At 50.3% G+C, this 251,682-nt stretch overlaps 87 protein-coding genes and 1 non-coding gene across 88 annotated transcripts in view; 38 read left to right on the forward strand and 50 right to left on the reverse strand.

Moving 5' to 3' along the window:
* Nucleotides 1-39, forward strand: part of V8C40DRAFT_241689 (Alpha/Beta hydrolase protein) — a 1,921-nt gene extending 1,882 nt beyond the window's left edge. Inside the window, exon 1 of the mRNA XM_083215068.1 lies at nt 1-39. This exon is cut by the window's left edge and continues 1,882 nt beyond it. The gene's annotated coding sequence lies outside the window, so the exon portion shown is untranslated.
* V8C40DRAFT_195860 (J domain-containing protein) lies at nt 10-1,827 on the reverse strand. The gene is made up of 3 exons (XM_083211911.1): nt 1,493-1,827; nt 541-1,421; nt 10-469 (listed from the first exon to the last, which is right to left on the reverse strand). Exons 1-3 carry the CDS (start codon nt 1,563-1,565, stop codon nt 176-178), a joined length of 1,248 nt encoding a protein of 415 aa, XP_083075119.1. The 5' UTR covers nt 1,566-1,827; the 3' UTR covers nt 10-175.
* A 618-nt stretch (nt 1,828-2,445) lies between these two features.
* Nucleotides 2,446-2,517, reverse strand: V8C40DRAFT_t89. The gene has a single exon. It is a non-coding gene; the product is annotated as a tRNA-Met (tRNA).
* Nucleotides 2,518-3,394: 877 nt separating this feature from the next.
* V8C40DRAFT_241692 (flavin reductase family protein) lies at nt 3,395-4,537 on the forward strand. Its single transcript, XM_083215069.1, has one exon. It carries the CDS (start codon nt 3,481-3,483, stop codon nt 4,378-4,380), a length of 900 nt encoding a protein of 299 aa, XP_083075120.1. The 5' UTR covers nt 3,395-3,480; the 3' UTR covers nt 4,381-4,537.
* V8C40DRAFT_241693 (3',5'-cyclic-nucleotide phosphodiesterase PDE1) lies at nt 4,482-7,300 on the reverse strand. Its single transcript, XM_083215070.1, has 2 exons — nt 6,798-7,300; nt 4,482-6,310 (listed from the first exon to the last, which is right to left on the reverse strand). Exons 1-2 carry the CDS (start codon nt 6,840-6,842, stop codon nt 4,709-4,711), a joined length of 1,647 nt encoding a protein of 548 aa, XP_083075121.1. The 5' UTR covers nt 6,843-7,300; the 3' UTR covers nt 4,482-4,708.
* A 2,460-nt stretch (nt 7,301-9,760) lies between these two features.
* V8C40DRAFT_241700 (uncharacterized protein) lies at nt 9,761-10,528 on the reverse strand. Its single transcript, XM_083215071.1, has one exon. It carries the CDS (start codon nt 10,099-10,101, stop codon nt 9,838-9,840), a length of 264 nt encoding a protein of 87 aa, XP_083075122.1. The 5' UTR covers nt 10,102-10,528; the 3' UTR covers nt 9,761-9,837.
* V8C40DRAFT_286502 (uncharacterized protein) lies at nt 10,426-13,419 on the reverse strand (the record flags this gene model as incomplete). Its single annotated transcript, XM_083222536.1, has 2 exons — nt 10,426-13,095; nt 13,154-13,419. 2 exons carry the CDS (start codon nt 13,417-13,419, stop codon nt 10,791-10,793), a joined length of 2,571 nt encoding a protein of 856 aa, XP_083075123.1. The 3' UTR covers nt 10,426-10,790.
* A 298-nt stretch (nt 13,420-13,717) lies between these two features.
* Nucleotides 13,718-14,694, reverse strand: V8C40DRAFT_241704 (uncharacterized protein). Its single transcript, XM_083215072.1, has one exon. It carries the CDS (start codon nt 14,130-14,132, stop codon nt 13,869-13,871), a length of 264 nt encoding a protein of 87 aa, XP_083075124.1. The 5' UTR covers nt 14,133-14,694; the 3' UTR covers nt 13,718-13,868.
* A 64-nt stretch (nt 14,695-14,758) lies between these two features.
* On the forward strand, nt 14,759-21,240 carry V8C40DRAFT_241705 (uncharacterized protein). The gene is made up of 4 exons (XM_083215073.1): nt 14,759-15,132; nt 15,209-15,231; nt 15,310-19,914; nt 19,986-21,240. The coding sequence occupies exons 1-4, from the start codon at nt 15,073-15,075 to the stop codon at nt 20,920-20,922; spliced, it is 5,625 nt and encodes a 1,874-aa protein (XP_083075125.1). The 5' UTR covers nt 14,759-15,072; the 3' UTR covers nt 20,923-21,240.
* Nucleotides 21,241-21,480: 240 nt separating this feature from the next.
* Nucleotides 21,481-27,192, reverse strand: V8C40DRAFT_274169 (protein DRS1; the record flags this gene model as incomplete). Its single annotated transcript, XM_083220576.1, has 3 exons — nt 21,481-24,292; nt 24,829-25,562; nt 25,618-27,192. 3 exons carry the CDS (start codon nt 27,190-27,192, stop codon nt 21,481-21,483), a joined length of 5,121 nt encoding a protein of 1,706 aa, XP_083075126.1.
* On the forward strand, nt 27,150-28,889 carry V8C40DRAFT_241711 (microtubule-binding protein BIM1). The gene is made up of 4 exons (XM_083215074.1): nt 27,150-27,681; nt 27,757-27,828; nt 27,909-28,021; nt 28,099-28,889. The coding sequence occupies exons 1-4, from the start codon at nt 27,668-27,670 to the stop codon at nt 28,635-28,637; spliced, it is 738 nt and encodes a 245-aa protein (XP_083075127.1). The 5' UTR covers nt 27,150-27,667; the 3' UTR covers nt 28,638-28,889.
* Nucleotides 28,890-29,360: 471 nt separating this feature from the next.
* V8C40DRAFT_241714 (Phox homologous domain-containing protein) lies at nt 29,361-31,476 on the forward strand. The gene has a single exon (XM_083215075.1). It carries the CDS (start codon nt 29,903-29,905, stop codon nt 30,992-30,994), a length of 1,092 nt encoding a protein of 363 aa, XP_083075128.1. The 5' UTR covers nt 29,361-29,902; the 3' UTR covers nt 30,995-31,476.
* Nucleotides 31,477-32,999: 1,523 nt separating this feature from the next.
* Nucleotides 33,000-37,183, forward strand: V8C40DRAFT_241719 (uncharacterized protein). Its single transcript, XM_083215076.1, has 2 exons — nt 33,000-33,080; nt 33,134-37,183. Exon 2 carries the CDS (start codon nt 33,735-33,737, stop codon nt 36,807-36,809), a length of 3,075 nt encoding a protein of 1,024 aa, XP_083075129.1. The 5' UTR covers nt 33,000-33,080; nt 33,134-33,734; the 3' UTR covers nt 36,810-37,183.
* A 314-nt stretch (nt 37,184-37,497) lies between these two features.
* On the reverse strand, nt 37,498-38,904 carry V8C40DRAFT_286504 (WD40 repeat domain-containing protein; the record flags this gene model as incomplete). Its single annotated transcript, XM_083222537.1, has 2 exons — nt 37,498-38,588; nt 38,786-38,904. The coding sequence occupies 2 exons, from the start codon at nt 38,902-38,904 to the stop codon at nt 37,580-37,582; spliced, it is 1,128 nt and encodes a 375-aa protein (XP_083075130.1). The 3' UTR covers nt 37,498-37,579.
* A 998-nt stretch (nt 38,905-39,902) lies between these two features.
* On the reverse strand, nt 39,903-41,456 carry V8C40DRAFT_196063 (chaperonin 10-like protein). The gene is made up of 2 exons (XM_083211914.1): nt 40,669-41,456; nt 39,903-40,601 (listed from the first exon to the last, which is right to left on the reverse strand). Exons 1-2 carry the CDS (start codon nt 41,100-41,102, stop codon nt 39,953-39,955), a joined length of 1,083 nt encoding a protein of 360 aa, XP_083075131.1. The 5' UTR covers nt 41,103-41,456; the 3' UTR covers nt 39,903-39,952.
* Nucleotides 41,457-42,500, reverse strand: V8C40DRAFT_196062 (uncharacterized protein). The gene has a single exon (XM_083211913.1). The coding sequence runs from the start codon at nt 42,253-42,255 to the stop codon at nt 41,812-41,814; it is 444 nt and encodes a 147-aa protein (XP_083075132.1). The 5' UTR covers nt 42,256-42,500; the 3' UTR covers nt 41,457-41,811.
* Nucleotides 42,501-44,714: 2,214 nt separating this feature from the next.
* V8C40DRAFT_274171 (WD40-repeat-containing domain protein) lies at nt 44,715-46,790 on the forward strand (the record flags this gene model as incomplete). The annotated part of the gene is made up of 2 exons (XM_083220577.1): nt 44,715-45,721; nt 45,806-46,790. The coding sequence occupies 2 exons, from the start codon at nt 44,715-44,717 to the stop codon at nt 46,788-46,790; spliced, it is 1,992 nt and encodes a 663-aa protein (XP_083075133.1).
* A 2,700-nt stretch (nt 46,791-49,490) lies between these two features.
* On the reverse strand, nt 49,491-49,886 carry V8C40DRAFT_241732 (uncharacterized protein). Its single transcript, XM_083215077.1, has one exon. It carries the CDS (start codon nt 49,836-49,838, stop codon nt 49,548-49,550), a length of 291 nt encoding a protein of 96 aa, XP_083075134.1. The 5' UTR covers nt 49,839-49,886; the 3' UTR covers nt 49,491-49,547.
* A 2,882-nt stretch (nt 49,887-52,768) lies between these two features.
* Nucleotides 52,769-55,701, forward strand: V8C40DRAFT_196129 (pectate lyase superfamily protein-domain-containing protein). Its single transcript, XM_083211915.1, has 2 exons — nt 52,769-52,945; nt 53,127-55,701. Exon 2 carries the CDS (start codon nt 53,208-53,210, stop codon nt 55,539-55,541), a length of 2,334 nt encoding a protein of 777 aa, XP_083075135.1. The 5' UTR covers nt 52,769-52,945; nt 53,127-53,207; the 3' UTR covers nt 55,542-55,701.
* A 2,888-nt stretch (nt 55,702-58,589) lies between these two features.
* Nucleotides 58,590-61,328, reverse strand: V8C40DRAFT_241742 (ankyrin repeat-containing domain protein). The gene has a single exon (XM_083215078.1). It carries the CDS (start codon nt 61,086-61,088, stop codon nt 58,845-58,847), a length of 2,244 nt encoding a protein of 747 aa, XP_083075136.1. The 5' UTR covers nt 61,089-61,328; the 3' UTR covers nt 58,590-58,844.
* A 79-nt stretch (nt 61,329-61,407) lies between these two features.
* V8C40DRAFT_241744 (P-loop containing nucleoside triphosphate hydrolase protein) lies at nt 61,408-63,886 on the reverse strand. Its single transcript, XM_083215079.1, has 2 exons — nt 63,609-63,886; nt 61,408-63,544 (listed from the first exon to the last, which is right to left on the reverse strand). Exons 1-2 carry the CDS (start codon nt 63,863-63,865, stop codon nt 61,444-61,446), a joined length of 2,358 nt encoding a protein of 785 aa, XP_083075137.1. The 5' UTR covers nt 63,866-63,886; the 3' UTR covers nt 61,408-61,443.
* Nucleotides 63,887-64,966: 1,080 nt separating this feature from the next.
* On the reverse strand, nt 64,967-65,487 carry V8C40DRAFT_264608 (uncharacterized protein; the record flags this gene model as incomplete). Its single annotated transcript, XM_083219549.1, has 2 exons — nt 64,967-65,093; nt 65,156-65,487. The coding sequence occupies 2 exons, from the start codon at nt 65,485-65,487 to the stop codon at nt 64,967-64,969; spliced, it is 459 nt and encodes a 152-aa protein (XP_083075138.1).
* A 463-nt stretch (nt 65,488-65,950) lies between these two features.
* On the reverse strand, nt 65,951-66,720 carry V8C40DRAFT_241747 (uncharacterized protein). The gene is made up of 2 exons (XM_083215080.1): nt 66,471-66,720; nt 65,951-66,407 (listed from the first exon to the last, which is right to left on the reverse strand). The coding sequence occupies exons 1-2, from the start codon at nt 66,568-66,570 to the stop codon at nt 66,253-66,255; spliced, it is 255 nt and encodes an 84-aa protein (XP_083075139.1). The 5' UTR covers nt 66,571-66,720; the 3' UTR covers nt 65,951-66,252.
* Nucleotides 66,721-66,881: 161 nt separating this feature from the next.
* V8C40DRAFT_241748 (uncharacterized protein) lies at nt 66,882-68,071 on the forward strand. The gene has a single exon (XM_083215081.1). The coding sequence runs from the start codon at nt 67,161-67,163 to the stop codon at nt 67,896-67,898; it is 738 nt and encodes a 245-aa protein (XP_083075140.1). The 5' UTR covers nt 66,882-67,160; the 3' UTR covers nt 67,899-68,071.
* Nucleotides 68,072-71,385: 3,314 nt separating this feature from the next.
* Nucleotides 71,386-74,892, forward strand: V8C40DRAFT_241751 (WD40-repeat-containing domain protein). The gene is made up of 2 exons (XM_083215082.1): nt 71,386-72,535; nt 72,617-74,892. Exons 1-2 carry the CDS (start codon nt 71,969-71,971, stop codon nt 74,297-74,299), a joined length of 2,250 nt encoding a protein of 749 aa, XP_083075141.1. The 5' UTR covers nt 71,386-71,968; the 3' UTR covers nt 74,300-74,892.
* Nucleotides 74,893-75,009: 117 nt separating this feature from the next.
* V8C40DRAFT_264611 (uncharacterized protein) lies at nt 75,010-75,462 on the reverse strand (the record flags this gene model as incomplete). The annotated part of the gene is made up of 1 exon (XM_083219550.1): nt 75,010-75,462. The coding sequence occupies one exon, from the start codon at nt 75,460-75,462 to the stop codon at nt 75,010-75,012; it is 453 nt and encodes a 150-aa protein (XP_083075142.1).
* A 1,223-nt stretch (nt 75,463-76,685) lies between these two features.
* Nucleotides 76,686-77,415, reverse strand: V8C40DRAFT_241755 (uncharacterized protein). Its single transcript, XM_083215083.1, has one exon. The coding sequence runs from the start codon at nt 76,977-76,979 to the stop codon at nt 76,791-76,793; it is 189 nt and encodes a 62-aa protein (XP_083075143.1). The 5' UTR covers nt 76,980-77,415; the 3' UTR covers nt 76,686-76,790.
* A 784-nt stretch (nt 77,416-78,199) lies between these two features.
* V8C40DRAFT_241758 (mitochondrial carrier domain-containing protein) lies at nt 78,200-79,996 on the forward strand. The gene is made up of 4 exons (XM_083215084.1): nt 78,200-78,565; nt 78,653-78,700; nt 78,763-79,471; nt 79,536-79,996. Exons 1-4 carry the CDS (start codon nt 78,514-78,516, stop codon nt 79,687-79,689), a joined length of 963 nt encoding a protein of 320 aa, XP_083075144.1. The 5' UTR covers nt 78,200-78,513; the 3' UTR covers nt 79,690-79,996.
* On the reverse strand, nt 79,958-81,345 carry V8C40DRAFT_241760 (twinfilin TWF1). The gene is made up of 3 exons (XM_083215085.1): nt 81,180-81,345; nt 80,517-81,097; nt 79,958-80,449 (listed from the first exon to the last, which is right to left on the reverse strand). Exons 1-3 carry the CDS (start codon nt 81,196-81,198, stop codon nt 80,054-80,056), a joined length of 996 nt encoding a protein of 331 aa, XP_083075145.1. The 5' UTR covers nt 81,199-81,345; the 3' UTR covers nt 79,958-80,053.
* A 442-nt stretch (nt 81,346-81,787) lies between these two features.
* On the reverse strand, nt 81,788-82,632 carry V8C40DRAFT_241763 (uncharacterized protein). The gene has a single exon (XM_083215086.1). It carries the CDS (start codon nt 82,608-82,610, stop codon nt 81,852-81,854), a length of 759 nt encoding a protein of 252 aa, XP_083075146.1. The 5' UTR covers nt 82,611-82,632; the 3' UTR covers nt 81,788-81,851.
* On the reverse strand, nt 82,455-83,063 carry V8C40DRAFT_241764 (uncharacterized protein; the record flags this gene model as incomplete). The annotated part of the gene is made up of 1 exon (XM_083215087.1): nt 82,455-83,063. A coding segment is annotated over exon 1 (209 nt), but the record flags the coding sequence as incomplete, so codon positions are not given.
* Nucleotides 83,064-83,905: 842 nt separating this feature from the next.
* On the forward strand, nt 83,906-85,238 carry V8C40DRAFT_241766 (40S ribosomal protein eS7). The gene is made up of 3 exons (XM_083215088.1): nt 83,906-84,137; nt 84,433-84,515; nt 84,580-85,238. Exons 1-3 carry the CDS (start codon nt 83,982-83,984, stop codon nt 84,944-84,946), a joined length of 606 nt encoding a protein of 201 aa, XP_083075148.1. The 5' UTR covers nt 83,906-83,981; the 3' UTR covers nt 84,947-85,238.
* On the reverse strand, nt 85,156-87,046 carry V8C40DRAFT_241767 (dynactin subunit 4). The gene is made up of 2 exons (XM_083215089.1): nt 86,705-87,046; nt 85,156-86,638 (listed from the first exon to the last, which is right to left on the reverse strand). Exons 1-2 carry the CDS (start codon nt 86,983-86,985, stop codon nt 85,243-85,245), a joined length of 1,677 nt encoding a protein of 558 aa, XP_083075149.1. The 5' UTR covers nt 86,986-87,046; the 3' UTR covers nt 85,156-85,242.
* Nucleotides 87,047-88,679: 1,633 nt separating this feature from the next.
* Nucleotides 88,680-89,430, reverse strand: V8C40DRAFT_241771 (uncharacterized protein). Its single transcript, XM_083215090.1, has one exon. The coding sequence runs from the start codon at nt 89,343-89,345 to the stop codon at nt 89,136-89,138; it is 210 nt and encodes a 69-aa protein (XP_083075150.1). The 5' UTR covers nt 89,346-89,430; the 3' UTR covers nt 88,680-89,135.
* Nucleotides 89,431-90,170: 740 nt separating this feature from the next.
* V8C40DRAFT_241775 (uncharacterized protein) lies at nt 90,171-93,932 on the forward strand. The gene is made up of 3 exons (XM_083215091.1): nt 90,171-90,896; nt 90,988-91,563; nt 91,650-93,932. The coding sequence occupies exons 1-3, from the start codon at nt 90,759-90,761 to the stop codon at nt 93,480-93,482; spliced, it is 2,547 nt and encodes an 848-aa protein (XP_083075151.1). The 5' UTR covers nt 90,171-90,758; the 3' UTR covers nt 93,483-93,932.
* On the reverse strand, nt 93,812-95,430 carry V8C40DRAFT_241776 (uncharacterized protein). Its single transcript, XM_083215092.1, has 3 exons — nt 94,351-95,430; nt 94,187-94,268; nt 93,812-94,133 (listed from the first exon to the last, which is right to left on the reverse strand). The coding sequence occupies exons 1-3, from the start codon at nt 94,862-94,864 to the stop codon at nt 94,037-94,039; spliced, it is 693 nt and encodes a 230-aa protein (XP_083075152.1). The 5' UTR covers nt 94,865-95,430; the 3' UTR covers nt 93,812-94,036.
* Nucleotides 95,431-95,707: 277 nt separating this feature from the next.
* V8C40DRAFT_264619 (uncharacterized protein) lies at nt 95,708-96,569 on the reverse strand (the record flags this gene model as incomplete). Its single annotated transcript, XM_083219551.1, has 2 exons — nt 95,708-96,335; nt 96,412-96,569. The coding sequence occupies 2 exons, from the start codon at nt 96,567-96,569 to the stop codon at nt 95,708-95,710; spliced, it is 786 nt and encodes a 261-aa protein (XP_083075153.1).
* Nucleotides 96,570-97,050: 481 nt separating this feature from the next.
* V8C40DRAFT_196387 (general substrate transporter) lies at nt 97,051-99,589 on the reverse strand. The gene is made up of 8 exons (XM_083211916.1): nt 99,138-99,589; nt 98,871-99,038; nt 98,312-98,764; nt 98,207-98,242; nt 97,849-98,121; nt 97,682-97,716; nt 97,382-97,613; nt 97,051-97,302 (listed from the first exon to the last, which is right to left on the reverse strand). Exons 1-8 carry the CDS (start codon nt 99,328-99,330, stop codon nt 97,226-97,228), a joined length of 1,467 nt encoding a protein of 488 aa, XP_083075154.1. The 5' UTR covers nt 99,331-99,589; the 3' UTR covers nt 97,051-97,225.
* A 2,518-nt stretch (nt 99,590-102,107) lies between these two features.
* On the reverse strand, nt 102,108-102,860 carry V8C40DRAFT_264621 (uncharacterized protein; the record flags this gene model as incomplete). Its single annotated transcript, XM_083219552.1, has 1 exon — nt 102,108-102,860. One exon carries the CDS (start codon nt 102,858-102,860, stop codon nt 102,108-102,110), a length of 753 nt encoding a protein of 250 aa, XP_083075155.1.
* Nucleotides 102,861-105,757: 2,897 nt separating this feature from the next.
* Nucleotides 105,758-106,675, forward strand: V8C40DRAFT_241789 (uncharacterized protein). The gene is given in 3 exon segments (XM_083215093.1): nt 105,758-105,830; nt 105,843-106,107; nt 106,178-106,675. The coding sequence occupies 2 exon segments, from the start codon at nt 105,867-105,869 to the stop codon at nt 106,294-106,296; spliced, it is 360 nt and encodes a 119-aa protein (XP_083075156.1). The 5' UTR covers nt 105,758-105,830; nt 105,843-105,866; the 3' UTR covers nt 106,297-106,675.
* A 550-nt stretch (nt 106,676-107,225) lies between these two features.
* Nucleotides 107,226-108,773, reverse strand: V8C40DRAFT_196433 (zinc-dependent alcohol dehydrogenase family protein). Its single transcript, XM_083211918.1, has 3 exons — nt 108,497-108,773; nt 108,363-108,382; nt 107,226-108,280 (listed from the first exon to the last, which is right to left on the reverse strand). Exons 1-3 carry the CDS (start codon nt 108,621-108,623, stop codon nt 107,366-107,368), a joined length of 1,062 nt encoding a protein of 353 aa, XP_083075157.1. The 5' UTR covers nt 108,624-108,773; the 3' UTR covers nt 107,226-107,365.
* Nucleotides 108,774-109,982: 1,209 nt separating this feature from the next.
* Nucleotides 109,983-111,891, forward strand: V8C40DRAFT_196507 (gluconeogenesis factor YvcK family protein). The gene is made up of 2 exons (XM_083211919.1): nt 109,983-110,448; nt 110,526-111,891. Exons 1-2 carry the CDS (start codon nt 110,172-110,174, stop codon nt 111,755-111,757), a joined length of 1,509 nt encoding a protein of 502 aa, XP_083075158.1. The 5' UTR covers nt 109,983-110,171; the 3' UTR covers nt 111,758-111,891.
* A 1,886-nt stretch (nt 111,892-113,777) lies between these two features.
* V8C40DRAFT_241800 (beta-glucosidase) lies at nt 113,778-116,770 on the reverse strand. Its single transcript, XM_083215094.1, has 2 exons — nt 116,332-116,770; nt 113,778-116,272 (listed from the first exon to the last, which is right to left on the reverse strand). The coding sequence occupies exons 1-2, from the start codon at nt 116,574-116,576 to the stop codon at nt 113,869-113,871; spliced, it is 2,649 nt and encodes an 882-aa protein (XP_083075159.1). The 5' UTR covers nt 116,577-116,770; the 3' UTR covers nt 113,778-113,868.
* Nucleotides 116,771-120,118: 3,348 nt separating this feature from the next.
* V8C40DRAFT_241804 (uncharacterized protein) lies at nt 120,119-121,125 on the forward strand. The gene has a single exon (XM_083215095.1). The coding sequence runs from the start codon at nt 120,691-120,693 to the stop codon at nt 120,919-120,921; it is 231 nt and encodes a 76-aa protein (XP_083075160.1). The 5' UTR covers nt 120,119-120,690; the 3' UTR covers nt 120,922-121,125.
* Nucleotides 120,944-123,079, reverse strand: V8C40DRAFT_241807 (delta(14)-sterol reductase). The gene is made up of 3 exons (XM_083215096.1): nt 122,782-123,079; nt 122,406-122,710; nt 120,944-122,332 (listed from the first exon to the last, which is right to left on the reverse strand). The coding sequence occupies exons 1-3, from the start codon at nt 122,838-122,840 to the stop codon at nt 121,239-121,241; spliced, it is 1,458 nt and encodes a 485-aa protein (XP_083075161.1). The 5' UTR covers nt 122,841-123,079; the 3' UTR covers nt 120,944-121,238.
* Nucleotides 123,080-123,266: 187 nt separating this feature from the next.
* V8C40DRAFT_241808 (mannose-6-phosphate receptor binding domain-containing protein) lies at nt 123,267-125,152 on the forward strand. Its single transcript, XM_083215097.1, has 3 exons — nt 123,267-123,953; nt 124,014-124,542; nt 124,598-125,152. Exons 1-3 carry the CDS (start codon nt 123,589-123,591, stop codon nt 124,733-124,735), a joined length of 1,032 nt encoding a protein of 343 aa, XP_083075162.1. The 5' UTR covers nt 123,267-123,588; the 3' UTR covers nt 124,736-125,152.
* A 2,801-nt stretch (nt 125,153-127,953) lies between these two features.
* V8C40DRAFT_286510 (uncharacterized protein) lies at nt 127,954-129,793 on the forward strand (the record flags this gene model as incomplete). Its single annotated transcript, XM_083222538.1, has 4 exons — nt 127,954-127,981; nt 128,045-128,325; nt 128,403-129,284; nt 129,341-129,793. The coding sequence occupies 4 exons, from the start codon at nt 127,954-127,956 to the stop codon at nt 129,791-129,793; spliced, it is 1,644 nt and encodes a 547-aa protein (XP_083075163.1).
* A 302-nt stretch (nt 129,794-130,095) lies between these two features.
* On the reverse strand, nt 130,096-131,521 carry V8C40DRAFT_241813 (ATP adenylyltransferase-domain-containing protein). Its single transcript, XM_083215098.1, has 2 exons — nt 131,277-131,521; nt 130,096-131,190 (listed from the first exon to the last, which is right to left on the reverse strand). Exons 1-2 carry the CDS (start codon nt 131,403-131,405, stop codon nt 130,279-130,281), a joined length of 1,041 nt encoding a protein of 346 aa, XP_083075164.1. The 5' UTR covers nt 131,406-131,521; the 3' UTR covers nt 130,096-130,278.
* Nucleotides 131,522-131,674: 153 nt separating this feature from the next.
* On the reverse strand, nt 131,675-133,170 carry V8C40DRAFT_241815 (fatty acyl-CoA diphosphatase). Its single transcript, XM_083215099.1, has 2 exons — nt 131,931-133,170; nt 131,675-131,864 (listed from the first exon to the last, which is right to left on the reverse strand). The coding sequence occupies exons 1-2, from the start codon at nt 132,846-132,848 to the stop codon at nt 131,763-131,765; spliced, it is 1,020 nt and encodes a 339-aa protein (XP_083075165.1). The 5' UTR covers nt 132,849-133,170; the 3' UTR covers nt 131,675-131,762.
* Nucleotides 133,171-133,572: 402 nt separating this feature from the next.
* On the forward strand, nt 133,573-135,726 carry V8C40DRAFT_241817 (pseudouridine synthase PUS2). Its single transcript, XM_083215100.1, has 3 exons — nt 133,573-133,807; nt 133,889-135,397; nt 135,463-135,726. Exons 1-3 carry the CDS (start codon nt 133,656-133,658, stop codon nt 135,626-135,628), a joined length of 1,827 nt encoding a protein of 608 aa, XP_083075166.1. The 5' UTR covers nt 133,573-133,655; the 3' UTR covers nt 135,629-135,726.
* On the reverse strand, nt 135,632-136,860 carry V8C40DRAFT_196625 (mediator of RNA polymerase II transcription subunit 22). Its single transcript, XM_083211921.1, has 3 exons — nt 136,675-136,860; nt 136,248-136,399; nt 135,632-136,155 (listed from the first exon to the last, which is right to left on the reverse strand). The coding sequence occupies exons 1-3, from the start codon at nt 136,709-136,711 to the stop codon at nt 135,862-135,864; spliced, it is 483 nt and encodes a 160-aa protein (XP_083075167.1). The 5' UTR covers nt 136,712-136,860; the 3' UTR covers nt 135,632-135,861.
* Nucleotides 136,861-138,431: 1,571 nt separating this feature from the next.
* On the forward strand, nt 138,432-139,768 carry V8C40DRAFT_196650 (uncharacterized protein). Its single transcript, XM_083211922.1, has one exon. It carries the CDS (start codon nt 138,663-138,665, stop codon nt 139,557-139,559), a length of 897 nt encoding a protein of 298 aa, XP_083075168.1. The 5' UTR covers nt 138,432-138,662; the 3' UTR covers nt 139,560-139,768.
* Nucleotides 139,769-140,962: 1,194 nt separating this feature from the next.
* Nucleotides 140,963-141,700, forward strand: V8C40DRAFT_286513 (uncharacterized protein). Its single transcript, XM_083222539.1, has 3 exons — nt 140,963-141,237; nt 141,297-141,413; nt 141,473-141,700. The coding sequence occupies exons 1-3, from the start codon at nt 141,004-141,006 to the stop codon at nt 141,542-141,544; spliced, it is 423 nt and encodes a 140-aa protein (XP_083075169.1). The 5' UTR covers nt 140,963-141,003; the 3' UTR covers nt 141,545-141,700.
* V8C40DRAFT_196662 (NAD(P)-dependent alcohol dehydrogenase) lies at nt 141,534-143,526 on the reverse strand. Its single transcript, XM_083211923.1, has 2 exons — nt 142,894-143,526; nt 141,534-142,827 (listed from the first exon to the last, which is right to left on the reverse strand). Exons 1-2 carry the CDS (start codon nt 143,068-143,070, stop codon nt 141,856-141,858), a joined length of 1,149 nt encoding a protein of 382 aa, XP_083075170.1. The 5' UTR covers nt 143,071-143,526; the 3' UTR covers nt 141,534-141,855.
* A 1,459-nt stretch (nt 143,527-144,985) lies between these two features.
* Nucleotides 144,986-146,199, reverse strand: V8C40DRAFT_241825 (uncharacterized protein; the record flags this gene model as incomplete). The annotated part of the gene is made up of 3 exons (XM_083215101.1): nt 145,976-146,199; nt 145,460-145,919; nt 144,986-145,397 (listed from the first exon to the last, which is right to left on the reverse strand). Coding segments are annotated over exons 2-3 (242 nt in total), but the record flags the coding sequence as incomplete, so codon positions are not given.
* Nucleotides 146,200-148,444: 2,245 nt separating this feature from the next.
* On the forward strand, nt 148,445-151,095 carry V8C40DRAFT_241833 (Bestrophin, RFP-TM, chloride channel-domain-containing protein). The gene has a single exon (XM_083215102.1). It carries the CDS (start codon nt 149,001-149,003, stop codon nt 150,426-150,428), a length of 1,428 nt encoding a protein of 475 aa, XP_083075172.1. The 5' UTR covers nt 148,445-149,000; the 3' UTR covers nt 150,429-151,095.
* A 36-nt stretch (nt 151,096-151,131) lies between these two features.
* On the reverse strand, nt 151,132-153,489 carry V8C40DRAFT_196705 (major facilitator superfamily domain-containing protein). The gene is made up of 2 exons (XM_083211924.1): nt 153,337-153,489; nt 151,132-153,267 (listed from the first exon to the last, which is right to left on the reverse strand). Exon 2 carries the CDS (start codon nt 152,846-152,848, stop codon nt 151,340-151,342), a length of 1,509 nt encoding a protein of 502 aa, XP_083075173.1. The 5' UTR covers nt 152,849-153,267; nt 153,337-153,489; the 3' UTR covers nt 151,132-151,339.
* Nucleotides 153,456-155,443, reverse strand: V8C40DRAFT_196709 (TauD/TfdA family dioxygenase). The gene is made up of 2 exons (XM_083211925.1): nt 155,158-155,443; nt 153,456-155,081 (listed from the first exon to the last, which is right to left on the reverse strand). The coding sequence occupies exons 1-2, from the start codon at nt 155,309-155,311 to the stop codon at nt 154,063-154,065; spliced, it is 1,173 nt and encodes a 390-aa protein (XP_083075174.1). The 5' UTR covers nt 155,312-155,443; the 3' UTR covers nt 153,456-154,062.
* A 1,164-nt stretch (nt 155,444-156,607) lies between these two features.
* On the reverse strand, nt 156,608-158,920 carry V8C40DRAFT_241841 (Zn(II)2Cys6 transcription factor; the record flags this gene model as incomplete). Its single annotated transcript, XM_083215103.1, has 5 exons — nt 158,674-158,920; nt 157,918-158,586; nt 157,641-157,856; nt 157,305-157,579; nt 156,608-157,242 (listed from the first exon to the last, which is right to left on the reverse strand). The coding sequence occupies exons 1-5, from the start codon at nt 158,805-158,807 to the stop codon at nt 156,608-156,610; spliced, it is 1,929 nt and encodes a 642-aa protein (XP_083075175.1). The 5' UTR covers nt 158,808-158,920.
* Nucleotides 158,921-159,052: 132 nt separating this feature from the next.
* On the forward strand, nt 159,053-160,275 carry V8C40DRAFT_196752 (Alpha/Beta hydrolase protein). Its single transcript, XM_083211926.1, has one exon. It carries the CDS (start codon nt 159,296-159,298, stop codon nt 160,268-160,270), a length of 975 nt encoding a protein of 324 aa, XP_083075176.1. The 5' UTR covers nt 159,053-159,295; the 3' UTR covers nt 160,271-160,275.
* Nucleotides 160,276-162,419: 2,144 nt separating this feature from the next.
* On the forward strand, nt 162,420-166,271 carry V8C40DRAFT_241851 (uncharacterized protein). The gene is made up of 8 exons (XM_083215104.1): nt 162,420-162,752; nt 162,890-163,471; nt 163,555-163,749; nt 163,810-163,954; nt 164,015-164,433; nt 164,511-165,051; nt 165,110-165,183; nt 165,243-166,271. Exons 2-8 carry the CDS (start codon nt 163,059-163,061, stop codon nt 165,718-165,720), a joined length of 2,265 nt encoding a protein of 754 aa, XP_083075177.1. The 5' UTR covers nt 162,420-162,752; nt 162,890-163,058; the 3' UTR covers nt 165,721-166,271.
* An 80-nt stretch (nt 166,272-166,351) lies between these two features.
* V8C40DRAFT_196799 (ankyrin repeat-containing domain protein) lies at nt 166,352-173,051 on the forward strand. Its single transcript, XM_083211927.1, has one exon. It carries the CDS (start codon nt 166,587-166,589, stop codon nt 172,896-172,898), a length of 6,312 nt encoding a protein of 2,103 aa, XP_083075178.1. The 5' UTR covers nt 166,352-166,586; the 3' UTR covers nt 172,899-173,051.
* Nucleotides 173,052-176,107: 3,056 nt separating this feature from the next.
* V8C40DRAFT_264642 (Alpha/Beta hydrolase protein) lies at nt 176,108-177,357 on the reverse strand (the record flags this gene model as incomplete). The annotated part of the gene is made up of 3 exons (XM_083219553.1): nt 176,108-176,322; nt 176,380-177,094; nt 177,157-177,357. The coding sequence occupies 3 exons, from the start codon at nt 177,355-177,357 to the stop codon at nt 176,108-176,110; spliced, it is 1,131 nt and encodes a 376-aa protein (XP_083075179.1).
* A 3,960-nt stretch (nt 177,358-181,317) lies between these two features.
* Nucleotides 181,318-181,639, reverse strand: V8C40DRAFT_264643 (uncharacterized protein; the record flags this gene model as incomplete). The annotated part of the gene is made up of 2 exons (XM_083219554.1): nt 181,318-181,511; nt 181,567-181,639. 2 exons carry the CDS (start codon nt 181,637-181,639, stop codon nt 181,318-181,320), a joined length of 267 nt encoding a protein of 88 aa, XP_083075180.1.
* Nucleotides 181,640-182,357: 718 nt separating this feature from the next.
* Nucleotides 182,358-183,379, forward strand: V8C40DRAFT_264644 (oxidase ustYa family protein; the record flags this gene model as incomplete). Its single annotated transcript, XM_083219555.1, has 5 exons — nt 182,358-182,610; nt 182,665-182,790; nt 182,852-182,976; nt 183,040-183,124; nt 183,180-183,379. The coding sequence occupies 5 exons, from the start codon at nt 182,358-182,360 to the stop codon at nt 183,377-183,379; spliced, it is 789 nt and encodes a 262-aa protein (XP_083075181.1).
* A 990-nt stretch (nt 183,380-184,369) lies between these two features.
* On the reverse strand, nt 184,370-185,714 carry V8C40DRAFT_196917 (uncharacterized protein). Its single transcript, XM_083211928.1, has 2 exons — nt 185,614-185,714; nt 184,370-185,543 (listed from the first exon to the last, which is right to left on the reverse strand). The coding sequence occupies exon 2, from the start codon at nt 185,400-185,402 to the stop codon at nt 184,416-184,418; it is 987 nt and encodes a 328-aa protein (XP_083075182.1). The 5' UTR covers nt 185,403-185,543; nt 185,614-185,714; the 3' UTR covers nt 184,370-184,415.
* Nucleotides 185,715-186,507: 793 nt separating this feature from the next.
* On the forward strand, nt 186,508-187,202 carry V8C40DRAFT_241859 (uncharacterized protein). Its single transcript, XM_083215105.1, has 2 exons — nt 186,508-186,638; nt 186,703-187,202. The coding sequence occupies exon 2, from the start codon at nt 186,800-186,802 to the stop codon at nt 187,112-187,114; it is 315 nt and encodes a 104-aa protein (XP_083075183.1). The 5' UTR covers nt 186,508-186,638; nt 186,703-186,799; the 3' UTR covers nt 187,115-187,202.
* A 499-nt stretch (nt 187,203-187,701) lies between these two features.
* V8C40DRAFT_241861 (aromatic alcohol reductase) lies at nt 187,702-189,222 on the reverse strand. Its single transcript, XM_083215106.1, has one exon. The coding sequence runs from the start codon at nt 188,808-188,810 to the stop codon at nt 187,812-187,814; it is 999 nt and encodes a 332-aa protein (XP_083075184.1). The 5' UTR covers nt 188,811-189,222; the 3' UTR covers nt 187,702-187,811.
* Nucleotides 189,223-189,385: 163 nt separating this feature from the next.
* Nucleotides 189,386-191,225, reverse strand: V8C40DRAFT_196963 (aspartic peptidase domain-containing protein). Its single transcript, XM_083211929.1, has 3 exons — nt 190,697-191,225; nt 190,503-190,629; nt 189,386-190,440 (listed from the first exon to the last, which is right to left on the reverse strand). The coding sequence occupies exons 1-3, from the start codon at nt 190,974-190,976 to the stop codon at nt 189,561-189,563; spliced, it is 1,287 nt and encodes a 428-aa protein (XP_083075185.1). The 5' UTR covers nt 190,977-191,225; the 3' UTR covers nt 189,386-189,560.
* An 833-nt stretch (nt 191,226-192,058) lies between these two features.
* Nucleotides 192,059-194,245, forward strand: V8C40DRAFT_196984 (protein kinase RIO1). Its single transcript, XM_083211930.1, has 2 exons — nt 192,059-193,839; nt 193,911-194,245. Exons 1-2 carry the CDS (start codon nt 192,289-192,291, stop codon nt 194,019-194,021), a joined length of 1,662 nt encoding a protein of 553 aa, XP_083075186.1. The 5' UTR covers nt 192,059-192,288; the 3' UTR covers nt 194,022-194,245.
* Nucleotides 194,246-194,416: 171 nt separating this feature from the next.
* On the reverse strand, nt 194,417-197,619 carry V8C40DRAFT_241870 (transcription factor domain-containing protein). The gene is made up of 8 exons (XM_083215107.1): nt 197,311-197,619; nt 196,962-197,192; nt 196,647-196,893; nt 196,296-196,583; nt 195,974-196,225; nt 195,015-195,911; nt 194,831-194,943; nt 194,417-194,771 (listed from the first exon to the last, which is right to left on the reverse strand). The coding sequence occupies exons 1-8, from the start codon at nt 197,456-197,458 to the stop codon at nt 194,671-194,673; spliced, it is 2,277 nt and encodes a 758-aa protein (XP_083075187.1). The 5' UTR covers nt 197,459-197,619; the 3' UTR covers nt 194,417-194,670.
* Nucleotides 197,620-197,728: 109 nt separating this feature from the next.
* V8C40DRAFT_241877 (RNA dependent RNA polymerase-domain-containing protein) lies at nt 197,729-202,201 on the forward strand. Its single transcript, XM_083215108.1, has 3 exons — nt 197,729-198,816; nt 198,876-199,670; nt 199,731-202,201. The coding sequence occupies exons 1-3, from the start codon at nt 197,856-197,858 to the stop codon at nt 201,908-201,910; spliced, it is 3,936 nt and encodes a 1,311-aa protein (XP_083075188.1). The 5' UTR covers nt 197,729-197,855; the 3' UTR covers nt 201,911-202,201.
* A 262-nt stretch (nt 202,202-202,463) lies between these two features.
* V8C40DRAFT_241878 (uncharacterized protein) lies at nt 202,464-204,391 on the forward strand. Its single transcript, XM_083215109.1, has 3 exons — nt 202,464-202,615; nt 202,984-203,723; nt 203,781-204,391. Exons 1-3 carry the CDS (start codon nt 202,530-202,532, stop codon nt 204,248-204,250), a joined length of 1,296 nt encoding a protein of 431 aa, XP_083075189.1. The 5' UTR covers nt 202,464-202,529; the 3' UTR covers nt 204,251-204,391.
* Nucleotides 203,740-206,350, reverse strand: V8C40DRAFT_286521 (Arylsulfotransferase domain-containing protein; the record flags this gene model as incomplete). The annotated part of the gene is made up of 3 exons (XM_083222540.1): nt 203,740-204,834; nt 204,899-205,540; nt 205,652-206,350. The coding sequence occupies 3 exons, from the start codon at nt 206,348-206,350 to the stop codon at nt 204,406-204,408; spliced, it is 1,770 nt and encodes a 589-aa protein (XP_083075190.1). The 3' UTR covers nt 203,740-204,405.
* A 1,419-nt stretch (nt 206,351-207,769) lies between these two features.
* V8C40DRAFT_264653 (non-ribosomal peptide synthetase) lies at nt 207,770-211,624 on the reverse strand (the record flags this gene model as incomplete). Its single annotated transcript, XM_083219556.1, has 1 exon — nt 207,770-211,624. One exon carries the CDS (start codon nt 211,622-211,624, stop codon nt 207,770-207,772), a length of 3,855 nt encoding a protein of 1,284 aa, XP_083075191.1.
* A 1,214-nt stretch (nt 211,625-212,838) lies between these two features.
* On the reverse strand, nt 212,839-214,797 carry V8C40DRAFT_241886 (amino acid permease/ SLC12A domain-containing protein). Its single transcript, XM_083215110.1, has one exon. The coding sequence runs from the start codon at nt 214,585-214,587 to the stop codon at nt 213,001-213,003; it is 1,587 nt and encodes a 528-aa protein (XP_083075192.1). The 5' UTR covers nt 214,588-214,797; the 3' UTR covers nt 212,839-213,000.
* Nucleotides 214,798-219,997: 5,200 nt separating this feature from the next.
* Nucleotides 219,998-221,402, forward strand: V8C40DRAFT_286528 (high-affinity Zn(2+) transporter ZRT1). The gene has a single exon (XM_083222541.1). It carries the CDS (start codon nt 220,056-220,058, stop codon nt 221,223-221,225), a length of 1,170 nt encoding a protein of 389 aa, XP_083075193.1. The 5' UTR covers nt 219,998-220,055; the 3' UTR covers nt 221,226-221,402.
* A 10-nt stretch (nt 221,403-221,412) lies between these two features.
* Nucleotides 221,413-223,065, reverse strand: V8C40DRAFT_241895 (chaperonin 10-like protein). The gene is made up of 3 exons (XM_083215111.1): nt 222,434-223,065; nt 222,216-222,339; nt 221,413-222,151 (listed from the first exon to the last, which is right to left on the reverse strand). Exons 1-3 carry the CDS (start codon nt 222,709-222,711, stop codon nt 221,495-221,497), a joined length of 1,059 nt encoding a protein of 352 aa, XP_083075194.1. The 5' UTR covers nt 222,712-223,065; the 3' UTR covers nt 221,413-221,494.
* Nucleotides 223,066-223,935: 870 nt separating this feature from the next.
* On the reverse strand, nt 223,936-226,675 carry V8C40DRAFT_241899 (FAD/NAD(P)-binding domain-containing protein). Its single transcript, XM_083215112.1, has 2 exons — nt 225,899-226,675; nt 223,936-225,823 (listed from the first exon to the last, which is right to left on the reverse strand). Exons 1-2 carry the CDS (start codon nt 226,023-226,025, stop codon nt 224,331-224,333), a joined length of 1,620 nt encoding a protein of 539 aa, XP_083075195.1. The 5' UTR covers nt 226,026-226,675; the 3' UTR covers nt 223,936-224,330.
* Nucleotides 226,676-227,164: 489 nt separating this feature from the next.
* Nucleotides 227,165-229,562, forward strand: V8C40DRAFT_241903 (allantoate permease family MFS transporter). Its single transcript, XM_083215113.1, has 9 exons — nt 227,165-227,464; nt 227,532-227,568; nt 227,620-227,715; nt 227,772-227,977; nt 228,040-228,099; nt 228,152-228,739; nt 228,795-228,849; nt 228,902-228,967; nt 229,023-229,562. The coding sequence occupies exons 1-9, from the start codon at nt 227,261-227,263 to the stop codon at nt 229,253-229,255; spliced, it is 1,545 nt and encodes a 514-aa protein (XP_083075196.1). The 5' UTR covers nt 227,165-227,260; the 3' UTR covers nt 229,256-229,562.
* A 331-nt stretch (nt 229,563-229,893) lies between these two features.
* V8C40DRAFT_197215 (putative oxidoreductase) lies at nt 229,894-231,835 on the forward strand. Its single transcript, XM_083211931.1, has 3 exons — nt 229,894-230,135; nt 230,248-231,244; nt 231,308-231,835. The coding sequence occupies exons 2-3, from the start codon at nt 230,272-230,274 to the stop codon at nt 231,814-231,816; spliced, it is 1,482 nt and encodes a 493-aa protein (XP_083075197.1). The 5' UTR covers nt 229,894-230,135; nt 230,248-230,271; the 3' UTR covers nt 231,817-231,835.
* On the reverse strand, nt 231,836-233,477 carry V8C40DRAFT_286544 (general substrate transporter; the record flags this gene model as incomplete). Its single annotated transcript, XM_083222542.1, has 1 exon — nt 231,836-233,477. The coding sequence occupies one exon, from the start codon at nt 233,475-233,477 to the stop codon at nt 231,855-231,857; it is 1,623 nt and encodes a 540-aa protein (XP_083075198.1). The 3' UTR covers nt 231,836-231,854.
* Nucleotides 233,478-234,796: 1,319 nt separating this feature from the next.
* On the forward strand, nt 234,797-237,190 carry V8C40DRAFT_241908 (ADP-ribosylglycohydrolase family protein). The gene has a single exon (XM_083215114.1). It carries the CDS (start codon nt 235,006-235,008, stop codon nt 237,133-237,135), a length of 2,130 nt encoding a protein of 709 aa, XP_083075199.1. The 5' UTR covers nt 234,797-235,005; the 3' UTR covers nt 237,136-237,190.
* Nucleotides 237,191-237,498: 308 nt separating this feature from the next.
* V8C40DRAFT_241909 (NAD(P)-dependent alcohol dehydrogenase) lies at nt 237,499-239,438 on the forward strand. Its single transcript, XM_083215115.1, has 4 exons — nt 237,499-238,019; nt 238,075-238,932; nt 238,991-239,107; nt 239,194-239,438. Exons 1-4 carry the CDS (start codon nt 237,876-237,878, stop codon nt 239,239-239,241), a joined length of 1,167 nt encoding a protein of 388 aa, XP_083075200.1. The 5' UTR covers nt 237,499-237,875; the 3' UTR covers nt 239,242-239,438.
* A 307-nt stretch (nt 239,439-239,745) lies between these two features.
* Nucleotides 239,746-241,779, forward strand: V8C40DRAFT_241913 (plasma-membrane choline transporter-domain-containing protein). Its single transcript, XM_083215116.1, has 3 exons — nt 239,746-240,187; nt 240,259-241,281; nt 241,333-241,779. Exons 1-3 carry the CDS (start codon nt 239,861-239,863, stop codon nt 241,645-241,647), a joined length of 1,665 nt encoding a protein of 554 aa, XP_083075201.1. The 5' UTR covers nt 239,746-239,860; the 3' UTR covers nt 241,648-241,779.
* Nucleotides 241,780-241,857: 78 nt separating this feature from the next.
* On the reverse strand, nt 241,858-243,456 carry V8C40DRAFT_197400 (uncharacterized protein). The gene is made up of 3 exons (XM_083211932.1): nt 243,043-243,456; nt 242,499-242,981; nt 241,858-242,407 (listed from the first exon to the last, which is right to left on the reverse strand). Exons 1-3 carry the CDS (start codon nt 243,359-243,361, stop codon nt 242,037-242,039), a joined length of 1,173 nt encoding a protein of 390 aa, XP_083075202.1. The 5' UTR covers nt 243,362-243,456; the 3' UTR covers nt 241,858-242,036.
* Nucleotides 243,457-245,677: 2,221 nt separating this feature from the next.
* V8C40DRAFT_197413 (DUF3176 domain-containing protein) lies at nt 245,678-248,313 on the forward strand. Its single transcript, XM_083211933.1, has 4 exons — nt 245,678-246,460; nt 246,527-246,653; nt 246,708-246,770; nt 246,823-248,313. The coding sequence occupies exons 1-4, from the start codon at nt 246,091-246,093 to the stop codon at nt 248,198-248,200; spliced, it is 1,938 nt and encodes a 645-aa protein (XP_083075203.1). The 5' UTR covers nt 245,678-246,090; the 3' UTR covers nt 248,201-248,313.
* Nucleotides 248,314-248,785: 472 nt separating this feature from the next.
* V8C40DRAFT_286546 (tetratricopeptide repeat protein) overlaps nt 248,786-251,682 on the forward strand; it is a gene marked incomplete at its 5' end in the record, with an annotated part of 4,529 nt that continues 1,632 nt past the window's right edge. Inside the window, 4 exons of the mRNA XM_083222543.1 lie at nt 248,786-249,106; nt 249,182-249,377; nt 249,445-249,570; nt 249,627-251,682. The exon at nt 249,627-251,682 is cut by the window's right edge and continues 537 nt beyond it. Of these exons, the coding sequence (XP_083075204.1) occupies nt 248,786-249,106; nt 249,182-249,377; nt 249,445-249,570; nt 249,627-251,682 (2,699 nt within the window). The remainder of the gene's footprint in view (nt 249,107-249,181; nt 249,378-249,444; nt 249,571-249,626) is intronic.

Raw genomic sequence — 251,682 nt, forward strand, 5'->3', positions numbered from 1 at the left:
CATAGAATCATGGAATCATGTACCAGGCATATTGCCATATCCACCGGCCCCTTTCTCACATGACAAAGTGATAAGTGCGTAAGGAATACAAAATGCTCATCGTCTCATTTTCACATTCATCAAAACTCCATTATCAACAGCCATTGCCCAACACTGCAGGTCTCTTCCTCCGCATTTATTTCTTCTTGTTGGTCTTGCGTTTAACGGGCCTTCCTCCTTGTTGAGCGCCAGAGGTCTTCACTTTGCTCAGAGAATCTGTACTCTTGCTGAGAATCTCAAAGTCCTCGCCAGCTGATTCCGAGCTTGGGGGCGTGTGCTGGGGAACGTCAGAGTCCTCCTCGGCGGTCTCGTCGGTCTCGGCATTCACACTGCCCTTAGACAAGAAACGCCCAGCGGTGGACTGGAAGATCCAGACAGGCACACGAACCACTGCGGTGTCCTTGAACGTAGGCTGAAGAAGCTCATTCGGCTATGTAGGTGTGCACGTTAGCAATTTGCTTCCTCTGTTCTCTGGTTGGAGGGGTTATTTTGGAAACTTACGTCCAAAAGGTACTCATTGACATTGCCTTCCTCATCTTCCTCCTCCAGAAAGACGTCTCCCTGAGAGTCAACCACGAGAATCTTTCCGTTTTCAGCAACGACTCTCTTGCGAACACCAGTAGGAGTGGGCGAGGCAGATGCTCCTTGCGACGAGCTCTTTGAGGTCACAGCCTTGCGAGCCTTCCTGGACGAGGACTTTCCATCATCCTTTCGGGTCTCCTTCTCCTGCATGCGTCTCTCGCGCCTGTTCCTAGGCTGGGGCGGGGCAGCAGCTTCATCCTCTTCGGGAGCAGGGGCAGGGGCAGGAGGCGGCGTAGGCAGAGCATCGACTCCAGGAAGTCCGGCATCGTTGCCCCAGGCGGCGTTCCGCGCGAAGGTGACGTAGCGTTCCACAAACTCCCTTTGTCGCTTCCAGCTCATGTACAGCGCAAGGTAGTGGATAGCGCCTCCGCCCATCATGAAGACGCCCACCAAGACTGTTCCCAACCCTGGCCTGTATCGGTTGTAGTAGTAATCGGTTCCTTTCCACAGCGGGAAGCCATTGGCGAGGAAATGGTCATAGCGATCGCGGGCAGGGCCACGGAGGATGTTGGCGATGAGCGAGAGACGTGCCTGGCGCTCCGACGCCTCCTTGACGGCCTTGCGGACTTCTGACTGCGAAGGCTTCTTGGAGGAACCCTTCTTCTTGTCCGTCTTGGCCCTTTCGGCGACGAGCTGCTGCTTGACCTTGTCGGGGTGAAGCAGCCGTGACTTCTTGCGGTAGGCCTTGTTGATGTCGTCCAGCGAGGCAGAATTGGTCACGCCGAGAACATCGTAGAAGTTGGCCGCGGGATCGGTTTCATGCGCGGCGATCTCGTCGCGGATACGGAAGATTTCACGATCTGGACAAAGCCGATTCGTCAGTTCTGCAAAGGCCAGCGTTCGCGGGATCTCTCTTTAATATGCTCCGTACCTTCTTTGCTCCATGCTGCTGCCAGCGGAGTCAGCAGGGATAGAACCCCGACAACCAGATACTCGATCTTCATGACTGCAAGGCTCGACTCGCTTACCCTTGCATTTATGAAGCCCAAGTTCCCAATTGTCGTGTGTTTTGGATGTCGCAAAGCCTCGAAGGGGGGCGAATCGACGTGCTTTTATGTGGGACGGTGAACAAGGCCAGATTTACGTGCCTAAACTTAAACACAGGTAGATGACAGGGGGGTCCGAGGTACTATGCACATGCAGTCACCGCACTTGTCTGCAGCAAGTGGTTGTACAAGGACTTTTTAGCGGCCAGTTGGCTTGTCCCTACCCTGGATGGAAACCCCTAATTATTCTTTTTTTCTAGATAAATTACGCCTGCGGCTTTGGCGCGTGCCAATTGACTGTGTTGTGCATGTAGAGCAAATCAATTGCAAAAAGGTGAGAGGAAATTCAAGGTTTGACCAGGGGGTGGCTGGCCCGCAACCCCAATTCATAGGCAAACGGCCCAGCTGCCAATCGCCACGAAGCTTTTGTATTCTCAGGTTGGCGGTCTAGAGTTAGAATTTGAATGGCCATAAGAAACTAGGCGGTGTAATATGAACTACGAGCAGAGTCAGTTATAGTAAGCCAATGCAATAATATCAAGAATAATGAAAGATCCGGGGGAAAAAACAAATGGGCGGCTGAAGACAACCCTTGTTCGCAATCTGGATGCTGGCGATATACTACGTTGGGTGAATTTTGATGTGTGAATTGTCTGTTGGACAATAAAAACAGGAGCAAAGCAGTGGGTAAACAGCTGTTTCCCCTTTCTTCTACTCATTTCTGTCTATGTAATAAAGGAAACAAAAAAAAAAAAAGCACAAAGGAGAATGAAATAAACAAAGAAACATGAAAGCAGAATAAAACGGGGTGAAAATGCAAAAAAAAGAAACAAGCGAGTAGCAATTGCACGTTTCGATCGTGCGACCTCCGGGTTATGAGCCCGGCGCGCTTCCACTGCGCCAAATTGCTTTGTGAACTTGTTGAACACTGGACCACTAAAACTTTATATATAGGTATGTGCCTCAGAAGCGCTCAGGTGCTTACATAAGGGAAGTTGCATCTTGCTTTCAGAAGCCCTATTTCAAATCTCGATTTGGAATTTGTTCTTTTTCATCTGGGCTTTGATACATAACTCTCTCACCAAAGGGTGTTAATAGGTGTTTCGTAACGAAGCTGCGGTGACTTCTAATATGGTTATATAGTGCGCTGTAAAAGATCTTGCTCGGCATCCCACTTAATGGCATGGCACAATTTACGGGTACGACAGATGATGTCCATATAAACCTCCTCCCGTCTTTGCTGTAGAAACGTCCAAGTTTCCAACGAGTAAATCTTCTTCAATCAAGCTTGAAATGAGCCATCCATGCATTTTAAGCCTTACAAAGTTCAGAAGGTCGTGTCACTGTGTAGATGAGCTTGGGCCAATGCTCCCTGCAGCCCTATATCCAAGCATAGCATTCGCTAGGGCTATTTTCCTCTATTGACCCTCTTAAAGATTTTACCGAGGCAGTCCCCATACTTAGTACCCATATAGGCAAATGGTCCCATTAGTTATGCCAGATCTCTCCAAAATTAGCAATTGCCGTATTTCCAAGATGTGAATCAGCCATCGATCAAATGGGTGGTTAGTGATAGATTACTCATGCAGCCTGTTTGGAAACTTTTACCTCGTTAAAACAATGTCCAATCGTCTCATACCATCTGGATCTGCGTCTTATCTGCATCTCCTGAAAGGGGCACTCCCATGTCTCTGCTTATGAATCAAGATGGCGACTATCTGCATCGCCAAGTTGATATGGCATGGGGCGCCACACACCGAACCCCACGACTCCACCAACTGCCGAATCCTGGCATTTCCTTGACTCGATCGATTGCATATATATACTAGTAGGTATTCCGTATATATAGCTTTAAACCTCTCTCGTCTTTGCCATGCTCTCTCGAAGTAGTCGTTTCTTTATATCCATTCGTATTAAACAAAAAGTCCGATATCTATCAACAATGGCCCCTTCAGCTACCGCCCCGAACCAAGTCCGTATAGGCCCAAACCCCAACCCGGACTGGAAATTCGGCCAGGGCAGCAACCATCTCAACGCAGCCTCGCCCTCATCCTCCAACCCAGACGAAAAAGCCCAGAGCCACACACTCATCGACCCTCAAGCAGAGGATCGAGCCTCAGGGCTTAATTACAAGCTCCTCATCTCCGCCGTCGCCCCGCGCCCCATCGCCTTCATCAGCACCCTCTCCGCCGACGGCACCAAGGCCAATCTCGCTCCCTTCAGCTACTTCAACGTCTTCACTCATGATCCGCCCACCTTTGCTGTCGGCTTTGCGCATCCCCCGAGTGGGCCTAGGGATTCCTTTGTCAATGTGCGTGACTCTGGGGAGTGTGTCATCAACATCATCTCGGAGCACTTCATCGAGGCCGCCAACTCGACCAGCATAGATGCTCCTTACGGGACGTCTGAATGGGGCGTTTCCGGCCTGACAGCAGACTATTCGTGTGAGACTGTCAAGGCGCCGCGAGTCAAGGAGGCGATATTTAGCATCGAAGCCAAGGTGGAATCTATCAAGGAGATTGAAAGTAGAGCAAATCCTGGGAGAGTGTCCACATGGCTAGTCATTTTTGAAGGAACTCGGTTCTGGGCAAGGAATGACGCACTGAGCGAAAAGAAGGATGAGCTCTATCCCGAGATCTTGAGGCCTATGGGTCGCATGGGAGGCGTCATCTACTCCAAGACGACTGATCTTCTGCAGATACCAAGGCCGCAGTTTGAGGCTGATCTTGGCGGCGCTGAAGGCTATGAGAAGCTCTTGAGTGGGAGCAAATAACGACAAAAGACGCTAATTGCGTATAGGATTGCTTCGAAGAAAAGGGGCATCACGGATTAATGAGCACAGATGAGTAAAGGCACCGCACGATAAAGAAATTATAAAAAAGAATCAGCGTGTTATTCAAACGCAGTGGTATACAAAACGTGTTCGTCATATCAATCATACTGATGACCTCAAAACAAAGGCCATTGCAAAAATCGTCAGCAAAGACTCCCCTCCCAACCACCGTCCCGTAACCAAGGACTCCCTATAACCAGATGAAGTAAACATGAAAATGCTAGTAATTCAAGAGGGGAAGAGAGAAAATCAAGTGGCCCGTGAGGTATCAAAAGTAAAAGCTCTGGCCCGGTTTGGAAATGATAAACTCACAGCCCAGCTGTGCTCCCCGCTCATGCTCGTTCAGCTCCTTCAATATTGAGTCACCGGCCTGCGGCCCATCTGCTAGCGTCTCCTTGACGTGAATGATGACAACCTTGAGACCTTCGAGAGGCTTCTTTATAGCAGAATCGGCGGCGGCAGTAATGGCGGGCGTGAGCGGCGGTATCATCGAGCCGTCAACAGCAAATTCGTCCAGTGATAGCTCCCCAGTAGGAGTGGCAATGTGCGGTGTCTCGGAATCGGATTCTTTGGCGCTGAAATAATAATCGTTGGGCATGTTGAACGGATTGGCCGACTTGGGAGATACAGGGTCATCAGACCCCGGGCTCTGCATGGTCACAACCGGCACCTTCTTCCGCTGAACTTCGGCGTCCTCCTCGGCGTCCCGCTTGCGCTTCTTAGACTCAAGGGCACGGACCTTTCGTGCGGCCTCTACTTCGTTTGCTAGAACCTGCATCTCCTCGATGAGATAGGCGGGTTTCAAGTGACCGAATAGCCGCTCGTCGGGCTGTGCGTCAGTGTAGCTGCACTCGACAAAGATAGCCGCCAGCTTTCCGGATGCGATCTTGGGCGCCGCCTCTTGCCAGATTAGTAGATTCCGCGGGCTGAGAGAAAGGCTATCCGGCTCCACGTCTCCAAAAATGAGCACCTCGCGCTCGTATGTTTCTTCCCGTATGAAGTACGCACTTGAGTCGTTGACGCATGGCCGTGGTTCAAAGTCTCCCCCTCCTCCATATATGGGCGTGGCAATGCCAAGCGCAGCCTGGGGCATCATACTCTGGCGCCGTGAGAAGGATGTAGGGGGGTAAAGATGGTTGAAAGTTTCGCGACGGGCGAATTGAGCTGCAAAGTCATGAACATGCGGGTAGTATGTATCACGTCGAAGCGGTATACTTGACCCATCCTGGCTACCTTGACGAGTCGGCGCTGGATGGCAGAAGGAACCACGGTGTGAGTGCTTCTCCATGCAGTGGCCATGGCTCACACTCCATGTCTTGACGAGCAACCCGTCACACACTTCCAAATATCCTTCACCCAGCGCAGGACTTCCGCCCTCGACCAGTCGAAGATACGTCAGGAGACCGGCTCCATTATTCTCGTCACTAAGATTTGGCCATATAACATTGTTGAATATGTGTTCCTTGAGAGCTTTGATAGTGCCCGGAAGACCTGCTAGCTTCTTGGGGCGAGTACCGGGCAAGCCTGCCGTGTTGATGACAAAGGCAGAGATGTGGTCTAAGTGCGGGTGGGTGATGAGATAGGTGTCGACGAGGGTGCGTGTCACATGAGCAGCGTTTGCCGCAGCCGTGGTGAACGGCAGTTCAAGGCCAGCAAAGGGACCGGTGGTTAATATTTGGCGAGCAGGAACAGACGACGGCGTCGGTGTTGGCGGCGGTGACTCTGGCAAAGCCTCTTCGATGAGACGAGTGATGGCAGACAGGTGAACGCCTCCATCAACGGCCACTATTGAACCCTTGCGCCAGTTCTGGGGTACTGAGCGAACGAGAAACGCCGTTACATTTGACTCTTGGGGACCACCTCCCGAACCCTGTGTAAGAGTGAGCAATTATGCTATATCTGATGCGCATCCATTTGTGAGAGGTTGTGATGGCTTCCAGTGAGTGCAGAACAAGGTACATGGTCTCATGGCATGCGTGTAAGCTGAGCTGTCAGATGAGAGAAGCTGCCCCACGATAAGCTGTGCCAATGGGGTAACGACTGTGGCCAGACAAATAGCTGACCTAGCTAGACGTTTCATGCAGAGGGGTGTTTGGCTGGCTGTCCCTTGATCTGGGGCACTGACCCCCTGGCGGCAGACGCATCCCGATCGGAAATGCCACGGCCAAATTACCCGATCTGCGCGCTCTCAATTTCGAGTCCGACGGAGCATCGCCTCTATGAGGAGGTGATGCGAAATGAGGTTTATGAGAAGTCATGGGGATTCGCACTCGGGTAATATGAGAAAAAGCAAGCAAGCATAAAATCAAATTGGTTGAGGGGAGAGAAAAAAGAAAGAATGTAAGTAAGAAGCATACCAATATGATTACCTGCAAAGCAGGTGATGACAATCCCTCCGTCATGCTCGACAAGCGCTGTAGGATTTGGTGGATTGCCGAGTCGCGATGGCCAAGTGATGCCGCGATAGTGTCGAGTCAGTCTGCAGATTGCGCGCAACGCTCAATGCCGACGCCGATCTCCAATCCCAAACTCCAAGGGGCCTCCCAACACGAGACAAACCCCAGAAAATCAGAAGGGGCAGGAATACCACGGCGGTTTTTTAAAGGCAAAAATCCAAAGAGGGAGTTCTTGATCTCGGCTTCTCCTTGTCCAGTGGCGCTGACGGTAAAGGCTCCCACGTGACCGAGGCTAGAACTACCGATTTCGTCTTGTTCCCCCCACGAGGCGCTACTTGAGCTTGTTGCCCTGACTAGCCGGTTCGCTGAAGAAGAAGAAATAAGATCAAGGTGAGATGTGAGAGTGGGTGAGGAGACGGAGCGAGGCAGTGGTGGTTGTTTTCCGAGGGGCGTGTGGGAGAAGCACCGAGGCTCTCGTCTGCTTGAGGGGGGAGGGAAGAGTCTAAAATATTATGGGAAAGATTGGGAAATTATCTCAGGCTCCCAAATAGTCGATGCTCCCCGGCGCCAAGGATCTTTTTTCTGGCGTTGCTTGGTTCGCAGATATGTGCCGTGATACCAATATGTAATATGTAAATCGCCGAGGGAATGCAATGGCAGATGTGATGACGCTCTGCAGTTGGATATGTACGCACGTACGTATGTGGCAGGCAGGCTAGCCGGGAATCCTGCTTTCTCGTGCCTTAGTACTGCAAAGACACGAACCTGGGGCTGGACTGGACCAACCGCGGCAGCACGGCAGACAGCAGCAGAGACACAGACACTGTATCGCTTCACGGGCTCGTTATGCTGCTCGCTCGTTGACGTACGGAGCCGCCGATTCTACAGGTACGTGGCACGGCACCAAACAGAAGAGCTGCGGGCTTGTGACTGGTTCGTGATGAGCGTCGTCGTCGCGTGCCTGCGCAGAACTGTTTGCTCAGTCTCTCGCCCAGATGGCCGTCGAGGGCCGAGAGCAGGATCACGGCTCGCCTTTTGAACCCACCCACGGGCTCCGATTGCTTGCGCCAGCGGCATCGCATCGCAGCAGCGCAACGCAGCACAGGCTGTCCGTCCAGTCCGTTCGATGGTTTTAGCGTCGTTATTGTCACCTCGTAGCGCGTCTAGTTTCGGCGTCGCCGCGATGCTGTTGCAAGGGGTGGAGGGGAGGGGCGTGCGAGAACAAGGAAAATGTGTAACGCCTGGGAGGACGTGGAGGCAGCTGTACTCCGTACAGAGGACCTGAAATGCCCCAAGATTCACCAGGAGTTTGATGGTACCAAGTACTTCAAAGTTGCTGCATGCGCCGGTAGTACGTACCTGGCAGGCACTTTACTTTACCGTACGACACCCAGGGACGATACACACAGGTAAAGGTGAGGCGTTCTCGGTGATACGCGCATCATGGCAGCTTCACCATTTGCCCCAAATTAGCAATTGGAACTGAGAATGTAACCCTTGCTCATGTTGCAAAAAAAGACGCCATTCCAGCGGGCTGGACCCCCAGCCTCGGGGCCGTAAGTTTGGGCGCTACTGCGGCTTTGCTTGCTAGTTGCGCGCTCGATATATTGCACCTCACTTATAACATCGACTTTACTTGGGTGCAAGTGCAGATCCTTGGATGGCATTTATTTTCCTCGTCGTCCTTCTAAATGCAGCTATCCGAAGTACCACGAGTGCCCCATTATACTCTGTGCGATACGGAAGCGCCTGGCCTCTCATTACCGGGCAAGGTAACATCCAACTTTACGTGTAAGATTAATACTTCGTACAAAGAGGCTTCGCTGAGGCATCAATGGCCTGATCAGGTAAGCACACTGCCTCCTTTGGACCTCCGGGATCTTCAACGATCAAGCCTGTTGGACAAGCGTGGCGGCTTTTTAGCTTCTGAAAATCCGGGACTTGACAGTTACAGCACGGCACGAGGCCCCCCTCAGTCAACGGAAATGCACACGGTATGAACTCTATACGTAGTGCATTAGTACTGTAGCGATATCCGGCTAGAAACGCCTCTGCTGATTCTGACCTCCATGTCCCGCCGCAAAGAAGCGCCGTACGCGGAGCCCATCCATACCCGTAGCAATAGATACGGCCAGGTGCCGACCTGACATGTAAGCTGTCAAGGTATGGTAGGTGCATGTAGATACGAGAGCACGCCTGTATCAGCAGTACAGTAGCGCCAACAGCAACTAACTTATTAGTCGACTGACGTCTTGCGGGATCAGTTGTTTGATCAGCACGGATGGATCTGGCCTCGTTGGATCTCCAACTTGCCGCTCCGGCCAGTAGTGTAGTGTAAAACGACTCAAGCTACGCCGTACGTGCATTAACCCACTCGCACCCCGGCTCTTGTGGGGAGGCTGAGCTGCAACATGTCTTGCTGATGCAGGTGTTTGAGACAGCTAAAAACAGCACTGCTCTTTTGGCAATCGGCGTTCGTCCGCCGAGTCCCAGGGACTTTGTTGGGTCCATGGGCCAAGCATCAATTCCCCAGCACTGTATCCGTTGAGCAGCAGGCTGATATGGGATGCTTCGTGCTATTACTGGTATTATCTGTTGACAGGCCCCCCTGCAGTTGGCTTCAGCCTGATGGAGCTTGCATGTGCAAACAAGGACGCATTGACGGGACCCCAGAATAACCCCGAGCCAATGGCTTGCACGTGCGGTGGTTTCTTTCTTTGTAGTCCGTGGAATTGACAAATCTCTCACTCGGTCAAATGTTCTAAGCGACTTACAGCCATTGTTGAGTATCATGGCGAGATACAGAGGAAGTACATGCGTTCACCTACTTGTTTCTTCAAGTATCTCCCCTTGCCGTTGTCAAAATGCCAGTTTTATTACTATGGAGATAAATAATTCAGAAAACAAAATGAATAAGGAAATGTCTATCGATTACATACAAGAAAAACCATCTAACCACTCATCTAATCCATGCATAACAAGTTGCAAGCGCAAGCGCTGCTTATTTCCATACCAAGACACGTGCTGATCCCACACCACCTTTAACACCCATGCGCCCTACTGTACAATTGCACGTACATGTATATTTCCAAACCCCTCCTCCAGAAAGCAGAAATGTCAAGCGGCTTTCCCAGTGAATTGACAGGCCTGTGCCGACAATCTCTGCTGCTACTAGTAATAGACACAAGCAACGGGCAGAAAGCAATGCAATAAGACGACAAGGGCCCCTGCCGTTACTGCGTCTCGCTCCTATGGTAAGCAACATCAGGCCCTCAGTTCTCGTCCTGCTGTAATCACCATCGAGAAGGGCAAGCCAATCGGGCTTTGACAATCCGATAATCTCCCCATATACCAATAGTTTGAAAGCAAGGCGGGGCGAGCTTTACGTATAAGTATATACGGCTATCAAGTTTCAAATTGTGACGAGAACATCTTTGCTAACTTGTCTAGACGTGTGGGTGACGAACGAATCGGAGACGCCTTTTGCTTCCCCTCCCTCAGTTTACAGCGTCAGGCGAGCAGACAACAACGTACAACACTGCGTCCGCCTGCCTAATATTGTGTGGAACAGTCGTCCCGCAGACTCTCTTGTCAGCTCACAAGACTGTGCCGGTAACACTTGCGAATGCTCCGGGTTTCTTGCGGCCCACGCCAAGCCAAAATCGATACTCGCCTCATCTTATCCGGCTACCTTCAGAACCGCTAATGGCCTCACGTTCTTTGTCCCGGAGAAGCTAATAGCACTCATATGCTCTTTTCGGCGAGAGAGCATCCCATTAGTCTGCCAGCTGGCCACAAGCTAGGCCCGCGTCTGCAAGTCAACGCCAGCCCAAAGTGCTCTCCACCTCGGGAGTGCCGATGCAGCTCTCTCTCATGGGCCTTATCGGGGCTGCAAGGGCCCCCTCGCCAACACCGCCCGGGGAACTGCAAGTATTGGTCTAAAAAGGCGTGCCTCTACAATGATGAGGTATCCGTGCGCCGTCTTTTGCCGCCTTGCCTGCTTTGCGTGGTCTCGCTGAGGCTGAGATGCTTCCGCTTAAAGCGGGCCACTTCGGGACTGCTTACATGTTGTACACTGACGCCAGTAAGAGCTGTGGCTCTCTCGCCATCAATCCCATTGGTGGTTGTAAGGTATTTGGACAGAGGAGAAAGACTAGCACCATCAGCACCGCCAAAATCTATGAGGCTATCCCAATGTGGTGATGTAGCTGTAGCCCGCGGGCTCACGGGACAGTCCATGATGCCTGGAGGCTGAGATGCATCTGAACCCATTGGTTTGTGAGCCTCGCTACGAGCTTCTTTCTGGTGTTGGCCAATCGCTGGCTCATACTCGGATATCCTAGGGTCAATGAGAAGATCAAAATCCGGCTCCTCGCGAGTCAGGATAAACCCTTGGTGTGAATCAAAGAGGCCCGTACTGCTGCCGCCTCCAGGCAACTGCAACGTCTCTCTCATTGTCTGGGTAAAGGCTTCATGCTTTATTGAGCGGTTCAAAGAGTATGCGTGTTGTTGTAGAGGCTGCGTTATGATCGGCCTAAGGCCTGAGCGAGTTGCCCTGTTGAACCTTTGTCTCAGAGCATTCTGAGAGTAGGTTTGATTAGAAACATCCATGTGACTATTCTGGGAGTAGCCAGGGAATGTGCCCGCCGGAGTGATTGAGGGTTGAATAGCTGACTGCCTTGAATAAGGAGCTGTGCTCAAGGGATCAAAATAGCTCGGCGGCTGCCTGCTATTCATGCTTGAGTCGAGTTGTGGATTGAACTGATATGCATTAGAATCCTGGTTCTGGCTATCAGGGGAAGGAAAGCCTGCTAGGTATGACTGCGTCTGCCGTGATGAGACTCGTTCCATTCTGTGACCTGAAGCCGCTTGCACATTTCTATCAGCTAAAGTGCCCCCTCTTGCTTGATATGATTCGCGCGAGAGCGACTCTCCTCGATTTGGCTCTAGTCGCCAGTCCACAATGCCCCTTTGTGTGGTGTTCGTCATTGGGCGTGTGCTGGTAACTGCCCATTGTCGTAAAGAAGAATTGATCAAGCCATCGGCGTCTTCGGTCTTGACCCTTTCAAGCTTCTTGATCTTCTTCGTCCTCCTGACTCTATTTGTGGCTTCAACAAACATTTTCAGATCGCCCATGTGGACATCAATAGTCCTGCGCTCGCCCTCAGACTTGGTAACGTTTCGTTTCGATCGTGCCTTTTGCCGAGCTGCCGTCTGATTCTCTATGTGATACTTGGTCAGTCGATAAGACAGAGTGTCGCGATATTCTCGAGGCTGCTGATAGGGGCTGAACATTCTCTGGTCAAACCAGGGCTGGTAAGCCTCCCTTATGATGCCCGCATCGGTCAGCTTTTCCAGCGTCACCACGCTCTTATCCTCGAAAGGAAACTGTCTGTCTTCGGGGCGCAGACGACCAGACATATGAAACTCCAAGGGGTTGAAAATCTGTTCAAAGCACCATAGATGGACCGAGCCAGCGCACTTCAACGGATCTCGGACTCCACTGGAAGTCAGGTGAGGGAACTCGTCAAAGGCGACACGAAGCCATCCCGCCGTGATTGTTCTATTGGCGACGGGGCAATTCGCCCAGCGGCAGATCCTGTCCTCGGGCTCCAGTCGATGATTGCACTGCGTGGGGGCTTGCTGGACCCAAAAGACGGTGTCTTTCCCGCAGTTGTCGGCGTACTCTCGGAATTGCTGTTTGGTGAAGCAACGGTCGCGCAACCACTGTCCCTTTGAGGTGTAGCTGAACAAGTGCTGTCCGTTCCAAGACAAACTGCCCCATGGGGCGATTTTGGTGGACTCTGACGCATAACAAAGAGATGGGTCGCAACTTGGGTCACCTCTTTTCTTTGCGGCTCTGTTGAGGCTAATTTTTCGGCTACAAAGGGAGGGTGGACTTTTTCCTTTTGCGCTGGCGGAGGTTTCATGAGTGTTATAATTCGAGGTAACCTGCGGGCTTGGATGGATGCCAAAAGTGTTGTTACTGTAAGGGCTTTCGGCGGCCGAAGGAAGAAGTTGCCTAGACTGTTGAAGAACTTGGCGGCCATATGGCGGAGAGATGGTGCGAGTGGCAAAGTTGGGTGAAGGATAGGAGGACAACTGGTTGTCTTGAAGGTTTTGTTCTGGGTACTGGTCAAAGGGAGATTCTGAGAAATTGTATACTGGGGGTTGCTGGCCGAATGGTACCAATTGCTGGTTGCTATTCTGCGAGAGGGGGACGTTATTCTCTGGGATCCCGATATTTAAGAATGGGTCCCTTCAACAAATTGTTAGCAATTGAATGAATAACGATAAGATATCTGTATTACACTTACGGCGCCATCCAGTCAAGTGTGAGATCAATATCGAGGCTGGGTTCCTCGATCATTGGCTCATTGGGGTTAAAAGGATCTGTAGCATTCAAGAAATCCAACGTTTCTGGACTCATTTGTACTTCGGCGTATGCTTGCTCCGAGAAAGAGATTGGCAAGGGTATACCTGTAGAATCTTGGTTGTCTAAGTTGGCCGTGTCTGTGATGTTAGGGTGCCAAGTGTCTAGGAACTCAGCCTTGGCGTGCTGAGAGCCGTATGAGTTGGGCATGTTCGGTATGCTTTCCCTGATGTTACGTAGAAGGAAATGATATGGTAAAGAGTTTCAAGATTGTGTTCAGATGAGGGAACATTGTTAGATGTTAGTGTTAGTCGAGATTGAATGTAGAATGGGGTTGTTTGAAGCATATTATACGGGGAGAAGTAGATCATATTTAAGCTCATGCCACGAGATGATCATCGAGTTTTGAATCATCAAGGTTTGAAACATGAGAACGAGTGAACAAGTCAATTCATTGTTCTCAATGATTTATTTATTTGTTATAGAACTATTCTAGAAGAGCAGAGCAGATGGAACAAAAGTTGAAAGGGTCCCGCTGAAGAAATCTGGACAAAGAGCAAGGAGCTAAAGAAAACATTGGTATATAAAGGACATTACCCCGGATTCACTGAACAAGAGATAATAATAGCCGGATGACCGAACAGTTTCAAGACCTGAAACTAGACATGAAAGCCTTCATTGTAATGAAACATCGACTGAAAGCTTCCACTACAATGCCAGAGTTTTGTTCTACGTTTGCGCCTTGAACAGCAGCTATGGTGAACGCTTATCATGTTGAATGAGAACCCACAACTGAGTGGAAAGAGAAGAAATGAAGAGAAGAGATGAAGAAAGAGAGTGGGGGAGAGTTCTATTTTTGTGACGGATCCTGTCGGAGAAAAAAAACCAAAAGGGATCATGAAGACAGTTCCTTTGACTTGCATGTTCTTTGATCTAATATTGGTGGTTATTTTTGTGTATTAGACTTCACTGAATTCCCCAGAGATCCATGCTGGCAGCGTGCTGTTGATGTGCAAGTATGAAAAATGAAAGTGGTGCTATTCTTATCCTCCTGGAAATGAACAAAAATTGGAATCCAGCATCTCCGTTTACTCTGATTGTGATATTTCGCTCATGCACGATAGTATCGCGATAGTAAGACGGCAGCTCGTGTCTGCACCATTCTGGTTTTGTATGCGGTATTCGCACGGCCAGGGTTGGTAGATAGGCGTCAACGAGGCAAATCCATGGCACCAGCTATGATTAATTCCCTGTCCATTAATACGAGGGCATCATGTGAGCCTCTGCAGCCGTTTCCCTCGTATAACCTCATGTTGTCGGTGTTATTCACCGCATTACAGCGCTCTCTTCCGAGCACGGAATGTCATTGACAGTTTGGGCATTTACAGGGAGCCAAATGCAGAGATAGACAGATAGGGTATATAGGGAGATCTCGGGGTTACCGGGAAAGAGTATTTCTCCGCAAAGAGAACATCTATTTGTAGGGCCACCGCAAACGGCGCAAAACAGCCGGTATCTCTTTCGTATTTTTGATCTTCATCCGGCATTACATAAGACCTCGTGTTCGCGCGTTCGACATTTGCCTAGCTCGGCCTAGCAAAGCCTCTGCCCTGGCAATTCTGTGCTAAAGACCGCTACTCCATAGTGGTTAGTTAACCGCTAAAAGACCTGGAGCAGCCCCTCGTTTTCCTGAACCATGGCTGCACAAGCTCGCCGTTAGCAGCAAGCCGCCAAACTAGAAACCTCAACATCACGAGACTCGCGCTATTGGTGAGTCTGGGCATGGCGAAGCGCCAGTCCCTCGCCTTCAGTCAAGCATAAGTGCTGCGCAAGTGTCTGACCAGCAGCGCGCTGTTTTGCATCATGGCGGAATACAATCCTGAGCTGCGGGCGAGGCTCGAGGAGCTGGACCGCGAGTTGGAGGTAGGTTGTCCGCCAGAAGCCTCTACAGCCCTCCCACCATCAATTCCAAACTTTGGGCTGACGATATGATGCGCAGGAGGGCGATATTACTGAGAAGGGGTGAGCAACAGGCTTCAGAGATGCTGGCGACGACACCAGCGGAGGCGGCGGATCGTGAACTGACAAAGAACGTTGTAGATATCAGAAGCGGCGGACAATGCTGCTTTCGCAGTTTGCTCACCATCAAGCAGCCCCGGCCCCGGTGCCTCCGCAGTCTCGCTCCGGCTTGAGCATACACTCTCCCGAGACCTCGACGCATCCCTCGAGCGATGGCCGACGAGCCTCTGTCATGACCTCGACGTCTGTGAGCGGTGGCTATGGAGGTGGATACGGCGCTGGAGGCGGCTATCACGACCAGAATAGCAACTATGGCGATTATACGCAGCGCCCCGATTCCAGCTATGCCGCTCCGCCACCAGGCTCTTCGTATGGGCCTTCAAATCCCTCGCCAGCCGAACTCTTACGCCCAGGAAGACCGATGACCGATAATGCCGTTATACCACAGCGGGACTCGCTTTTCTTGCCAGGGGGCGGCAATGATCCTCCCACGCGGAGTGGAACTATGGTTTCTGGAGACTATGCCTTTAACCCCGACCAACACGGTGCATACGCCGAATCATACCACCAGCCGGACGACGGCAGAACCAGAACGCTGCTTGATAACCAGGCATACTTTTCAGATTTCGCAGGGCAGCAGCACTATGAACAGAATCAGATGGGTGACTATGGAGGAGGTCCGAGATACTCTGGTGATGCTTTCTCTCCAACGGCCGCCATGGCGCCTCCGATGCTCACTGCCAACGATATGCCTCCACCCGAAATACTGGAATACCAGGCTCCGCTTGAGCCACGAGAAGTCCCATTTGCCATTCAGGACCCTCACGATAACAATACGCCCATGTCGTCATTCGACAACATGGCTGCAGTGCTCCGTCATCGTGCCCGCACTACTGCTAAAAGACCGGCATTTTGGGTCCTTGATAGTAAGGGCAAGGAGATGGCATCCATCACCTGGGATAAGCTTGCATCAAGAGCCGAAAAGGTGGCACAGGTCATCCGAGATAAGAGTCCTTTGTACCGTGGCGACCGAGTAGCTCTCATATATCGTGACACTGAAATCATCGACTTCGCCATCGCCTTGTTGGGCTGTTTCATTGCTGGAGTGGTGGCAGTTCCAATCAATGACTTGCAGGACTACCAGCGGTTAAACTATATCCTCACCTCTACGCAAGCCCATCTGGCCCTCACGACGGAAAACAACCTCAAGACTTTCCAGAGAGACATTACTACGCAGAAACTCACGTGGCCTAAAGGAGTCGAGTGGTGGAAAACTAACGAGTTTGGCAGTTACCATCCAAAGAAAAAGGAGGATGTGCCTCCGTTAACCGTTCCGGACTTGGCCTACATTGAGTTCTCTCGTGCTCCAACCGGTGACTTGAGGGGAGTCGTTCTTAGCCACCGAACAATTATGCACCAGATGGCCTGTCTAAGCGCTATTATCTCTACTGTTCCTGGCAATGGCCCCGGCGATACTTTCAACTCTTCCCTACGAGACAAAAACGGAAAGCTCATCGGTGGTGGAGCAAGTAGCGAGATATTGCTCTCTTATCTTGATCCTCGACAGGGGGTTGGTATGATACTTAGTATTTTGCTGACTGTTTACGGCGGCCACACAACCGTTTGGTTTGACAACAAAGCCGTTGAGTCTCCTGGCCTATATGCGCATCTGATTACCAAGTACAGGGCAACCGTCATGATTGCAGACTACCCAGGGCTCAAACGGGCGGCATACAATTACCAGCAAGATCCCATGACGACACGAAACTTCAAAAAGGGGATGGAGCCGAATTTCCAGGCAGTGAAGCTGTGCTTGATTGACACTCTTACTATTGATAGCGAGTTTCACGAAGTCTTGGCAGATAGATGGCTGCGACCCCTAAGAAATCCGCGAGCGCGTGAAGTTGTGGCCCCAATGCTTTGTCTTCCGGAACATGGTGGAATGATTATCAGCGTTCGAGATTGGCTCGGCGGCGAAGAGCGGTTGGGAGTTCAACTAAAGCTAGACGACTCTGGCAAGGAATCTGATGGTGAAAAAGAAGAGGAAGAGAAGCCAGCCCCATCAAACGGATTCGGCAGTCTATTAGGCGGTGGAGGAACAACCACCAAGGAACTGGATGAAAAGATCGAGTTAGGAGAGGTCATCCTGGATCGGGAGGCTTTAAAGACCAATGAAGTTGTTGTCCTCGCTCACGGCAACGAAGCTCGAAAGAAGACATCATTGGAATCCACCATGGTCCGAGTTGGCGCCTTTGGATACCCTATTCCAGATGCTACGCTTGCCGTCGTGGACCCCGAGACTGGCCTTTTGGCAATTCCGCGATCGGTTGGTGAGATATGGGTTGATTCGCCATCTCTCTCTGGGGGCTTTTGGGCGCAACCCAAGAACACGGAGCTTATTTTCCACGCACGCCCTTACAAGTTTGAGCCTGGAGAGCCAACACCAACTGCCGTAGAGCCAGAGTTCCTGCGGACTGGCCTTCTTGGTACAGTGATCGAAGGCAAGATCTATGTTCTGGGTCTGTACGAGGACCGAATCCGGCAAAAGGTTGAATGGGTCGAGCACGGCCACGCGGGTATTGCTGAATATAGGTATTACTTTGTTCAGCACATTGTGGTGAGCATCGTCAAGAATGTCCCCAAGATTCATGACTGCTCTGCATTTGATGTGTTTGTCAATGACGAGCACTTACCTGTCGTGGTTCTCGAGTCAGAAGCAGCGTCAACAGCACCTCTCACTTCAGGTGGCCCACCTGTGCAGCCTGATACTGTCTTGTTAGATTCATTGGCAGAAAAATGCATGGAGATTCTTATGCAGGAACATCACCTTCGGGTTTATTGCGTTATGATCACAGCCCCGAACGCGCTTCCGCGAGTCATTAAGAACGGGAGACGAGAAATTGGTAACATGCTGTGTCGGCGCGAGTTTGATCTAGGAAACCTTCCCTGTGTGCATGTCAAATTTGGTGTTGAGCATGCAGTTCTCAACCTTCCTATTGGTGTTGATCCCATTGGTGGTATCTGGTCTCCGATCGCCTCCGAGTCGAGGACCAATATCCTGGCTCCCGCTGATAAGCAGTACTCTGGAATTGATCGCAGGGAAGTTGTCATTGACGACAGAACGTCTACACCACTTAACAACTTTTCGTGCATCACTGATCTCATCCAATGGCGAGTCGCTCGCCAGCCAGAAGAGCTTTCTTACTGCACCATTGATGGCAGGGGCAGAGAGGGCAAGGGAATTACCTGGAAGAAGTTCGACTCCAAGGTAGCTGCTGTGGCCATGTATCTGAAGAACAAAGTCAAGGTACGGCCAGGCGACCATCTGGTCCTCATGTATACGCACTCGGAGGAATTCGTGTATGCCGTTCATGCAGGAATCAACCTCGGCGCCGTCATCATCCCAATGGCGCCGCTCGACCAGAACCGGCTGAATGAAGATGTCCCTGCTTTCCTGCACCTGATCGCCGACTACAAGGTCAAGGCGGTTCTGGTCAACGTGGATGTGGACCATCTGCTCAAGCTCAAGGTTGTCTCGAGCCACATCAAACAGTCGGCCCAAATCTTGAAAATATCCATGCCAAATACCTACAACACTTCGAAGCCTCCTAAACAAAACAATGGTCTTCGAGAGCTTGGATTAACAATAGATCCTGCTTGGATTCGACCCGGTTATCCCGTTCTTATCTGGACATACTGGACACCGGATCAACGCAGAATTGCCGTCCAGCTTGGACACGACACAATCTTGGGCATGTGCAAAGTGCAGAAGGAGACTTGCCAGATGACGAGCTCGAGGCCCGTTCTTGGGTGCGTGCGAAGCACCACGGGACTTGGTTTCGTCCATACTTGCTTGATGGGCATATACGTCGGCACTCCTACGTACTTGCTATCTCCTGTTGAATTCGCTCAAAGTCCCATATCCTTGTTTGTTACGCTGTCAAGATATAAGATTAAAGACACGTACGCAACGCCACAGATGCTTGATCATGCCATGTCGTCGATGCAAGCCAAGGGCTTTACAATGCACGAGCTCAAGAACATGATGATTTCCGCGGAAGGCCGGCCGCGAGTAGATGTATTCCAGAAGGTTCGGATGCATTTCGCGGGAGCCGGGTTGGATCGAACGGCCATCAACACCGTCTATTCTCATGTTCTCAACCCGATGATTGCCTCAAGGTCGTACATGTGCATCGAGCCCATTGAACTCTGGCTTGACACCAAGGCTCTTCGACGCGGTCTAATCGTTCCGGTTGACCACGACACAGACCCCCAAGCTCTCCTGCTGCAAGATTCCGGCATGGTGCCAGTGTCCACCCAGATTGCCATTGTCAATCCCGAGAGCCGCGCGCATTGCTATGATGGAGAGTATGGAGAGATCTGGGTTGACTCAGAGGCATGTGTAAAGGCGTTCTACGGTTCGAAAGATGCATTTGACGTAGAGCGCTTTGACGGCCGGACAGTAGACGGCGATCCCAATGTGCGATATGTGCGAACTGGTGATTTGGGCTTCTTGTACAACGTCAACCGGCCCATTGGACCCAATGGCGCTCTGGTGGAAATGCAAGTCTTGTTTGTGCTCGGCAGCATCGGTGAGACTTTTGAGATCAACGGTCTCAGCCATTTCCCCATGGACATTGAGCTCTCGGTAGAGCGCTGCCATCGCAACATTGTATCAAACGGCTGGTAAGTTGTCTCATCTAACTTTCTTCAAAATCTAATGTGAAGACAATCAACGCTAATGAATTGATGTACAGTGCGGTGTTCCAAGCCGGTGGGTTGGTTGTAGTCTTGGTCGAGGTGAACCGCAAGTCCTATCTTGCCTCCATGGTGCCTGTCATTGTCAACGCCATCTTGAGCGAACATCAAATCGTTGCCGATATTGTGGCCTTTGTAAACAAGGGCGACTTCCCAAGATCTCGTCTGGGAGAGAAACAACGCGGAAAGATCCTTGCCGGCTGGGTTACGCGAAAGATGCGCACCGTGGCTCAGTTTGCCATCCGAGATCTCGATGCCAGCGTGCTCGAGCCAGGTGAAGGGCCAGAAGGCAACAGAACATCTACGGGTAGTCTTCGTAGTTTGGGCGCTGCCGTCCCGCCCAACATGAGAAATGTCGGACAGGCACCACAGATTCTGGAACAGGAGGAGTTTACACAGCAGATGGATCATATGGCGCATGCGGAACCTGTTGGGTACGCCACTTCCGCACAGGAGGAGCCGCAAACGCCGACAGCCTATTACCCTGGCATGGAACGTAGCCAAGAAAGTACACCAATGCACAACTACAACCAGAATCCGCCGGCGTCAAACAACCAAGGATATGGCTATGATCACTTTGAACAAGGACATCCAGCACAGCCGTCGCAGCCTCCGCCTCCGCCACCACCGCAGCCACGGCAGCAACACTTTGAGCCGGCACAACACTATGAACAGCAGGAGAGAAGGCCATTGGATTCCAGAGGAACTGATGCTCCATCTGTTGCCGAGCCAGCGTCATCCTCCCCTGTGCCAGACACACCGCCACCCAGGAGAAACAGGTTTAGTCAAGGGCCTCCTCAGATCCGGCTGCCGGGTGTCGATGGACGCGAAGGTCTCGATTTTTGGGGAGACGACAATGATGAAACGGATTGGACGACTGGGACCATGATGCACATGAACCTCACAGGGGCATTTAACAATAATAATCCGCGGTAGTCGAATGTATAGCTTTTCGTCGGGGTTATAGATGGAACAAGCCTTTTTTTCTTTGAAGAAGAAGGTTGGTTTCTTAGAACTCAAAGAGCGTCAAGAGCATTTGGGAAAGAGGATACACTTGGAGGAGTTGTTTGGGAATTTTCAATTGGTGCATTTTTTATTATTGTGGTATTCATTCCCGTCCCGTCCTGTCCTGTATTTGAGCTTGGATGTAGGATTTCTCGTATAAAACTAGTCTTAGGAGGTGATAGTGTCTGAAATGGAGGTTGCACTGCACATTTATTACATTATTTGGCCCTGTTTGTGAGATGTGATTTGTGGCTAGTAGAGTACTGGTTGTTATATTATCTGTCTGTTTGGTATATACAAACCCTTCCCCTAATCTCTCGACATTCAAGTTCTATTCCGAACAGTTATAGTGCCGCACAAAGGAAATTAAAGGAACATGTAGTACAAAGAGTCTATCGTCTCAGAACCCATGCGTATCCAGAGCACACACAAAGGGTTAAAAAAAGGAAACAGAGAACCAACCTCCAACCCGCCCCAATTTCTATTAGTCTATGTCCTCCTCATCCTCTTCTCCTTGTCCAACTCGGACAAATACCGCTTTATAATCCCTATAGCCTCAGCTTCGACATCCTGTCCCCTCCGCCATGTATACAGCGCCACGCCCAAATGATCAAGCTGGTCATGCGCCCTCACCAAACGCCGTCTCCAAAGCTCGAGTTTCTTGTTCACCGCGCCCATAGTAGGCGATCCCGAAGGCGAAGTGTTTCCCGATCGGCTGCTGGGGCGGTAAAATGATAAGCCAGTGGCCGCGGGCACAGGTGCTAGCGACGGCGGGAGCGGATCAAAGTCGACATCTGCGTTGGATGACGGGCCACGAAGGTACGAGACCATTCGTGGGCTGAGGTTCTTGGTGCTCCGGCGCGGCGGAGGGGGAGGCGGTTTGTCGGCCGTCTTGGTAGACTCTATTGTCTGCTGGGACGAATTCTGTATCTGTGCCAGCGGGTGGACCGGTTGGTTGCTGCCGCCTTGGCCGACGGGCTTCCTTGGGGGCGGCGGCGGTGGTTCAGGGCTATTACTTGTACCGACTCCCGATATTCCAAGGCCTACTGACGGTTTCCTGGCGGTTGGTATGGCGGGAGCGCTGGCTAGAGCCGCAGGCTTGGCTGGGCGAGGCGGTGGCGGCGGTTTTCGAGCAAGCAAATCGGTTGCGCTGGCTGACGGACCCGGCCTTGATTTTCTGACCTGCTCCAAGGCTGCGGCTTCATCTAGTTTTGCTTCTTCAGGCTCATCGGAAAAGTCTATCAGGGTACCCATTACTGGTCCGGGGGGAGGCTTTGAATCACTAAGTGAGCCCGCAGCTGAGCTTTGCCGTGTTGCTGGCCGATTGTTTGCAGGCCCGCTGTTGTTCAACGTCAAGCCAGACATTGTGCGTCGAGTCATTTCGAAAGACGGCTCAAAGTATCCCGCGGTTTCCGGAGTTGTCACGTCTCGAATAAAGACTGCGAGGATTCGCTCAGGATACGCCAGTGCCAGCTCTGTGTATACTTCCAGATCGGCCTCTCCACTGTCGCCAACCAAGAGGAACTTGCGCTGCGGAAAGTCTCGCAGGAGGCGCACAAGGGTATTCTTCTTTCGCTCTGCCACAGGCTCAAAGATGCCCTGCAACATGCCAGAATACTGCTTTAGGTGTAGAGACCCAATTGGGAGCCCAGATACTTTGAAGAAGGTGGCCAGCATAGGGAACAGCTGCCACGGGCTGTTGGAGCAGTAATGCACGCTCACACCCAGTCCCTGCATCTGGCCGTACCATTCTTTGACTCCTTCAATCGAGAGGTCAGCCAACTCACGCACAAAAGTGTTTCTGAAAATTTCCCTGGCCCCTGCCGAGATATTCGACATTTTAACGGTGTCGTCGATGTCACTGATGAGGCTGACACCGTATGGTTCAATGTAATTAACCTCTTGCGTGGTCGAGAGGCCTTCCTTTACTAGCACCCTAACATGTGTAGGAACAAAATCCAGAGGTGCTCGAACAGCAAAATGACCGGCGTCATCTGTGAGGACGTTTCGTGATTGGGATTTCGATTCATTATAAAAGAATATTGTGATGGGAAGGGCAACCAAAGGATTCGTCATGAAAGGTGCTATCCTGGCCATCAAATTGTCGTTTGCAGTGGTCAGCTCAGCCTCTGTGAGCTCGTTGGCCAACGCCGAATTCTGTCTAGTCGGAGGAAGTTTGGGACTCCCTGAGAGCGAGTTGGGCGTTCGGCTATCTGCTCGAGTTGGCAACGGCTTAGGCAAAGGGTATGCAGGCCCTCCAAAACTGGTATCTTCACGGGGCTGCTCGCTGTAGGCGCCAGCGTTTGCTATGCGCTTCTCTTCCCGCCCCCTGCGCTCGATCATGGCAGCCTCTTGCGCAATCTTCTCCTGCTCTCTTAGTTCATCGTTCGGGTTAAGAGGCGCAGCAGCTTGGACCGGATCTGCTCTTGGGACGGGTATGCCACTAAGTTGGCGCGCAAGTCCGATCAAGATGCGATTTCGCCGCGTGATTGGGCCGGTATGGGGCGCGTATATCCAGCCACGAACATCGACATCTACAATTGCTCTCTCGTCCTGATGCCTCTCCCATTCTGATCGCCAATAGTCCTCGTCCTCCAGGTTGCCAGCCTCCGATTCGTACGCCGAGGGTCGGGCCCATTCCTTCTTGGTATGTTGTTTCGCATAGCTTGGGAACATGATCAATTGCTCGCCGCTCCCTTGTGCTGTCACGGCCACATCTGGGAACGCACCCGGAATATGCATGCTGCCGGGTGAGTCAAACTCGCCATCCAGGCCCCGAGCCTTAGATTGCGCATAAGTCTCCCTGATCTCGGTGACGGCGATCTGACCGGTACGATATATATTACCAGCCACAGCTCCAGCTAGAGCAGCGAATCTTTTCCGTCGATATCCCCTCTCTCCCCTCTCGGCACCATCTCCTGTTTGCGTGTCATTGATCCGAGGGCCATAGCCCATCTCCCCCGGCGGTGGCATCTTGAGTTGTCTAAGCGGTGATGTATTCGGTCGCCCTGTCACATGTTTGATCGGCCGCCGTCCCGAATGCCCCTGCAGCAGCCGTTGGCTGTGCCGAACGAATTGATTAACGGCTCGTCGTTTGCTCTGTCGACCAAGTATGTACCGGTATATACGGCTCTGTATACGATGCTTGAGCTTCGGAAGGGTGTTGAGGCGGAAATTGAACAGTCGCTCTCGGTAGCGATCTCGGACAGCGTGTGGTAGTAGATATCGAATAAAGCTTTGGCTGTGGCGATGCAGCGTACGAGGTCGAACAAGGCCGAAGAGTTTCCTGAAAGGAGCCAGCCTGATCCGGGGTTTGCAGTGACTAATCAGACAGGGAAAGGTCTCCCCAATCTGAGCCGCCTTTTATATATAAAATATTCTGCACGGCAGAGCCAAAAACCAGCAAAATCAATGCGCTGCCGGTAAAGCGCAGGGAGGAAGCTCCAGGCGTCGTCGGGCCTCTCAGGCGAGCCAGTCTTCTGACAGCTGTCCGTCGCTACCTGTATTCACCACATGCGGCGGGCGCCTGACATGCGCAAAGCTTCAGTTAGCGGTTCACGCCATTTGCTGCAAATTGCCAATGAGTTTCGTGCTGGCCTCGTGATCATGCTTTGGTTCATGACAGCGTCAAGCCTGCGGTCGAGAAATGATGGAGCTAGTTGCATTATGTCATCATCACGGCACGCGCCAAAGGCAGAATTCCGGGGTGCATATGCAGAGTATAAGTACCGAGTACAATCAACGTGCATAAAGTAACGATTTCTATTGAACAAGACTTGCAAAGCGACGAGATTATTTACAGCATTTGAGATCAACTGGCTCCAACCACCTGCTCACCTCTTCCCCCGAGGTTTCTTCACCTGTACCTTTGCCTTGCCCTTGACAGGAGCCTTCTTGCCCCCCTTCGCCTTGGCCGCTTGGGCAGCTTTTGCGGCGTCCCCTTTGCCCTTCTTCCAGCCCATGCTATCCGTTCGGTCTGCCTTCGCATCCAGGCGCTTCTTGTCCTTATTGCTCAGCTTGACGTTGCCGCCCTTCTTCTTTGCGGCTCGTGGTCCGTTCAGCTCATCCCTTCCGGCCTGCTTGGCGTTATTCTTGTCGTGCTGTGTCTCGAACCATGTTCGCTTCGGCCTGGACTTGATCTCGGCTTCATGTTCGATAATGTTCTCGCCCTTCTTAATCTGCATCTCAACTTGAGCCAGCTGCCTCTCTTCCTTCTCCTCCTTCTCGATCTCGGCAATCTCATCATCCATCTCATCAATCTCGGCCTGCCATTTGTCGGCATCCTTGGCTTCGATGACGCGGCTTATAATCTTGGATCCCTGAGATTTGCCAGCCTTGACGGCAGCCTTGACGACTTTGCGGTCGGGTTCGGCAGCAAGAGTCACTGATGTACCATGGCGTCCAGCACGGGCCGTTCGACCAACTCTGTGCACGTAAATCTCTACCGACTGGGGAGCCTCGTAATTGATGACTGTGTCAACGCCCTTGATATCGAGACCACGAGAAGCCAAATCTGTTGCCAATAGATAAGAAACCTTGCCATCTCGGAATGACTCAACACTAGCAATACGCTATTGGAGATAGATGTTAGCTAGTCACTGGATTAGATTAGATGGCACTACTTACTTGTGTCTGGTTCATGCTACCGTGTAGCTCCGCGCAAGAAAAGCCCAGGAGGCCGAAGATGATTCGAGCTCTGTGGGCATCTTTCTTTTGGCGGAAGAAGATGATGACCCTTTCCGTGTATATGTTCTTGCAGATGTGTACCAGATAGCCCATCCGCTTTTCTTCACGTCCTGGACGAAGTCTCACAAACTCTTGGATCAGAGTGCCTGCAGTTTTCTTTTGAGAATCCACCATGACCCTCACGGGCTTGTTCAGTCCGACCTTGATGAGACGGTCGACAGTGGAAGTCATGGTAGCGGAGAAGAGCATCGTTTGACGTGACTTGGGCAGCGTAGTGAGAATCTCGTTGAGTTCGTCGGCAAATCCATCCTCGAGCATTCGGTCGGCTTCATCAAGAACCAGGATCTCAACGGTATCGACAGAAAAACTAGCCGAGTTCCTCATGTGGTCAATGAATCGACCAGGTGTGGCGATAATCACGTCCGGCCTCAATCGAAGCTCCACCTCTTGGGCCTTGAGGCTGAGACCTCCAACAGCCAGAGTAAACTTGATGTCGGTGTGCGCTGCCAGCTTTGTAGCTACGGCATGACACTGGATTGCCAACTCACGGGTTGGAGTAAGGATCACAACACGTGTGGTAGGTATCTTCTTGGGTCGATAAAGGAGTCGCTCCAAGATGGGGAGCACGAATGCTGCTGTTTTACCGGAACCTGTAACTGCACCACCGACAAGATCTTTGCCCATGAGAGCGATGGGGATGGTCTTGGCCTGAATGGGAGTTGGCTTTGAGAAGCCAACAGTGGTAATACCGCGCAGAATCGGTCTGGACAGAGACATGGCCTGGAACGATGAAACATCCACCTTTTGTCCGGGCTTTGGCTTTTCTTCAGGAGCGAAGAAGGCATCTCGTTTAGCTTTTTCTTCGGCATCTTCTTCATCGTCGTCGGACATGTCGTCAGGGTGATTGACGGGTGTGGCTACCGAGTCATTGTCGGAAGCCGCCTCGTCGTCTTCGTCCTCGTCTTCATCGCCATCATCTTCTTTGTCTCCATTAGCGTCGGCATCTTCTCCCGACTCCTCGGCGTCTGAGTCGACATTCATGCCGAATGCATCATCTGCGAGCACTCCGTCCTCGTCGTCGTCCATGCCAATGTCCGCTGCATCATCGGGGGAAGTATCCTCTTCCTTGCCAGCTTTCTGGTTCTTCTTTTCTCTTCGTCTTCGGATAATCTCGTCCAGGTCGACGCCGGCCTTCTCGACGGCCATGCCCTTCTTTGCGCCTTCGAATCCCCATCCTTCAAACTCATCCTCGCCGAGGTCGCCAGCGTCGTCCACCATGAATTCGAAATCAGAATCCATAGCGCCATCGTTCTCGTCCTTCTGTCCCCAGACTCCTTCGGTCTCTTCCGGTTGAGGCTCCTCATCCTTGCTCTTCTTGGCCGACTTCTTGTTCGTCTTTGCTTTCTTCTTGGGAGGCTGAACGGCGACCTCCTCTTCCTCGGCAATTTGGTCGTCGTTATCCGAGAGGGTATGGATAAAATCGTCCTCAATTGATCTCTTCTGTGACGGCGCCATCTTGAGGATTTCTCGCAACACAATTGCTACAGAAGCTTGTCGATGCTGGCGGGGCCTCAAGCAAAAATTCAAAGCAGCGACTTTTCTGCGCCAAGCCGTTTTTTCTGCCGTTTTTTGAAAATTTTGGCGGTGAAGCAGCTCTCACTTATTAAAGGCGGTAGATTAGCGGCTATCTCCCTAGCTGTTTCTCCGAGCGACCCCGCCACCGTTGATTGGACGACCCTGTCAAAATACAGGCCTCTGGACGACCTTGACAATCCAAACACGCGAACGAATAGCTGGATAAATTTCTCCTGTCATCCTCATTTCGCTGCCCTGCGCCACGACACCGGCTGCTGCAGTCCCTTTTCTAGGCGATACCCAGCATCTGCACTCTGCCCTTTTTATATTCTCTCCTTTGAAACTCGCATTCTCATCGCGATAGCTATTCCAGCGGTTGCCCTAACTTTCTATTTGCATCACATAACCTGACAAAATGGGTGAATCCAGGTATGTCGCCCTCTCTCCGCGCGCCGAGGCTCTCAGGAGCCAAGAGGGGGGCTATTGGCTAACCGCAGACAACAGACAAGAGCTCCTCAATTGGCTGAACAGCCTCCTTCAGCTTAACATGACCAAGGTCGAGCAGTGCGGAACTGGGTGAGTGTATTCTTTTGGCACCCCGCCTGATGAACAACCCCGCTACGATATAAACAAACAGCTGACACGAGCTTCTCCAGCGCCGCGCTCTGCCAGGTCTTTGACAGCATATACATGGACGTGCCTATGTCCAAGGTCAAGTTCAACGTCAGCGGCGATTACGCCTACATCCAAAACTTCAAAGTTTTGCAGAGTATGTGCCTTTGCCCAACTCCCCCCTGGATTGGTTGCCCCCTTTTCGCGCAGACCAGGTCCTAACGGCCCACATAGACACGTTCCTCAAGCACCAGGTCGATAAGCCCATCCCCGTCGAATCGTTGGTGAAATGTAAGATGCAGGACAACCTAGAGTTCTTGCAATGGACGAAGAAGTTCTGGGACCTCAACTTCCCCGACCACGATTACGACGCTGTTGCACGAAGAAAGGCTGGCGGTGCGCCCGCAGCCAGTTCAGGACCGGCGCCCAGGGCTGCTGTCTCTAGCGCCGCTGCCCGACGAGTTGGCGGTACCACCCCAAGCACCGGCCCTCGTCTCGCCAAGGCAGCACCAGGCCCGGGCACCGCAGCTCTGCAGGCGGAGATAGCGACTTTGAAGGAGAGCGTGGGTGGCTTGGAGCGCGAACGAGACTTCTACTTTAGCAAGCTTCGTGATATTGAATTGCTGATCCAGCAAGCCGTGGAGGAGGACCCTGAACTGGAGAAGCAAGAGGATGGCCTGGTCAAGCACATTCAGAACATCCTGTACTCTACGGAGGAGGGCTTCGAGATCCCAGCCGAGGCCGAGGGTCTGGATGACCAGGAGACCTTTTAAAAACGAAGCTATTGGACCGTGATATTTGATCGCTTAGAAGGGGATGGGGAGGGAGCATTTGGAAGGGTTTGGGTTGTTGATTCAAAGCATATGGCCATTTCATGCGTGATGGAAGCATTCATGGGTGCCGCAATTTACACCTTTCTTTTTTTTTTTTTGTTAGAGGACTTAGGGTGTGAATCCTATAGAGCAAACTAGTACAACTGTTTGGACAATACTACTATTAATACGCCTTTGTGTTGGTTGGTGTTATTCTTATTTGCCCGGATCAAAACCTGACACAGTCAGCCAGGAACATCCCTCGGATCCTTCAACCACGAAGCGCTGAGCATGTCCAATTATAGAAGCGGTCAAGTGCACCACGGCCACCAGATGCGACGCCGTATCCACAGTTGCACTCGCAAAGGGATTCTCGTCCCCTTTCGCTCACGTTCGGCACTCCAGCCTCTTTTTGGATTGCATGTGGTCCGCCAACAAGCACGCGACACATTGCATCGGCAAGGTACAGCAAGATTCGTGGCATGCCGACTCTGTGCCTGGCCATGAAGCTGCACGTGGTCCTTACCCGGTATCCAGTAGCATTCCAGCATTGCCATCGCCATCTGGGGGGCACTTGTCCCAAATGATCCCTAGCCCTAGGGCTATTGAATTTCACGCATCTGTTGAATTCGAGATGCGCCGTATTCAGGGCCTTTTTTGTCTCTCTCATCTGATGTCCGATATTGCACAGACGTACTCGTTTGCATCTCCAACTAACACTCGTACTCGGACAGCGTAGGAGAGACACCAGGCAGGCCGTCAATTAAACTTCCCACGGCTGCTAGGCAGGGGTCGCGTATCCACCGGTTAGTGCTCGCCCTGAGCAAAGACAGATTGAGCGGTATTACGGGGGCTGCCGTCAGCTGGCAAGCACTAAAAGCTGGGCCGGTTCCACTGAAAGTCCCCCAAAGATCCATACATGTTCCGTGCAGTCAGCACACACTTTGTGCGCGTATGAGTGAAGTACTTGTACGAGCACAGAGCCGTCACTCCTTGTCCCGACACTTGCATCGTCATCATACCTTACCTACTCCGTACACGAAACTCTAATCACAGGCTGCCACGACATCGGGAGCCCAGAGATTCTCGGCACGCTGACTATAACAAGGAGAGAGAAAACCACCTGTCTCTTCATTCTCTAAAGAAAGCACCATCACCTGAACCACCCCGGCCTAGCATCGAAGCAGACCAGGAAAAGTCGCCGGATCCTTGAAACGACAGAAGCCATGGCGCCACCGCCCGAGATTGCGATACCGTCGACGAGCGTCTCTGACGAAGGCTCATCGAAGCCCTACACGCTATACAACATCAGTCTTCGCCTACCGCTGCGTTCCTTCATCGTCCAGAAGCGATATTCCGAATTCGACGCCCTCCACAGCGCCTTGGTCAGCCAAGTTGGCGCTCCACCGCCGTTGCCCCTGCCCGGCAAGCATTGGCTCAGGTCGACCATCAACTCGCCCGAGCTCACGCGAGAGCGGCAGCTTGGCCTCGAAAAGTACCTGCGAGTGATTGCGGAATCGCCGGACCGAAGATGGCGAGACACCTCGGCCTGGAGAACGTTCTTGAATCTGCCGAGTTCTAGCACGAGCAACTCTACAGTGTCGGCGGCAGGTATGGTTGGCACAGCTTCAGGAGTGGCGGACCCAGGAGCCTGGCTGGATGTTCACAGGGAAGTGAAGCAGTGTTTGCATGAAGCGAGACAATGCCTTTCGAAACGAGACGGGGCGGCCGACAGCGGCGATTTCACGGCGGCGGCAGAGGCGGCAGCGGCAGCCAAGAGAGTGCTGGTCAAGGCCTCCGGGCTGGTTAACAACCTTTCGGACGGCCTCCGCAAGATGCAGGAATCGGGGAGACTGGGCGAAGGCGAGATACGGCGAAGACGCGACCTCGTCTCGGCCGCCAAGATGGAGCGAGACGGTCTGGATAAGCTTGCCAGCACCATGCCTGGCTCGTCGGTGACCCCCAGTCGAGGTGGTAGTCTGGGCCAAGTGCAAGCGTCCTCTTCCAACAGAGCGAATCTCTTTGCGGCAGCCAAGCCTGCGACATCGAGTCGGGTACTGGGCGCCCCATTGCCTGAAACAGACCGAACGAGGGAGCTTGACAACCAGGGCGTGCTGCTGCTACAGAAGCAGGAGATGCAATCCCAAGACCAGGCAATCGACCAGCTCGCCGCAATTATACGGAGGCAGAAAGAGATGGGCATTCAAATCAATGAGGAAGTAGAACGACAGACGGAGCTTTTGGACTCGCTCGACGAGGACGTCGATCGGGTCGATGGCAAAGTCAGGGTCGCTAACAGGCGCATTAAGAAGATGTGACTCATTGCCACAATGGCTCCCTTTGAAGCATTGATGCTGGCAATGAGGGTTTTGGCTTATTGGCTCTGGGTTTTCCAGACGTTGTTTAACATTTTGGCTTGGGTATGGGAGTTGGTGATTGTGATTCTTTCTTTGGGTGGGAAGCCGGCATAAACCTCCTTTCTTGATTATTGCTTTATTAATGCGGGAAGACATGACATACGGAGCGAGCGAGCGAGACGTTGAAAAACATTCACCATCATGCATCATGTACTTTTTTTTGTTTGATCTTTCGGGAGGGGGCTTGAGGCTTCGGGGGCGCAACCTGTTTTTGGCATTGGCACTGGGGTTAACATGGTCAATCGCTATGATATCAGCTGTAACGATAAATTCCAATTTACGCAATACCGTTACTATTATGAGGCGCGTTGCTGAATAGGTAGATATGCTAACACGAAGCTGAGTTAATTCGGTTGTTGTGCGCATGTGTTGATGGGATCTCGAAGCAATATCACCAATACGAATACGGCCACGTCTAGTCGGCCGTTTTGTTGAGCCCCGAGTCTGGCACAATGACTTAGTCCAGCCAGTCCTTTTTAGACAGGTCGACTCGTGCTGTCGCTGTCACGGCGTGGCTGGTTAAATCCAGCACGTGAACCAAAAATATGCCATCACACCGCCACCCAGGATTCCATCTCGTAAGACTTGGTCTGTCATTCGCTCTCGCTCTGTGATGAGTGCCTACATGCGCTTGGCACGGTGATACCAACCAGCCAGCCATGGATGGGACGTGGGAGCGTCCTTGCACGAATCAATCATTCATCCAACTACCGGGGCGGCAATCAGGGAGCCGTCGCCAACGGTCTAGAACACCTGACGACACCATTCTGAGGCCTCGAAACCCGGGGGGCAGGTTGGAGGCTGTAAGAGTCAGTTGGTCAGGTTGGCTAAGGAATCAACCTACAACGCTGTCAAAAACTCGAAGCCTACAATTGCCACGCTAACGGCTGCGGCGTCTGCTAGTATACGTCACTTGTTAGAAGTGGCAAAGACAGGATCAGCTGTAGTTGCTGGGCAACAGCGCTACTTGTTTTTCCAACTCTGAGCCTGGCCCGCCGCTATCTCCAAGGAACCAGCCGCTGCCAGTGACATGCCGACCTGGCATTCATGGTTCTGCATGCACTTCGGCTGGCTGCGAGCACGCATTGGACACGTCAACTTCACATGAAAAGCGGCGGCGATACAGAGTCTATGGGTCACAGCATCAACAAAAGTGCTTCGACCAAGTTCTCGTCGATTCGTCCGGTCAAACGGGTTATCAGTGGATCCAGGTGTCGTGGGGGGGACTCTGCAACGGCCAGAGAAGCAGGCCCTGGCGGTAGCGAGGAGCCACGATTGGAATAAGGCCTCTTGCGAGCCGGGGCTTTGGCACCCGCGAAACGACGTCGCGACGGCAATTGGGCTTCGTGAATGGACAGAAGCGTTACGCGGACGCGTGAGATTCTGTAGGCGAAGATATGGAGTACATGTAGGCAGATGCAGGTTGAAGCGGGACAGAAATCCATGGCTGGGAAGAGGGGCTGCTGGTGGATGCTCATGGGCAGCAGATGCTCATGAAACGTCCCAGCGAGCAGGAGGAGAGAGACGGCGCGTACGAACACAGTAAAGAGCTGTTCCGGGCTGTCTTTCCCTCGGTGGGCGGTTCTTCTTTCGGCCTCTTTTCGAACGATTGTGTAGTGACAGGGGAAGCCTCTTGTAGACATCCATGGATTTGTTGACAACATAAATGAAGAATGATGACGAGACTCGAGAGCCGTGCAGCATGGATTCAAGGTTCAAGGTTGGGATTGATAGCGCACCTCGTTTAACGGCTGCAGCACCCTCCAGCTGCCACCCAGCTCCTACAGGCCCCTAGCGCGCCTCTGTGACGTTTTCCCCGGGCCGTCCAGCCACTAAAACAGCGGCGCAACCAACCGTCGAGGCATCAGGCTTTCTCCCAGCCGCTGTCTTTTCTCTTTCCGCCCCTCCCAAACCCTGGAGGGGTCCATCCAACTGACCAGCCGGCTCTTAGCAGCCCTGGTCTGCCGCTATCTCGTCGTTGCTCCAGGTAAACAATCCGCCAGGCTGGATTTTCTCGTGCTCACTCACAGCAGATCACAGCACTGGAGCTCTTTTTATCCGTCTTGTCCACCCCCACTTGCTCGTAGCCACCAAAACCTCAATTCAAATTTAATTTCGCCTGCCCCATGTCGAGGCTACGCCTCCTGCTCGATCTCGTCAAGAACACGCGACGACTCGATCCCGCCTTTGCTTAATTGGAGAGCCAAACGGCTGTGCGGCGTGTTTTTTTGTGATCTGGAGCCCGGCGTTTGTTTCTCTGTGGTGTTTGTTGTCTTGGTTAGTTGAATCCCGCTAGGACCCCAAAAGAGCGCTGAGATGCTCCCCCTTCATCTCACTCTTTGGCCCCTTTTCCCAATGGCTGGGCAGAGGGGCTCGTTGTCGTCGCAAAATTCACGAATTGCTTCACTCGCGGCGGCATTGTCGAAGTGGCGACGAGTTTGGATCTAACATGTTGGCTAGGTTTCGTTTGTTTCCTGTTTCCAGTCGCGAAATAGTTTTCACCACGGTTTCCCATGGCTTTCTCGATGCGCTCATAGACCAAAGGCGATTGCAATTCTTCACATTTCAGCATCTGCGCAGACTCTGTACCACACAGCGTCCTATCGAGCTACATTTTGACTGAGGAAACTAATCGACAGGCATGAGCGCGCCGCCACCACCTCCGCCGCATGGCGAGGTGCCCAAGTCGTCGGGTTCGGGTCTGCCTCCAGGCAATTACGACATATTCGTCATTCCCCAGCACTCGTCAGGCTCTGGCTTTCTGTACCTGCCATCGATGCAACCGAACGTCAATAGTTTTGTGGCAGGCTTTGCCTCTGCGCTGATATGTGTTGCCCTGTTCCAAGCCGTGGCACCGGCCGTGAAGCTGTGGATTAATGGCTCCAGCATAGGAGGTACGGGCTTAACCACGCTCTTGTTGGGGGTTGGCATTGGAGCCTGGGCCCTGGGCCGGATGCAGACCGGTGGACCGGCACCTGCGTCCAGCTCAGGCGATAAAGGCCAAGGTGGAGGATTCGGTAACGGACATGGGCCTCACGGCGCAAACGGTGGACACGGTGGCTTCGGAGGCCCAAACTCGGGAGGGCGAGCAGACCCCAATGCGCCGCCTCCTCCCCCTCCTCACGGTCGTTCTACCGATGGCGCACCTCCTCCTCCACGCCATGATCGATCCCAGGGAACCTGGAAGAATGCGGATGCCCAGCCTGAAGAGACACCGCGGCCGCCTAAGCATGGATCTGAGCCGGCCTCGTCGCCTTCTCACCGCTCACCATCTCAAAAAGGCCCACCACCTCCAACCCCCAAGTCACCACTGGACACCGAGAAGCAACGCCAACGCCAGCCTGCGCCATCGGAGGAAAAGCCGGCTCCTGAGGTAGAGAAGCCAAAGAAAAAGAAGAAGAAGGCACCGCCTGCAGAAGAGAAGAACCCAGTCCCAGAACCTGAAAGGGCACCTCTGAAATCTGAGCTGAAGCAGCCTGGCTTTGAAAAGATGTCTCCGGTGTTTGGGAGAAACTCCCCAGAACTTGAGAGGAAACGACCCTCCTCGCCAGAAAAGAAGTACCCTCCACCAGCAGAGTCAAAACCCTCCATTTCGCCGGAAAGAAAAAAGAGCGTGCCTGAGCTAGCAAAGATACCCGACTTTGAAAAGAAGGCGGCTCCTGGCTTAGAGAAGATGACAGCAACACCTAAAGCAGCGTCGAAGCTACCGCGCATGCCAGACCTGGCACCTATCCCCCCATTTCGACCAGATCCCCGACCAGAGAAGCAAACGTCTCTCAAGCCAGACACTCCCGTGTCTCCTGAGACTAAGCAACAGCCACCGCCTCCTGAGCCCAAGCTCGACCAAAATCCTCCTCCTCAGCCGGACATGAAGAAGGCTGAGACACCGAAAGGAACCTGGGAGAAGGCGCGCGAAGAAATGAGAAAGAAGGAAGAAGACAGGAGGCTTAAAGAAGCGGAACAAAAGCGTCGCGAAACAGCTGCCAAAAAGCTGCTCGAACTGCGTGCCAAGGAAGCAAAGGAGCGACAGGAGCGCGAGAAGGAGAAGCTTCAAAAGGAGACAGAACAGCAGGCAAGAGAAGAGGCGGAGAGGCATGAGGCAGAGCGGAGGCGCAAACAAGAAGAATTGGAACTGGCTAGGCAACGAGAAAGAGAAGCGAAAGAAAGAGAAGCGATAGAGAGAGAAGCCAAGGTCTTGGAAGCCAGGGGAAAGGAGGCGAAAGAGCGAGAGGCGAGGGAAAGAGAGGCGAGAGAAAGAGAACAGCAACGAAAGAGAGAAGCTGAAATCAAAGCAGCAGCTGAAAAGAGAGCTGCAGCAGATGCCAAGGCGGCTGCGGAGGCCAAAGCTGCGACAGAGGCCAAGATTATTGCTGATGCTAGAGCCGCAGTCGAGGCGAGAGCTGCAGCTGAGGCCAAAGCCGCCGCAGAGGCCAAGGCAGCTGCTGAAGCAAAGGCTGCCATGCCAGCAAGTCGAGTCGGCAGCACCGCCTATGCATACTCCAGCGTTGGCGAGAAGACGGCCATGTGGCCCAACGGTCGACCTCCTGCACCCCCTCCTCCATCGACTTCATCTCCCTCCGTGGTCTCTTCGGCAACCTCTAGGATGTCTGACGAAAGCGACCGGACAGAACGGACAGAGAGGTCGGAGAGACACGAGAGATTCGACAGAGGTGAGAGCCCGACAAAGCGGCCACCTCCCGCTGCTGCCCCGTCTGAGGCTCCTTCGTCCGCTTCGAGGAGATCAGACCCCTCGGCAAGACGATCAATGCCCACTCCAAAGTCATATGTTAGTAGCAACAGCAGCTATGTAGAGTCGGAGACGTACTCTTACCGGCCATACGACCAACCAAGCAAGCCACAACCGCAACATCAGCAACACCAGCAACCACCACCATACGACCAGACACCACCTAACAAGCCGAGACATAGGAAGTCGACATCATCTCTCACAGGATCCGACGCATCGTGGGCCGCCTCTCAGACAACAGCTCGAACGACACCACCGCCCTCGATCCGATCTCCCTACACGACTAATGATCCTGACAAGGTTGTGATCCAATCCGTGTATCTCTTCATGAACCAGTTCACAAAGACGCCATCCAGCCAGCTCATATCAGGTGTTGGCACGGTGACAGACGGCTTGGTTCTTCGAATCACAACCGAGGGACTCTTCATTGACGACGACGTTCGTGGAGTCCCCCAGCGCGAGTGGGACGTCAAGGCCTGGACACTCAAACTTGTCGAGGTGTGGTGCCTGCCACATTGCTTGACTGCACCGCCGCCATCAGCAGGATCCACCGCTAGTAAAGGCTCCGGCTTCCTTCACAAAATGGCTGGCAGAAGCCGCCCAGATCGAGATGGTCCCGCCGCTTTTACTGGTACTGAGGCTGATCTGTATCTATCAGAGATGCTTCACGCCTGTAGAGAGTGTTGTCGTCTCGGCCTCTGCGACCGTACGTTCAAGAACACCAACATTACATCATCGACGGGACAGACTGGGGAGTGGAAATCCAAGGGCCTACATGTCCTTCGGGCGACACTTCGCGACCAAGAAGCCAAAAGCTACCTCTTTATTGTTGAGGAAACCGAGGGCTGGAAACTTGCGGTTGGACTACAACGGCTGAGACGCGGCACCCAAGTCCGCCAATTGGGTGTGGCCAGTTTACCGCCTTCCGAAGCTCGTGGCATGCTGGAAACGTTGGGCTGGGTTGCATGATGTAGCGATCTTTGCGAATCCAGAGATGGGAGGATATCCATGTTGAGTAGACAATGCATCTACCTGCAAGGAAAACATAACGGGAGGTCAGAGCGTCAGCTGGAGGATGAAGGCTTTTATAAGTGGGTGTAATGTGTTGGTGTTTCACTGGAATGGAAACGGCATTGTTAGGTGAGACTGAGGCTCTGATGAGGGAGGGTAAGGAAAACAGATGTGAGTGCTTGGCGTCACAACATTCCTTTAAACATGGCCTGGCATATTTCTCAAAGACAGTTTGGATCCTGGTAGATTCAGGCCACGAAGGACACGAAAAAATACCCCAATGAAGATATTGCTAGTACAACTATATACCAAACTTGAATATATAATACCACTCTTTTTTCACTATGACGAATTGCAAAACTGAACCGTAGAATGAACTTCGCGCTATCACAAGTACCTATTTCCTCGCATGAGATGAAACAAAAGGGTATCAAAATGCCTGCCTCTCCCGCCGCTGAAAACCACCATGACCTCGCTATATACCTAACTAATATGCAACACAAAAGCCAGCTCGAACATGACTATAAAGTGACTAAACAGGCTCATACGTATGCTGAACACTAATATACAATCCAAAACAACAAAAGACGACACTGACTAACCGTGGATAAAAGAAGAACAAAACCCACTCCCAAACCGACACCTCTTTCTCTCTACGCCTTCGAAACCATGCAGTATCCATCAGGCAACACCTACTTATACATCTATATACAGTCCATTTACAAATTCTAAGCACGCTTATCAGCAATATCCCAAACCTCGACGTCGCCGCTGATTCTTCCAAGGACCAAAACGCTTCCGTCAGTAGAGAAATCAGCAGACGTGACCAGGGGGCCACCATCCTGGGTGCAAACGACGGCGCCAGAGGCCGCGTCCATGATGTCGAAGCCTTCCTCGGTCCAGCTCGCGATGTAGCGGCAGTCAGGGGAGATGCTCAGGGGCCAGCCCTCGCAGGGCCGCGTGCTGGAGAGGCTGTACGAGGTCAATTGGCCGTGCTGCGGCATCCAGATGTGCACGACGGAGCCCCAGACGGAGACGATGGTGGTGCCGTCGGGGGAGACGGCCAGGGCACGCGGGTTCTTGGACGTCTCCATCTCGAGCTTGTAGAGCGTCTTGCTGGTGCGAGGGTCCGTCACGCGGAGAGTGCCATCCCGTGAGAGACTGACCAGCGCTGAGTCAGGGGCGAAGGCGACGTGGGTCACGGTGTCGATGTGGCCCGGCACGCGGCCGATGCGGGTCCCCGTGCGGACGTCCCACAGACCGATACGGTTCCGGGGTTCAGCAGCGGCGATGGCCCGGCCGTCGGGGGACCAGGCAATTGGAGCAGCGACTTCCTTGAGCTCGAGGACGGTCTTCCCAGAAGCGAAGTCTCTGACCATGAGAGACAGGGTCGACGACAGCGTGGCGATGCGAGGGAACGGCAAAGCGGACGAGGACGACGCCAATGCCGAGGCCGAGGGCTTGCCGACGCGCAGGGGGGACGAGTGCAGCGAGGGCGAGAAGCTCGCGACGGGGCCAATGATCTTGGAGTAGCCGCGCTGGGTGGCCAGGTCGAAGGTGTCGATCCAGGGCTGGTCGGCCTGGGCGCCGGGGAAGATTGCGTAGGCGACGGTGGACGAGGGGGAGATGCCCACCGCGGTGATTTCGGAGCGGGAGGCGGGGCGGGTGTAGCGGAGGGTGAGAGAGATGGAGACGGAGGGGAAGGGGGGAGGAGGTGACGGAGAGGGCGCGGGAGACCTGGATTTTGTGGTTCGTTGGCATTTGTCGATGAGAGCATGGCGGTGATGAGTTGGTGGAAACAACTTACATTTTGGCGAATATGAGTCAGGGCTTTATGAGTAACTGAATGATGGCAATTGATGGTGACAATGATTATGTGAATTATGGGATTCGATTTAAGAGAAAAATGTTTTATTCAATTTGTTTCTGTCTACTCCTCCCACTCCTCCCCAACGAGGTCAAAGTCATCAAGAGGAGCAGCCCGCCGTCTATTTATCCCATCCCGCCCTTCCAAAGTAAACAACCAACCCCATGTAACGGCGGGACCAGTCATCTTGCAGCTCCTATCGTCGGCACCTTCTGCTGACAGACACAATTTGAAATAAGTACAGCCTATCTAACTGAGCCATTTCTCTTTTATTTCTCCACATTTGCTCGTATGTCGCTAGCCCGAGTTGTGATGCGAACGGTTCTAGAGTCTTTGACGAGGGAATCAAAACCAACGGAACTCGGCTACAACGGCTTGCTAGACTCAGCAAGAAAAGCATCATCTCAATCAATCAATCAACTGATTCAAGGCAAACAATATTAGATGCTCTAACATGTTACGCGCAAAAGAAGAGTTACGCCCTGTTATTGCAGTTAACCAGCCCCACAAACCAGCCCAATCCGTCTCGCCGGGCCTTTTACACGTATTCCCCCGGGGAGAGAGAAGCTAAAGGGCAAAAATGCCTATTCCGGCAAGTTTCTTTTTTCCTTCTTTCGAATCGGCCATCTCAGAAAGGAGATTTTCAGCGTGACTCACGCGAGCCGAACATTGCGAGAAACTACAGCGCCGATGTTCAGCTTCGTCTTGTTAGGCTTGTGGGGGAAAAAACCAATTCAAACGTTGTTCGGCGAGATGGATGAGGTTTAGTTGGGGATTAAGCTTAAATCGTTAGTTGTGTTCGTGATTTGAGGGCGTGAGTGGTAAATGAGGCTGCTTGGGTAAGCCGAGCTGGCCGAGCTGGCTTTGGCCGAGCCGAGTGTGGCAGTAATAGCCTGACCCTGGTGTTATTGGTTTTGTTCTCGGTGGCGTCATTGATGCTTGGGTCAAGTTGATTACGTGAAATAGCGATTGATGCGTTACAAAGCTGTTTTCTCAGTAATCAGGCACAACTTACTAATAAGGAAGAGCGTGCTGTTATCGGCTTCGGAGTCTCTGCTCGTCATTGAGAGAAGTGGAGACGTCGGCTGTCCATCAAGGTTCTATCATAGCTTCACCCACGTGAATGAGTGGTAGGGAGAATGCGGTATATTCCAACGTCAAGTGGCTTTTATTTCTTTTTTTCTTTTTATCTTCTTCTATTAACTTTTTTTTATACACACATTCGATTCACACATTAAGCACCGAAAGCCTCCTCATAGTTGACCATGCATGATCTGTATCGCACGCTCGAGTCTGCCAGTCTGTTCATAGCCTGCTGCAGACCCTCTTTGGAGATGGGAATCTTCTCTACCCAAGAATGAATACCCTTGGATGCTGCCAAGTCCAGCATCTCCAGCATCTCTTTGCGGCTGCCCAGATGTGAGCTGCCGATGAAGCAGCCGTTTCCGAGGAAGTCTTGGTTTCGGACAGAGACGCCCTCACCACCGGGAAGACCGACAGAGTTCCATCGGCCGTGGACGTCGAGCAGGCTAAGGTATTCGCCCAGAGCAAAGCCCTCGAAGGAGTTAGCAGTGTTGATGATGAGATCAAATGTCATCTCGTGTCCCTTGGTCCAGTCCTTCTCTGATGTTGCCAGGAAGCCATCAGCTCCCATCTTGCGAGCGTCAGCCTCCTTGGCTCGGGTTCGAGAGATGGCCCAGGTCTCGGCGCCCAGGGCCTTGGCAAACATGATGCCGTAGTGGCCCAGGCCACCAATGCCCACAATGCCGACCTTCTTGCCGGGACCGGCACCGAAGCGCTTCAAGGGGCTGAAGACAGTGATGCCGGCGCACAGCATGGGAGCGGCATCGGCGCTCTCTAGAGCTTCGGGGATAGGGTATGTCCTACGTCATCATTCGAATCAGCCTTCTAGGTCGTCGAATAGAGATTAAGGTTCTGACAGCCACTCACCAGTACTCGTGGATTCTAGAATGAGAAGAATAGCCTCCCTGGGTTGTGTAGCCGGTATCGAGGTACGGGGCGCCGTAGGCATCGATCTGGTGCTTGCAGTATGTCTCGTTCTCGTTCTTGCACTGGCGGCACTCCAAGCAAGAGTACACCTGCGCACCAACACCGACTCGCTGGCCGACCTTGGCCAGCGTCACCTTGGGGCCAACGCGGATGACCTTGCCAACGACTTCGTGTCCCACGGCCAGAGGGTAGGGGCAGTCGCCCCAATCGCCGCTGATGGTGTGGCGATCACTGGCACAGACACCACAGCATTCTGTCTTAATGTCGACATCATAGTCGCCAAAGGGTCTGGGCTCCCATGAGCCCTTCTCAAAATCGAGCCACTTGCCAGCGCTGGGCGACTGGAAGCCGGTAAACTTGTCAGGGACTGCCATCTTGAGCTCTTTTTTTGCTGTATGGATGGAGGAGCTGTAACAGGTCTGTCGGGACGGTATAAAGGCAAGCTTATCGAACAAGAAGCTGATTACAGAGAAAAAGAAGAACAACCAAAGGAATCACTAGCTGGTGAGGGGGAGATCCTGGCAGTTATAATTGCCCAATTCTCGGGTCATCGTTCTGCCTCTTGTCTACCCCACCATCATCATATGAGGGGCAGCCACTGCTTCACTTTACCCGCGCCATTCTCAGGCGTCTCCGCGCAGCAACAGTGACGAGATAGTCTCTGAATATTTGCGGATGAGGAGCCTCTAGACCCTCACAAACCCCCACCTTTTGGAGGCGAAGAGGCGTATCTAGCCCATTTCCGTCGCCGATACCGCGAGATAATCCGGCGGTTGCCCGATTGTTCCACCAAAGAGAGCTCGCTAAAAGCCGATTGCCGTTGATGACTTAAGCAGACGTCACAACCAACGGGCCAATCGATGCCGAATGAGTGCCGAGTTCTTCACCTCGTGAGAGCTCTTGTGGTTTCAAGCTCGATGCGATTCGGGCCCGGATTCCGAATCTAGTGCTTGATTCATGTTGTCAATGTATTGAAATCTCTCTTGGTGCCTGCATCCTCCTCTTGGTAGCTACTTGAACACCTGATGCCTCGTAGTTAAATGTGCCTCTATAGCCTCTCTTTTCGGGTCTCATCGGCCGTCCTCACAGCCCAACCCCTGCCAGGAAACACAACCTCAGCGTCGCCCCCGCGTAAACCCAAGGCACGTTGCCAATATCACCAGCATTCCAACCCGTGACATTGTAGTATATTTCGGGGCCCAATTCTTTCATCGAGTACAAGTGTCCAAAGTCAGCGATTAAGAGAACCAGCAAAACAGCTCGCCACACGCGCAGATCCCGGGTAGACCGGAGCACAAGCGCCTCGTTGATGGCGAAGAAAAAGTACATGTTTGCAAGCTGGGACATGGCCACGGAAGTGCCCCGCGAGACCTGTGCAGGTGCCGTCGCCCTGTCCAGGAGCTCGAGATAGCGCTGCTGGCGGAAATGGGTGTAGAAGGCTCCGACTAGAGCGGAAATGGGCTCTAGGAAGAGAAAGAAGAGGCGGTATGCAAGGGGGAAGCGAAAACTTAGTTGCGCTGGCGCCATGATGCCGTATCGTGAAAAAGATGTTTCGGTCAAGGTCAATGCAGAGCCGAAGCAGGCGGACGTGTGAATTGTCCAAGTTCCAGGCCTGCCGCCATTGCGCTGCGATTGGCTACTAATGGTCTTTGAGCATATGTAAGTAAGCCGTTGCGGTGACCTCGCACTGCTGTACGTTGGCTGTCATCCTGAAGCAGATGCACGTCGTCCCAACTCCACTGCCGAGAAAAACGTGGCTGAATCATCTTTTCTTTGTATCTTTGTTAGGTTCACCAGGGATGGGACGACGATCATTGCCTTGTCTTGTCCAGGGGCAGTGTCTCTCAGTTGTCTCTTATTCATCTTCCAGCCGCCTGGTTAGATGAGGGTTGTGATACTTGAGGCTCACCAATTTATTATCCAATGCCGAACAGACCATTATTGTCAGCGTAGTATGTATTCATTGAAACATCCATAATAAAAGCATCTTCCATAACATGACTATTTTTATCGTCTCGTCTCATCTTTCTCGTCACCCGTCCTGCATGCACTATTGAGACATGCCTGTTGGGTCATGGCCAGTTGTCTTTGTCCACCCGCAGCGGTCTTGGCAGGCACACACCACACCGCAAGGTACAAACTGAGAACTGAGAGCGGCCATCTCTTTCTGCTCGCTCCGTGGCGAATGGTGCTTCGAGAAGCTAGCAAAATCTGAAGTAGAAGCGCACAGTCTCCACGGAGATCATCACAGCTGTCCAATCCCAGCTGCAGCAGCCAAGACAAAGCGATGCCCGGAAGACCCGCGGCAGAAGGACGAGAATCCAATGGCTTGCCAGCAAACAGAAAAAAGGAACAAAAAAGAGCTGACTAGCGACCCGTAATTTACGGACACTCCGCTTCAGATCGCACCTAAAAAGCACAAGTGCTGCGAAGACCTGATCGCTGCCGCTGCTAGTGGCTTGTACTTGTACTTGTGCTTTTTTCGCCATTGATACTGCGAGACAGAAAACTTTTACGCCTCCGCGTGTACTCGCGCTTTTAGCTCACCTAGGCAGTCATTTTCGAGAGTTGTCGACGTAATGTCCTCTAGAACTGAAACATGGGCTCTTTGCGACGGATGCCGGTAAATGACTTGATTCACCTGGTGACAACTGAGATGTGATGATGTGTGGTGCTATTATTATTACTGTGCTCACCAAAGGTGAAGACGGCGCGGCATGACCATGACCAGCATGCACAGGTCATCAGGGGCATCCCCAGAGTCCGGATGCTTTCTCTCCACTCTGCTCCGTAGTTTGAGATAGTCTAGTGCTAGTAAGGGTCAGTGGAACAAATCCGGGGCATTGATCTCAAGGGATGTTACGGATACCTGCACTTGTTCTCAATGATTGATTGAACCAGTGGCTGTGGCTTCGATGCCATTCAGTGAACATGAAGCATCAGGTACCTGTACCTATACACGCCATGTCGTGGCATCCCTCCCCCAGGGGCAAGCCTCAACGCCGCCAGAATTTTTTTTTCTTCCTTACAGGGTCTCCGGCAAATGGTGGGCAATCTGTCCATCCCTCCAAGTCTGTGCGGGCTGCGCCGTACATGCACTAACACAGCCCAGTAATATGCCCGTATTAGTGACAACCAGAGTAGATACCGCTATCGGTCCCCTTGTTTTTTTTTTGGTCCTGCTACTTTACGTCCTATCGCAACACTGTTTCTTCGCTTCCTCTCAACCACTCTCCTTTTCCCCTCGTCCTCATTTTCATCCCCTCGCCGCCTCTTCGACTGCTCAGCAGGATCCTGCGTGGCCTCCTAGCCGTCGTGTTTCATTTCATTCCCGCTAAAATCGAAACGGGACCCTCCGGACACACGCACGAGGCATTGTCAGCCGCCGCGTGGCGCCCATCACCAGCAAGACCGCCTTGCCCTGAATCTTTCAGCATTCCAATTTCCAGCCCGAGTTTCCAACTCTCACAACCACTCTTGCTTGTCGATATTTCCATTCCCGCTCCTTGGAGGCATTGTGTCGTCTTTCTCTCTTTGTTTTGCCGTCTATTCGTTGCTCGCGTTTGTTGGATCCGCTGGTGTTTCAGCACTCCATCTCGAGACTAGTCAGTCGTCCTTCCTTTGCCGACGAGCAAGACGAAACTCCACCGAGGCTCTTCCACTTCGACCCCGTTGATCAGCGATCATTTGACGAGCCTTTTCGTGTTCGACAAATTCCTTTCTGTGGCCTCTCATTCGCCATTCATTTTCTCGATTCGAGTCAATCTTCCCATCACGAGCCCGAACGTTTACGGCCAACAGTCGCTGCGTTCGAATAGTGGTACGATTTGTCTGCACTACCACAAAGACGTCTTTCAAGCCAAGATTCTTCTCAAACAGACACAATGGCGGACCAGTTCCAGTCCTACACCATGGGGGCATCTGCTGGCAATCGGGCCACCGGTGCTCCCTCATCCCACCAATCCCATGACCAGCGCATGCGTAGCATGAGCCTCTCCAATCTCCTCCGAAACCACAAGCATGCCGTATTTTCCCACGACGATCCGCACCCGCCGCGCCAGACTCACGAAGTCGCCATCGACGATTCGGAAGACACGCACGAACTTCCTTCTCGAAAGCGCCGTGTTCGTGCTCAGAGCACCGCGGGCACCATCAAGGGCGTGATTCGTCGGGCCTCCTTATCCCTCAAAGGCATGGTTCATGTTCATCGTCGGCCATCCATCACAGCCGAGCCCTCTGAACTCAACAACCAGCCTGTCTCCCATGCCAGACCGACGAGCGCCCACCACACGTGGAACCGTCTTCGCCACGCCGCGCCCTTTCGCCGGTCGAGGTCTTTCTACGGTTTTAATGTTACCGATGATGGCCTCTATGAGCAGCAAAACCCTCACATGCCCATTCCCGCAATGGGAGACGAGCCCCCGTATATTCCCATGAATACCGGCGCTGCCGCAAAGGCCTCAGTGGCATTGCAGAACGAATACTATACTAGACAAGCTATGCACACCCAGTGGCTGCAGTCGTCGAGCGAGGATAGCAACGATCGCGAGAGCGGAATCGGCATCGTTGTCACCCAGCCCTTTATTGAGTCGGGCCTCAGCGAAGACGGATCCATCCTTGCTCAGGATAGCAACATTAGCAGGGTCGATTTTATTAAGCAGCTGCCATCCGAACTCGCCATCCATGTTTTGGCTTGCCTCGACGCCGCCGCTCTGGCCAAAGCGAGTGTCGTCTCTAGACACTGGAATGAGGTGGTCCGCAACCAACATATTTGGAGAGAATCTTGCCTACGGGAGATGACCACCACTTATGCTACCAGTGAGCCTGTCAAGCCTGGCGCTGGTTTGGGCATTCCCGAAGTTGTTCCCACCAACGATTGGAAGCAGATCTATCGTGCCAAACTTGAGCTGGCTCAGAAGTGGAAGGAGGGCAAGGCTCGCCCCATGTACCTTAACGGACACATGGACAGTATCTACTGTCTACAATTTGACGAGTATGTTCCGCTTACAATGCACCCCTTACTCCTTGCTCCCTCTTACAATGTCTTGGTTTGACGTATTTACTAACCTCGCCTCAGGTATAAAATCATTTCTGGCTCCAGAGACAAGACCATCAGAATCTGGGACATGCAGACCTTGGAGTGTCGCCTGGTCATCGGACCTCCCGAGGTGGTCAACCACCCCATGATGTTGGAAGATGCCGAAGGCAATCCAACCCATTATGTCAACTTTTCTGACAGCTATCGGGCGTCGCCCTCGATGCCAAAGGTGGCTTCCTTCGATGAGCATCACAAGGCTTCTATTTTGTGCTTGCAATATGACGAGGAGATTATGGTGACCGGCTCATCGGATTCTACGTGTATTGTGTATGACATGCGCAATGGTTATCGTCCGATTCGCCGTCTCACCCACCACACCGCTGCTGTTCTCGACTTGGCCTTTGACGAAAAGCACATTGTGACCTGCAGCAAGGACATTAGCATCTGTGTTTGGGACCGAGCGACTGGTAACCTTCTCCGCCAGCTCCGCGGCCACACCGGCCCCGTCAATGCCGTCCAGATGCGTGGAAACACCATCGTGTCATGCTCTGGAGACTTCCGGGTCAAGCTGTGGAACATTGACACTGGAAGAAACATTCGTGAGTTCGTCGGCCATACCAAGGGCCTGGCTTGCTCTCAGTTCTCCGAGGACGGTCGATACGTCGCGTCGGCCGGCAACGACAAGGTGATTCGCATCTGGGACGCCAACACGGGCGAGTGTGTCCGCGAGATGCGTGCACACGAGAACTTAGTACGCAGCTTGCACATTGACAGCGTGAGCGGGCGTCTGGTCAGTGGCAGCTATGACACAGACATCAAGGTCTGGGACATGGAGACGGGCCGCCAATTGCTCGACTTCCCTCGATGGCATGCCAGTTGGGTCCTTAGCGCAAAGAGCGACTATAGACGCATTGTCAGTACCGGACAGGATCCCAAGATTCTCATCATGGACTTTGGCGCAGAGGTGGAGGGTATCGACATGTTGAACAGTGCCAATACCGGCATCGGCGGCAACATCTTTTAAACTAATATATGCATCCGGACCGACTCCAGGGACCATGCTCAGCTGTGGGACCACTGAACGTCACGTCGCCCGCCGGTATTACGGGATTGACGCACACTATCGGCCTTGATTTTTTTTCTTTGCAATTATTATATGTCATTTTGCTGTTTCCATCACGGCAATGGACGGCGAGGTGAAGTGATCAGCGTGCATTACGCTCGTCTTGGCCTTTCTATCCGACATCATCTTCTTTTACGACTGGCTTTCTATATCGGCTGCACCCCTTGGTGAATAGACTATTTTGGGCATACAGATGCGATAGAATGGGCATTGTTTGGCATTTGACTTGGCACTGGGTCTTCCAACCTAATTCTACGGTGGCTGTTGGACAAGCGTCGAACTTTTTTTTCTCTTATGAAGCAATCTTTTACTGTCCTTTCTCTTTTTAACAGTCAGTCATAGTCATGCATGAGCAGGTTTGACAAGACATAGACATGCAGATATGGGATTTTTTTTGTTTTTGTTTTAAGGGAGCGAGCGGTTCAGGAAACGGAAAACAACTTGGGGGATTTTTCGATTAGTGGCGCGCGAAGAAACATATAGACGAGCTATGCAACAGGGACATTTCGTTTTTTGCAACGGGGTTGGGAATGGGATAGCTATGTTTGTGTTTTGTTGATTTTATTAATTTAACGAATTCTTTTTTTCTTTTAATGGTTTGACAAGACTACTATTCTTCTCTACCTTTGTTCCCACGCTATTAGCTGGTCATTTTGTGGTGGCTTAGGTTGGTAGTCTTGGGTTATAGTGTTACATGATGCTAAGTGCAGTAGTATCATGGCGACGGGTACTGGCGAATGAATGGCAACGCAACCCTCCTTTGTATCGGGGAGAAGAGAGAAGCTTTTCTTTCAGGCGCCTTGGCACGACCGTTTTCCCTCTTCTTCGTGAGGGAGGGAGGGGGTGTGTGTGGTAAATAAGGGATCAGCGCCCGAGTACGACGTTGAGAAAAAAGTTATATCCCTACCCAGCTGCGTTAAAAGGGTAACGTACTCGTACTTAAGTCTGGTAGCAGCCTCTTGTGGGAAAGGGGCCTTTTATTCAGTGGAGGCAGTGGGATTCGAAGTGCCGAATGGGAATGCCTGTGTATGACGATTATTTCCTCTTTGTGAATTGGTAGAATCGGGGTTGAAAAAGAAAGAAGAAGGCGGAGGAAACGAGCCGAGGAGGGACCGGTGCGGGTGGGAGGGTGTTTTTTTGATCTGGTGATCTAGTGAACATCTGGGTGTGTATAAACTGGCATGGGGGGGAAGAAGGAAGGGGATGTGTGTTTGGCTTTTTCGGAGGACGGAGTTGGATGGAGAGGTTTTGTCATGCCTCTGGATGCGGGTATGGCCGAGTTAGTTTGTGGGGTGGGATGGGATTGTGTGGGGTGCTTGAGAAGGAAAAAAAACCATGGGGATGGGAGTTGGTGAGATTCTGGGGATTGAAGAGCACGTGTTGGGATGGTAGATGATTGTGGTGATTTTTGTGGGATTAGAAATGAGGACGAGCCGGGGTTGGTGTATCTGTAATCTGTAGTTCAACTGAAGGACTTGACAGATCAATTGTTGATTTACTTTTACATGTGGATTTACGAGTACGAAGAGAGTTGAGAGTTGACAACTCAGGTAACAGCACGCGAGTGTAAACACTTCAGTCTAAAAGGTAGCATCAGGCGTTCGTATCAAGACGCACCGAAAACTCTTCACCTACAGCATAATTCACGGTAACAAGGTCGTTCGTCGGGACCATTCCCCGAACAAGTACTACCTCGACTTCACATGCAATGTCAGTAGGCGCCATGCAAAAAGGCATCATCCCACAGCCCCGTGTCAGCTCGGCCCTTTCATATAAACGAGACTTGCGCCATTATTCCTCCGCTGCAAGCGCAATTCGGCAGTGGTGACAAAGCATATCGGATAACCTTCTATTCTTAAAAAAAACTCACGACAAGGGCCGGGCCCTTCCGAGTCTTGGGCGGTGAGTTGGCGGATGAGTGGCGCTAGGGATTGGATTGTTGATGCTGGGGGTTTGTATGCTAGCAGAATCTGATATATCGTGAATTCAACCTCTGGTGGCGTTATTGGATGTGGCGTTCCTTGCAGGGTCCTGCTATAACAGATTGATGCAACGGCTGCTGAATCTATCGCTCTGCTTGCATCAGTGCAACGGCACGACGCAATACTACCAAGACTTTCTTTGCTGCCTTGAGTGCGGCCGACAGACAGATGAGGTCGGGGAAGCGCGGCATAGAATAGCCTATTGCCGTTCGGTGCGGGGAACCCCTGGCCTCCCTAGTCCGGGGTGCCTTGAGAAGAAGAATGGCAGAGGGTTAGGGCAGAGCCCAGTCGGCATCTCTTGAACGTGAACACGGCTCTCTTGCGGCATCTGGAGCAAGGCCGGCCGGCTTCTCTCCGGGCAGTTTCTGGGGTGCAGTTGCATGGTGGATGACGTGGCTGGGGCTGGGATTGGGTATGGACATGGACGGTATTGCCTGTGCATCGCGGAGACGAGCTATTGATTCTGGTGGCGAACAAGCTGCGGATGAGGAGAGCAAGAGAGGCAGTTGTGCTGAGAAAAGAGGTCCGCAAAGGAGAGAAATGAAGGGGCTAGAAGCTTGGCTATGTACGAGTAATGAGAGCCTCCCACTATTAGCTTACAGTCTATCGTGACACTAGCCGGCGTTTATCGAACCATGGTTGTGGTGTTGAGGATGACTGCCAGAGCCGACAAGGTTCACGCAACTCCGGGTGTGTGATTGGTGGCATATGTTGCATGGGCTAGGCTCCAGCAGCTGCCAGCCAGTCGCTGCCCTGGTTCGTCGTCTATTTGGGACGGTCCAGTGACTCCCGCGCGTTTCGTGGGCGTGGGGTTCATTATGAGTGATCTTGCATTCTTGTTTCTTTGCGTATTGAGTGCGTGATGGCATAACCTCGCTGATTGTGCTTCCTGCTTCGTCGTGTCAGATAGAGATCGACCAAGGAGAGGATTGACATGTGCGTGTGCTCTGTACGACGGCGAATCCATCTGCCTGATTAGGAAATCGATAGCAAAGAAGCCAGACTTATACTGTAGTGTCACCTCAGGTGACAGCCTGGCGTATTCACACGAGACACTGCGTGTGCGACCGGGTGTGTCGGCCATGGTATTTGGGTCTGCAGCCTTACAACGGTATTGATCCAGCACATTGGGCCGACTATTCCCTCAGCGTCCGCCCAAATGCCACAGCATAACGTGGAGACTATGCAGATGTCGTGACCGTTTATCATGGGTCGTCAAATTGTGATCTTCGCGGTGCGTCTCGATAGTACTTGGGGCTAGCACCCGTGGCTGAAGGAAGCAAGGCTCCGTTGTACCCATCGACCTGGATATTGTAGGCACTCCGTAATGTTCCAGCAATACCACTAGGACATAGCGGCTGATAGTATCTTCCTCAACTGCTGAACCTCTTGGCCCTTTCATTCCATCCCGTCCCCTATTCAGGGTGACTCGCCACTCTGCCCATGTGTGAGCTGTGTCTGCTGAGGGTGCGACAGCCTACGTCGTTTGCGATCCTGAGACAGGCCAACAGACACAGACACCAGCGTTGGCTGGTGACGGTGACGCCTGATGAACGCAGTCGGGACAATCATAGCAATAGGCCACCACCTGATCCGCTTGTGGTGCGATATTGCGCATCGCAAACGGAGCTAAAACAAGGAAGCGTTTCTTGTAGAATCAAGGTTCAAATGATTAACAGCATACGGTAGGTAGCGGTAAGCATACATGTAAGCAAAAGTAAATCGCTAGGAGATTCGCTTCGGCTGGCATGGAGCACTCCTACCTGTCAGTACTGGTACCCCAGACACGGAACTTTTTACCTTGACTGTGTTGTACGAGTACAGGGCCGAGAGCCGTACCGCCGGCTATTTTTTCGATAATTCCAGCACCATGTGGTCGCTGGGGAATCCGCTAGCCCAGGGGCAAAAAAACAATTCCAGCGCTGTGGCGCTAAACTTTAGCCCTGATGCCCATCTCCCGATCGGGATGCGGAGGGCAGCTGGTTCTTTTTCTCTGCCCGTCTTGCACCAAACATGACCAAGGCGAGGATTGGATGCGACAAAGAGACTTCCTTTCTTGTTCATCTCGCTTCTCTTCGGCCGCCAGATCGTTAGCATGGGTAAGAGGCAAAACTTACTCCTCAACTCCTCACGGGTTGTGCTACCGAACTGGATCAGCGGCGGAGGCAGAGCCAAAGTCAGAGCTCCATATGATAGACGTCGCGGGCATTCTCTCCTCGAAAACCACGTGTGTGAGAGCAAGCATACTCGAATGCCTCGCCGATCCATCGTTTATGCTTCAGTCATTCTCGTATCGTTGAAACAGAACAGCACAACCAACCACTCATTCACTCGGGGAGTCTCGTCGTTTCATGCACGGCGCGCGCTCTTGGCTCGGCGTCTTTCTGCTGCCTCTCGCCCGCTCGCAACAGGGCCGAGTAAGAGATGGACAGCGGCCGACCATCTTCAGAGGCTGTCGTCGATAGGCCGAGCCGGCAGAAGAAGTGCGACCCCCTGGCACTGCTGGCCTGGAAGTAGAGTTGCGGACCACCCATGTCGACACCCATGTCCAGCCTGTCTGAAACCAAGAATGGCAGCCAATGGCATCATTACGTTCCTGGAAAGTAGCCGTGGATCCACTGCGCTCCTGTGGCGGCTATACGCCACGGAGCGTGTACCTGGGCTCTACTCAGGAGAGCTCAATCTCAATGGGCAGACTCGCGAATAGCATCCGTACCCAACCGCGGAGCTTTTCGTAGCTTCACGACGCTCCACCCAAGCCTGTCTCTGAACTTTAGATGACCTCCTGCGAGGCTTAGGCTGCTAGCTTTGTCTCAGAGGAACAATCTTGGTCCGCTGCTCCCAGCCAACTGCCGCTCCCGCGCGTACGAGTGCGGAACACGGAGTATTAGGGGAGAAGCTTTGTTTGATCGTGATGGCGGCTCTATCATGGCCTATTTTTGGCGTGGAGGCGCGATATAAGGCAAGTTTCCTCAACGCCGTTGCGTCATCTCTCTCTCTTTCTCTCTGCCATCCGTGTGTTCTACGTGATACTCTCTTTGAGGGCTGAACGCTTCCCCTTTCATCGACGACTTCTCCAGCCTTTCCTTTGGTTTGCCCAAGACAAAGAAGTGCAGTTCTAGACCATCCATCTTCATCCAGTGATCTCTTTTCTTTCACCATTCACATTTGCGAGTGTTCATACCTCTTCCTCATCCATTCATCAATCCATTCTAGTGCTTTGAACAGCATTGTTTCTCCTTCTTTCTCTCCTTGGCATCAAATCATCTTCATATACAGCCCTCCACGGCCCACCCCTTTTTCGGCCCGTCGCCCGCTTGGCATTCGAAGACCAAGCAAGAAGAACAATTCACCAGCATTAAGCATAGCAAGTGCCCTGGCATTGCATCCACTGCTTGCGATATACTACCGAAACAAATCATTTTGACGTGGTAAGTTACTGTGGCGCTGCATGCAAAATGTCATCTGTGGAGAGCAACATGACGGGCACCTGGCGCGCGTGCATGGTCTCCCTTGTCTCTCGATTTGTGCGGGCCGAGCAACTCCAGAAAAGTTTCTGTAGGGTGCCATGGCAGATGCTGAAGATGTGCGGTTGGCCGGAGCATCTGTGTGCGCGCTCTCAGCGAGTGTGTGCGGATACCTCATGACCCTCGTCACGGCGGACGATTGTCTGCAACGCTTGGGCCCAAAGAAGAAGCTGCTTACCTTCTTCTCAACTTGGCTTCACCCTCCTCCTCGGTCTCATCCAAAGAGCAATCGGCGCGTGATGGTGGGGTTTGGGGGTGTTTGAAGGCCAAGGGGGGTGTCGATTCAACACGCCTTGCTGCCATGCCATGCCATGCAAAGGCCATACATCACCAAAAGCCTTTCTTCTGCTATTGTATTGTGCTCTATTGTCATTCACTGCCCATGCCTATTAAAGGGCCATGCCCGGCCTCACTTTTCACAATCCTCTCACCAACACCTCTTCTCATCATCATTGCTTTCTTCCCTGCGCATTGACAGCTCCTTTGCGCACCCTCTATCAATAGCAAAGCTTCAGTCTCGAAGCTTGTGAGGGAGAGGGCATTCAGAGTCAGTCCCTTCTCTCTGGCTCCCGTCTAACATCACCCTTCCCCATGTCTCTCATTAACCGCCCCTCATTCCCTTCAACATCGCATCACTCACAATTGTGCATTTCATACAAAAAGCCTGTGGTTGGACAAACTTTTTCACTCTTGGACAAACTGCTGACTCTGTTTTCTTTCTCGTGTAGCCTATATCTGCCCGGCAGTATATACATAACTCCCCTCGAAATTCGAACCGTGGAAAGGTTGTATCAATCTGTTTCCTGGTCATGATGGGCCTCTCAACCATCTTGACCGCCTCTCTGCTGGCCCTGCGCCTCTTCTCGGTGCCGGCTGTGGCTGTACCGGCTCCGTCTCCGGCTGCTGATTCAAAGGCCGTGGCCGCCGCCACAAGCTGGTGGCTTCCCAACATCCAACGCCAGGGTACTGTTCCCTACTCAAACGCCGGCGCTGGTTACCAGATCTACCGCAATGTTCAGAGCTTTGGTGCCAAGGGTGACGGTGTCACTGACGATACCGCGGCCATCAATGCTGCGCTGAGTTCTGGAAACCGATGTGGTTCGGGTTGCGATTCCCAAACCACCACTCCGGCCATTGTCTACTTCCCTCCTGGTACCTACATCGTCTCGTCCCCCATTCAGCTCTACTACTACACCCACTTGATCGGTGATGCCACCAACCTGCCTACCCTCAAGGCCTCCCGTAACTTTGCTGGTATCGCCGTCATCGACTCCAACCCCGGCTGGTATGGCGCCACCAACAACTTCTTCCGCCAGATTCGCAACTTCAAGATTGACCTGACTGGACAACCCATCAATACCGGCACTGGTATTCGCTGGCGTGTTGCTCAGGCCACTTCGATCCAGAATGTCCAGTTCATCATGAGCACTGACACAAGCACAAACAACAAGCAGCAGGGTCTCTGGGGAGAGGATGGTTCTGGCGGCTGGCTGAGCGACCTCACCTTCACCGGTGGTGCTCTGGGCATGTGGGTTGGCAACCAGCAGTTTACCAGCCGTAATCTCGTCTTCAATGGCTGCCAGACTGCCATCTACATGAACTGGAACTGGCTGTGGAGCTTCCACGGCATCACCATCAACAACGCCAACGTTGGTATCGACATGAGCGGCGTTGATGGTAACGGCATCCAGCAAGTCGGCTCCATTCTGCTTGCCGACTCTAAGCTCACCAACACAAAGGTCGGCGTGCTCACCAACCACGACCTCAACCAGGCAGGCACCTATGGTACTCTGGTTCTGGATAACGTGGACATGACCACGAACACCCCCATTGCCGTCAAGAACGCTCGCACCGGTGCCACCCTCCTTGGAGGAAACGCCAACATCGCCTCTTGGACCCAGGGCCGCGCTTACACCAACAACAACGGAAAAGCTGTTCAGGGCACCCGTGCCACCGTCTCCAAGCCTGCTGCGCTGACCGCTGGTGGCAAGGTCTTCACTCGCAGCAAGCCCCAGTACGAGAATGTCCCCGCCAGCAGCTTTGTGTCTGTCAAGTCTCGTGGTGCCAAGGGTGATGGAAGCACTGATGACACTGCTGCCATTCAGGCCGTCTTCAACAGCGTTTCCTCGGGCCAGATTGTCTACTTCGACCACGGCGCGTATGTCGTCACTGACACCATCAAGGTCCCCAAGAACATCAAGATTGTCGGCGAGGTCTGGGCTCTCATCATGGTTGGCGGTACCAAGTTCAAGGATATCAACAACCCCCAGCCCGTCTGGCAAGTTGGTCAGCCCGGCGATGTCGGCAACGTCGAGATTCAGGACATCATGTTTGAGACCCTCGGCCCGCAGCCCGGCGCCATCATCGTGCAGTGGAATGTTGCCGGTTCTTCTCAGGGTGCTGCCGGTCTTTGGGATGTCCACTTCCGTATCGGTGGCAGTGCCGGCACTCAGCTGCAGTCTGACCGCTGCGTCAAGACCCCCAACCAGACGACCAACCCCAACCCCTCATGCTTTGGCGCCTTTTTGCTCCTTCACGTCACCACTTCTGGAAGCATCTACATGGAGAACACTTGGCTCTGGGTGTCCGACCACGAGCTTGATCTTGCCGATCACAGCCAGGTCAACATCTACAACGGCCGTGGTCTCTTGATTGAGAGCACCAAGGGAACCTGGCTGTGGGGTACCGCTTCGGAACACAGCGTGCTCTACAACTACGCCCTGAACAACGCCCAGAACGTTTACGCCAACATCCTCCAGACTGAGACCGCCTACATGCAGGGCAACCCTGATGCCAGAGTTCCCTTCACCTCCCAGTCCAAGTATGGTGACCCTGACTGGTCCAGCTGCACCACTTCCACTTGTGCCCGTACCTACGGTATTCGCATCGTGAACTCGAGCAACACCCTCATTTACGGTGCCGGCATGTACAGCTTCTTCAACAACTACGACGGAAACACTTGCGTCAATGCCAACAACTGCCAGGACAACATGATTGACATCCGTAACTCTCAAGTTAAGCTCTTTGCCATTAGCACCAAGGCCAGTATTAGCATGGTCACCCTCAATGGCCAGCAGTCTGTCTTTGACAGGGACAACCGCAACACATTCTGCGGCACCATTGCCTCTTTTGAGACGTCATAGAAGGACGACGAAGATGCTCCGGCTGCTTCAGCCCCAGGACCCAAAACAAGCCCTGGGGGTTACAGTACGCCTGTCCCTGGGCTTCCGGGGAAGCCGCAATCTACTGAAAGCGTCTTGCCCACATCAACCAAATCTCTGCCGCTGGGATACGGTTCCGAGGAGGTTGTTACGATAACTCGGACCGTGTGGATTAGCCCAGAGGCCCTGCCCACTTATACATATTATGACTGAAACGTATATATGCGATATGCTTGGGAAAAACTCGAGCATTTTTTCTTTTACTCTTGATTCTCTTTTGCTCTGTTCCGCGAAGATCTGATCACCCTTGATCGCTAGGACGCATTGTCATTTTTTGTAAAAAGAGAAGATTATTTCCTTTATTATTTATTTGGTCTTGTCTTTTTTGGTCTATTTTTTGGGCACCACTGTGGGAAGGATTGGGGATGGAAAAGGGACAGCACTGACGTGCAGCATGGGTAGAGATTAAAAAAAATACGAGTTGATTGACTTGCCACATTGATTGTCTATGCTTTGCCTTGATTGTGACGTTTCGGTTTGAGTCCTAATGGTTGTTTGTGGTTTGCTACGCTGCACGTGTCTAAGGGTGTTGATCGTACATGGCGAGCATAGTGTAATTTGTTACTGGGATATAAGATGTGCGATGTAAGGCTGCACCAAAGCAAGTGATGACACAGAGACTATAGCATGCTACTACCTGTTTGTAAGACATATTTAAACAGTCTAGAAAAGTAGAAGAAATGACAAAAAATTTATTAGATCAAGCTGTATGTATGTGTAAAATGTCAAGATACAGGTATATGACTTAAGAGTATCATGCAAAACACACCAAGTCATGCCCGGTAGGCAAAAAAGACACAGAGAATATTCGAACAGAGGAGCAAAAGTGAAGACTCCTTTAGGGGAGCAGTGTAAGAGGACTCCAAATTGGTTAAAGCAGCTACTTCACTGGATTTCGGTTCATTTGTTTTGGCTTATAAGGACGCGGGAGCCTAGCTGTGAGGCGTAGCGGGAGGATGTGGTTGGCTGGTTGGAGCTACGAATGTTGGTGGGATGAGTCATGCCGAGCGCTGGAGCGTTGACTGGCACTTCATGCTTGGTATTATGGCAGACTGCTTGGGATTTTAAGAGACGGCTTGGTGATGTTGTGAGATGTGCTGGAATAGTGAAAATAACTATTGCTCTGTAATGGAATATATCTAAATGAATAATGCGACAATGACGCCGGAATATACTGGGCGGCTGGTGTAAGTGTACATCCATATACTACCAAGTCTACGATCTTGTCTGCTACTATTCTACGTATTATACAATATGTACAGAGCAAAAAAAAAAAAAAGATGCCACAGCAGCTTTTCGAACAAGAGACAAAAAGTGAAGGCTCCAGAGAGGAGAAAACTTTCGATTCAATGACTGTTTGCGTTATTCAGCTACTTCACTGAATGTCTGCTCGTTAAAGTTGCTTGATAAAGGACTTTTGTGTAGTGAAAGGCGGGCTGTGATTGGCTTGTTGGAGCTGGGATGGCGATGTGGGGGTGAGTCACACACCGAGAGCCAGAGCTGTAGGCTGGTGTAAGTCTTGTGTACAGCATCATTGCTTGGTCTGGGGTATCGTCTTGTGCATCTAGATGAATTTTACAGTGAAAGTTGGAAATCTACGTGATGATAGAGATTTAGGCATATACACTCCAAATTTGTGAATATGAATGTAGAGAGAGACTCCGATGTTGTAAAAATAAGGCCAAGTCTACGAAAGTATCTACTAATGCATCTACATACATATAACCTGTCATATAGAAAGACAGACAGAGATAAAATAAAAAAAAGGATGCAACAGACGTTACTCGAACAGAGTGACAAAAAGTGAAGTCCCCGAATGGGGTAGATGAACTAGATACGGGACGAAGATCGCCCATTTCCAACTGGTCTCATTTTTGGAGAGTTCTTAAGCTACTTCACTGAACATCAGCTCGTTTAATTTACTTTATAAGGGGTGTTGGTGTCATGAGATTTGGACTGTGATTGGCTGAGTAGAGCTGGGGTGGTGAGTCACATCCAGGGCTGTAGCTGTAGGCAGGCTGGTATAAGGCTTGTGTACAGCATCATCATTACTTGGTATGGGATGTTGTCCAGTGCTTCTGGAGGAAGTTTACATTATTGACGGATTTTTGATATATATTATTAGCTATATTCTGGTCTTGTGGATTTGGAGTTTCTGAGGTCATAAAAAATGTGACTGGGTCTAAGGAGGGAGCTATAAATACGTATGTTTACATACATGTAACCCGTGGTATTCCATGCTATGATAATGGGACAAAAACAAAGCGAGCCAAAGGAAGAAAAAGAATGCAATAAACGTTACTCGAACCGAGTGACAAAAAGTGAAGGCTCCCAATTGCCAATTGGGGTACAAGTTCCATGAACGGAACTCTCCGAAAAGAGCCCGCTTGGAAACAAGTCTCATACTGGAGAAAATTCAGCTACTTCACTGAAAACCAACGTGTTTAAATTGCTTTATATCGGACATTTGAGCAAGGGAAAGGACGACTGTGATTGGCGTGTTGGGTAGGCATCGTGGCTGTGCCCATGTAGGATCTAGGTCTTAGTCAGGTGGAGAGTTGATTCATGGTATAAGATTTGTGAAGGAGGATAAAAGATTATGTACGAGGGGATATACATAAGTGGTTAGTGTCGCTGTTGGCCGCGATGTCTTCAATACTCATACTTGGGCAAAAGCTCTGACGAAGGCAAGTATCACCATGGGAGAGTCGTTTGATCATTGGACGGGAATATCCCGTGGACGAATATTAAGTGACACTTTGAAGCACCATGGTTCGACTGTTCAAGTCTAATACGAAGCAATATATTGTACATCATTTAATGTTCGAACGTTGAATTAAATAAAATAGCTTGGCATCGTTTGTTCTCATTCACGATGAATGATCGGCCTCGAGTCCAGGATCAACAGGGATCAACGTTGGCAGGCACGATGCTATGCTCCAGAGAACACTCTGATATAAGTTCATGGTCAAAGAATGCAATCACATTGTTTCTGAAAGACTCTATCTCTCTTCAGTGGGCTGCCTATCAACCGCCGAGTATTTCTATGTAGCTGAACAATGCTATCACGCTGGCTCCCAAGTGTATAGGTGTTCCATCAGCCGCCCTACTCTATCCGCGACCATAGTCTAGCACCTCTTTTGAGCAGTAAAATCAATATTCCGCCACTTCGAATTATTTACCTTGTTTGTATCAACGTTGTACTAACCATAATTGCCCCCATTGTTAAGCACCGTTGTGGCCTAGCAGTTGAACAATGTCATGGTATCCCTTCTCAGATGCATACTGCAGCGCAGTTGTGTGGTACTTGTCTTTCACATCGACTTTGGCGCCCTTTTCAATCAATATTTTGGCCATAGCCGCATGTTCATCTCTGATGGCCCTAACGAGCGGTGTTTCGCCGTACTCATTCGTCGTATTTAAATCTGCGCCTTTGTCGATGAGCAGCTGCATAATGTCATCCCGCCCTAGACAAACTGCAGATAAAAGCGGCGTGCTACCATCGTAGCCCTTAATCTCCATATTGGCCCCGTTATTGAGGAGTAAATCTACAATCCTCTCATGGCCCTTCTGAGTTGCTAACCACAGCGGTGTCTGACGATGATTATCCTGTGAGTCGATATCGGCTCCCTGCTCAATCAACATGATGGTGACCGAATAGTGTCCGTTAAAGGCGGCATAGGCGAGAGGTGTTAGTCCCTGATCGTCTCTTGCATCTGCGTCCATATCGCTTCGGTCGAGGAACATCTCTACAGCGGCTTCGTGTCCCCCTTCTGACGCATACGAGAGCGGCGTCCTCCCGGAATCGTCTCTCAAGTGATGCTGGGACTCTCCGCGAGCCAACAACATTGATATGATGGTTTTGCGCCCGTTTGCTGCTGCATGGAATAGTGGTGTTTGCCCTTTATTATCCTTTGAGTGGATATCGATGTCCCCTCGGGTCAAGAGGAGCCAGACAACTTCAGCATGGCCCTCTTTAGCCGCATGAGACAGAGGCGTTCGTCCACCTGAATCCTTCTCATCTGGCTTGACATCACGCCGCATTAAGAGCAACCACACAATCTTAGCATGTCCATTAGCCGCTGCATATGACAGAGCAGTTCGTCCACTCTTATCCTTCTGATCGGGCTTGGTGGAACGTTCCGCAAGTAGCCATTGCGTCTCCAACACGCGCCCTGCCTTTGCCATGTCGAGGAGCGAAGGCTGCTCTCCAGAATTCCAATTCACTGGCGGTGGTGCTGACGAGCCATTGATAAAATTTATCGTTGCGTCGAACAAACCCCAATCAGGGTCGTCACGAGGGTTCGGTGGGGGTTGCCCCGGCGCGGCAATACCTGCGCTACCTATCTGATGGCGATTTCGCATTCGTGTTGTTACTGGACGATGTTGCCGGACATTTATCCATCTTTGAGGGCGTTGACTTGGTCGAAAAGGCATGGGATCAAACAACTCGTACCGTTCGCACCAGACTCTTTCAAAGTTCTCCATGGTAAGGGATACGTCTTTGAGGTATATCGCAATAAAGTCGTGTCTCTTTCTGTTGCGTTCTGCACAATGCAGTATGGCAAGTCCCAGTCCTTGGTGTCCCACTCCCATATAAGATAGCTCTAGGCGAATACCCTTGTTACTGACAGTCCAAGATCTGCTATCTGGAAGCCAGCCAGTGCGCCTACGGACAATGTTGCCGGAGTGCTCAAACGCATCTGGAGATGTAGCCAATAGCGATGAGTGGCGCTGGGTTTTGGATCTCCAGGCGAAAATACTGTCGTCGTCCGTCACCTTCATGATCTCCTCTTGGAGCCTCATAAAGGCCCTGTCCCCCTCTCCATATAATAATGGCATGTTGATGCCGAATATGCCCATTAGACAGTAGGCTCGATCCTCAGACCGCGATGTTTGCCTCGAGGCGGCCCATGACATTTTCTGTGCAACACTTACACTCCCGAGACTGGAACCAGAGAGAACGCTCATGGGTATGCCGGTGCGCTTGGAGATTTCTTGTTTCAGGCTTTCTCTGGTGCCCAGTTCGTTCCATGCTTCGTCTAGGAAGATCATCGTCTCTGGTGCAATCAACTCTTGAAGTGTCCACCCTCTGGTAAACCACCTGCTCTCTGAAAAAGCAACTTTGGATGGCACGTCTGCGAGAAAGCCATAGCAGACGTCGGCCTCAACATACCACTGGTACATGGAGTTGATGGCCTCGGACAGCTCAGCGCTGCTTGTCTTGTCGATGCAACACGTGTCTACCCAGGCATAGTCGTATCCGTTAGCCCTTGCCAGGACACAGCAGCCTCTGATCTTATCGTAGCCTTTTTTATTAGCAAAGCGACTAAGGGTCATATCTTGAAAGGTGACTTCTTCTTCGCCCCAAGTATGCGACAAGATGGCGTAGGGCGGGACATTTTCTTGGCCGAATTCTTTTAGCTGAAACCCCCCGGTATCCAGCTCTTTTGTATAGAGTAGACGCATAACGAAAATTTTGGCAGAGTGATTACTCTTCTGCCAGTGCCTTCAAAGGGAATTTGCCCCGAGTTGTGCTTGAAGAGCTTTGGGGGAATCAGGTGAGGGGACATGGGCAATTGTGCTGCACTCAGCCCGCACAGAAGCCTTGCTATGTTCTAGCGCGTATTACACATGAGCTTGCTTGTAAGCACGGATTATCGACGGTTCACGCACGCATGCCCAAATCATCTAATATGTAACCAATGTATTATTATAACTTATGTTTGGAGAATATGTTGCCTACAGGGCGTTGGAGAAGCTTTTTTTTTTTTTTTTTTTTTTTTTTTTTTTTTTTTTTTTAAAAAAAAATGACGCAATCTACCTAGGTACATGTAGACTTGATGTTATTCTGACCGCCCGTATGAATGGACTGCTGCCGTGGGTCGTCCCACGTCGTAGTCCGCGTGTTGTGGTCGACGAAGTAAGCTCTTCTTTTGGGGGTCCAGCGCTGTTCCCAACCTGGGGGAAGTTGCCTATTTCGCTTTCGCTTAACATCTTCAGATTTCCACATTTCGAGAGTTTCGACAGAATCGACTGTATCTGGATGCTCTGGCCCCAATATAGAGTTTCTATATTGCACACACTCTTCCATTAGCGTAACGGCATCATTAAAATGGCCTTGCCTCATCCTGAATATGGCAAGTTGGTGTATGGCCCTATTAGTCTCCGGGTGCTCTTTCCCAAGAATCTTTCGCCTGAGGTTAACAACCTGAACTACAATCTCCTCTGCCTCTTTATGTTTACCTTGGTTATAGTATATTGTGGCAAGGACCCCCATGCTCGATAAAGTATTTGGATGTTCATCTCCAAGAATTTCTCGCGTAAGATCTAACGTTTGAACTGCAGCAGTCTCTGCCTCTTTGACTCGGCCTTGGCTAGCATATGTCGATGCAAGGTGTGCTATACCAAGAATTGTATCTGGGTGCTTATCACCCAGGATTTCTCGTCGAAGATCAAGAACTTGAATTTGAAGAGCCTCTGCCTCTTCATAGCGGCCTTGTCGACAGTATGTTGCAGAAAGGTTTGACATGCTCTGAATGGTATCGAGATGCCGATTACCGTGGATTTCTTGATGAAGCTCAAGAGCATGAATGCCAAGAGCCTCTGCCTCCTTATACCGGCCCTGTAGACCGTATGCTGCTGCAAGAGCCTCTATGCAATTTATTGTATCTGGATGCTTTTCTCCCACCGTTTTTCGGGCAAACTCCAACGCCCGTTTATTCACAACTTCTTTCTCTCTCCATCTCCCACGGTCGAGAAAAAAAATGGACAGTCTGCTGAAGAGCTGGCGTGTCTCATATTGTTGTTCGTTCAAGTCTGCCCAGTCTCCTATCTGCACTGCATGTGCCAAGTATTTCTCGCATTGCGTCCATGTTTCCGGTTCCGGTGCCGGGAAAAGATCAAAAATGACCTGCACGGCAATGCCAGAATAATAACCCTGGCCTTTCTTTTTCGAAATAAGTTTATCAAAAAGGCTGGGCTTCCACATACTCAGGCCATATCGTGCGGCCTCTTGAACGAGTTTATGCATCTCATAGCTCTTGCCGCCATCCTCTATTCGTTGCATGCCAAGAAAGGAAAAGTCTTTCAGCCGCGTAACGGCATTAGTAGCCTCAGCATCCAACTTCTCTGAGCGAATACCACTGAGTTTGAGTATAGCCGTTATGATTTCGTGCGGAATATTTTGGTTTGCAACGTATGCGAGAACGTGAAGAATATTGTATGCAATCTCGCTTTCTTGTTTAAGGTGATCCATTGAGATACCCCACGTTTCAAGGACGTTATTGGGCACATTAGGTCTCCGATGCCTGTCAAACTCGTTTACTTTGAGGATTTCCCATCTTCTCTTGCTTTGCGCTAGAAGAGATGAATACTCGTTGGCCGATGTCGATGTCCGTCTCATATATGCGCCGGCTTGCGTGATAGCTATCGGAAGCCACTGAAGTTCTTCTAATAAGGCGACGACCTCCGTTGTCCCCCTCCCCACTTCCAAGCTCCCTGCTATTTTCAAGAGAGTTTCTGCTTCGTCATACTTCATTCGGGCGACCTCGATGCTTCGCGTTGGACCTATAAGCGTCCCCGTAATATGAGCATCGCGAGAAGTCCACAATACTGTCCCGGTGGACGCTCGAGGGATGTATTGAAATAGGCTCTTTGTCTCCCCTGGTGCTTGATTGACACCAAATAATCGTAAGTCGTCGGCATTGTCAAGAATAAGCACCCATTCTGGTTGTGCGGCTATTTTGTCGCGCACGGCTTTATATAGCTCCTCGTTTCTGAGTTGCTCATCGATGCCGAATGCCTGCGCTATTGTTTTGTAATCCTGCGAGAATGTTGCCTCGCTGCCCGCATGCACCCAAAACACGGAACAATTCCTTTTATCGCAGCGTTGATACGCATAATTGAGTGCAATTTGTGTTTTCCTTGGCGCTTTTAGTTTTGGTTGTCGCACCCATACGTGGATTTGAATGGGAATTTGGAACTTACCCTGACCCGCCGAGGCCCCAGAGAGCGGCATTACAGTATGCGCGTGACGTCTGCGGTAGGAGCTCATTGAGCTTTTTCATGAGATCTGGACGATTGACAAGATCCTCATTGAGTGGATAAGGAATAACGCGGATGGCGGATCGAGCTGGCCGTAGTGGTATATGTAGGTTGTAAGTGTGGTCACCTTGATGGACGGTGGCATTGTCACCGAATTGAGAGTTTTGAATCTCGCGGCGATAGGACGCTGGTTGCTCCATTGCGTTGCTTGATTCTTGACTAGCTGATTATAATATAATCACTCAAATCGTTCCTAGGAAATTCTTGATGCCTAAGAGAATCGCAAGGCTGGGAGCGTCACGAGACCTGCAGCTATTGATTGGTTGATACAGATGAGATGGGATTTAGATGCCTGCAATTCCGTATAGGTAGGCATCCTAAATACCCGACTTTGATGATAGTGTTAATATATCAATGCCTGACCGCTCGTGTTAATCGGCCTCTAACTTCCATCCTTTCACACGGCTCAACCCCAAGGCTCTGTTACTTTAGACATATGAATGTTGTGCACTCTTTATATCCAACCATTCGGCTTTGCTCTATTGTTATCTTTTCATCTAGTAATATTCTGGCTCCTCATTCATGTTGCTTTGTCTCTGCCTTCACGACTGCCTAACTAAAGACCTAGGCATGGAGAATAGCAGTAATAAGAAATAACGAGGCGAGTATGCTTAATACGCAGGAGACAAGTGCGTAGGTGCATTATGTGTACTATGCGCAATGGTAAGGCAACTGGGGATCTTTATTGAGCGGCAACCCCTCTATGAGTGGCCCAAACTGGGTTCATGCTGGCTGTTCATTATTGATGCCAGCCTATCTGCGATCTACGTTTAAGAGAGGACCTTCACCTCAGAAATCACCACGTTGATGATGACTCGAGCGTATGGATGCCGACAAGTTAAAACTGGTCATAAAAAGCAAAAGAGACGAGAGCTGTGAAGAGTTTAATATCCTTGAGAATAGAACAAAGCAATACTTCTCTCACTTCGCCAATGCACCCCTTATACCTGCGGGGGAGTGATAACAATGGATAATCTTCAGGAATCCTTGAAAACTAGAGTGGAGATGGATATTAATACAAAGAATGAATTGGCAGAAGTACTGTTAGATATGGCAATTCGTGGGGGGAACAACAAGTAGTTCGTTCAACTCATTGTTGAATTTAGGTGCAAAGAGAACAGTCAAGGATTGCCATAACTATTGCGTCATGGTTTCATGATGGAGAATTATGCCTGCATTGCGAATAGATACAAGTAATGAGAGAAATTGTGTGGCAGCCATAATCGAGCGTTATTAAAAATCTATGCAATAGATGGAACGGCTGTTGCTGCAACAGTAAAGACCAGAGCCGCAGAAGTGGCTGTCAATGACACCAGAAGAGTATCGTTTCCTTCTTGGATCTTGACTCCCATATTCGTATCATTTGCCCTTTGACTATCTCAGCAAGTCTATCTCATCTCATGTTATAACAGGGGCATAAGCGGTCTCACTTTTGTTCTTCTTTCGACTTCTTCTCCCTGGCCTGCCTATCATAGATTCGCCCGACCGCGGCCGCCACAACCAGCAAGACTATCACAGTCACAAAGATGGACGACAATAGTCGAACAAATAGCGTTCTTCTTGTTTTCGCTTTGTTGATAGCGTCCTCATCTTTGCTTAATCCATCTTCCTGGTATTTCGGAGGCTCTCTCTCGTCGCCATAGGCAGGGAGCTGAGTTCGTGGGCTGACAGGCGGACTCTCTGTCGTGGTGGAATCGCTGGCTGCAAATACGTCTGCGGAGAGAGCAGGAAAGCGAGTCGGCGTGTCTTCTTTGGTCTCCATAATGGACTGTAGAAGAATTACGGTGACTTCATCGTGGTGGGTTATCTTAGATAGAAAAGACCGTTTCGTCGGGCGTGAAGTGCTTAATATTACTACTGATACTCTAATTTTGCATGGTGTTCGGAGAGACATCAATCAGCTGAGCAAATTTATGTCTGAGGCTAAATGATCTTCATACCAGGGAACTAGCGGTCACTACGTGAAGTCCGTCTCATGTTGGAATGAGAGCAAACGTTGAAGGCCTAATAACTCAAAATGTTGTTGGACCATATGTTCGGGTAGACTGGAATGTAAATCCTAGGCATCAGAGGGAGAGTTTCCCCAGGTTTCCCTAATACCTTTATTCTTGTAACTGAAAGAGTGCAACTTCATCCAAAGTCGATCAGATTCGGTTGCCACTATTTGGCAGACTACAAGCCATGGGAGCGGTAGTGTATTAGTATTATTACTTGTTACTTTTCGAGTGGTATTTCTGCAGGATATCATATAAGCTATTCTGAGACAGTACAAGAGCGGTAGAATGGCCGAGACATTCACATTCCTCGTTTTAGGGATCCAAGGGACTTGATGTTGCCACTTTAGAAGAGATAGCAACCACTTCATTCTCAAAGGGTCAGATCTACCGAAATAAACAGACTCTTTCGAGTTCTGAGAAAAAATATCGATGATCAGTAGCCACACGCGGACATGTCTATTGCTTTGCTTGAAGGGTAGCCTTGAAGAGTCCCTTGCAAGGCCGTGTGGCATCATTGTACGTCGCCAACCCTACCACGTGGACCGATGACAATAAAAGGGAGGCTTCGATGTTGATTCGGCGACATAATATTTGCCAGCCCCACGCGGGGTGCAGTAAAATGAGTTGCAGATTCGGGGGAGAATACCTGCGACAAGAAACATGACCAACAGTTGTTGAAATAGACCTAAAAGAAGTTGCAGTTAGTATCAGAGTTAGAAAGCACAGGTAATTCTACGACAGATTATGCCTTTCCAGTTCAATGCCTCTGTGAGTAGAAGGATGACAGCCATGGAGACCATCGTCATCGGACTCTTCCAAAAGGGAAGACCTTCTCTATGTCTCCCCATGCTGTCAGTGACTCGAAACAGGAGACAACTTCAGCCTCATCCTTTCACATCTGCCTGCCAGCCGCCAATCCGCCTCATATTATACCCCTCAGAGGACGCCTTGTCTTCCTGCCTCAAACGCAAACGGTGTGTTATTCCACCGCCCATCCGTTAAGCGCTCTGCTGCAAGGATCATGTCATGCAGCGCTTAGAGCTGCTCCCCTGATTGGAAGCTTGACCCAACTGGTGCTGCCACAGTGCAAATTCCCGATATTAAGCGATTCCTTTCATGACAAGGCAATTGACATTAATTGGTTTCGATTGGGAGCCTTGCCGCATGCTGTTACGTATCAGGGTTTCGAGTGCGTGGAGTACATGTATCTCCAGGCAGCCCAATGCGCATGATAAAGGATTACCTGAAATGGGGAGTGACGAAACCAGCTTCTTTTACTAGATAAAGTTTCATTTGCTGGGAATAGTTTTCTCTTGTCCCAAACTGATGTTCAGTTGTAAACTCCAAACAAAGTCTCCATCTACGCAACCTTTGAGTAAGCGCTTCGAAAGGGCATTCGATCCTATAGAGTCATATTATTCTCCCGAAACTATCCCTCATGGCTCGAACACTTGTGAATATCTCCGGCACCATATTTGTGGGAGGCAAACAAGGAAAATACACGGGCTCGGCCGTCAAGTCTTCGACGACTTCCAAACATCCCCCCGTTTACGTCCCTCACGGCAAAGGAGTCATGAGATACAAGGACGGCACCATGTATGAAGGCGAGTGGGATAACGGGATATATTCGGGGCACGGGAAATATACAACCAAGACGGCTGAATATGCCGGCATGTGGTCAAAAGGCGTCAAGGCCGGCCACGGAAAACTGACGACCAGCGACGGGCGTGTGTATGACGGCTGGTTCAAGGCAGGCCAAAAGTCTGGAGCCGGCACTCAAAAGAATAACAAAACTGGTCACAGTTACTCCGGCCAATGGAAGAATAATCTGCCATTCGGGAAAGGTGTCTGGCGTTGGGCAAACGGAGACTGGATGGAGGGAACCTGGAACAGCAGTCAAGCCAGCGGAAAGGGAACGACTTTTCGTCACTTTGGTCACGGGTCAATTTATGAAGGAGAGACGCAGAATGGGAAGTTTACCGGCAGAGGAAAGATTACTTACAGGAATGGAGGAGTGTATCGTGGGCTGTGCTTCAATGGCATGAGACATGGCGCTGGATCATACAAGTCGAAGGACGGCGTACTTTACGAGGGGACTTGGTCTAATGATGCCGAGAAGGGTGTTTTCGTAATAACCCATGTGGCCTCTGGCGCTAGGAAGAAGCACAGGTATTGAGTTGCACTCAGTGACAACACCTGGACTATGTTTATACTAAGATAATGAATCCTCTCTGGGAGCTATTTCGTTGAGAGGGAACAAGTTGGCCTTCTCTCCCTTTTATGGTAGCGTTGAGCTTTTAACTATCGATAGAGTTAGGATGGCATATAAAAGACAAAGTTAATAATGTGACGGCGTTATCTATACTCATTGTCTCATGATACCTGCCTGCAGCATTGAGACATACGCGTAAACGAATTCAACATATGTATCCAACTCCATACGCAACCCGCAGACACTGATCCGCGGCTTCACTCTGCTTGGCCTTTCAGATTCTCCAGTAAAGCATCAGTCACTCGAGCTTGTAAAGGGATCACTCCTCAAAATCGCCCTGAGAGATACACTGTATATCCCAAATTACTTCGAGCTTTGTCATCAGAATTCTAAAATAGCCGTCTATGATGAAACTACTGACATAACTTCTGGCCTTGGTAAAGTTTGAGGCCATCAAGGTACATGTACTTTCCGGCCGAGGATCCAATTCTCATCACGATGTGGAACTACAAGTGCTTACTCCCTTAAGATGCTGCTCGCCTTGTTATTTTACAGGTTTGGTCGTAGAGCATCTCGGCTCTTTCTGAGATAGGTATGATTAGAGAGTATGTCCAGTTGATGTAAGGTGGGACTCATGCAGGGAAGCTCTGCGGCGTTGATGCAATCTAGAAGGCAGTGTCTCGTATTTCCTCTCAGCCACCCGAAACATTGGCTGGTCAATTCGACCGTCAGCTCCAAATCTGGCGTGCTGCGTGCTACCCACACCAGTCAAGGTTTCTTGAAACCGCTTACTTGAGCATCTTGATTGTCTTTGCAAGGTTATTCAATACTCGAAGTTTACAACCAATTGGAGCGTGAAAAAGCTGAGAAACAGCTGATATGGTTAGATTTCCGACCCAGGGTCACATTCTTAGATTAGCCAAGGCTAAAGCGGAACTCTCAACCGAAGAGTCGAGACCTTTGCCTTCCAGACGCTCATTGCTACGTCGTTAGGTTCGGGATAGTAATGGGCGAATAAAAAACAGGGTACGGGGTCCAGTGGAGTGGTAGGACCTGGCAGATCTCAACGGGCAAGATCAGGTCGCTCAAAAAGGATCTGAGCCTCGGTATACAAAACGGGTATACAAAACCTCGAGATTCGACTTCCTGTCAACCAACTACGCTGATAACTACGAATGGATCGAGAAGCTGCCAAGACATGTAAGCCGTTTACGAGACTGCTGCTTACACCACGGAAATGGGCCTAGACGATAGCTGTCCGAAATAGCCATCCGAGATAGCCATCCGAGATACTCCGTATTTGCATTTGAGTCACTCTGGGCACTCATCTTCCTCCTTGAGAGGGGGGGGGGGGGGGGCTAAAAGATACCATGACCTGATTTTCCGGCAGATGTCACAGAAATGTGTGGGAGACGCTGGGGCCAGACCGCAAGGACTCGAAACGTGTGGCCGCACAAAGAGTCGGCTGCCCTCGCTTATGTTGGGAAATGCATCAGAGACATGCATCAGAGACATGCAGCCTAGCACGGGCTCGATTGTGGACGTTGCGACAAAAGCATGTGCGACTCTGAAGCTCGCCATCAGCCGTTGGCTTTGGTGATTTAGATGGACCTTTGAAGGATGTGACCCCGTCTCGTGATAAACTGGCTTATCGTCGCCCAATACCATCATTTAAGGCTCGTGGCAGAAGGGATAAATCGCAGCCCAGTATACGAAGTAGAGCCTGAAGTTAGCTTCTGACTCCTTGGATCAGCGGGCTCCTCGGCGACTTTTGTCGAGGCCTCCTGAGTGAGAATTGATTTGAAATCCAACCGGCGCTTCATGTCGCCATCAAGTGCTCGAGTGACAACTTCAAAGCCATGATGTCGCATTGCATGTCCTCTTCTTGATTGATCAATAGCAATGCAAAGAGAAATTATGTTGCGGGCCAAATGGTGTGTGACACAAGCATCTGCGGTAAAGTACCGCGTCTCAGGATTTTGACGTCGGAAAAATTGCGCTTGCTGACATGAGGATGTTGATGCCGTATAGCCAGACACATGCAAATGCAATCTCAGCCCAAGCAGAGCCTCGTCATTTCACCACGCATGCATGTGTGACAGACGCACGCCCGGAATAAACATCCAAGCTCCTGAGAAAAGGGATCCAGGGGGCCAATGGGCCTTTTTTGCACTTTTGTTATCCACCGGAAAGTGACTCAGGCGCGGGCTTGAGCTGGTGCTGCCATCCGACAGATTGGCGGCGAGGGATCGAAACGCCTTCGATGGTGAGAATTGCGCCATTCCGGCGGTGCCAGTGGCCAGCCGAAGCGTGTCCCTGAGCCAAAGCAGCTAGGCGCAAGTCGCTGCGAGAGATCGCCAATCGAAACCCCATGGGCAGAAATGCTGCGAGGGGTCCATTTAATTAGATTAACCAGTCCAGGGCAGTTGATGATGTCGAGAGGCCAGTTGAGTTGGCGTTGGTTCTGCATGTTCAGGGAGGTGACCAAGGTTCCATGCAGTTGACTTTCGGCCTCTTGCGTCGATGCTACCTGCTTGGGGAAGCTGGATGCGGCATAATCGCAGCGCCAGGCACAACTGTGAGCTGAGAGGGTGCCAAGATGTCTCCTTTGATGCTAGGCTGTGTCGGTATCCCAATGAGGGCAATGGTGTTGCGTTGCTCGGAATTGTGATGGTGTTGCTCGTGTCGCTTTCCAAGACACCAAGACACGACTCCATATTACTAGCAACAAACCATCAGCTGAGGTCAGAGCCCGGCTCAAGCCACCCTCGATCCTCAAGCGATCACAAGCAGCGATAGTACGATAGTGAAATAGCAATAGTTCTTCATTGCGGCACTCGCCGCTGTCGGACTCAGGCAAAAAGGCCTGTCGGCGGCTCTCGGGGGCCTCTGAGGCGATCGTCGCGGCTCCTGGAATGGCAATCTCGGGAGTCGGCGCCGCGGTGTTGTGCTCCGTGGCATCGATGGCGAGATCTACCGGGTCCGGGGCCTGTTCTAATTGCTTTCGATACGGCAGCCAACGTCGCAATTTCTTGCACGGCGGTGGCAACGCCGGCTTATGTCAGGCACGTGGACTGCGAGCAGAGGCAAAAAAGAGTCAAAGCAAAGACTAGAACAAGAGAAAAACTGGGAATTTTGTTATGGTTTTTCACTGCTGGGGCGATGGAGTCTTTATGACTAAAGGGATCCTCCGCCATCCATCCCACCATCGGGTCGTCGGGGCGGGGCATCCAAGGCCAGTCACAGGGTCTCAGCACCTCCACAATAGCAGCTGGCAGCGGCTCTAGGCCTCTCTCGGTCGCTGGAACGTCCATCCACAGGCGGCTACCATAGGGCATTGGCTACAGGCTCCGTCCGTTAAGCTTTAGCGAAGCCACGCACGCTGTGTGATAACGCCATTTTGGCTCCATCGCACCCAAGAAGCTACTGGACACCTACTGCCCGTTTCAGTTTTTTTCCTCCCCTGCGACTCTGCAATCTTGGGGGTGCGACCCAATATCGATCTCGCCGCCTCTGTCAATCACAATCCCCGGCCTGGCTCCTCTTCCTCCGCCATCCTGCAGCGTGTGTTGTGTCGTGTGAGCCAAGACAGAACATTAAGCAACAAGACAAACTGACTGGCCAGCTGCGAACCTGCTGGAACTGCAGCCCTGCTTCCGACTTGGACGCTGCACTGCCGAATCAGCGGACAGCCAACCGTCAGAATTCCTCCATCAAATTCCATCATCCAAATTCCATCATCCTCACCACCGCGAGCGCCACCAGCCAGAACTGCCATTCGCCATCCCTCAAACCGCAGAATCCCGTCGTGTTCGTATCCTCGCACGCAACGGCTCACGGACCTCGTCCTGTCACTGCTGTTTTGTTAGACGGACGGAGCAACGGGCACTCGCAGCTTGTAGGGTGGTGTCTCAAAATACCACGGCCGGAGCACGCAATCGCTGGCCTTCTCGCTTGACAGCGCATGAGTCGCCGCAATCCCAATTAACCTTTGCTACGTCGTGCGATAAGCCTTCTCACCGCATATTATCCCCATGGAGTCCCTGTCGACTTCGCCCGGCCGCGAGCCGACTTCTCTCTCTTCCCTGTCTCGAGCCCACTATGACCACTCTTCGACGGCCGATGCAGTTGTCACTGCCTCTCTAACATCGACTGCGACATCACCTTCGCCTTCACCTTCGCTATCCACCTCCACTGTCAACACTCTACCTTCGACCTCTGTCTCCGTCTCCGTTCCTGCTCTTGACCCTGCTTCTGTCGCTACCTCCAATCCTGTTTCTGCCCATCAGTCCTTGTCGCAGCAGCCGCCATCGAGAGACAACTGCGAGCGACGCCGCGAGGGTGAGGAAGAAGTCCCCTCCAAGGGTCTCGTCAAGATGCCCTTCGACCTCGTTGGCAAGACTTTAAGTCCCTTTCTCAAGGAGCACATCCCCGACCAGTATGCTCCCGTTGGCAAGAATCTCAAGAGAGACGACCAGACCGGCACTGGCAATACCTTGGTCAATATTAAGGATCCCAATACCAAGTACTGCTATCGCCATCGCCCCGATTCAAAGTGCCGTCGAGCCGCAGATGAGACCAAGATGGGAACCATTCAACGGGTATGTCTAAACCAAGCTATCCCTGCCCCCCTTGTCTGACATGTCACTTTGCTAACAATGCTTTTCCTTTTCGCTTTATAGGAGCTCAACAGCCTCTCATCCGCCGATCAGGAAGCAATTACCCACGTCTGGTCTTTGTTCTCTGCCGCCCCAGCCAAACATCGCGAACTGATGCTGCAGGGCATCATCACCCAATGCTGCTTCCCTCAGCTCTCGACCGTCTCCCGCGAAGTCCAAGAACAGCTCAAGATCGATTTCATCGCCACCTTGCCCGTAGAATTATCGTACAAGATCTTGTGTTATTTAGATACCGTGTCGTTGTGTAAAGCTGCGCAGGTCAGCCGGCGCTGGAGGGACCTGGCCGACGATGACGTCGTTTGGCACCGAATGTGCGAACAGCACATTGACCGAAAATGCACAAAGTGTGGCTGGGGTCTGCCGCTATTGGAGCGGAAAAAGCTCATGGCATGGAGCCGGCATCAACAGACGGCACACCCAAATCCATCCAATCGCGCCGCCGAGACTTCTGCTGAGCCCGCCTCAGCTCCCGCCCAAGGTTCCAACAAAAGGGCCATGGTGGTCCGCGACGACAGCGGGGCCAAGAGATCACGGGTCAACAAATCGGGCAACGGTCGGGCGCAACTCGACGAGGAGCGAAAGTTTCGACCATGGAAGGATGTGTATAGGGATCGTTACAAGGTTGGATATAACTGGAAGACAGGACGCTGTTCCATCAAGACATTCAAGGGCCATGAGAACGGGATCACCTGCCTGCAATTCGACCACAACATCTTGGCGACCGGATCCTACGACACAACCATCAAGATTTGGAATGTCGAGACGGGAGAATGCATCCGCACGCTGCGTGGACACACCTCAACGATTAGGACCCTGCAGTTCGACGACGCCAAGCTAATCAGCGGAAGCTTCGACAAGACGATCAAGATCTGGAACTGGCACACGGGCGAATGCATCAGTACACTCCAGGGCCACACAGACGGTGTGCTCTCCATCCACTTCGATGGGTGCAAGCTCGTTTCGGGATCTATCGACAAGACGGTCAAGATCTTCAGCTTCGATACCAAGCAAACCTGGACGCTACGGGGCCATTCCGACTGGGTCAACCATGTGCGCCTCGACTCCGCATCTCGCACCGTCTTCTCAGCCTCCGACGACCTCTCTGTTAAGCTGTGGGACCTAGATTCGAAGCAATGTATCAAGACTTTCTTGGGCCATGTCGGACAGGTGCAGCAAATCTTGCTGATGCCGCCAGACTTTGAGCCTGACGAGGACCCCAACGCTGACAAGACCGATGCTGCATCAGCGAGCAGCGGACGGGGCGATTCCCCAACACCTCTTCCAGACCAGACATCCGACCAGCGTGCTGCGTTTGGCTCCGGCTTCGTGTCGGATCCTTCCAGACCTTTGCCTCCTCGCTACATGCTTACCGGTGGCCTCGATAACACGGTCCGACTGTGGGACATTGCCACGGGCAAATGCATCCGCAGCATGTTTGGTCACGTCGAGGGCATCTGGGGCTTGGTGGGCGACACTCTCCGTGTCGTCACCGGTGCCAATGATTCCATGACCAAGGTCTGGGAGCCTCGTTCCGGCAAGTGTGAGCGCAGCTTCACTGGCCACGCTGGCCCAGTGACTTGCGTTGGGCTGAGCGATAGCCGCATGGCAAGTGGCAGCGAGGATGGAGAAGTTCGCCTGTACAGCTTCGAAGGCACCAGCTTGGAGGAAAGGGGAACGCCGTCTTAGGCGATGCCAAACCCAGTTCGGCAACGCCATCACACCACCAATCACCACCACGCTACCCTCATTGGTTCTTGTATACCGAGGGAGTGTTAGTGGCACAAATCACGACTTTTTTGGCATTGAGTTTCTTCCTTTGTGTCGAACTGATGTTGTCTTTTCATCTTTCTTCTTTTCTTCTCCATTTTCAGGATTTAGACGGACAGGTTTTGGGTTATGGAAACTGGAATGTGCTGGTAGCGCATAAACGGCATTTTTATTTCTCATCACAAAACACAAATCATAGAGCGATTTCTTTTCATATTGGCCGATATGGTAGCAACGCAACGGGAAATGGATACCCTCGGAGGGCAATTGGGAAACGGCGTTTTGGACTCATCTCAACGGGAATGCTGCGACTAAATGTCTTGCAGCTTGGAGTACACATGGGAGTAATGGAGCTTTCGGACTATGTGAATGCTATTGTGGCTATTGGGCGCTTTTTTTCTCGAGTACATAGCCCAGATTGACACTCTGTTAATTCGATCATGGTTCGTCCGACAAAATACACATGGTTATACGCATGAATAGTTTTACTCAAAGCAATTGTGAATGTCTCGAGTCAAAGTTGTGAATATTATTGCTTGTGAATGTCCTATCAACACACCTTATCTCTTCTGTCTTTTATCTAGAATCTCTTCTGGACCTGATATAATGCAACCTCTACCCCTGATCTTTCAGGGATTGCAAATTTGCGAGTAACAAACCAGAATATTCTTCCAGCTACAAGAAGCACTGACACCAAAACAATCCTTGATGCTATTATCACCATTATAACAAGTTCCCTGCACACTTCCATCGCCACCAGCAATATAAAACAACCAGCTGCCGTCGCCTTGCTTGTAAAAATCCATGTTCCCCACCCCGCACATGCCCGAGAGCTGAAAGTACGTCGAGCCCGTGGTGGAGAGGCCGTCGACGGGGGTGTCGCCCGCCCTGAGGAAGCCGGCGCGGTCGCCCCAGAGCATGCAGTCGCAGTTGTAGTAGTTGGATGGGCAGGCGACGACGTCGCTCTCGATTTCGCCGCCTTCGCCGGGGGAGATGGAGCAGGGGCCTGTGAGGACGTGGAAGTCTGCGGTGGAGAGGGGGAGGAGGGTGGTGAGTGCTGTGAGGATGGTTGAGAACTTCATGGTTGCGAGAGAAGAGAGCTGATTAAGGTGTTGATTTTGTCTATGGTGTTTTGTTTGGTCTGTTTGCTTGAGGAGATGTTATTTTGATAATGAGACAGGGAGCCTTTATTTATATTTGTGGCGGGCATTCACCCGATGGTTGAAAGGAAGTGTCTACAACACTGCGAAGACGCATATATCCCGATCCATGCAAACTCATACCATGGAACACGCCTCATGGGAGACACGAGCAAGGTCCTCAACACCGTCTGGTGTTGTAAAATATCCAATCATGTCGGCTTCTATTCCCCCATGGCAATCCTGTTTAATACAATTCCAACATTCGCTTGGCAAATTTCCCCGGAGTTGTACATTGCAGGCTCCTTTGTCATGATCTTCCAGTTATAGATTTTTTGTGTAAGAAGTGTCGAATCCTACGCAAACTGCTAAACTGCGATTATACGGAATCGATTTCCTTAAACGTCGAAATGGCGGGGCTGACATACAGTGCTCAGCACTTCATACTTGTGAATCGCGTCTAGATACCCGATTGAGTAACGAGATGAAGATCGCTTTCCGGCTGATATGTTATGTTGGTCGAATCCTACTCACCCTGATATATATATGTTTGTTCTACGGTTACACGATGCCTGTATCTAGAAGTAAACTAGGGCTGAAACTCGGACATCCCAGCGCACTTAATTATCCGATGGTATAGGATGAAACCTAGCCCAATGGCTATAACAACAAACATTAAAGCTTGGAATTGTGCTTCAGTGGTAGGTAGAATAGTCTATTAATATATATCCGCGTTCCTGCAGGCTTTGACCTAGCACAGCCGAACAACCCGTACAGATCACATAAACCAACAACTTAGTCGAGAACCCTCAGCCTTCATACTATACTAAGCTTAAATATCGGCGCAGCTATATTCTATTTGGGCTGGTTTACATCAGCAGGAGCGCTTATATCCGAGTACTTCTCGCGTCCCTATGTGTACCCAGCTGGGCTTAATCCCACACCACAGCTGTGACAAGGTTGCCAGGAAGGGTTACTTTGGATGTGGACCCAATCCTGTCCTCAGTGTGGCTAGTTGACTCTCAAACAGCAGTGGCAAAACAATGTCGAGTATTAAGTATACATAATAATTGTAGAATAAATAGACTTGGAATCTCCACAGCTTTGTCGTTCTCCGAGATTACGACTCGGCCTAGAGGTCGGTGTCCGTTGCCAGATCACACGCTCGTCCATAAGCCCCTCTTGGATCAACGACATTAAGCCTCGCTGCTGAAGCCATAACCGAACATCTCGGCATACAGAAGTAGCCCGAATAATAACGTGCCATATAATTAAATAGTTCCATTGTACACAAGATACCCATACCCATACGAGCAGCTAGCGGAACACATGCTTATGGTGTAGCACATTATGGGAGGACACAGGCGAGGTATATACTTAGACCCTGAGCCATGTATAACGCTAATTATCATCAGATAATTAAGAGTTATTACTCTTACCATAACCAACATGTATGGCATATAATTATTCTACCTAGCTTTACAGGAGCGCCGTTCTGAATGCTATGAACTATGCGGTCACTCTTAAACGAGATGTTGATCGAGGAAATGGCGTTAAGTATTTAATAGTGAACCATTCATGACCAGACACCAGCTTAAAGCCCAACCTCTGAAACGGTTCTATGAGTCAGTTATCTGATCTCAGTCGCCGGCTTTGCCCCCCAAAACGCCGCCCATCAAGCCAAATGACGTTCCCTCCCATAAGCCGAATTCCTCGTCTGGGACCCTGGGAAAACGAACCTCGGCCCAGCACGGCAAATCAGCGGGTCAACCTGTCCGGTCCCTCCCGGCTTGTCTTAGTAAGATCCGGTACGTACCATCAAGGTGCAGCCGCTGCGTGGGACCCCGCATTATCACAAGCTCGGCATGTGGTCGGTACGAGGAATAACGTCACTGGCTGGCGCTTTTTGACATTTGAGATCATCTGAAAGAAAAGGGAAAACACGCAGCAGATTTTAACGTACATCGTCATTATTATCATGTGCTTCTCGTAGAAAACCACAGCCGCGAATCTCAATGACGCCAATCCCCCTGCTAAATGTTCAGTTAATCGTGAAATCACACCCCTGCATACATCTTCCGGCCACACGGAGCTCCTGCTCTACAGATCGGAATGGTCACTTCGGTCAGACAAGCCGAAAATCCTCCACCTGTCCGGCTATGTAAACTTCGCCCGTCAAAACACACTTGAGTGACTCCCCCTTCCCCAGCCAATGTGGGGGCAGCCCAGCTGAGCGAGCCGCGGGCCAAAAGAAAAAAAGCCAAATACCAGTTGTTCGATTCGAGTTTCGCGGGGGTGGGAGGGCCAGCACCGGCTTAGCTTGGCTTGATAGCGTCTTACACCAAAAGAGACGACGACAACCCAGCTTTGCTCAGCCCGGCGGCCCGGCTGCAACAGAAATTAACATGTACTTTTATAGGAGTAAAACAGCCAAAGTATACCGAGCTGTGGCTCATGCTTTTTGTATCCTGTGACTTGCGGTCCAATGGCCGTGGCTTATTGGTTCGCCCCTAGCTCCAACGGGCAAAGGGGGGCGTGTGTCCAAGGGAGACGAGATGGAAGTTAGACGCCGGAATCATATGTCAAAACCATGGCTTTTCTTTAATAGCGATTATCGGCTGTCTGGATGACTCTTTTATTTCCTCTCCTCTCTTTCTCCTTTTCTGAGCTTATGCTTTTAATTTCACGATTCCTCCTTTCCTTTCCCTCCATACTATTTATCCTGCCTCTTCCTCGTCTTCCATCTCTTGCTGGTGTGACTCTTGTATCATTCCCTGCCCGGTTTCCTCGCTTGATTGAATAGCCGTTGCTACTTCCAACCGCAAATCATTAGCTATACCTCCCTAGCTTCATATAAGCTCGGCTCTTCTAGGAGCGCCCAAACATCCTCGGCAGTGACCCACGAGCCTTGTCTGGACATTTTAAATAGGAAAGCTCATCAACGACACCCGAAGGACATTCAATTGCTCTGTTCAGCACAATAAAGCTTCCAAGATGCCTAGAGACGGCAGTAAACAACCGCCCTCGGCGGCGACAAACCTCATCGGTTCGTCTTGCCTTTTCTCTCATGGCCCTCTATTGTATATCATGAGCTTCAAAGTTGTATTTGGCTAACATGATCTCATTGTTGCAGCTGGTGGTGGCGCCGGCATGATGGAAGCTCTCGCCTGCCACCCTCTAGGTATGTCCACCTCGTATAAGCAATTGCCAACTGAGAACACGATGTTAACCTCCAACATATAGACACAATCAAAGTGCGAATGCAGCTCTCTCGTCGTGCACGAATGCCCGGCGCCCCCCGCCGTGGCTTCATCAAGACCGGTGTAGAAGTTGTAAAAAAGGAAACTCCCCTCGCCCTGTACAAGGGCCTCGGCGCCGTCTTGACGGGCATTGTCCCTAAAATGGCCATTCGATTTACATCATTTGAATGGTATAAGCAGCTCCTCGCCGATAAAACCACCGGCACCGTCTCAGGCCGAGGAACATTTCTGGCTGGTCTCGCTGCCGGTGTGACAGAAGCCGTGGCTGTCGTGACACCCATGGAGGTCATCAAGATCCGTCTGCAGGCGCAACATCACTCAATGGCCGATCCGCTGGATATTCCAAAATACAGAAACGCCGCGCATGCTCTGTACACCGTCGTCAAGGAGGAAGGCTTCGGAGCGCTATACCGTGGAGTCAGCTTAACAGCGTTAAGACAAGGTTCCAACCAGGCCGTCAACTTCACGGCATACTCTTACTTTAAACAGTGGCTCAAGGACTACCAGCCTCAGTATACCGACGGTAACTTGCCCAGCTGGCAGACAACCATCATTGGTCTCGTGAGTGGCGCCATGGGTCCTCTCAGCAACGCCCCCATCGACACTATCAAGACTCGTCTGCAAAAGACTCCGGCCGAGTTTGGCACCACCGCTTGGACAAGAATAACCACCATCACCAGCGACATGTTCAAGTAAGTTTCTTCCATTTCATACTCAAGATTGAGATAGGACAAGAGAGCTGACAGTTTCCTCCAGGCAAGAAGGTTTCCACGCTTTCTACAAGGGCATCACACCTCGCATCATGCGCGTTGCACCCGGCCAGGCCGTCACCTTTACCGTCTACGAGTACCTCAAGTCCAAGCTGGAAAAGAGTAACCTGGCCTTTGTCGGTGGCAAATATGAGGAGTAAGAAAAAAACGGCAGCACTTCGATGCATTTTGTTGCGATATATACCCTTGCTTTTTTCGGCCAAAAAACGAGAGGAAGACATGGTCTGACCTGTATTGCAGTTCTAGAGCAGAAATGCGAGAGGGTCAGCCCCAGCATGCTTAGGGTCTGTGAGCGATGACGGTGATGGTAGCGGCGATGGTGATACGATACGGTGGTAAACATGATTGTTTAGAGGTTTTAATGGCAGCCATGGATTGTGGCGTTGGGTTGTGTTCAGTTTCAAAATAGTAGAGTGGATATATCTTCTTGTATAAAAAAGTATGGACAATGTCTATTCAGGCTAGATCGTTGCGTTCGTGCTGTGTCGTAACTCGTGAGGGCCTCTACCTGCCAGGGCGCTTGGGCCTGCTGAAACCTGATGAAGCCACCTTCTTGGGATGGAGATCGTTCAAGACTTCCTCCTCGGTAATCTCACTGGGGTCTTCCACCTCAAACTTCTTCTCAATGTTGATACCGGCCTCTTGCTCGGCGATGGTGAGAACAGCACGCTTCATCAGGGGGTACAGCATCCTGTTCTTGATGGCCTTGTTTCCAGCCGTCGCAGGGCAAGTATAGATGAAGAGGATCGGTGTCTGTTCTGCTCCATCATGGGTATGGGTAAACCGATAAAAGGTGAATCGGGGCTCGACAGTAGAGATGCTCTTGATGAGTTCGGTGAGGGAGTTGGAGTTGGGGGTTTCGGGTGCCAGCTCTACTCTTTCGGTAGCCGCGTTAATTTTCTGTGTGGCATGGTGATTAGTATACGAATTCGGCTGCTAAATCAGATGAGCCGTGAGCCAAACTCACCAGTGTCGCCGCGGCCTTTTGCCCCTCGGCAACCTCCTTCATTGCCGCAATGGCATCCTCGTTGACCGGCATGTTCAAGCTCTGGGCGAGATGGATTTCTCGGATGGCAGTGCCCGATCCAGCTTCCTGCTCTGCCCTCTTGATCTCGCCCAGCGACTTCTCCTCTTCGGTCAGGGGCGCTGCCAGGGCATTGTGCGCATCGTGGGCCTTGAATCCGTCCGCTGTCAATTCCTTGGCCATGGTCATGAAGGGCGTCTCGCGGAAGTGCTCCGTGCCCAGCTCTCGCACCAGCGTCAGCCGTGTCGAGGCGAACAGCATCTTCTGGCGGACTTTGGCAGCATCTGGAACGTATGTCACGGCAACAAACTTGGGCGTGTCGTCGTAGCGGCGGAGGATGGCATAGAGGGCGACGTCTGGCTTGACGAACGGCTCCAGCACAGACAGGTTCTGTCCAAAGTCGGAGGATTTGCCCGCGATCGTCTCAACGGGAACCAGGGATTCGCCCTGGATCGTTACAAGCAGGGCAAAGTCGGAGGGCGTCGCGAGCAGCGAGCTGAACGCCTTCTGGAGCTCCTCGGAGGCTGTTGTCGAGATTCTGCGGTCAGCTCACCGCATCAAGGGGGGCCAATTGATTTGATCCGGGCATGATGGCGGCATCCGTACCTGAGATTCCAGACTGCATCTTGTCTCGATATCTTGCACCGCGTGCAGTCTGCTGTTAATTCAGTGGTGAGGCCGGTCCGATGCCGTGATTCTCAGATGAAGGCTCCAAGTTTCGGGGCTCTCGTCAAGGCCCGACGACGCATGTAAGTCCAAGCCCCTCCTGTTGCCCCGCCATTGTTGCGACAACCAGCAGCCCCTCCACAACGTGGCAATACGCCCCCACCAACAGCGGCGTTGCAGAATACGCTCGCAGATTCACAGTTACCCTGCATTACGACTACCCATATTCAGGAATACTGCGGGTGGCCCAATTGTAGTAATCCGACCATATCAGTATAATGTATAACTCATATCCAATCATTATTGGATGTTTTCGTCACTCGTAGTAATTGAAAAACTGGAAGCAGACGAGACAACACCCAACTACAGAAATTGAGGGACCAACACTCACAGTGAACAATGGAACAGCGCAGTACATAGGCAGTCGAATTGAATCAATAAGTGGCAGCCCCTTTTCTACAATATCTGATATGTGACCACTGCACTTAACAACCAGCTACTGCACAAGTCGTCAATGAGCGCCCAAAATTTCCTCCAAAAAACAATCCGTTGAGATATCTCACTATTGTCCGATGTTGTCATGACAGCTCGCAAAGCTCGTCTTATTAGCCTCTACATAATCATTGCCGCCAATAGGACAAATCCTCCGATGCTTGAAAGGGGAGGGATGACACCGCAAGGCGAATCTGAGGCCGGAACATGAGAAGGAGCCGGAGGACTGCCTTCCGGTTTCTTGCTTGGAAATGGCCAGAGAGTGCTCTCAGAAACTATCGGCGATAGAGCTGGGCTACCAGCAGGCTGGCAGTTGTCTGCCGAAGTGTATCCTCCAGGAGCTTCTCCAGTGCCATGCCCATCGGAGTAAGAATCTGGCTGGGATGGCTGACAATCCGACGAATAACCTGGTGGGTTGGAGGCGGGTGTCGCATTTGGAACTTGCTGTTTAAGATCAGAATACGTCTTGGGCTCTGGAGCGTTGCCGGGTGGTGTCAGGGGCCCTTGGGAGGGTGTGCTCAACCCTGTGTTGCCTTGAGTAGAGCATGGAGATTCTTGAGCAGCTTGGGTTGCTGGAAAGCTAGCGGTTGGGACCACCGTAGCTGCCGGATTCCCAGACGCAGGGTTTCCGAATGATGTTGGAGCTTCTGGTGCTGGTCCTTCCGGTGTAATACGTTGAGAAGACTGCCGAGGCTCTCCAACTGATGAAGCATCGGTAGATGAGCACGAGGTCTCTGCTGCAGCAACAGAGGACTGAATGCTCGTTGGTTGTCCATAAACCGGACTCTGTGTCAGCGTGACTCGCGTGTAGACGTTGGCAACTACAGGGGAGTTTTCTGGGCAAATGCTCCCACACATGCCACGGGTGCTGTCTCCCATGCATGGATAGTCGCATTTTGCTTCGTCGGTTGGATGAACACCGTTCGGATCATCACCACAGCGACAGCAGCTTTAAAAGACAGTTAGAACGTGATGTCACTATCAATACCTCCAACGTATACGTGACTCACTCAGGGAGAAGAGCAGCAAACTGGTGACCTCTACAGGCGAGTTGGCACGTCTCAGGAGTTAAAGGGCCATTTGGAAATACGACTGGCTCTCCGAAGCAGGCCGGATCAATGGAAGAGCAGCCTTGATAAGAGAACTCGCCCGTGTTGTGCGTGACTTGACCGATAACGCGGGCCACGCCAGCAAGAACGAGTAGAAGAATGCCTATCATCTCTTTTGAATGAGAAGATGCGGCAGGAGGAGTGACTAGGAGTTCAACAATGCCAACAAATGGGGGAGCAGTGAGAGAACGCAGATGGGCTAAAGAGTGACGGACGCAGAGTGGGAAGAGAAGAGAAGGCAAAGAGAGAAGAAAAGAACTGTTGAGGATTTGGAATAATGTTAGGCATGGAGGTTCTCACCTCGGAGGAAGGAGCAAGCGCCGCCTATTTTAGGGTAGGGGAATACATGACGCTCCTTCCCATGACATCGCGTATGGGTTTAAAATGACGAGGCTCGCCGAGATTGATGGCTGAGGCAAGCTTGTGGTTGCATTATATCCGATAGGAATCGCTGATTGTGTATTCGATGGTTTGTGTCTAGGTGAGATTCGTCGTGACTGCTTGTGCTGGCATCTTGCATATGGAGGGTGGAACAACAGTATAGTGCCATGTTATTAACAGTATCAGCAGTAAGAGAAATATTGTTTGTAAAATCTCATAGAAAGAGTACATATTGCTCGATAGAATGATAAAATTAGATCGGATTGATAGGACATAATATCTTGAAGCTTCTGGGAATAGAGGGGCATCGCAAACCATATCAGCGTTGGCTTCAAGGATAAACGACTGTGATTGGCGGCGAATTGTACAAAGACCAACGAATACATGCTATTAAACACGCTCTAAGAAGATAAACAATATTCTCTTAGACAAGTTGATAGAGTTACATGGCCGTATCCATGTCTGCGATTGGAGATCTCAAGATCTCAGGAACCATTTATCAGGATTGGACAGACCAGCGCTCCAGTTTGGCAGACCCACATCATCCCCACCAGAGAGGACTTCAACCCACATGTATTTGTTGCCTCAGGCAGAAATGCTACTAGACCCCTGCAAGCGCACAACCAACGTGAGCAGAGGGCACGAAAACCCCAATTTAGCGAGCTTTTTTCCAAGTGCGCCAAAGTCAATCAAACGGGCATCTCTGCTTCGTCGTCACGATCAACTCATCCAACCCTCCCGTTGAGCATCACCAGTCAAGATGAGCGCCATTAACAAGATCGCCGCCAACAGCCCCTCGAGGCAAAACCCCTCCGAACTTGAGCAGAACATTGCTCAGGCTCTCTTCGATCTCGAGACCAACACTGCCGACCTCAAGGTTGCCCTGCGACCTCTGCAGATCGTCTCTGCCCGTGAGGTGAGAATGACTTGAAAGCAAACCAGAAAAGAGACCGAACATCTTCGAGATCCTGTTCCCAAAGATATACAATGGCTTCAAGTGCGATTGGCGTCCCTCTCTGTAGAGAGGGAGTGTGTGTGTAATACCGATTCGACAGAATGGAATTATTGACACCCTCTCCCTGTCTCGAAAAAAATTATTTCGAGGGACGCGCCGCATGGCCGGAGTACTATTGACTTCTGTGGAGCAGGACGGGAAGCGGTCCAAGGCGTATGTCCTGGAGCTCGCATGCTGACTTTGGGATCTTGAATAGATCGAAGTTGGCCACGGCAAGAAGGCTATTGTCATCTTTGTCCCCGTCCCTTCCCTGCAGGGCTTCCACCGTGTTCAGCAGCGGTAAGCAATTTTCCATCTTTCCAATTCAACTCATACCACAGCCGCTAATTTATCCCCCCAACAGCCTGACCCGTGAGCTGGAGAAGAAGTTCTCTGACCGCCACGTCCTCATCCTGGCTTCTCGCCGCATCCTGCCCCGCCCCAAGCGCTCTGCCCGCTCCCGCAACACCCAGAAGCAGAAGCGCCCTCGTTCCCGCACTCTGACTGCTGTCCACGACGCCATCCTGGCTGATCTCACCTACCCCGTTGAGATCGTCGGCAAGCGTATCCGCACCAAGGAGGACGGCAGCAAGACCCTCAAGGTCATCCTTGACGAGAAGGAGCGTGGTGGTGTTGACTACAGACTCGACACCTACTCTGAGGTCTACCGACGATTGACTGGCCGCAACGTCAACTTCGAGTTCCCCCAGACCGGTAACGCCGAGTTCTAGACTAGTTGAAAAGAAAAATTTAACTGGTGTTCAAAAAATCCTTTCTCTTTTTGGGGCCATTGGGAACATAAAAATGCGTTGCTGTTTTTAAAGCATCGGTGGGTTGGTCAACATTTGGGCTTGGCGTCTGATATCAAGGTAGCTTTTGTTTAATGATATAAAGCTACTGGCATGATTTGATCAATTCACTCTCATGGCTACCTGCCTTGTCGTCTAAATGCTTGTCTTTTGTCTCTTTTGATCATCTATCTGGGGTATCTATCGCTGTAAATGTCCCACTATTCATTCGTGACTATTCATTCGTGACTGATGCGCCCAACGCCGAGCACGCACCAGTATGCCAGTTCTCGCTTCTCCCTCGTTTCCTTGTCCTTGCTCGGTGGTCCATCCATGTCGGCCTGAGTTTCAGACTCCCACTCCATGCGAACAAACATGGGAATCTCAAGCAAGTCTTCGCCCTCTTTGAGCGGGCTGGTGTCGATGTTGTCGTTGCCCTTCTTTTCTAACTGATCGATCCGCAAAGATGCCGGGATAACCTCCAGCACGATGCTCACCCAGTTTCGCCCCTTCTCCCAAATCTTGCCCACCTCGGGGCCCTCGTCTGCCTTTCGACTTCGGTCCTTTTCGTCATCCTTGAGGGCATCATCCCACATGTCAGTGTTGGCGTCAACCTCAAATTGCGGACACAGCACGGTAACTCTACTGGAGAAGCGACCTGGGGTTTTAGGTGGTGAGGCCAAGGTGACCTTGATGTTGTCAAAGAGGGGATTCTTAAAGGTGACAACGAAATGATACGCTTGATGCGGCTTGAGTGGCGCTTCTTCCTGGACCATGGGCCTATATGTTACCGGCACAGGCGTAGCTGTGGGATTGAGCGGCCGAATCGTGATTGTTGGTATATATGATTTGGCAACGAGGCGGATTTTGAATCTCGTAGACACCACTTTCGCCTCGGGTTTGGATATAATGTGGCGGCAAGAAGGACAACGTTTTGATCGCTTGCTGCGGAGAAGATATGCAATTGGCCGAAGCTCGTCCTCGAATCGTGCAGGCTCTGTGGGCTGCTCGCTTCGCTGTTCAAGTGACGCGGTGACGCCCCATCCTCCGTCAATGAGCTTCTTTATATCTTTTGACTCGTCTAGATTCGCAATTTTGAGACCGTCGTTGGTACCGAGTGCCTCACGCATAATATCTGCCGGTCCTTGCTGCAAACGACCCTGGTGACCACGGCCAGTATATAAGGACATGATGCGAGTCAGAGCGGCAGGGGACGAGAAACCTAGTCCATCATGCAACGGAAGCCCGCGTATTGACGTGTTGGATTCTGACAACTGTTGCTGATAAAAGGCCTTCAGGTTGGCAAATTGCAAGTCTGCATCAACTTGTTCGTCAGGCACAGGCGGTTCGTCCGGGTTGTCTTTCCGCCTATCTTTAACATCTCTCAATGTGAGCTTGGGTTGGCCTCCGTTGTTCACTTTGGAGAGTTGATTATATATTCCGCTGGGCCGGTCGAACTCAATGCCGATCTCAGTTGATGTCCAGTTGCAATATTGACAGAAGAGCGCATACGGGCCGCCGGTGGGGTTGGTTTGATACTGTGTCGGGAGAAGATTCGCATCCGTGGTAGGTTGGATAGCTCCAACTTGGAGGGGGCCAATACAGACCGGACACTGGTAACAGCTTCTCGTACATCTGGCCCAGCAGTGATTAGACTTGACAATTACAAATACGTACGATGCGAAAGGGGGGGCTCATTACCTGTTGCCCTCGCTGCGCAGGTTACTGCTAGGCACCTCAAACAAGCAATTGGGGCAATAGTATGTCACCGATTCTTCTGTTACGCATCGTGGACAACGGATCTGCTGGCAGTCTTCGCAGTAGAGGAGGTATTCGAGAGGGTATAAGCTGTAGTTTGACCGCGGGGCTTTTGGATCGAATGCTTCGTTCTCCTCAGGATCTGAAAGCGCACCTCCTGGACCGGAAACAGTCTGATCCGAGCAAGGGCATTGGATGTATGTGTACGGGGTCGAAGGCGACATCTTTCACGTCACATGTCTGTTGGCGCGTGCGTGGTTGGTATGAGTGAAAACACAGGTGGATATCGTCCGCTGGGTTTCATCACGAAGTCTCGGTGAGGAGCTTTTGATTCAAGGTGAGCTCGGTGAGGGAGCTCTACCTTCACGTGATGGCGCCAAGTTATCAGATCGCCCGAGCTTATCAACTAGGTGGCTTATGTAATTGGTCTACGACTCCATGTACTCCGTACCTCGTATTTGTTCCCCGCTTTGTCTTTCACAGATGCGCCCCGGATTCTGGATGATCATCCTGGCCAAAGCTCTCACAACGGGCGATCGATATATTGGAATGACGCTTACATGACAAGCAGCAGCTCCCGACTTGCGGGTGCATGTTGAAGCCCGGTGGTGGCGGATCTGCGGTGTCTTCTCTCAGCATCGAGACGCTACGACAATTAGCTGGCCGTTTTCGTTTGATATTTGCACCGCTTTCAAAAACACGCCAGTTTCACCAGTGCCTTAGCATGTGGATTTGTCAACCTTGAAAGCTCTTGGAAGTCTGCCTTATACCCCCACCTCAATATATTGTGATCGCTGCAGCTGAAGCTGTCAACTGTCAGCTCTTGACTTTCATCTCGTGTAAGCTGGGCGACAATTTCCGCTAGGCTTATTAGAATGAAAACCCCTTTTCATGTTATCGGCCACGCAAGCACAGTCGGTACTGGACGCAAACGCTCCGACATGTACTATGAGCAATAGAGCTAGTGCTAATGCACTTTGACAAGCTTGCTACGCAGCTAATGAAGGCAGCCTCAAAGCATTGTTTCATACGAAGCCTTAGGGTTCCGAGCTACAATGCGAGATGGCACTAACACTGTGAAGTGCGCTGTCCTCCGCTGGCCATGGTTGGGCAATTCTACTGGGCTGTGTCTTAACATGCCATACCGCCGGGTTTTGTCTTGTCGGTGAGGTCGACGTGTCCTCATATGTCTCATCTCGCGAAAGGATATTCCAAAGTAGCGAGTTGCTCCTCATTCTCAAACAGAAAGCTCTACGACATTTCTCCTTTTGGGGATGTACGCGGAGAGGCTGGATATTTGGCTCTGGGGGAGGCGTCACTCGCAGTGATCGCAGTACAGTACTACCGCTCTACTTTGGCCAGGCCAGGAACCAAAGAGGAGAAGCACGGGAAGCCAGAAGTAATCAGGAACAGTGGCTCGTATTTAACCTTTTCCTTCAGCTGGCTGAGTGAGCACGCAAAATCGATGTTTACGAGCGTACGTAAGGCTGACAAACGAGATCGGAAAAAGGCGATTTCGGAATCTGCACAGTCTTGATTTTACCGAGGAGGCTTGCAGGGAAGTTGTCTCTTGTTGAACGCTTAAGCGGCGCGATGCTACAGACGGTGGATACTTGAGATAAAAAGAGAATTCAAGCAAGTCGCAAAGAAAAAGCAAAACAAGGGCTAACCACTAGCAGAATGCGACAGAGTCCCATATGCTGTGAGACCATCTGGGGAGAAGGGAGGAGGGGAACAAAGCCTTATTTTTCTCTCGTCGGCACAAATCGCATCATGCCATGCTGGTTTCGGCCAACAGTCTGCAAGGGAGTTGAGCTCTTTTTTGGGGGCCAGATGCAGGTAACGCAATAATGGAAGTCAATGATGTCCGCACGACGTCGGGCGAGCTTTGGCGCATCGGATCTGAGATGGCCGCAGCCCACAGTCCGCCAGTGCCGCCGAAGTGGAGTGAACATCGCGGATCCTTGCTCGATTACCAGGCTTGAGGGCAGAGCCCGGATGGCATGATGATACTCGTCACTTTTTTTTCGGTCCACTCCCGGACGCCTCTTGACGGGAGACGGAAGGAGATTTCGCCATGCTTCGCTTCGCCGAAGAAAAAAAAAGAGGCAGGATAAAATAGTTGACGACACAATGCAGCACCAGGAACACACCGCATGAATGTGGGTTAATATTCGGGCTCTGCACTTGAAGAGGAAACGAGACATGTAACAAGCAGAGCTCGCTCGGCAAGCCCGCGGACTTTTGCGCCTCTGCGATTGGATCTGGAGCTGTTGACAAGAAGCTCAGCTTGGCAATAGTCTATGCGAGAGGGAGTGACGTGGATGCATCTCCGTTGACTTTGTGAAAGCCCAGCTCACAGCAGGATCCTGGTTCAGCCATCTCTCTGCGTCGCTGGTCTTGACTGGCCGGACTCTCTGCCACAGTATGCACCGAGTGAGCACTGCGTGGCGGGACCCAGACCAAGGCAGACAGACAGATAGTATCTGGTTTCCTCGTGGTCAGACTGGCCGGTCGCGGCCTTGATATGCATCCGGAGCTTGGCCTCAACAACCAAGACGAGAGCAGAAAGCGACTCCAACATGTGCCGAACACTTGCGTGCTGCAATGTAGCACTACCCAAGTCTACGGGCCTTTTTTTTTTTTTTTTTTCTTCACGGCTGATGCTGAGGTGGAGCGAATCATGCAAACAAGGATCGGATGCTGGGACTCGACTCTGTGCCAGCTCACCACCGCCTCGTGCTTGCTGCAGAGCCAGTGAGCGGCTGGCACACCCCTGCAAGCGATGAACGCTTGGATGAGACATGGTTGGCCATTTGCCCAAAGCAGCGTGTGCTGATGAAGACGATGTCATCCCTGCTGCTGCTGCTGCTGCTGCTTCTGCATACATGTGCATATTCCGTGGTACCAGCCCTTGGGTATGCTCCGTGCTTCCGTGCTACGAGCTGTACAGTACGCTGCTGCTTGTCCTCGAAATGTCGAGATACGAGTGCTGATGGATGCCGCGATCACGATGAGACATCAAATGGCGATAGCATGGATCCATATCCATGGATGTACTATTTCGCGGCGCTTGCTGCAGTGGGGTACTTGCTGCCTCGGATGGGACTTTGGAGTCAATTGCATGTCCATGTTGGGTGCTGGTGCCTTGATTGATGCAATCGCTGGCCTGGTGCCGCGCTAACTGCTAGTGCCCTAGAGTAGCTAGCATCATCTCTCGGGGCTAGAATACAGGGGCCGCATCCTTGTACAATGGCCACTGGCCAAGGCATTTGCGGCGTGCTGCTAGGGGAAAAGGAAAATTGCACTGCGCCAGCTGGGGGGAGCTAGGCCAAGCTAAGAGCTGCTAAGCAATTGCCTTTTCGGCACCCGACGCAAGAGCAAGCAGCAACACGGAAACGTCGTCTCTCCTCGTTCTCCCTTTATCTTTCTGTTCCAAGTTACTTTATACTTTGCGTCTCGCCGTCCCTCTCCACTCGTCTCGGTTCGTATGAGAGGCCAGCCCTGCAACATGGTGGCTGTCTAGTGATTCATCTCATGGCTGCATTCGACTGCCAATCCTCGTGATACCGCCATCGACTCGGCGGGCGTCGAGCAAGCTTCACAAGCTCCAAGCCTTGCAGGAACCACACGCCAAGTTACACGGCCGGGGAACACGAGAGCGGGCTCACCATCACTAGCCTGTGACGTCTCGGGCTGCCCTTTTTGCCTCTGGGAGCTGGAGATCGACTCGAGGTGCCTGTGATTTGCCTTTCACCTGCCGTCGACTGGAGCTGGGGATGGTGTGAGGGAGTGGGAAAGAGGTTTAGACTTTTTTTTTATCTGTGGATGCTTCAGCCTGCATGCTGATACTATACATATTCCATATCCAAGGTATAAACTCACATCACCATATATAACAACCTGGGGCCTGTCTCGTCCACAGCCCGCACACCAACAACCGTCCGTCTTTTGCGGGCAGCATCAACTCCACTCCCCAACGTCTTTCCCGCCTCTGATGGCCGGCCCGAGAGCACGATCAAGCAGCGTCCGCAGGGCTCGCGGCCTTTCGATTGGAGAGGATGGCAAGCCGGTGCCGCTCAAGCGTTGGGATGGTGCCAGCAAAACGTGCAGGGACTGGGACGAGCTACGAAGAGTGAGTCGCATTGGCCCAATGGAAACGCCTGTCCCCTGCGCCAATGGCGTGTTAACAGCAGTCTAACCGGTGTGGCATTGCATTGCTATAGGATCCCGAGATTTGGGAGCGCAACGGTAACTGCCTTGTCCACCTTTATGCCAAGGGTGATTCAAAGCGCGGGCCGTCTTTCAAGCTGCCCTTTGCGGCTCTACTGTTAGCGGGATGCCTTCCGCTCCTCGAAAAGTTCCTGGTACTGGAGGGTCTTGCGTCTAGGACGGCGCAGGAGATTGAGAGGTGGGATCAGCTGCATCCTAGGTCGACGGCTGAGCTGTATATTCCGGCCCCCCCTCATGCCACCGAAAAGCAGGCACAGCGCTATCATCTGGCCTTCAGAAATCTTTTTGCGTGGGTTCTAGGGAGGCCAATCGTCGGCGAAAGTCTGGGAAGCGCACTCGTCACACTCCTTCGCTCCATGCGCGAGTTCAGGTCCTCTCCGGAAAGCAACGTGGATGATTTGCTCAAGTATATGCGCCACACGCAGTACCTCGAGATGGCCGAAATACCCGTCCACGCCACCGCGGCTCTTTATCTGGCAGAGACATTTCAGCTGAATGACTTGTATAAACAGGCCTTTGCTCATTGCGTTGGCATGCATGACCGCTTGTTTTCCACTTCAGAGTACCAGGTAGGGAATAATCCCGTCGCTGTTTTTTTCTCTCTGATGCAATATTTCTCTTGCGAACTAGGCACTGATTTTGTCTCATGTGACAGCTTATCAGCGCGGTATCGCGAACACTTGTCCGCAGGGCACGTTTGGAAATGAACGCAATGCTGCAGCAGACATCCAATAGACTGAGGAGCTTCCTCGACGAAGAATTATCGGAAACGAATCTGGGAATTCCAGCCGGGACCCGCGCCCACCTCGACAGGTTCCGAAGCTTTCTGCTGTCCTTTTACTCAGCCAAGTTCGGCTACTATCCTCCCAAGACATTTAGCGCAGATGTACTCAGCATAATGGCAGAGGATTTTGATGCCCTATACGAGCTTCTCGTGGATAACAGCTACACCGCATCGGACATCATACCATCAACGGCGGTCGGCGGCATCTGTACTGAGCAGCTGGTCCAGACATTCAACGAAAACAACAAATTCGAGCCCTTGCAGCATCCCCTGCCTCAGCTGCCTCAGCTTGAGGCTTCTAGTGATGGGCTCCGTCGCCTCTCAAAGTTTCCATTTGTCGAAAAGGTCATTCCCGGCCAGCGGTTAGTAACGATTACGGCTTTAATCACGGCATCCAACTGGACAGAAAAGTGTTTCAAGAACGACCTCGTACAGGCATACCGCAGATTTGAAGAGGATGCCGTTCTTTCTCCCAGCAAGGTCGACAAGAGCGAGAAGATTTCACTGCTGGAGGCTCGTAAGGTGCGATGGATTCTGGTTTATGCAGTCCACCAAGTTTTGCGCAGTGCAACACGAAAACCGGCAGAGGTGTGGGGCGAGGAGACGTCTTACCACCTCACGGTCTCGATGAATGGCACCCCTCCATGGTCGTCAGCATCTCACGAGATGAAGAAGCCCCTGCGGATCCAAACAGACATTGTGGCCGATGACGACCTCGTGACCCAGCGGGCCATCAAGATACAGGAAACTTCGGTGGAAAGGATAGAGATCAAGCCTGATATTGACTACTTCGCATTGACGCACAACAAGAGCCGCAACCCATCCATGTCGACCCTGTCAGACAACTCCTCTCCTGCAACCCTTTCTCGGTCAAGCTCTCTTTCCAACTGCTTGAGGCGCAATTCAACCATCCGCAGGTCGCTAAGGAAATTCAGGAGGAGCTCCATGTCGGCATCACAGCCGTCGACGCCGCCGACGCCGGCGAAGCCATTGTATCACGAGATTGTCGTACAAGGCTATGGGAACGGGACACAAGCAGTCACGGTAGAGCCGGAGGATGAGGGGCTGATGATGAAAGGCGCATTGGCGGGCCGGAGCGATTCGACGGCGTCGTCTCAATCGAACTCGAGCTCGAGCACCACTGCCTCGTCAGTGCCCGAGAGCATGAGCAGCACGATTGACACGCTTTCCACGAGCGCGCTGTCCAGTCCCACGACGCCCACAACGGATGCCGCCCTGAAGCTTGAGATGATGCTCGCCCGCTGGGGCCCACAAGACAAGGCCCCGGTAAGGCTGGATCTGCCGCGTTCGGCATCAGCCAGCGCCATTTCCGGCGAACTGGGGAGCTTAGCGGCGGGGCTCCACAGCTACTCAGGAGCGGTTGACAGGAAAGAAGACGTCAAGAGAAAACGAAGAAGTTTAGAGCCCGCGCGGTCGGCGCCGGCGCCAACCGCCCTGCAACGACGCTACACGATGCTTGGAGACCTGCGACGGAAGAATTTTGGGTTTGAAGCCAAGAACATCTCCGTCCGCATTCGTGAAAACAGCATCAGCGAGGAAACGTGGACTCCCAGCCGGAGGGATTCCGATGATTGGTCCATAATGCTAGCCTTTATGGACGGGACTGAGACAGAGGCTGAAGCTAATACGAACGACGCCTGGGCACAATATTCTGATTTGGGAGGACTTACTGATATGAGTTAGCCCACATACATGCATCCATATGATTGGGCATAATGAGATGTGTGAACTTGGGCAGGGGAAGAGGGAAAAGAAGCAGGAAATGATTTCTTCAATGGTGGAAAAGCAACTTTTGGTATTTATTCTCTCTTTTGCTTTTTCTTTTCCTATGTTTGTTGCATATTTTGGTTGATACCCAGTGTCGGCTGACACGCTTACGATACCATTTTCTCTGGCTGTCATTCATTTTGTATTGGACATTCCTTTTTCTGTTTGCAAGTCCTGGGATATGGTACAAAATCGGGTTACAAAAGAGCGCGCATTGCCTCTTAGACTTGAAGTTGAATATTGTTGTTTTTACTACGAGAGTTATTTGAGGTGTCGATGCAAGCTGAGGTCATTTCTTCGTATTCGTCGCATTGCGGGTATACATATAGACTCATATATATACATATACATACACGTTCCTCTGTTACCAATCATGTCCCCCATTAACCGCGTTACAAGACTGAGAGCACATGCCATGTCATGCCGTGCCATGGCCAAGATGTTTTGAAACAATGTTTTAATACATGCATTTACTCGCTCTTTGAGCGTGAGGCGGGGTCGAGGCCGCTGACCAGGTCGCTGCCGATGGACCAGATCATGTAGGTCGGGCCAACGAGCCAAGCACCGCTTTTTAAACGAGTTAGTGGGTTTCACGAATGAATTGGAGAGATTGAACATACTTGGGAATGATCCAGAGCAGGATGAGATCCTGAAGAGGGTTGTGGCCGATGTTGTCGAAGCCACTGTAGTACTCATTTGCCCCTGTCTGCCGTTAGTTTGATTTACATCATTTTGAGTTTTTCTTCCAGTTTTTTTATGTAAGAGGTATCTCGAAAATACTTACAATACAGAACCGTCTTGCTAAGCGTCATGATAGCGGCGCTGAAGCCAATGAGAGTAGCCCTGGCACCAGCCCTCCCGCTCAAGACCTTGATTCCAGCAGAGGAGCGCTTGCCGGAGAAGAACCAGGCGGCAAAGTACCAGAGGTAAAGCAGGGTCTCGACTGCATTAAGGAAGCCCTGGGCGCTGGTGAAGCCGTTTCCGGCGTTGAAGGCCTTGAAGCCGTAGATGTGATCGACCTCGCCGTAGAGCTTGTAGGGCGCCCAGATGGGCCAGTGGAGGGAGCCGCCGGGCATGGACAGCGGGCGGAGGAGGACGTAGCCGGTGTCCCAGATGACGAGGGGCAGGGAGATGGCGAGCCAGGCGAGGGTGGCGGTTGTGGGAGCGTGGGTGAAGGCGGATTTGGAGGACTTAGTGGCGGATGATTTGGAGGAGCGTTTGGCGGAGGGGGTTGCGGGGACGAAGGCGGTGGGCTCGACGCTGGCGGCGCGAGAGGAGGCGGCGCGTGTGGTGACCATTTTTGTGGGAGGTTTAATGGGTTGTTTCTTTTTTGGTGGTTTGATTTTGTTTGTTTACGTGAGTATCACGAGTTTTATGAGGATGAGATGAGAAATTGGGTGGGAATTGAGGGGGAGGGGCAAAATAAGCGGCGGGTTTCCCGAGATTTAGCGTGGGGATGCCCAATTGAACAAGAACAAAAACACGACGACAAGCTCCAAACGCGAGAAAGCAAAGAAAGGAAAAGAGAGAAGGATTCGGAAATTAGGTGTTTTGTGTGTGAGGTTTTGTGTGTACTGTACAAGGTGTGAGAAAGAGGACAGCGATGCAACAAGGGGCTGCGTTGGGCGAATCAAAGCGAGCGGCGGGCGTTGTGCTAAAGAAAATTGGGATTGAATCGATATTGACAGCCCAACCCGAAATTGGAGGCAGGCAGATTGAGGCTAGGGCCTTATTGGGTTCTCCAAATCAGTGTGTTTTTGGGTGACAAGAAGTGTGACAGTGGGTGCCGAGGCTTTAAAGATGGAATGATTGGGAGGAGAATTGCCCGATTCTTCAGCGGCCAAGTTGCTCCGGAGGCCGTGGCGCGTCGGAGCAATATTTGGGGCTGATGGCGGGAGAGGCTGAGTTACGCTCTGGGCGGTGCATGTGTGATTGTGATGATTTGAGATGAGATGAGATGTGTTTGAATTGAATTGAGTTTTTGTTTTTAAAATATTACAATACAATACGCAATACGCTGACACGAGGATCTAGTGCGTATAGTTGAGATTTCTGTCCGAGACCATTGTACGAGTACGGAGTAGGTATGTACAAGTATACACGATATCATGTGATCATCATCATGCAGCATCAATCTTCAATCACCCTCCAAACGTGTCTCCCCCATTCTCCAGATACTCGCGCTCCTCGTCTGTCGTCTCCCGCCCCAGGACCCGATTCCGGTGCGGGTACCGCCCAAACCGCTTGATGATGGCCCAGTGCCTCTTCTCAAAGTTCAAGTTCAGCTGGCCGTACTCCTTGGCCGCCTCGGGATTTGCCTGCATCACTCGCTGCGCCGCGATCCGGTACTCGTGAGCGACATCGGACTCGTCGCCGTTGACGTTGTTATCTGGTAGCAGCAGGCTCTCGACGTCGCGGGCGAAGGCCTGATACTTTTGCACCGCCAGCTCGTGCAGGTCGACGTCCTCCGAGTGCATCAGCGGCACGTAGAACCAGCTGCGGCAGGCGAACCGCCAGCGAATCTCGGGCCAATCGTCGGGGATGCCGCGCTGAATCGCCTCCAGCGCGATATCGCGGGCCATGGCGTCAAAGTAATCGAAGACGATGGCTGAGCTCTCGCCGCGGTAGCAATTGCGCGGGATCTGGTCTAATAGAAGCACCAGGCTGAGCCAGTCGTGGGCGTCTCTGGGTTGCAGGGCGTAGATGATGTCGTGGCCTGATTTGATGCCCTGTTTGCGGATGGCTTCTAGAGTAGGAGCGAAGCGCTCACTTTATGGAGATGACGAGTATGGAAGTCAGCTTGATATGTTAAAACAAATAGGGCGGTAAGATGGCAATGACTTACACGCATAGCTTATCAAACTCCGATCCGCCAAAGAACCATCTCTTGTTCTCCTCTGTGCTGGGCATGACGAGGCCATCTGGGCCTGCCAGGTGCTCGAACCAAAACTCCCGAACGCTCAGAAGCACATCCGGCGTCAGGATGAGTGAGACGCAAGACATGGTGTCTTTTGATGGAGTTTGCCCTGTAGTAGTGTTGGTCGAGAGATGGCGACTACAGCTTGTGAACGCTCTTGAGCTCAACTGCCGCCTATAAGACCCCAGAACCGGCTGGAGTCGATTTAATACGGCTCGACTGGGCTGTACTCCTTTCGAGTATATATGTGCAGCAACTAATACATGTTTTCCTCTTAGACCAGCCCTATGACGTCCAGTTTATGATGAAGGGGGCATTCATTACCCACCTCGGGTGCGGTAGAGCGGCCCGGAGAGGCGACAACCGGACAGCGAAACCAGCGACGCTTTCATCAATGATATTTCCCGGTGAGATGTATCAGGCTAGCAGGTTCGCAAGATGCACGACATGGGAGGAGGAAAAGAACTGCAAAGAATATGTGAAGCTACGTATCAACATCTCAGTTTCGGGGTTCAGTCAAGAGCTAGCTCAGAGCTGGGTTTGGATTTAGCACCGCCGGTCGCTCTCGGCAAAGGCCGAAAGGCCGAATTGGACCAAACTAATATTATTCATCATCTCAAGCCGCTTACAAAGGGATCAATCATCGTATAGCCAAAGTCCATGCAGCCCCCCGATTTGCTCAAGAATAAAGAAGGCATGCAGAGTCAGAAAAAAAAAGGCCATCCAGAACTCAGGCGGCCAATCACACGTCGTCATCTGACGATTTATCATCATGGCGATACGCCAGCACACTAATCGGTGTGCGTCGTGCATTAAACACTTTTTTAATTTCCCGATTAGCTAACGATGCACGTTTTGAGGTTATTAGTTTGGGTTGTTGCAGGTTTGGGGAACTCACAAATGTCCATTTCTTCCAGAGACAGGCCTTTTGTCTCCTTGATGAAGAACCAGGTGTACAGCACCAGCGCCCAGTTGAAGCAGCAGAACATGAGAAAGGCTTTCCATCGGAGATTGTTGACGGCGGCGGGCGTCACTTGGGACAGCGTGAAGCCAAACAGCCATTGCGTTGCTGCGCCGACGGCGATGCCTCCTTCGCGGACTCTTGTCGGGAAGATTTCGCTCATATACAGCTGCATATTTGATTAGCGAGTGGAAATCTGACCGAAGCGGGGTTGGAAGAGATATTTCCCAGACTTACCCATGGGATGGGACCCCACGATATGTTGAACGTCACTGTGCATTGCGTTCCCCATGTTAGCAACTTTGGATGCTCCGACTTTTGACTTACACGCAGCCATCAATCATCTCACGGCATCCCACACCGCATCATATAAAACGAGAACAAAGGGGAGGAAAACCACTCACTCGCTTCCAGGAAAATCATTGAAATCGACGCAATGGCTGGCGGCGTCAACGTTCCATTACCCATGGGCGGATACCGCTGCGTGAGCACGCTGATGATGAACATGTACATGCCCATGAGGAACGAGCCGGCCAGCAGGGACCAGCGGCGGCCGATGCGCTCGACGAGGAAGAGCAGGAAGAAGGCGCAGCTGACGACCTTGCACACGCCGAAGAAGCCGCTGAGGAGCAGGGCGTTTTGGCCGGCGCCGACGGCTTGGAAGACTTGAGGAGAGACTGTGTGTGAGGGGGGTTGAGAGCGTTAGCAAATGGTGTAAATGAGATGAGGGACGATATCAGATGAGATTGGGTTCGCCCGTACAGTATGCCAGGGAAGTGTTTCCCGTTATTTGGGCGCCTATTCTCCAAGATCAGCATGCCGGAACATATCAATGCAAACCTTCACACAGCAAAAGCAAGATCCTACCAATCTGGAGAGTCACGGCCAGGAAGATGCGATATCGGTTCGCCGGCAGCCAATACTCCCTCCACGTAACGCCCGCCGTCTGTCTCTCCTCCTCCTCAATGCCCGCCACAATCTCATGAAACTCCATCCGCACCTCGACGCTGTCGCCGCCTCGCACCCAGATCAGCGACTGAAGCGCCTCCTCGTGCCGGTCGTGCTGCGCCAGCCACCGCGTGCTCTCCTTGGTCAGGAGCATGCCCAGGCCCAGGATGCCGCCGGGCACCAGCTGCAGGGCCACGGGGATGCGCCACTGCGCCGTCGATGGCTCGATGTGCTGCGCGGCGCCGTAGTCGACCCAGTAGCTGACGGCGACGCCCAGGGTGAAGAAGAACTGGAAGAGGCTGCCGAGCTGGCCGCGGATTTCCTTGGGGGCCATTTCGGCCGAGTACATGGGGATGATGACGGTTGCGACGCCTGTTTTGGGGGGGATTGTATTCAGTCAGTTACAGGTGGTTTTAGTCTCGGAGTGATTGTAATCAGCCATGTAAGTGTGTGTGTATGGGTGTATGAGTGTATGTACCTGCGCCAATGCCAGATATCGTACGCCCGGCATACCAGGTCGCAATTCCTTGCTGATAGAAGAGCTGCAGCACGGCGCCAATGTTGAAAATGAGCGATGCCACCGCCAGAGCCCATCTTCGGCCGTAGTGCGCGGTAAACGGCCAGACAAACAGGCACGAGAAGAAGGCTACAAGATTCAAAACTCCCAATTAGAACCCAGAACTCGTATCAATTAGGTAGACTCGGCTTCGGCTCAATATATATATGTATATATATATACACATACCTCCCGCCTGCAGCAGACTAGCCGACAGCGAGGCGACGTTCTCCTGCTCGCCGTCGCTGAAGCCCATGTCTCGCTGGAAGGACTGCAGCGTCAGGACGCCGCCCACGATGCCCGTGTCGTAGGCGAAGAGAAAGGAGCCGACACATGACAGGGCGACGAGGTACGTGGCCCTCCATGTGCCGAGGCGCGTCATGATGGGCTGCTGGATGCGAGTGTTTGCATGGGGATTTTATTAGGAGCTGGGATTGAGCATGGGCGATTCTACTATCGACGGGAACGGATGATGGGGGGATTCCAGGCTAATGAGACTTGAATATTCAGATAGGAACGAGAAACAATGGGAAACGAGAAGAGAAATAAGAGAGGTATGCAGAATAAAGAATAAAAGCCCTCAACACTACGGTGTGGGAAAAAAAAAAAAGTCGTGAGATTCAGTCTCCAGGTGAGGCGACTGCAAGTTTTGACGTAATCCGGGGCTGAGCTGCATTTACATACAACGTACATGAGCGCCGACCCAATTCATCCGAGCAAGTCAAAACTCGTGCTGTACGAGTATGTGCATGCCCCCCATGCAAACAGGCTATATTTCCCCCATCCCGAGATTTCCTATTACTTATGCCTATCTATGGTGTGACTGTGACCCCGGGGTAAAGTGTGGTCGCATGCAAGTTAAGACGCAGCTTATCATTTGATGGAGAAAATGCTGCGGGGAAGAAAAATGAATGGATCAAAATGTCTCTTTCTTTCATCCTTGGCTTAGCTCGGTGCGGAGAGGAACCCGGGGGTGGGCACTTGGGGCGTTTTATTTGCCCGAATTCTTGGGTTTGTGTCTTTTAAATTACTCCATGTTCCGGGTGTTTGGGGGTGGCTGTTTTTCTGGCTGATTCAGCGTTGCTTTATTCTCTCTCATGTAATGAATCGCCATTGAAAGTACATGTATTCTGCTCGACGTGAGGAGGCATGCTGTGGCTTGTGGGGGCGGAGAGCAGCCGTCTAGTCTCCGTTGAGGAGGGTCGGCTATGGGAGGGCTATTGATTGAGGCGTTGATTGTTTTTGGAAAGTGAATTGAGTTTTTATGCTGCTTTGCGGCGTTTGGATGGTGGCTGATGAACCAGATTCACCTTTATATGCATAGCGGGTGTGAGCATGGAGGCATTACCTAACGTTAACAAACAGGTCATGGACAAATATAGGCACCACATGATTAGGTGAATCGATTCCTTTGGCAGGATGGAGATCAATCTGAGTATACCGGATCCAGCATTTCCGGTATTTCCGGTATCGTGAATTCGGTGAATAGCTCAGAAATCATGCGCTGTCTCGTCTAAGCCGCCGGTCTGCATGTAAATGGCTGCCGTGTTCGTCAACCCGCAATACCATCAGCATCATCTGCAGGTTGCCTTTTGGCAATGAAGACATTATATAACTTCACTTGAGGAATGAAGTAAAGGAGAAGTTTTACTTTGCGCGGTTGTTGAATTGGCCTTGGCATGAAAGTCACAGAGAATCATGTATCGCCATGAGGGCGCGGCGTATATATCAAGACAGAAGCATCCGGTTAATCCAACTACCATAACTCTCAATCCTGAGTGTTCTGTTCCTTTTGAGCTTCATCAGTTTTCACTTATTGTTCCATCAGGTGATTTTCCTTTGAGATAACTCCTGGCAACTGCTCAAGTACATTCGTTACACACCGAGGATTCAATCATGGGGCGCGAATATTCATCCAGCCGACGCTCCAAGAGTCACAGCTCAAAACGAAAGACTTGCAAAGTTGAACATTGCAACCGAGAACGCAAGTCCACGAGGCACAACGGCGAGACGACCACGTACAAGTATTGCGAGAAGCGTAATGAGTTTTCCTTCTACACTCCTTTTAATATACCTTTTATATAAGGTGACTCTTGGTTCTGACACAAGGATAGATTGGGATCGAGCAAATTCCAACAATCAAGGCATGTATAAGAGTAGAAATCATTCTCTTCCAAAATGCTAATGTAGCAACAGGCTCGGGGTATGCGACGCCTCCCTATTCAAGATGCTGTGAGCAACCATCATCCACGCCTGTATCCCCAAGTGGTGAGTCTCCGTTGCAAGTCACTGTATAGCTTCCTCTCTATTAACACTTTCAACCTCCCAGAGAAGTGCAAATTCCGAGACTGCAATTGTGCCATCAATCCTCCATCTAGCTTTTTCTGCCCGAGACATGAACGAGTGACTTGGTGGAACTCCCGTCTCAATTACTCGCGCACCCATATGCAATACAGTGCTCCTCCGTCCCCTCCATGGTCTTCCTCGCAAGATCCTGTAGACGGCACTATACCATCTGAACATCCCGCCGCTTCGAGTACCGCCGCTTCATATACCACAAATGGACGTCGTAATTCTACTCAGAGCACTACTTCTAGCCAAAATGCACCCCATCCAGCCACCACCACCGTCGCCGCTCCAGCCGAAACAACAATGGAGTCAAAGGTCGAAGCTGCCAGTTACGAGGCTGATCAAGGAAAGCATCAAATGTGCGATGAAACCGACCATCTACCGACCTTCTGGTCTGGCATCAGCGTTGGAATTTGTGTCCTGTTGCAGATAATCCATGTCCTTATGCGGCTGCTGCTGGAACTGGCGCAGGGAGTGGGCAAACGTGGAATGTGGTGAGCAAGTGGAAAACCGGGCAGTCAACTTGGAGGACATCACGGGGGGAAAAGAGATGGATGGGTTCTGCGATCATTTAAAAACAAAAACATTCCGGAATGTCTATTAATAACGAGTGTGTCTATGACTTTCAACAAGCCAGGCAAAAATACAACCAAGCAATACAAGCAAAACCAAGAACAAATGTCTCCAACAAAACAATACAAATGAAATCAAAACCAAAACTATGCCCCTATTCTCCCGTCTTGGCCAGCAAGAACGCAAATGGTGGCTTTATTCTCGCTTCTAAATAGCGAGAAACGGTGGTCGTCAAGGTCACTCGTCAGACTCACGCTTGGGATAAAGCGACGCGCGCATCTCCTCGAGCATATGCTTCACAGTCTCCCAGCGTCGTCCATCACCAATGCTGCCCTGATACTTCTTGGCATCATGAATCTCAATTGCAAATGCTGCATCAGCCAATTCTCCGGTGATTTTTCCGTTAGGAGCGAAGGCCATGGAGAGACGGAAACCCTCTCCAGGCGATTGGGTGGCATCATAGGGTCGGGTGACCATGCCTGGTCGAACGAATCGAGGAGGCAAAACTAGAAGAATTCCGAGTTCTGCCACCATGTCGACGCTGAGAGCCCCTGGAACGGATTCGCGGTTAACAATCTTGAAGAGATTGACAAATTCCTCGGGAAAGTCTGGAAGAAAGGGGAAACCTCCTAGGAGAGGCGCATTGTCGAGGACTTGTCCGTTGGATGTGTCCGAACCAGCGACGGAGTTGGAGTCCCTGCTTGAAGGGCGGCTGGAATAGTTGCTGCTGGGGCCGCTGTTGCCCGAACTAGCAATGCCCAAGCCGTTGATGTCGAGCTCGTCGGCGCCGGAGTGGTCGCTGGCATAGTCGTCGTCATGGCGAGAGTCATCACTCGCGTAATCGCTGGACTCCTCATCGCCAGAATCGTCGTTACCGTAAACGCTGGAACTGGTAGATACTACACCCCGTGACCCCCGTCGGAAGGTGTTGAGGTTATCGAATTCCTCGTGCCAGTCCTCAGAGACGAAGGGGGTGTTGTTCTCAGCCATTTTGAGTGAAGAGGTGGTAGCAAGTTGATTTGAGATGGATTTGATCCTTGTGATCACGTCGTTAGGTTGAGAGTGGTTGAAAAGAACTTGGTGGTTGTAATCACGTTGTCGGGTGTAGAAACTTGAGAGTGCTTGAGCTGAAGTTGATTCTTGTGATAGTAGGGTGTAGAAATGTAGAAGATTGAGAGTTGTTGAGCTGGATTGAAACGAGGCTCAACCATGATAATTTATAGTTGTGAGCACCCATGCTGGCATCAAGATAATTGAGTGTTGTTCATAGAATGTGTATTTACGGACTGTTTGAGTTCATGTACTGGCCTTTGTACCATCAATTGGTCTTTGTAAGTGTGCAGAGAACGGCTCAAACACAATCAGATTGTTTATAGATGATATCAAGAGAACTGAAGCCTTATTGCTATGGCTTGTGATGATAATTAGAGAAACAAGAGGTTGTTCTGTCGGTGCATAAAGCACTCTCAAAAATAGAAGCCAGAGAAACAATAGATCGTACTGTCCGTGCATAAAGCAATCTCAAAATAGAAGGTAGAGAAACAATAGATCGTTTTGTCCGTGCATGAACCACTCTCAAAATAGAACACTTATCAGATCAATGCACTTCAAAGCATTACAGAAACACAAAGAAAACCTGCCTGCCTACCAGTGTATAACTGCTTTGTAGTTTCGTTCAACCTTTCCCCTTCCTATATTTATATCTAGCGTTCAAGTTATGGACATTGTAACATCTCTTCCAATTATAGCCGTACAAAGATTGAGGAGCAAAACAATTGTTATCCCGGCGGCAGTTGATAATCGGCTTCCTAAAATATATATGAACAACAGGGCGATCGAGAACAGTCAAAGCTCCCTTGCCTGTAACAAAACGAGTTCATAACAGCATTAACTTCTTTGATCGATGGCATTTCTCGGAGCGTCTACTGATTCGCCCACATCAGACATGCATCATTTCCTAGACTCTATAGCATCCCAAGGGTTTGGCACTAAGACCTGCATACCCAGTAAAATTATTGACGAGTTGAATCATGTCCATGAACACATCAGCATCAATGCAGTAGCTGACTACCATCTTTTAGCCAATCACTATAGATTTCTTTACACATCTTGATTTGTCGCCGATGGTTGTAGTATGCCGTTATAGCGGCCGCCATCAATTGCCATTGGAGGATAGTATATCGACGAAATGAGAATACACATGATTCGGATAAACTTCTGAGGAGAGCTCCAATCCAGCTCTATTCCACTTAGAGCTTGACGGCCGTCAAACTCAATTCCCAAAACCGTCTCTTAACTTGGCAACTAGTCTAGGAGCGGAGGATTCAATGAGGCGTCAACTCTTCAAGCTACCAAAACTATGCCAACTATGCCCATTCCGCGAGTCAAGCTTGCTCCAGGCATCAAAGTCCGTTAATCAACGTAATAACTGTTCCACATCAGTCCATACTATGACGTCTAGGGTAGAGCAATTGCGAAGCACTGCCTATATTTAGACGTCAGCCCACGCTGGGCGATCCTACTTGTGCTTTTGCATATACACCTACTCCGTAATCCGTATATAGCGACTCCTCGTTCCTTCACCGAGGTGTAATATTACATGAATCAGGCGTGCACGCATCTTCTCAAGGCTCGGCCATTCTTTGGGCGCAAATGCAGTGCCATGGGCCGTCGGTCTCGGCTCCCATGGCAACATGCAAGCTTCCACGACCTCATCTTGGCAACGGGGGGGCTGGTTCCCTTGAGCTCTCGGGAGCTGGTTTGTTTGTTTTGCTCTGCTTTTGCCATTTGTAGACGAACATGCATGATAAAAGACTGCATTTATCGTGGATGGCTGTGCTGGTGGTAACACGACATCACAGTGGCGCAAAGGGCGCGGTAATGCCGAGAAGATTGAACCAAACACGAAGAAAGACAAGACATCTTGCTTGATTGTATCCACTGAATAATTACTGCAGCTGGTGCTTGAATCTAGCATTAAACAACCACGTTACGAGTACCCGTATGCTTAACGCAAGGGATCAGCAGCTATCACGTTATGTCTCAGTCCCCTAGCAAGACGGTGATGTCAAGCTCCGATCCACACGATGACGCCTCCGCGGGGCTATCAGAAGACCAAAAGCTCGCATTCATGTAAAACACCGCCTTGGACACGGAGCACAAAGCGGACAATGGCTGTTGGAAAAAAGCACCCCTATGATCGATCGACTCATAGCACAGCAAATCGCCACCGAGGCGTCCGAAGAGCTGCGGAAAGCGGCAACGCGGGACCAAAAGGCGAGGGTCCGGCTTCCAGTGGAGTAGAACGCAGCTCGCTTCGCCCAACCTCGTTATTTTTTAGGGGACAAGAAGGTGATCGGCGGTGCTCTTTGGACTCGAACTCTATCTGTCAACTGGCGGCAAGCAGGCAAAAAGAGGAGCCAGAGCCAGCAGAACCTTGTGAGTTTTGGGTCACGCGGGGGGAGCTCTTTGGCCGCGCACTGTGGCTCCAGTTTTGAGGGATGAGGGGAGACATGGACATGGTGTTGTTGGCTCTATTATATGGGATGTTTAGTTGTAGAATCTGTGTCCATGTTGATGGATGATAGAAAAGCTCCGTTAGACACACAGTGCGTGGGTCGAGCTGAGCAGACCGAGAGACACATCGTATCCGGGAGGAACACTGCAGCTGCGTAGCTCCACTGCACTATTTCGGATGCCGTGGTTGCATTTCGTGTCGCTCCGCCGTGGTTTTCGTCAGAGATCGACCTGGCCTTGGTCTGGCCGAGGATCAAAGTTCTAGATGGGCCTTGTCCGGGTTCCAGAGGGGTATAAAGAGTCGAGCTGAGAAGCATCTAGACTTGAGTTGAGCTCTCATCAAACAGAAGCAATCAACCACTTATACAGCTACTATAAGCTTTCCAACCAACCCCTCACCTGACGCCTCAACCTCATACGACTCATCATCCTCTTCCATCTTCAACACTTTCAATCCATTTCACAACTCTTTCAGTCAAGATGCAACTCTTCGCCGTCTTCGCCGCTGCCACTACCCTCATCGCTGGCTCCAACGCCCTCTTCATCCCCCGCAACATCCACGTTGCAGACTTCCGCCTCTACAGCGCCGAGGGCTGCCACGACGGCAACCTCGGCGTCTGGACCGTCATTGATGACGACTTCAAGAATGGTGAATGCAAGGGCCTCAACGACAGTGAGCCCAAGTCTCTGAGCCTGACAGACATTAACAAGGGCTGCACATGTAAGGAAAACCACGAGCGCTGGAATGCGCCAATCTAAGACATTGTTTATACTAACCCGCAACCTCGCAGTCACGGCTTACACCGACGACAAGTGCACCAAGGGCAAGAAGGATTTCACAAAGGGACACTGCTTCGACAACAAGGCCGGCTGGAAAGCCTGGAGCATGAAGTGCGACTACAAGGACTAAAGGGTCCTCCCTACCTTCTTTTTTCCTCACCGCAACTTTGCCAGCACCATTTACTTACACTTTTTTTTTTTTCATTCCTTACATCATGGTGGAGTTTCACGTTTTTTTAATCAGGATTACACTGGACTGATTTGTGGGAACCGGACATGAACACAACAAGCATATTGATTGACACGGAACGCATTATGGGGTTATCGGGCTGGTCATTTTCCAGGATCACGGCTTTTGGGTAATAATGGGTAACGGTTGTTATGACACGGTCCTTTTATGATGATGCATACATGTACACATACATTATACAATACTGATGGCGGATCCATCAATGATAATTAGTTAATGAGATAATAACAGCGCCAGCGAGGCAAAATTACATATTGACAACGGTTGCATTCGTCATTTTGCAACACACAAAGATGATCGCCTCTGACCATGACGCTTTCCATCACCAAAGTAACGGAACCGCTCCGAAGTCGGTGTAAAGCGTATTCAGCTATAACACAGCTGCAGCTGCCTCATGCTGTACGCCCACTCTCAACACTCAGTGAAAAAGAAGAGCACAATTTTGGCTACCCATGTTGTGTCTAGTCTATGCGCTTATGCAATGGGGCACATTTATGAACGATCAGATGACATGACCTGGATTCGTTCTGGAATCAGAGGGGCTGGCAACAAGGTGAATAAAGTAAAGACTCCGAAGCCTGTGCCATCATGGTCATCCTGTCGTGTTCAGTTTACAAACCTGGAAGGCAAACAAGCTGACAACACACTAGCACTCTGTCCTATGTTATGATGAAAAGAGTGGCAAAGGCTGCAAATCGCAGCGTTGAGTGCCATGGTTGAAAATTCTTATTCCAAGTTTCCTTCATAAAGCTCACTTCGGTGCAACCAACTTGTTCAATAGCTTGACGAGCACAGCATGTCCAATTCCCAACACGGTGGGTCTAGATCGCTTGCCTACGTGATGGTCCATTCTCAACAAACACCCAAACAGTTTAGCAAAGTATATCAACGTTGTTCAAATTTAGTCGTTATTCTTTATTCATCAGGCTCAAGCTAGAAAGCAGTCATTTTAGTTAATCTCAACAGCAACCTTGGCAAAGTGCTTGCCCGACCACTGGTACTCATATGCCTCCTTCAGCTCCTCCAACTTAAACACCTTCTCGTCAATCACGGGCCTCAGCGTCTCAGGGTGTGCCTCAATCGCCTCAACTAGCTCCTCCAGCTGCACACGGCTGCCCACAAGGATACCACGCGCAGTGAACAGGCTGGACAAGCATCGCAGGAAGCTAGGCTCCTTCTCGTCTCCGCCTCCGGCAAGGAAGCCGATGATGTCGATGGCACCGCACATCTTGACGGCGGCAATGCTCTGCTCCATCTCCTTGGCACCGGCAACTTGCACGACGTGGTCGACGCCGCGGCCGCCGGTCAGCTTCTTGGCCGTCTCACCCCAGTTGGGATCCTCCTTGTAGTTGAGGACGTGGTCGGCACCAAGCTTCTTCAGCTGCTCCGCCTTGGCGGGAGATCCAGTGGTGGCAATGACCCTGGCACCGGCAGCCTTTGCAAACTGCAGAGCAAAGATGCTGACACCTCCGCTGCCCTGGACGAGAACCCAGTGGCCAGCCTTGACGGTGTGGTCGGCAGAGCCGAACAGAGCGTTCCAGGCAGTCAGGCCAGCGCAGGGAAGGGTAGAGGCCTCAAGAGCAGTCAAGTTGGAGGGGCTTCGCACAAGAGCGTTCTCGTTGAAAGCGCCATAGGTGCGGAGAACGCCGTCTAGGACACCTCCAGTTCCGGTTGCGATGGTCTTGGGGGTCAGGTTTCCACCCAGGTGAGCCTGGTTGAAGAGAGTGATGACCTTGTCGCCGGGCTGGAAGAGGGTGACGCTCTTGCCGACGGAGACAACAGTGCCAGCACCATCAGATCCGGGGACGACATTTGGGGCCATGCCGAAGGGGTACTCACCCCTGGCGATGATGAGATCACGGTACTATTGTGGTCAAAGTTAGCAACTATATAGGAGACATGTGCGTAATACAACGCAATAGAAAGCGAATTGCGGGTCGACTAACGTTGAGAGAGGCAGCCTCGACTATAGCAAAATGAATGTTAGCACTGAATAGTTTTATTGGTCATGTTTCTCTTCTCCTTTTCATATTCTTATCATATAGTTGAGTGATGTGTAAAGGAGTTGCTTAGTACATACGCTTAACCAAAACCTCGTTGTCGCCAACTTCAGGCAGGGGCTGCTCAGAGAACTTGAGTCCCTCAAAGCCATTGTATTCAGCAACTTGCCATTGCTTAACGGTCTTGGGGATAGTGAAGGAGCTCATTGTGAAATTCTTAAGCTGCCCGGGATTGATGCGGATATAGTTGGAGATGAAGATTTTTGGGTTTTGTTGTTTGCGGTGACCAGCAACACTTTACTCAGGTTGCCTAGTTGAAAAGAGGAAAAAAAGACTATTGCAGTTGATAGATGTCACAAGGTGGTTCGATGGGGCATTATGGAGATTGTGGCCCAATATATCTCTTTTTCCAACTTGTCAAATACCGCAGTTCCCACTTTGTCACCAAAGATAGGCCCATTTCTAATGCGCCAAATTGGATTTGTAAGTTGATCCATTCAAGCACGTTTATGCGATTCAGACGAGTTACTCAACCCGCGAGAGTACTATCGCCACGATACAATGATACTATCGACAGGCCACTTAACTAAGAGTGACATTTCCGCAACGTCATGCAGCCACAACCGACAAGGCCTAGAAATCCTTCGATGAGTAACAGACGCTTCAGCCGCGGCGAAGAATCGACAATAGCCGGCACCTGCCGCTGCTAGCATCGCATCGGCGGGCGTTTGCATCTGCGGCTTGAAATCGAGCATTTTCCAGATCGAGGCAAGGCGCGAGCCTAAGCCCAAGAGGGGCAACGTTGTGCCCGACTCTAGCCAGAGCAAGTTGACAAGGCTATAATAGTTCTTTGAAGAGAGTTGCGACTTTGAACAAGTTGTCTTTCGGTTTCAAGCGTATATGCAACTCTATCTTAGGAAGAGCATTACAAATCCCAAGGAAGGTATTGTCAAATCATTGACGCCAGACATGACTCTAGTTGCAGAAATTTTGTTAACCGAGGCGGATACAATTGGCGGAGGCCGGGACAACAAACGACGCCGGTGGAGTTTCGGTAATGTTGACGACTGCGATGAACAACTCATTACTGTTCTATGGACAGTCAATTGTTAAGCGACTGAGGCATTTTGTTCAAAACTTGTTCAATTAGCTGAATCTTGCGCACAATGTTTCTCTTTTTGCTCTGGTGTAAAGTTCAACCATTGACAGCCAAAGCGGAGATGGGCAATTTGATGCGATTAAGCGAGCATCACTATCCCGGGGCAAACTCTCTAACCAACAGCCTCAAAATGTGTCATTGAGCCGTACCCACGCCCTCTGATGAACTTGACTATATTCAGGGAAGCTCGCGGCTGTGCAGCCACAGGTTAATTAAACTCTCCCGTATAAGCCTCCCAGGACGACGCATTTTTGTTGCTCTCAAACTCATCATCATCATCAGTAGATGCCACGTATGAGAGAGCATCGGGCTGTGAGTCTCAACAGGACACTTGTCCATGAGTGAGGGCTGTATTTAAGAGGAACAGACTGAATGAGCGATGAGAATCTCAAACCGCTGAGGTGAAATTGTAAGAATAAGCATCACTCGTTACGTGCTCTCACTTTCACTACTCTCAACAACTTGTAATCACAAACACCACTCACATACATACATACCAAACCGGCTACTACACTCTCAACCAAACTCCACAAACCCATCTCGTGCATATCTCACTCATTACGCCTTACCTGATTCATCTCACACCCAGACCAGCCATGGCCCAAATCCTAGTCCACGACGCTCTCCAGCTTCCCCAGCCTGCAGTGGGACCCTCCTCACGGCCGCCGCTGTCCCGGCTCTCGTCGAGTCCCGGCCCCGGCACCGCGGCCAGGACGGGCATCGTCGTCTTCTCGGGCGGAAGCGCGGCCAACAGCCTGGTGGATGTGTTTGAGGGCGTGCGGGCGGCCAGTGCGGCGACGCTGAGCTACGTGATTCCCATCTCGGACAATGGCGGCAGCACGAGCGAGATCATCCGCGTGTTCGGAGGCCCAGGTATTGATTGAAATCCGCAACTTTCAAATTGCATGTAATCACGTCTCTCTAACTTGAATCATGTGTAACCAAAAAAGGCATCGGAGATGTGCGGTCTCGCCTCGTCCGTCTCATTCCCAACGACAACAAACCCGAGACAACCGCCATCAAGCTCCTCTTCAACCACCGCCTGCCCCCCGTCTACGACAGAGCTCGAGCCGAGTGGTTCGACATCGTCGAGGGCACACACCCGCTATGGCTCGACATCTCGTCGCCCAAGCGCGAGCTAATACGGTCCTTCTTCAACAGCTTCAACCTCGAGGTCGTCAAGCGCATGCGGCCCAGCAGCCGCTTCGACTTCTCCGGATCCAGCATCGGCAACCTGTTCCTGACGGGCGCCAGGCTCTTCACCGGCAGCTTCGAGGCCGCCATCTGCCTGCTGAGCTCCATCTGCGCCGTGCCCGACCGCGTGGCCGTTCTGCCGGCTCTCAACACCAACTTTGCCCATCACATTGCGGCGGGACTCGTCGACGGCACCGTCATCACCGGCCAAAACGACATCTCGCATCCCAGTGCGCCCACGGCCGCCGTGCCGCTGCCGGGCCCGGTTCCGCCTCCGACCTCCGGATCGCGCACGCCGGCGCTGTCGACGAACCATGACCTGGACGAGCACGACATTGAGGACGCAAACCTGCCCGGCAGCCTGCCTGCTCTGCGCCGGCCCGCCATTGCCATCTCAAAGCAGGACGAGGAGGATCTCCCATGCCGCATCGACCGCATCTGGTACATCAACCCGTACGGCCAGGAGATGCGCATCCCGGCCAACCCGCGCGTGCTCGAGGCCATCCGCAGCGCGCACTCGGTCATCTACAGCATCGGCTCGCTCTTCACGTCGCTGGTGCCAAACCTGGTGCTCAAGGGCGTGGGCGAGGCCATCGCCAGCCCGCACATCCGAAACAAGATCCTGGTCCTCAACGGCACCACCGATCGTGAAACCGGCCCATCGAGCGACCCCTTTTCCGGGCTCGATTTCGTCGCCACCGTCGCCAACGCCTGCGCGGATTCGAGGGGATTGCCTCGGCCATCTGCGGATGAGTATTCGCTGTACGTGACGCACGTCATTTACATCGAGGGCCCTACGAGTCCCGCCGTGGACAAGCGGCTGTTTGCCCAGCTGGGCATCGACACGACGAGGCTGTACGGACCCAAAGACGGACAGGGCAAGGGAGGACGATATGACGCAAAGGCGCTGGCGCAGACGCTTGAGAGCATCATCGGGCGCAAGGACACGCGCTCTGACAGGAGCCGGCGTAACACTCTGGTGGGATAGACTTGTCTTGTTTTTGTTTTTGTAATATAATACAATATACCATTTATTATTTGTTTTTTTCAGCATAAAAAAACAACACGTAAAGAAACATCTGCCAGCCAACGGCACGGTATCAAACCAATACCACATCTTCACCGTCCTCTCCTCTCCCCAAAAGCCCATGGATATCCCTTTGACCACCACAAACCACCGCCCTGTAATGCGTTTCGTTTCCCTCTCTTCGCTCACAACTCTGTTTCCTTCCCAGTCCTACTCATCGTCATCATCATCACGACTTGGCCATGGCAAGATACACCACCACAGCCGGCCACGCCGCTGACATGACCAACGCCATCATCACCCTCCCTCCTCCAACCCGTATCCTATCCTGAGGGCCCTTCCACCGGTCCACCAGCGCGCAAGTCGTCCAGATCATGACCATGGCGTAAATGACAAGCAACCAGGTGACGCCTAGAATGATGTCGGCGGTGCGGTCCGTGGGGCTGAGCACGTCCGCGGACGTGTCCGGGATGAAAGTAGAAGAAAGATTGTTGCCCATATTTGCGGTATAGGATTTTCTTTTGTGTGTAGGTTGTTGAAGGATGTTTGTTGTTGTAAAGGGTGATGCCTTGTTTTGCTTTGCGCTTTTATGCTTGTGATGCTTTGGTCGTAATAAAAAAACGTTGTCGCCAAGACGAGATGAAGATCGTGAATGAAATAAAGGTATATCGACTCGCGATATTCCCAAAAAAGTAGAACTGATTAAAAGAAAACCTTCTCGCCCAGCGAGTTTGCAAAGAAGAAAAGAGCGAAAAACGAAAATCACACACAGCCGAAAAAAATATTCCCACTAGAGAAGAAATGAATGAAGAAGAGAAGAAAGAAAGAAAAAGAGGAGACGCCGCGCTGAAAAGGAAACCGGAGCAAAGCAGCCCCCAAGCTAAAATCCAAAAAGAACCTGTCAAAAGGTATTAGCCTCCCTCTCCCTCTCCGGGGTTGTTCCCAAGCTTAAACTCGAACGAGCCCCCCGAATTCAATCTTGATACATACGGGGGAATGCAAATCTCAGCCCTCAGCCAAGATTAAAAAAACAGGGTAGATCAAAGGGAGAGCCAAAGCTTCGCGGCTGCTGTCCCAGCCGAAACGGCGCAAAGACACAAAAGCAACGATGAACAGGCGCAAGGTGGGACGCTCGTCTTACGTTTGGCGTCTCAAAGTGCGGATTCGTCGAAACACGGAGTGCGTCTAGAGCGAATCAGAATCAGGGCCCGGTCCAAAATTGAAACGGTAATAACCTCGTGTTTTGTACGTTTCTCAGTATGTATGTATGTACAATCAAAGGTTGGAAAAAAATTGAAGAAAAGAAGAGGAAAGAAAAAGAGGAGGTAACACCAAGTAATAGTATGTATGGATGGGACAGCTCGTGTCGTTTTTCGCCCAGCTTCCCATTTCTCACCACAGAAACACCACCACAGGCCAGGCCAGGGTGACCCACGAAATATCACTCGCCCGCAGCACAAGCAGAACAGACATGGGGGGAGCATCCCCCGTCCAATCAAACAACACCTTTTCCCTCCAGCACCCAAAAATATCGTCGCCCTCGGACCACTTCTGCCGTTTTAAGCGCCCGGGCTTGTTCGAGCTATCGAGTCGCCGTCACGCAGATGCAGCAGCGGTGAGACGTCATTCGTCCATTTTATCTGTGGCTTGCTGTCTTTTTTTACTCTTATTGTTTATCGATATGGTCTCTATTTTTCTTGTACATACAAACCCCGGACTCCCTCTTGTTTTCTTGCGATTGCGCTAGAGAGCTTTCGTCGAGATGCAGCATTGAAGCTACTGTACTGCATCACGTCCAATCAACTCCTCTCTGTATGCATGTAAATTGACGAACAAGACTTTGGGCCATAAAACACAGAGGACAAAGACGAAGCAGAGGAATAGGTGACACTCGTGCTGACACTCTACCGGATTATATCGACCAAGGCCAGACAAAGAGACACACACACATCACCAAGGGACAAGAGACAAAGACAAGAGCTGGTATCATGTGTTTCATTAATCTGAATTAACACTATCTGCTATTTATACAATAAAAAACATTCACATCATAACTTTGCCCTCGCCGCCGCTTATGACAGGCGGGCGCTGAGAGGCAGGTCGCGCGAAGAGCTGCCGACGTAGACAGTCTTGGGGTACTTGGTGACAACCCACTGCTGGGTCTTGGTGTCCCAGTTGGAAATGTCACGGCGAGTCAGGTCAGCCTTGAAGGTGACGCTCTGGCCGGGCGCAACGCGCTCGATACGGTCAAAGCCACGCAGAACCCGGACGGGCTCGTTGGGGCCACCGTGGCTCAGGTACAGCTGGGGAACAACGTCGTCCATGACCTTACCGGTGTTGGTGATGGTGGCGGTAACGGTGTAGATGACATCGTACAGCTGGCGGTTGCCGCCGGGCTCACCAGAAGAGGGAGAGCGGTGCTGGGGGCTGCCATCAGTGGCTCCGGCAGGGAGGAACTGCTTGGCAGTCTGGCCGTAGTGGGAGTCGCCAGAAGCGGCCTGGCCAGAGCTAGTGGAGCTCAGGTATGGGTAGATGAACTCCTTGATGCGTCGAATGTTCTTGGGGAAACCATAGTCCTTCAGGTTCTTGCTGAAGGTGCCGAAGACGGGAGCAGCAATGGTCTTGCCGGTGGTGGGGTTCAACGGGCCGGCGTTGTTCTTCTGGATCTGGAGGTTGGAGAACTTAAAGGTCGACCACGACAGTCCGAAGCCGAACTCGTACGTGGGAGCCTTGTCAGAGCTGCGAGGCTTGCCGGGAGCCACCTTGTCGAAGTAGCGGTAGTCAATGAAGGCGCCCTCGGTGAAGTCATCCTGAGGAGCGTTGTTACCGTTGTTAGGAGTAGTCATGACCTGAACGCCGTAGCTCTCCAGAGAAGGACCCCAGGTGAAGGGAGTACGTCCGGGGCTCTGCTTGCCGTAGAGGATGTCGACAAGAGAGTTACCAGACTCCTGACCAGGGGTACCAGCCCAAACAATGGCAGAGATGTTGGGGTGGACGGCATAGTCCTTCAGGATGACGGGACCAGTCGAGTGGATAACAACAACGGTCTTGGCGTTGTTGGCAGCAACTGTCTTGATGAGGTCATCGCCGTTCTTCCACAGGGTAATGTTCTTGCGGTCGCCCTCATTGCCATCAGGGTGGAGGTAACCCTCACCACTGTCCGAGTTAGCAAAGACAATGGCGATGGCCTCGGGCTGGCTGACGAGAGACTGGATGGCAGAGGTGGCGTAGTTGTTCAGAATGCTCTCATAGCGAGAGCCATCTTGGAGAGCCTGGTTCTGGATCGCAGTGTCAGGGGTAACGAGGTAGGGGAAGTTGGTGGTACCGGAACCCCACTCCATGGCAAGAGTGCCATCATCACAGCCGCGGTCACTGCAGCCATTGGGACCAGCAGGGTTGGAGCCAGCATCCTCACCGATGACGGTAAGGAACTTGGGCTTGTTGAGGGGCAGGATACCGTTGTTCTTGAGGATAACGGTTCCCTTGGCACCAGCCTCACGAATGTGGTTAGCATGATCAGCACGGACATCGACACCGTAGTTGACCTTCTCCCAGTTCTCATTGACGGCAGCCTGAACGTAACCAAACTCGCCATCGGTCCAAGAATCAAAGTTGGTATCAATAAGGTTGTTAATCGACTTGCCGACCTTGAAGAAGGAGGCCATGATACGCATGACCATGTCGTCGATACGCCACTCGGGGACAGTACCGTTGAGGACGGCAAGGGTCAGGTTGCTTCCGAAGTAAGACGCACCGGTGTTGAAAAGGGTATCACCAGGCATGGTCATGTCAAGACCGGCGGCAGCGGTCGAGACACCAGCGTGCTGAGCCTGCCAATCGCTCATGACGAAACCTTGGAAACCGTACTCCTCCTTGAGCAATCCGTTGAGGAGCTTGGAGTTCTGGCAGGCGTACGAGTTGTTGACCTGGTTGTATGAGCACATGATGGAGCCAACACCAGCTTTGACAGCATCCTGGAAAGGCCAGCCGTAGACTTCGTGAATGGTCTTGTCGTCAACGTTAGACGACAGGGCCTCCTTGATGGGGTATCCGTAGCCGTTGGCCTCTCCGACTTGGCGGAAATGCTCCTGTTCGTTCAGGAGGAAGTGCTTGGCGCAGGCCACGGTACCAGCATTCTGGATACCAACGACAGTATCGGCAAGAGCCACACCGGCGAGGTAAGGATCGTTTCCGAAGCCCTCGACGTTACGGCCTCCGTTGGGATTGCGGCCAAGAGGACCGGCAACAGGTCCAAGAAGAACATCAACACCCTTGTTCTTTGCCTCAGAGCCCAGGGCAGTGCCACGGTCAACCCAAAGGTGTCTGCTCCAACTGGCGGCGGCAGTCAAGCCAGTAGCGAAAGCACTGTTATACCTGTTGAATCGGAGACCAAGGGGACCATCCTGCATGCAAAGAGATCGCAGGCCCAGGCGAGGGACGGTACCAACGTTTCCAACACACTTCTCACCCATCCAACTAGAGCAAAAGTTAGCACAACTCGGCTGGCATAGCAAGGCAGAATCAAATGAGCTTACCCGACACCGGTGGTGAGGTTGACCTTCTCCAGCAGAGTCAGGCCCGAAACAAACTCCTTAGCCTGAGCATAGGCCTGCTCCCAGCCCGGAGCATTGGGGTCCATCCATGGGGAGGGATAGAAAGGAGGCGAGTACGCCTCGTTGGAGTGAGGAGGAGGGTAGGGCTGTGGGTTCGGAAGAGCGTTAGCAGCTGCAAAGTCCAAGATTGTTGCCGTAGAGGCGGCCAAAAGAAAGGATGTCTTCATGGTGAAAAAGAGTGACGGCTGGGTGCGCCTTGAACAGCAGAGAGACGAGGGGGGAAGGGAAAAAATGAGGGACAATCCCGTTGATTAAGAGATATACCAGGAGCAGTGAACGCGGTAGAAGCAGCACGAGGCAGTGCCAATTGATGGTCAATGCCAATGCTGCTTGCTTCTAATTCAACTGCGCTGAATCTTGCATTGTCAAGGGAAGGTGGAAATGATTAAAGGGCATCGTTGAGAAATAGGGGCAGTGAGAACCAAGACCTCGCGACTTGACGTGTTTATGCAAGTGCATTGGCACGAAGAGTCAATGGACTGCTCGGTCAAGCAAGCAATCCTAAGTCCATCAAGGGAAGTTGTGCATATACAAACAATGGAAGAGGAAAAAGGGAGAGAGTCAATGTCTCAGTGCAATTGGCATGCAAAAAAGCAACGTACATTGGCATCTGCCACTGCCGCCAAAAGGGCGGCAGCAAACACGGACAGCGGCTTAACCATTGTGTTGGATTTCCGCGACCAAGGTATTCAGGATCGGCGGTTGGCGACGAGGATTTCGCTTGAAGAACCGGAACTGCTGTCGAGGAGGGCGAGGGAAGCCCAGCATATATAGTCCGTGGCAGAGTCACATCGTCAGCTCATCCACGCCGATGGGCCAACTTTGATTCCCGCCCTGTGCTCCGTTTCTCGCCCATTCTCCATTCTTTGATCTTTTCGTCATCCCTACACTATTCTCATCGACGGTGCTGCAGCTAATGCCCATTCTCGGCCTTTGTCCTGTAGCTCAACGTCTCTCTCCGCCTATTCCCCCTGTTCACGAGCTAAGGTCCTTGGACCCTGGCCCTGGACAACTTGGCCATCCACGGGGAAGCAGAGTGGAGGAGCAGCAAGCAATCTCTCGTCGCCAGCTTCGGCCCCACCGTGCCAAGGCCTGCGATGGCACCGAGTCGGCAGGGATCTGGACGAGCTCGAGAGAGAGCTCCATGCGTACAGAATACCTACTCGTACTGGTAGCAGCATGTCGTGGTAAGCCGTCCTGGTGAGAATGATGGCGGGCGCCGGTGTATTCTGTACCCCGTCAAACGGTGTGCGACGGCATGCACCTGGAGCTTAACGGACTTGTACGAGGTGCATAAAGGAGCCCGATGCTGGGCAATCCAATGCTACCGTACGTGGACCCTGTGGTGGTCAGTTGTGTCGATCGCGATGACATTCCGGGAAGCAGAATGATGTACTAATGTATGGAATAATCGTACCTCTGTAATGACATACTGCGACTACAAAAATTCCGGGTAGAGTAATTACAGAGATCCATTATGACAGAAGTGGTCAGTCATCGGAAGACGGATTATATCGATCGCGCACCATACAAGGTACGTAAGTAAGGTATTTACGGTTAAATGATTATGCTCCTAGAGGAGGCGCTTTTAGCTCCAGGTACTCTGCATTGTACGGCTCATAGCGCCGCGGGTACTTACAAGTACACGTACCACAGCCGCTATGCCGCTCGCACAATAGTGCCGGTGTTCAGCGCCTTCAAATCAGCTGCCAGCGAGTGCGCACGCCACATCCAATAGGACAGAGAACAGCCCTCCATGTATCTGTACACAGCATCAACTGGTACGAAATGCTCTCTACATTGAGCCCCTGTGGCTGAACGCCAGCCCAATGGCATTCGCTGCCCCTTCACGGGAGCTCATTTCAATGTCTCTCTTTCATATCACGACAGCTTCAATTTGTCAAAGAAGCAGCCTTTGATACTCTGCCACTGCTCAGCATAGCACCCCCAACATTACATAGCATAGACTTCTATCGCGCACCCCGTACACCTCGTGCTAGCCAAAGCGGTGGACGTGCCTATGATCGCGTATTCGGAGAAAGGCGAGAGAACACGCTACTGTACATACTCTTCATGGCATGTCCCTGACCGAACACACCACGAAGCACTACTAGGGTGACAACCCGAGAGTGCCAGAACGCTTTCGAGATTCTAGAGACTGAGGAGGGTTGCATCGCTCAGGCACTGGACGAGGTTCCGCTCTACAGCCCGCGGGGGAGTCCCGGAGCAGTTGGACAAGACAATGGCTAACAGCATTGGGCCTCGTCCCGCATAGCCAAGCTGTGGCAACTGGTAGAGTCGGAGAGAAGGGCCGATGAGCCATGCATTGTTTTTTTTTCTCAGCACCATCATCTGGGCTCTCTTCCAAGGCTCAACTCATGATGGCCCTCGGCTGCAAACCGACATCCCATCATGGCCACACCTCTATGCACGGAGCACTTTTCCGCCTGCGGGGCGTCTTCCTGGGTTCTTTGTAGTATCCTGGGTCCACGGTCACGAGGAACTATTGCGCCTTCTCCATCGACGCCTTCCAGGCCCATCGAGCAACAAGTTTTGATATTTCCGATCTACGATGGATCGTTTCATTGCTTTAGAGCTGTGGCATTGGTTCCTGCGCACCAATATCGGCGAAGAGGCCGGGACGTGATGGGGCCTTTTCCAGCTCGGCGGAAGAGGACCGGCCAAGCGAGAGATGCTACTGTGTAGTCAGCGGGTCAACGCTGGCACAGGCGCTCTTGGATTGGACGGACGGCTGGTAGGCCGTTTTTTGATGCCGTGTTATGGCAAATGGCATCGGGAATAACAGAGCCGCAAGAAGAGATTTGGACGGGTAAGGAATCTCAACGGTTCATCGTCGCGGCCGTGCAAGTATTCCGGACTTTCACAAGCAATACGATTGCTATGGCTGAGCATTCGTGCTGATGTTACAACAGGCACAGGCACAAGACGAGGCGAGGTAGCATACATGCTCAAATGCAACGGTGGCGAGGCGACAGCAGCAGGCTCAGGCCATGAGCCCACGGTATCCCGCTAGAATGGAACGCTGTCGACAAAACAAACAAATTTTGCAGCTCTGCGGTATGTTCCCCCCATGCTAGGTTGGCTAGTACGTAAAGTTGTCCGTAACCTTGACTTGTTAGTACCAGACCAAGCAAGCAGGCCGTCAAGCGACTTTGAGGCCCGCTGATGAGCATCTTGGGGTGGTATTTTTGCATGGACCCGCTGCGGAGCGTCATCATCGTGGGGATCAACTCCATATCCATCCCATCTTAGTGGCAAGCCCCCGGCCACCGGCTTTGTGGCCTCTCCCGGGCGCCACTCAGGCACCAAGTCCCGGCCTCGTCTGTTAGTCAGGCTTTGGGGAAACTCCCGAAGCTCATTAAACACCATCCTAGCTGGAGCGGCACATGGCTAAGATGTTTCATGTGGCTACTGACAATACGAAGGGAGACGTGCACCCTCACGTGGTACATCAAGAAAAGATACGATGTCGTGCTTCCCATTCTCCAAAGGATTCGACTTACTTGTTCTGAATCTGCGTCTCCAAGGCTGGTTCCTTGTGAGAAAAACTTGAACAAAGAAAACAGCAACAAATGAATGCCGATCAAGGCGTTGACTCCGCTCCCGCATCGTCTCCCCGCATTTACCCCGATGCCCCGACTACTAAATGCCTGGGGACTCCCCTTCTTTGATTCCTTGTTTAGCGCCTCTTTGTTCGGGCCGTTTTGCTTGCACGCAAAAAGACCATCGGGGAGTTTCGCCAAATCCCTTTTGCTCTATTCTCAAATAGGTATCTGAGAACTTTTCCACCAATCCGGATGACTGCTGAGGCTTCACTACCCCAAAAACTGCCTGCTATACTCTAACAGTTGTTATGCAGATTGGAGGAACTACCAAGTGCAAACTTGCTCAGGCATTCTCCAACTACGACTGGATTAGCAGATCTTGGATAACCATATTCAGCACGCTGTCTCGTTGTATCGTTGCATCGCTTCACGGGGGCTGACAGCCAACACGTGTGAAGCGGAGAGCTCCCCTAACCACCATGAACCCGAAAGGGTAACCAAACCCAGCAAGCTGTATGCTCTGCTCGGTGCATGGCCATACCAGGCAGGCACAGACTCAGGTCTGGCAGCTCCAGTACCGGTGTACTCATCTCACAACACCACCTCCGGGACCCCGTTCCGCCGGGCCCGGGAAAATTTTGGTAGCCTTGACAAGACAATGTCTCTTACCATTATAGGTTAACTGGAATAAGCAGTGACGGGGGGCAGCCTGGTGATGCCGTGCTTGGGAATCATTCGGTCATCTGGGCTGGCGTTCCTCAGCCTTGGGACGAGTTCGGCCCGTCTCGTTTGTCCAGTATGCATGTATATGCTTATACTACGCATATTATGCCCATGCCCTTTTTTTCAGCTTCCTTCAAACCGGCCGCACGGGATACTCAATTCAACTAGCCTCTCCCTTCATAACTGTAGCCAAGCTTGGTCTTTCACCGAGGACCGGAGCTAGCTCATCCACGGAGCGCAAAAAGTGGTCGGCCAACTGCATTGACATGTCTATTCAGGATTACAATTACATCTAGACTATTGCTATTCTATAGGTACTCTAATATTGACAAGAAACGCCGAACGGCTTCCGGGTGTGGCTGCAGACCGCCACGGCGCCACTGACAGCCCTTTGCATTTCCACTTTACAAACCAACATCCAAGCTGCACCTCTATCCAAATCAGGATCTTTTCGTTTCTTCGGTGGTTCTCTCGGCAAAGAGGAGCAGCAGCAAGATCCTTTCATTTGAGCTAGAGGTTCAGCTGGGCGTCAATCACCGCCTAGTAAATGCCAGGAATAATCCTCCATCGCACAATCTTCTTGTACTTGTTCCAATCCTCGCCATACTTGCGGGAGCACTTGACGTCGTCCCGTCCATCACGGTGGATTAGGAGGACTCCGAAGTACACGATATAGAAGTAGGTAATAAACATGCCCCAGCCCTTGGCTTCACCTTGAACCACTTGTCGGCCATCGGCCATGACAAAAGCCGGTTCGGCTGAAGACGCGCCAGCAGAAAGGATCTGGTATCCGGCGAGGCCTGTAGGCAGGCAGTATGGCCATGCCTGGATCCAATCGCCAAAGTAATTGATGTGACGGGCGATACCCCACCAACCTGTGGTGAGAAGCTTGCTGCCGGTCTTGGTCTCGATGTATTTGAGATGAGCAACGCTTGGGTCGCTGGGGTTGGTGCGGAAGACATTCTTCTGGCTGTTGGCGGATCGGAAGATGAAGAAACCAAGGCCAATGAGCGAACCGGAGACGAGAAGCCCAACGGGGCCGAGCGAGCGAGGATAAACAGACAGGTACCGAGTCTGAAGGGAGTAGACAAACGGGACCCAGACAAGGTCTCCGAATGATAGCATCATGCCGAAGCCGTCAGTGGTGATGTCCATGGTGGTCAAGATGGCCGCCTCGTTCACCCACGAGTCAATGATGTACAGGGCTTGCACAATGGTGATGCAGACAACACTGTCTGTGACGAAACCATAGTTGCGGTACTGCTGGGCGCACCAAGAGCAGTTCAAGATGATCCATCCCATCATGCCGGGTCGAAGCTCGCACCACTCCTTCAGGTCGACCTCTCCAATAAGGGGGATCGTGACGCGAGGGTTCAGCTCGCGTCCGATGTACCAATCATACAGGATGTTTCCCGTGTGTCCTCCGGCGGCCAGCTCGCGGTTGTCCTTGTTGCCAGCTTTTACGCTGAAGCTTCGGATATAGACAAAGGTGGCCATGCCGTACGAGAGCAGGATGCTCGCGGTGAGGAGCTGGACGTAGTTGTCGCTGATGAAGGTCCAGACGGGGAACTCTGCACCCTGGGCGATGGTTCCGGCGGCAAGCGCAAAAAGAGTCGCCATGTTGGAGTACATGGCTGTGACGAGGTTAGCATGATAGCCCGTATATGCGTGTCACATGCAATTGTTTTTTTCTCTCATATGACATACTGTTGAATCTGTATTTGAGGCGGCCGCCAGATCGCAGTTCTGTGCCCTCCACCTCGGCGGCAGGGAGAATCGCGTATAGAATTAGGTTGAGAAGGTAGTATGCCGCCAAAGCGCCGGACGCCTTCCAGCTAGCCAATCCCCAGATTCCATCCTCAGGCCAGCCAACCTCGAGCTTCAGCTGGTCGATCGAGAGAGTCTTGGGGCTCAGGAACGAGGGCGCGGGACAGCCCGAGACGTCGTTGCAGGAAAAGGTGAAGAGGTAGACGAGAACGGGTAGGCCGAAGGAGATGCCAAAAGCCCCGAGCCTGTGTGAACACGTTAGAATCTCGCGACCCTTTTATCTTTTCTTTTCCACAACTTAGAGATTGCGACTTACGGTCCACCAAATTCATAACCGTGAGGCTGCTCGGCGGCAGCTGGTGATGCTTTGCCCATTGTGACACGTCGATGCGAAGCTTCAAAAAAAGCTACTCCAGCACTTTTTCCCCTTTGACGATACGGTCGGTGCCTTTTAACACAATCTCTCCAAGGAGGCTTAGACACACACAAACAAAAGAAAAAAGGGGACACTGCCTCAAGCCATTGGGCAAGTATGACGAATTTCCAAAAGTTGGTGTCGGGAGTATACGCTTCCGAGTCGTGTCTTGTGAGTACACGCTTCGAAATCGTGTTCGTGTGGATTGGTATTCTTCCGACTCAGGTAAGCTTGGCTCGGGTTCCTGGTGGGCTAGACCGAAACGGACAAACACATTACCCGATCGGCGTGTAGTTGGCGACGATCTACGTCATCCAGGAACCCGCCAACCAGAGGGCTAGACGCAAATCAAGATCCCGTGACTTGACGACAACTTGCTTTGCCCAGGTATCGTTGCGCTTGAGGCTGGCGGGCTGCGAGGCTGAGACCATTTACATCACCCAAAACTCCATTCCTTTGAAGTACCACGTCGCGGATTTTCCTGTTGCAAGCTACTAGGATCAAGTTGTGAATTTGCTCCCGCGTTGCAACAGCCACCGGCCTTTGCTCAAGACATTGTCGCTCGTTTTGTCTCTCCGTGTCTCACATCAAGCGCCCCCCGTATTACGCGGCAATTGATGATCGCGCAAGCATCGCAAACTTGACAGCCCCTCGAGGCCGCCACTCTCTTCCATTACCACCCAGTTTTCCCAAAGGATCCTGTTCAGCATGATCCCTTCAGTCTCTCAGTTCGCGTTGCTTCTGGCCACGGCCGCTGGCGCTGTCAACGCCGCCGCTGATACTCCCTCAGCGACGGCGCCTCCGCCGGCCTGTACGGCAACCTCGTCCACCACTGGTGGCTTCTTCGACCTGCGACCAGATACCGCGGTGTTGCCACCGGATAATGGAAAGACGCGCGGGTCGGGCATTTACAAGGATTATCACGCTCGAGGCTGGGACTATGGCAAGAACTTCACGCTCAACATCTGCGGTGCTGTGGTTGATCCCGTTGGCGATGTCGTCGGATTGAAGGAGAGCCAGTGGGCCAATGTTAGCGCTTACTACACCACTCACAACAGCGTCTACTCGATTGGGTTTGTTTGAAGCTTTTGCATTGCATCGCAGTCGGTTCCGCGCGCTAATAGTCGATGCAGATCTCTATCACTGGACTTGCATAGCCGGGGAAGAAAATTGGTTCTGCAGTACACCGGCGGATCGCCGTGTGGGGAGAGCAAGTCGAGCCCAGATAACGATGACGATTATGATTATGACAAGCGGGGTGCGAAACGCTACGACGAGGGCCTTTCATCGCCTGGCCACGCCCATGCGGTCGAGACGATTGATCGCGACGGCAGCACTGCCAAGGTTAGACGGAAGTCGGCTACAATTTCTTTTCTGTGCGATCGGGACCCCGGGCAGACTACCGCGGTTTCATTTGTCGGCGTCGATCCCGATGAGTGCTCCTACTTCTTTGAAGCCCGATCCGTGCACGCCTGCGCCCATGCTGAGCCGCACAAGCCCGGCAGCGTGGGCCCCGGCAGTGTGTTCGGGCTGATTCTTGTCATTGCCGTGCTTGTGTACATCCTCGGCGGCGTCTTCTACAATCGCACAGTCGCGCACGCCCGAGGATGGCGGCAGCTACCCAACTACAGTCTGTGGGCCGGTATTGGGGGCTTTTTCAGCGTGCGTCCTTCCCGGCCCAAGGCGGGGCTGCCTTTCCACTAATGTAAGCGTGTAGGATATGTTCATTATCTTGTTGTCAACCTGTGGACGCCTCTTACCGAGTAGGAGAGGCTACCAGCATCTTGGCTCTAGCCGGAATAACGAAGCGGAAAACCGATTGATAGACCAGCTAGACGAGGAGTGGGACGACTAGAGTTGGCATTTGCGGGCTCTCTCTCTTTTCTTTTTATTCAGCTTTTGTCTGGCGTTTTCATGCCGGATTCTTTAATCTTCGTAGGGAATTGCTGTTCCCATTTGGATGTACATATATACGTGTCTCCTTTTGTTTTCTTCTTCTCCCTTTCCGCTTTTTACTTTTAAACTTGACACCTTTTCACGGCATTTATGGCGTTTTGTCTTTGTTGGAGCGGGTAGGATATGCCAAAGTACGTGGATCGAAAATTTTTGGCTTCAAATACCTGCTTTGCTAGGAGGAATATGGAATAATATGCAGGGTCACGATTTTGGATACCTGCTTTGCGGTACGAGATTGTCACGGGATATGAGGAAAATAAGACTTTAGTTTACAGGTAGAGCAATGAAGGCAGGCACTCTATTGTTTTCTTCCCATTTACGATTCATACCTGGTTTGGCTGTCAGAGGGTTATTCTGAAGAGTATGCGGTGAGACGTGTAAGCCCACATTAACCTTCCTGCTTGACAGACAAGTTGCGCCATATCACATCTAGCCCATGGGAACTGGAGATTCCGAATGGAGAACAGTGAATTTGGATCATCTTGGGCCCGAGAAAGGCGATCCCGAATATGATGGGTCGAATGCACGACTGTACGCCAGAGGGCCGTCGGTTTCTGGAATATGTGGGTAGCCGGAGGTGGCGATGGGTGGAAGAGGGCATGTTTGCGCAAAGATGAAGGATTGGGGTTGTTGAGACTATTCTGGATGATGATGATGCATCTTGTCCTTTAGCAATACATCTGACGAGGAACACCATGTTCATTGGTCCGTGTCAGATGCTATCAGCTTTGAATCACTCATTCTGCTACCCACTATTTCCATATGTACTCTTTTAGATAGATGATCGTAGAGCCATCTAATATCATCAGCACGTCCCGTGCAAACAGATGTTCCCTCTTAGACAGCCTCACCGCTCCGCATCCGAATGTGCTTCCCGCAGATAATCTCTACCCGCGGCTAGATATAGAATCATAATTAAAGAATATGTCATAAAATAAGTTACCTGCTTTTCTACAGTTTCCTCGCTTCCATCTTCTGTGAATGCTAAACTGCATGATGGGGTTCCATTGCAAGCACATAACGGAGTAGGCGATATGTTGTGCTATTTGACATGACACCATATGCATGATGGACAAATATTTTGCGTCCTGCTGTGCTATTTTCTGCAATTCGGAGTTTGTGCTTGTTGGCTGGGAAAATGCCGTGCAACCTGCGTGCGCTCGGTTACCCGGGCTGAGACCTCTCTGTATAACGCGATTCAGCTGATGAATGGGGCGAACTGTGGTAACCAGATGGAGATACGGAGAAGAGGAGACGGCAAAAAGAAAAAGGTTGGGGTGGATGATGAAAGCTTTGACTGCACGTTTCCTTTACGCTTCCTATGGTAGTGATGGTGGGCTTGGTCTGAGCACACAGGGAGAAGCTCAGACTGGTCTCAAGATGAACTTGAACTGTATTCAATAGATGGCATTGAAGAATTGCAATGAGGCTTGTAATATGGACTGAAGAAAACCCCGCAATATGACTGATTCTTTGTTTGTAGCTGTCCTCCAGGCCTTCGCAGGTATGTATCGTACAGTAGGTTGCAAAATGTGGCATATTCTAGAAGATCACCATCCTTCTATGCATAAATATGCACAGGGATAAACGCATGTCAGCTCCTGGTATCTTACTTTTGGACTGAGGAAGTCCACATACTCTGCCTCTCGAATATTCTTTACTTCAACACCGCTCCCCACTCATGCATGCCCCTCCACGCCTTTCATGCAGTCCTCCGACAAAGACACGGTTTGTTCCCGCTTGTTCAAACACTTCGTTTGAACCATCAGGGTTTAGCCACGTCGGCAATCCCAGGGTCCCAGCCGGACGATATGAATGTGGAGAGGCCGCGAGAATAAACAACGGCAGATCCAGAACCCCGGTCTTCGGGAAGAAGCGTTGACGGCCGCTAAGCCTGAATCGCTGAGGCCAATCTTCGTGTTGACAGTTGAGGCTTGACGTTGCCGTTCTAGGGAAGCGGTCTGTGCTGGGAGTGAGCAATTGAGTGATGTGATGCTGTGTTGCCATTTCTCCAGCTTTATTCTGCGACTAGAATATGCAACCCTTTCCCCTATTTCTGTCCCTTTTGTGTCAGATTGCTTGATTTGGAGGCTTTGTCGTGTTACAGGAAAGAGATCTTCTGGCGTACAATGTCAAGTTCGCCTCTGACATTTGGTGGCGCTGGGACTAAATGTTAACCTGGGAGTTTGGAGTTTCAGGGGTATGGAGGAAGATGGGTGGAGGAAACGCCTCTTTTGAGATGATTGAACGACTTCTGGCATACCGGTTTTGGATTTACTTGCATCTTCTTTAATCAAAGTTGTTATTGTCTGCATTTCCGGCAGCGGGAAGCAATGGCCAGTGGATCTTACGCTATCGAGATGATCGTAGGTGGATGGCGGGAAGCTGTGCAGGAGAGAAAGGGGCAAAGTAGAAGATTGAAGTGGGTTAGTATAATCTCGTAATAGTGTAAATCTAACTAAATCTAACTCTTTTATCATGGTATATACTTAGGAGTCATATGTGGTTAAATTTCAAGCTGAATTTTATATCATGTGGAAGATCGAAGCTCGACCAGGGCATGTGCACCTCGGACACTTAGTGTTGCCAAGTGACAGCAGCTCGAAGACTCTGTTATTGTCTGTCGAAACTCGTTGCCAGCTGTCAGGGCTTGAGCAGAGTACTACTTATTTTTCTCAAACTTCTTCCTCAGTGCAAGAAAAATATTTCTTTCTCCTTCTCCTTCTCGAGATTCACCACGCGTTCTTTGAGCACAACTTCTTCACCAACATTCGTAGTTGTCTTCAAAATTGGACGAAGCCTATTCTATTCGTTGTCACATTTTCCTTCTCAAGAAAGGAAACAATTTTCGACCTTTGCCTTTTCGACTTTTGTCCCCCCAAGCATCGCGTTTCGTTCGAGCAAGATTTGTTTTTGCTTTTTTGTTTTTTGTGACCCAAAGAGTCGCATCATCGTCAACAATCCCATCAGAAGATTCATCACATCAGAATAGTATGTCCATATGCTCTTCGTCTCTTCCCACTCCCAGCTTCCCTCTTCCCCACCGCGTATCTTCAAGACGGGAATTTACATCATCACCGTGCATAGCAGATCCATCTCTAACCATCATCACAGACCATGGATAATCAGGCAGCGGGTAGTGACGGTCAGTTAAGCTGGCTGGTCTTTTTTAGGCGGGAACAGACGGACTTACTTGTAAAAACAACAGCAGGTAACCCATCAGGCGGGAACGAAGCCTTCCCGGGAGGCCAAAGCTTTGAGGCAGCGCCAGGCTTTGGCAACGGTGATGGTACCGCACCTGTGTACCATCACCAATTTCATCCAGATTGTGAAGAATGCCGGAGACAGGCCTATCTTAGGCTTCAGCAAGAACAGTTTCTGGCGCCTCCCCAAGTGTGGGAATCGATGGATCCCAATGCGCAGTTCTATGAACTACGTCGATTAAACATGCCGGAAGACGAGTTCTTTCAGTCCCTGTCCGACTTTGAGGTATGTGTTGTTCATTCTTCTACGCCGTGTCTACCTTGGTGCATGGTGAATGCTATACTGACTTTGAATGACTACAGGACGTGAACTTTTTCAACCAGCCATACCTGGCCCAATTCCAGGAACACCAGCACCAGCAGGAGTACCAGCAGCACCAGCAGTTCGTGCCGTTGCTCCCAATGGCTGAGGAACAGCAACCAGCATTCGGGATGCAGAACATCCCAGATGAGGTCATCGAGCCTCTCCTGTTCCAGCAGGTAGCAACTGGTGAGGCCTTTGTGCCTACAACTTTCCAGCCAGCAGCATCTGAGCCCATGACGGTTCAGCCCGGAGTGTATGGGCCAGCTACGGCTGAGCCTACGATTTATATGCCGTCGTTTGTGCCTTCGGGTGTTGAGGCCTCAATCTATGAGCCTGCAGATTTTAACTTTAACACCTTACCTCATGGACCTGTGCCGCAGCCGATCCAGGGCGAGCCCTGGGCAATGACCCACGACGGCGGTCTCTTTGAGCCGACTCCTGAGGATGGCTTCAGATATGAAGCACCTGGCGAGGAACGCAATGTGTTTTCGTCTGCCGTCCCTCAGGTGAATGAAGCTACTACCAACATGGTCGGTATGCAGAACCCAGTTCAGTATGAACCACCAGTTCCCAATCAAACGTCAGTTCGACCCCCTCGCCGACTCCTCCCGTCCAACGGTCAGCGCGAATTGCCTGTTCACAGGCAGCCGGAAGGTCGTGCCAGGCGCATGCCCCTCGTTCAGCTATCCTCTGAAGAAAGCCTCGAAAGGGCTGAGAAAGACCTTTTCCTTATAGAATCGAGGCGTCAGAACATTTCCTACAAGGACATTAAGCGCCTTGGGAATTTCGCAGAGGCGGAGTCGACTCTGCGTGGAAGATACCGCACCCTAACTAAGGATAAGAAGAATAGGGTCAGAGACCCAAAGTGGACTGACATCGATGTGAGTTTATTCAGTGGTAGTAGTCATATCGTATCGTGCTCTAACGTTGCTGCCAGATCCACCTTTTGAAAGAAGCTGTCCGAGTGTTGGGACATGGTCTGCACCCTGATCGCGCCAAACTCTCCTGGATGGCGGTGTCGAGGTATATTACCAACCATGGCGGCAGCTATGAATTTGGCTTTTCGACTTGTCACCGTCGATGGCTTCAGCTGGAGGCAGACGGCCAATTGGAAGATACTGGTTACGATGATAGTTGGGGAGACGAGGATGAGGATGCCGAGACTCTGGCCGATGTCGAAGAGGAACGCAGTGATCATGATGAAGAGCAAGACAGTATCATGGCTGATGAGGACGATGAGGACGACCAAGAAAGTGAGGAAGAGAAAAAGGATCCCCGTCAGATGACGGAGGATGACGAAGAGGATAGCGAGAGCGAGAGTTCCAGCGACAGTGACGACGAAGATGCCGGCGTTCCGATCAAAGCTGAGATTAAAACGGAAGAAGAATGAAGGAACCTTGAGAACCCTCTTAAGTAACATGACAGCACAAAGAAGGCGCGCTTTGTTTCCTTTGTCTCACTTGGCACTTTGGGATTTTCTTTTATTAATTTTTCATTTGTTGCGTTCAGCACGCCATTCATGACGAGAACAAAGTCTCGCACAAAGGGAGTTTTAGGGAACAAGGTTTTAGGGAACAAGGGATGGGGAAATTTGCTTGCTTTTTCGGTTTTCATTTTGTTATTTCTTTGTCGCATTGTTCATTCTGCATTTGGCATGGCACACTTTGCGGTTTAGGCTTTGCCTTTCAGATTGCATCTCATACTTTGCATTTCGCATTGGCCAAAGACGCATACCAAGGGGTAGCAACATCACGGATACGGACGGATACGGATGCGGAAGGACAAACAGACAGAGGCGCAGAATTTCATGTTAGAGTCAATATTTCATCTCTTCTTCTAATACATGGCTCTTGAAGTCACTTGGTCTGCTTGCTGCTATAGTTTAACCTGCTCATCTATGACCTCTTCCCGTGGAACACCGATATTCTTTAGTACGGCAAGCAATTCGCTTGGGCTCTTCTTCAAGGCATCCCACTCTGCTTCGCTCTTCACCAGTGCTGTCCCTGCTAAGAGAGTGCCGTTTAATGCGAGGGATCCAATTGGTGAGGATGTTTCACTGCTCTTAATCTCGGAGCCTTCGCTTAGGCGAGGGCATATGACTATCGTGTCTTTTGTCATGGCCATGTTGTAGCTGATCCTTGCTTCTCCAGTGGTGGGAATTTCATCTGAGGCTGAACTTGTAGCTCCTGCATGCTGGGCGACTGCCTGGCACGCCTTTTTGTAGAGGCGGAGATAGGCGGCGTGGAGACTTGCTGGAGAAGTTTCGGTGCTGATGGTTTCTGAAAATGCAACAAAAGGTGTCTTTTCTAGTTTATCTGCCTGTTGAGCGAGCACGTCCCATGACAAGTCGGTGTCTAGACCGTCCTTCATCCGGGAAATGGGCAAGAGCTGAATGTGTCTATGAGGTTGGCTTGCTCCGGAGTGCTGGCCTCCATTGAAGAAGGCGAAAAGGCCATCATCATGTGATTCCTTTTCCGGTGAAGTTGAAGCTGAAGATGCTCCATCCTGCTTGGCCTGTTCATAGGCATCGATGCAGGCGAGTGTGGCTTCAAGATCGGCTTCCTCTAACAGATGCGTCTGCAGCTTGTACTCCTTTGTAGCGAGAATAAAGTGCTCCGGAACAACGGCAAATTTGTTCAAGACTAGGAAGTAGGATGGTCCCAAGTCTGTGATGAAGAGCGAGGCTGGAGGATTGGCAAAGGGATCAAACGGCTTGCGTGGCTGTGAGGCATCTGGAGGGGGGCCTTTGGGCTTGTTTGCCAGAGAGGGAGAGAATCGTAGTTGGAACTTGAAGGCGTGTTAGCCGTCGATTGATTTTTGTTTTTTATACTTTCTCATAGATTCAGTATATATGGAGAGAGATGGACACGTACGGGAATAGAATTGACATGGAGGATGGTGACTTGAGTGGGGAAATAGTGAAGTTCATTTGCAGAGAGGGCTTTGGAAAAGGTCGTCTTGACGAGTTCATGGAGGTTTGCGGGAGCTTTCAATCGCGACATTGTGGTGATGTAAAAACTGGTAAAGATGATCAGTTGGTAATGGCGTTTGTATCGAGATGGACGTTTTATAAGTAGGATTCCCTTTATTTTATGATGCAAGATGGATGACCTCGGAGAAAATGGTCCGTGCGCTATTATGAGAGATTGGACAGATGCCCCTCCATAGCAGATCGTCATTCAAAATGATAGCCCTGGAGCTCAAGAGTACATCAGGTAAGCAACAAATTTGGTGTTTCGTTTGTCTCTATTTCATGCTCAAACACTTAATCTGTGAGGAGGGTATTATTTATTAAGAATTCAATATGACTATCCTATCTTCTCAACTTGAATTTATACGATTCATGCTCGCATTTCTATCTATATTCCGGGCAAGCCAATCAATCCTCGAACAGCCGGTACAAATCTAGGCACATAATAGATGGTGTATATCCCTACGATGGCGGTCAAAAGCCCAGTAAGCTATGAAACGAGTTATTAGTTTTCTTTCTTTCGTTCTCTCTTCACATCTCATACTAAGTGACTCACCTTTTCGAACCACGTGTGAAAGTATATGGCTGTCATCAACAGCATCCACAAGTTCAATGACATGACACCTATGGCCGCCTTTCCTGAAATGTTGAACACGGCCTCTCCTTTGCCTTCTCCTATGGCCGTCTCCGACTCTACACTGGCGCTCTGAACAGTTCCGTCAGAAACCACGATGCCTCTCTCTTCGGCTAGCCATCCGCTGAATCTTAGAGCCGGCCAGCCAACTTCCTGCATCAAAAACGCAGTGCCCAGCACTAGAAGAAAAACGTGCCCCGAGATGTCGTGGCCTCCTTTCCATTTGCCCCCAGCCGCCTTACACGCTACGGCCGTCAACATCTCTTTCACGGAACCATCTCCCATGGCAACCTCTCGCTGAGCCAGCTCGCATTTGCCGCCAGTCCACCGAAAGCTGCGGTCAATAATGGGCGGGCCAAAGAACCACTGCGTGACGAAGAACCACCAGCCCGTGACGGCCACCCACCGCAGCCCCGCGCGGATTCTCCTCATCAAGACGACTGCAGGCGGCGTCTTGCCGGTGGGCTGCACGAGGAGGGAAAAGACAAAGGCAAAGGTGATCCATCCCCAGCCTCGTTTGACGTAGAAGACGTTGAAGACGTTGTTCTTGCGGGCAAAGTAGCCGGGCGACTTGCTCGGGTCTTGGTGGTGCGACTGCGACACGTGGTCATATTCAGCGGCTCGGATGTCGGGCGAGAGGACGGAGAAGATGGTGCCGAAGACGAGGATCGCGGGGAAGATGCCGAGGGCTATTCGCTCGAGGGGAGTCGGGAGATACGGCGGGTTGTGTCTTAGGACCTGGTTCTTCCCCTGGTCCTGATCGGGGCTCGTAGAGGCGGCCATGTCGCTGGAGATGGAATTGTTGGGATCAGAGTTGGATATGCGGCGTCGCGATGCCATTTGATGCTGGACAGGAGAAAGGAAAGAAAAAGAGGGAAATAATCTAGTGGCTCGCAGAAAGACGAGAAATCAACGTGTTGCGATCATATAGAATGGCGAGGGAATGTGTGAGGTTTATGCGATGGAGCTTGGAAAGTAGCTGTCACTGCAAGGCTGAGAACTTGGGCTGTGAAGTGTATGACGTCGCCGAGGCACTAGAAGTTGGAAGATTCTGGGTTGCCTGTGGAGATGATTTAGTGGCGATTACTTTAGGCACACGTCTTGATGATATCAATATGCTTGTTATCTATCCATTGGTCTGATCTTCTCCTGGATATTGTATTGCTTGGGTTATTACCGCAAAGGTGTTTTGTTCGTACCCGTCGAGCTATCTATCTACATTAGTAGAGGCATCAGTGATGAAGACATGTGATAATGACAAGTGCCGTAAGCTTGGGTATTTGGGTATCATCAATGAGCAACACTATAGCACATAAGGATAGTTTCAATTACTCAATGAATTGAATGTATTGTACTTCCTCTTTTCAGTTTATTTTGCATATTTTCAAAATATAGAATTCAAGCTCAACCTTTGCTAGCATCATGTAAATCCCAACGGTTTTCTCTTGATAATTTGCAGGGTAATCAAGAAGTCCCAAAAAGGACCGGCGGTGGATACTGGTCCCTGCCCCACTATTCTAGCCTTGCGGCAGGAAATTCTCTGATCCAAAAAGTTTAGCCGCCGCATCGCAGCATCTCGAGATTTCTCTTGCACCTCGAATCTCGAGATTTCAGGCCGCGGGATTCTTCAACATCTCCAATGCCAACATGGCGGCCGCTGACGAGGCTCCTGTCGCTAGTGGCGCGCCCACAACCGAGCGCAACGATGCAAAGCCTTCAGGCGACAACCAGAATAAGAAGCCTGACAACGGCCGTGGGAACAAGGGAAAGAAAGGCGACAGAGGCCGTGGAGAATGGAGGTGAGATTATACCAGTTTTATTCTTTTGATTAACAATTGGTGGGTTGGCCGCATTTACCAACGGCGCTGATCAGACTGTAGCCGCACAAAGGTAGACAAGCGGAAGCGCAATGACGAGTATCACGAGTACAAGCGCCGCAAGATCAGCGACATTGACAAACCCAAGGCGAACCCCTTCTCTAAGGAAGAGATTGAGGCCGAGAGCCGTCGGCCGAAGCGCAAGGTTGCCGTCATGATTGGATATGCCGGCACGGGCTACAAGGGCATGCAGCTTAATGGCGAAGAGGAGACGATTGAGCGTGACCTCTTCCGGGCCTTTATCAAGGCTGGCGCCATCTCAAAGGCCAACGCAGACGACCCGCGAAAGTCGAGTCTGGCCCGTTGCGCTCGCACAGACAAGGGCGTACACGCCGCAGGCAACGTCATCAGTCTGAAGCTGATTATTGAGGAGGATGACATTGTCGACAAGATCAACGAGGCTCTCCCGGCTCAGATCCGAGTCTGGGGTATCCAGCGAACCAACAACAGCTACAACTGCTACCAGTACTGCGACTCGCGCTGGTATGAGTACCTCATGCCTAGCTATTGTCTTCTCCCCCCGCATCCGCAGAGCTTTTTGGGCAAGAAGCTGGTTGAGATCAACAAGGAGTACGGCGCCGAAGAGGAAACGAACGCACGACTGGCCGATGTCAAGAACTTCTGGGAGGAAGTGGATGAGAAGGAGATCAAGCCCATTTTGGCCCGACTAGACCCAGAGACCAGAGCCGCTGTTTTGGAGAGCCTGCACTCCGAACAAGCCTCAGGAGAGGCGGAGACAGAGGAGACCAAAAAGGCCGACAACGAAGAGCCCGCTGAGTCTGCTGAGCCCGCTGCTGCTCAGCAAGAGACAGCCAAGGAAGAGGAAGACTATGTCATGGTCGACAAGGATCAGCCGTCTGCAGAAAACGCCGAGCCTGTCGCTACCAGCGAAGATGCCGCTGCTCAAAAGCCGACAGTCGTTCTCGAGACGGTCCAGCCCAAGCGCCGCGAGTTGGGACCCGTGGACTTTGCCCTGCGCGACATCAAGGCAGCGTACATTGGCGCTAAGCGTGCGTATCGCGTATCGCCTGAGCGCATCCAGCGACTGCAGGAAGCCCTCAACAAGTACGAGGGAACCAACAACTTCCACAACTACACCGTCCAGAAGTCACATGGTGACCCCTCATCAAAACGACACATCCGGTCGTTTGTGGTGAACCCCAAGCCCATCATCATCGGCGACACCGAGTGGCTCTCGCTCAAGGTCCACGGCCAGAGCTTCATGATGCACCAGATCCGCAAGATGGTTGGTCTGGTGACTCTGATGGTGCGGTGCGGAACCTCGCTGGACCGCATCACGGAGAGCTATGGCCCCAAGAAGATGGCTATTCCTAAGATGCCCGGTTTGGGTCTGCTGCTGGAGCGGCCCGTGTTTGAAAACTACAACAAGAGAGCAAAGGAGACGCTCGGACGGGAGGACATTGACTTTGACAAGTACAATGAGAAGCTGGAGGCTTTTAAACAGGAGCAGATTTACTCGCGCATCTTTGGCGTCGAGGAAAAGGAGAATTCGTAAGTCTACCCCCTTTCTTTGTTCATATCATGAAAGGGGGCATAATCTAACATTATCTGAATAGATTCCACAGCTTCTTCACGCAGATTGATCAGTTCAGATCGAACCACTTCCTGTGGCTGACTGCCGGAGGCATGAACGTGGCGACAATTGATAAGTCGGGCGGAAAGGACGTTGACAAGCAGCTGGGTGACGAAGATGAAGAGGATCCTGAAGGCGGAGAGGGTTAAAACAATGTAGCTATAGATTTTTAGACTCTTGTGTCTATGATTCTCATGTCCATTAAGGGCTCTTTGGCGTTTATCAATGGGATATCCTTTTTTCTTTATTTTGTGTTTCAGAGTCAAATTAGCACTCGACGATGGTTGGGTGGTATCTGTCTACACCTCTATGAACGTGAAACCCAACTCCTAAATGCAATCCCAACGCCTAGTAAACATAACACGCAAGTCTCCTGTCAATATCATCGTCCGGCACCAGTCGAGGCGGCAGCGGCAGCGGCAGCAGCAGCCGCCGCCGCAATGGTGCTCTCCATCTCCTCCCTGACCAGCGGCTGCCACGTCCCGCCATTGCTCTCCGCCAGGCTCTTCATCTTGGAAGCCTCCATCTGGTTAAGCAGCTCCGACACACGGTTGACGTCCTGATCGAGCTGCTCCTCCTTCTCTTTGCGGTCGCTGTCCTCGGTGCCGAGTGGGCCAAAGATCCAGAGCTCCTTGATTTTGCGGGAGAGGGTGAGGAATTCTTTGATGGACGTGTACTGTTCGAGAAGGTGAGCCCTCTGGCAAGGGTGATTTTGAGATGGGGAAATTTGTATGACGTGAAGGAGGGGGAGAGAAGGGGTGAACGTACCAGTCCGTCGAATTCCATTTTGATGGAGATGCCGGTGACGGCCATGGCTTCGGGGTTGGCGTTGTTGCGGTCTTGTTCTGCTTGGACGGTGGCGAGCATCATGAGGGTGCGGTAGCGGGTGAGGATGTCGGCGACGAGGCGGTTGTGGTTGTCTGTGAGGTGGATATGAGATGAGATGCAATGAGAATATGAGGCTATAGGTGTATATGCGAAGATTTATACGAGGATAAGAGATGAATGTGTCATATCAAGATGCGTAGAGTTTGAGTGACATGGTGAGGACTGGCTGTGAGTAGAGTATATAGCTAGCCAGGCATGTTCATGATGGGCAATGCATATGGAAATGATGTAAATGATACCATGGAATCATGGCCAAGTGAAGCACTGTGAAACACCGTTGAGAGGTGATGCCATATGGACGGCTTACCCATCAGATTGGACGAGGCTGGCTGCGAGCGCTCCATATTGGTCGAGGCTGCTTAGAGCAGGGCATGTAAGAGAAAAGGCTGATGATGATGAGTAATGTGTCGTATCAGAGATCAATGACAGATTCAACGTCGTTCCGGTTCTGTGCTAGGCTCGATGCCTGTCGTCTGTCGAAGTTGCTTGGACTGGAGCTCAAATGGTTTGTCGCGACGAAGCGAGTCTAGCGAAGGCTGAGGCGAGCAGAGGGTGGGGCTGGCGGTCTGGCGGCTAAGCACTCAACTGAGTTATAGTGCGTTTGGGGGGGATCCGTCGTTTAGGTTCAGTGTGGGCAGGGTTATGGCGGGGATCAATTCAAATTCTCAGCACTACTGTAGAGCGTATTCAGGGATCCAGGTCATCGGGTGTTTTGAATGCTACAATAAGCACCTAATACTCGTGGACTACATGTAATGGAAAACAACTTGAGCAATAACATATAATACCTTGAAGAAACTAGGAAACCAATTCATTATGAGAGCTCAACGCACACACCCAACTGGCCCGTCTGTTACATCAGTTGCATCCCATCAGTTGCATCCCATCAGTTGCATCCGACACAGCCAAGAGCGCTTAACCGCCCAGTCACGCAACTCGTCGACAAACTAGGTACATGTATGCGAGTCTTACCGCAAGTCCGGTAGCTGCATGTGCCAACATGAACACATCAGTCAATGTATGACTCCAAGTTGGCGGATCAATGCCCTAGTTGAAAGCAGTGCCCTGTGCCGCCTCTGCCTTGTGCCTCATTCATGGATGCGGATCCTTCTGGAGGTTGATCCATCCAGCAAATGTCGCACCCCCTGCAGCAGCTACTGTACTCGCTCGCCCCCTCCTGCTCTCTTGGCTCCCCTCTTGAATATGGCTGATGCTACCAAAAAAAGAAGAATCTGTGGCAGTGTTGCTGCATCTGCGAGGCTCTGAAGCTCCGAGGCAATACGCTTGCATCTCCCATTGATGGTTGCTCCATTACATGTATACCAGCTGTCACTATTTAGCCGCCTACATGTACTAAGGAAGTGGAACCATCTAAAGACAATAGTCAACTCTGGAGAATAAAACAACACAAATAAAAACAGTCGAAGAAAGGGCCATTATAGAGAAGAAAGTCACGGCTTGGATTCTAACAACTAAAAAGCTAAAACACGACTCAAACGACCCGAGGAGAGGAAACTTGAAATCTGACCCTCCAACAGAGCTGCCCAAAACCACAACCCAGAGCCCCAAAATCCTCCGCATCTCACTCCCTGCAACAACTTTCGCTTGTCCATCATTCAACCTTTCCTACCCCCGGCCTCAAGATAGTACATACATGTGTCGATTCGCCGAAGCCCCACAGCCTGTCCTCACCCCCATTGGCCCGTCCACAAAGCTGAAAGCCCGAGCCATCTCTTGTGTGGGCTTTTTCACGCGGCATGGAGGTCGATCCTTCGCCTAGGAATTGAAAAGCCGCCCCAGCCAGGCTTTTGTGAGTGGCTGGCCCGGCTGCTTCTCTGTATGCACGCTGATGTCGTTCCTAGGAGAAGAGAACAGGGAAATTTGTGGTTTTTTGCCAAGTGACAAATTGTACGGGGGGTGCCGTCCTATGCCGTTGTCTGGTGTGTAAGGTTGAATATAGCGTGATGGGATGGGATGGGAGGGGCCTAGGATTTGGGACCATGTTTGTCTGGCGTTTCATCTGCGAGAGCTCAGGTTTTTTTTTCCCTTTCTTCTTTTTTCTTCTTCTCTTCCTCCTCTTTAGTTGACTTTCCCTCTTTTTTGTCGTGTGTCATGTATGCGTGTAGTTGATTGGGTTTGCGTTTGGCGGTTACATCCAGCAAGATTCCCTCCTCGCTACGTTAATACCGGCATTAGCTATAGAACGCGTCTCGGAGCGTTGCATTGCTTCTGCTTCTGCTTCTGCTTCCGTCTTTATTGCTACATCTCTCATCAAAAAAGCTTCATTCTTTCCCAATGGCTGCGATAGACTCAACAGCCACTCAGGCCCCGACCAAACCGGCCCATCCCGTCGTTACCTCGTTCCCCTTTAACCCCTTGACGACCACTTTTACTCGTCCTGCGGATTGCGATGGTATCTTTGCGTCTAGTTTCCTCTCTGGCATTGACTTCTCAACGTCTTGTCTCCCAAAAGGCTTCCACACCGACGAGACATCATACTTTTCGCCTGGTCTAGTGTGCCCCACGGGCTACTACTCTGCCTGCCACGATAACATCGGCGCAAAGAGCATCACGACGGTAACATGTTGTCCGACGTTTGGGACCGACCTCTCGCTTTCGTGCGTCACAGCCAGCACGCTGGAGAGTGTCTGGTCAACACTATTTTGTACATGGATTGCAGGCGATGTTACTTCGCTCCCCATGACGGTGAGCGACAACGGCATTACGAGCACGGTGACGAGATCTTTCTCAGGACGTGAAGGCCTCAATGCTTTTGGCGTTCGAATGGTCTACCAAAAGACTGACACTCAGACGACAACAATGGCAAAATCAACAAAGTACACACCACCAACATCGTGGACAAGAACTGGGTGGTCGGCATATCCAACGAACTCTGATTCTGGCGGCTCATCAGGTGGCCTCTCTTCGGGAGCAAAGGCTGCGATAGGAGCTGGAGTTGCTGTACCGATCGTCGTCGTCGGTCTGGCCCTTGGCTTGTTTTTCTGGTGGTGGAGGAGACGGAAGCAGTACAACAAAGTGCAGATGAACCAACACACAACACCGCCTACAGAGCTTCACAGTCAATCGACGCCTAGCGAGTTGGCAAGTGGAATGATAAATAAGCCCATGTACGCCGTCGAGGTGCCTGCGCAAGAGCCTCCCGCGACTGAACTGCCGGCGCCTTTGAGGTAGCGAGGGATCTTCTGGGGACACTGTATGATTCGGAGGCGTTTCGAAACGATACCCTACGAAATAATGGATGGGAGTTTTTTCTTTTCTTTCTTCCTTTGATGAGATGGATGTCAGCGAAAGCTTTGGAGACCTGAGAGGAGTGAAAGGAAGGGCGACATTCGCGAGAGGCTGTTTGTTTGCTACAATTTCGATTCGGCATGATGCTTTGTGGAGAAGCGAAAATTAATGTTTGGCGTGAGCGCTGCAGAAATACACAATGATTGTATTTGATCCATAGGACATGCTTATAGATATCCCTTGATTTATCGGTCAAAGAGTTGTTATGAAGAGGATGAAGATGTGATGCGTGTCTAGCACCGACGACCCATAAAGCGATATGATGACACTGAATATAGCTGTTGATGTACATTTGGAAACATGATGAATGGAGCACGGAAGAAAGGTATTATAAGGTGGTTCCGAGCGAATGAGATACCGGTGCTTATGGTGAAGAGCAAGATAATGTACGCACGTGGACTCTACCTTGCTATAAAGCATTCCGTCTATCGAGAGCTTAATATAGCATGGAATACGTCATTCGACTCGCATCCTATGGGTTGTTTGTGGAATCCTTCATGGCATACATATGCAGTGTTTCCCATTGACAACGATCGTCGTCGCCAAGATCTGTTACGGAGTATACCAACTCGGACAACCTTTCAGTAAATCCCAGTTAGTATCGGCTAGCAATATTCCTTCAAAGGCACCCAGTCTTCTAGATGTTACAGAAACCGCCTCTTGTTCGGCCCCGATGTGAACCATCCCATGAGCTAACCAAACAGGGGCAAATGTTTCCAGAATAGGTCACCCAACGCCACGAGCGGCCTTTAGGAGATCTGAATCTACGTTCAGAGGTGAAAGAAGTTGAGTAAATGAGAATATATATGCGGAATACATACGGTTGGAAATTTTGGGCGCTGTTTGGGGTGGTTGGGTCTGTAACGGTCCCCATCAACCTCCTTTTATGCCAAAACTCTTAATTTATTCCCTTTTTGTTTGCAATCTTGATCAAGTGTCTTTCATTCCTAATTTTAAGTAATGGGTTCTGCGCATTGATCTCCAAATGGTATATTTCTGTTGTTTCTATGCGTTTCAAGACGAGGTCAGCTGTATTCACAGAATACAAAGGAAGGTGATTTATCGCTCACGTGCGGGTTCAACACACAAAGATACGACTTGACTGAACGAAACTTTATGAAAACAACTGTATCATTGTTGTTTCGGCTTTGTCTGTTCATCGCTTACGTGTTCATGATAGCTACATTCCCTGATTATACAAAAAGGAATAACAGATCAATAGCTGCCTCTCAAACAACCCTTCTTCGTCGTCCTCTCTCAACTCGAAATAGCATACCAAGTCACAGGTTTCACAGAAAAAGCTCCCCAAACCATAAAGTCACTCATCATGAAGTGTTTTATCAGCCTCGTTGCCCTCTATGGTGCCCTCGCAACTGCTTTGCCCAGCAACATCGAAGCCTACAATTTACTAGACATCCAAGATGCAGGGGGCGTCGGCTTATCAGACACCCACAAAGAAGGAGTTGACATGCCTAAACGTGGCATTTGCACTAACAACGCCCCGGATTGCTGCTGCCAGTGTGCTGAATCTGAAGCTTGGCCGTGTATTGGATGTCTTGGCGTAAGTAATTCTGAAGGATTAGACAATGCGTGGCTTTGACTAACGACGATGGATTATAGGTCAAGTCTTGCCCACACGGCGGAGGGACTTTTGTCTGCACTGATAATAACTGGAACGCGAATTGCTGCTGCCAGTGCGCTGAGGCTGGAGCTTGGCCTTGTTACGGATGTAAGGGTGTAAGTGATTCTAAAGGATTAGACAATGTGTGGCTTCGGCTAACGATGATGATTTATAGGAGAAGCAGTGCATAAACCTAGGCCATGTGAATTTTGATTCGAAGCCGTTAACAGTATATGGGACAAGTTAATAGTACATGTATGCTTTAACTAAGGGACAAGAGATGATGATGTTAGAGATGATGGCGTTGAGAGGGCTATTGCGAAAAAACTTGGATGGGTGGTTGACTTGCAGGATACCTGGAAGAGCACCAGTCTACCTATATCTGTCTTCATAATTCTCTTGTCCGAGAGCTATTCTCATGTAGACTACATTTCAATCATTTTCTTCTAGATAGATACTACGGTATTGATATATACACACTTGAGACTCCTTTTCATTCCTTCATTCCGCATCGCGTATTACCGACCGCCAGGGTCGTAATGGGTAGTTGTTCGCAATTTACTGGTCATTGTTCACCAAGACGTATCGGTACTTTGCCTTTCCGAGATCCATATCAACAATGGCACGGTTGGCTTCGCTCATCGGCCACTGCTCAACCCACGGCTTGATCCCCTTGTCGGCAGCAAGCTGCAGCATCTCGCGGATCTCGTGAGGTGAGCCCATGAAGCTTCCAGTCAACGATCGGCGGCCTGCGCAAATCGTTCCAGCACCAACCTTGAACTGTCCATCGTCCGGAAGACCCAACTGGCAGAAAATACCCTCCCGCTTGAGCAGGCCAATGTATTCGGTTAGGGGCATGTTGGAGCTGGAGATGGAACAGATGATGAGGTTGAGAGTTCGGGCGTGCTTCTTTGCCCATCCTTCTTCTTCGGCCGTAGCGATGTATTCGTCTGCTCCCAGAGCCAGAGCGTCCGCTCGCTTGTCCGAGCGACGAGACACGGCTACGATTCGATCGGCGCCCATGGCCTTGGCGAACAGGATGCCAAAGTGGCCCAAGCCGCCGACTCCAAGGACGCCAACCGACATGCCCTTGAGACGCTGGTCAAGAGGCCCCTCACCACGGTTTCCAAAGTGCGCAAGCGGCGAGAAGACCGTCACGCCCGCACACATCATGGGCGCGGCATGCTCGCTCGGGAGGTTGTCGGGGATCTTGAAGGCGAACTTGGCCGGGCATCGATGGAACCGAGCATAACCGCCCATGCTCTTCCCGCCAGCAGCGGTGAGATACTTGGCGCCGTATGTCGTTGTCGACCGCGGGCAGTAAACCTCGTTGCCGGATGCACAAGCCTCGCAGTCGGAGTGGTCCTCGACCGTCTGCGGCGGCTTACGGCACTGGCATGAGTCGTTTTGCGCGCCCACGCCGACCCGATCGCCGACCTTGATGCCGGTCTGGGCGGCGGCCTCCTTGCCGACTCGCACGGCCGTGCCGACAATCTCATGACCGACGACGACGGGATACGCAGTCGGACCCTAAACAGTACGAGTCTTAGCCTCAGTTCGTTCGGGGGGGTTCAATTATATGAGAGTTTTGCTTACCCAGCCAGATCGGAGCTTATGCAGATCTGTGCCACAGATGCCGCAGTGTGAGATTTTAATGTCAATGTCTGTCTCTTCCCAGGGCTTAACTTCGTACTCCTGCCAGACCATCTTTCCCTCGGCAGAGTCCTTGTCTAGGGCAACCCATCCCTCAAACTTTGTCTCGGTGGAAGCCATATTTGCGATGGGATTTCAAATTGCGATTGAGAGAAGATATGTTCTTCTACATTTACTGACGCCTTCTCTCTCTTTTCTTTTCAGCTCAGAACAGCTTGCGCGACCGAGCCCTTATATTCATTTTCAAGAGACCCTCTCCTCATTACATCATTAACTCGAAAGGGCAATTTAGGAAAGGCCAAACGGACAGCTCGGGCGGATAGTTTCCAGATAGTGCCCCGGTTTGTGGCCAATTACCAAGGCACCGCGTTGCCGATTCCGAACCCTCGACTGCCGGCAAGCGACATCATCGGCGTTAGAATCGATAGTTCTTCGGACCTAGTCTGGCATTTTCTGGGGCCAAAAGAGAGTTTCCTGCCTCTTTGGCGTCGAAGATGCGCCTCCTAGTTGCTACTGACAGAATTTGCCTCGGCTTATGTGAACAAGTACAGATTAGAATCTTTAAATGGATTGGCCCCTTGCGCCTAATTGAGAGGTGGTGTGCTTTTTAACGCCGATCGGAGCATCGTTTTTTCTTTCTTTCTGTATGAGTAAGCGGGATTAATAACCTGTTTCTGACCTGATGGGAAGAGCATTCTTTGTCATTACGGCGACACGAGCGGTAAAAGAAAACTCAGAGCTCAAATCTCCACTCTAATGTCTTGTTTATTAAACTTGAGGGATTATTGCTATTATTGTATATGTATATAAGAATCGTTGTTTTATTTTATCATGCTGCCTGTTTTGAAGACTGAACGCCAACTGCGAAAAAGCTTCAAAACCCCTCGTCTTGTCTCATACACTGCTTAGACGAACCTCCTTGGTCTTCTCTATCAAGCATCGCCATGCATACTTGTTTATGGAACACCCTTCATACATCTTTCAAGAATACAAAATAATCGGATTTAACAATACTAATTCCATCGAAGTGAGACGACCCATCGAAGTACAATGATTCCACACTCGTATCATTGCTGAAGGCATCGACTGGGAACAAAAACATCAGCCGTCATGTAAAACGGCAGATTTCACGGCAAACCTTCTTCTTTTGCTTATTCAATCTCATTTTAAGTGCTAGATTCCCGTATTTCCGCTCTTTGAATCTTCAAAGTACATGCCATTGGCGGAGGAATGTGGAGAGGCATCACGGGAAGTTCCGAGATACGACTTACAAATTTATTTCTATTTCGATAAAGCCCTTTTGCCCGCGGACATTCCGTGTGAGCTTCTTATATAATTGTTGCCATTTTCAGCGGAGGTTTCCGTTGCATCGACTACTTTAAAATGATTTGGAATTGAGGGAAGATGATGATTTCAAATGCGGCTTCACAGACCACAGGTTTCGCTCAGCGGGAATATTCAGCTGTAAAATAAGATGCCGAAATTTTACAAAGGTTTGATATTTAAATTTTTGAGACCTTTCATTCTATATGTGGCCGCGATTATTTGGATTCTCCCCTCTTATTGCAATTATACGGAAAACATCATTGGAAAGAGCCAGAAAAGCAGCCAGACAAGGAGGAGCCCATTAGAAAGGAACACATCAGAGAGGAGCCCATCAGAAAGGAGCCCATCAGAAAGGAGCCCATCAGAAAGGAGCCCATCAGAAAGGAGCCCATCAGAAAGGAGCCAGAAAGGAGCCAGAAAGGAGCCAGTCAGGCCATTTTACTCACTACAAATTGAATAAACTTGTTGAAGAAGGTCTTTGTCCTAACTCACCATCTCGATTCCAATCCCACGAAAAGCATCAAGGAGAAGAGCCAGAAAAGTAGCCAGCCAAAAAGGAGGCTGGCAGGCCATGCTTACTACGAATTGAAGAAGACTATGTAAAAGACTTTATCCTCTTTAAGAATGGAGATTAAGAAATACTGTCGAGTTGATATTATCACATGCTGGATAACGGCAACTGCGTCTTTTGGTCTACACCATTCTTCATGTTCTCTTCACTGCCGAGTTTAGCAAAACCTCCGCAATTCAGCATTGCCGGCCCTCTTGAGCAAAGGCATTGATGCAGTCATTATCAGAATATAAGAATACGAACCAGGCCCAATCTGCACACACCCCATGGATTCGTCGAGATAAAATGAACTTACATCATCATCCGGGAGCGGCCAGATATGTGGCTATTCATCGAGATTCTTACCAAGAAATCGTGAAGTGAAGTCAGTAAACGACATCATACCGCTTACTTGAGCCATGCGCTCGAACCTCGTATCCGAGCCATGTACCCCGTACTGCGAGGTGAGAACAAGAGTCATAGTGATAAACAAGAAAAAGAGGGGAAAGGGAAATAGGTAATTAGTTGCGAGATAATACATGGCGTAATCATAGTATTTGAGACACGGCAACTATTATTAGAGGGTTGCGTTAGCACATGACCTTAACTAAGTCGGTAGTGCCCGAAATTAACCTTAGTAGTTGATGTGCTCATAGTAGGTAATCGATGTGCTAATATTTCATCATTCAGAAAACTGACTACAGCCGCTATTGGTTGTGTTGTACAGTAAACACAACAGTCAAACACCTTGTCAAATCTGACGATGTCGATTGACGGTGACAGAAGAAACTAATTTGTCTGTTGACAAACAAGGATAGTCAGTACAGCCGTTGTGGCCTATTTTCAACTCAATCTGCCTGGCCTACTCCCTTAGTTGCGTTGCTAGCCTTATACCATATCCCAAAATGAAAGGAAAGTCCATTATTGGTAGGGAACATGGCCTGTTCGTCTTACATGCAGAGATAGCGCACAAGCTCTAAAACTGACACGACAAGAAGCGAGTCTTCTCAAAATAGTTGCCAAGACGCAGCTGCGATACTACGCGAGCATTGCATCTTTTTTCCTTGTCTATCGCCATAGAAAACTGGCCTGGCTTGTTGGCGGTCAGCGCACATGAGTTGATTGATTCTGTGATGGTGAAAAGTGAACCCTTGTGAAAGATCGTCAGATCGTCGGATGGCATTCAATGCTCTTCTCAACGGAGGTTGCATCACTTGAACTTTGCCACACTTTATCAAATTGATAAACTGGGTCTGTACTTGGAGTTTACAAGTGCCCTTATCGTAACAGCTAACATGCAACTCCTTGAGTCGACTTCACAGCTGCAGGCAATTTTGATGACAAGAGCAACAATCCCCAGTTCTCGGGTTGAGACTGCGCTGAGTCATGCATGTCTGAGTCCACCTCCCAGCCATAGCTTATGTATTTTTAGAACAACTTTGTTCTGTAGTGGGACGGCGATTCCTACCAAATGTCCCCCAATTTTGGGCCAGGTCCATTTGCTGCAGCTAAAAAACAGGAAAACCGCGCTTCGCCACGATGCTAACTTGGGATCAGCACTGTCACAGAATGAAACTTACACTCTAAGAAAACGGGCCGTGGCGAAAGCGGGTGGTTACAGTGGTTGGGTGGGCAAGCCTCGGCACTGGTTCTCTTTTTCCTTTTCCGTAGAAGGATAACCATGATCAGACAACAAAGATGGTGGTGTGCTGGTGTGCCTGAACAGCCCAGCCAGCCACTTTCAACCCGAAAAGGATGGACGACATGGTGGCTCAATGAGGCTCTGAGGATCGAGTCTTACGATTCGATGCGGAGCAAATCGCGATCAAATAATAAGCACCAGTCGAATACGGCGGAGCAACAAGATTTTTTGGCCCCCTTACTTGATACCATCCCATGCACGCAAATCCTGGATGGGACTTGGTGCGTGCATGCGTGCCCTATGCGCACCTGGACTGCTGCAAAGACGCCATTTGATGATCACTTGTGTGTAATTGTAGCTGGTTGCGAAAGGGTTCGCCGCCTGCCGTGTTGCATTTCCGCCGTTTCATTAGGTAACAAGCAGGACACGAGCGGGACGGGGGTGAGGGCTGAGCCGCGGTTGGTGCTTGCTTAATTGCACTTGGCATTGGCCTTTAAAGCTTGTTCTCGTGAGGAGCTACTTCAATACGGAGCACGGCTGTCATAAATTTCTTTCTTTTTCCGGGGCCAGGAAATTGACGACTGGGACACGTCTCCCAGGTTGCTACTGGATCTGACGCGGCCTCTCCTGGCCCACCAGTCCCTTGTACGGATAACTAATAGTAGCATTTTAGCACTGTAGGATTAGAATTCATTTGCTTGATCGAGTACACCGTCTTCTGTCTGGTGTGCCGAGAATAGCGGTTAAGCGTAGTAGACGCTGACGCTAAGCACTTAACTTGTCGACGTGCAAGCACGGGAGAGGCCAACAGAGACAAGGAAGCTGGGAGAAGCGGCTGCAAGTGCCGGTCGACACAAGTGAAAAGCCTGATCATGGCACGCCCTAAACAGAAGCTAAGATGGAGGAAAGGGGCCCCGTTCGGGAGGCATTGCGGCTGATGGAACCGCTCCGTTGGTTGGGTCTGACGGTGACCTCGTATTGGCCGTGTCCGGGACGGCTAGAGAAATTGCAACAACGGACTGCCTCAAAACAAAAGAACCTCCACTGCGGCTTGGTACAGTAGGGCTCTGCCAAGTGATTGACAGATGTTGGTTGCTGCGGCCGTCTCAGTTGACTGCGCAATCTCAGACTTTGGTGGTGTTGATCGAGTTTGAAAGTGGCCCTGCAGATGCGTTCGTTTGCATGCTAACAACGGCGTCCAAGGCACCACCACTTGTCTTGTCGAAACTCATGTCTGTTTCGGGGCCCCTGGTCCGTTGTGGGTGGCGCTGCATGGCTTGCATGGCATGGGAGGGTCGTCGATATGATGAGACTTCGCCTACCCAGTCATGCATTGGCTGCATGTCAGCGACTTCACATGCTTCCCCTGCCGCGTATCTGGCCCCATGAATTGCACGGCGACAGTACCTCTCGGCTCGTGCATACGGAGTACCTGATGGACAAAGATGCACATGTAAGCAACCTCCTTGAAGCCACCTGTTTCAGACGGCGGGTCTGCATGGAACCCACTGCCTTGGCCAACGAATTACACGGTCAGTAAGCAGCGCTATGGAGACGCCGACTTGCATGCGTTTGCAGAAGAAGAAACAGGGGTGCAGGGGTGGCGCAACAAGGAGCAAGAATGAGGCTCAAAGAGGGAAGAAAGCACGGGAGAGAAGGATGGAGAAGAGAGAGAGAAAGAGAGGTGGAAGAGGTGGAAGAGGTGGAGGAAGAAACATGGGACGATGTTGGTTAGAAGAAAGAGCAAGGTGGAAGAAATTGAAGCCTGAGGAAAGAAAAAAGTCTATGTACCTGACTTGTCAACCATGAAGTGGCTTACCTAACTAAAAATAAAACTGAGATGAAAAAAGCTCAAAGCCAACCGGCGTCTAAAGCACTGGAGGCGTCCATCCGGAGCTTTGAATTGACAGCACCAGCAGCGCTAAAGGCTAGGCTTGGCCTCGCTAACTTCAGGGGACCAACGGCGCTGCCTGCGCCCTACGGCCTTGCCAGCGAGTGCCTGAATCCTGAATCGATCCCCGCGCCTCGTGGAGTTCCTGGAGCTGCACCTAGAGCGGAGCTAGAACAAACTGGAGCGCATGGACCCATGCTTGATGTGTTGATATTTTCAGCAGTCACTTTTCAGGATCTCTTTGCCTCCTTTCCTTTTCTTTCATATATCTTGCTTTCCTTGCCTTGTTTTCCCCTTGCCCTTCTCCCCTCTCGTTTGTTTTTCCATTCAATTCTTTAATTACTTGCCTCTTGCCTGAGTGTTGCAGCGGTGTGACTTGCATTGTTTTCTGCTTGCTACTTCCCTCAGTCACTGCCGGCTTGTTTGTTGCGGGTTTTTCGGCTCACTTTCACTCTTTTCTCACTTTCCGTCTAGACAGCAGCTCCACATCAATTCCACCGATACAATAGACCAAACTCCAAAAGCACCTGAAGCTTAGCATCACTGACATTTGCCTGCCCCCATCGAATAAAAAAAGAAAAGAAAAGAAAAGAAGAAATCAACCTTGAAGTATCCCAGCGTCATCCAGATCGACCGAAACCATGTCGGACGGCGACGCCTATGTCCCCACGGAGGTGACTGTCGTGGATCAACAACAACCAGCCCAACATGAAAAGCACCGGGCCACCAGCACGGAGATTCCCCTCGAGGAACAGCAGACCAATGTTCCGGGCTCTAGAATGGCGCCGTCAATTCCCCTCAACAGGCGCCACACGCTGAATCTCGAAGACTACTTCGCTGGCCCGCGAAACATGGACAAGCACTCCAAGTGGCCCCTGTTCATGCAGATGCACGGCAGCATCTTGCCCAAGATGATTGTGCCTCTCATCTGGATGTCCGCCTGGTCTGCTTGCGTCACCTGCATCTATGAGGTAGCAAAGAAGAACATCGCCGTCAACTCCATCCTCCTGACAGTTTTGGGTTTCGTCGTCTCCACCGGTCTCAGCTTCCGCGGTTCCACAGCATACGAGCGTTATGCTGAAGGTCGACGTTTCTTCGCAGCTCTGGTCACCTCATCACAGGCTCTTGGACGAATCTTCTGGATCCACGCCAAGGTGCTCCCTAACGTGGACATCCGCAAGCAGATGCTCTACAAGATCAGCGCCATGAACTTGGTTGTCGCTTATGCTATTGCCCTCAAGCACAGCTTGCGTTTTGAGCCTTACACCGCGTACCAGGATATAGAGCACCTGGTCGGCCATCTCGACACGTTTGCCAAGTCTGCCACCTCCACCATGCCCCTCAATGGCGGCGTTGGAAAGAAGAACTTCTTCAAGTCCATTGGAGACTACCTCGGCCTCTCCTTTGCCGCTAGCAACCCTCGAAAGCAGCTCAAGAAGGCAGAGAAGCCCCTTGGAAACCTGCCCCTCGAAATCCTCAACCACCTTGCTGTCACCATTGACGACCTGGTTAGCAGAGGCCAGCTCCCTGTCCCTATGCAGCAGACATTGGCTTACAACAACCTTGCCGCCCTCAACGACGCCTTCACCGGCTGCCACCGTGTCTTGAACACACCTCTCCCCATTGCTTACGGCATTCTGTTCCAGCAGATCACATGGCTCTACGTCGTCTTACTCCCCTTCCAGATGGTCGCTGTGCTCCACTGGATCACCATTCCCGCCACCACCGTTGCGTCTTACATCATTCTCGGCCTCCTCTTCATTGGCCAGGAGATTGAGAATCCCTTTGGCCACGACGTCAACGATCTTCCCCTCGACAGCTACTGCGAGCAGATTGCTCTTGACATGGATATCATCGCCTCGCACTCCAACTACAAGCCCGAGGACTTCTTCTTTAGCTCTGAGAACGTTCCCCTGTGGCCCGTCAGCGGTGCCGCCGCTGACACCTGGCTTCAGCGGAGCGAGTCTAAGCTGGCGGAGACCATCAGGACCAAGCCCAACAAGACATTTGAGTGGCGACGCTGGAGGGGCGACAAGCTTGGTGACGAGGAGTCTGCCAAGAACGATTAAGAAGAGCACATGTACGACGATGTTGAGAGATGTGGTGAAAACGACATATGAAGATGAAGATGCAGACGTGGACAGGAATAGGGGTGGCTCGAATTTTTTCTTATCTTGAAGAAAGAGGTTGATACTCGCTCTGTCACGCTACAACACTCACCTCACAAGACACAACGACAAAAAGAACCCAAAAAAAAAGACTGGCTTTGGGATTCCTATTTTTTTCTATTTTTCTATTTCATTTTGATGTCCAGGCATTTGCATTACAGGTCTTTTAAAAGGAAAATATCACGGTAGCACGGCGTCTTACGCAATTTTTTACGTTCAGGCCCGACGGAACGGTGGTATTCAGGGAGGGGAGAACAGGATTTTCTACACTCTCCCCGCCGCTACGGAGGTCATAATCGGTTTTATTATATACACAGAGATATACATATACAATTTTTCTTCTTGTCATTTATTTATAATCATGTGCTACTGAGTTGTTTATGCCTGTGATGTCGTGAGACTGGGTGGAGGAATATGTCTATTTGCTTGTTTGTTTGCTTTCTTGTTTTTTTTGCCTGATGTTTTACGTCATTGAGAACTAATTTGCATTGTAATTGAGATATGAACACACTCTGGATTTACTACGACTATAAGCTGGACTCGAGATTCACTGCTGCAATAAATTTGCCTTTGGATTCACTGCGATGGTAAGCAGGTGTTTTTAGTCTCATTCATTGATTTCAATATTGGTTTCTATATACATGTAATGAAATGGACGAAAAAAAACGAAAGACTCTTGAATCTTTCTATACAAATGCAATGTGCGTCTTTTAGAGCACTCATGCTCCATCAGCGTATATGTTTGTTCCCTCCACTTTTACTCTCAAGCCATTTTTAATATATAAGAAAGACATGTTTTCCATCGTTTTTATTTAGTCTTCGTCTTCCTCTCGCTCCCGGGCAAGCTTGTGAGACTGCTTGTCCTCTGGAAGCCATTTAACAAAAATCATGAGCGACATGGCAATGGGGATAAGTATGGCCCACACAAGATGTCCCCAGAGGATCTGGTTGTGCACGCCAATGGCGAATAGCACCGTCGACACTCCCGGGACAAAGGACCGGACGGCACTAGCGGCGGTCATGGCCAGGGCGTTGAGTGTACCCATGACGTGAGGGTTGGGCGACACGTCGTTGAGTGCGAGCTGGACTGCCGTAAAGGCCATGGACACGCCGGGTCCGACGACGGCGACGATGGGGGCGACGACCCAGAATGCTGCCATGGCGGACTCGGTGTCCGCCCTGAGGAGGAAGTTCATGAGGACGTAGCCGGCGAAGAAGAAGGGGTATGCCGCCACGCAGGCGGCCATGGAGCCCTTTGTGCCGATGCGGCGCTGCAGGAAGGGGAACGCGATGACGAGCCAGGCGGCTTGGGCGGCGCCCTGGGTGGCCATCCAGAGGGAGATTTGGAAGGCGGAGAATCCGACGCCGCCGAGCTTGATAGGCGTGTAGAGCAGCACGGGGAGGATGGCGGTGAAGGCAAAGGCGAGGAACATGACGTGAGTGTAGACCCATATGACGACGGCGACGCCAGGGGCCTTGAGGAGCTCCCTGGTGGATAATCGATGTGGTCGAATTACTGGACCGGCAGTCGACGAGGTAGTTTCAGTAGCTTCAGGCTCCAGAGTTTCTTCGAGATAGAATATACATAGGACGATGCTGACGATATTGATCACGGTAAGTGCCACGCCGGCTAGGAGATAAGGATAGTCCTCAAGGAGCTGAATTCCCTTAAAGACGCTCGGGAATTGCTCTACCGGGTCTGCCAGCACACCGCCAATAATCGGTCCCAGGAAGATGCCCATGTTGTTGGCAAATGCAAACCAGCTAAACGCCACGGCCTGCGTCTCCGAGGTCGTGTGGTCCGAAAGCATCGTTCGAATGACCAAGCCTGAACCGCTAAAGACACCGGCGATGCATCGGAATAGGATCATCTGCCAGATAGTCGTCGAAACAGTGAAGAAGAAAGTGCCCACCGTCATTCCAGCCAGTGTCCATATCAAGACGGGTTTCCTGCCAATGGTGTCCGCGAGATGGCCCCAAAAGTAGAGCACCACCATCTGGGTGGCCGAGAAGAGCGACTCAATCAGGCCGCTGTAGAAGCCGACATCTGACTTGGGGAGGTTGCCGTTTTTCGCGACCATCTCCGCGATGAATGGGAAGATGGCGAAGAAGGCGATTGGCTCCATGACCTTTGCAAAGCAGAGCAGGAAGACCTGCATCTTGGGCAAGGGCTTGCTGGGCTTGTGGTGGGCGCCATTCTCGGCTTCGTCTGTGGATTTGCCGGTGATGAGAGGTGTGTTTTCTGAGGGCATGGGCTCGGGGTCCATGAGGGTGAGATCTGAGGATGACGATGATATCGGCTCGGGCGGAGGAGGCGCCATTGTGGCGGTTGTGTGAGGTCTCTGTGGAAATAAAAAGTTGGAGTTGAGGAGAGGAATGAATATAGGAGACCAAAGAAGATCGAATCAGATCAGCCGCGTCGGCACGGCAGTGCAAGAGATTTTGATCTGCTTGGTCAACTGCTGGCCATGAAGAGCTGCCAGTTTCAAGAAACAAAATGCAAACAAAATGTAAAAGAAAGAAAAAGAGGAATGGAAACGAAAAATGGGAGGCAAATAAGCAAATCCTCCTGAAAATATGGACGAGTCACAAGAGAAATAGGAAGGCGAGTCAGTTGAGATAAGCACCGGACTTATCATAATAACTTTTTTTTTTCGCCGTCTAATGACGCAAGGTGTATTATCGATCTATGGCTAAGGTCTGGTAAGATTCTGTCTCGTCCACCAATATCCCGACACCGCTGGATCGCTATTAGTCAACGCTAGAGGCGCTTGCTACCCCAAAAGACCCCCGGAAATCCCCCACTAACCGCGATATTACAGCGCACTGCAGCGGGCCAGCGGGGCAAATGGTGCGCGCGAATCACCCCCGAAGTGCCCCCTTTCGGCGGTTGTGCATGCGCTAGGACATGATTGTGTGCTTGTGCTGGTCGGTAGCGAAGCCGACAGGGCGCTGCCTCAGCCGCTCACCTACGCCCCGTGATGCGCTGCATCTTTGCTGAGGCACATCGAAGGGTCATGAGAACAGCAATTTCGACTCCGATACCAGGACCGCTTATCTGCGTGATGGTGATTGTTATTCCCGCACCAGGGACGGTGTAGCCCGTATCGAACAGAGCTCCATAATAGCGCTGCTATTCTTCCGTATTATGCGGGGGGACGAGACACGATGCCCCTCAACTGCTCCCCCTACCGTCACATTTTCTGGCCAATATGACAGGCAGCGTTGCGTCCCGGCTTCCGCTTTTCGGGAGGATCGATTGTGTGTGCCTATGTTATGCAAGGGAGCGAGTGTGCTTGCAACAAGCGGTATGGCAAGAGGTGGGATGGTAGGACGGGTTGGGGTAAATTGTCGAGCCCTGTCAAGCCTGTTAATTTGAGACTTGACAGCTTCGCCTAGTTGATGCTGTGCCCAGCTGTGTCATGAGATCGGCAAAGTTTATGCTCTGGTCAACTTCCAGCCGCGTAGCCGGCCGATGGCGGACTTTTTTTTGTTTTGAAGCCATCACGTTGACACAAATCGACAGCAGCGCTGCCTACAGGTATCTTGGCCCCTCGGGCAAGCTGCTGCCGGCAATGTTGCACTGACGAAAGAGGCGCACCTCGTCCTCCGCAAACGCCCCGACAACTGAGTGAATCAGGCTTCTGTTGTGGAAGATGACGAAATCACCCTCCTCCCAGTCGTGCGCATACACATAGCCAGGCGCGATACCGGGCCGCTGTAGTCGGTGTACAATCTCCCGCACCTCCTTCAGGTCGTCGATAACCTCGCCGTTGCCCAGATGTAGCTTCCGAATCGCGGACGGGTGAATCTGCAACGCTAGCCGGTCGTCCAGAGGGTTGCGCCAGCACATGGGCAGGATTTGGATTTTGTCTTGCTCAATCTCTGGCAGGCTGTCAAGCGGCACCTCTTTGCCCTCCGAGATAAGGCCCAGACCATCCGAGCGAGACTTGGCGCCGCTCATCCACACATAGGGATGCGGGGCGTATTCGACCTTTGTGGTCATGGCAAACTGTTGGTCCTGCGGCGATAAGAGGTCATACATGGTGTAGCCAGAGACGAACGCCGTCGTCCCCAGAGGGACGGTCAGCTCTTCGCCCGTGTCTTCATATCGGATCGTCTGCTTGCGGCCGCCGGGGACCTGGGCCGCGAAGAGGGTTGTGGCCACCGGAGGGGCAAGCCCATACAGCGCGGCATCAATGTGCCATCTGTAGAACCGGGTAAAGTCCAAGTCTTCCTCGTCTGGTATAACGGTGGCGTGGAAGGTCTTGTGGTGGGGGTGCCGCAGCTGAATATTCTTCAGCCCCTCGTACTCCTCTACGAAGCCGTTTCCAATCACTTGGACCTGTGGCTGGTGCGGGATTGTCTTGAGGTCTGGATGCAAGATGGATCGTTTGGCGTCGAGCGTCTTTCCGTGGCCGTAGGAAGCTGTCGCATTGGGGTCGAATCGTTGGGTGATTTCGTACTGCGCCTTGGAAGAGGCGTCATGCTGTGCCTTGAAAACGAGGACTTGGTATCTGTACAGAGCTTCCTTGATGATGTCGAAGTCGGCGTCTGATGTTTGAAACTATTAGCTGCCGTGCCAATGTGAAACAGGAGGGGGGGCTGCACAACAGCCAAGGCTCCTTACCTGATATCTTGTTAACATTGACGCCCTGCACAACCGCTCCGAACCGAACCCCCGATCCGGGCGGATGCGCAATTGGGTGTATCGAAGCTCTGGACGCAACTGTGGCGTATGATGCCAACTGACGGCCGGCTGTGCCAATCTTTCGCAGAGACATTGTGTGTTGCTATTTCTCGCTATCGTGTCTCACCAAAGATGCAAGTCTTAAGATGACGGAATAGTATGGGTGGAGGAGGGGGGTATCGGATTCTTCTTATGCTTGGTCGATGGTTAGCTGAGAGACGGCCGAAGCTCGATTGTCAGCGAGGTGGGTCGCGTAAATAAGCTCTCGCCGAGAGCTTCCTATCTCTGTCACTTTCGTATAGGTACGAGTAGATGCTCATACTGCCGTATTATCCATGCTCAAGGTCATCGACGTCTCTCTAGGCGCATTCCATTCCAAAGAGACTGGCGGATATCGCCGGACTGCGCGCCCGTTGCGTCGAGCGAATTGCAATAGATTCGTCGGAGGGATCCACCAACTGATAAGACATGGACGAACCTTCATTGATAGCGCCAATGAAGGATCTCCGAGAGATGATATTCGTGGCCTGCGCAAAGTACTCGGTCTTCCTGCTTACAACATAGGAAATAGAGTTATTAGCACACGTTGAATGTAATAAGCTGATATCGGCTGATAGCCTTCTGCAAAGTGCGATGTCGGACTGAAGTCGTCTCTTCGCACATGTTGCCATTCGGTTGGATTTCGGATCACCGAAGGCGATTCTCCGTATGCACCATCTGATTCAATGACCTTAGGACACATATTACTTACCTCCGTCAACACACACAACACGGGGTGATCCATACTGTGTTTTGGATCGGTACGCAACGGATCAGGCGCTCACTTTGTAAGAAACCTTAAAAGCAACTTGCGGTGCTCTTATTTGGTTTTTTCGCCTTCTTTTGTTGACAACAAAGTCTCGAAGAGCTGACACCGGACGTATCCATCTAGTCGTCTCTGGTTGGACGCGGGTCATTATGCCGGCATCTGTTCTTTGAAGCTTGATTCTCAGATCACTGATCTTGCTCTTCTCTCTGCATACATGAGCTTTCACTTAAGTCTCATTTCACAAGCAGCGTCTCGTTTTCTTTGTCATTAACACGCACGGGGCGGAGGTCCCTTATAATGGGCATTTGAGAAAACAATGGGTACTGGCCATCAAAAGGCCAGCTCCTGCGCAAAGCTACATTAGCCTTATGCGTTCCGTCATGGCTATTTATGTTGCTGCATCGTCCCTTGCCTACAGCTCGAGGCGGCCAATCCCAGCCCTTGCCATAGTGAAGAGTGTGGGCGGTCAGAATCTGACATTGAACATCAGCGCCCCGCCAAATCATCTTGTAATACTGTAGATGCTTGCATCCCAGGGTTGACCAATCCCAGATACTTTGCTTGTCCGCTGAGCTTCAAACCTTAAAAAGAATATTCAGTCTCATTTAATTGACTAATATAATCCCAGGGATCCTCAATTAAGTTAGAAAGCCATGACTCTTGGGCTAAGCTCATAACAAGATCATCCGGAACAATGTTATCTGCAGTCAAACCAGGAAGCTCTTCTGCGTTATCCTCTTCTACATTTAGATGGGTCATGTTCGTAGCCATCTCTGTCCACATTAGCATCCTGATTGTCTTAAAAAAATGAGGCCCTTTGTTGAATAATCCCCAATTTGGTCCCTCATTACCCACTATCCCAATTATCTCCAATGCACGTTCAGCCTTCTCGGAATATTGATCAAGAATTTGAATCACATCAGCACGTTTCCTGGTTTCGAATAGATCCCAGCCGGGTTCTTTGAGCGTGTTAAGCTTGAAGAGAACCACGAAGCAGTGGGTAAGCTGAGTAACGTAATCAACACTAATACCAACCCAATCGAGAATCGGTAAATCGTCAAACACAGCTAACAAGTGTTCAATTACGGTCAGAGCCGATTCGAGGTCTTGAACTCTTCGAATTTGAATTCCATTATGTTGATTATTACTTTCCTTATGCCTCAGAAAGAATTCTTTTATTTTCAGTTCGGTGCTGAGCAGATAAAATCTCGTAACCCCTAAACAATTTCAGTATATACTTATGCAAGTATGATCTAATGAGGCTGAAAAAGCTCCATACTCTCTGATTGAAACTCGTCAGGTAAACTTTGCCTGATATCGTCAAGCTGTTTAAGTAGTGCTGTATATAGAAGCCTAGATGGTGAGCTGAAGCCTCCGATTTCTATATTCTCGTTTTTAGGACAAGTAATCCCATTTGTAATCAATTGGCATCTTAATTGAGTCGTTAGGAGGATATCAAGGCTCGTCTCAGTACCTTGGCTCAAAACTCGAGCACAATCCTCTAAGTAGGGTGTCCAATCGAGCGGATATGTTTTTCTGTACGCTGCCCACGTACTAATTCTCATTAGCTAGATAACTTTTCATTTCAATCCCTCTTTGTGCCACTGAAACTCACGCAGAGGTAAGATAGTACAATGCAGCAAATGTGCGACGTTCCTCCATGGTTCGAACGGGCCTTACATATGTCTGGCGGGTTAATAGACGACTAGGTTTATCACGTGGTGATATCCCAGGGGTTGTATCTTTGTGTAAATCAAGTTCAAACGCCATGGACACGGCCATCTGGGTAAGCATGGTCATGAAGGGTTTGTCTTTCTTAAAGTAATGGGACCTGAGCCAATTAGTGTCTGGTACGTATTTTAAAGGTTTCAGTGTAATAAACAAATGCATACCAAGAGGCAAAGCAAATTGTACCGAGAAGGAGATCTACATTTGCGTGATGTTCACATAAGACTCGTTGGGAGATAATTTTCCAAATATGATCTGCAAGATCGAACTGCTTTGGGACGACCTTCGTGGTCAAGGCGATCATGACAAGCCAAACGAAAGGCTTCTCCCTATATAAATCTGAAGCAGATGTTGTGGTTGGAATATGAATAAATGGAAATGCGGGGATAAAAGCACGACGAAATGTTGCCAATTGCTCCTCGGCATTCAACGCCGTGATGCCATGAATAGGCACATCGCCAGTAATTAGTAATTGAGGGCTAGTAGCGCTCGACGGTGAATCATCTGGGCGCTCGACTGGCCGAAATAGATGAACAACGCTTTCAGTCGTGTCAATAACGACTTCTGGACCACGTGCAATCGATGGAGTGATAGGATTATGCAGCGAGTTTATGTTCGATAGAGTAGTGCTATTACTTGGTTCACCTTGGAGGGTTTGTTCCACAAGCTGTTTGGTGGATGCCTGGGAGCGCAAAATGGATAACACATTGTCCAGCTTCTCTTCCAGTAGATTCCTGGGGGGTGGCGGCTGCACTGATCGAGAGGAAGCCTTTTGAGTCCTGCGTTTGCGTATAGACGCCGTCTGTTCGCAAGCTTTACCAAGACGATGGCATCTGGATACAGGTACTTATGAATTAGCGCCAAGGGCATCCAAATATGACTTGGGGTGAATCGGATCGGAAATGGTAATACGCCCTCACCTCTCACATCCCGAACCATCAGACCGATAGAAACATTTGCATTTGGCTCGGGAGCACGCTACGCATGCCCTTCCGTATGGTGCTGGAGCCAGCGACCCCGCCAAAGTTGGTTCGTGGGAGGTATCGGACTCCATCACTTCATCCTGGCCGAAACCAATTCCGTTGCATTTGGATCAGTCAGAGCAGGATGCTCGATTCCACACTAGCAAAGCACAAAGCAATAGGAAACGAATCTGACGAGTGAGCCGCGAGGGGAGGGGGGGTTCGATGGCTTAAAACCCGCGGATTTGGTTAAACCCCGTGCCACTTCCAACCCCGCGGGATTCAGCGTGCTTGGGGTTGTGTGTACACAGATTGAAAACACAGAATGAGATACTGTGAGAAATTTCGAAAGTCACTTTATGACGACAGTTATGGCAGAGTAGAGCGGCATTTACACAGTAATCGAATCTCCGCAAATCAGCCCTATCCCTATATATATACTAAGTTATCCCTTTCTTTTGCTCAGAACTCCTTTACAGCTTTAAAACAATAACTTGAACTTCAACCCATAATTTGCCTACGATTCGAAACTTGTAGTTGACGTGCCCTAAACTTTCAATCCTTTTTCCTACGAACAAGAATGCCATTCACCAAGCCTCGCAGTCTCCCTTCCGATGGCTATGATTCACAGACAGCCTGGCGTGATATTCAGAAATTTCTACCCGATCGTCTTCACTTCACGCCTGAACACTATCCAACGGAAGAATGGTGGGAGCATAAGGGATACAAACTACACTTGGATCGATGGCGTAACCCAGAAGCCAAGATTCGATTGATACTACATCATGGTGTTGGAACCAATGGCCGCCAAATGTCCATGATTCTTGGAGTTCCTTTGCATAAGGCCGGCTTCGAGCTTGTCGCTATCGACATGCCTGGCTACGGCTGCACAGAAGTGTCCGATGGCCAGGTGTGGTCATATGATGATTGGGTTCAATTATCAAGCGATTTCGTCGACCACGAAATGAAGGCGGATCCGCGGCCTATTGCTCTCTACGGTCTGAGTGCTGGTGGAATGCTGACCTATCATTCTGCCGCTCTCAATCGAAAGGTCAAGGGCATTATTGGCATGACTTTCCTTGACCAGCGCATTCAGCAAGTCGCCGACACAACCGCGAGAAACATTCTTATGAGCCGAGTGGGACTGCCCTTCACTCGCGCTGCTAACGCAACACCTTTCGCTCGTATCAAAATACCCATGTCGCTGGCAAGCAAAATGTCGACGCTGGTAAACAACAACGATGCCTTACGGATTTTCTTAAATGACAGCACTTCAGCAGGCTCATCTGCCTCGATGCATTTCTTAGCAACATACTCTCAATACAAACCGGCGATAGAACCAGAAGCCTTCGATGTGTGCCCCGTCTTGTTAACCCAGCCTGCACAGGATAGATGGACGCCCTTGGAATTGAGCGAACTATTCCTGCCTCGAATTACCAAGGTACCCGTAAAAACAGTGCAGCTTGAAAATGCGGGCCACTATCCTCTTGAGGAACCTGGACTGCAACAAATGGCGGACGCTATTATTGAGTTTTTGAACGAGATAAGCCTCTAAAGCAGACATAGATTATATATATCTTTTAGTAGTATATTTTATACAGATAATTTCATTTTATTTTTTTACATTTTTCAACTAGATTTAGTGAGGTTTATGCAGGGTAGTTGAATTTTGCTCGTTACATGTACTTTTGACGTGGGATTGTAGCGCTGACTCGAGCCGTCTGATCGGATACTGTCATTTTCCGTCGCAACCTAGTTCTGCATTTGCTGCAGACGCTGTTTTCTTATTCTTCGTGCAAGGGTTCCAAGAATAGGTGCTTTTATGCAGCTCATCAGGAGCCAATTATACTTGTTCACTGATTCTTGATTACTTCGACCCCGTCAGACTCCATTTGTCACTATACGAGAACGTGAAATCATCACGCCCTTCTTGGGCTGTTTACAACTACAGGTTCCACACCGCCATCAACTCGGGTTTCCCCATTTTCCGAGCAGACTATATCCGTTGCATGTGCTTAGTACGAGTAACTAGTTGTTTGCGAAATGGCCTGGCAACAACACATTAGCGGTAGATCTGGGCGCATGGGACGGAACACATGGATCCGGCCAGACATTGAGAGCCGCCCGGGTAGTGGAGCATCCTAAGCACTGATGATGAAGATCCTGCAACATCACCTCAATGTTGTTGGTAGTTGTTAGGCTAAAGAACTTGCTTAAAAGAATGCTTGGCGAGCGACATAATCATGAGGAATGAAGATCTCAATACTACCTAGGTATGGATGCCCGATATTATTTCGGTTGGACAGCATACATGGATCGGATCCTTTCGGATATGCAGCCACAGATAGATACTCGTATTTGGGACTAGATACCCAGTTGACACGGCATAACAGCAACCAACTGCCGATGGCATAAATTCCTTGACTCGTGATGAAGGGTGGGTGATGGATGGAACTATTTTGTAGAATATCGTCTCATATATTTCTTATGAGGGATTACACCATGTGAGTGACTTCTCCCACAGAACATAGTGACCTTAGTGCCACTTGCAAGCATACGTAGAATATAATGCCTCGTTTCCCCAAGATAGCGGCAGGGGACTTCGATCGACGCCTGGAGCTGGGCTAGAACGATGGCTTTCTTTCACCCTACTGTAAGGGTTTAAAAACTCCGGGTCTGGTCCCTCTGCTAGCAGATGGCATGATGTGATGACAGGTGTGGCTTGCGGTTAGCTCGTCCGCTGCAGAATCGAATGCCGCTAGGATGCCGCCGCCTGTGAAGAATCGATGCCACAGCGCAAATCTGAGTGCATGAGTGTCATTAGACCGACCAGGATGGATCAGTGACTAAAGATTCAATGCAAAGATGTAAGGCGTATGCACCTAAAGGGTAGCCTGTACAGGCCAAGAAGGCTCAACTTGCCTATGACGCTCAGCCACCAACCTGTTATCTGTTGGAAAGTAAGCGGTGGCTTCAAGCAGGTCGTTTGACGGCTTGCATGATGTGTGATTGAGGTCTGGTGTCAAACCTAGTGGCCGCGATGCGCTACGACGTTAGCCTTCCCTTGGGGCGGTGAATGGACGTCTATTACGCCAGCTGTGTTGCTTCCATGGGCCTGTATTTACCTGTTGATTCACATCAGAAGTGATGAGAGGTTTCAAGATGATGGAGAAGCAGTTCCCTGTATGTATGTTGCCAACTAAATGAGACACACGACATCACTCATGATACATATATTCGATGTTACATGTCCACTACTTATCGATAGCAAGCATCTTCTAAACCCCCATTGTACGAGCACTTGTAGCGTGATGCAGGGGGAAGGTACGGAATGGAACTTTTCGACTTCCAGAAAAAAAAAACATGAACCACAATCAAGTGAAAACTCCTGTCCCCACGCAATGGGCGTGTCAAGATTGTCTCTCCATTCAACCCATGACTCAAGCCACCAGCCATCATCACCGCCGTGTCAAAGCCAAGCCCCAAACATCACATCAGTGCCAGCTTCGTCTGTGTCTGTGTCGTGTGCTATGCTGGGATCAACATTGGACGGCAGCCCGATGCCATGACGACTCGCCCAAAGTCCCGACCGAAACACGCAAGGGTTCCACCACCAACTCGGCCGGTCTTCCCTGTGCCGTCAGATGCACCAGGTTTATATTAGCCAGGGCCAGCGGCTTCAATCCGAGCCTTGATGAGCGCGACACACACTAGCCGGGGCTCCGCCGCAGCCCTGGGATTGGATCGGGTGCAAAGTCAGCCGTTTGAAAGGGGACCGATATTAGTTGCTGGGTAGCGATGCTCTAGATTCGTCTTCTTGAGAAACCAACTCAATTCTGTTTATTCTCGAGGGAATCGCCCCCTCCACCATGCTATTTTCCCACGGCCGCTCTTGTGGGATACGGAGAGAAGGATGACATACTAGCAGCCTCAGCAATCACTCCGAGCTACAGCGTGCTAGCAAATGGGCTCGTCGCAACATCAGCGCAGTGGCGCGACTGCGGCTCAAAATGAGATCGCGCCAATGGCTTCCATAGGTGAGTAGGACTGTCTTTTTATTAGAATTCATTTTCATGACCATCTCTCCCTCTCCCCTTCTCTTTCCAAGATGACAGTTTTCAAATATGCATTGACTTGCTGGAATTATGGTCACTGACGGAAAACCCCGCCACAGCCTGCCTGGTCTGCAGATCAAGAAAGGTACGCAGAGTCTACTGAGGTCTTGGCTATTATTAGCAGGGAGGAGCAATGTCGGAGACTTCGAGTTGCTTTGGGCCTCATGTTTTGCCATTCAGCGCATTTCTCACCAGGGTTTTCCGGATTAGGTCAAATGCGACAAAACCATGCCAGAGTGTCGGAATTGTCTTCGCCTGGGAGTCGGATGTCCTGGGTTTAGCCCGCAGAGCGAGTTCATCTCGCGCAAAGAGATGCAAAAGTCGGCAGATGACATCTTCAAGGCTGCTGGCGTTGAAAAGAGAAGGGTGGGGTCCTGCGAAGAATGCCGGTCATCCAAGCATCGCTGCACCAAGACTCGGCCGTCGTGTCGCCGATGCATCCTGCGCCATCTGCCTTGTGTCTATCCTTCAAAGCCGGATAAGCAGCAAGAGCGCGAATCCTCTACTCAACCCGCCAGCTCCGTCGCAAGCTCTACGGCTGCTGCTGCGGGGCTCACCTCAACTGTATCAGTTCAACCCTTGGAACCTGGCCAATGGGCAAATCCCGCACTTTTACACGCCTTTGGTGTGAATATTGAGAGGTAAATGAGGATACCCGATGAGAGCTCTTCGTCAGAGCTCAACTGGTCGTTGCCACAACCTCATCAACTAATGTCCTTTCAAGTTTGTGCACAGATACTCTACCAAAGGATCATGGTCTGCGACTTCGCCTAATTAATGCCTTCTTCGATCGATCTCACCACCTTCGCTGTCTGACTTTTGTTCACCAACCTTCCTTCATGCAGTCGCTCGAGTCGGCTAGTGTAGCTCAGGATTATGGAGAGCCACTGCTCTATGCTATGTGCGCCCTTGGCGCCAGGTAAGCAATTACCTTTCGTGCTGCATATGAGAGGCAACCTAATCAACTATCCGGCCTCAGACACATCTACTTTGATGCGACGTTTACCCTAGATAGCCCCGAACGCGACTTGCTTCCAAGCGTAATCCCTGGGCAAGCATGGGCTGAGAGGGCTAGGAAGGAGATATTAGGGGAGATGCATGCTCCCACGGTCCAAAATCTCATGGTAAGGCTTACTCGAGCATTTATTAGTCGCCTATTCCGCTAAAACTAACTTGTCTGATAGACAGTAGCTCTTCTCTGCGAATATGGGCTTCGTGAGGACCAGCATGCTTTGGTCTTCATTTTGCTGGCTTTCCTGCATCGCGCCATACGGTTACTGAGCTTGGATTCGCCACGTCCCCTTCCCAACCATCCCACAACAGCTCAGATGATGCAACGAGAAATTGAAAACCGCATCGTCTGGGCCAGCTTCGTCATTGATAGCCTTGCTGCTAATGGCGTTGAAAAAAACATGTGTTGGAAAGATCACATACCAAGCATTCCCCTGCCTTGTTCCGACGATTGTTTTAATACATCTCAGCTTTCCACACCGAGGCACTATCTTTTGCAGATTGAAGACTCGGGAATGCAGACTGCCATTTCGGAGCTAGACTTGTCGGCACTATTGGTTGTGGTTGTGCGATTGAGAACAAAAGTAATGCAGTAAGTTGTTATTTCGCTTCTCACAAGCTTTTCCGCTTCTGTTCCGTCCATCGCTAACGACTCACCCCCACATTTAGACTCATTCGCGTTGCCGACCCTGGCATGCGCATCTGGGAGCCGTCGTCGCAATTCGTCACAATCATTGATCAACTCATCGCTCTGTACAATAATATGCCAGAACGATATTATTTAACGGATGCTAATCTATACGTGCTCAAAGATAAAGGAATGCTGGGGGGTGTCTTTGCTCTACATCTCTTTATCCACGCCGTCATCTTCGATCTCACCCGCATTTCACTAGCCGGCTTCAGCTTCCCGCTGGCACCAGCCTTCAAGAACTCCCCAGTTGAATTCCGCGCACACTGCCAAAGTTTATGCCGCTTCCATGCTAGCCAAGTTTCCGATATCATCCGCACTGGATTGAGCTTCAATCGGGGTGCTTTCGACGACCTCTTTTGTCCCGATGCGACCATTGAATCGACCAAAGTACAGATCATCTTCGCTGCCACTGTAGACCAATCCCCCCAGACCTTGCAGGTCACCAGAGATAATATCATTAGCAACTTGAACTTTCTTTTGACCATCCATAATCGTGGAAAAGAAGCCCCGACACAGTTTGTGAGCTTTGATCGGCCAATTGATGTATTCGCTATACGAGTTGCTAACAGAAAACCAGATTCGTGGCATTATTCCACTATGCCATCTCTTTGGCTTTCGAGACATTGCAGAGCGATATCAGGAAACACTTGGGTTCGTTATTAACCTCTGATATTTTCCAGTACGTGCTGTTGACTGATATCCAGCCTTAGCATACCGATCGATCCGGCTGAAGTCACAGGATCAGCCGATGATCACCACCTTGTAGCATTAGCCTCCTTCCGACGAGGGAGAGTGCAGCTTCAAGAATCTCAAGCGACGGGAAGTGCCAAGACGATGTCTTCAGGAAACGACAACAAATCACCGTTAATCCACGCAAGTCAAAGCGTCATCTATGAAGAAGCTGTGGACAGGGGCAGCGGCGGTGATTTTACAAGTTCGCTGCCAATCCTAAGGCCAACGTACCCCCCGATCGAGGTAGCACCTGAACTTTTGAGCCAAAGCTTGGCTCAAAGAAATCCCCTTCAGATTATGCCATCTGCAGGCGTCATGGTGCAAAATGGAGCCATTTTGCAGCCTTCAGTCGACGACTATATTAAAACAGCAGATGAAATGTCGACATATCTGACATGGGGAATGACTGAAATCCCCCATTGGATGAATCTGCCTGATCCAATGCCCCCGGGGTGAAGAACGGGTGTCTGCTAATTTTAATTAACTTCAACAAAATGACTCATGTACTTCAGGGACTGTCACACTTTTAATCCAACCGGCTGTGGATAAAGGGCAGAAGAAGAGAAGTTACATTTCAGCGGTCTACCATTGCGGAATAAAGAATAGTCGGAATTTGAGGCTGCTATGTGTGACAACGACCAGGATCTCTCGAGCAAAGCACCTCAAGGGTACACCTCAATCACAGTAAAACACCACAGGTCTGTGCTTATGGTTACCGCAGCGACTTGTGCGCAGGACTTCCTGTCGAAGCAGTGAGAATGGCTGCAAAACCGATATCCTTTGATGTGAAGACTAGCAGCGAGCCTTGGTGTGGAGATGAGGCTCAGGCGATACTCGACGAAGGAATGTGCGGCAGGCAAGAAATGAATGCCATGTCCTCAAAAGTCCTTGGCTAAAAATGAATCCCACTGTTACTATTTAAAATTGCATGTAGTCTTGAAAGCTATTTTTCGTTTTGTAAAGAGGAGAGAGGAGACCTAATGCAGTCTCTCCGACTCCGTATCCACATCACATGGAGGGATATCACAGCTGATACCCGCCAAGGCTCTACAGGCATCAAACTCGCGACAAGAAACGCCATCTTCTTTCTCATTTACAATTCAGCCTATGATAACCAATTTGAATACCAACAACGGCATCACATCACGGTATGACTCAACGGCCACCAGCCTGGAGAGTCGAGACCGAATTAGGAAAAGACCGAGACGCTGCTGCAACTTGCGCGTGTCACCCAACACCCCAAAACCACGAAGATAAAATGGTCGCTGCTGCCGCCGTGTTTTTCGTTTGAATTAGCTGCTCTACGCTGCATTATTGTCACTATGGCTGGTGTTGATACTGACCCAGATCAGACATTCGAAATTGTAGAGCGAGATGCGGTGCCCGCGCCTGCACCACAGCCAAACGACTCACACGAACAACGGATCCGCAGCCTAGAGAAATGGCTCCAACCAACCGACTTTCTCTCTCCAGGGAGTGAATTTATGAAACATTTACACTCATATGTACCTGGAACTGGGGGATGGATCCACAAGTCGCCTGTCTTTCGCACTTGGACCAATGTCGACGCCAACTCTGACCATGATCATGTTGGTGGCTCATGTCTCCATGTCCGGGGAGTTGCTGGCAGCGGAAAGTCTGTCTTTTCAGCTAGCACAGTGCGCCAATTGCAAGAATCCGGCAACATTGTTCTCTTCTTCTTCTTTCGCCAGATTGTCGACAAGAATCACAGCGCCAACTATCTCGTGCGCGACTTTACTGCGCAACTGCTTCCTCATTGCCCTGCTTTGGTAACCACTTTGACGGCTATATCGCAGGATCATGCCATCAGCCGCAATGAAAACAGTTTGGTATGGCCTGCTCTCGTTGAAGCTCTTACTAAGAGCATCTCAAAGAATGTGTACTGCGTTGTAGACGCTTTAGATGAGATGGATGATGGTGACTTTGAGGGCATGACGAGTCGGCTTATTGAGCTAGGCACCGCTGCACCTAAGAAAATCAAGGTTTTGATGACGAGCAGGCCACTGCCCGAGATTGAACAGGCTTTTAACAACCGGGGAATCGTCCGGTTGAAGCTCGACCCAGCCCTGCTTTTCCCAGATGTGGCACGTTATGTTGACGCTAGGATGGCCAAGCTGGAGCCTCCGTTAAGCGACGACAAGAACGAGCTGATCAAGCAGACCATTTGTGAACGAGCCAACGGACTCTTTCTTCACGCCAGACTTATTGCGGATAATTTAGCCGAAGGCTTACGGGATGGGCATATCACTGAAGAGACTCTGCCTGGCAGCCTGGATCGTCTTCCACGAACACTCCAAGAGGTGTATGAAAACATGTTAAAAGAACATGCTTATCGGAGTGGAGTCACAGCGGAGCAACAAGCCAAGGTTCTTACGTGTGTAACACATGCGAGCCGACCGTTACGATTGATTGAGCTTGGATCTCTGCTCTCTAACATGTTACACATAAGCCTCGGACAAGGAAAGGACTTGGTGCGGCGGAGCTGCGGGAGGCTATTAGAGCTTCTGGAAGATGAGAGCGTGAGCGTTATTCACCATTCGTTCACCGAGTTTCTGCACGATGCCACGAGAAAGAAGGATGCTGCTGCTTTCCCTGTCTTGGATGATATAGCTTCACATGAGATGCTTGCGGTGTTAATGCTGGAATATCTCGACGGCTGTCCGCATTTCGACGTCACTATCGATGACGACAGACAGAAGGAGGCAAACTACGACAACTATGATTGGCGAGGCAAAGAGAGAGAAAGAAGGAAAGATATCGCAACCAAATTGCGAGAGACACATCCCCTAGTCTCCTACGCTGCTGAAAATCTCGCATTTCATCTTAAGAATGCATCAGTGCAGCCGCTGGCTATTGCTCAAGAAGCTCTGACTCGCTATTTGTGCCCTGGAAAGCCAGCCTTTGAGACGTGGATGCTGATGAATTGGAGGGATCGACTATCTGCCTCTTTTACCGTCTTCCACCTCGCTACTGCTGTTCACCCCGACCTTGCCATGCCACTGGCGGTGGTCAAGCTGTTTGAGGAGAACGAGCCAACACTTCTTGATGCTCGTGACTCAGATGGCCGTACTCCATTATCTTACGCCGCCGAGAATGGTCTTGATGACGTTGCCCAGTTTCTGCTTGCTAAAGGTGCAGAAGCGGAATCAGGCGGTAATGATGGTCAAACGCCCCTACACAGGGCGGCATTAAGTGGTAATCCGGGAGTTGTTCGACTTTTGTTAGCCGCTGGTGTTGATCCACAAATTAAAACACGCCCAGTTCTCAGGGAATACGATCGTTATGAAGGATACTTTATAGATTATTCGGAGGAGCAAGCGGAGAGTCGGAGACAGACTGCTTTGTCCTTTGCCTTCCGAGGCGATAACCCTGAGGTCGTCCAGGCGTTTTTGCCCTTCATTCCACCAGACTCTGTGAATAAATACTTTCACCAGGTCAATGACGTGGAGAATGTAGATGCCATTCTAAACACAGGCAAAGTCGATATTGACTGCTTCCAGAACGGGAGAACAAGGCTGTATAGAGCAGCCAAGTCACACAAACTGGATTTGGTCAAGTTACTCCTCAAGCATGGTGCAGACCCGAACATGAGAGGTTCCCGGAAGAAGTCTTACGACTATAGCGGTGATATCACTCTACAAGTTGACAACGAACGAGGACCAACGCCTTTTCATGCGTTTTCTTCTTCAGATGAAAGATGCATCTTTATGAAGGATGAGATGAAGGAGGCGGAAGAATGTGTCCGAGTGCTCATAGAAGCTGGTGCAGATGTGAACGCCACAATGGAAAGCGACTATCCTCGGACTAATCGGAATGTGACACCACTCCATCTGGCTGTGCAGAAGACTAGCACAACATTTGGATACTGGGGTTCATTGGACAAGTCAGAAGAGATTCTCACCAAAGTGCTCCTCGCAGCAGGCGCGGATCCTAACGTCCGGACAGACAAAGGAAACACACCTATGCACATCGCTAACCCCGAGAAGCCGCAGCTGCTTGATATGCTCGTTGAACATGGAGCAGATCTCAATGCCAGGAATGCGTGGGGAAGAACGCCCTTGCTCGAGATTATAAGGAACATGGGCGCTTCTTGGTCCGCTTTTGACCGGCTGAAACCGGATGTCCATACGTTCAACAAACTCGTGGATCTTGGGGCTGATGTACACGCTACGGACGAAAATGGAGACAATTTATTTCACCACATTATGGGCAGCATTGAGTTCTTTTCTGACAAAGAGTTTTTGCCCTTAATCCGGCGACTGCTAAGCTCGGGCGTGGACCTGAATCAGCGTAATCGGAAGGGTCATCAGCCTCTGTGGAAATATAATCTTCCTGCTCCTACGGACAGTGACGAAGAACTTCTCCGAGTCCTTGCGGAAGCGGGCATGGATATGAACGCATGTGATGAGGAGAAAGGCGAGACCATTCTATGGGTCATCGGCAGGAGATTCCAAAAGAACCTCAGCCCCATGCAAATGTTTATCCGTTTGGGCGCCGACCCCAAGGTAGTCGACAGAGATGGCAGAACTCTTTTGCACGATGCGGCGAAAGAAAAAAAGGACGCCAGCTGGTTTCGCTATTTGATATCGGTAGGCGCAAATCCCAAGGTGCTCGACGCTGGGGGAAATACGCTCATTCACTCGGTGCTTCGCTCGACATACGAGGATCGTAAACTTCCTGAGATAATGCAAGTTCTGGTCGAGGCTGGTGTTGCGCCACTTGCCAAGAATAAAAAGGGCCAGACGGCGCTTCACGTGGTGGAGAGCTTTGGGCCCTTGGAATATGTCCTCAAAAGCCCGCTTTTCAAGGGGTTAAATATCGATGAGCAGGATGTGAACGGCTTAACCCCCTTACACAACGCTGTAGCTCTTGGAGAAATAGACGTTGGGCTTCTTCTTCGTGCCGGAGCTGATCCAACTATCCTCGCGGCGGATGATCTATCCTTGCTACATCTTGCCTCTCGTACAGGGGCAGCTTCCATCGTCAATCTTCTCCTGTCAGAGTACCGATGTCGAGGTGTGCTTGAGAAATACGTGAATCTTCTAGGCGAGGGTATGGCACCACTGCACTACGCCTGTTCTTTTGGACGGCCAGAGAGTGTCTGGGAGTTACTCCGCAACGGTGCAGATCCTTGGCTGTTAGATGTCGAAGGCCTTACGCCGCTTCATTCCATCGCCGAGTTTGAACCTTTGGAACGTGCATGGAACTCGCCCCCAACTCGCACAGCGGATATTATTACCATGTTGCTCCAAGCTGGAGTCGATTTAAACGTCGAGGCAGTCGTTGAAGAAGACGACGGGACGACCAGGACTGTAACTCCTCTGGATATGGCGGTAGAGAATAAGTGCTGGGATATGGTACGCGCGCTGGTTGCACGCGGCGTCAAAGCCCCGGACAGCTACATGCAGTCCCCAGAGTTCATTTCGGCTACGGATAAAGACAAAGCAGCCCAAAAAGCTCGTGGTATCTCGGTTACATTGCCTAGTCGACAGCATGTTACCATGTGGCGAGGCCGATGGTCAGTCTATGAAAAAGACCGTCCTGTTAACAAAGAAAAGCTATACATAGCTGACGGACAGACTATATTGGATACACAGGCCAGCGGGGTGACTGGACTTGACAAAGTAGACCTCTTGAAGGCTGCTCTTGATGACGGAGATTACGACAGTATTAAGGAGTACGCATCGCTAGGTGGAGATGTGCTTGCACTGGACGAGTATAAAGATAATACTCTCCTCCATTTACTCGTCACAGGAGGATATATAAACCTGCTCGAGTATTTTGCCGACCAAGTCCCTCTTTTTGAAGCCCAAGGCCGGGTCCAGGCAGACGAGGAAAGTTGCGGTACACTTCTTGGCACAGTCTGCGAACGTGAACTCCCGTCTTTGCACATTATACAGTTTCTCGTTGACAAGATTGGTGTTGATGTCAATGCTATCTATAACCGACGAGGATATTGTGACAAGTTACGAGGAGCCACCGCATTGCACATCCTGGCGAGTGGTCACTTCTTTTGGCAGATTGAGGCACTTGAATACCTTCTGTCAAAAGGGGCAAATATCGAAGCGCGGAACAAAGACGGCATGACACCACTGTTGGCGGCTCTGGACCATAGTTATCCGGATGGTTACTGGCGAGAAGAGACGGTGCGCGTACTAGTGAAGCATGGAGCCAATGTAAATGCGACTATTCTGCCGACGGAAGACGAGTTTGGGTCACGTAGCCGCAACAGTGGCCTCTCAGCACTGGAGCTGTCGGACCGGGCAGGGATCACAAGGCTCTTGATCGAGAACGGAGCGGATGTCAAGTGTGTGACGGGACTCATAGCTCGTATAGTAGTGAGACAGAACGATCCAGATACGATAAAGGTGCTGCTAGAAGCTGGCTTGGATCCGAACGAGCTACCAGCTTCAGGCAAGGAGGAAGAAGGCGACAGACAAGGGGCGGAAAACGTGCGATATGCGCTCCACGAGGTATCTCGACCGTCAACTAGTTCCTATCCAGAGGCAGATCTCTATTCGCGAAACCAGGCAACGGTAGAGTTGCTGCTCTTGCAAGGCGCTGATCCATTTGCACTGTACCCGGACGGAAGATCTCTACTCCATACTGTCGTCGAAGAACAGGGTCAACTAGACAGCTTCCTCCCTGGACTCTCACAAACAGATGTCAACCGTAAGAACCAGCATGGACGCACCCTTCTAATTTCGGCTTGTGTTCCGACTGTCCCTGTAGGAGAACCAACATACCGCGAAGAGAAACCACCACTTGCGAGCATCGTGCCTGATTCCATCCTTGGTCTGTTGAAGCACGGGGCTGATGCCCTCGCTGTTGATGACGAGGGACGTACACCGCTGCATTGGCTCTGTACGCTTCCCGGGAAATACAATAAGAAACAACGGCAGGCTTTTATCGCACTGGTTGAACGCGGTCCAGCTGCTGTCAACATGGTCGACAAGCAAGGCCGCAAGCCTCTTCATTTGGCACTCGCAGTGTATGGAGATCGCCTCCAAGAATCCCTATTTGCAATCAAGCGCCTGATATCCGCAGGCTCTGATATAAGTGAGCCAGATCCCGTAACGGGTAACTCGACGCTACACCAGCTCGCACCTCGTCTCGTAGGCCACGCCAGAAGAGCTGCCAAAGCCACCTCACTCTTCCGCAAGTTTTCTATCAGTCTCGATATCAACGCCCGGAACATCTTAAGCGAGACTCCAGTCATGCGTTTCACAGCTGCTGGATGGGAAGGCACACGCGACCCCAAGGGAAAAGTCTCGCATCCAAGATATGCCATTGCTAATGACGTGATGCACGCAACGGCGCTGGGCGTCTTTGTCGATTTAGGTGCTGACTTGATGGCCGTGGATGCACGGGGGCAGACGCTGCTGCATGTAACGGCAAGGCGGGAGCTCCCGAGTAGTAGCTCGGATTGGGATCAGCGGGAGGATCTGAAGGGTGCATTTCAGAAGTTGATGGAGCTTGGTGTTGATCCGCGGAGAGAGGATGCTGAGTTGAGGACAGCTATTGACATTGCTGTTGCGAGGAAGTTGCGTGATGTGATACAGTTGTTCAGGGAGAAGAAGCAGGAAAAGAATGTGGAAGAGGGCGAAGAATAAGGGTAGTAGCAGTTCATAAGAGGAGTTGCTTTCATGTTTAATGTTGGACATGACATTTGGGTAGGCCAGGAACTTGGCTCAGACAACTTTCCGCTAATGATAATATTTTGAAGTCCAATCTAATTTTACCTACCAAGTCTATTCTTGTGCATGAATTGTCTTCGAAAGAGACTTATATAAATAGTGGAATTGTAGATTCTTCTACACTCTACTCTCATATTCGCGGAATGAGCATTAGTGCCTCAACAGGGGAAGAGAATAAAGGTACCAGAGGAATCGTACTATCATATCAACCATTAAGTATTGCTGAGAGATACGTGAAAGCAACTTTTTTGAAAAGGAAATTCCTTGCCCCCTAGTTACAAGCCTCTCTTTTATCTATTTGCTACATTCGCCCCGACGTAAAACTATCCAAATTCATCTGTCCAGCAGCACATAAAACCCCATTGCCCTCTCAATCCTATTGCCCATAACTCTCAATGTCAATTCCAGTGATGGCTTAGCAAGGTTATAACAAGCAAGCTAAACAATCTTGGCAGCGTCTACCACGTCACACTCGCCAACTACCGGGCTGACGTTCTGTGGCTCTGGTTCCATATTCTGTAGATCAATGCCATCAGCGACTTCATCGATTGAAGAACTCCCGTGCTCACTATTCTCATCCATATTCTCTTTCTTCCCCACCCAAGATCGAAGGAAGGCGTTCCATAATGTTGGTACTGAAGTGAAAGCCGCAACTATAAGTGCCATAAGCTGGCTTGATGATGAGATGGTGGCCGTGGATAGATCGATCTTGTTGGCTTGGATTGTCATTTCTGTCCAGATTATGCTGGATACCAAAGCAATACCACCGAAAGATATACATACGTACTTCAAGAGGGAGGAAGCCTTATGTTCAGGAATGTTGAGAGGCGTTTTTTTATAAAACCAGTGGGGTATGTCCAGAAATGCGCAAAAAGGACCGACTACCCATTCGACTACCCATTTCTTTACTGCCATTAGTACAGTAAAAAGAATTGTCTGAGGCTCATCGCCATGAATCCGCCCAGGCTTGAAAAAGAATCTGAGGAGACGCATGAAATACAGCCCCAAAAAGTTATAGATCAGGGAGATGATCAGTAATATTGATAGAATGCAACCCGCCTTGAGAAAGTTAACCCAGTCCTCATTATATAGATCAAAATTGCCGTAGAAATTTATTTTGGTCGCGCAGTTTTTGTGAAATCCTCGCTGTATGGCCTTGAAATAGAGCCAAGCTTGTGTTACCGAAAGGGTCAATAAAAGGAGAAATGTCCAAGCTATGTTAATGTAGCCTATGCTCCTGACTGACTGATGTAATGTTTTCCAGAAGATTTCTTTATTTGCTCCAGGTTTCGGCGTGATGCGGAAAAATAATAACCCAATTGGTGAACGGGGATCAAGCGGCTGCAGTCCTAACATGATACGTTAACGAGATTAAGACATGTTTCTTTTCTCATATTCTCTTGGTTTTCAAATTGGAAAAAGGACGGTAGTTTTATACTCACTAATATCTTTCCATACTGGTTCCAAAACAAAAATACAAGTGATCACGTTACAAACCCACAACATGACTTGCAATAGCGCAACAATAATCCAGAATTCAAGATAAACAAAGCCCTTGCGGGGGATTTCTTTCAGAAAGTTGAATACAATAGCTGTTGCAATTGAATTTGAACCAATACGCTGTGTGTATAATCCCTCAGGTGATGGGATTAGATGTGCAAGGACCGCGGTGAGGGACTGGAGATAGATGGAGACCCGGATACCAATGCCATAGATATCGGTATCGCCAACGAGATCACAAGATTGGGAGTCTTGATAGTATGTATAAGACGCCACGGGGTTTGGAAACAGTATAAGAGTTATAGCAAGAAGTGCGAAAGCGTGGTGGTCTAATAACAGGTTGATTAATATAGAGGTTCCTCATTTTGGCGAGGCACTACTCACACATGGCAGATACGATTTAGTAGAATGATATGAACAAATAGTAGCAAATATAAATATTTTACGATTTAGAAGAATAGATTCAGCGTGGCTTCTTGGATTATATATAGCTTTGTGGTCTAGTTGACGCCGTTATCTTGATACCCGGCTCTACAACGACACCATCCCTTACTTTTGCCTCATTGTACAAGAAATGTTGGTGGCTGTTCATTTCATACGAATATTCCGGCGTAAAGCAACGCATTTTGAAGTGTTGAGGCTATGAAGTCTTTGTATAACCCATTCTGTTTCGCCCCAGGGGAAAGGAGATGCCATACATTGCTTCTCCTTTCGCCTCTATACCACAGCAGTCATATAATTAGCAAGCATAAACGCGCGGCAATGCAAGTACCCAAATTAAAACAAGAAGCCTACATATTCAGTTACGAGCTGATAAATTGTTACTTGTACTGGCTTCTTTTTCTGAAACATGTGTGACGGGATCATTATCGTCGTGACACCCATCATATATTCACGATTATCGTGATGACACACCCCTAAACTTCCGTCCCGCATTTCGTACGACTTACCATCAAGAGCCTAACGATAGCCATTGGATTGATTTCATCCGGAAAGATTAATCCATGTAAGCTTAAATATAGTCGTGGAACCTTTACATGAGGGCGGCATACAGACGCGACTAAGCGCTAGGTCGTTGAGCTCGTCAAACTACCAGTGCGTTTTACGGTACCTCTGGGCGTCTCTCGCTCAAGTATCCAGGCAAACACGCGCCAAATGAGTTGTTCTTTTGTCTGACGAATATTTGCTCTGCTGTCGAAACTCGTTTTTGTGCAGGACGAAGTAAAAGCCACTGTCCAGGAGACCCGTGAATGTCACAGCTTCTGCTTGATATTATTCTCTTCTCAAAAGCACATCGTTATTTATCTAACGATAATAACACTTTTCCAGCAGACTTTTAGTGCATGATTCGGCTCGTTGGGTTCGGCTTTTTATCGAGCTTTTCATAGCATCTTATTTCATTACGACATATACTCTCTAACTAATTATGTAAATACCTAGCTCACATACGAGCGTTTTAGTACACTCAGTTGAGAGTAACATGAATTATGCATGAATGGATAATTATCGCATTCCAATGTATCTAGCGAAGTTTCCTCTAGTATCTAACATATTATCATTATAGAGCGGTGCGAATAAAGTCGGTCACATTCTCTGACCTCCCAACTCTTATCCAACGCTTTCCTTTACAAAGAAGATTTAAGAAAGTCGAATATGGAGTTGTATGTGAGCTTGTGCGAGTATCCCAAGTTGAGGCCGTGGCCACCTCCAGGAATGACGCTTGCCTTGAAGCTTGAGGCGTGGGGAAAGAAAGGTTTGGAGAAGGAGATGAGATCGGGGAAAGTTCCCTGAATAGTGGTAGTGTCCGAGCAGTTGCCACCGCAAAAAGGCACGTCCTCATCTGTAGCCACAGGTGTTAGTAACGACTTTAAACATGCCGAGAGATGGAAACACCTACTTCCTGTGACGATGAGCAGGTGGCCCTTGAATGAGTTGACCGCTCCGGTGCCAGCGCCGATGGTAAGTAGCTCGCCAGGGGCAGCGGCTTGGCCGTTTTCAGTGGCATATGTGAGTAGCTTAGGGTCGAAGTCATGGGGAGCAAAGAACTGAATATTGACGCCAGTACTTGACGGCACCGTAATGTAGCCAGCGGGGTACTTAGCAGCTTGGCAAGGGACCTCCTTTACAGGCTTGAAATTGCCGCCAAGGGCGAAGCCTGCGAGGAAGTTTGGGTTCTGACTGAAGCCGGTCAAGATGGCAGCATCGCTAAAGGTCGGGTTGGCGTTGACGAAGTTATAGGTTATGGCAGAGCCAAAGGAATGGCCAGCGTGGACAAATTTGCTGAATTTAGCGTTGATGCCCTTCACAGAGCCTTTGCGAAGCAGTGTTGAGAGCTCTGTGAGAGCAGCAACTTCAAGGAACTGCTGGATCTCATTGATTGGGTTGCCCTTGGAGGAAGCGCCAACACCGAGACGGTCCCAGGTAAAGGTCGAGAAACCATGCTCGTCGACGGCTTCGGCAACGTAGCTATAGTTGTAGTGGTCATAGGGGTAATCCCAGTAGCTGCGGTCAAAACCAACGCCGTGTGTCAAGATCTGAAGGGTTTCACCCGGGCCATGGTCTGGCTGGCAGTAGGTGGCTGCGATATTGTAATGGCCGCTGACAGTTTTATACTGTAAAGGGGGGATTATTAGCACCATCAAGGCTTTCCTGGATAAGGGAGATGTTGTCTTACTCCTGTTAGGTATTTATCGGTGGTATTAACACCTGGCCGAACAAAGTCAAGAAAGAAGTTGTTGACATCAAGCTCTGATACAAGAGCTGGAAGGTCGAAGACGGCGTTTCGAGCTGAGATAGAAATTGGAATGGTGAGATCGTGGCATTTTCGAGCCGCAACGGCTGTGGCAAAAGCCACCAGTGCCACTGATTTGAACATGATATTTCGAGAAGAAAGTGTGAGAATAGTAGTATTGGATGGTGAGAATGATGCTTGTGAGTGAGACACTACATTTTGGTTGGAACCTTAGTAGGCTTATATATTCTATCATTGTTAGAATTCTCCTATGCCTTCTTTATTATTTTGTATACACTATTATCAACCAGATCGGCTCGGTTCCATTTCAACGCCCGACCGTCATACGTATATTCGTTTCTTTCAGAAATTGTCATCTTGTGCTCCACAGAGATCGATTCTCCAGGGAGACTTGTGGCTTGATTGCTGCTTGTGGTTAGCCCCCAATGTTCACCGATTCAAACACCTGTGACTAAATAATACCTACATAATGCAGGGGTAAATGTCTCAAAATGACGTGTCCGTACTTTACAACAAAGGCGATTCTGCGAATCAAGTTCCAAACGTTCCGAGCTTCCTCGGGCCGTCCGTAAGAAGAGCGTAACTGTCAGCAAGGGTGGATCACTTCCGATCCTTCTGTCGGTCGTCGGGCGGCAGGATTCTAGAAGACAATGCCGGAAGTTATTGAGTACTACTCTTATTTTAGACAATGGCACAAGCAATATTCGTCTGTATTTTCCAATTATTCAAGTCCGTGTTCGTCCGTCTTTGTTCGTGTTCCGCTGGTGCTTTCCCCTTGCATATTAACGCCCGGAGTTGTTTTACGAGAAGACCCTTGCATGCCTTACTCGGCATTGTTCCCCACTTATTATTCCAAATTCCAAATCAATGAGCTAATACGCTTGACGATGAAGCCTTCAGCTTTGGCTATTCATGTCGAGTGCTTACTCCCTAATTAGTACCATGAGCAATTACCTTTTTCCAATTATTTGTCAAGACGCGATTTTATCCGTGCCTACGCATCATTCTTGACCCCCACGAAGAGTTATAGGCAAAGCTTTCCGAATATTTGACCTTGGATTCCGAGGATGCGAATTAGGAGACTGCGGCAGTTGTAAATAGATTGGCTAACTAGCACGGGTAACAGCTTTATGGCCTGATAAAGAAGGGAAATTAAGGGATCTCAGACCGAAACTAGACGGCCGTTATAGAGAAAGCATTATTTGCCAAATCTCAGAATGAACAAGTCATGATATGAGTGTCTATCATTACTCTTCTCCAATCAAGACTTATTGTAATTCACCATCTGTATCATCTCGATCCGTACACATATGCAAGTAGTAATTGGGTGTTCCATATTTTCTCCACCGTTATATCTAACGAGTTGGGGTTGGCCTCGGCTGAAAACCGTGAGCTTTATCCAACATTAGGTCCGCTACCTTGGTCAGCAACGAGGTCGCAGTAATTTCCGCTTTTGACAGTATAAGTGGCGCAGGTTCCATCCGGATTCTTCTATAGAGTGACATCAGTCAGAGAACCAGAGAAACAAGTCCTGTTGCGAAAGTAGAGCAGAGCGTGGACGTCCATCTTGGGGTATACTTTGCAAAGATTTCTGCTGTGACGCTACATCTGATCGCTAGACAAGCGCACGAGTCGCCCAATTTGATGATAATATACGTACAGACTGCGGCTAACACTGCAACAGGGCTCTTCATCAAGAAGTCGACTTCAGACAACGACTTCGTACTAGGTATCCGGTTCTTGTTTGGAAACGGCGGATTTACTGACTTCATATTATTGAAGAATGCCTGACATGTTAGGTGGTACCTGGCTCAGAGTTAATGCGTATGATAACATAGAGCGCAGCGTAAGAACCAATCATTACTCGTTCAAACTGCTCCTAACGATATCTGACAATATCTAGGAATTTAATCAGTAACTTACATTATAGTGAATTCACATACATCCACCGCCTAAGTATAAACTACCTAACTCTAAGCTTAGAATACAATCATTGATACTCGTGACTATTACTTAAGAGCCATGTGGTGGTCCGGCGGCAACATGCAAGATAATAGCAATCTCGTCAACCCACCCGGTTGGCAGCATGTATGTTAGCAATAAGAATAGCAAAACCTTGTTATGTCCACCTTGAGTCGCAATTTTCCTCCATCAGAACGAGTGTATACCCCGGTTGCTACTATTACTGCTTCCACATACCAGTAGGTGATAAGCGTAGAGGATAATGACTCGTCAAGTAGCTAACGGGTCCGTGATTTCCTTTACAATACCTCATTGGATCATTTCAGCATGTCACACCAACAAACCTACGCACCAACATACCTGTGTACGTGTCTTCACTTTCACGCTTAAATACACCAACACCTGTGCCGATTTCGGACATGCACCGCTGGTGTCACGTATGCATTTAGGCGCTTCTTCTCACCAGCTCGCTGCAACAACCAAGTGTTCACAATGACTCGGCTCCTCTCATACCTTATTACTTTCGTGACAGTACCTGCCACGATCAGCTTCTTCATTCATCAGTCAAAGGTATCGATGCCGACCATTAAGGAACGGGAGCAGCCCGAAATAAGCATAGATGTGGTTGGAGGTTGTTCATGTGATGACAAAAAAGAGAAGAAGTTCAGAACCAGGTTCGGTAGGGACCCAGGCGTTTCGGTCAGGGGATGGCCATCCAAGGGCGGCATATATATATATTGGAACGATGCTTCAGTATCGAACTCGACTTTCTCAAGCTGGACAACTTCCATGATACGCCTCAACCATCACCATCTGATCTTAACGCCATCGGAGTAAGTACAATGGAATACTTCTACTTCTTTCAAGTTCATATATGTGCTCCCCCCCTTTCCCCTATTGAACAGCGAGATGCCTTGGGTTTGGGGGAACGTTGATGACACTTTAATGATTTTACACCTTTCTTTGACATTAATGGGAGACGTTAATTTGAGTATGTAGTGAGGCAATTGGGTGCCACCTGGTGGAAGAGTGAAAGAGACTGGAACATGAGGCAAATTGAACGGACTGTCGATCCACGTCTGGAGAAACTAATCATCAAGGTTGGATGGCCTGCCGGAGGTGGAGTCTGGGTTCTCAATATAACCGAAGATGAGGCTATCACAAGAGGTGTCGGTGTCATTTACAATGCTTCTGATATGGAACATCGGTGCCGGTTGATTGAACAACTAGGGGGGGTCTTCTTTGAAAATCCGAAAGATTGGTTAAACTTGGATCTACCTTGAGGGTAAAGCTATATAAGTCTGAGGGCTTCAAAAACGATATAGCCTTGGGTTAACTTTGGCTAACTAGAAAAATAAGTCAACCCGTTCGACAACCTAGTAAACATCTCGGCTTCTTGTAACTAACGTGTTACGCGTCTGGATAACAAGTCACCTTTGTCAGCAGCCACCTGTGTCTTTGTCACCATAGTCTAAAATTGCATCACCACCGGCTATTATTTACTGTTGAAGCTAAAAGTTGGTTGAAGGGTCTTAATTATACATGCTTCGAAACTAAATAAATGATAAGTTGACAAATCTAAAATAGCTGAGGTTTCAGAAAAAAAAAAGTTTTAGCTCTAGCCGTAAGTAGATAAATCTCTGTTAATGAAATAGGTCATTTAATTATTTTGTACTTCATCTATGAAATAGATTCCGAAGAATCTGATTAGTTGACAACTTACTTTGGGCAGAGCTCTAACCTTTTCGGTACGTGTTGATATTCTCCGACCCCCGCCAAGTTACCAATGCCTGCAACACTTCTGCAGGCATTATTCGTTCTTATGAAGCGCATGCTCATCCTATGGAGCTTTAAATAGTTCTTCAACTTGGTTATTTTAGGCTCTCACCGCTGCGTCTTTGCGAAAGTGCAACACCCCCTTTGAACCACCGGAGCTGACTGGACGCTATTCACAGTAACAGTCTGATTATCGTTATCTTTCACAATACAACTATCTGCTCATCAAGATTCTGTCAATTCTCTTTTAAATCATTATCTATGCCTGTCTAACAACTAGGATACAGTATCTTTTAGACAAATGCATTTGCGTCTCATGATTCGGCGACTTATATAGTAGCAATTTTAAGCAAAGATTTCCGCAGTGTCAACATCCTGAGGCGTTGGGGCGTTGCGAGCGAAAATCTCAGCAGTGTCGACACCTTCAGGAGTAGGAGCATCGCGGGCAAAGATCTCGGCGGTATCTACACCATTAGGCGTCGGCGCATTCCGAGCAAAGATATCGGCGGTGTCAACACCTTGAGGAGTAGGAGCCTTCACTATGTCGTACAATGTTAACACTGCCAAACATTACAGAGCCTCTATTTTTGTTACCTGGAATAGGGTTTGCCACGGCAGAGCCAACAAGAGCGGCAAGAACCGCGATTGAAATGTTGGAGAAATACATTTTGGAGTTGACGTTTGGAAGTTGGCACTGTTCAAAGAATGATATGTGGAGTTGCGTCAAAGCGAAAAGAAGAAAGGACAGTAATGGTTTCTGAGGTGAGATGGTCTGATGTTTACGAGATGAGCTCATACTTAAACTTGTAGAGTTGAGTGATGCCCGCAACTCTTGAGTTGTGAAGCTAAAGCAACAGAGTTGATGAATCATCATGCTACAAAATTAGCATATTCATTCACCGAAAATCTCATTGTAACATCGTTTTTCCTTCCCATGTCAACACCATTGTAATGCGAGTATTGATACCAGCGGTGAGTTCTTGATTTGACGATCGAATACTACTTTCGCCGTTGCGTGGAATGGAGCAATCTCGGAGCTTACTCAGACCGCGCGAATGAGGCATCGTTAGATGCACGACTCGCTAGCCGATCAAGGTTTAAAGACATATTAACAAAACAACCGCTCATATGTTACAAGTCATTCAAGGATCCGGCATCCGGAGATGCATTAGTGTGCCGATTTCCCTTGACTCTGACACAGATCCATGTTACCTTGGGAGTTCTAGATTGCAATCGGGCACCAGCCGTGGCTCCGCTCACTCATCCATGTGCGTAACCTTATTAGACAAACAAGATACCAAAATCCGGACCGCATACTCCAACTTTCTTGTCTGTTGTCTCTCTCTTCTGTTCAACTTTTGGTAGTTATTCGCTGTGCTTTCACAATGGCCGTTTCCTTTTCTCGACTCTCAATGAGTGACAGCTCATCGGAGAACGACGAGTCTGATCGACTTATGGAGAAAGGCGGTTCGGTGGAATCACTCTCGCCACCCACAAGACATAATGTGACGAAGATCTTCACCTGGGGAAGGTTGTACTCTCTCTTACTTCACATAGTATGTATTGGCTTGATAGTTGCGCTTTGGATGAGCGGTCAACAAAGCTCTTACACTGCTGCCCTTCGCGGACGTAGTTGGTGTAAGTCTATCCAACCACAACTCATCTGAAACTCGAAAGCTTACCATTAATTAGCTCCTGCTGCGAAGCATGTTCAATACGAAGTCAATGCAGAACATCCCATGGACTATCACGGTGTTAACAAGTATGCTGGTCCTCCAAACGCAGCTCAAGACGCAGCGTGGGACGCCTTGATTAGACGTATGCATCCATCATCCAGGGGTAAAAAAAAAACGCTCGCCACCTACTAACAATAACATAGCCGTCTATTTCAACGCAAGTGTTGAAGAGCTAAAAAGGGCAGGAGAGTCATTCGAGAACATTGCCGAGTTGACTGGTGGCGGCTATCCCGCCAGCCTCGGCGCCTATCACCAGTTGCACTGTGTGGTAACATCAATTCCTTTATTTTGATCAGCTTCTTTGAATCAAACAAACTGACATGAGCTACAGAGACAGCTGCGCTTCTGGATTTACCGCGACTACTACTATCCCAACCTCACCAAGGCAGAGGATGAATACCTCCACACCCATCTCGGTACGTAGACACCGTCCCATATTCATGACTCATGTACTAATCGTCCAACACGCAGATCACTGCACGGAAACTCTACGACTAGCCATCATGTGCCACGGTGATACAGGAATGTACTCGTTCTCTTGGATGGACCCCAAAGCGCCCAAGCCGATGGCGCAGACAAGTTCGAAGTCGGCCTGTGTAAAATGGAGCACAATTGAAGACTATGCCCGTAGTAGAATGATTCCAACACATCCTTCTCTAATCCACCTATAAGGTGGTTTGGAGTAGCCAAAAGGCTTTGGCGTTGGCAAATATTCGATAGTGTTGTACTTGTGCAATAGCGCCTCGGGTCATAGATGAAAGGGGGGGGGGGACAGCAGAATAATCTCACGACGCAGTAATACCCACGGTTGAGAAACGGTTGTTTCTAGTAATCCACTACTCTTTCCATGTACTTTTCGTGTAGAGAACAAATTCTAGGTTCATTGTGTCCTGTTTATCCCCATTATCGTAGGATTCTGTGGTCTCTTTTAAGAAACCTAGTAACTTTATGCAGCCAGTATTAGCTGGCTTATATGCGGTTTGAGAACACAACGTTTTCTTCTCTTGTCGGGGCTACTAGCTGTATAAAAGACAGCAAATCGATATACCGGATGTTAATCTCTATTCATCATTCTTCAAATTAACTACGCAGCTATCTTTTACAAGCCCCGAGGTTTGACATTTGGATTTGACTTCAATTGTATGTCATACTGCCAGGTAGGCCAAAATCAGGACGGCCCTGAATACTTCTGCCATCCACTGACTGTACGGAGTCCTCAGCATCTTTACACCATATTAATGGCTCATACATCGCTCCAAGTGTCGAGGAGTATATAGTCTGCTCGTAGAATTAAAACTTCACATTTACCGGTAAACAAGAATTGAGAAGATAATAATAATGAATTAACACGCGCGTAACAGCGACGCATAATTGACTAAACAACTACTTGAACAAGTTCATTATCATCTAAGCGAGAAGAACAAGAACAAAAATGCACCGACGCTCATCCCATGCAGGGAACGCAAACTGCCGTCGTGGATCTGCTGGTACACCACTCGCTATGCAGGCTGTAGTATACAATATCTATCCCGATCCTCGAAAACCCAATCCCACCCGAAAACGAAGTAGAAAAAAAAAACGCCGAGAGAAAAAGAATCATGCCAAGTTTGTGTGATGGACCAGTCTGAGGTGAGGCTCTCCCACCTGTCCAGTTTCCAAATCCCGGCGGAGCACGGGGGGATCCTAAGCAGACCTGCTGCGAGTCGATCAACCCAGCATGATCCAAGTCTCTGACGTTGGGTTGTTTGCGTTCTCCACAATCTCCGTCTGGGACGGCACATCATCGTCAAGCTCGCTGTCGGTAAAGCAATCGTAATCAGAGAGGTCAAGCATCAGCTCTGGGGGTTGAGATGTCTCGACGTCAAATGTTGGATTTGACGCGTTCTGCCCGTAGACGATTCTCAGAGGAGGGAAGGCCTCACTCATCTCTGAGTCATCAGCCGCTGAACGCCGAGCTGTTGAAGCGTTTGCCTTGGTGCTGCACTCGCCAACATCGGTATAAGATAGAACGAGGGCTGCAGGCTTAGCCTTCTTGGACTTGCGACCCCGCTTCGCAGGACGAATGGTATACACCGGGGCCTCGTGTTGGATGCTGTTGAGGTTGAAGATTTCCTCAGGGCGCTGCTCGTCGCCGTCGTAGAGAAGACCCTGTTGGTAAAGCTCCGCGATCTGCGCATCTTCACTTTCGGGGGAAGCGCGGAGGTGAACTTTGCCCTTGGCGGTGCTAGCAACCCGGAAAGCCTCCTCACGTTCCAGGCTGGGCCGTCTGACAAGACGAGGAACGTCACTGGGGAGCGGAATCTCGCTGCGAGCAAGATCCCGACCTTCCTGCTCTTCGTTCCGAGGTGATACGATGGGAGCGCGGGTCTCACGCTTGCCCTGCTGCTCACGCATACCGTGTAAGAGCCAGCGAAGGTCCCTCTCGACGTCTACTTGAAGAGGGCGCGGAGCCTCGGAAGAGCTGCCATCCTTACGCCGAGCCTCCCATGCACCGGAGAGGCAGGAATAGTCGGGGTATCCCTGGTAGGAGAACTGATGGTAGATGGCGTGGCTTTTGGACTCCATCAAGCGCTTCGCAGTAGACCTGACCAGGTAATTGGTACCACGACGCCGGAGGACGCCGCGCTTGGACTGGACATGGCGACGCTTGGCGGCGGGGGATGAGAATGACTTGTGATCCATGATGACATCCATGATGGCTTTATGTAGGTATGCGATTGTTGTAGTGGACAGATGAGAGAGAGAAGCGTCGAAGCTGGTCGGATGGTAACAGAAGACGGTCGAATGCGAAGATGTCACGGACGACCGGTATAGGGCGTAGGAAGAAGTGATGAACTGTCGAAAGGGGTGCCATGTCAGTCGAGATGGGAAAGACTAACACGATCCAAGGCAGGGGATCACTTACTAGGGCGTGTACTAAGCACGAAGGGGTACGTAGATTACAAACGAACAAACGACACGCAGTGAAGCGAGTAACGTTTTGTTATAGAAGGCGCACTCAAAGGAATAAGGCGCGCCCAAAGGAGGGATTGGTTCGTGTTTGCCTTTTTGAAGTAGAAGCTCAAAGAGCCGTGTAGAAGCAGCAAAGAAGACAAAGAAAGGCTTCTAGCATGCCACCCCCGGCCCAGCAGACAATCTTATATCAGTTGCCGTCTTGCTGATATCATGTCCTATTTGACTGGGCGATGGCATGCTGATTGGCCCTGGGAAGAGTCATCTGGCCGCGCCTGGACGAGCGCATGACGTGACTCACTCTATTCCAAGGATTGGCCGGACTGGTGGCGCAGTTGGCCAAACAGAGACGGCCTCGGGAAAAGGGGCTGTTGGCTGGAAGCGGAAGAGCGCCATTGCGAGGCTGACGGGAAGGATGGCGCACGAGTAGCAGTACTTGGTCGCGTACTCATACAGTACGGTTATGCCTGTGCCTTTGTGCTTAGGTGAAAGAAGGTGTGGACGATGATGAATAGGTGTGTCACCGGTAAGAATACGGGGCAGAATAGGAGGCAGACACCGGAAGAGGAAAGCGGCGTGAGGCCTGCATGCATGGGGAGTGCGGAGTACAGGGAACGGAGTGGACACCGCCAGGTACCAACGTATCTCCCACGTCATATCAGAGGAGAGGTGCTGAGTACTTGGGGTCCCGTGGTACAGCGGCGATGCGCCACGTACTGATACTTGTTATCAATAGCGCCCAAGGTAGCTGTTCGGTAACATTAGTCGACGTTTCCAGCGGCGTGGGATTGGGACATGCAGCCCCTTTGCCCAATGCCAGTGTCATCATTACCATTACAGTGCACTCCAGCTGTAATGCATCTTGCTGGAACAGGTTCTGTAGCGTAAGCGGTACAATTACTCCGGACCCTTATCCGATTCCGAGATCATGAACAGCTTCCATCTTACCAAGGCACTGATGCTTATCTTTACTCAGCGGTATGTAAATACAACCATGCATCTCCCAACCTCGGTCAGACATTGGTACCAAATGTACATGCAGAGGGAGGACAAAGCCATAGCCGGGGGCTATCAGCTCAGTATGCTTCCCCGGAGCCTAAAATGGCCGGCTGCGTTTGGGCCGATGCCGCGCGCCTCACATGGGGGCGAACAGCCGCTATCAGTGGCTTACTCGCCAGGCGACCCTTGGTTATCTGTGGCTTGAATGGGTTGTTTGTCTGTCTCACAATGACAGCCTAGCTTCAGCTATCATTAGGGGGCCCTCCAGGCTACAGTGGCCCACGAGAGTCATCATAGCCACGAGACCAGCGCTTCAAACTCGATCCCGAGGCTCTGCGCCAGCTCGCGTACCATGTGAACAGGACAAGAGGCAGACAGACATTGCAAATGATTCTAGCAGTAAAGGCAATATTACGGGGTATAGACTTTGGCTGTGGGGGGGATGGGCAGGATAGCATCAAAGGGGGCCGAGACCGCTATTTCCTCCCATTCAGATGATGAACGGCTTTAGTAGTTTCGTCTTGCGAGCACCAATCATACGAGCAACGTTGCTCTTGTTACTCCATTCTCGATAAAGTACCAGTACTCGTACCGTACTGTCCGTCGTCTTTTGGGTGATTTAGATCCGCGGCAAATATCGTAGCTTGCATATGGGGGTGTTGTTTCAAAGGAAATGTACGGAGCAGACCGGAGCCGAGGAGATGCTGGCGGCAGGATTGTCGCGTCTGATGCAGAGAGCACGGAGCATGCCGATATGGGGTGCAGCGTGCTGTACTGCTTGCTTCGTATTCTTATTCACATTGTCGGCTGTAATGCGACCCGACGATAGCAGTAAAATGCCCAATACAATATAATTCAGGCAATATTTATGCAGTGTGCCATCCATGAGCGCTGCATGCTTCGTCCAATGTAGAGTATCATCACAATCTGTGGACTCTGCATGTACTGCTGTGCTAAAATGCTGAACCCATCAAGGTGTGTAGCACTGCATTCATTCATCGCCGATAAGGCCGATAACGCTGATAACACCCCGGATTCGTGATAACGGAATCATGTTTCGTTTCATTCAATTCTATTCTATTATTAACAGACAAGTAAGATAAAAGATGATGATAATACATGACATCGACCCATTACAGCGCAATCAATCAATCACAGTGCCTCGTCCAGCCTGACGTCCATCGCCGCCAGATACTCTTTGACATCCGTCATCTTCATCCCCCGCGCCGAATTCACCGTCTTGTCCTGGCCCCAAGCCACCCCCCTGGCCTGAGCAAACGTATCCCTGTATTTGACCATTGTGTTGTCCGGATCCTCGCGCATCTGCTTGGCCAGCTCGTCCAGGTCCCAGAGCTCGCGCCGGAAGCGAGTGCCAAAGCGCTCGTCCAATAGATCGCCCACCTGCGCGTACGTGAGAGTGTCGCCCGCCACGTAGACGCACTGGTTCTTGAGGCCCTGCGGATCCAGAACCACCTCCGCGGTGGCCCGGCCAATGTCCACGGGCGTTGTGAGCGTGATGCTGTTGTCCCACGAGCCCAGCCCGCGCACCGTCCTGGTGCTGAAGTCGACGATGCCGAACTCGGCAACGAAGAGGAAGCTCATGAAGAGGCCGGTCGACACGATGATCCATTCCGTAGTGTCTTGGGCGCGAAGCATCGCTCGCACGCCCAGCTGCTCGTCAAACAGGTCCTGCGAGCTGCCCAGGCCGATGGCGTCGTAATCCATGCCAAACTGCCAGGGAAACCACCGCACCTTTGCCTCGAGCGCCGCTTGGGAGAGCTTGGTCTGCGTTCCTGACGGCAGGCCCATGCCGTTGCAGGACACCACAGTGTCGTATCTGGTGAAGATGGCGGCGAGCTCCGACACCGAAGCCTGCACCACATCAGCCGCCTCAAAGTCGACGCCCAGCGCTCTGATTTGCTGAATCAGCTTCTTCTTATCGGGTGCGGCAGAGTCCAGCGTGGCCTGCCGCATCATGACGGTAATCTTGCTGTGGTTGCGCTTGGGGTGTCTGGCGAGCGCCTCCAGAACGGCGAGGCCAAGCTCGCCAGCACCCAGAACGAGGATGTTTTCAGCCATTGCGCCGCGGTGATTGAATTGTCGGTTGAGAGCCTGCAGATTGGCAAAAGTGAGTTGAAGACGAGCTCCCATGATCGCCGTCCATTGGCCCTTATTTAACTTTGGCACTTGTCGAGCTTCAGATCGTCAACTGGTCTCCCCGTAGAAGAATTTTTTCTCTTAAGCCATTACATGGCATGACTTTTGGAGGCAAAACTGCCCATCCTCCATTCTTCATTGGCCCGTTGACCAGCTTAACGAACGTCACTCTGCCGTATCCAACTTTTTCGCTGTTAAGCATTGCCGTCCTTGGCAACCGGGCCTGACAAATGACTTATCCTGTGAATACGAAGATATACGATCGCAAAAAATCGTATAGTTGCAACTTTACTATTCTTCTCCTGGCGCTCAAACTAGCTGAAGCGTATCTTTACGCCTTTGTTCGCGCTCGCGACGGATTTAAGCTACTTTGGCGGGGGGAGAGGCCGTGTTAGTGAAATGCAAGTAAATGGCAGGCTAGCGGGTAAGAAATCCGGCTGATGGCTAACAGCGATGGATTTCGCGGAGATTATTTGGCTAGGCACAAAAGGTTAAATGTTGACAGGTGCCGAACTAGTTGCATTTGAAGATATGAATGAATATTCTAGAAACTGACATCACCCTCCCATTATCTCCTATACCGATTGCCTACATACTCTTCTATCCAAAAGCCGAAACCAGGCGGAAAGACCTGTGTCATGTGTCTCGTGAGGAGCAGAATTGTCTGTCCTCTCTTGAAGCTGATGCTTTGATACGTCTCTCATTACTGTGATTGCAAGACGGCGATGCCGAGACGCAGCTACCTTAGACAGTGGTGTTCTTGTTCGCGAATCCTACAACATTGTTGCCAAAGTCAAAGACGGCAAACTGAGCCTTCAGAGCAATGTCTCCCAAGACGCTAAATGGCGCGCCCTCGTTATCCTGGATGCCGCCGTAGCAGTAGGTACTGTTGATCTTTCCGTAATTCATGTAAGGGCCTGGGACGATGCCTCTGTACGTGCCCAGTCCAAAGGCAAAGTCAGGCAGCGTTGCGGTGCAAGGGAACACCATCATTCCCACTTGGCTGCTCATGATCGAGCCGTTGACCTGCGCATAATAGGCGTTGACGATGTCGGTGGGGGCCAAGAGCAGCGTGGTGCCAGTGTCGGCGATGGCATTCCAGGTGCGGTTTACATACTTCGTATCGTTGCTGCCGACGCGGTAACCGCTGAGGGAGACTTCCCACAGGGGGGTCTTGGGATTGATGGCTGCATACTGGATGGCGCCCGTATACTCGGAGGCGTTGATGTAGCCAAAGTTGTAGTTGCCGGGCTTGCCCTTCTTAAGGTTGGCTGTGAAGAGCGGCTTCACGAGCTGGCTCTTGATGTTGTCAAAGTATGTGCTTTGCTTGGTGGGACGAACTGTATTGCCAGCACTGAAGGCGGCACCCAGAATGCCGGACGAGAAGGTGTCGTCGCTGATGTCTTCGGAGACTTGGATGGCAGACTCAACGGCCTGTGCGTTGAAGAACGTGTTGCCGATCTGTACACGGTCCTTGTAGACGATGCCGTTGGCGCTGGAACCGTCTCCATACTTGATAACCCATGATAGTCCGCTCTGGCGTGAGCTTGTGTTTGATTTACCAGGGTTGTAAATCGCCTGGCCTTGGACTTGAGATGGATACGTGTCTGTTGAGAAGACCCAACTGCATTTGATTGGTGTCAGTGGAAGGGAGTTTCCGCTCTCAATACACCAAAATCGACTTACAGGTCCGATGAACCGGTATCAAGGTTTATTGGCAATGTTTGAGGTGGTGTACCAATCTTGATAGGAATAACATATTCTGAATCGGCTCCCGGAGATGGTGTGGCAACGGCAGTGCCCGTCTGATTGCCTGTTTCTTCAATCAGCCCTTTTTGGTTCCTTGAATCATATCGTGATCCTAAACAGGGAGAACTTACCAGCATCAAGGAGAGAGCCAAATCTGCGGTACAGATCCGGATTGGCCATGATCACATGTTTGATATGCTCAGGGAGCTGGGGGCTATATTTTGCCAGAGCTGCAATATAGGTGGCGGGGACATTGGTTCCTTTGTAATGTTTGTTATATACTTGAGAGATGGAGAAAGTCTTGCCTTCGGGAGTAGTAGACTCGATTGCTTCACTCCTTGGCTGGGCCACTGCTGCCGAAGCAGAGTTTGCCAAATATGCGAGTGTAAGGGCAGCTGCGTGAAACTTCATGATGATATAGTGTAATCCGAAGAATTTACAGCGAAAAAAAGTGACTATATCAAAGGAAGTATCCAACTTCCAGCGAATCTCCCGTCTTCGATGTTTTGAATCGAAACCAGAGGAAGCTGCTGATACAGAAGGGCAGAGAGCTGAATATTCACGACCTTCTCACTTATTTTATACACGGCATGGCATTCCGAGATGAAATGGGCTTCTCTCCTTTGGATTGCATTCCCGTTGCACTGTTTTAAGAATTGCTAGACACCGACTTCCGAAGACACTGATCATTGCCGTGTCTGGGGATCTTGGTTACCCCGTGATGGTCGCACAGGTCGCGGAATGGAATGCAATTGGAGGCATGTGCATGGGAATATTTGCAAGCTATAGAGAGCATGGTTTCCGTATGTCTATGGAAATTGCGGGAGGATAAGTGAATTTTGTGAGACATTCTTATTTTCCTTGGTGACGATCGTCGGGGATTGACCGAGACATTGAAAAATCAGCAGATATGCGTGGCTGTCCTTGCCCTTTAGCCGTCGACAACTTGGCTGCCTCCGATGGTCACGATTGCATTTCAGTTGCTAGAGAGGCATTGGTAAAGCTTGGAGATGAGAGATTGATGACGGTATTGATTGCGAATCTGTATGCATGGCGTTTGGGCTTAGATGCATACTCGTATGCTCTGTCTCACTTGATCACATGGATGAGCTCTCATTGCCGTGGTCAAAACGGCATCTTACGGCTTTAAGCTCTGAGTCAACAAGAACAAGCTGACTCAGTGATGTGCTGTAAATTTGACTCTTTTGACTTACAAATGGCAGCACAAGCTTTTTTGCCACGGCTTTGTAAAAAGAATTGGCAGGGATGTGAGACTCGGATCGGGTTTTGGGGATGAGGAATATCTCAAATCAGACTGAAGAGGCACTCGCCACAGGAGAGGATGACTGATGGACGTTTGATGTCTGGTACCTGACGAGCATGTACTCATTTACGGTGACCGTTGGTGACTCACTGGAGAATATCCCCGCCATTGTAGTCCTACGTCAGTGGTATGGAGTGACTTAGCGCAAAGTACCTCGCGCTATGGGCATTTTTTAGCAGCGGAAATGCGCCACCACACGGAAACTTCAAAATTTCTAGATAAGATAAAAAATCGACGGCGGGACGATTTTTTGCAGTATCAAGCCCAAGATTGGGAACGTTTGCATTTGCGCACGACTGCAGTGTTTTATTCTTCTCTTCTTCTTTCGTTAGTCTTCCCTTGCAGGAGAGCACACAATAAGCAGAAACACGCAGAAACACAACCAAAAACGTCTGCAACATGGACGCCGAAGGTGTCGCAGCCTCCCCGGCAGCGCCTCACCAGCCACCATACCAATATACGGCCAACCAGGGTTACGAGCAGACGGAAGAAGTGCCCCGCGAATTGCTGAGGCAACAGAATGCCGCCCCGCTTGCCGACGAGGACGAGGACGACGATTATCTTGAGGACATTTTCGACGAGGACGAGCAGGACGAGGAATGGGCCGCGGACGGCGACCTGACCAAGACGTACAACCGCCAGAGACAGCAGCTGACGGACGGCGCTGCGATCCCGCGGTCGAACCAGCAGAAGCCCACGGCAAACACATTTGCCAGTGTCGACGACCAGGTCTCTGCGCTGTCCAAGCACGCCACCAAGATCCGGCTCGACACCGTGAAGCAGGATGGCGAGCGAGACAAGGACAAGGCCGATCGGGCCACCAGCGAGCAGGTGCTGGACCAGAGGACGCGTATGATTCTGCTGCAGATGATCAACCGCGGCGCTGTCAGCGAGGTTCACGGCGCCATCAGCACCGGTAAAGAAGCCAACGTCTACGGCGCCGTGTCGTACGACGAAGAGACTGGCGCTGCCACGCAGAGAGCCATCAAGGTGTACAAGACGGCCATCTTGGTGTTCAAGGACCGTGAGAGGTACATTACCGGCGAGCACCGCTTCAAGGGTGGCTTCGACAAGGGCAATAACCGCAAGATGGTCAAGCTGTGGGCTGAGAAGGAGTATCGCAACCTGAGGAGGATATACAACGCCGGCATTCCCTGCCCGGAGCCCCTGGCGCTGAAGCTGCACGTGCTGGTCATGGGCTTCCTGGGCGACAAGAAGGGCTGGGCGTATCCAAGGCTGCGAGATGCCAACCTCAAGGGCGACGACGTGGACCAGCAGTGGCAGAACCTGTACGTGCAGCTGCTGGGGACGATGCGGCGCATGTACCAGGTGTGCAAGCTGGTGCACGCCGATTTGAGCGAGTACAACATCCTCTACCACGACGGCAAGCTGTACATCATCGACGTTTCACAGAGCGTGGAGCCGGACCACCCGCGGTCGCTCGAGTTCTTGCGCATGGACATCAAGAACGTGGGCGACTTCTTCCGGCGCAAGGGCGTCGACACGCTGCCTGACCGGGCCATTTTCAACTTCATCACCGTGCCTGAGGGGCCGGTCGAGGAGCCCGAGCTGGCGGAGGCGATTGCCAAACTGTATGAGACGAGGCATGCGGCTGCGAACGAGGAAGAGGCTGCTGCTGAGGAGGTGGACACGGAGGTTTTCCGGAACCAGTACATCCCGCAGACGCTGGAACAGGTGTATGACATTGAGAAGGATGTCAAGAAGCTCGGTCTTGGAGAGGGCAATGAGTTGGTGTACAGCAAGTTGCTGGCTGACCAGGTTGTTGCGCCCAAGGCAGACGGCGAAGGAGAGGATGAGGAGGAGGAAGATTCGGATGATGAGTCGGGCGAGGGAGCTTCTCTTGGTAGTGACGATTCTGACGATGATGAGAGTCGGTTTGACAAGGGACGGCCGAGAGGTCGCAAGTTTGAGGACAAGGACGAGAAGAAGGTATGTTTTCCCATATGATGGACGATGTTGAGCTCGAGAGCGTGATGACTGACTTGAATTTTCTACTGCAGCAACATAAATTGGCCGTCAAGGAGGCCAAGCGAGAGAAGCGAAAGGAAAAGATGCCCAAACATCTGAAGAAGAAGCTCGTTTCTAGCACGTCAAGGAGAACGAAAAAATAAACAACTAAAAAATAAAAACAGGTAATTTTCGGAATTTTAAAAAAAAAGCATTTGGCCATTTTCTTTTTACCTTGTTCATTTCCTTGTGATACTAGTGCTTCTGCTGTTTCTCCATATCTTGGTGATAGATGCATAGTTGGGCAGGGAGACATGTTGGATGATGAGCACTGATTGTCGTGATGAAGGCTAAGGATGGCGGTTTAACATCTGAGGATGGGTAACCCTGTTCATGGACTTTGTTTGCGATCTGAATTCGCGCGAGGGGTGACCCCGCGAGAATCTGGATGATCAAAGAGAGCGCTGACAATAAGTCTCCTGGCCGTTGAAGATGCGTTTGCTGTACGCTGTACACGGTTGAATCCGAATCCATGTACATGATGGTTAACCATAGCGTCTTTGTGACAGTAACAATTTCATCATTATTAGAACTTGGGAAAGAATAATCTATATGCTAATCAAAATGACAAATTCACCACCCCTTTCGTACATACAAGTAAACACAATTAACCCGATTGCTTTTTTTTTCCTGCACACTATGTGCGTATTCATCATAGTCATGGTCCATAATGTTACTCCCTACTCCCCAATCCATTACGATATCCATAAAAAAACCGAATACTACATAGTTACTTACCCTCCTCCTATCAAATTAGAAATAATACTGCTGGTGATTCTGACCTGGTGGAGGTTGCGCCAGGAAGTCAAAGTTGAAGGCGTCCATGCCAGTGTTCCATGGATCGGGAGGAGATTCTGAGCCGATTGTTAGTTTATCGGTGAATTGTATCAGCTTGTTATGAGATTGTACTTACCAACCCAGATGGAATCGTACAGCTCCATGGGTGCATTGTATTGCATAGGATCGACGATGGGCGGTATACCGTCCATAGCGAGGTTGCTATTCATTTGCTGAGGGTAGCTCATCCTGATTTAGTGAGTTAGCATTCCGTTAGGCCTATAGAATAAAAAAGGAAAACGAGTTCCTGCTTTACGTACGCCGTCATGTCTTGCATAGATGAGCCGTTTTGCATCTCGGCCATGGCCATTGCTGCGTCTTCGCGGGCATCTGTCACCTGAGGCAATGGACGGAACGAAGGATTCGAGATCATGGCATTGTAGCCGCCCTGGCCATTCAGACCGAGATGCAGGGGAGTCCTGCTTCCACTAGCGACAGCAGACAAGTCGCCTTCCCGCTTCAGGCTCGACATGTTGACTTGTCCGTGGTCGTAAATGTTCTTGAGGGCTGTAAGTGCTCTCCACAGGGGGCCCGAGAGCTCAATATCTTTATCAGTCTTGGCGACATGAGCCTCTGGGGAGCTAACCTCCTTGGCCGCCGTCGCAGAAAGTGCTTCAATTAGATCTCCCTGGAGCTGTCGAACCTCGGGGTCAGACTTGGTATCGGAAGAAAGGCCAAGCAGCAAGGCCGATGACAGGCCATGGTATGTAAAGGCCCAGCTTCGCGTGGGAATCACCGAAAGCTGGTGCATGGCAAGGAACATTTTCACCGTCTCGGTCAAATTGATCCTGCATCTGTCTGTCAGAGCTTGCTTTTGGGCCGGCTCAAAGGTGCAATCTCTTCGAAGCGCCGGTCGGCATGCGACAGAGATAACAAAGGACGTATGAAGGCGGATGGCGAAGAATTGAAGACGATCCAGTGCCGTCTTGCACTTTTCTTTGTCCTGCATATGGGGTGCTGCCCGCTTACGAAGCTCCTCGACAGCCTCGCAATTCTCAAATATCTGCTCATAGGAAGCGGAGGCCATTACATCGGGATTGAGTCGCCGCGAAATAATTTCGATGAGATTATACATCATCTCTAGATAGCCATAGTTTCCAATTGTTGCATCCAAATTGTGGGGAATCGGGCAGCTCGGAATGTTTGTCATGGAACTTCTATGCAGCCAGTAGAATTAGTATTGCATTCGGTACGTTGAAGATGAGCAACTAAATCTTACCGATCAAACGACAAGGATGTCAGGGTATCATGCCAGACACATGACCACCAGAGCCTGCGCCGAATCATTTCCTTGGACTTGGCGGCAGGGGGTGAATTCTCTCGACTGGCCCGGATGGTCGGGCGATGCAACCCCAAGGATTGAGCGAGGCGGCACGTAAGGCCGGTGAGCGCCCACGATGCTTCAGCCTTCATGTCGTTGAGAAGGACAAAGTTTGTCAACAACAATGCTTGTATCGAGTCAAACGAGGGCCTGTATACAGAAAATATAGGGTTAGACTACAGATACAAGTATGCGCCTAGTGGGAGGCCTGTCATCTCACCTCAACAAAAAGTTGGCCAGCCGGAGTAGATGGAAAGATATCTGGATGTATTTTTGCGAATCCTTTGTGCGGATATGATACGGGGATTCGTGGTACTGGGAGCCGACTGCCAAGACTGCAAATAGAATGGCCAGCCAAGAGGCCGTCACAGGCCTCGAGGCTTTAACGGATTTCGACGCATTTCGGGATCGATCCTCAAGATAGATCATGAGATTGGACTCAAGCTCATCAATATCGAGAACGAAACCCCAGAACGGTTGCGGGATCTCCTTGTAAGTACGGAAAAGTCTGTTCAAGTAGCGTTAGTATGAGATTGCGTCTCATCAGACGGTACTCGGTGCTATGGCATACTTCATAACCTCTCTGTCTGACGGCAGCTCGGTGGCAATATCGCGAGCAAGCCGCTGAAGGTGAGTAGACGACATGAGAGGAAAGGGCGCGGAGGTGTCTAGCCCCAGAATGGATCTCATGTCTCGTCGGATGTCGGTGCCGTCCTCTTTGTTGTTCGGCGATTGCTCTCCTAGTAGTGCCGGGATGCTGTTTTGTCCAACATAACGGTCAGGTACTGAATCAGAATCGTCCTGGTTTGTAGACAGCCCTATAAAGAGGTTATTCAATGAACTCGACACAAATAGCTGAGCGCGTAACTGGATGCCATGAGCTCACCAATTGCTGGAGGCCAGCTTTCTTGGCGCTCATCTTTCACATTGTCGTCTCCGTCAGACGGTGAGCGAGCTCTCTTGCGACTATGAGAGGCGGTGGCATTGTGCTTGCTCGCCGAGGATCGGTTCGGCTTATAAGAGCAGAGCTGAGGGTGTTCTCGCTTGACGCAGTTCTCACATGGCTGCTGGTTGTCACACTTGACCTTGCGCTGACGGCATGGCCAACAGGCGGTCCCTGTGGTGCATTAGGCGTTAGTCGCGCGGCAATTTGAACGAGTTCCCGAGGGATCTGATGACGCAGAATTTGCTCGCGTGGTCCCGGGGGAGGTGTCTCATGTTGTATCCTGACTTACCGTAGCGAACTTTGCGGTGCGAGTGGATGATGCGACTGGCCTCCTCAGGTGTCAGATCATCGACCGGCACCTGGTCGTCCGCGTCATTGTCAACCATGATTGGATTTGATGCAACAATCTCAGCTCCCGCGGATTTCTCGAACTGCATGCAGTGGACCCGAGCGTCCAATTACTAGCTGATGAGTCTGGGCTGCTGCGAAACTCAGTTCATCAACGCCGAACCCCGAGCATCTCCACGAGCGCAAGTGGTGGAGGATCCGGGAAAGCTGGGCTGAAGGCGGATCAACTGGCGGTCCGGGGCTGGATATGACGATGTCGGGTTCGAAGTGCACGTGACCGCGTCCCTGTGATCTCACACGTGCGGCTTCTCCAAGTCTCCAACAGTGGCGGCTCGGCGATTCCCCGCAATCGCGGGAATGGCACAAGTTTAGCCTTGGGCTGGCATCCACCACGGCAAGGGCTTATTGCAACAGTCTCACTTATACGGACGAGCAGGTGGATAAGCTTTCGCTGCTGGTTGCTGGCTGCTAGACGGTACTCGTACAATGTCTGGCCCCTTGGGGTCTCAAGGACAGGATCGGTCTACGCTGGAGCTGGACCGCATTATTAGCAGGCTCAACGATGACTTTGGATTGCAGCTTTGCAAGCCGGATGTAACGCTCTCTCCTCGCAAATACCGCGAACGGCAGCGGAGTGATGAGGAGGCCCGGATCGACGACATTTACCAGATAATCCAACAGTTGCATTATCGAGGAGGCAGCCGGTTAGCTGACTGTCTAGGGCGCTTTCAGATACAAGGGCGGTTGATCTTGTCTGATGCAGAGTCACTCAGTCCTACCCGGTATCTCAGTACCAGTCTTCGAGCTCTGCTCCAGGAGCGCCTCTTGAAAATCCTTCGTGATGTCAACGGCCTGGAATCAAAACAATTGAGCAAGAGAATATCTGAAGTGACTGCAAATCACTCTCAGAAGCGGCCCAAAGGCCAACCGCCTCACAGGTACGAACATCATGATGCAGTGGATGCTCTCCCTGTCCGCTCAAGCGGTTCATTTGCGGACAGTGGTGTCTCACTAGCCTCTGGAAGTCATCGATCTATCGGAGAAGTTATTCAACCACTTGCTCAGCAGCCATCTTTTGATCAGACCTTTGGTTCAAGCCGAGCTTCTTTCCCGTCTGAAGTCTTTTCCTCAAAGAATACGCAAGACGTATCCTTCATCAGCCAAACGACTGTCGACTCTGGATATCATGACAAGTCAAATCGTTATCCACACTCACAACAAACATCAGCCGAATCTTTCTCACATTCGTTTGGATTGAGCCAAAGCCGAAACGACGTGCAGCAAGATTGGAATTCTCTCCCTAGTAGACCAAACAAATCCACCAACCAGCTGGAGTCACTGGATGATCCGCGCTTTAAAAGCCCTTTGCCTTTGTTAGACCGCTCTTCCCAAGATAGCATCGGCTCTGTGAGCCAGACGATTGATGAAAAACTTGCTAATATTTGGCGTAAGCATGCGTAATGATATGGAATGCATTTGTTGTTGCTGACCTTGGCGATAATATAGCTAAATTGCCAATCCCAGCGTTAACACATGCACCTTTGGCTGTGATTTGGGAGATTACAAGAGCCGCTCTTCACTGCAAGGTTTCACTGGACCAATTCGATCTATTGTATGAGCCAAATGATAGCTGGCATGATCAAAGCAGTTTGAGAGATGCAATCTCAAACCATCACTTGTTCCATGGCAAGAGCTTGCCTCCGTCCAGCGATTCGGTGGCATGGCACACAGCACTGGGCGACTTTCAGACCAAAGTTAAGACCGTTACACTCTCGGCAGACTTGGTCTACAACCAGGATTCGACCGGGCCGTTGTATAGTCTTCAATTACATCCGTTGAAACTCGAGCTGGGTCATCGACTGGCGCGCCGATTCGGTGCCGATCGCTTCTTGGAAATCACCATTCCACCGCCGTCGGGGTCGATGGGGTCGACGGATGAAGAGCCCAATGTCCTCAAAAAGGATCCAAGGAGCCTTGAAAAGATCGTGGATTGGCTTACAAAGCCTGAACATTATTTTCTTGGGCGGACTTGGAAGCCATTCTACGTGCGCAATATCAAGGGCAAGAAGATTTCTGGGACAAACAGAAACACATCAGTAGACAAAGTCTATTTCTTTGCTTGTGATGCTAATAATTTCCGCCCCAGTGCAGCCGATGGCATCTCGCCGCTAGCAGAAGCGTTAGAGACAAAGGCCCGCACGAAAATGAAGCTCAGTGGTCTGCTAAAATGGGCCATTGGTATCGACAACGAACGCAACTCGGAACAACCAGTTACCAAACTGTTTTCTCGCCTGGCTTTAAGTGAGATACTTTATCCTAATATTTTTTATGAGACTTTGTTTTCTAACAAGATGAAATTAGGTCTCAGCCGAACGTGGCCAACTGTTGTTCTCGAGAAGCATCAGATCATCAACAAGCCCGAAGATCTAACGCGGGGTGGCATGGTAATGAATGATGGAATCGGCCGCATATCGCCAAGTTTGGCCAGGAAGGTTGCCGTGGCTCTTGGGTTGTCTGACTGCCCAAGTTGTTTTCAAGGTAGACTGGGGAGTGCAAAGGGCATGTGGTTGATTGATGTGGAGAGCGAGGAAGACTCCGAGAGAGACTGGGTTGAAACTTATCCATCACAAAGGAAATGGATATGCGATTTTGATGATCCTCACCACCGAACTCTCGAGATACGAAACTGGCCATCGGAATTGAGATCAGCATCTCTGAATCAGCAATTTATCCCGGTACTAGAGGCGCGATCACCACAACCTAACGCAATGCGACGCGTAGTTTCCGAGCACCTACAGAGAGACCTGCACGCAGACCTTGGTGAGCAAGCTGCCGCCATGAAAGAACCCATGAGCCTACGATTATGGATTCACCAATCCGGTCCTTCAAAGAGTGATCGGTCGCTGGATGGGTCTGCAGGATTTCTGGCTGGTCTACCCAATGATAACGCGGATAAGGTCGCATTTTTGCTCGACTCAGGATTCGATCAGAGGAGAATGGAGTATCTCAGGGAACTTGTCTGGGAGATGTGCAAGAAAAAGGCTGAGATTTTGAGAACCAAGATGAACATCACCATTCCGTGTTCAGCTTACATTTACATGGCTGCGGACTTTTCATCAACGCTTGAAGAAGGAGAGGTGCATCTCTCCTTTTCCACGAAATTTCAAGCCGAGGGATTCTCCGACACGCTACTTGAGAACATGGATATTCTAGTAGCAAGAGCTCCGGCCCATCTCCCTAGCGACATCCAGAGGGTCAGGGTAGTATCTCGACCAGAGCTTCGAAAGTTAAAGGACGTCATTATCTTTTCGACCAAAGGAAGTATACCCCTTGCCGATAAGCTATCAGGTGGCGACTATGACGGCGACATGGCGTGGGTATGTTGGGATCAAAATATTGTCAGAAATTTCGACAATGCTTCCATGCCTCAGAAGCTGGATTTTATCAAGAGCGGATATCTTCGCAAGGTGACTACGCAATTCAAGGACATTTTGGAGGAGGTCGGAAGAGACAACTACAGGAAGTATATGAACAATCGACCTGCGCACCTTCAGGATGCCTGTGTAGAGTTCATATCCAGAGTTTTTTTGTTCAATCTACAGCCCTCATTTCTCGGTCGATGTACAAAGTATAAAGAGAGGCTCTGCTATTTTCAGAAGTCTGTTCAAGATCGAGATGCCATACATTTAAGCCAGTTGCTTGGCTACTTGGTTGATCAAAGTAAGCAAGGTATTGAGTTTACAGAGGAAGATTGGAAGCGTTTCTGCATTCGACACCTTGAGAAGAAGTCCACCTTCCTTCCCGATCCAGAGTATGCGAAAGAAAAGGGAGGATCACGAAGGCCTGATCCACAGGGCCGATTACATATACTCGATTACTTGAAATTTGATGTCGCTGACAGGGTTATTGACGAAGTTTTGACTAGCTTCAACCAAACCGTCAAAGCGAGTAACGCCATACCTTATGATGAAGACCTTACAAAGCTCTGCAATATGTATGAGGAGAGGTCAAAAACTTCTGCTAGCTGCAAGCAGCTTCTGAAATATCTGCGAGACGAGATTAATACGCTTCAAGACGAGTGGCGTGTCAAGCCTCGAAATGGCACCGATGACTCCAAGTTTGCCACCAGGACAGATTCCCTGTACCAGAAATGGATTGATATACAGCTACCGGCAGAATTGCTCGCGAGCGGCGAATTTCCGGAGCTGGTTCATGATTCTAACAAGAATTCGGCCATGAGCAACTGGGAACTCCTCAAGGCCTCGACCGCATTCAAGAAGCATTACAATAATGGTTACAAATTCGTCTGGCACATGGCGGGCAAACAACTAGGCTTCATCAAAGCGATGGCGCATCGTGTCCCAGGGGAGACATCAAAGGTTATGGTGATACCGGAGATGTGGGGTGTCTTGCGACCGGACAAGAAGCTCATCACGTCTCTGCAGCTACAGAGAGAGGCTGCTCGAGATTCGGAGAGCGCGGTGGCACTCGAAGAGGTGTTTGACTTTGACGACAACGGCACCGTTATTGACGATGCTTGATTTCGATAAGGACTGTGTAACAAAGAAGATTCGCAGAGCAAGGATGAAGGATTAGTTTTCTTGTTATTTTGAAAATCACTGCAAGCGGCGAAAATTGGTTTATTAGAGGGTATTACCAAACCCGTGGATCGAATCAACTTGGAAAAGATGGTTTTGGTTGATAGCGTATTGGCGACACGACTTGCATATATCTTGTCTTCTTTTTGATATGACTAATGATAGCATAGTACAGTTTATACTATGTATGACAACCTTATATATGAATTTCATGCTTGTGAGAAGAAAGATGGCAGATTCGAAGCCGTGTATGATGATAATTGAGTTCATACTACAAACTTAGTACGAGTAATAGCAGGAATACTTGGACGTGAGCTTTTCTCGAGGTTGATGAGCTTAAAAGCGGGGCAAGTGTTACGCGAGCCCAAATCAGATTAGCGCCAATGAATATCCAAATATGGTTAGACTAGTGAGCACCTAGTGCGTTAGTCATCCACAGAGCTCCAGCAGCAATCCTAAATTCACGCACCGCCCTTTTCCCAACGCATCTCAGCCACCTCTCCTCTCGACGGACCATGAATTCTTCCACCCCGGGCAACGCCCTCCATCCATCTCGTCTGCCATGGTCAACAGTCCTGCATCGTACACTCAGGACACCAACGTCAACACCGACCATGAGGAACTGACGCAAGATTCTCATCCGCCCGGGTTAGTGAGATAGCCCTTGTGTGATTCCACTAGGCTCTCAGCCTACGTGGATAGCCGTGCCGCTCTACTGGATGGCGAGCTTCAGCAGAGGGTTCACTGCATGCAAGATCCATCTCGGTGCCTGTTATCAGCAGAGTCTGGTAGCAGGATCGGGGTCTTGTTGGCCGCGACCTTGGACAGCGTGCGAAAGCGCCCTGCCTCTGTTTGCCTCCGTTTTGCAAGACTCTCTGTGAGGCGTAGTCATCCGGTGCTGAGCGAAGGGGCTTTTCACTACGCCTTTGCAACTTCATCATCTTGATTCAATGTCCTGCATTCCGGCTACACGTGCATGCTTCCTCCCTCTCGAGTAGTGAACTGACGTGTTATAGACCGGGGCGGCAACCCCAACATGTCGATGACAACCGTGACTTCGATGTGAGCAATGCAGGCAAAATCAACAAGGGTCAAAGCGAGGAACCAGCCATACCGAACGCGACGATACCTAGCTCCAGTAAACAGACGACAAAGGTCGATGAAATCAAAATACACTGCTCAAACAACACAGTTACATGGAGGGATGAAGACGATGAAGTGCACCAGACTGACCATCTGGATCTCGAGATAAACATCGATAACACGGCCAACACAGCCTTTTTACGGTTGTATGGCGACGTCTTCATCAAGTCCAGCAAGCCTCCCAATAGGCGAGCTATCTATGTGTATATTCGCCCTGAGATCATCGAATCCATCACCTATCAGAATGAGAATAATGTACGATCATTATGTTTCTCATTGGGACTGGAACCCGACCTTGTTACGCCCAAGGACCCCATTGTTGCCAAGCCCAAGAGCAAAGCTTTAATGAACTCGATCGTGGCACTCTCTCAAGTGAAAGATTTCACCGTCCGTCTCAACAGCTCCAGTACGACTCCATCAGCCCAGTTGAAGAAAATCGCTTCCATTTTTTCGCCTCGCCCGAGCTGGAATGCCGCGCTTGGTGATCTCAGTGGGCTGTATACTGGTAAAGGGGGCCAAATCGCCAATGCAAGCATAGCGGCTGCGAGCACTCATGTGCAAGCAGAGTCCCCTCCGCCCTATATCCCTACATCTAGTAACGAACGTGCCTCCAGTATGTGCACTCCACTTACCATCTGGTGACTTCAACCTTACTAATTGGTAACTTTAGAAAAACGCAAACTTGATATACCCCAAGCTGATAAAAACGGCTCTTCTACGAAGAACAGTGACATGCCACCCATTAACGCCATTCTCAATGACATGGAAAACCGTATCATGAACAGCATTAGACAGCTCGGAGAAAAGTTGCTTGATGTGGATGCCAGCTCCAACCATTGCCGCTATGGAACGGAGGAGAGAGAAGAATTACTAGAAGAAGTTGCAACGCGTGTTGACGACGAACTGACGGATTTAAGGATCCAGTCAACTGACGTGATTGAAGAAGTTAAAGACGAAGTTGATCGCATGTTGAATCAAGTAGATGATGACGCAAGGGAGAGAATAGAGGTGCTAGAGAGCGAACTCGAAGGCAGGATGAAGCATATAGCAGAAGAGGCAGCAGAAAAGTACGTGAAAGACACGCTACTGAATGCGAGTTGGCGAATGGATGGCACCATGTCCTTGCAGAGGCAGATGTAGGCCACTCACTGCCATTGTCACCATTGCACAAGCAGCCAGCTCATCTTTATCGAATCATAACGTTGGCTATGACTTAGATGCTAGAATATTCAATGTTTAATACATACCCTACCTAATATTAACATCATTGTACTAATATGACCTGAGCTGTCCTCTTAATCTCTCAAGTTTACCATCCTGTATCCTTCTTCTCCATGGCCACGTCGTGCCCTCGTTCTCCTTCGCCAGTAGTACACTCCTGCATAAAAGACGCCTGCAGCACCAAATATCGATCCGCCCATGACACCTACCGAGCTAGTACTTGTGCTTCGACTCCCTGATGATGATGATGGTGGCGGTGATGGAGATGGAGGCTTTAGGGTGATTATGCCGCTCTCTACAGTGGCAGGTTTGCCTCCGTTTTGGAGATCGATGACAATGGTTGAACCGAGGACATCGCCGGAGGATGACACAGCGGCTGCACCGACGTATCGACGGGTAGTGTTTTGGCTTGATAGGGAGATGGCGGTTTCGAAGCCATGGCGGGGAGATTCGACAATGAGGTTTGTGTGGCTGTTGATGCTGCTGTGATCATTCGAAGCAAACTATTGGAGTTAGCATTTTGTATGAGGCTGAATACAGTATTTGAAGGATAAGAGAGATGCTTACTATAGCCCATGAGGAAACTTCTGTTGCGCCGTTCCACGAAACGTAGACGGTGGCATCGAGGGTGCTGTTGTTCGGTGCATCAGCGGCCACACTTGGTGCCCATGAAGGGTTCCCTTTCCAATCTCCTTTATTGACTCTGTAGGCAAACATGTCCGGAAGAGGCTCTCCGCCAATTGCACCTCTCTGGAAGTCCATAACCGGTGTGCCATCGCTGGTGTATTCGACAAAGCCGGGGTAGTATCCCCATCCCGTCATGATATTTCCACTGTCTAGAGTTTGATAGCCTCCCATGGCGCCGGAGTCGATGTTTTCTGGATGGAAGAATTCGCTGACTACCCTTGCAGTGTGGAGGACTTGGTTGACGGCGATGCGGAGAGCACGAGTTTGACATTTCCCTTGACAGGGGCCGCTGTATTCGCCGTGGTTGTCGAAGAGGGTGATGTGAGTCTCGTCTGTGATGTTGGATGATGGAATGATGCGGGCGTCGTGCTGCCAGCTGATGTTTGTGGCTGCGCCGTTGGAGAGGTCGGTGAATTGGTTTTGTCTGCCGCCGAGGATCCAGATTGGGTGGCCGTCTTTGCCGTCGATGAGGGTGAGGATGGACATGTGGCGGCTGGAGACGAGATAGTTGCCGTCTTGAGTCTAAAAGGTGAGTGCTATTAGCGATGAGTGTTTGCTGGGGTAGATGGGTATGTAGCTTGCCTTTTCTATTGAGTTGATGTGGAAAAAGTCGAAGCCGGAATCTTCGCTAACGCCGTAATCTGCGTTGTATGAAGCATATGAATTATCGATGGTGAAGAACTTTGAAGCTTGCCAGTCGAAGATTAACTCATTCGTTGCTGCATCGACTTCTTGGAAGCCGCTGTCCATGAGGAGCGCATTTTCTGGTCCTCCCACAGAGCGACAGTCGAAAGGGATATTGAAGTATGTTGAGAAGATGATGGTTCCGCTTTGGGTGACGCTGAGTTCATGCATGTCGGCACGGGCGTCGTTGAGCCCTTGGGCAGTGACGTTGTACTTGAGGCTGTAGGTTTCATCGAAGAAGAGACAGTTTCCGTTTGCGTGGCCACGAGTATGGCCACCCTCCCAAAAAGCAAAATAGCGAGTGCCGTTAATAACATGTACGTTTGAAGTATACGTATTCTCGTATTTCTGATCGGCATACACGAGGCTCATGTCTCGGGCATCGAAAATCATGGGGCCTGCTTTGTTCTCCCCGTAGACTGTTCCGAGGAAGATGAAGGATGCATTGTCGACTTGATCCTGCTCCCATTTATTCACAAGAAAGACGGGAGCAATGATGTCAGAAGAGCGGAATGTTTGGCTAGGAAAGCCTTTGTCTGTGGCGGAAAGTGTTGTAAAGTCGGTGGCATTGGTGATGAGTGGGACGTCGGCCAGAGTGGAGTGAGCAAAGAGAAGCGCAGTTGCGCTGATAATTGAAGAAAAGTGCATTGTATAAGATGTGAATACCGGCAGATGAATGAGTATCGAAAGGATATAGCGTTTTTACAATAACGATAGACAATGGGTATTAGAAAAGGAACTCATTGCAATAGTGCTGATAAAGAATGGCGGTAGTTGGATTATATGAAACCTTTAGAAAGCATAAAGGTTCAAACCAGACAAAACACGGAATGACAACGAAGTTAACAACGAAATAGGATGAGAAAGAAAATTGTTACGACGAAAATACAGACTATCTAAGTGAGCGAATGGATTTGTTTAAAAAATACTGGAACCGTGTAGTCGCAAATCGTCATACGCGGCCACGGCCCCTTTTTGAATCCACTTGCTTCGACTTCTGACTTTGCTCCATCAATGATCGACATTTAACCGCACTAAGAGATAGCAGATGTTAAGGATAAAAACTGATGGACTTTACAATACAGAGAAAGCTCCATGGACGCTATTTCGTGATTTAATGGTCCGTTTTCTACTTGGGTTATTTTTCACGGAACTAACTAAAGGTCGAGATATTGGGCGACTGTCGATCTTGGTTGAGCGGCCTTCGGGGCTGGGAAAGAAGATTATATATGCACTGGATGAGCGAATGAGAATGATTAATGGCAGCATGTTGAATGAAGATGAGAATTGCCAAGACAATAGGCGTTGACGATCGGTTTGGTCTGAAACAAGTCATGGGTTGGTATTTTGGCGAGGTGCCGATGAGCCGCGATATGGATAGTAGTTATAGATGATGGTATAGATGTTATATGTGAAAGAGTTGCTGAATAGAAACTGTGCCATTTGTTTCTAGACTGAATCCCTATATTATTCCTTATAGATTGCAGATGGTTTCTGGATAAGATGGATGGATGTTCTAGTCTCAGTTGTCAGGGTTGCCGAGGGGAGCGATGTCGATCTCCAAATGCCCGCCGTGCCTCACGATGTGAGACCAGAAATAGCTGCAAAGACTCCTTCGCCTTTGACCATCCTGTTAAATTGAAGATTTAATTCTTTCTTTTCAAATATTAACAGTGCAGCAGAAAATGCCTTCTGCCTCTATACCACAAGATAAGTAGAACACAAAAAAACTAAGTCCGAAGCATCGGAGCTGCTCGGCTCCGCAGTGGGTCGCCGCTTGCGTGGACGTTGCAGGCAATTTCTTCCCGCCCGACGATCCGTTACCCTGAAGCGATATTCCGAAGGCTTCTGTTGAGAACCTGTATTGAGCGAGATGGCTAAGAAAACGAGCTGGATTAAACATGTATTGAACAATTTATTACAAGGTTACTATATAAACCATTATGTAAACGATGTGAGTCGTGAGATGCGTGTATATATATCTCCCTATTCCCCTTTTTAACCGCCATTCCCAATATGTTTCTCTTTTAAAGATCCCAGATTGTCCTCATATTACGGCTATACATGTTAAATGGGTTCATCTCGAGGTTCAATCAGAATCTCATTGACTGCAACGTGCTCCGGCTGGCACACAGCATACACAATCGACCGCGCCACATCCTCCGGATCAAGAATCTTTGCCCCCGACGGCTCGCCGTACTTCTTGACGGCCTCGGCATCAGTCGACATGCCTAGAAGATCCGTGGCAGTGTTACCGGGTTGGATCGAAGTCACGCGGAGACCAGACCCGGCCGTCTCGACGCGCAGAGCCTGCAGCGTAGCCTCGACGAAGAACTTGCTGGCCGAGTATACGCCGAGTCCGGGGAACACCTTGCGGCCTGCATCTGAAGAAATGGCGACGACGTGGCCGACCTTTCTCTCTAGCATGCCGGGCACCGTGGCGGCGAGGCAGTTCAGTACGCCCTTGCAGTTGACGTCGACAGTGCGCTCCCATTGATCCGTCTGGACGTTGGCCATCATGGTGTAGTACATGACGCCGGCGCAGCACACGATGATGTCGACGGGGCCGAGCTTCTCCGTGGTTTCGCGGACGAGAGCATCGACTTGGTCTTTCTTTGCAACGTCCGTCTTGTGGATCAGGACCTTACCGCGGCTGTTGCTGAGGATCTTGGCCTTGATACTCTCGAGGGCATCGGTGCGTCGCGCAGCAAGAGCCACGGATGCACCCTCCATGGCCAGACCAGCGGCGACTGCAGCTCCGATACCTGAAGAGGCACCTGTGACGATGGCGACTTTGCCGGCGAGACGCCCCTTTTTGATGTTCTTGGAGACTGCTCCGTTGGTTTTGAGTCGACGAGGAGGCTTGGGAAGCCAGCCCCTGGCGTAAAAGTGTCGTGTGTACGTCTCGAGAAGGGCGGCGTTGATCTTGATCCGCTCGATTCCGTACAAGTCTAGTGTAGGTTGCGTAGCACTGTCCTTGAGAACAATGGCGCCTTGCAGTGAATCGGCGGTGGGCATTCCTCCGCGTAAAATATCAACAGTAAAGGGCTCGTCTCCTCCACGAGAGCCTCGTTTCTCGTTCCAGAGTTCTACCCACTCGTCCCATGGGAGGCGACCCGTTTCGTAGCCTAGCTCAGCGAGGGAGTCAAAGAGAGTTGCGGCCTTGATCGGGCTGGGATCACCAAGATGATACACTAGTTGATCTCCTTGCGTGTGGTCGGCTAATGTGATGATAGCATTGCTCACAAAGTCGACGGGAGTCATTTCAACGACCCAGTTGGCAACATCTGGAGCCTGGCCAAGCTGGAGCGACTCGATAAAGAGGGCATTGAGGAGATCATAAGTGTTGGCAGCACCGGTGACACTGTGGCCGCTGATGGTTCCGGGTCGGTAGATCTTGACCGGGATGCCTCTCTTGCTGGCTTCCATCACGAGCTTCTCTGCAACCCATTTAGTCTGGCCGTAGCCGTCTTGAAGCTTGGTGGGCACATCATCAAAGTCAATCATGGCATCCTCGGACCAGCCCTCGATCGATGGTGGCAGCACACCATTAGTCGAAATGTGGTGAAGAGTAGCACCGCCACGCGAAGCAAGGCGAAGTATCTCCCTCGTTCCACCCACGTTGGCACTTCTCAGAGCGGCATAAGGGTAGACCAAGTTGACAGTAGCTGCGGCGTGCACAATGACTTGAGGACGAGCTGCTAGCTCTTCAAAGGCCTCTGGAGACAGACCAAGACGGCTCCTGGCCAGGTTTCCTGGAACAATCTCCATACGGTCCAGCATTGAGTCGCTCCAAATGCCTAGGTCGATGAGGTTCTTGCGGATTCGCGCTGTGCCGGCTGGGCGGCAGTCTTCATTAGGCTCTGTGAATCGCACCATGCACAGGATAGTTGCCGAGGTGTGTTCGATAAGATATTTGAGAAGAAATGCTCCAAGGTAACCGGTAGATCCAGTGAGGAGGATTGTTTCAGCGTCACTGAGGCGCTGCATTTGTGTGCCTGGAATAGCTTGAATATCTTCCGGAAGCACAGCGTCAGCTCGAAGGACGGCTGGTAGTTCTGCTTGAACCTCCTCGGTGTGGCCATCACGAGCAGCTTTGACGGCTTCTAGGTGTCCTTCTAGAGTGGGAGTACCTGCCAACGGACCCAAGGGAACGGGGAATCCAAATGCCTTGGTCAGTCTGCTGGCAAGGTCCGCCAGAATCAGAGAGTGACCGCCCAGGTCGAAGAAGTCGTGCTTGGGCGTGATGATTGAGATTGGGACATTGAGAGCCGCAGCCCATATCTTAATAATCGTGTCCATCTTGATAGTGACGTTTCTCTCCGTCTTTGCAGTTTGTACGGGAGTTTTCGGCCTAGGAGGAGGTGGCAGGGCTTTGAGATTGGTCTTGCCAGAGACTGCATGCGTAGGCAGCTCCTTGAGCTCAACCCACAGAGGAGGAATCATGTAATGTGCAAGATGGGCTGAGAGCGCTCGTCGAGCAACCGGGCTGTGGCCGGCCTCGTCGATGACAACAATCGTCCGGCCTGGGTTCTGTTCAGTGTCCGGGACGATGTAAGCCACGAGCTGCTTCTGCAGGCCTTCTCCGTGGGCGACGACGGCACAATCCCGTACGGCTAGGTGCTTCACAATGGTAGTCTCGACGGCTCCTGGTTGAACGGTGTAGCCGCGAGTCTTGATCATCCCGCCCACTCGGCCGGTGATCTCAAGGAGGCCAGACGGGAGCATCCGCGCCATGTCTCCGGTGCGGTACATTCGAGCGCCCTCCTTCTTCTCAAAGGGGTCCATCTGAAAAGCAATGGCAGTGGTTTCAGGGAGGTTAAGGTACTCTCTAGCTAGCAAATCGCCACCAACAAAGAGCTCGCCGCTGACACCTGCGTCCAACCTGTTTCCAGCCTCGTCCAAGATGTAAATGTGCTCGGGGTCTACAGGCGGTCCGACGGGACAGACGCGAGACTCGTAGTCGACAAATGTCTTGATGTCACCCACAGCTATTTCGTGTGTCTCGCTGGCGCTGTAGACGTTGAGGAGGCGAGTGTTGGGGAGAGCGCTGCAGGCTCGACGAACAAGATCTGTCGTGACCACCTCGCCGTTCAGCCACAATGACCTCAGCTCAGGAAGCTTCTCACCAAGGTTTGGATGTCGTGAGAGGACGGTGGTCAGCAGAGTGGGGGTCATGAGGGTGTCTGTGATACGTCTGGCAGCAAGAAACTCGACGAGGCCGATGGGGTCGTAGCTTGCGTTGTCGGGAACGGCAACTGTTGTGGCACCTCGGATCAAGGGACGCAGCATTTCCCAGACGAAGAATACGTTGCATGCAACACGGTCTCCTGGCTGGAGATCACTTGTGCGGAATCTCAAGTCGTAGCTGAGAACAGGAGCTCTGTGAGGGTTTGCAATGCCCTTGGGCTTGCCGGTGGTTCCTGATGAGTACGACACAAAGGCCAGGCGATCCAAGTCGTCACTTGCAGGCAGAGGCTCCCTCGTTTCGACCACGACAGGGGCGGCATGTCCGTTGGTGGTAGGCTCAAGTTGGTCGATGATAATTGTAGCAACACTAGGCTTGATGCTGGCAGCATGAGCCTTTTGTGTTATGATGACAGTCGGCTTAGCATCGTCGATAACATCGTTGAGGAGGCCCATGGGATAGGCCAGCTCCAGCACGAGAAAGGCTCCTCCAGCTCGGAGAGCAGCAAGAGACGCAATGACATTGTCTGCGCTCCGTCCCATCAACACTCCAACCAGATCATCACGGCCAACTCCATACTGGCGCAGGCGATCAGCCAAAGACCAGGTCAGGCTGTCGAGTTCCGCATAGGTGAGAGTCCGGCTCTCATCCTCCAGGGCGATGGCATCTGGCGTAGCTTGAGCCTGTTGCTCGAACAAGGCCGCCAGATCCTTTGTTGTGTCAATGATGCTCATCTTGGAAGTTTGGCGAAAGGCTGATGAAGAGAAACGGCGCCAATGCTTCACAAGTGTTGACACAGCGTCCAAATGGTGGCCCGAGAAATGAGCAGCCAAAAGTCTTTCTGTCTGTATGCTCAAAATATCATGAAACGCTTCTTAAGTATCAATTGGCCTTTCAATTCGCGTATGTGTTGCCGCCCAGCAGGCCAAATTGGGCGCAGGGGGTTCGATGCTGGTGGTGGGATTTCAGCCTTTTGGCCCACTTGTGATCCCTAGCGCGGCGAGTTTTCTCCGGTCTCGACCTTGAAAGATTAGCTTGCAGTATGCAATGAAACTGTGATACGCGAGGGAGAGGCGGTGCAACGTCTGCGGTGTGAGGAAGAAGCCAAAGTGCAGAAAGAAACAAAAGGGACTGAGGCTATAGCCGGCAAACTGTGCTGGCCTTGTTCAATAGGCTGTATTCATTCAACAGCTGGCCAATTCCACAAGCTAAATCTCTTGTCGTGGGGCCTTATCGAGCTGGCGATCTCTGGATGCGATGCTGTGATTGGTCTGACCTGTGAAAAATGCCTGGAGTTGTTGTTCCACATCAAATTTAGCTGCGTGAATCCACAGACGGCTTGGGGTCGCGTGCCTTTTGCTTTTCTAGAGGTTGTCCTTTTTCTCACATTTTCTTATCAGTCAGTGGCTGTAGAATGACGGATAGGTAATATAATGCTTAGTGAACTTTTATTGAGAGTTTTGCTGTGTGCTGTTCTAAGCAGCCATGCTTATTCAAAGCCTTATCATCTGCCGCTCTTCTCCTTATTTGAACGACATGAAAATGTGAAGCACTTGTGAGATGTTACATCTGGGTCAAAGCGTGGGGTATACCGTCTTGAGTTTAGCTCTGTGTCCTTTCAACACTTTGTTTGATTTGCCCAACAAAACACAATACGAACGCGAAAGACTCTGACATGTGATAGCGGGCGAGCGTGGGGAAGCATGAAGCATTAATATTCCGCAAGAGACTGATTGGAAGCTTGGCATATTTAATCTCGCATTTTTTTGTTTCTCTGATTCAACTCCATCAAACGTTTAGCCAATGTGATGAAGATGAGCCACGTCCATATGTGCGTCTTCAACACATGCATACAATCCATACATGAGAGTTGAAGTCAGGTCAGTCAGAAAGACTCAATTCATTTTGCGCAACCTCCACAACTTCACAAAACCAAGATGACATGACGTCTCAGAAAATGGGGTATCAATTACTACCTAGACTAGATCATGACACTCGTACAAGACAAAATAAATAAAAGTACAACAATTAACCGCTTATTTTCACACACGCACAAGTTACTCCGAATGACCCAACCAACTCCTCTTCCATCATCATCATCATCATCAGCTTACGCATCCGATCGGCCCTTGGAAATGTCCACCTCGGACACCGGTATCCACTTAGTCCTGTAGACAATCTTGTGTCCGACATAGAGAACGATGAAGAGGATAAGGCTGACGTAGGCCGCAAAGAAGGAGCTAGTGTCCCAGTCGATGAAGACGGTGAAGCCGTTGGTGAACAGGATCAGGACGTTGAAGAAGAAGCCAAACCATGACAGGTAAGGCTGGAAAGGAGCCTTGTATGGGAGCTCGTCACGGGGGATGTTTTGGTACTTGAGCACATTCATAAAGCGGATGTGGCACAGGTTAATGAGCGCCCAGCTGATGAAACCAGCAACAGCCGTGATGTTCAGCAGCCAGTTGAACACAGTCGTTCCGTTGTTGGACAGGTTGAGGAAGGCCAGCAGACCAAAGGCAGAGCAGGCGGCAACAGCGTAGTAAGGGGTTCCATACTTGTTGACGCGACTGAAGAACTTGGGCGCGTGGCCCTCTCCAGCCATGGCGACCAAGATACGGCTGCTGGAATAGATGTCAGAGTTGGCAGCAGACAAGACTGCAGTCAGAAGAACGGCGTTGATGATGGAAGGGAGCGCCTGGATGCCGGCGAGCTTGGCAACAATGACGAGAGGCGAGGCAGAGGCGTTGGTCGATCCGTTCTGGAGGTCGGGGTTGTCATAGGGCACGTTGATGCCGACGAAGAAGACGGTGCAGTTGAAGAGCAGGAAGACGGCCCAAAAGGTCCAGCGGATGGCCGTGGGGATGGCCTTGCGAGGGTCAGCCGTCTCACCGGCTCCAATGACGACCAGCTCCGTGCCCTGGAAACTGAAGCCGGCCGTGACGAGTACCGTCCAAAAGCCGACAAACTGGCCAATCTTGCCATCAACCAAGTACGGAGCAAACGCACCGGGGTCTCTCCAGTACTTGAAGCCAATGTAGCCCTGGTCACCAACACCGGCGTTGACGCAGATGCCGAAGATGACGAAGCCGATAATGGTAATGACCTTGATGCTAGACAGGTATGCCTCCATCTCTCCAAAGACAAACGTCGGCAAGAACTGGGCGGCGGTAAAGACAACCCAGAAAATGGCGATCCAGACACCGATGCTGACGGACTCGGTCCAGTACTGGATAATGAGACCGCTGGCAGTCAGTTCGAGGCCGATGGTAATGACCCAACTGAACCAGTAGATCCAACCCATAGCAAAACCAAGAGTAGGATCCATGAAGCGCGAAGCATACACGGTAAAGGCACCCGTAACGGGGATGTATGACGCCATCTCTCCCAGCGCGACCATGATGGAGTACACGACTGATCCGAGGAACAAGAAGGAGATGAAGAGAGAACCAGGCCCGGCCTTGGACAGGGCACCGCCAATACCAAGGAACAGACCAGTTCCAAGAGCAGCACCAATAGCGATGAACTGCAAGTGGCGAGAGTGCAGCTCACGCTTCAGGCCCTCATCGGACTGGCCCGTCGCGAGGTCGGTGCCCGGAACATCGCCTGAGCTTTTGTCGTTGATGCCCTGGATGTATTTCTCGTCGGTCATGAGCGGGCCCACGGGGGAAGTAGTCGCGGTCGCATCGCCAGCGGCCATCTTTTCGTTTCTATTCTTTGCTCCAGAAGCCGGAAGGGAGCAAAAAAAAGATGGGAATTGAGTCAGAGGCGGAGCACTGAAGATCGATCAGAGAGGTATGGCGGGAACAAGAACGAGGGCGAAGGGGACACAGAATGAGCCACACCCGCTTGTATATATCACAACACCACACAAGGGAAGCAGACAGCAGACAAGGGGGACTGAAAACAAGGTCGGGCAGCAGGCTGAACTTTATTGTCTTAGAAGGTCGTATTTGGCGTTTCCAAACTCGACACATCAACGTTACTACTGCTACACTACTCTACCGCCGTCCAGCTTATCATTCTGGCGAGACCCTCACTTTTGCCCCATATAAGACCCATCAACTGATGAAGAGTTTGATGGGGCTAAACCAGTCTCGGCACAGGTAACGCCGTGATAGCCAGAGAGAAAACAACCTGACTGACTGTAGAATTAAAAGGGCCTTTGAACTGCGTCATTTCCAAGGCGCTCTTTGACCCCCAAAGAGTCGAGGCAAATCGCCATATCCGGCCTCGACGCCGTCCATCTCGAACTACCTCGTCTCATCAAAACATCCGACGAGCCTAACAAAGGAGGTGTAATCCAAAGGGCGCAGAAGCTGAATCCCTGAGCGAGCTACGACTTTCTGTGCATCCTTCTAGCGGCTTTCTCTAGCGCTTGGCCTTCACTTTGTGGCTGCGAAAAGACCGCATCTCGGTCGGCATTGCCGCGGAAATGCGAGCCAGGTCCAATCGCTGGCCGCGACGAAGCGTAAAATCGGGGCAGATTTTCTTGGGAGGCGAATGGGAAATTTTTTCTTTCCATCTTCCTTGGTTTCTTGCTTATTAGCCACCAACTCGCTAGGGGAGAAAAAAAAAAACCAAGAGGCGGGACAACGGGAGAGATCTCGGCGTCTTTGGTGGTTTGATGGAACTAATCTTGTTCCTCGATGCGGACGCCCGCCGGAGGACACCGTACATACGAGGGAACGGCTACCCGTATGCTAGCAGTTGGTTACTCCGTACTCCATATGACTCCGTACCTAGTAGGTAACGATAATCAAGACTCTTTTTCTTCCTTCTTGCAGCGGCTAGCAGGCATTGAGGCTCCGACTGCGGGCGATGTGACGCTGAGTCGACGGGGGTGTTGCTCCATTCTGTGTCTCTGCGCCGACGCAAGCCATGGATATTCATTAATAACAGGTGATACGCATGGCAAACTTGGCAAGAAGAAAAACATCCTGGCTACTTGGTTTACGCTACGACGTGATTACGACTGACTGGTGCAGCACTACGGACGTGATATCAGACACTAGCCGGGTCATAGTCGTACTCGTAGTAGAGGAATAGTAAGACTGGACATACGAACAGAGAGCATCAAATGGCCATCGTATGAATGAATCAGGTCGCAACTCCACACACCAGGTCCACTCCGCTCCCGCCTGTAGACCAAATAACGAAACGCGATAGCTGATACGCCCTCTATCCGGCGCAACTATTACGTACTGAACTTCGTCTCCCCATGGGCAGCCTTTCCCTTTCCCCAGGTCTTGCAACAGGTGATCTGCTCGCATCAAGGATATACACGCGCTTCCTCTCCACATTGCGCTCATCCCGGAGCTGAGATGCATCGGCTTGTGGATATTGTTACCAAGAGAAATGGACACCGGGCGAGGATGTTCGGTTTCTAATGTGGTATTAGGTGCTGACTGACCTCGTGAGGCACCACCTCTTTTTGGGCTTGCCACTTTGTTGCTGGTGTCTTACAGTACTCCGTATGCATATCATTGAAACTGGCAGCACCGAGGACAGCCGGCCTTTGGGTGGGCTGATTGGGCTGTTACAGGCCCGAATCGGAGGTTAATGCAATCTTACATTCGGAAGTTCCATTTGGGCCGCTGGAAGCGATGAGCTGACACTCGAGAAGTCGGGTGTGGAGACGGACGCTAGATGGCATTGCAACACCCTCCGTAGTCGGTGTGCGCTGTCTGTACTCACACACGGACTCTCTACTGAGTCATGAATTGTGTAACATGGTGGAAGAAGTGGTTGGTCTATGCGTTTCCAATCTCCAGGAGTAGCTATATGGTTGCGATTACATATATAGTTACGTGATAGTCACAGCAGATAAAGCACTATTTCACAAACCTTCTCTCTGAGTTTTCTGAATCGTTGAGATGTGTAATCTATCGGCCGATGAGAATGCCGAGGTATCGCAGCTTGGATTGACCTAGACGACATGTGGTGATGGCCAATGCTCAAGGCCCTTGTAAACTTGGTCAAAACGGAAGCTTTATCCGTGCGTTGGAATTCAACGGACGGGTCAAACTGAGTTGATGGTGCTGGCGTGGCCATCAGGACGATCCAGAATGAAGTGGTCCCAGGAAACATGCCTTGGACCGAGCGCTGAAGAGTGGAACTATTTCAATATTTGCAATGCGTTTCATCATTGTCATTGGAGAGTTTTGTTCACCGTCTTTGTGTATTATGGTAAGTAAAGCTTACAATGTCTCGTATTCGAGGTTTGATAGACTTGGCATATACCTTCGTTTTCTCCGATGGCCCCATAAGTGTTAAGTGTATCATATGAGGGCATCGGGAACTTCCCGTGAGCCAGATCTTGGAAAAAAGAAAAACAATAGAGAATACCACGCGCCGTGACAGTTGAGTACGTAGTCTTACGCCCTTTGAAAGACATGCCTCTCGATGCAGTCACAGGGTATGTCGAGACTTGGGATAGTAGCTATGGGATAACACGTCAAGAAAAGTACCAATAGAACGTTGCCTTTCGCTGCTCATCTTCTCTTGCAGTTGATATCTAATAAATTAACATACTGTTTAAGATTGGAATGAAGTTGTTTTAACCTCATAATAATGACGCCCTTTGCTCTGACCCTGGTGATGGAAATCAGCCAATGGGCGTGAGTTAGCGCGACGCAGAGAGTATTGGTTGGATCCGGGAATGGCGTCATGTGGTGGATCGAGCGGGTGGCTTCCGCAAACCTGGGGTTGAGCCCCACGAGCTGAATATTGGTGACCGACGGTCCGATGAGAGAGTGTATGTTTCTAAAGGTGATGTGGTGATGAAATAAAGATTCAATATGTGTTTTTGGGCCATAATATGCGAGACTGTCTTCATTAAATACTTGATTATAAGCATTATAAAAGATGGAAAGCATGAGAGTCGTGATTATAAAGAAGTGTCAATGACGCCCTTTATGGCATCATTTGAGATTCATTTGTCATCACGTGTTATGTGAAACAACGTAATGAAACTGGTGGAAACTTACAATGAATGGTCTACCAAAATATGAGAAATGACAGTACAGGTTAAGGCGATAGTGGTAACATGAAGTCATGATGCTGACCCTGCATTTATACCAGGCTTGGCCGAGGAAGAAAGATGAGCCAAGCAATCAAAAAGGATGAGATAGGATATATTACGAGACTGGAAAATCATTTATAAATATGCACTTACTGACACTCCATATCTGAGAGTAGATACATCATGGGCTGTAATATGGCTGCCGTTGCTTCACTTCGCACAGCCAAATGAGCAGGGGCCTTCAGCTGATCCGAAACGAAACTTTGCCCATAATATATCCAGGCGTGCTAGCTACATCATCAACGGCGCTTGATAAATTAACGACAGGCTGACAAGCTGAAAAGACGCAAAACTCTCTGTGTACTGCTACGCTGATCTATGAAAGAAGAAAAAGCTAGCTGCAAACAGCAGCAAACAGCAGCAAACAGCAGCAAACAGAAAGTGGGCTTGACCAAGAAGAGTACAGATCCACGTGACAACTTGAAAATTACCTGAAGAATTCTTTTGGGTATATGCTAGGTGAAATTTAAAGACGAATTCCAGACAAGGCGGGTCCAATAGGGGTTGAGCTGTCGATATTCATCGCCTCGCTTTAGCCCGATTGCAAGAGCCCCCGCCAGGATTTTCTCATGGGGAAGGGGTTAAATATTGAAGAAGAGAAGATGAAATGTTTGTCGAATTCATGAAGGATCATGCGAGGGATTTCAAGGATTGGGCTCACAGCATCGAGACAGTCTGCTGTATCACACACCTCCCCACAGACAAAGATTTGTCAACACTAATGATAAGACTATCACCCCATGTGATGTTTCTTTCTGTACTACTACCAACATGGACACACACATGAGCAACCAGCTAGTGCCCTGTTGTCACCCCTAGCGTGCGTTTGGAGATTATGCACATACCCTCACAACAGCAGCCCCTTTGACCTGCAGCGTCCCAAGAACCCTCGAAGCCCTATTTTGAATCAGACAGTAGTGATTAACATGGCACAGCTTTTCATCTCATACTTATAATTGCCTAGTACGACCATGTACGCTCTGGCCACGAGGAGCGGCTGCATGCAGAATGAAAGGTACGTGCCACCAACACAAACATATAAAGGGATGATCCTCTAGCTAAGGAGCCAGCGCGGTCCAAGCGTAAACGAGGCCAACCCTCATCACACAAAATGTCGAATATTCAAAATTATGCCTCAAAATCGACCGTCTGAGTCTAGCAGGATATACAGGATGTGATTCTCCGGTTCTCTCATTGGTGGATTCGTGCATTTCATGTCAGCCCCCAATGTGACCATCAAGGTTCTCACCACCTCAGCTTTGGACTTTTGCGTAACCATCAAGGTTCTCAGCCGCAAATGCCGACCATAGAGAAAGTCAATGAAGAGGGTAAAAAAGAGGAGATTCCATTTCCATCATAGCATCTCAGCACGCAATTTGCAGTGGAGAATTCAATCAAAATCCCACTTCTCGCGTGTGTCCAAGTTAGGTTCTTATCTCTGCACGTTGTGTCTCAGCCCATCAGCAGAGACAGCCAGCCAACTCGACTTGAAAAAAATCAAAATAGAACAACCAAAGTCAAAGGATCCAACAACTCAGACAAGTGTCTCACTCAGGTACGTTTGATTTGTTTCTGCCTGTGAAATTCTCCTTGCATAGCCTTGGCCCGACTCCCTGCCGCCCAACACGTCCCAGAGCAGGAGGAAGTCCGTGATGGTCTTCGGTGTGTCCTAGTTCGGCCAACCACTGGCCATCATGGTTCTCGTGCTACATAAAAATCAAGCAAAAGTCGGCATCAAACCATCCGAGCGCCTCCAATAGCGTCTTGGAGAATCCCAAGCGAATCCACATCTGACAGGGGGACTCGAAGCTTTTTCGGCTGAGGCCCGTTTGTCGGCCAGCCTCGTCGCTGGTATGCAGGATTCGGAGGGTCTGCTCAGGTTGAGTTTTTGATTCTTGCTACTGATTCGCCCGTTGTCTGGATGAGGATCCGCTGGAACGTGTTGTGTGGTTCACATTGTGGCTGCCTTCAAATACTCTTGCATCCCACCATCTTTTCTCCCCTTTCCTCTCACTCTCATCGTCAAGAATCCTTCAAAGACTCACCATATTGGTTTAGCATTTCAACTGCTAGCAACCAGCATCATGGCGGACGCAGATTTCAATCCTGACTCTGTCAACCTCACAGCTATTGTCGATCAAGATGGAGACATTAGAGACATCATCTGCTTTCTCAATGCTGGCGACAACGACTACAATGGACAGCTTGGTGCACGTGTTTCGGCTCTATTCGTCATCCTTGTCATTTCGTCGGCAGCCACCCTGTTCCCCGTCCTGGCCACTCGTGTCCGGCGTCTACGAATCCCTCTCTATGTCTATCTCTTTGCCCGATACTTTGGCTCCGGAGTCATCATTGCTACTGCCTTCATCCATCTCCTCGACCCTGCCTATGAGGAGATTGGACCGGCTAGCTGCGTCGGCTTGACTAGTGGCTGGGCTGAATACACCTGGCCCCCTGCACTGGCTCTGACTTCGGCCATGCTCATCTTCCTGCTAGATTTCTTGGCCGAGTACTACGTCGAGAGGAAGTACAAGTTGGCACATGTCGAAGTCGAGGGTACTATTACATCGGATCCTACTGTTCCTCACACTCATCAAGGACATCAAGGACTTCACTCGGCTGACCAGGATGGTGCAATTTCTCCTTTCAACCAGAAGCCCGAAGAGCACAGCCACGCTTCTAGCGATAAGTTCGCTTCCAGCGATAATCTCGATGTGGAAGAGCTCAAGCACCTTGATGGAGAGTCTAAGGAATCTGTCATGGGCTTCGAGTCTCAGATCGCTGCATTCTTGATTCTCGAATTCGGTGTCATCTTCCACAGCGTCATCATTGGTCTCAACCTCGGCGTCGTCGGCGATGAATTCAAGACCCTGTACCCTGTCATCGTCTTCCACCAAGCCTTCGAGGGCCTGGGTATTGGCGCCCGCCTGAGTGTCATTCCCTTCCCCAAGCGCTTCAGATGGATGCCCTGGGCTCTCTGCCTGGCCTACGGCTTGACAACCCCTATCGCTATTGCCATTGGCCTCGGTGTGCGAACTACCTACAACAGTGGTTCCTTCACTGCCAATGTCGTGTCTGGTGTCCTCGACGCTATTTCTGCCGGTATCCTCATCTACACCGGTTTCGTCGAGATGATTGCGCGCGACTTCCTCTTCAACCCTCACCGCACGCAGGATAAGAAGCGATTGACATTTATGCTGGTTTCTCTGTACCTCGGAATCATCATCATGGCCCTGCTGGGTAAGTGGGCTTAAGGACATGGAGGAGAATGTGTAGGATACGGGTTTGAGATGTATAAAAAAGGGGACAAGGAAACGGAAAAGATACCCGGGTGGACCATTAGAATGCGCGAATGCGCATATTCATTCAGAATCTGTGAGATACACATCTACATAGGAATGCATTCTTAGAATGCAATAGGACATTACGAACTTTAGAATGTTTTTGACTTGAGTAATACACACAACGTTTTTATTGCTTTCTTTTTTTAATTCTTACATACAATATGCTACGACAACACTTCCTAAATTGTGTAAATGAGCTTCACTCCGCTAACCTTGTCGTTGCGCAACTCATCCAAGCCCACCAAAACTCCCTCGAGACCGCTGCCACCACGGTTGACGTCAATCTTAGCCGGCTTAGCCTTGCCCTCTCTGAAGAGCTGCTCAGACAAGTCTCTCCACTCCTTTGCGAACTCGTTGTCTTCCTGGCTACCGGGGAACTCTTTGCCGTATCTGTTGAGGGGCTGTCCAGTGATTGAGTAGGCGAGAGTGCTGGACGACTCGATCTTGGGGTTGATACGGTTGATGACATCCGGGTCCACGGGGAGGAGCAATCCTAGCTTTCCGCCCTTGTCTGAGATGGCCGCTGCGCAGATCTTGGCTGAGGGTTCGAGAGAGATGCAGTCCCAGGCGTGTGTCAGCTCGCCGCCGGCAGCAGCGATAATGTCGTCGACAACGGTGGGTGATTTGTAGTCGAAGACGGCATCAGCTCCCAGAGACTTGAGGTAGTCGAAGTTGTGGGGGCTGGCTGTGGTGATGACTTTGTATCCGGCCAGCTTGGCGAATTGGATTCCTAGGAGACCCGAAGCGGTGCTGCCGCCGTAGATGAGAATTGGCTCGGGCGTCGCGACGGGATCTGATGGAAGTTGAAGTCCTAGGTTCTGGAATAGACCTTGGCCCTAAAGAAGTCGGAAGACATTAGCAACGTGTGATGGCAAGTCGTTTCACCATGTCCTAACTTACGACTGTGAAGATTGATACTCCAAGGGATGCTCCCTCCTCATCGCTCAAAGGGTTGTGAAATTGGACATCTGCCTGGGCGATGACATACTCTCCAAAGGCGCCATCTTCCTTTTCAAGAATGTTCCTGGGAGTAGAGTGTTAGGCAACCCAAACTATTGAGGAAAAAAGAACTCTCCAGGATGGAGACCATTGAATGTAAAGGACTTGTAAGAACTCACGCTCCGGGAACAAATCCAGCAATGCGATCGCCAACCTTGAAGTTGGTAACCCCGGCGCCAACAGCCACAACTTCACCCGAATAGTCGCATCCGGTCCTTACACCGTTAGTCTTGGAGTCATCGGTGTCGATGTACTTCCAGTCCGTGGGATTGATGGCAACGGCCTTTGTTTTGACTAGCACATGGCCATCTCGAAGCTTGGGAAGCGGCACCTCGTCGATTACGGCGACCCCAGTGTCTTGTTTCACCACAGCCCTAGCAGTCTGAGGAAGAGCCATTGTGAGATGAGTAAGGCGGTTGATGTACTATAGCAGGAAGAGAGATTGAGTAAGGCGGTTGATGCACTATAGCAGGAAGAGAGATTGAGCAAAAAAGAGTAAGACGGGAAGTACCGACAGATGATTGCTTCTCGAAGGGTTATGCAATGCGGTTGTACTTATAGATCCAGTAGTGTGTGCGGATAGTCCCGTTGAAGAAATGCATGCTGACTTTTGCGGTGGATCACTAATACTACTTGTTCGAACAACATTGGACAAGTGGGACAAGTGTTGATTGCGTCACCGTTAGTTAGAGGGCAAAAGGAAAAAATAGTCTGCATTTCTAAGCGCCTAGGAAGCGAGGGCTAGTACGATTAGGAAGCCAGAAACTCTATACTGGACACGCAGCATTGAGAACGACCAACATGATGGGACCTCTAGACCCTTTGATCGGCGTTGATCGGACCGCTGTCTCAATTGGGTAAACTCGACTCAACCAAGATGGCGCTAATAGCATGACTAAATGCCGAGAGTTCTATTATGCACTGACAGATCGTATGACCGATACTAGGAACGCCCAGACGGAGATAACTTGGACTCTCGAGACTAAAGACCAAATTCGGGTTTGATAATGCAGTTGAGTTCTCTTCGGCGATGAATAATGGATGGTTTACTGAAATAGACGATGACAAATGACAAGGTCGAAGACATTATTAAGTTGTCAGAACACAATAGGTCAGTTAGTTTACAAATCGCGGCCTACTTTCGGCAATTCGGCTGAGAATGGCACAACTCATTGAGGGGTTACGGCCAACTAATACCGTTGCCGAATATTTGTTTACTATCGGTATGGAGTATCTCTTATTATCGTATAAACCGCAAACCGCGTTCAAGTTTTCTCCGCAGGAACGATAGCTTCTTCATTAACTTCCGGCGCAAGGAAGCCCATGGCTAGCGCTTGATACTAACGTCAGTAATCAATGTCATACTGCATATAGCCGCGCTGTAAGAACCTAAGCGGAGTGCTAATCGCGCTACGACCTCTGTCAATATTTAATCGGTCTGATTCCCATCCGAGTGCCATCTGTTTCATAGTTACTTGTCTTTTGGATGAGACTGCGTGTGGCACCTCCTTGCTGCATGGTCATCTCGGCGTCATGATGAGGGCAATGCGGCCCGCCAAGTCCCGCTTCTTACCTTACGGTACACAGAAAGGTTGTGCGCCATTGGGCTGAATGAATTGAGGCTTTTACATAATCAGACGTCTATCTATGAAGAGGGAAGTTGTTCTATTGCTAATATACACAAAATGAGCATCAAGACTCAAGAAGGGCGAAAGAGATCATGCCCTTGAAGTACGCGATTCATGGACAAAAAACTGTACTGTAGCGGCCTAGCTAGCTCGGCTAAAGTGCAATTGTTCCTTCGCTGCATCTTCAAGGGTCTGAATTCGCCGTATAAACATGGCAGCGTACGCGACTGACATTGGTTAGTTTGTGGGATGCCCGTATGGCATCAGCAGTTGGTTTGTGACCATATACAATTACAGGCTCCATGAAAACGACATATGTACATATGTGTTTTGGAGCGAAAAAAAAAAGGCGTACAATAAGCACGCATGCCCACCCATGTGCTCGCCATCAAAATCGTGAAATGTCTCGCCCAAACACCCAAGACACGAACCAATACACAGGCACCATCAGCTTATTCCGCACGCTCATGCTTCTCGTCAGATAGGCTCCTCGCCATACAATCCAAGCAACCCACCCGCGTAGCTCGTCGGCAGAGCTTTGGTGTATCGCCTTCCACCCGCCGAGGTACGTCAACGTGCCCCAGTTGCGGAATTTGAAGGGCTTCCAAGAATTGCTGACGTCGGTTGAGATAGGAGAAGTTTGGGTGCTTTTGTTGAGTTGCTTTGCGAGATGTCCTGCTTGCTGAGAGGCTACTTGTGCTGTTTTGGGCAGTGACCGGTCGTTCTCCATCACGGCACAATCGCCAATTACAAACACATCCGGGAGGACGGCATCTGCTGTATCGTGATCATTGGTTATACGAGCGCGAAGGTACCGGTCTGTGACGATACCGCCCGTCTTTTGATCCTTGAGGAGACGGTGTTGCTCAGCTTTGCCTTGTCCCGACTCAGGGCCGTCGTTGATGGCAAACTCTTTTCCCACCACCTGCTCAACAAATGGGTTCTGCATCAACCCGGTGCTCCAGACCACTAACCCGGCGTTGACCTCTTTGTCGCCATACTCTTTGATCTTGATGCTGAGCCCGCCGTGGGCTCGTCCAAGATCTCCGTCAGCAACTCTTACACGCTCGAGATGGTGCTCTGTCCGGACTTGGATTCCCTGTCGTGCAAAATGTTCCATGGCATAGTTTGCCAGCGCCTGATCGAACATCGGCAGCACTTTGGAGGCGATATCATAGACAGTGATACGCACCAGCGGTATCAGCTCTGGATACATAGCTTTCAGGTCCTCATGGATCAGGTCGTGTAGCTCTGCCGCGAACTCAATCCCTGTTGGACCGCCACCCACGATGACAAAGTGAAGTAAGGCTCGTTTGTCTTCCTCAGAGAGCGGCTTCGTCGCTATACTGCCGTCTTTGTTGCTCGCACGAGTCGGATACGAGCATTGTTCGAAGAGCGAGAGCACCCGAAGCCGAATGCGTCTCGCATCACCTACATCGCGCAGGAAGTGTGCGTGTTCTCGAACGCCTTGGATACCAAAAGTCTGACTATAGGCGCCGACTGCAATGACGAGCTTATCGTACTCGACGTCGAATAACTCCCCTCTAAGCGGCTGGCTTGGATTTGGTGATGTCGAGGGTGGCATAGCATCCGGAAGAGGGTCAACAGCATTGGCCTCGACACGAACAACTTTGCGAGAAAAGTCCACCTCGTCGGCCCATCCTTGATGGAAGCGTACACCTCCTGGTAGACGGCGGACAGGTTCAAGAACGGCTCGGAACTCCAGGGTGCCGACTGATGTCGAAGCCAGCAGCGGCGTGAAGACAAAGTAACTACGAGGTGAGATGACAATCCGCTCGTACTTGGACGGGTCGAGGGTGCGAGAAAAGGTATATCCTGCCCATCCGGAGCCCAGTATCACAACCCGCTGCCTCCTAGCGTCTGCGATGAATCCAGAGTTAGTAAAGATTATGAAGTTCTCGAAGAACTAGAGCTATCCCCCTGGGAGTGAGCCACCTTCATTCGACTTTGATAAGCTGCTATAACAGCCATTGATGATTTGGGGAAGACGTTTCTGGCCTCTACCGGGCTTGGCCCGACATAGCGAGCATGTGAATACGCGTGGGTTCGGCATGTGTCGCATGGAGGCACTAGCAACTATTTTGAACTTCGGAACAAGCAATCGCAACCGCCAAGTTACGATCAAGCAATTGACAATTATAAAACCAGGTACATGAAGAAGACTGGAAAACTAGAATTGGTTTTTAAACTATCGCGTCAGGGTGATGCTGACGTGGCGTCACCTAGCATTTCTTTTATACGTGTATGCCAATTTTCATAAAATTGAGTCATAACAAGCTGAATTTGCCTCAGGTTGAGGAATCAGGAGTCGCCTCCAAGTCTGGACTCGAAGTTGATTACATACATGTATTCACAGATAGGTAGCTTCGTCTAGGGTTACGTTCGGAAGTAATGCGCTCCCTGTCTACATGTATGCATGCAGGTACAAGACTTTAATCTATATTCTTACGATGACCGTAGGGCTAAGTATCGCATGAGAGCAGATCCCTCGAGATGCTCTCCCTTGTTTGAGCTCTCAACAGCCAGCCTCGCCGGCATTCTCGAATCGGGAGTAGCGCAAACCGGATCTTTTCAGCTCTTCCGTGAATTTGTCGTGCTATCTAAACAACTGTGGGGGTACGTGGATAAAACGGGAATCAACATAACCCTAGATACGACCCGTTAATCCCGGCAATTGTGCAATAGCTGTTTTCCGACGGCACTCATAGCGGCGAGACGACCGTGTAGGACACATGACGATCTCTCCGTCACCGGGTATTTCTGTATCATTATCCCTGCATATCTACAGTACGAGTATCTGCAGTTCTTTCTGCCGTTATGTACATGCTCTTTCCCCACACTTTGTGATACGCGGGGGCGAACATGTTCATCGCGTACGCTTGTTCGACGTCCCACGCCTTCTCCTCATTGAATCAATCCAACATCCAATAGACAAATCAAGATTGCCTTGCGATGTCCCCTCTTCGGTTGTAGTGCAGTGCGCTAATGCCACCGTTAATTGCCTGATTGCCATTCGTTGTCGTGTGACTCGCTGTGCATCTATCAGTAGCACGCAAAGCCCATCTTGCCATGTCTTATCTTCTGCTGCGAGATCAACCACCATCCTTGATAAGTACAGGGGTGTATCTGTGAGGAGAGGGCGGGGTTCGGCACAGATGCGAGACAATGTATCAGATAGGAAGTAGGATAGATCGGCCAACCTTCCCGTAGGCCTTCCCTTCTCTACTCTTAAGTTCCGAATTTCCGTAGTAGGAATCCATTCTATGTTCTTTACATCTCCTCATCGCAACCTCCAAAATGTCTGGTGAAACGGTGGAGAAGAAAGAAAATCTTGGCCTGGAGCAAACCCCAACGCTGGGGGTAGCTGAGAAGGGTGAAATTGTTGAGATTGATGCCGATGAAGCTCTCAATGCCGTTGCCGGCTTGGATACGGCCGCCTTGCAAATTGATGAGGAGACGGAGCGGCGTTTGTTGCGCAAGATTGACTGGAATCTCATGCCTGTGAGTAGCAGTGTCATATATCTGGAGTTCATTTTACACCAGTATATTAATTACATACATATCGCAGCTCATGTGTATTGTTTACGGCCTCAACTACCTTGACAGTAATGCTCACCTTGTCTGGAAAATGCGAAGCAGAATCTGACCTTTGATAGAAACCACACTGTCGTACGCGAGCATCATGGGTCTGAAAGACGACCTCAAACTTGTTGGCGACAACTATCAGTGGCTGTCGAGTTTGTTCTACTTCGGTAAGCTGACATTCTTCCTTTTGTTTGAGAGATAAGTCGACTCATGCGACCTGAAGGGTATCTTGGTTGGGAATTTCCGACAAATCGTCTGTTACAACGACTTCCTTTGGCCAAATACTCCGCCTTCAATATCATCATGTGGGGGATTGTACTTTCTCTCTTTGCTGTTACAGAGAATTTCGGAGGAGCTGTTGTTATTCGCCTCTTTTTGGGAATATTTGAGGCGGCTGTGACTCCCGGTTTCGCTCTGTTTGTATCCCAAGTAAGTGATAACGACTAGCCACTCAATCCTAAGAGATGGTAAATACTAACATTATTGCGCAGTGGTATACTAAAAAGGAACAAGGCCTTCGAACCGGCATTTGGTTCAGTTTCAACGGCTGGGTATGTTGACTCATCCCATTCAATAGGGCAGACAATGCTGATCCCATTATAGGCCCAGATCTTTGGTGGTTTGGTAGCGTACGGCTTCGCTCACGGCGCCTCGACCTATGGCTTCTCAATCGCCCCTTGGAAGGCAATTTTCGTCTTTACTGGAGTATTGACCAGCACCGTTGGAATAATTTTCCTCTTCATCATGCCTGACAATCAGCTCAACGCTAGGTTCCTTACCAAAGAAGAGCGAGTGTTGGCAATTCAGCGAATCAAGGTTAATGAACAGGGAATCGGAAACAAGCACTTCAAATGGTATCAAGTCAAGGAAGCCTTGCTAGATCCCGCCATCTGGGGCTTCGTTTTCTATGCTCTGGTGGCCGACATTCCAAATGGCGGCATCTCCAACTTCTTCAGCCAGCTTATTGTCTCATTTGGCTACACTCCCCAGCAGAGTCTGCTCTATGGAACTCCTGGCGGAGCTGTCGAGGTCGTCTCCCTGTTGCTCTGTGGATATTTGGGTGATCGCCTGGGAAGCCGCATCTTGGTGTGCATGTCAGGTCTTGTCGTGGCCATGATTGGAGTGATTATGATTGTTGCCATTCCATTGGATAAGCCTGCTGGTCGACTGGCCGGATACTATCTCACTCAAGTAAGTAACTAGGCAAGATGGTGACGTTTCTTAACGGGTGACTAACAATTATTAGGCGAGCCCGACTCCGTTTGTTGCGCTGTTATCGTTAATATCCACCAATGTCGCTGGTGAGTCTTATAGTAGCCGAAGCTTTTCACCAGCATGCTAATACATGAATAGGGTGGACTAAGAAGACAACCGTAGCAGCAATGTATCTGGTTGCATACTGCGTCGGAAACATTATCGGTAAAAAGCCGTGCATCAAATGTTTGATTGCTTTCTCTTATTGACTTCTATCTAGGACCCCAAACCTTCCGCCCATCGGATGCACCAGAGTATCGACCAGCCGAGATTACCATCCTGGTGTGCTGGGCGGCTTGCCTTGTGGATCTTGTGTTCATCTGGTGGTACTATCGTCGACAGAATCTCAAGAAGAGTCTCTTGCGGGCGGATCCATCTTATACCAGGATTGAGAACCAAGAATTCCTTGACATGACGGATAAGGAGAATCCTGAATTCAATTATTCTCTATAAATGATATTTGTATTGAGAGAACAGGCATATTGCTAGTTTCAGGAGTGAAATAAGGAGAATCTGCGCCACCAACGCTAGCGCTTTATGTCATTCCATTTCTCGTGAACAAAAACTCACTTTTATTTATGTTTTGAAGGCGATTTGTGATCAAAATCGCTGTTGACGGCTCTTGTTAAATCCGGGAGGCTGCAATATTGGTTTTCGGCCACCTCAAATTTAAGTTATGTCCGGAAGGTTACAATATTGGTTTCCTGTCACCTCAACCTTAAGTTAAATCCGAGAGCATATTGTTTAGCTTAAGACTCATGTAAGATTCTCCCCTTCGAAGCTTTGGTGGCGGCGTTTGACATTGGTTAGCATTGTACGGAGTATAATTAAACATTTAGCCGTGTACCTCGGATTCTGAACGTCAACTTGTCTAATTGGGCGAATTTTGAACTCACGTGTATGAGCTGTACAGCTGGTTGGGGATTTTAGACCTCGGATCTTGTATCGCTAAAACATCTAATTCGCTGTGCCTATTTCGGAACCAACTATAGTCGGCAGAAACAACGCATTTACACCATTCTACTCCATAGCTAATGACAGATTTTGCAATCAAGGATAGCCTTTCTAACCAATTGCAGAATTGCTTACGTACCTGGAAGTTTTATTGGCGGAATCGGTCTCAGTTCCTTCTCTGTATCTCCGGAGCTTGGCTGCATAGTTTGGTTGTCAGCTTATTGATACTAGCCTGTAATGGGGAATTGGTGTCAAAAGTACTCGAAGTTTTGGGCATCGACGCCCTTTCAAGCGGTATATTGGCTGACATCTGGTCGTGTCTACTATTTACGCCCTTTCAATGCCGTGTAACCGCCTGATATCTGCTCATATCAACTCTGTACGTCCCTTCAAAGTGATATAAAGACCGACGTTTCGTCATTCCGGTTATCCACATCTCAAAAACTCTAGACATCGTTTCAACTTTAAAGAAAATAACTCGTCCTCTCTAGAGTCCATCATATCTGCGTTGAACAATGGCATCCATCACCGCTGGCCCCGAGTTTCATGATGCACCTCCTCCGGGCTTCTCTTCAGCGTCAATAATTGCACAAGATGCGCCGGCCCTCCTTGGATTGCATCACGAAATTCCCCAACTCCACATCTACACAGCATCCACTGCGGACTATGAGGCCCTAAACAGAGTCAACGATAGAGCTGTCACGACTCTCCCTGTAGCTACTGTTCGCCCGACAAATGAACAGGAGGTTTCTACTACGGTGCGGTACATCGCACAGAACGGCCTGACTTTGGCTATTCGAAACTCAGGTGTGGATCAAGGTGGCCGGAATCTTGCCTTTGGACCTAAAGGTGTTTCGATCGATGTTCGCTCACTGGACAAAATAGTCCTTTCTGCAGATAGGCGCGAAGCGATTATTGAAGGAGGCGTGATAGGCGGGAAGTTGCTGAAGTTTCTGGACGATCATGGTCTCACGACGCCCACGGCCTTTTCTTCCCAGGTTGGGTACGTTGGTTGGGCTTGTGGCGGTGGCTATAGCTCGTTGAACGGTATAATGGGTTTGGGTGTGGATAACATCCTTGGTGGAAGAGTTGTATTGGCAGATGGGAGAATCATGGACACAGACGATGCCGGCTCTGACCCCGATCTACTGTGGGCGCTTCGTGGCGGCGGCGCTGGTCTTCTCGGAGTGGTCACATCTCTTCGTGTACGCGTATTCCGCCGCCCAGATTGTTTGGCGGGGAATATCATCTTCCCGTTGACAGAAGCGCCTCAAATCGCCCGGCAACTGAATGAACTATATGCATGGAAGAAACCTCCCAAGTTTGCGGGCGATGTTGCTGTCATCGATCCAACTGGAGGCGGCGCTATATTTTCATTTCTATTCTTCTGGGCTCTGGAGGAGGACCGCAGCGACCTCGAGGAAGCAAAAGACTACCTCGAGCGTGTTCTCAAGTTTGGAACCGTTATAGCCAATACGGCCGCAGATAGTGAGTTCAAGTTTGCTACCTCATTCTCGATAGGTTCTATAGGGAGTACTGACAAAAGAATAGCAACCCCTCACCAATTTCTAGTGTCAATCCCCCAACCTCCACTTTACAACGATCTCATACATTTTCGACTCACAGCTTCAGTACCCAGCTGGTCAGAAGAGCTGGGGCGCATCATATCAGAGCCAATGCCAACTCCTTCATCAATAATTATTATGCATGACAGTCACGGTGCTGGAACACGGGCGTCTGGCTCTGCCGTGGACAGCGCTGTCTTTTCAAACCGTGAGCCGCATTTGATGTTCGGATTCTTCGCATCAGCACCCCCAAATGATCAAGAAGGTCTGGAGAAATCCAAAGCATGGGCATACAGATTGATTGAAAATGTTACAAAAGCAGGACTTGCTATGCCAACTCGCTACATCAACTTCACCCATCCCCTGAAAGGCGACGGATTTGGCTATTACGGAGCGCAGGGACTGACTCGCATCAAGGCAGTTAAAGGCCGACTTGATCCCTTGAACCTGTTTACTAAGAATACGCCAGACTTGACCGAGACACTGAGTTCTTGAAAGCTAATTCCAACATATTTGACGTATAATAAACTATCTTAAACTGCTTCTGCAAACTCGATCTGTTGTGCTTTATCGCCCTTTTCGCCTGCCTGTATAATCTCGGTTTCTGCCACAACGTCGATTTGAGCAGACGAAAACTTCCATGCCGGAACATGTCTTTCAAATAATACGTCTAGTTCTTCGTATGTTCGATTTTTGGTTTCCGGGAGCCTGAATACTGCCCACGTTGTTGTAAGGACTCCAAGGCCGAACCAGAAAAATGCCGTCTTTCCTTTTAAATTGGCTGCTGTGGGGTTAATGAGATAAGTCTCCACAGTATTGTCAACAATGTTGACAACGTTGTAAGCGTTTCGAGCCAGAGAAATTGTTTGTGATCGTAAACGCGTGGCAGAGATTTCAGCAGCTAAGGCAAATGACTGAGGGCCAAGAGTGGCTGAGTAAATTCCCAACCAAAGCATAGCAAGTGCTGATTGAGCCCATTGAGCTGATGATCCCGCTGCGTATGATAGGCAGCCGATGACAAGTAAGTCCAGCGTTAGGAGGCCCAGGCCGGTGATTAGAAGTGTTCGACGCCCAAAAAAAGTCATGAGAACCCATGACAAGCAGGTAGCGATGAAGGCGAGCGCGATGCTTCCGAGATTTAGTTTGTATGCATCCGCAGATGGCAGCCCTGCTTGCGTGAAGAAATAAGATGCGCTGTAACACATTGCCTCTCCAGGAAGTGTCTGTGCTGAGAGTATCATGCAGGCGATTTCAGTTCGACGAAGGTTGGTGCCTTTGAAACAGTCACGATAACTCGACTCAGCTTGAACTGCTTTTTCAAATTTGTCGGTATGGACCATCATGGCAAGTTTCTGCTTGACTTGCGTATCTGTCAATCCAGATGACAGTTTGCGGATAGACTTCTCTGCATCAGCCAGCCGACCCTTGCGGACAAGCCACCACGGCGAGTCTGGAGCCAGAAGAGCAAGAATGAACAGAGGAATCGGCCACGCCCATTGAATGGCGAACGGAATCCTGAATGACCACACCGTGTTATTGTTGACTAGACCTTGAAGGACTCCAGCAGCCACAAACTGGCCAATTACCCAGCAAATATTGACAAAAGAAGTCAAATAGCCTCTCAGAGCCAAGGGACACACTTCTGAGGAATATGCAGACCCCATTATCGCAAAGATACCCCACGGGATGCCGACCAAGACTTGACCAGCTGTGAGAACCTGAATGGACGGAGCAAAGAAAGTGATAAAGATGAAGGCCGACATTACAACAAGAGCAATCATTGTAACAATACGATGGCCAAATTTCTCCGTCACGTAACCGTTAATGACGAGGCCTATAACGGCACCACATGAAGAAGCGTTGACGAGTCCTGCCTGCCAAGCTCCAGTAATGCTTTTCTGCCCTAGATTAGGCTCATAGACGCCGTACTTGTCGACAAAGGAGGGGTATGCAAATAAGCTACCAATGAGAATTGTGTCGTAGCCTTCCATTACAATGGTCAGTGACATTGCAATAGCCCAGAAGACTGACGATGGGTAGCGCTTGAAAGCCTCTTTGATGGACAATGAGTGCTCATCATCCGTCGCGATGGCTGCCGCTGGGTCGATGTCCACGTATTCATCAAGAGCATCTTCACGCTCCGGTGTGACAGCCATGATGATTTAGTCAATAAAAAATACCTGAAAATGCTCTTCCATAAGAGATAGTGACCGTCCAAGGAATGGAGAGGAGAATTCTCGCGTTTTACATGTAGAATATTGTAGGTTTTATACCAAGTTTTGGATGGCACTCTGTCTACCTGCATCCATACCGATTTAGTCTACAAAGGCTAGTCTCTGAGAATGCCGGAGAAGATGATCCCTTGTGAGGTTCCCCAGATTCCCCGTGGGGAAGCCTAAAACTTCCTCCGCAAAACTTCAGATCTATGCTACGGGAATCAGGTCCGAAGGAGGGTTCCGGTATCGCCAAAGGCTTGGATATTGGACGGAAACTCGGCTGGCTAAATGGCACGCTAATTAAGCTTTTACCAGTTATTAAGTGCTTATATGTCGCCCTTGAGTTGTGTAGATTCGATAGATGAATGCATTCCGTATTCTGAGAAGCCTCATGCTAGATCTCATCCAGATATATACGCGTAATCATAACTTCAAGACGTTTTCATCTACTCAGTGATTTTATGTCCAGAATTACATCAATTTGACTCAGTTACAGCAGCAAATAAAAATTATCTCTGTATCTGAATACCCACTGAGCGGGTGTATCACCTCCCTCGCGTATTAATACCACCGCCACACTAGTCCGTTGATGAAAGCGGACATCACGCCGTCGGACTTGACACAAGTGAACAACTACAAGTCGGTAATGACTTCGGCAGCTAAGTTGGGGGTCATCAAGTTCAAGTTAGTATTTGAAAGAGCTGCGTGATCGATATCCGTGGGGATAAGAAATGTGTGAACACGACTATCGAACCATAGTTCGGCTAAAGTCTGCCTTCTCGTTAATTAATCGATATGTAATCTAACCCACATGTGCACAATGGCGTGCCGATCAAGCAGCTGAGGGGTTAAAATACGAATATTAGTTACATTTTTTGTCTGATGTAGCAGTTTCACAAGAAGCCGGCTTGATGAGGACAACCAACCAAGACAGCGCTTCTGTTAAGAAGAATCACAAATCAAAAGCCTGCAAAGGGTACATAAGGTAGTCGGATGTTTATAACTTTCACGTACTAGGAACTTGAGCCAAAGAGATGCTGATATGAGACTCTTATGACAAACGAAATCCGTCGAAGGACTGGATTTAGTTTATTGTTGTATCAGACTACGACGCGCCAGAATACGACGAATCTGGGGTAATTGGGTAATGCAACTTTCGGTCCATCACCTGATTGGATGCAGTTTGGCGCCCCTCCTCTCCCGGGATTAATCATGGAGATTGGGTCTGCGGGGAAGCTTCAAGCATTAAATGCGGAGAAGGCGCTGCTATGCTCTTGAGATGACGGTCCCGAGACAAAGATGATCTCCGGTCTCCGATCCCGGCTTCCTCTCGCAATTAGTGTATTCTATTCGCATTTATTGAAGCCATAAGTGTGAGAGAAAGACCGTTGCAGTAAAGAGTTTAGGCGTACTTTACGCTATATGTCTTGATGACCTGAAACCTCTCCAAAGCGTTATTACTCTTATCATGTCGACGAACATACCAGAAGATTACTTGGAGAGAGTTTATGCTGGGGTGCTCGGTAAACTCATCGGTGTATATGTTGGACGGCCTTTTGAAGGCTGGACACACCAGAGGATAATTGAAGAACTTGGCCACATTCGGGGCTATGTTCATGAAAAAGTCGGCGATCCTCTTGTTGTCACGGATGACGATGTCTCGGGCACCTTTCAGTTCGTCAGGGCACTAGAGGAACATGACTACTCTCCCGACATCTCGTCAGAAGACATTGGCAAAACATGGCTGAATAATGTTATTGAACATCGGACAATATTCTGGTGGGGAGGCCGAGGCATGTCAACAGAACACACAGCCTTTTTGAACTTGAAGAGAGGAACACCTGCACCACTTAGCGGCTCTATTAAAACAAACGGCAAAACCGTCGCTGAACAGATTGGTGCACAAATTTTCATCGACGGATGGGCTTTGGTTGCTCCCGGCAATCCTCAATTGGCAGCTAAACTTGCACGCGCTGCGGGTTCAGTAAGCCATGACGGGGAGTCTGTATATGCGGCTCAACTGTGGGCTGCAATGGAAGCAGAAGCTTTTGTCTCGAAGGATATCAATCACCTTCTGGATGTTGGCCTCTCTGTTATTCCTAGAGATTCTCTCATTGCCCGTGTGATAGGCAAAGTTCGAGAATGGGCCGCCGAAGATGGAGATTGGATGAAGACTCGCCAGCGAATAGAGGATTCACACGGGTATGATAAGTTCCATGGAGTATGCCACGTCATTCCTAATCACGCCATTATGATAATGGCTGTACTCTACGCCAGTACTGATTTTGACGAAGCCATGCACATTATCAATACTTGCGGCTGGGACACGGATTGCAACTCTGGTAACGTGGGGTGTCTTGTTGCCACGATGCTCGGACTTTCTGCATTCCAGGGACCGTATGACTGGCGAGGCCCTCTAGCAGATCGTGCTCTCATCTCAAGCGCGGATGGGGGTTATTCTATCAACAATGCTGTCCGAATCTCATACGATATTGCAAACATTGGCCGCCGTCTGGCTGGTTATAAAACACTTGAGCCTCCAAAGGGTGGTGCGCAATTCCATTTTAGCCTCCCAGGAAGCACCCAGGGCTTTCAACTTTCACAACCGTCGGGGGCTCAACAGAGCATCTTAGCTACACTGCAGCAACGAGTTGACGGCCAGCATGGTCCCGGGCTAGCCATCGATGTGGAAAAATTTGGCCAGGAACAAGGCCAGCTTGAAGTCCTTACTCAGACCTTTACCCCCAAAGAGGTTTTATACATGAAAACATATGAGTTAATGGCATCACCACTAGTGTATCCTGGACAGACAGTTACAGCCAAAATAAGAGCCAGCAGTGGGGGAGATGGCCAGGTAGTCGTTGGGCTAAGACTGAAAGTATACAGTCGGAATGATGAATTGGTTACAATTGATGGACCTTCCGCTACACTGAAACCTGGGGAAGAATCCTCATTGACTTGGACAATCCCGGATGAAATGGATAGCCAGCCTATTCAGAAAATCGGTATTGCCCTAAGTCCCAGCACGGCAACTTCCTTTAGAGGTACCGTTTGGCTTGATAGCCTCTCCTGGAGAGGTGTGCCGAGCATGGTTATTCGTAAACCCCTGCAGGAACCATGCGAATTTTGGCGTCGGGCCTGGGTCAATGGTGCCGATAACTTCAGCACATCATCATTCATCATTGCCCAAGGGCAGGGTGAGGGTATTATCACCTATGGTACACGAGAGTGGGATAACTACAGTGTCACGGTTCCCAACTTCATGATCAAATTTGGTGCTCCAGCTGGTGTAGCCATAAGGGTCCAAGGCCTCAATCGCTACTACGCGGTATTCTTCACGGAGGACAAGCGAATTACCTTGGTCAAGGCGCTGGACGCACAGAGAATTGAACTCGCAAGCGAGGCGTTTCCGTGGGAGCTGGATCAAAAGTACAAAGTGATACTAACGGCTTGTGATGACTTGATCCGAGTTCGTGTTGGTAATGTGCAATTACAGATCGCCGATAGTCAGTATGGATCGGGAGGTATCGGACTTATAGCAACAGATGGGTGTGTGTCGGCGGATTCTTTTATAATTGCGCCCAGTTCCTCGGCATAATGTACAACTTTGGAATAGAAAGCTCGAGATTTAAATTGAGAATGACTTTCTTAGCCAATCTTCTAATTGTCTTCCTTTGGTGTGATGAATTGCATGAGATCTGGCGTCATAGACCAGATATAGCTATTCGGAGGTAAATACCAGAGATCAATACGGAGCACGCGTATTTCATATTTAATCGAAATGTGTAGGTATATCTCAGCACGAGATATCTGCCGGTTTTCCTTCTTAGGTCCAATATTTGGCTCGGTCCGTAGGCGCTCCGCAATATGCCACTGAAAGATGCACGCGGTTGAGTTAGTTAAAAATCACTACGAAAGCCTACCTCCGAATCTCAACTATCTACATGTATGTACATCAAAAGAGTTAGGTTGCTCAGCTAATTCACCAAATGATTTTTAATTTGCAAGTTAAGGGCGCATAAGTCAAAGATAGCGCGTTTGACAAAGCCTTGGATCGCATGCAAAACCCCTGTTACCCCAAGATCGTACCCGACGTCCGTAACCGGTCCTTGTTGACGCAATACCCGACCCGAATTGCCGTTCAGTCTCATGATATCAGTGGGAGATGTCGGGGTAACGTGAATGATCTCCTGTTTGCATTATGATGAGTTAATTCGTTATTGAGAGCACCTATAATATGCTCTTATAAAGCCATCTCGAATTTTTGAGTTTCGGAATGCTTTACAGTCTTAAGAATTAAACTAACCAATCAATATCGTATTTCACATTTAACTCAATATGCATGACCTCAAGAGCATTCCAACAAAAGCTTACGTTGTTGAGAAGAAAGGCGCTCCGTTTGTTCTCCAAGATATTTTACTAGACGAAATACAGAGCCATGAGGTTCTTGTGGAAATCTTGTATACTGGCCTATGCCATACGGTCCGTATTGCCGCTCATTTTCGCGCGTCTGTATACATGTACTCATTTGCGTTAGGATATCGTGGTTCAACATGGTGGCATGCCCGTTGGTGGCTATCCTGCCATTCTAGGCCACGAAGGTGTTGGAGTGGTGCGCAAAGTTGGATTGGGTGTTTCTAATCGAAGTTTACTCCCTGGTGACATCGTCATCCTATCGTTCCATGCATGCCAACAGTGTCGATATTGCCGAGAGGGGAAACTTGGAAGTTGTACCCGTATGACAGAGGTCAACTTCATCAAAACCGGCCGGGTTGGTCCTGGAATGAACTCGCCAGCCTCTCTTCCAGATGGAACGCCGGTATTTGCGCAATTTTTTGGACAGTCATCTTTGAGCAAGTTGATGATAGTTCCAGAGAGCTCTGTGGTGAAAGCCGGGTTGTGTCTTGAAGACAACCTCTCCTGCTTGCCATCGTTATCATGCGGCTATCTGACTGGAGCAGGAACGGTATTTAATGCATTGCAACCGAAGCAATCTGACACGGTTGCAGTCGTTGGTATGGGCGCTGTGGGATTTGCTGCTTTGATGGCGGCTCGAGCGCTTGGAGTCGCGCAGATTATAGCTGTCGATATTGTTGATGAAAAGCTTCAAATGGCGACTAGCCTTGGAGCCACTCATACCATCAACTCTAGCGCATTCCAGGACATCAACGAGGGCATCCGAAGTATCTTCCCAGATGGAGTTGACATGATCATCGAGGCAACAGGAATAGCCATTCTCGCAGAAGCATCAGTGAAAGCGCTGGCCCATGGGGGAACATTGGCTCTTGTTGGCGCGCTACCCCCAGAAGCCGATCTCAAAATCAACGGACTGGACGTGTTGACCTCCTGCAAGAAGATTGTAGGCGTTATTGAAGGATCTTCAAATCCTCACGAGGTATGAAACATCAACCCGGGTACATGTAAGCAGCTCTAACTGAGGCCTTTGGCAACAGATGATTCCGCGGCTTGTTGAGCTGTACAAGCAGGGCAAGTTTCCTGTGGACAAACTGTCCAAGGTCTATCCAGCCGAACAATTGGATCAAGCTTTGGAAGATCTGAAGACTGGAAAGGTAAGATTGATGTTTTTATTATACATAGCTCTGCGGGACAGAGAATGTTTGCAGTGGTGTTTGGAAGACTAATGGTTGGCATATAGGTGATTAAACCAGTCTTGTCGTGGGAAAGCGTGGCATGCTCTGAATAGATATAAAGTGAAGATTGGCTCGCTATGGATGAACAAAGCAACGTGTTGAGTTTTAGGCATCTTCATGACATTTATAAATCTCGCAATACGCGTGTCTACATAGAGTAAAGAAATGAGAATCTTGAAGCCCTGGGGAGCAAATCACATGCCCTATCCTCCTTGAAATTAAACTTTTGGGAAAAAGCAGGAGATGCGCCCTCAAACACGTGCTTTAATCGATAGCCAAGATAAGATGTGCCGAATATGCGAACGCGCGATTGTGCAGATCGCCACATCGCTATTAGTGCTGAAATAGCCCGATCGTGCAGTGGATGGAGATCCCCCGAGGCGCTGTAATCCAGCGAATGGCGGCCACTCGCTTCACGATCGGAAGCCACTAACCGAGCTTCTGTGGCGCCATGACCTCATGCATTCAAGGTTTACAGCGGGAACCTACAGCTGTTTGCAGCTCCTTGGAAGAATGGATCACTCCCTTCGACACTCTGTGCCGTCTCGGTCTCCCTTCTTCTTCACCTCTCCCTGCTTTGGTTGCGAACAGCATTGTACTCTACCATTGAGTCTCCGCGACTTTTCACACTTGGCCACCATCAGCAACAGAAGTCCTCTTTGATGCGCCACAATGGGTGAGGCGGACAAGTATCTGCAGGGCGATCCCCAGCAGCAGCAGCAGCAGCAGCAACAACAGCAGCAACATCCGCAGTACCAGGATCAAGGCCAGAATCAATATCAGAACCAGGGATACAACAATCACAACAACAATAACGCCGCCTATAATCCAGCATACAACAGCAACCAGCAGCCTGTCAACGGCTACCAAGATCATCCGTATGGACCGCCTCCGCCTTACAGCTTCAATCCACCACAAGTCCACGACGAGAAATACTCGTTCAACGACGCCTTCAAGCTTGAAAAGCCAAAGTACAATGATTGGTGGGCGGGACTTCTTGTACGTTTTCTTTCACTAAATCGCGTCCTCTAAACATGTCGTGTTGGCTAACCGGAGTACTTGTGTCACAGTTCATCCTTGCTTTCGCAGGATATGTGGCCATCTCAGGTCTCGCGATTCACGGCTACACAAAGGGCTTCGATGGCCACGGCATCTACGATGATATAAACAGTTTCTCATTGAATAGCAATACCATTATACTGTTCGCCTTTTGCTTGGTCATCGCCTTCGTCTTCTCGTACGGATACGTGTGGCTGGCGCGACTCTTCCCTAAAGCATTCATCTGGGTCACTGGCATCCTCAATCTTGCATGGGCACTCGGTACAGCCATATACTATTTGATTAAGGGATACTGGTCTGCGGGCATAGTGTTCCTCATCTTTGCAGTCTTCCTCATATTCGCTTTCTGGACCTGGATTGGCCGGATCCCCTTCTCGGCACTGATGCTCAAGACGAGTATTGACGTCAGTAAGAAATACGGTCACGTCTACCTTGTCAGTCTTATCGGAGGTCTCTTCGCAACAGCATTGGCTGCTTGGTTTTCGGTTACGCTTGTCGCAATTTATGTCTCTTACGAGCCCTCGCCCGACAACCCACGATGCTCCGTCTCGGGAAACAACTGTAGCCATGGAAAGGTGATTGGCCTGGTCGTCTATGTGACATTCGCCATGTTCTGGATCTCCGAGTGGTTAAAGAGTACCATCCATACCATCATCGCTGGTGTTTATGGATCTTGGTATTTCTCTCCTCATAACTTTCCCAAGAAAGCGACACGCGGTGCTGCCAAAAGAGCGCTCACCTACAGCTTTGGCTCCATCTGCTTTGGCAGTCTCATAGTAGCCTTTATCCAGTTCCTGAAGCAATTGTGCAGTGTTGCTCGATCTCAGGGTGCTAACGAGGGCGGTATTGGCGGCTGGGCTGCCTATGCTATTTTCTGCGTCCTGAGCTGCATATTAGCCATCATCGAATGGGCTGTGCAATTTGTCAATCGATACGCATTTTGTCACATTGCCCTCTATGGCAAAGCCTACATTGCGTCAGCCAAGGACACCTGGAGAATGATTAAGGATCGCGGCATTGATGCTCTAGTCAACGTAAGTCACACAATCACATCCCGTCAGTCAGCCATTGCTAACAAACAGTAGGACTGTCTTGTCGGTCCGGTTCTCTCTTTCGGCGCCATCTTCATCGGCTATGCGTGCGCCCTCTTTGCCTATTTGTACCTCCTCGAGACCGACCCCCCATATAATAGCAATGGAGGCTTCACTGCCGTTTGTATGGCCTACGCGTTCTTGATTGGCTTCCAGATCGGGCACGTCTTCACGACCCCTCTTGGCAGTGGTATTGACACCATCTTTGTTGCCGCGGGCTGGGATCCCCAGGTCATGATAAGAGACCACCCCGAGCTATATCAAGAGATGGTCAGGGTCTATCCAAGGGTTCAGCAAGCTATTCATTGATTCAAGACATTGGGCTGGTGATCAGTCATAACTTTTCACAACATATATAGTTTTAATCATGTCAATCGGATGGCATATTCTCACTTCGCTCAGCTAGTCTGCCTAACACAAAACATTCATTATAGAACATCACTATCACGCACACGTAGTGAACCAAGTCTGTATTCTCTCATGGTGAAACTAATTAACTCATATAAAAGGCATTAAACTCCATGACTATGCACCGCTATACAAATCTAATATGGTCATTAAAATATGTACTCTATAATCGAAATAGATGTAATACGAAAGACGCCCCTATCTAGGTTGTCTTTCGCCTGCTCGTCTATTAATGTACTCGTAGCAACTGAGACTTCCATAATCACCCCCAACGTCATTCATCTATCAATTTAGTTGACGCTACCGCCATTAGCCAACATCCCACAGGGGCCGTTGCTAACGCTCGCGGTAGAGGCTCCCTGTGAAGTCTCATACGAATCGATGCCAGTGAACTGGTTTGCGTGGCAAACACCGTCCGTTCCGACGACAAGGTAGCATGAACCGGTGCTGAAAGAGAGAGAGCCTCGGCAGGGTTGGGCGCTGTTGAAGCAGGCCAGGCAGCAGCTGTATGGGGTCGTGGCGCCGCTGACAGGGACGAAATCGCCTGATCCAGAAGTGCTGACGCTGGAGATGCCCTCGCCGCCGTTGGCAGTGCTGATGATGTTGGCAGGGCCACAGACTGCTTGGAGAGTCTGCTGGGGAGCGACGGTTGATTCAGTGGCTGGTAAGGGTCAAATGTTAGTTTTGCCTGATCATGTCTTTGGCCGGTTGGGGTATGTGGACGTGTTAAAGAGAAATCAGAATCAGCTTACAGGTAGAAGTGGTGGTGGTAGTGGTAGTAGAGTCAACCGAAGAGGTGATGGTGGTGGTTGTAGTGGCGGTAACCGTGCTGGTAACCTCACAAGGCCACTCGGTGTGAGTGAAAGTCTTCAAGACGGTAGAAGTGGCAGTCTTGGTGACGGGACGGGCAGTCCTGGTGCAAGCCTTGGCAGTGACGGTGACTCGCTTGATGACGATGGGCTCGATGATCTTAGTGCAAGTGACGGACTGAGGGTGCAGGGGAGGGTAGAATGATGGGCCACCTCGGCCACCCTTGCACTGGAGAGTGTTGCCGCGGTCGACGAGGCTGTTGGCGGAACGACCCTTGATCCTGGGGACGAAGCCGGCCTCCTGGGAGATGGGGGTGAAGGTCGCGGGAGCAGGAATGGTAGTGGTAGGAGTGGTGGTGACAGTGGTCGTGTCAGTCTCGGTATCGGTCTCGGTCACGGTGTTTGTCGTAGTGAAGAAAGCGGTGCCTTTTTACCGTCAATCAGTATTTTCAGACCTTATAGATAATGAATCGTTTATTATTCTCACCGGTGGATGTGATGGTGGCGATATCAGTCTCAGCAGGCTCCGTGGTCACCGTCCTGACGAAGGAAGTAACAGTCTTCGTCTTGGTCTTGGTCGGCGTCACGGTTGGATGAGGAGTTGTCGTGAACTTCTCGGTCCAAGTCACAGTCCTCGTCTTGTAGTTCCAGTGCGTCGGGACATGGCGGTTGACCTGGCGTCCCAGCTCAGTGGTACAGGTCACAAACTCCTCGACAACGGGGATGGGGTGGCGGTTGGGCTGGCCGAATGCAAAAGCATTGGAGCTCAGGGCCAGGAGAGAAACGACAGAGTTGATCTTGACCATCTTGACGAATATGGAAAGCTGCTACGTTGAACCAAATTGCAGAGATCAAGAGCGAAAGGGATCAGATAGTCTACACGCGAAACTATTTATTTATTTTACTCCATGAGTCTAATTAGATCCATAGTACTCGCCATTGTTATGTTTTTGCCTCCCTCTCCCTCTCTCCCTCCCCATTAACCCCGTAGATAGCTTCATCATGCTAACCGCCGCTCCACGGTTCACCCTTGGCTACTGAATCTAGGTTGCCTGATTAATGCAGGTCCAGCTCAGCCTCACCCAGAATGAGGAAATCGACCGCCAAACTATTGCGGTGCTTACGCCAATAGCCGAGTTTTTGGAGCAGCTGAAAGAGCTGTTAGCGTCTTCAGGTGAAGCTATTGACTCTAGATCCTGCTCCTCCACAGAAATTTCGTCTGTGCGGTGTAAAATGCGGGTAGCGCCACAGGGGCAATCTTTCTTCAACGATTGCGCCCATCATTGGGAATGGTCAAGTGGCTCGGGAGCTTTTCTTTGAAAGCCGGGCCGGCACTTTGTAGTGCCGGGTATAATGTCGATAATATAACTCTTGGCTGACCTTGGCGATTTACCTCCCCGGACAAACAATTTGCATCGACAGAACCAAGAGACGAGGTCACTGTATCAACAACAATCACCGAATTTGGTTGACGGGTAACACAGCAGGCAGATATGGTCAACTGAAAGTTGAATTGAGCCGTCTAAGACCCATCCTTTTTTGCAACTGCTTTGGGAAATCTATGACTTCTTTCACACCCAACTGGCATTTCCTTCAATGCCCAACTGGTGTTGTTATTATTGCTATTCTTTACAGCCCAGGCCCATCAGACCATGGTCCCAGTGACTGGATCATGATAGGTAGAGGTTGAGCTGGAAGACACTAAAGAGCCTAGAACGCCACAACCATTGGAAATAGATCGTGGCGAACACCAAGACTAGTGATTTTAGTAGCAGCACCTTGCATACACAGCCCTGCATCTTTGTGGATATCTTGTACACGTATCGAACAATAAAAACCACTCGATGTACGCATGTTTTGAGTGGAGCAAGTTTAAATTCATTTCCGCGGACTATAACCTCCGTCTTCAGTCATCAGGTGTTTGCAGAGCTATAGCGTCGTCTTAATAACAACAGCTCGGCCCATCGGGGAAATTTGGATTACTTCCTGGTGCACCCAAGTCGATTGCTCCTTTCTTCGCAATACCACGGCTACTAACCGTAAGCAGCTGACAAAACTTTATGTCTCGCTATACGACTACAAACAGATTAAGATGCTTAACTACTTATGTTCCCAAGTATTTCATCGACCCCGTGCTAGCAATAGATTTGCCCTAGTCAACCTTCATTGCGATTTCTTTACTCCACTTCCCCATCTTGACAGCCTACCCTAAATTCAAAGAAAATGAGAATCAGACATACTTATGAAGGGGTATATACGATTTGTGATCGTCTGTCGATATATGGAGCCTATTTCCCATTATCCCTGTTGATAAGCAGTAGAAGTGAGAGACGCATTGAGTTCCCGCATGCATGTTGTTTTTACTCTCCCCAGAATAATTTGCACAACAACCTCGAGCTCTTCTTTCATTTACATCTGAGCAGTTGCAGCGCTTAATAAATCTATATTTAGTTGCGTCGCGGGTGCTTAGTTCATCTGCTCAATCTTATGGTATATATCCATCCACAGGAGGGTATTTAACTCGTGGTCTTAGCCGCTCCAAAACAAATGAGGCTCTGCATGCAGCATTACAGAACCACCCATGCAGCAATTGCCGTTGCAGTTTTTTCGAACTGGGGTCTATGTCGGCCACGCCATCTATAGGCAGGATGGTCAGCACGTAAAAATCCTTTACTCCATAGAGAGTAATCAATGTGCGTGAGAGCGGGGCTGGGCCATTTCTTACCTATCTTGCAACAGGCCCTCACTGAATGTTGATGAACAGAGAGACCCAGAGAAGCTTCATGCAATCTTCTGTAGCTCTCAGGCTTTGAATAGTTCTGGAGTAATCCAGCAAACAACGAGAGCCACAGTGCGCTCTTTCGCAACTTCCATTATATTTACATTTGTTACTATGAATAGTTATCGTTTATTGTCAAGTGTCCTATTGCCTCTCCCAGTTAGAGGTGGTGTAACAGACAACCATTTCGGCATTTCGGCATTTTTGCCTGCCCCCGCAGAGAGCACTTGCGCAATATGTTGAATCCTACAGGAGTGCTAAACCTGTTGTAAATACAGGTGGTTGCGACAAATTAATTTACCCAGCCCAAGTGGCTTTCGAAACTACCCGAAGAAGTCTTATTTCAACAGAAACCAACAAGAACAGGAGGTTTATAATCTCTTCCGCGTACTGATCCAAGACACTGTAGTTTGCAATATGAGTATTTCCGAAAACACTTTATCTTAAACTATGTTTTGGGTCATGGAGCGCAAGGATGTGACAGTAGTATTTCGATGCCAATCAATGTCAGCGAGCGACCTGGGGCACTATTGTTGCTGATCGGGACTTGCATAGAATTGACCCGAATGCTATTAATAGGCAAGAAGAATACCAATAGGGCGCAACCATCAGGTGACCAAAAGATGTCGGAACTTGAAACCAAGGTTCCTCTTCATTTATGTTTAACAACGTTTTAAGCTTCAAATGCGCCTACAGTAATGTTGGGACGAGAAGCGAACCAAATCATCAAGTGCTGTTCAGCAACTCTTTCCCAAAATGGCGTCACACGACTTCGACCAGATTTCCCCTCAGCCATCTAGTTACTCTTCACTCATCCAAGAACACGAAAAGCAGGCGGAGATCCATTCATCACGACTCACAGAACCAGAATCGGAGTGGGAAAAGGTGCGGGCGACGAATGAGAAGAAATCGATCAAAGCACACAGTTTGTCCACGTTCAGCAGATGGTGGCCTGAGCTACTATCCTGCATATTTGCCATAGGCGTGTTCCTTGGGCTCATTTTGGGGCTGCGTCCATATCAAGGAAAAGTACTGTCGTCTTGGCCTCTTATGATCACCATCAATACCTTTGTGGCAATATGTACTCTCTTGATCAAGATTTCTTTGGCACTGATAGTGTCTAATGGTACGGCTCCATGAAATATCCGATACAAACACTGATGACAACGGCGATGTGTTGACACTTTCATAGGCATCGGTCAGTTGAAGTGGGTTTGGTATAGAAAACCTCGCCCTCTTTGGGATCTACAACAATATGATAGTGCCTCACGAGGAGTGGTTGGATCCCTTGGCCTCTTGTGGACGCATCGAAATGGAAGGTATAAAGATTTTATCGCCTAATTTGTGACGTTCGCTGATTCATGGCTTTGTAGGCGACTGGTACCAGTCCTGGGGGCGATTCTCACGATTATTCTTACTCTAGTCGATCCTTTCGGGTAGGAAAATAATTCTTCACATTTGTATAGCTTGCGCTAACCAAGCATTTAGACAAGCATTGGTCCAACTTGAGGACTGTACCGTAGTCGACCCTTCTGTCAGAAGCACAATTGCGACCGCGCATCACGCCAATCTTTTGGATCCCGATCCTTCGAACGTGCATACCCTCAACGGCGGTGCTATGGGTCCAATGATGATAGGAATGCTCAATGAGAGTCTGATCCCACCTGTAGCATTCGATTGCCCGACAGGAAACTGCACCTATCCAAATCCATACCACTCTTCCGGCTTCTGCTCAAAGTGTAAAGACGTCTCTGACCAAGTGGTGAAAACCAACGAATCTACTTGGTATTGGAAGGCCGCAAACATTACTCTCTCAGTCAACACAGGTTCACAGTATGTCAGTGGCAACTCAGGCGTCCTCAAACTGGTAGCCGAAAATATACCTTCAGTTTCTCCGGTTGCTTCAGTACAAATCATGGCGTCTCAGCTCACACAATGTAAAGACAACTCCACTACCCCATGGCGTTGCCGGACCTACGGTGCTGCGGTCTGCGAAATAAACCCTTGCGTTATCAGTTACACTGGACAGGTAGAGATAGGCACTCTCAAAGAGGAAGTGTTGGATACCTCCGAGGTCTGGTCATCCGGTGATGATAACGAAAACAAGTTCATGGGCTCTGTCGACGTATCATGCACCAATACGACGGAACGAAACGCTTTACAGCATGCCGGGTTTCACATCGGCCCGGATACTCAATGGCTGGCTTACAACGTGTCTTACTACAGACAAAACAATTCCTACATAGTTGTGAACGATTCAATCGTACGCCCGGAATGTCTTTACATGATTGACGACCAACAGTTAGGCGCGATGAGCGCTCTGCTTTATAACGATGCCTTTATCAACACAGAAGTATCTACTCTGGTTTCACCGGCCGGATATTTTCTCTACGGAGAAATACAATGGCAGGCCATATGGAATCGAGGGGTATTGGAGTTTGCCGACGTTCAGCGAGCGTTTGACGGATTGGTCAAGGGTATGACAACCTTTGCAAGAAGTAATCCTATCGATGCAAGCGAAGGTGGAACAGGAGATAACTTCTGGAACGGAACATCGTACCGAAACACGACTTGCATACGGATCCAATGGCAATGGATCTCATATCTAGCAACGGCATCATTCGGAGTGATCGTGTTTTTCATCGGGGCGATAATCATGACCCGAGCGACACTTGAAGTTAACGGCCAGGACTACAAAACATCTATTTTGCCTTTAATGTTTCATGGGATTGCTTTTAGGGATCCTGAAGCATCTTTCAAAGACCTTTGGTTCATGGACGAAATGGCGGCAGAAGCCGACAAATTGTATGTCCAATTTGAGGCAGCAGGAAGGGGATGGCAGTTTGTAGAGAAAAAGGTTGACTAGTGGCATTATGTTTTTTAAAAGTCAGTTACAACTTCTCAATATTACGGTGCAAGAGTATTCAAGCGATCAAGTAGAGTAGTAAATGAGTTCAGTGCAGATGCAGTTAAATACAGGCTACAGTACCTAAATGTTCCATCTCAAACTCATATGATTGCACTTCGCTCTCTCGTGTCAACTCTAGCACTGTCGTAGCTAGGCACATCATACTTAAAAGCCGCATCTTTGCCGAAAAATGCCTTGCGAGGCAAACTCACATGAATGGCTGATAAATGCGGAGGCGAAGTGATCCTTCCAGTGAGTGACGATGAAATCTTGACGCTAGCCCATCACCTCAAAGGCAGCCTGAAAGCCACATGTATGCAGAGACCGGAGAAACGCGTGGCGAGCAGTATCAAACTCAATACTACCAGAAATCATCAAAAGTTGATCTTCTGATGTAAGTGGGGTGTTTGGCGCGCACCCAAGATTATTTTGTTGAACCTTTGATGCTGCAGCTACGGATGCGCGAGTCACACATTCCACGAGCTATTCTCACGAAAGCTGCGGTAGACTGCGCTCGATATCTCTCATTGAATGCATGCAAAAATGGCGACAACCAACCGTCTGCAAGCGATGACACCTGAACAAAAAGCAATCACCAATGCCAAATCGCTTTTCGCGCAGCTAAACAATGGAGACCACTTGTTCCAAAGCTGTGTTAGCCAGACGACCAGTATCTCTCAGCTGATACAATATGTTGATGAAGAACAGCGCAAACACAAAAACAAGACTTCATCAAAGCTGTTAGAGCAATTCCAGCGAAATACAGAAGGGCTTCAGTCGCTCTCTTCTATAATAGAACTTGCAGTACAGGTTAAAGCAGATTGTTTTTGTCCACTATGGGCTCCAGTGAAGCTTATTCTCCAGGTAAGAGAGTCTAGCAATGGGATGACTATTTCTTATGGTGAGAACGCATGTACTAATGTGACGGCAAAATAACAGATATCTAAATCCCACTCATTTGTTGTGCATCACATCACAGCCATGGTAGAAGTTTTGATGGAGAATCTGTCGCGCATGGAGCTTTACCAGAACTTGCAGAGAGATCCAAACATGCAAACAGAATTGCTTCAAATTTTTAATGATGTGGCAGGTTTTTGTGTCGAATCTCTTGCATTCTTCCAACGCCGCACCTCGGGTATGTCGACGTGATGGAGTCAATAGATGCACCGCTATCAAACCAGCTTGCTAATGCGGGCAACAAGTTCGAGTATGGAAACTGATGACCAGTCCCCCAAAAGAAAGCTTTCAGAGGTCTATTGATCAGCTGAAATCTCATATTCAAGGCGTGCACAATACTGCTGTTGCTATCGAACTTGCTAAACAAGATGGTACATGCTTAAATCGTTTTAACTCACTGAGTTCTCACCACTAACAGTTCTTACAGAATATCGCCGGGAACAAGAGCGACTAAGAATAATCAGCTCTCTTGGGGCGGCAAACATGAGGGAAGCGCATCAGAGAAAACTCCAAGCGAAAGTGCCAAATACATGTGAATGGATACTTTCGCATCCCGTCTTTGTTCAGTGGGATACGTCTGAAAGCGAAGATGCCGCTGACCGCTTCCTGTTCATTTCAGGAAAGAGTGGATGCGGTAAAACCATTCTTGCGTCCTCTATTACTGAAGCGTTGAAGCGACAAGGAAAGCAAACAATGTACTTTTACTTCTCTGGCCTTGAAAGAAGTCAACACGATGCTGATAATCTGGTGCGGTGGCTTTTACTGGATGCCCTGCGGCTGACATCGAATGAAACAGTACAAAGTACTGTCAAATATCTCTTTTCGAAGGGCGATCCCACGTCACTTGATCTTTGGGGAGCATTTGGCACCATCATGGCCGAATCCGAAACATCGATGTACCTCGTAATTGACGGAGTTGATGAATGCCAGGATTCGATTGGGGACTTATTCGCGCGCCTTCATGGTATCATAAGCCGTTCTATTCATCTTAAGGTTGTTTTACTCGGCAGATCCCATGTGTTTGAAGGACAAACTTCAACTCATTGGATTCGCGTCACCAATGAGCTCCTCCATGCCGATCTCAAAGCCTTCATCACAACCGAAACACAAAAGAATGAGCTTTTAAAACAACCAAACATTCAGAAAATGATCATAGATGGACTTCTAGAGAAGGCTGACGGCATGTTTCTTTGGGCACGATTATCGATTAATGAGTTGTGTAGAGCATACAGTCTGGATGACATCAAGCGGATACTGCAGCGATTACCATCTGGGATTGAAAATACATATGACCGGATTTTACACGAGATTATCATCTCAAACGGGGAGATGGGACTAGAGCCGACAAAAAATATCCTGGGACTTCTTGTTGCCTCTGGGAGGACTTTGGAGCTGAAAGAGCTTCAACACGCGTACGCCATTGCGTCTCGAATGGGCCGACCTGAGTATGAACGAGACGATCTTGATGCATATAAAGGTCCAAATGCGGAGAAAGTGTTTTTACGAGCCTGTCGAGGGCTAATTGACATTGACAATGACAAGATTAGGCTTGTTCATTTGACAGCAAAGGAGTATTTAACAAGAGCCGCAACACAGTGGAATTCGCAAATTTCAACTTTACGAATCCAACTGTCAGAGGCCCACGAGTTATTTGGCAATATATGTGTCGAGAGCATCAATAACGACGGATTTGAGTGGTTTCACAAACGAGAAGGCCTATTTATGTCGAAGGATCTCGACCACCCACCGCTTTTCTCCTACGCATTCAGGTTCATTACATATCATTTCAACAGGATGAAGGATCCCAGCCCAGAAACCATATCTCGAATCAAGCAATTTGCTACTACGCACCTTGTTTCCTGGTTCGAAATGCTCATCGTCGCCTGTTTCATGGATGGGCCCATGGCCGTGACGATGCAAGAATTTTGGGAAGCTGTTGACTGGCTTACTGATGACCCACTCAATATCATAATCTCGTTGGGCACTATGAAAGAACAGTTTCGGATGATATATCAAGCACATGCTGGGAATTACTGGCAGCTTCAACGAGTGCGCCTTTTGGGCGAATTCTTCAGTTTTGTCGAAGAAGACGATTCGAACGCTTCTCCCTCGGCGGCCAACCATCAGCAAAAAGGCAGAACTGTGAACAGAAAAGTTCAGCAGTTAACACAAGACAATCTGTCGCAAGTTATTCAGTTATTAGCAGATCATCACACACTACCATTGTCGAAACAATCCGACTTGATGTCCCAGCTTGGGCAAATATTTCGCAGACATGGATATATGAAAGAGTTATTGAGTCCATTTGACATGCTGTTTCGTTTATTCAAGAGCAAGATGAATAGTTTTCCAACCATTGTCCTTATCGGATTTGGCGGACTGTGCAGGCCGCTCAAAAGGCCTGAGAATGCCCTTGAGATATTCAAAATGGTACTGACTAGGCTGGGTGATGACGATGAAAAAATGAAGTACCAAGTCTGGGA

This window comes from Trichoderma camerunense, assembly GCF_050948025.1.
Source record: "Trichoderma camerunense strain CBS 138272 chromosome Unknown V8C40scaffold_6, whole genome shotgun sequence".
Classification (NCBI taxonomy): Eukaryota; Fungi; Ascomycota; class Sordariomycetes; order Hypocreales; family Hypocreaceae; genus Trichoderma; species Trichoderma camerunense.

What these genes read in the sequence shown, in the direction of transcription:
- V8C40DRAFT_241909 (XM_083215115.1), top strand. Translation starts at nt 237,876, where the DNA reads ATGCATGACCTCAAGAGCATTCCAACAAAAGCTTACGTTGTTGAGAAG. An exon ending in ATACTGGCCTATGCCATACG is followed by an intron (nt 238,020 to 238,074) that starts GTCCGTATTGCC and finishes CATTTGCGTTAG; the next exon opens with GATATCGTGGTTCAACATGG. An exon ending in AAGATCTGAAGACTGGAAAG is followed by an intron (nt 239,108 to 239,193) that starts GTAAGATTGATG and finishes GTTGGCATATAG; the next exon opens with GTGATTAAACCAGTCTTGTC.
- V8C40DRAFT_197215 (XM_083211931.1), top strand. Translation starts at nt 230,272, where the DNA reads ATGGCATCCATCACCGCTGGCCCCGAGTTTCATGATGCACCTCCTCCG. An exon ending in AGCCAATACGGCCGCAGATA is followed by an intron (nt 231,245 to 231,307) that starts GTGAGTTCAAGT and finishes ACAAAAGAATAG; the next exon opens with CAACCCCTCACCAATTTCTA.
- V8C40DRAFT_241913 (XM_083215116.1), top strand. Translation starts at nt 239,861, where the DNA reads ATGGGTGAGGCGGACAAGTATCTGCAGGGCGATCCCCAGCAGCAGCAG. An exon ending in ATTGGTGGGCGGGACTTCTT is followed by an intron (nt 240,188 to 240,258) that starts GTACGTTTTCTT and finishes CTTGTGTCACAG; the next exon opens with TTCATCCTTGCTTTCGCAGG. An exon ending in GCATTGATGCTCTAGTCAAC is followed by an intron (nt 241,282 to 241,332) that starts GTAAGTCACACA and finishes AACAAACAGTAG; the next exon opens with GACTGTCTTGTCGGTCCGGT.
- V8C40DRAFT_241692 (XM_083215069.1), top strand. Translation starts at nt 3,481, where the DNA reads ATGCTCTCTCGAAGTAGTCGTTTCTTTATATCCATTCGTATTAAACAA.
- V8C40DRAFT_196063 (XM_083211914.1), bottom strand. Translation starts at nt 41,102, where the DNA reads ATGGCAGTCCCTGACAAGTTTACCGGCTTCCAGTCGCCCAGCGCTGGC. An exon ending in TCTAGAATCCACGAGTACTG is followed by an intron (nt 40,602 to 40,668) that starts GTGAGTGGCTGT and finishes ATGATGACGTAG; the next exon opens with GACATACCCTATCCCCGAAG.
- V8C40DRAFT_197413 (XM_083211933.1), top strand. Translation starts at nt 246,091, where the DNA reads ATGGCGTCACACGACTTCGACCAGATTTCCCCTCAGCCATCTAGTTAC. An exon ending in GGCACTGATAGTGTCTAATG is followed by an intron (nt 246,461 to 246,526) that starts GTACGGCTCCAT and finishes ACACTTTCATAG; the next exon opens with GCATCGGTCAGTTGAAGTGG. An exon ending in TGGACGCATCGAAATGGAAG is followed by an intron (nt 246,654 to 246,707) that starts GTATAAAGATTT and finishes ATGGCTTTGTAG; the next exon opens with GCGACTGGTACCAGTCCTGG.
- V8C40DRAFT_241711 (XM_083215074.1), top strand. An exon ending in GTCGAGCAGTGCGGAACTGG is followed by an intron (nt 27,829 to 27,908) that starts GTGAGTGTATTC and finishes GAGCTTCTCCAG; the next exon opens with CGCCGCGCTCTGCCAGGTCT. An exon ending in AAACTTCAAAGTTTTGCAGA is followed by an intron (nt 28,022 to 28,098) that starts GTATGTGCCTTT and finishes CGGCCCACATAG; the next exon opens with ACACGTTCCTCAAGCACCAG.
- V8C40DRAFT_196129 (XM_083211915.1), top strand. Translation starts at nt 53,208, where the DNA reads ATGATGGGCCTCTCAACCATCTTGACCGCCTCTCTGCTGGCCCTGCGC.
- V8C40DRAFT_241804 (XM_083215095.1), top strand. Translation starts at nt 120,691, where the DNA reads ATGCCGTGCTTGGGAATCATTCGGTCATCTGGGCTGGCGTTCCTCAGC.
- V8C40DRAFT_241775 (XM_083215091.1), top strand. Translation starts at nt 90,759, where the DNA reads ATGGCCGGCCCGAGAGCACGATCAAGCAGCGTCCGCAGGGCTCGCGGC. An exon ending in ACTGGGACGAGCTACGAAGA is followed by an intron (nt 90,897 to 90,987) that starts GTGAGTCGCATT and finishes GCATTGCTATAG; the next exon opens with GATCCCGAGATTTGGGAGCG. An exon ending in TTTCCACTTCAGAGTACCAG is followed by an intron (nt 91,564 to 91,649) that starts GTAGGGAATAAT and finishes CTCATGTGACAG; the next exon opens with CTTATCAGCGCGGTATCGCG.
- V8C40DRAFT_241815 (XM_083215099.1), bottom strand. Translation starts at nt 132,848, where the DNA reads ATGGCATCGCGACGCCGCATATCCAACTCTGATCCCAACAATTCCATC. An exon ending in TTCACACGTGGTTCGAAAAG is followed by an intron (nt 131,865 to 131,930) that starts GTGAGTCACTTA and finishes CTCGTTTCATAG; the next exon opens with CTTACTGGGCTTTTGACCGC.
- V8C40DRAFT_196507 (XM_083211919.1), top strand. Translation starts at nt 110,172, where the DNA reads ATGGCCCAAATCCTAGTCCACGACGCTCTCCAGCTTCCCCAGCCTGCA. An exon ending in CCGCGTGTTCGGAGGCCCAG is followed by an intron (nt 110,449 to 110,525) that starts GTATTGATTGAA and finishes TAACCAAAAAAG; the next exon opens with GCATCGGAGATGTGCGGTCT.
- V8C40DRAFT_241859 (XM_083215105.1), top strand. Translation starts at nt 186,800, where the DNA reads ATGGGGGCGAACAGCCGCTATCAGTGGCTTACTCGCCAGGCGACCCTT.
- V8C40DRAFT_241899 (XM_083215112.1), bottom strand. Translation starts at nt 226,025, where the DNA reads ATGCGACACATGCCGAACCCACGCGTATTCACATGCTCGCTATGTCGG. An exon ending in CTTATCAAAGTCGAATGAAG is followed by an intron (nt 225,824 to 225,898) that starts GTGGCTCACTCC and finishes GATTCATCGCAG; the next exon opens with ACGCTAGGAGGCAGCGGGTT.
- V8C40DRAFT_241903 (XM_083215113.1), top strand. Translation starts at nt 227,261, where the DNA reads ATGTCTGGTGAAACGGTGGAGAAGAAAGAAAATCTTGGCCTGGAGCAA. An exon ending in TCGCTCTGTTTGTATCCCAA is followed by an intron (nt 227,978 to 228,039) that starts GTAAGTGATAAC and finishes ATTATTGCGCAG; the next exon opens with TGGTATACTAAAAAGGAACA. An exon ending in CCGGATACTATCTCACTCAA is followed by an intron (nt 228,740 to 228,794) that starts GTAAGTAACTAG and finishes AACAATTATTAG; the next exon opens with GCGAGCCCGACTCCGTTTGT.
- V8C40DRAFT_286528 (XM_083222541.1), top strand. Translation starts at nt 220,056, where the DNA reads ATGGCGGACGCAGATTTCAATCCTGACTCTGTCAACCTCACAGCTATT.
- V8C40DRAFT_241700 (XM_083215071.1), bottom strand. Translation starts at nt 10,101, where the DNA reads ATGTTGCTTACCATAGGAGCGAGACGCAGTAACGGCAGGGGCCCTTGT.
- V8C40DRAFT_241789 (XM_083215093.1), top strand. Translation starts at nt 105,867, where the DNA reads ATGCAACTCTTCGCCGTCTTCGCCGCTGCCACTACCCTCATCGCTGGC. An exon ending in CATTAACAAGGGCTGCACAT is followed by an intron (nt 106,108 to 106,177) that starts GTAAGGAAAACC and finishes GCAACCTCGCAG; the next exon opens with TCACGGCTTACACCGACGAC.
- V8C40DRAFT_241732 (XM_083215077.1), bottom strand. Translation starts at nt 49,838, where the DNA reads ATGGATTCGCCGTCGTACAGAGCACACGCACATGTCAATCCTCTCCTT.
- V8C40DRAFT_195860 (XM_083211911.1), bottom strand. Translation starts at nt 1,565, where the DNA reads ATGAAGATCGAGTATCTGGTTGTCGGGGTTCTATCCCTGCTGACTCCG. An exon ending in AGCAGCATGGAGCAAAGAAG is followed by an intron (nt 1,422 to 1,492) that starts GTACGGAGCATA and finishes GGCTTTGTCCAG; the next exon opens with ATCGTGAAATCTTCCGTATC. An exon ending in TCAATGAGTACCTTTTGGAC is followed by an intron (nt 470 to 540) that starts GTAAGTTTCCAA and finishes ACACCTACATAG; the next exon opens with CCGAATGAGCTTCTTCAGCC.
- V8C40DRAFT_241870 (XM_083215107.1), bottom strand. Translation starts at nt 197,458, where the DNA reads ATGCAGTTCGAGAAATCCGCGGGAGCTGAGATTGTTGCATCAAATCCA. An exon ending in CTGGCCAACTTTTTGTTGAG is followed by an intron (nt 196,226 to 196,295) that starts GTGAGATGACAG and finishes TTCTGTATACAG; the next exon opens with GCCCTCGTTTGACTCGATAC. An exon ending in TCTATGCAAGACATGACGGC is followed by an intron (nt 194,944 to 195,014) that starts GTACGTAAAGCA and finishes TCACTAAATCAG; the next exon opens with GATGAGCTACCCTCAGCAAA.
- V8C40DRAFT_196625 (XM_083211921.1), bottom strand. Translation starts at nt 136,711, where the DNA reads ATGGAGCGCTCGCAGCCAGCCTCGTCCAATCTGATGG. An exon ending in AGCCTCGTCCAATCTGATGG is followed by an intron (nt 136,400 to 136,674) that starts GTAAGCCGTCCA and finishes TCCACCTCACAG; the next exon opens with ACAACCACAACCGCCTCGTC. An exon ending in AAATGGAATTCGACGGACTG is followed by an intron (nt 136,156 to 136,247) that starts GTACGTTCACCC and finishes CTTCTCGAACAG; the next exon opens with TACACGTCCATCAAAGAATT.
- V8C40DRAFT_196433 (XM_083211918.1), bottom strand. Translation starts at nt 108,623, where the DNA reads ATGAGCTCCTTCACTATCCCCAAGACCGTTAAGCAATGGCAAGTTGCT. An exon ending in CAACGAGGTTTTGGTTAAGC is followed by an intron (nt 108,383 to 108,496) that starts GTATGTACTAAG and finishes ATTTTGCTATAG; the next exon opens with TCGAGGCTGCCTCTCTCAAC. An exon ending in TCGAGGCTGCCTCTCTCAAC is followed by an intron (nt 108,281 to 108,362) that starts GTTAGTCGACCC and finishes TGACCACAATAG; the next exon opens with TACCGTGATCTCATCATCGC.
- V8C40DRAFT_241719 (XM_083215076.1), top strand. Translation starts at nt 33,735, where the DNA reads ATGAGCGCGCCGCCACCACCTCCGCCGCATGGCGAGGTGCCCAAGTCG.
- V8C40DRAFT_241755 (XM_083215083.1), bottom strand. Translation starts at nt 76,979, where the DNA reads ATGCCATACATGTTGGTTATGGTAAGAGTAATAACTCTTAATTATCTG.
- V8C40DRAFT_241908 (XM_083215114.1), top strand. Translation starts at nt 235,006, where the DNA reads ATGTCGACGAACATACCAGAAGATTACTTGGAGAGAGTTTATGCTGGG.
- V8C40DRAFT_241763 (XM_083215086.1), bottom strand. Translation starts at nt 82,610, where the DNA reads ATGGGAGACAGCACCCGTGGCATGTGTGGGAGCATTTGCCCAGAAAAC.
- V8C40DRAFT_241776 (XM_083215092.1), bottom strand. Translation starts at nt 94,864, where the DNA reads ATGGTCACCACACGCGCCGCCTCCTCTCGCGCCGCCAGCGTCGAGCCC. An exon ending in TAGCAAGACGGTTCTGTATT is followed by an intron (nt 94,269 to 94,350) that starts GTAAGTATTTTC and finishes AACGGCAGACAG; the next exon opens with GGGCAAATGAGTACTACAGT. An exon ending in CTGCTCTGGATCATTCCCAA is followed by an intron (nt 94,134 to 94,186) that starts GTATGTTCAATC and finishes TCGTTTAAAAAG; the next exon opens with CGGTGCTTGGCTCGTTGGCC.
- V8C40DRAFT_196917 (XM_083211928.1), bottom strand. Translation starts at nt 185,402, where the DNA reads ATGGATGTCATCATGGATCACAAGTCATTCTCATCCCCCGCCGCCAAG.
- V8C40DRAFT_241748 (XM_083215081.1), top strand. Translation starts at nt 67,161, where the DNA reads ATGGCTCGAACACTTGTGAATATCTCCGGCACCATATTTGTGGGAGGC.
- V8C40DRAFT_241704 (XM_083215072.1), bottom strand. Translation starts at nt 14,132, where the DNA reads ATGCAAGTCAAAGGAACTGTCTTCATGATCCCTTTTGGTTTTTTTTCT.
- V8C40DRAFT_241771 (XM_083215090.1), bottom strand. Translation starts at nt 89,345, where the DNA reads ATGTTGGAGTCGCTTTCTGCTCTCGTCTTGGTTGTTGAGGCCAAGCTC.
- V8C40DRAFT_241851 (XM_083215104.1), top strand. Translation starts at nt 163,059, where the DNA reads ATGCCAGAGTGTCGGAATTGTCTTCGCCTGGGAGTCGGATGTCCTGGG. An exon ending in TTTGGTGTGAATATTGAGAG is followed by an intron (nt 163,472 to 163,554) that starts GTAAATGAGGAT and finishes TGTCCTTTCAAG; the next exon opens with TTTGTGCACAGATACTCTAC. An exon ending in TTGAGAACAAAAGTAATGCA is followed by an intron (nt 164,434 to 164,510) that starts GTAAGTTGTTAT and finishes CCCCACATTTAG; the next exon opens with ACTCATTCGCGTTGCCGACC.
- V8C40DRAFT_196650 (XM_083211922.1), top strand. Translation starts at nt 138,663, where the DNA reads ATGGCTGCGATAGACTCAACAGCCACTCAGGCCCCGACCAAACCGGCC.
- V8C40DRAFT_241808 (XM_083215097.1), top strand. Translation starts at nt 123,589, where the DNA reads ATGATCCCTTCAGTCTCTCAGTTCGCGTTGCTTCTGGCCACGGCCGCT. An exon ending in AACAGCGTCTACTCGATTGG is followed by an intron (nt 123,954 to 124,013) that starts GTTTGTTTGAAG and finishes TAGTCGATGCAG; the next exon opens with ATCTCTATCACTGGACTTGC. An exon ending in GTATTGGGGGCTTTTTCAGC is followed by an intron (nt 124,543 to 124,597) that starts GTGCGTCCTTCC and finishes GTAAGCGTGTAG; the next exon opens with GATATGTTCATTATCTTGTT.
- V8C40DRAFT_241878 (XM_083215109.1), top strand. Translation starts at nt 202,530, where the DNA reads ATGGTCAACAGTCCTGCATCGTACACTCAGGACACCAACGTCAACACC. An exon ending in CAAGATTCTCATCCGCCCGG is followed by an intron (nt 202,616 to 202,983) that starts GTTAGTGAGATA and finishes GACGTGTTATAG; the next exon opens with ACCGGGGCGGCAACCCCAAC. An exon ending in TAGTAACGAACGTGCCTCCA is followed by an intron (nt 203,724 to 203,780) that starts GTATGTGCACTC and finishes TGGTAACTTTAG; the next exon opens with AAAAACGCAAACTTGATATA.
- V8C40DRAFT_241895 (XM_083215111.1), bottom strand. Translation starts at nt 222,711, where the DNA reads ATGGCTCTTCCTCAGACTGCTAGGGCTGTGGTGAAACAAGACACTGGG. An exon ending in GCTGGATTTGTTCCCGGAGC is followed by an intron (nt 222,340 to 222,433) that starts GTGAGTTCTTAC and finishes CTCTACTCCCAG; the next exon opens with GAACATTCTTGAAAAGGAAG. An exon ending in GAGTATCAATCTTCACAGTC is followed by an intron (nt 222,152 to 222,215) that starts GTAAGTTAGGAC and finishes CGACTTCTTTAG; the next exon opens with GGCCAAGGTCTATTCCAGAA.
- V8C40DRAFT_241877 (XM_083215108.1), top strand. Translation starts at nt 197,856, where the DNA reads ATGTCTGGCCCCTTGGGGTCTCAAGGACAGGATCGGTCTACGCTGGAG. An exon ending in AAAACTTGCTAATATTTGGC is followed by an intron (nt 198,817 to 198,875) that starts GTAAGCATGCGT and finishes GCGATAATATAG; the next exon opens with CTAAATTGCCAATCCCAGCG. An exon ending in GTTTTCTCGCCTGGCTTTAA is followed by an intron (nt 199,671 to 199,730) that starts GTGAGATACTTT and finishes AGATGAAATTAG; the next exon opens with GTCTCAGCCGAACGTGGCCA.
- V8C40DRAFT_241705 (XM_083215073.1), top strand. Translation starts at nt 15,073, where the DNA reads ATGGCGGAATACAATCCTGAGCTGCGGGCGAGGCTCGAGGAGCTGGAC. An exon ending in GGCGATATTACTGAGAAGGG is followed by an intron (nt 15,232 to 15,309) that starts GTGAGCAACAGG and finishes AGAACGTTGTAG; the next exon opens with ATATCAGAAGCGGCGGACAA. An exon ending in AACATTGTATCAAACGGCTG is followed by an intron (nt 19,915 to 19,985) that starts GTAAGTTGTCTC and finishes ATTGATGTACAG; the next exon opens with TGCGGTGTTCCAAGCCGGTG.
- V8C40DRAFT_196709 (XM_083211925.1), bottom strand. Translation starts at nt 155,311, where the DNA reads ATGTCTCTGCGAAAGATTGGCACAGCCGGCCGTCAGTTGGCATCATAC. An exon ending in CAATGTTAACAAGATATCAG is followed by an intron (nt 155,082 to 155,157) that starts GTAAGGAGCCTT and finishes TTCAAACATCAG; the next exon opens with ACGCCGACTTCGACATCATC.
- V8C40DRAFT_241758 (XM_083215084.1), top strand. Translation starts at nt 78,514, where the DNA reads ATGCCTAGAGACGGCAGTAAACAACCGCCCTCGGCGGCGACAAACCTC. An exon ending in GGCGGCGACAAACCTCATCG is followed by an intron (nt 78,566 to 78,652) that starts GTTCGTCTTGCC and finishes TCATTGTTGCAG; the next exon opens with CTGGTGGTGGCGCCGGCATG. An exon ending in TCTCGCCTGCCACCCTCTAG is followed by an intron (nt 78,701 to 78,762) that starts GTATGTCCACCT and finishes TCCAACATATAG; the next exon opens with ACACAATCAAAGTGCGAATG.
- V8C40DRAFT_241714 (XM_083215075.1), top strand. Translation starts at nt 29,903, where the DNA reads ATGGCGCCACCGCCCGAGATTGCGATACCGTCGACGAGCGTCTCTGAC.
- V8C40DRAFT_241760 (XM_083215085.1), bottom strand. An exon ending in AAAAGGCCGCGGCGACACTG is followed by an intron (nt 80,450 to 80,516) that starts GTGAGTTTGGCT and finishes CATGCCACACAG; the next exon opens with AAAATTAACGCGGCTACCGA.
- V8C40DRAFT_241800 (XM_083215094.1), bottom strand. Translation starts at nt 116,576, where the DNA reads ATGAAGACATCCTTTCTTTTGGCCGCCTCTACGGCAACAATCTTGGAC. An exon ending in AACCTCACCACCGGTGTCGG is followed by an intron (nt 116,273 to 116,331) that starts GTAAGCTCATTT and finishes CTTTTGCTCTAG; the next exon opens with TTGGATGGGTGAGAAGTGTG.
- V8C40DRAFT_196752 (XM_083211926.1), top strand. Translation starts at nt 159,296, where the DNA reads ATGCCATTCACCAAGCCTCGCAGTCTCCCTTCCGATGGCTATGATTCA.
- V8C40DRAFT_241813 (XM_083215098.1), bottom strand. Translation starts at nt 131,405, where the DNA reads ATGTCGCGATTGAAAGCTCCCGCAAACCTCCATGAACTCGTCAAGACG. An exon ending in TCCATGTCAATTCTATTCCC is followed by an intron (nt 131,191 to 131,276) that starts GTACGTGTCCAT and finishes CACGCCTTCAAG; the next exon opens with TTCCAACTACGATTCTCTCC.
- V8C40DRAFT_197400 (XM_083211932.1), bottom strand. Translation starts at nt 243,361, where the DNA reads ATGGTCAAGATCAACTCTGTCGTTTCTCTCCTGGCCCTGAGCTCCAAT. An exon ending in CGCCACCATCACATCCACCG is followed by an intron (nt 242,982 to 243,042) that starts GTGAGAATAATA and finishes GACGGTAAAAAG; the next exon opens with GCACCGCTTTCTTCACTACG. An exon ending in TACCACCACCACTTCTACCT is followed by an intron (nt 242,408 to 242,498) that starts GTAAGCTGATTC and finishes GACCCTTACCAG; the next exon opens with CCACTGAATCAACCGTCGCT.
- V8C40DRAFT_241766 (XM_083215088.1), top strand. Translation starts at nt 83,982, where the DNA reads ATGAGCGCCATTAACAAGATCGCCGCCAACAGCCCCTCGAGGCAAAAC. An exon ending in AGATCGTCTCTGCCCGTGAG is followed by an intron (nt 84,138 to 84,432) that starts GTGAGAATGACT and finishes GATCTTGAATAG; the next exon opens with ATCGAAGTTGGCCACGGCAA. An exon ending in TTCCACCGTGTTCAGCAGCG is followed by an intron (nt 84,516 to 84,579) that starts GTAAGCAATTTT and finishes TCCCCCCAACAG; the next exon opens with CCTGACCCGTGAGCTGGAGA.
- V8C40DRAFT_196705 (XM_083211924.1), bottom strand. Translation starts at nt 152,848, where the DNA reads ATGGCGCCTCCTCCGCCCGAGCCGATATCATCGTCATCCTCAGATCTC.
- V8C40DRAFT_196062 (XM_083211913.1), bottom strand. Translation starts at nt 42,255, where the DNA reads ATGGCGCCAGCGCAACTAAGTTTTCGCTTCCCCCTTGCATACCGCCTC.
- V8C40DRAFT_196963 (XM_083211929.1), bottom strand. Translation starts at nt 190,976, where the DNA reads ATGAAGTTTCACGCAGCTGCCCTTACACTCGCATATTTGGCAAACTCT. An exon ending in TGGCTCTCTCCTTGATGCTG is followed by an intron (nt 190,630 to 190,696) that starts GTAAGTTCTCCC and finishes TTGAAGAAACAG; the next exon opens with GCAATCAGACGGGCACTGCC. An exon ending in GATACCGGTTCATCGGACCT is followed by an intron (nt 190,441 to 190,502) that starts GTAAGTCGATTT and finishes AATCAAATGCAG; the next exon opens with TTGGGTCTTCTCAACAGACA.
- V8C40DRAFT_196662 (XM_083211923.1), bottom strand. Translation starts at nt 143,070, where the DNA reads ATGGCTTCCACCGAGACAAAGTTTGAGGGATGGGTTGCCCTAGACAAG. An exon ending in ATAAGCTCCGATCTGGCTGG is followed by an intron (nt 142,828 to 142,893) that starts GTAAGCAAAACT and finishes CGTACTGTTTAG; the next exon opens with GGTCCGACTGCGTATCCCGT.
- V8C40DRAFT_196387 (XM_083211916.1), bottom strand. Translation starts at nt 99,330, where the DNA reads ATGACGCGCCTCGGCACATGGAGGGCCACGTACCTCGTCGCCCTGTCA. An exon ending in TAGTCTGCTGCAGGCGGGAG is followed by an intron (nt 99,039 to 99,137) that starts GTATGTGTATAT and finishes TGAATCTTGTAG; the next exon opens with CCTTCTTCTCGTGCCTGTTT. An exon ending in GATATCTGGCATTGGCGCAG is followed by an intron (nt 98,765 to 98,870) that starts GTACATACACTC and finishes CCCCCAAAACAG; the next exon opens with GCGTCGCAACCGTCATCATC.
- V8C40DRAFT_241767 (XM_083215089.1), bottom strand. Translation starts at nt 86,985, where the DNA reads ATGTCGCCTTCGACCCCGTACACATACATCCAATGCCCTTGCTCGGAT. An exon ending in CTGCGCAGCGAGGGCAACAG is followed by an intron (nt 86,639 to 86,704) that starts GTAATGAGCCCC and finishes CTGCTGGGCCAG; the next exon opens with ATGTACGAGAAGCTGTTACC.
- V8C40DRAFT_196984 (XM_083211930.1), top strand. Translation starts at nt 192,289, where the DNA reads ATGGACGCCGAAGGTGTCGCAGCCTCCCCGGCAGCGCCTCACCAGCCA. An exon ending in AGGACAAGGACGAGAAGAAG is followed by an intron (nt 193,840 to 193,910) that starts GTATGTTTTCCC and finishes TTTCTACTGCAG; the next exon opens with CAACATAAATTGGCCGTCAA.
- V8C40DRAFT_241833 (XM_083215102.1), top strand. Translation starts at nt 149,001, where the DNA reads ATGTCGGACGGCGACGCCTATGTCCCCACGGAGGTGACTGTCGTGGAT.
- V8C40DRAFT_241817 (XM_083215100.1), top strand. Translation starts at nt 133,656, where the DNA reads ATGGCGGCCGCTGACGAGGCTCCTGTCGCTAGTGGCGCGCCCACAACC. An exon ending in AGAGGCCGTGGAGAATGGAG is followed by an intron (nt 133,808 to 133,888) that starts GTGAGATTATAC and finishes ATCAGACTGTAG; the next exon opens with CCGCACAAAGGTAGACAAGC. An exon ending in GTCGAGGAAAAGGAGAATTC is followed by an intron (nt 135,398 to 135,462) that starts GTAAGTCTACCC and finishes TTATCTGAATAG; the next exon opens with ATTCCACAGCTTCTTCACGC.
- V8C40DRAFT_241807 (XM_083215096.1), bottom strand. Translation starts at nt 122,840, where the DNA reads ATGGGCAAAGCATCACCAGCTGCCGCCGAGCAGCCTCACGGTTATGAA. An exon ending in GGTTATGAATTTGGTGGACC is followed by an intron (nt 122,711 to 122,781) that starts GTAAGTCGCAAT and finishes GTGTTCACACAG; the next exon opens with GCTCGGGGCTTTTGGCATCT. An exon ending in CCTCAAATACAGATTCAACA is followed by an intron (nt 122,333 to 122,405) that starts GTATGTCATATG and finishes ACCTCGTCACAG; the next exon opens with CCATGTACTCCAACATGGCG.
- V8C40DRAFT_241742 (XM_083215078.1), bottom strand. Translation starts at nt 61,088, where the DNA reads ATGCGTCTACTCTATACAAAAGAGCTGGATACCGGGGGGTTTCAGCTA.
- V8C40DRAFT_241751 (XM_083215082.1), top strand. Translation starts at nt 71,969, where the DNA reads ATGGAGTCCCTGTCGACTTCGCCCGGCCGCGAGCCGACTTCTCTCTCT. An exon ending in AGATGGGAACCATTCAACGG is followed by an intron (nt 72,536 to 72,616) that starts GTATGTCTAAAC and finishes TTCGCTTTATAG; the next exon opens with GAGCTCAACAGCCTCTCATC.
- V8C40DRAFT_241747 (XM_083215080.1), bottom strand. Translation starts at nt 66,570, where the DNA reads ATGGGGAGACATAGAGAAGGTCTTCCCTTTTGGAAGAGTCCGATGACG. An exon ending in AGAGGCATTGAACTGGAAAG is followed by an intron (nt 66,408 to 66,470) that starts GCATAATCTGTC and finishes AACTTCTTTTAG; the next exon opens with GTCTATTTCAACAACTGTTG.
- V8C40DRAFT_286513 (XM_083222539.1), top strand. Translation starts at nt 141,004, where the DNA reads ATGAAGTGTTTTATCAGCCTCGTTGCCCTCTATGGTGCCCTCGCAACT. An exon ending in CGTGTATTGGATGTCTTGGC is followed by an intron (nt 141,238 to 141,296) that starts GTAAGTAATTCT and finishes GATGGATTATAG; the next exon opens with GTCAAGTCTTGCCCACACGG. An exon ending in CTTGTTACGGATGTAAGGGT is followed by an intron (nt 141,414 to 141,472) that starts GTAAGTGATTCT and finishes GATGATTTATAG; the next exon opens with GAGAAGCAGTGCATAAACCT.
- V8C40DRAFT_241861 (XM_083215106.1), bottom strand. Translation starts at nt 188,810, where the DNA reads ATGGGAGCTCGTCTTCAACTCACTTTTGCCAATCTGCAGGCTCTCAAC.
- V8C40DRAFT_241886 (XM_083215110.1), bottom strand. Translation starts at nt 214,587, where the DNA reads ATGGCCGCTGGCGATGCGACCGCGACTACTTCCCCCGTGGGCCCGCTC.
- V8C40DRAFT_196799 (XM_083211927.1), top strand. Translation starts at nt 166,587, where the DNA reads ATGGCTGGTGTTGATACTGACCCAGATCAGACATTCGAAATTGTAGAG.
- V8C40DRAFT_241693 (XM_083215070.1), bottom strand. Translation starts at nt 6,842, where the DNA reads ATGACGGAGGGATTGTCATCACCTGCTTTGCAGGTAATCATATTG. An exon ending in CTTTGCAGGTAATCATATTG is followed by an intron (nt 6,311 to 6,797) that starts GTATGCTTCTTA and finishes ACTCTTACACAG; the next exon opens with GGTTCGGGAGGTGGTCCCCA.
- V8C40DRAFT_241744 (XM_083215079.1), bottom strand. Translation starts at nt 63,865, where the DNA reads ATGGAGCAACCAGCGTCCTATCGCCGCGAGATTCAAAACTCTCAATTC. An exon ending in TGGGGCCTCGGCGGGTCAGG is followed by an intron (nt 63,545 to 63,608) that starts GTAAGTTCCAAA and finishes AAAAGCGCCAAG; the next exon opens with GAAAACACAAATTGCACTCA.